This window comes from Peromyscus maniculatus, chromosome 4, assembly GCF_049852395.1.
Source record: "Peromyscus maniculatus bairdii isolate BWxNUB_F1_BW_parent chromosome 4, HU_Pman_BW_mat_3.1, whole genome shotgun sequence".
Lineage (NCBI taxonomy): Eukaryota > Metazoa > Chordata > Mammalia > Rodentia > Cricetidae > Peromyscus > Peromyscus maniculatus.
In genome coordinates this window covers 57,311,258-57,556,108 of record NC_134855.1, presented here as the reverse complement: position 1 = coordinate 57,556,108, position 244,851 = coordinate 57,311,258, and the positions used below count along the sequence as shown (strand labels likewise).

Here is a 244,851-nt window from a genome sequence, read left to right as displayed (position 1 = left end):
TACTATTAAATAATATCCAAAGCTACTGATTTTATTTCAGAGAAAGCTGTCATGAAAGTTCTGATCTTTTCTCTTGAGAAACATTCAGTATATTTCCCCCTTAGCATTCTCAAATTATATTAGGGTGTGTATAGATGTGGGTGGCAGTTTTCTATTCATGCCTCTCAAAAACTTTGGATTTTCCCAATATTTTAGATGACTCATTTTATCCTGAAATTTTTTTCAGTAATCTTGTGGTTTGAGATTGCTATTTATATTTATAACTGGCATCCTTGTCAAGCGATATCATAAGAATAGATCTCATCAGAATAAATGAAGCCTTCTTTTACACAGTAAATATAAACTTTGAATATAGAGACTGTTTTTTGGGTATTTGGGGGAAGAAGAAAGTTGAAGAAACTTCCCATACAAATAATTTTATTTAGGGTCTGGGTCCCAGGCCCTGCTGATTATTGTATGTTGCTTATTAAACCAATCCATTCCAAAGCTATCCAAGCTTGTCCTGAAGATGTGGGAACCAGTGGTTCCTCCTTGATTTCCCTCTTTGCTGTTCCACGACAGCTCAGGCTGTACATCCCATTTCTCCAAACCCTGCCCACACACAAGGGACTCTCCAAGGGAAAGGAAACTCCCCTTGTATATTACCCTAAGTTTATCCTAAGCAAACCCTGCTGCTGCCAACTGTTACAGAAACATGTCTCAAATAAAGGTTAGAGAACTGCCCAGGGGCCCTTCTACTCTGTGTTTTGATCATTCTGATTCTGGGTTTTTTCACAGCTTCCTTGGGAAATGCTGGTTTGACAATGTAGCACCTTCTCCTGCAATTCTCTCTTTTCTGACTTCTCAAAAAATGGTTCTGTCTACTATTTGCTTTCCATTAATCCATCAAAAATTCTGATCTTCTGAGTTCTTCCGTATTACATATAATTTAGATATATATGACATACATAGTGACAAATATATATATATATATATATATATATATGTCAAGTGCTAAAATATTTTTATCATTGCAGTTCATCTCAATAATAGGACAGACAGAAGCCTAGCATTATCTTGTTCTTAATTTTCATGATTTCATATGTGTACATTTAAATGATTATTCCATAAGTGTCCCCCATGAGAACACAATAGTTCTCTAAGTCCCCACTTTCTGACTCAGTAAATTGAGAGAATGGAAACAGAAATACAAAAGTAAAATATCAAAAGAAGGGCTCATGGAAAAAGAGTTTTTAGTTTTCTATTAGTAGAAAACATCTATGGAAACATTGTAGAGAGAGAGATTCTGAGCATTTGGAGCAGATGCTGGATGTGGAATCTGAAGATCTTTTTGTATGGCATGAAGGTTGATCCTGATGCCTTGCTGAGCTCTAGTTCTCCTACTTGGGGGAGAGAATGTGTCCCACAAGATTATCAGGATGCTTTTCATTTTAATTACTGTGACTCTGAATAGAAATTGGAAATCAATAGACCTCCAGAGAGAGACCACCAGACAGAGGACATGTGTGGTTTGTGCTTGTCCTGAAATTAGTGAGGCTAAGCCTTGATAAACTTGGTTGTTCTTTATATTCTTTTCTGTAATTTGTGAGTTGCTCTGTTTCTACTTTTTTCTCTTATAATCCTTAGTTCTTTTTCTTTCAACCAGCATTCCCCCAATAACTTACTTTATTGGTCCGTCTATAAATCTCTGATAAAGTATTAACTGATAAGAAAGGAGTCAGCGTATAAAAATCCTGAACAAATGGCTTTCTGTTAGTTATACAGAGCTTTTGGGGGCAATATTTATCTTTAATTTTTCAAGAGTCTTTTTTCTTTATTAGAAAAAAAGTTTCTAACCAAAAAAAATCATGTAGTTGAACAAATCTACCATCAGAAACCTAATTTTCTTTTAGATTTTTGGAAACTTAGAAGATGGCTTTTAATTCTATAGCATGACCACCTAAATTAAAAACATAATAAACTGGCTACCATGGAGCACAAAACAGTTTAGAATGATAAAAACATCGTGAGAGTCAAATAATATACTACATATTAAATTTGGTTTGGAAGGACAAGCACACTGCTCAACTTCTTAAATTACAGTTCATTGAATAACAGCCTGTTCCATCCTGCCTGTTATTAGGTCTATAGAAAATTATATCTATTTTTAAAATTCTATATTTAACCTAAAATGTGGTTTCTCCCCTTCCCAGTTGATACTAAAATGATTCATTCTTATTCTTTGCATTCATGTGCATTAAAATATTCCCACATACTTTTGTCAGGGTTTCCAGAATCTTAAATTGGAACTAGAAAGTGCTATAGTGAGACCATCATGATCTGGCTGTAAATATCTGTGGCCACACTGATGGCCAGGATTGATAGATGATCTTGTTCACTAGGTGAGTATCCCCCATCCCTCCCCCATTCGATGTGTATTCCTCTCAAAGCTGAGTGTTCAGTAGAAGAAATTGTGTTTCTACTATAGAAGAGTATTCTTTGGTCAATGGCATATGAACCACTATACCTGACTCTTATCCCATGTAAAAGCTCCAAAAGAGCTGTCTGGACTAGTTAACCTAATAAAAATTTTAATGAAAGAGATGTAATTCCATAGTAATAGCTTGCGCAGCACTGAAGTGTGAGCTGCACAGAACTTGTTGACTAAGACTACAAAATGCAGGAGAGATTCTATTGATTTGGATCCATGTAACTTAAAAATCAAAATCAAATTTATCAGTTGAATAAATAAATATTTAGTAGTCTCTTTTTTTGTGTGTGGGAATTATATGTCAGCATTTTTCCAAGTGATAATTCTCAATCTAAGAAAAGTTCCTGCCGGGCGGTGGTGGCGCACGCCTTTAATCCCAGCACTCGGGAGGCAGAGGCAGGCGGATCTCTGTGAGTTCGAGGCCAGCCTGGGCTACCAAGTGAGTCCCAGGAAAGGCGCAAAGCTACACAGAGAAACCCTGTCTCGAAAAATCCAAAAAAAAAAAAAAAGAAAAGAAAAGTTCCTACCAAAAGTGTTTTGACTGTTGAATTCACATGCAGTTTAAGAAACAAACCTCATAATTACAAACACAGAATAATTAAGCTTATAAAATACTGAAATTTGACACTGCTAGTGAAAGCTAAAATGCTACCATTACTTATGTAAATCACAAGATACATCTACTTAGCATCTACATAACCAACTCTACTGTCAAGTGTTTACCCAAGCTCCTGCCCCTACCATGCTCACAAGAAATTCATAACAACATTGCTCATCACAGCACACAATGGAAACAAGGCAAATGTTTATTAGCAATAAACTTGGGAAACAACTATGAAGGAATATTCCAGAGCAAGTAAAAAGCATGGCTTATTACTAAACATCATAACAAGAAGAATATATATTGCCTTAGTTATGTTCTATTGCTGTGAAGAGACTCCATGACCAAGACAACTCTTGTAAAAGAAACCATTGAACTGAGGGCCTGCTTATATCATCATGGTGGGAAGCAGACAATCAAAGCCCTGGAGCAGTATCTGAGAGCTTATATCCTGATCCATAGGCAGTAGGCAGATAGAGAGAAACTGGGCCTGATGTGAGCTTTTGAAACCTCAAAGCTCACTCCCAGTGATACATCTTCTCCAACAATGTCACACTCACTCCAGCAAGGCCACACCTCCTAGTTCTTCTCAAATAGTCCACCAACTGGTGACTAAGCATTTAAATATATGAGTCAATGGGAACCATTCTCATTCAGACCACCACACACTCTACCATTTATTCATAAGAGACTAAAATAAAAAGCAGGCAAACTTTGATTTTAATAAGAGCACTAATTACTGTTACCTAGGGTCTTTGGCCTGGTACAAGTTACAATGAGAATTTCCGAAGTTCTTGATCAGCACAGTGCTCCTAACTGTGCTGGTTCTGGCCTCACAGGTGTCATTCACTCACTGTGCAAGTTCACACCAGTGCAGTGTGTACAGGCAGTGCTCTATCCACATAAGTCCCACACCCCTCCTCCCCCCAGTTTACACCTGTAGTCTTTGAGAATTGTCCTTGGCTTATTTCATCGGTTTAACCACATGTGTACAGAGCCGGAAGTGAAAGGAACAGAGAATATGTTATGATCTCTTCAAACTATAAGAATATGTTATGACCTCCCAAGAAGAATATTCTTCTGCCCTTCACACAGCAAGATGCAGGCAGCACCTGAGTGGCATGGAAAGCTACCAGCCCAATTCTTTCCCTCAAGACATATAAATGCAAATGTAATGGTCTCTGCCTCACTCCCTGTAAGATCTGGCTGAGGCTGGGACTTGACCTCCAATGTGTCCTTTGCTTAGTTTATTTTTTTTTCTCTCTGCCACTTCTGCTCACTTTCAGTTATGACTGGCTGGCTGTCTTAGAGTTTCTATTGCTTGAAGAGACACCACAACCACTGCAACTCTTATAAATGAAAGCACTTAATGGGGACTTGCTTACAGTTCAGAGGTTTAGTCCACTGCCCTCATGGTGGGAAGCATGGCAGGACACAAGTAGACACGGTGCTGGAAAGGTAGCTGAGAGTTCTACATTTGGATCCCCAAACAGCAGGAAGAGAGTGCCACACTGGATCTTACTTGAGCATCTGAGACTTCAAAGCCCACCTCCAGTTATACATGTCCTCCAACAATACCACACCTACTCCAACAAGGTCACACCTCCTAATACTGCCACTCCCTACAAGCCTATGGGGACCATTTTCTTCCAAACGACCACGCTGGCTATTCCTAGAAATACTTCCTTAACAAATCTCTTATTCAAGAATTCTCAAAGTTGTCCTCTTTGAGAATCAGACTCAAAAAGGCAATTATTGAAGGAATCATTTCCCTTTCCCTTTCAAAGTATTTCACTGTATTTATTTATCAAAGTATTTATTTATCTCATCTCTCTTCCCTGTCTTGGGCCATCAAAGGCTTCACATTAACTAGGTGCACTGTCCAAGAGGCCTAACTCACGAACCACTTATGAGTTCGTTGCTCTTCACTAGATGCAATAGATAGCTAGGAACAAGTCATCCCAGGGGACCCTATGGTCACCAGAAAGGAGAACACTAGCTGGTGAGTGTGGAGGTGGGGGTGGTTTTAAGAAAATGCCCAGAATACAAGCTTTGGCTGGAGAAAGGAGGTGGGCTGGGCATGAGAGACAGAAGTATGAGGGCAGTTTTTCAGATGTTGGTCACCTGGGCAGAAGAATTTTAAAAAGACTCAAAACAGGAAGTGCTTTGCCCAAAATACAACTCAACTTGATGAATTCCATTTAGAACTAACTCTGAAGTGATTAATATTCATTAATTCTCTGTATGGACAGTGAAATGAATATGTTATGATTTAATATATCAAAGGGACTCGCAATCACGGTTAAGTGGTTGAGAACAGGGCAATTTCGACATCGCCTTGATGAAACCCAGCTGGCTTCATGAATTGAGTGCCTGCTTGATGAGAGCTCACACGGCTGAAAAGCATGTTGATGCTACTACTTATCCCAATTCAGAAAGCTGATAGGTTTTTCTTTCTCTTCCTTTTTTCCCTCAAAATCTATTTTAAGGCTTAACAATATGAACAGCTGGTATCATGGGTCCTAGAAATAATTACAGAGTATGCGAATAAACATAAAATTATGTAATATTTCACATGGAAATTTCAAAAATAATATACTTCAACTCTATACCTCACAATTTCAATTTACTTGTGGTGCCTAACATATTCTTAAATTGACATTTTACATGATAAATATTATATGATTGACTTAATTCAAGTGGATGATAACCAAAAATTAGCAAAAGAAACTAGAATGCAAAGAAAGATATAAAGAAAACCAAAAAAAATTCATAAACACAAAAGCATGCACAGACTAGATGAGGCCGAAACACTACAACATATCAGGGATCCTAATCTGAGCATGCTAGAACTAGAGATCATTTTATTTTCTTTTTCTCTGTGTGTTTGTATGTGTGTTTCTGTGTGTGTGTATGTATGTAAGTATGTATGTATGTATGTATGTATGTATGTATGTATGTATGTGTTTCTGTATGTATGTCTGTGTACATGTGTCTATTTATGTGTATGTATATGTCTGTGTATGTATATGTATTGCATGTATGTGTGAATGTGGAATATGAATGTGTGGTGTATGTGAACATACATGTGAGTGCATGGATCTGTGTGCTCACTTGCTCATGGATGCCAGACCATATTGGATTTTCTGCTCTATCATTCTCCACATTATTCTTCTGAGACAGAATCTGTTACTGAACTGGAGCTAGGCTGATGGCTAGCAAGCCACAGAATCTTCTTGTCTCTGCTTTACACGGTGCTGAGGTTACAGATACATGCCTAGCTACACTTGACTTTTATGCAGGTGCTGGGATCAGAGCCAAGGTCTTCATGTTTGCACATGACCTCCCAAGACATCTCTCCAAGTCTTCCTAATACCCATAAACTGTGTTATTTATTAGCATCTTGTGTATAAGATCATCCTTCTCACTCAATTTTCTATTAACTTGAGTGTTATTTGCTTTTGTTCTTGACTCTTTTAGGGGGCCTGGCAACCAGCTCCCAAATCATGATACACACTTATTCTTAATTATCAATGCTCAGCCTTAGCTTGGCTTGTTTCTAGCCAGCTCTTCTTAACTTAAGATGATTACCTTTTGCCTCTGGGCTTTTACCTTTTCTACTTCTATATATCTTACTCTCATTCTTCATGACTGGCTGTATGGCTGGGTGGCTGGGTGCCTGGTCCCTGAAGTCTTCCTTCTCTTGCTCCTTCTTCTTTTTCTCCCAGATTTCTCCTATTTATTCTCCCTGCCTGCCAGTTTCACCTATCCTTTCTCCTGCCTCACTATTGGCCATTCAGCTCTCTATTAGACCACCAGGTGTTTTAGACAGGCATAATAACACAATTTCACGGAGTTAGACAAATGCAACATAAAAGAATGTAACACGGAGATCCACCTGGCTCTGCCTCCCGAGTGCTGGGATTAAAGGCATGTGACACCACCACCTGGCCAGCCTGGTCTACAGAGAGAGATCCAGGACAGGCACCAAAACCACACAGAGAAACACTGTCTTGAAAAGGCCTGGCACACCTTTAATCCCAGCACTTGGGAGGCAGAGGCAGGCAGATCTCTGTGAGTTCGAGGCCAGCCTGGGCTACAGAGTGAGTTCCAGGGAAGGCACAAAGCAACACAGAGAAACCCTGTCTTGAAAAACAAAACAAAAACAAAAAAGAAAAAGAATGAAAGAAAAGAAAAACAAACAAAAAAGAATGCAACACATCTTTGCATCATTAAACAAATGTTCCACAGCATAAGCAAATGTAACACATCTTAAAATAATATTTTACAACACCCGAGAGTAAATGCTATATGAGCATGGACATGGTTCAGAAAGATCACAATGGCTTGAATGATTTAGGTGGAGTGATGTATGCTGGTCCTTTCAATTTACTATACATTGCCTAGAAAACATTGTAAACTAGGGAACCTTGAAAATGTAAATAGAACTTCTTTTATTTGCAGTAGTGAGGTTGAACAATCACTTTTCTAACATCTTAGATTGACAAATACAAAAAGGGAAGGGATAAGCACATTTAAACACACACATGGGATATTTATGTAGCAGAAAGAACTCATATTTGTGAAAGATTCCTTTAAGTAACTTCTCTGGGACCCTCAATTCCTGGTTATAAATGTCAACCAATTTGAAGGTCTGCTACAGGAGGAATAAATATGAAGGACACTTCAGAGAAATATACAGCTGATAAAAATATGGTTCTTGTCAAGGGAGTTTTCAGATATCAAGTTTCCATCATGTTGAAAGGTACCAGCTGCGACTCTGTGGGATGGTTTATCTCACTTTTGGCATTTCCTGTGAGTCACACTTTATTCCTTCTCATTGATGAGTATTTTATAAACACAAAGCCTCAAAAACATCTGCATTATTTTTTGTTGTTGTATAAACGGACTAATAAGCCACCAAAAGACTCATGAAGTTGACAGTCCCTTAGGCTGAGGCTGACTTCCTATGAGCACCCCTTCCCATGATGGACTGGATTCAAATTTGAGAAGTGGCCAGCTTCCACCCTCGCACTTCAGACTCAGGCCTCTAACTCTTTGGAAATGGCTACAGAGGCACAGCCCTGGGACAGAATACAGATGTGTGTGTACAGATGAATCTATAGATGTGGACAGAAAGATCTCACAGACAGGGTCCACAAGCAGGCAAGTTGCACTGAACTGGTAAAGAGCAGAGAAGCCAGAACCTGCCTCCCCATCTTGGAGCTGTGACTTTATTTACATGTCTAAGAATATAACAATGGGGAATTCTCTGCGCATTTAAAAACAATGGGGACTGTCTGGAATTTTTAAAAATGATCATATTAGTGGTGATGTTTCTTAACTCTTAACTAAAAGACAGAGGTTCCCTGCCCTTCTTAAGGTTTAAACACTTTTTTTTCCCATGTCCAGAGGCCAAATGAGCTGCCTAACCATTTTGTATTAGTAGTTATGTCCCAGCAGTGCAGTGACTGGTGTGATGCCTGACAGTGTTGCACTTTCCCAGGAAGGCTGAACCCACGATGCTGCTGGGACTTCATGCTGTGTGGAGGTTACATATGAACACTGGACATAGTGCATTGTGTAGGAATTTCAGCTAGATGGAGTGAGCCCCAGAACTGACCTTGGATGGTGACATTTGAAAGCAAGTGAAAGGGCTTGCATAGAGAAGTCATTTCCTCATCATAGACACCAGTTCCCCACCCCCAGGAAAGGCTATTATGCTGTTTAAGTTCAGTTACTCCTGTGCTCTTCCCTCTTAAGTCCATCTCTTCTATGTCTCCTTCCTTATTCACTGCCTAAGGATTATTCTCCAGACCATACAGCGTTAAAGATATCAATATGAATATGGGCTGCAGATGCCGTTCAGTTGGTAGCACTTGCCCAGCATGCACCAAGTCCCTTGTTCCATTTCTAGCACTGGATAAAGAAAACAGGCATAGCAGCAGTATCATATATTGAGCTTGAGGCTAGCCTAGGCAGTATGATACACCCATCTCAAAACAAACAAAAAACAAACACTAAAAACCTTCAAATAAAAAAAAACAGATTTCTGTTTCATGCAAAAATAGATTTGTATACATATTGTAACTTGGTGTGAGACAGTCAAATCTAGAAGCATAAACAAAGATGCCCCAGGTAGAGGAAATAATGGTTTAAATGAGTCTGCACAGAAGTCACATAGTAGAGAGGTTTACCTCGCGGGCACTGATTTCCCGTGGAGCTGTTCCCCACACAGGTAGCTCTGAGTATTATACATTTAGCGGAGCAGAAGGGTTTTGTTTATTTCATTTATGATCAGTGATTCGTTATTCTTCTGAGCCAAGGACACTAGAGGATTTCTAATCAAGCTTTGGTGATGTGACAGTGTGCATTTTCAGATGGCTTGGGGCAGAGCAGAAGCCAATCAGAGGAGAGGCAAAAAAAGGTGGTGTAGATAAAGAACTTCATTATGGTGAGCTTGCTGGTGGGGAAAAAATTTCCATCTTTGCCAAGAGGCTGGTTTATATAGGATGTGAATGATCATCTACAACTGAGAGTCTCCTAACAGGTGGAGGCGGTGGCCAAATGACGCACATCAGATCTCCGTTGCTGAGTCATAAGATGGTGGCATGCTCTGTAAAGCTCAAAGCAAGGATCATTATTTCCTCATGCTGCTCTTGTCACTGATTCACCACCAAGACAGTCTCTGACCTTTTACACAATGACTGCATGAGGGGTGACAGCTGTCCCAAAGCCATCTTGCTGATCTCCAAACTTGGAGAAATAGAAGCAGCATCAGACCCTCCTAACCACGACAGGAGGCAACAGTCTGAGGAGATTAACCAAGGTGTCTGCATCAGAGCAGGTCTTCGGGTTAAGCCTCAGTGATGTCTGGCACTCTGGAGTGACATGCAATCTCTTTTTTAGAGAGCTATTATATTTGGAGTGTGTAATGAATGCCAGACAAGCTCCAGGCTTAGGGGTTGGGGAAGGGCTCTGTGGAAGAGGAATCAGGAAGAGGTGACTCACCCCCCACACACACACACCGAGGTGGGTTTGGTTGCTAAGAACAACAAGAGGCTTTGAGGGACTTGGGAATCAGAAATGTGGGAACAATTCACTTTCTTTGCTGCCCTCAATTTAGTCTTTTTAAAATGCGGGTTGGACTGCATGCTCTCTGAGCCCTAATGTTCTGATTTTAAAACAGAGTGAAGTTCACTTCAAAGTCAGCTGAAGAGCTGCAGCAACAGAAATAGACCTCGGAGTATAAACACTATGTTATCCAGAGAGAAAACAAAGATGACAGACTACATGTTTTAAAATAAACTCACTCACTGTGGTTTTTAATTCTCAATTATAACCTTGAACTTTATGAGTATTGATTTCCTAGGATAAGAAAACCTATAAGTGCTTTCCTAACTATCTTTCTATTCATTTTAAATAAGGTCATTAAAACCTCTCTCCTTCTCCTTATCCCTCATCCCCCTCTCTCTCTATATATATCCTTCTCCCTTCTCATCTCTCTCTCCCTCTCTCTCACACACATATGTGTGTGTATGTATGTATATACATAGATATAGATAGATAATACAGATAGATGGGTGATAGATAGCTAAGATAGATAGATGATTGATAGATAGATAGATAGATAGATAGATAGATAGATAGATAGATAGATAATAGAGATAGATATCTCAGTTTAAATATCCCTTTGCCCTCATCAAAGGGACTTTTCTTTGTTCAACTAAATTTTGGATATAAAAAAATTAATCACAATGTATTCTGAGTATTTATAAGAAAAAACAAAACAAACAAACAAACAAAAACAAGATAGCATGCTTTCCCTAAAGGGAACAAAAGCTTTGTGAAGTACTTCAAACATTGAAGCAGAGTATTGCTGACAACACCATAAGACAGGGACAGAAACAGTATTTCTTATTTGCTTGAGGTCATATAGTAACTGAGTCCTAGGCTAGAGGTTCAACTCAGGGTGGTTTTGAGTAATGGGTTAGATCAGGCCACCCAACTCAGAAATCAACGGAGAGGTAAAAGGCAGAAAAGGAATTTAACTACCAGGTCCACACTGGGAAGACAGAAAAGGTCAAGAATCTCAGGAGATCTTCAAGGCCCTGCCCTGAGCCTTGGCTTTAAACAGAGGAAGAAGTAGACAGGGCATCCTGGGTATATAAGAAGTAAAACATAGCCAGGCCAGGCCAGTCATCATTCAGCCCAAGTCCAAGGTGACTCTGGAGAAATCCCTATGGCATGAAGGGATATTCTGATTCCCATGAGCTGACTGTTTATGCCTTAAGATAAGTCTCTGTTTCTATTCTGAGGTAATTGCTTCCAGTTAGTGGGTCAATCTCATTCTCGGGTGATCTGCTGTGACGCTTTACCTGGAATCTAAGGTAGTTCAGTTTTATAACAAGAGACTTTCTGAAGATCTGGAACACAGCATTGTAAACACTGTCAGTAAAACACCTTCCTTACTTTACCCTTGTGCTGTCTGCTGTAAAAGGAGATAAGATAAAAATAGGTATGCCTTGAATGATAAATATGCCTACATACAGAGTTCATCAGGAAGCTGACCCATATCAAGACAAAGGGGACAGGCTGAATGAAGGAGAAATGCCAACTATATCTATCTCATCTCCCTTCTACCATTTCAATATGCCCTGTTTTGCTTTTCGAGACAAATTTTCACTATGCCCAGGCCGGTGTTGACTCATAGTGTCCATCTTGCTTCAGCCTCCCAGATGATGGGATTACTGGTGTGCCACTGTGCCCAACAGATCTAGTACTTTTAAGTAAAATAAATTCCTAAATTGATGTCATATATTTACTATTTGTCTTCATCTATCCTTTCCTGCAGGATTGTAAGTCCCTGCTCTGCCAATAAGGAAACAAATTTGGAATCCTGTGTTCCTACAACAGCAGTAGATTTGAAACTAGATCTAGCTAGTCTCTCAAAAGCTCTTCTAAGTTTCCCCTTATATGGGTGAGATTCTTGCAGATAATCCTGGCTTTTCAAAATGCATAGAAAGGATATCACCCTCTTTCCTCAGAGAATGGGGAGCAGTTGTAAAAAAGGATGAAGACAAGAACAATGTTAAAAATCTATCATTCTATTGCCCTTATGTTTCCCGGTGGACCACATTTCATCCCTTCCCAGCCTTTATTTTACATCTAAATTAGACTACTCAATTCCTGGACTAGACACTCTGTTGAGATCAGGCTGTGCCCTGCTCAGAGTCACTCCACACTGTTTAAAACAATGAGGCTTTGGGTTGTGCCTTTCTCTAAGGGACTCCATTTTATAAGTGACATTTGAATCACTGTAAGTACAAATACAGAGACAGGATGACTCTGTACCTTTTTGTAGATGTAAACAATACCGTTTGCTCAGCACCATCCATTAGGCACAGACCAATAAATAAATTATTCCTAAAACTACAAAAGTATACCACCCCATCAACTTAGCAGTGATGGGGACCATATAACCACATGAGCACATTAAATCATATCGGGACAGGCAGGCCCAAGAGTTCATCAACCAACCAGACCCAGGGAAATGTGAAACTCACCTCACTTGGAACCCATAAGGAAGAGGACACCTAACGAACACTGTGATGGAAAAAGACTGATAATCTGTCACCTGACCATCTGGTGTGGTGTGTGTCAAGGGACTCAGGCCGAAAACTCAGGACTGTCTCAGCTGACTGAAGCTTGCTTCGGCTCTGCTCCATCTACCGGCTACTCAATTGACCGTGAGCAGTCCATTTGTCTGTCTGGACCTGGTCCTGCACTTCCACTTCATGGCATCCACAGTTTCCCCCTGGTTCTGTTTCTGCAGCTCACCTCACGGAAGTTGGAGCTTTACTCAGACCTGTGACCCTTGACATCTCCAGTGACTCTCCAGTAGGGTTTGTTATCTTACCCCAGCAGAAACTCTTAGCATAGCTATCAGCCCTTCTACCTCTGTCCCCAGTAAGGCCTCTTTGTACCCCTTGACCTCCACAAACATGTCTGTCTACATGTCTGACATAGTGTGCTCATGACACCTCAGATTCCCAGTTCAGTCACTTCTCTCTTGAAATTTCCTTTCTCTCTTCTCTGGTTAATGAGAAAAGTCATTTTCTAAAAGTCAATTTCTCATGCTACTTCCTTTTCATGAAAACTCTGTCTACCCATATCTGGTAAAAATTTTCCTACTCCAAATTCTTTGTTGGTTGCCAAGGTAGAGTACAGGGTGTAGAGCAGGCATGTTTCAGACATGTTTCCAATACCTGTCCTTCTGATGCTTGCTAATGAGAGCTTGGAAAACACCCTCTATGAGGCTCAGATTCTTCAATTATAGAGTAGAGAACACCATTTCTACTTCAGTAATAACTACCTTGCAGTACTGTTAAAACTGACTATATAATTCCTTGGTCATTGGTAACGTATAAACAGACAATGATGTATAATTTCTAACTCTTAAAAACACTTTCATGGGTCCATGACTTTTTGTTCTTTGATGATGTTCTGGCATTAGCAATCCAGTCTATTCTAGTAACTACAAAACTAGAGTCCAGTTCCATAAAGAAAACAACATTCAATCTCATAGGTAATATCAAAGTTTTCTTGCCCTCTATATGGAGGACAGAGTAGAGTGAAGAAAAGTCATGACTGATTAGTTCAATAGCATCTAATTCTGCCTCCTTCTGTGCTGCAGAGACCCCAGTCCAGGCCTCTCTAGTGTCCTACATCACTGGTAATGGCGTATCAGTTCTCTAGAGCTGCAGACACACTTCTGACTCTGTTGACTTTTGTTGGTTTTGGAGCTTCTCTCTTGAAGAGCAAGGCAGTTCACCTGTATTGCCCAAGTGTTCTCAGGTTACCTCCATTCCAAAGATCTGGCAATCCACTATTGCTTCATATACTGTAGCTCCCTTTTGAAAGAGATTCGTTCTTTTGATATCATGCCAGATAAACTAATTTATGAAGGAGCATGGAGTGGTAGAGTCATATTTTGCCACTAGGAACCAGTGTAGGCAAATGGAAAGCCCATTCTAGTAGTTTCTCTTTGTAGCCTTTGATCCTAGGTTTCTCAGGCAGAAGTCTAATTGGCATTCCCTTAATATCTAAAACAAAGTTATAAAAATCTCATCATAGTCCTTATTGGCTTGAGGGTATAGTGAGGTGAGGAAATGTCAAAGAAGACCATCCAAGTCTCATACAAACAAGTCTCTCTACTCTGCAGCTTTGCCCCATTACTCAAGCTGGGCTACATGGGCTCATCAGTAGAAGCATCTTTTCTTTTAGCAAGTCACCTGTCGCATGGGTAGACTAATACATCCCTTATCTTCTGAGACATTGTGTTGGGGAGATAAGTTTTCCCTTGACACTGTTATATTGTGCTTTGTCATGGGAATTCATTTTTAAAACTTACTAACTGATAATGGACCCCAAGAACATCTAAACTATGATCATAAAAGTCATCAGGGACCAAGGAATCTTTACCTTGTCTTTCCTTTGCTGGGGCCAAACACTACCTTAACTCTTTTTCTCTCTGCTTACAATCAATTTTGTTAGCTTTCCTCTCCCAAGCCTCTTCATTTTTCTAAACACACACACACACACACACACACACACACACACACACACACACACACACACACGACTATCATACAGCTTTGAATACCCACAAATCAGAAGAAAGTGACTGGTTAAATCCCAGTTATACACATGGATCTGTGTTGCTCTCAGTCTTTGTCACCAAAGGTTCTTTCCACCATGGGTAGTAGTTAAAGTAGAGAATTCAAATGCTGAGTCAAAATGCAGAGTATAAGTAACTGTGAGCCCTAAGCTGCAGATGAATCATCTATATCAACATCCCTTAGCTAAGGCTGAGAGAACAGTGCAGAGGAGAATGCAAAAAAGAATGTCTGAGCGGGCAAATGGAGACTGAATGGAGCTGTGAAATTCTGACTTCTGCATGTGGCTTGGCTGTTATTCACATTCACTCAACAGGAGCTTTTGTTACCTTCTTAAGACCTACAAAAGCTAGTCGGGATTCCAGCTTGGGCAGGGGAGAGGACCCTCAGATTCCCCTTGTTTGGGGAAGGGGCTATTAGCAGTTGATGTATGACAAGGGAAGGTCATTCCTCTGTGAGGACATGACCCCTGGTAAGTTGTCCATGCCCCCAGTGGGTAGTCCTATTGCATGTGGGGACAACACCAATTATACTCATGGGAAAATTATCAACTTCAATAATCCCTCTTTCTTTTTGTCCTTTATTTAAGTCCCTAACTTCCCTGTGACCTAGTCATAAACAATTGCCTTAGATCACTTACTTTTCATCTGTCCATTTTTATTTTGAGACAGGGACTTGTTAGGCAATCTAGACTGGCTTTGAATTTGCCATCTTTTTACCCTAGGCCCATGAGTGCTAGATTACAGACATATACCTTATGTCTTTAATCTGAGATAGACATTTAATTTAAATCATGGAAATCACAAGCGTTGTTCCTTCATCTAATTGAGGATTACCTAGACAGAGGTGGTCTTTTACCTACCTGAGACCATTCTTCACAGTCCATGTTCTACAACAGTAGTTTACATGAATGAGACAGTAGAATCCTACCTGAGAAGTCCCAGCTGCACCACACCCACTTTCCCAGAAGCCCTGGAGTTTACAGATGATTGCTGTCATGTAGGGGTCATTAGTTTATCATTTAGTCTTTAAAAATGAGGTCAGAATTGAGTCCTGTGTTCAGTGACGAGAACAACAATCATCATTCCCTAAATTGTCCCAACAATCAGCCCAATAGTCTAAGTCTGAGGTAAGGAAATGTCAGCTGGGGCTCTTGTCTTCCTCCTGGAATGAAGAAAATATTAAGGAGTCTAACATAAAATAATACAAAAACATTGTCCTCCATGGGCCATTAGGACTAAATGACTGACTGGCATTCTCTTGGTTTCACCATAAAAATGAGAACAAATGAAATGACAAGAAGATTCCACCCTTACTCAGCATGAGTTCCTGAGAGAACTGCTAGAATCAATATAGTATGTTTCTTTGTAAGAAAATAATTTTTGCCGGGCGGTGGCGCACGCCTTTAATCCCAGCACTCGGGAGGCAGAGGCAGGCGGATCTTTGTGAGTTCGAGGCCAGCCTGGGCTACCAAGTGAGTTCCAGGAAAGGCGCAAAGCTACACAGAGAAACCCTGTCTCGAAAAAACCAAAAAAAAAAAAAAAAAGAAAATAATTTTTGACCCAGAAGAAATGACTGGTTACTGAAGCAGCAGAAAGCCACCTGTACAAAACTTTCACAGAGATGCAAACTCAGAGCCACGATCCCCGTACATGTCCTTCTGAGGCTTGGGGAACACAAACAAGGAAGGCCCATTCATTTATAGGTTCACATAAACAAGGCTGACAGAGTAAAAGATGAGCTGCTCATATTTTTCCACTTCATCTTGTGAACACTTCACTCTGGAAATTATCACCCAGGCTCAGGTCTTTGGGATTGCCATAACAAGATTGTTTTATAAGGAACGCAGCTCAACTGGTATGGGGTGAGTTACTTTAGACACCACAAATGCACACTGAACTAGGAAAGGAATACTTTACCCAGAGCCTGACACAATCCCAAATATGTAGCTGCAGCAGCAACTTCTACCCTCGCATGCCAAATGTATAGAGAGGGAGTTTAGATATATTTTGACTACAATCCAAGCTTTTCACAGTGAACATCAGTGCAATGCCTATCAGAAATAATGCTGGATAATCCTCTATCACCATTCAAATATTTAGTTTGTCTTAGCCACATTTGACAAAATATTTACTTCCTATTTTAATTTCCACAATCCATGAACTATTTCTTGTGAGACACAACACTACCATTTCCCTGTTCTGAGATTCATGGCTGGAGATGTAGTGTTTCAAGAATTCCATATTTTGTAAGACAATATAATCATCATATTCATTAAAAAGAGTATAGGGGAAAGTTATAAGTGACTGCCATAATTCTAAAACTCCAGGGATCCAGTGCCTTTTTTGTTTGTTTTATATCATTTCACATGTCTTTTGGCTCAAGGGCAGAAATTCTTTAAAAATCTTTGCAATTTCTCCTGTATTATTTGATAATCAACACCATTAGACAAAAGTTGGATCCCCAAAGCAGCCCTCTTCTCCTATTTTTTTTTAACCCCATTGCTATGTGGGTCTAGACTCCGTTACTTCGCAGAAACACTGTGGGTGGGCAGGGCCTTAAAAGTCCTTACAGAAACTTTGCTGTTTGAAATGTTTTATGAGGAACTCTTTTTAATCCTTCTCAGATAATAACAAAAGATCCTAAGGACTCAACCTGGATTTTATCTTTTCCAGAGCTACATACATTTTTTTTTTTTTTTAGTAATTTTAATGAGACTCTGGTATATATGACACAGTTTTATTTTAAAGCAGACAACTTCTAGTCCCATTTAAAGTGTATTTTCAGTTCATTTCTTGTTCTTTATATTTCATTGAAGGAAAACAAGGCCCATTTCTTCTCTTCAAAAAATTACTTCTTTTGAGATTATAATTACATCATTTCCCTCTTTCCTTTCTTCCCTCTAAACCTGGCCACACAACACTCCTTGCTCTCTTTCAAATTCACAGCCTCATTTTCATTAACCACTGTTACATTCATATATGTAAATACATATCTAATACAACCTTGTTGGTCTGTATAATGTTCTCGCATGTTTTGTTTGAAGGACTAACCATTTGGTATTAGATAACCAATTGATGCACTCTTCCGTGAGAAAGACCATTTCTCTCCTTCTCAGCATTTCCTCATTGCCTGTATTTCTTTGTGCAGGCTTGAGGTCTTGTGGTCGGTCTTTCCCTGTCCACTTTGGCATGACTATTGTTGTTGCACTTATTCAGGGCAGTCATGTGGTAAGACTTCATTGGTGTAGCTTCTGACATTATTAGGACACAGTCTTATAGTAAACTCCCCGATCCTCTGGCCCTTACAATCTTTCTGCCTCCTCTTTGGAAATGTCCCCTAAACTTTATATGTGTGACTTGTTTTGTACATGTATCCACTGGCACTGGGCTCCACAACTCTGTCTTTTGATTGGTGTTGTTTTCTCTAACCGTCTCCATCTGCTTCAAAGAGAAGTTTCTTGTATGAAGGCTGAGAACTGCACTCATAACTGAAGATCTGGAGCTAGTAGTCTCTGATGAGAGAGAACATTCGGTGTTTGTCTTTCTGGATCTAGCTTACCCCACTTAGTATCTTTCTAGCTCTCATGTTTTGCACTTCCCTTGGCAATCTTCTTAACCAGATTGCTGACTTTAATGGGTAGGTTGCCTCTTTGCTGCATTGTTACAGACATGTGTGAGGGCAGACTCCATGCTGTCACCAAAGGAGCCATTCCTTTCCTCTACTTACACAACAATGTCTTTTTCACTTTCCTATGAGCCTTTATTGAGGCCTCCTTGAAGCCTTTTAGATTTCCAGTAACTCTACATGAAGACTTTTTGGCTTCCAGTAATGACATCCCAAAGCCAGTGCCAGTGGTTTTAGTGATGGCAGCATCTCATGTCTGGATACAAAATTGTAGCTGTATCAACCGAGACATAAACTGTCTCCAAAGTGAGTGAACTAAACAATGGTCATTGTTCATACACGTATAATTTTGGCAAGGGTTAACAGTAACTAGTCTCATATCCATGTGGTGTCACCTTCACATGGGACTTTACTAGAAGCTGCAAAGTACATTCAGGATAACTGACTCCCAGGATTAGCAATTTGGTGCTGTCTATGGCCTGGGAGTTCATCTAGAGCCAGAAGCCAGAAGTGTCTGTTCTCCACGGCTTGTTTTTCTAGGTTTGTCTTCCTTTCAGGATGGAAGGTAAGACTCACGCTAAGCATCGAATGAGAATCACATGAAAATGCATGGCATCATCCTGTCATAGTCTAGATGGTACCATGCTCTCACATCCACTCTCCCTATGGCATCATCCTGTCATAGTCTAGATGGTACCATGCTCTCACATCCACTCTCCCTATGGCATCATCCTGTCATAGTCTAGATGGTACCCTGCTCTCACATCCACTCTCCCTATGGCATTATCCTGTCATAGTCTAGATGGTACCCTGCTCTCACATCCACTCTCCCTATGGCATCATCCTGTCATAGTCTAGATGGTACCCTGCTCTCACATCCACTCTCCCTATGGCATCATCCTGTCATAGTCTAGATGGTACCCTGCTCTCACATCCACTCTCCCTATGGCATTATCCTGTCATAGTCTAGATGGTACCATGCTCTCACATCCACTCTCCCTTGTCACTCTGCTGTCGCAGATACACAAACAGTTGCAGGGGAAAGAGATAGAAACCTCAGTTCCTTAAAAAAATATATTATTTATGTGTACCACACAAGTGTAGATGCCCACAAACACAGAAGAGGGCATCACATCACCTGGAACTGGAGGTACATGTGGTTGTGAACCATCTAGTGTGGGTGCTAGAAACTGAAACTTCTCTTCTGGAAATGTAGAAAGTGCTCTTCAGCACTGAGTAATCTCTGCAACACTAAACTCCAGCTCTTAATGAAAGACTAGCTAAGATTCAGGAGAGTAAATGGGATATGGTACTGTTGGACTCATCTTCAGAAAACTGTAACAGAAAGATGACAAAAAAAACCATATAAATACATTGATTTTAGGGATATATTCCTTATTCCTGATGACTACAGAGAAAAAAACTAAAACACTGTTGTTGGTTGTTCTTGCTCTTTGGTCTTTTAGGGGGCCCACTGTCCAGCTCCCAAATAAATCACACATAGACGTTTATTCTTAATTATAAATGCCCGACCTTAGCGTGGCTTGTTTCTTGCCAGCTTTTCTTAACTTTAAATTATTCCATCTACCTTTTACCTCCGGACTTTTTCCTTTTCCTTACTTCTGTATATCTTACTTTCACATTTACTCCATGATGGCTGGCTGTGTGGCTAGGTGGTTGGCCACTAGCATCCTCCTCTTCTTGTTCTCTTGCTCCTTCTTCTTCTCTCAGATTTTTCCTTCTACTTATTCTCTCTGCCTGCCAGACCCGCTTATCTTCTCTCCCGCCTTGCTATTGACTGTTTGGCTCCTTTTTAGACCATCAGATGTTTTAGATAGGCACAGTAACACAGCTTCACAGAGTTAAACAAATGCAACATAAAATAATGCAACACATCTTTGCATCTATAAAACAAATGTTCCACAGTATAAACAAATGTAACATATCTTAAAATATTCTACTACAAAACACTCGATATTTCTTGTTCCTCTGTGACCAAATTATAAATACAGAATACAGAAATTACATACAGAAATACTGTAATCTTTCTGTTCCTTACATATTCTTGTCATCATAGCCATCCTAAATTTATAATATTCTCAAGGAGAATCCAAAAATATATTTTCATAATGAAGTAATCACCAAGCTAAGAGCTTTGTATGGATAAAGTTTTTTTTATTTTTCATTTCTAATACCATATAAACACAAATATCATATATATTAAGGAGTACCATGTGATATTTCAATGCAATAATGTATATTGTATAGTGTTTAAGTCAGACTAAATATATTTTTCCTATCATTTACTTATATTAAAATATTTAAAATTTTTTCTTGCTTCTTTTTTAATATATAGGACGTCATCTAGTTACTCTAGTGCATTGGTTCTTAACCTTCCTAATGCTGTAACCATTTAATACAGTTCCTCATGCTATGGTGACCCCCAATAATAAAATTATCGTTGCTACTTTTTAACTGTAATTTTTGGTACTGTTAGGTGTTTTCCGATAGTCTTTGGGGATCACAACCCACAGGTTGAGGACTGCTCTGTGTCATAGCCCCTTCTTAATCTAGTGTAATTGTAACTTAGGACTCATTTATTGGCTGCTCCTTATCCCTGCCTCTTGCCCCTTTTCTTCAGTACTGGGGATGCAGAGCCTTGTGCATGCCATTTAAGTGTCAGACAACCCACCTACTCCTGCTTCTCTCCTTTTCCCAGTCTCTAATAGCCACCAGTCTCAATTCTATGAGATTAACATTTTTCTTTTCAGATTCCACATGAGTGAGATCATGATATATTTATGAAAAAGCTTTGACAGTCATTCTCATAACCCAAGATAATCAACTAGAAACCACTTAACTTTTGCAGCAATAAGTATGAAATCTCAGATAAGTAACAGTTGGGCTATGAAGAAGCACTTACTGCATAGGGGAGGTTTATCTAGTATTGTATCAGAATATTTTGGAAATGCCTAAATAAGAAACCAGGAAGTTGGCTATGGCTACCACCTTTCAAAAGTGCCTCCTCTTTCCATTGTCTCTAAGTGATTTCAAGGTCATGAAGTATGGCTATCCACACTTCTAATTCTGTCTCTTGCATAGACAAGTCACGGTTAAATGTCACTCTGTTAGCAACCTCCTGGCTGGAACTGCTCATTTCCTCCTTCCAAAGATACTGTCTAGTCTAAAGTAGTGTTTTTATAAACTGTGGTCTGAATTATTTACAATATCTAGCAGTTGAATATTTATTCCTTTCAGACTTGATGTTTTTTTGGAACTCTATCAAGTTGAAAATCAGTTGGCTACTACACATAACTAGAATCTAATGTTCTGAGCATCTCAAAAGGCAATTATAATGTTCTCAGAATTGAATATGTTTTGCCTGCAGTATCTGTGTTGACAGTAAATTAACTCATTTAGAGTTCACAGTAATAGTAAAAATAAACTGGGGTTGGAGAGATGACTCAGTTGTTAAAGCATTTGCTGTCCAAGCATGGAGACCTAACTTTGATTTCTAACATCCATGTAGAAGTCAAGTGAAGTGCCCTGTGTATGTAATCCCAGAACGAGGGAGACAGGTGGGTCCCTGGAGTTCACTACTCAGCCAGTTTAGCTGAGACCATAAGCTCCAGGTTCAGTGAGAGACACTATCTCAAAAAACAAGGCGGGCAGTAATTGAAGATACTCACTGTTAACCTCTGACCTCCAATGCACACTTGCATATGTACATGACCACCGCGTATACACATGCTTGCAAACACACACACACACACCATAAAATCTTAATTTTTTTTTAACTTTTTCAAGTTTTTAAAAACTCATATTCCACTTCATTTTTTGCAAGAACTTAGAGACTGAGTCTTATGCTATAGACCAGGCTGGCCTGGAACTTACCATGTAGTCACAGGTTCACTTTGAACTTGTAACAGGCCTCCTGCCTTAGATTTTCAAGTGATGAAATTACAGGCATGAGCTAGCTTCCTCAACTGAGAATTTGAAAGCTGTTTTCTATAGTTATATTTCATTAGAATATTCTTCTAAATATAAAATTATGAAACAAATACTAGTGATATGTCTATGTATACCTTCTTCCAGCCTCCATGGATACCCACATGCATGTGCCATATCCTTACATGTACATACACACAGATAAAAATAAAAAAAAAATCAAGAAAATTTTACTATTAGTTTTTATTTAATTTCTTTTTATTGAATATGGAATGGCTGGATAAATCTAATTGTGATGAGATTTTAGAATAGAAAATAACAAAAATATGTTTAATGTTCATCATTTAAATACTTTTCTGTTCTTAAAAAGTAGGAGGAACCAGAGCCACGTGACGGTGGTGGTGGTGGTGGCGGTGGTGGCCCCAGCACTCAAGAGGCAGAAGCAGGTAGATTTCTGAGTTCAAGGCCACCTTGATCTACAAAGGAAATTCCAGGATTGCCAGAGCTGTTACACAGAGAAACCCCGTCAAAAAAAAGTGGGAGAAAACCAATTTGTGCCTAACATTGCATCCATTCTAAGATTCAGCCATGGTGGATTTGAAATAGCTGATCAGAATGAGGACAGCTGGCAGAGAGTACCAGTGATACCTGCATTGCTGCTTTACATTCCCTACTAACGACACCCAGGGAGCTGGAGCTGAGAGCTGAAATGATCAAAATTTCAGCAGGGATTCATGAGAGAAAGCCGGGCAATGAGCAATGCTGCTTTGCCACCAAGGTATGCTCTGATAGCAAGACAAAGGAAGGGCTCTCCTCTTCCATACATCACACCATCCTGTCATCCCATTGAGAAGCCTGGCGGTGTAGCAGGGTTTGTCTTCACATGGAAAAATACAAGGCTTTTCATTATCAATGCCATCTCAACTTGCCCTCACATGTAGAGGTCTGAATAAACATTACTTCTATTTGGGTACCTGCATTTTTTTGTATATATTAATAGATAATAATGGTATAATTTCTAACCAAATATAAATCTAGATATTCACAACTGAGGTTTAAATAATGATCCTAATTGTTCTAACGGTGCCCACACACATCATAATTTATGCTTGTGAATCTAACTTAGAATCTTTTTCATAATACTTAAAGGTATTGTTTTAAAAATAAAATCTTTGGACTGCAGAAAATTATAGAAGCAATCATAAATCTTCTATACATGGATTTACTAAACCATTAACTCAAGAACATGAGTAAGGAACTATAATGTTTACCACAGATGGCTTTGTTTTTAAGCACCAATTCCTTCCTAAAAAGGAACGGTACAGCATGTGCTTCAATCTGTGGTGCTGCCCATTGTTGGTGTATCATCCAGTGGCTAAAACCTTCAAAAATAATCTCAGGGCTTTGCTCTGTGCCTTCTTCTGTGAAGGCTCTTGGCACAGAACACATGAGCTACAAACAATGTGCATCTTTAAAAAACATTGCTCTCACCAGGCACATGGAAATTTAAACTCAATTTTGGTGTTCTGGATAACCTTGTAGTAACGATCCTCTTGAACAGTGTAACCCTACACTGTCCACTTTTCTGTCTTTAGTCTTTTACACATTGGTAGACTTTTCTGACCCTTTTAAATTGTGTTCTCTCAAATTCTGTTTGGAAACTGGATACTGCTAAGCATACCTTACATTAAAAGACACATCTGTTTTCAGGCTCCTTTCCTCATCATTCTACATAGCTTGGTGGCTTGGACATGGTAACTTCCCAAGAAACCAAGGAGCAGAAAAGTTAACAGAACATATGCTAAGTGATCTGCCTGTTGACTCAGCCTAGTGTTTCAATTGTTAGACCACCAATATTGATCATCAAAACCCAAGAGTCTTATTCTGTTAGAAATAGACTGAAATTGGCTAAAAACCCAAATAGCTAAAATTATCAATGCTTGCATTACTTATTATTCATATGGAATGTCTGGTTTGCATGTTTACCATCACTGTCACAATCAACTGGTTAAATTCCTGAATAATTTGACCAACTAACAATAATATTTTAAAAGCTGTTCCTTTTCTTTCTTCTTTCTTTCTTCCTTCCTTCCTTCCTTCCTTCCTTCCTTCCTTCCTTCCTTCCTTCCTTCCTTCCTTCCTTTCTTTCTTTCTTTTTTTTTTTTTGATGCACAGTGACATGTAGTCCAGGTTGGTTTTGAACTCCCAATACTCCTGTGTCTACGACTCCAATAATGAGACTATAGGCATGTGTGTCATTCCTGGCTTCTTAGTTGCTCTTCATAGTTTAAATGTACATTTTAAAGACAACTTCGCCAGGTGGTGGTGGCGCACGCCTTTAATCCCAGCACTCAGGAGGCAGAGGCAGGCGGGTCTCTGTGAGTTCGAGGCCAGCCTGGGCTACCAAGTGAGTTCCAGGAAAGGCACAAAGCTACACAGAGAAATCCTGTCTCAGAAAAAAAAAAAAAAAAAAAAAAAAGACAACTCCAACCTGGCCTTAGATGGGATCCTAGCCCTGGGCCTTTATACACCAAAGAGTGATTAGTCCTGTGCCTCTTCTTGGTGGTGGAGACTGAACTTCCTGAGAGCATTGCAGGAGCCTCATCAGGGGAGGAGAGGCTCAGCAAGCAGTTGAGACTTTATTGGTTAGTCATCAAAAGTAATCCCAATTCTTCACCTTGCAGGTCAAAAAAAAAAAATAACATTTTAGGCAAAATAAATACTTTATTGTTTTAATGGGTTTTTTTTGTTTTGTTTTTTAGAGATCAGTCTTTGTGTGATTGTTCAAATATTTATAAACATTTTAGATAGTCTTTCAAAGAATGCTAACATTTCAAGCACTTTTGACTAAAATTTCTCACACAAAGTTACATAATAGAAGTTGAAGATTACAAATACTAAAAGACTAATTTCTAATAACATTTGGTTGTTACTTTATACATTTATTTGACACATATAATACCAGATAGGAAACTTTTTTTTTTTTTTCAGAAAAAACAAGAGTTTTCTGGTTAAAACTGAATTAAAATCATTTATGCATGAGGAAAACATATCTAAACCTCATTTTGGGAAAAAAAAAACAAAAAACAGCTTATTCATTTCTATTCTATCCATTCAAGTCACAGGCCCCATTATCTTGACAATACTATTTAGTCTAAAAGACAGAAGAAACATCTTAAGTAAGGTATCTGAACAATGCAGAAAGTACATAGTGTTTACCATAATGCACATAGCTATAATAAAATTACATTTGTTTGGGGCAAAGCAACAAGGCTTACAGTGTAAGAACATGAAGTAGTTGTAGGTAACCTCATGAGATCTACCCTACTGCTTCTCAGTAGCCTCCTCAAGAATTAAGAGCAATTTTTACAACAGAATCATTTGTCTTCTTGGAAGTGACCCACTGAAGAGCAGTGGAGGGAAAAGTCATAGGTTGCTTCAAGCTCTCAGAAGATGAATCTGTTATTGCACAGTAAATACCTCATAGAGGTCAGTGTTGTAGAAGCTAGTCTGAAGAAATATGTTATTTATAAGTTGGTTATGTCTGGAACTCTTCAAGTTTTACAATTAATTCTACATAGGACATCAACTGGAAAAATATTGACATACAAATAAATACTAGACTTTCAAATGGCCAGTCTGATAGTTTAGAAATGAGTCAGCAAAGTGCCTAAGTTTCTACATATGTTTTTAAAGTTTTATGCATAGGAGAACCGTATACTGTACATTGCATACAGAAATGCACACTATCCATTGTGTACAGTAGCCAGCTCAGTAGAAAGTATCTTCCAAAGGGCAAATAACACCTCCACCAGCATAAATCACCGATAACGCCAGTATTATAGCTAATGGGAGCCATCCCAACCCTAAAAAGAAGGAAATGTGAACATTAAACATTATTCTAATATTTTGAAAGTTCTTTAAAAAGAAATGTGAAATTTATTCAAATAAATCCACATATATCCCACATATATCATACATATATCTACCTATACCTATCTGCCTGCCTATCTATCTATCTATCTATCTATCTATCTATCTATCTATCCAACATCTACCTATCTGCAAATACATGCATATACATACGAACACTTACATATAATCCTCTGGCTACTATACATTTTTTGAGAGTTAATTGTTTGATCCTTGGCTTTTGAAAAAGAATCCTCAGAGTTGATTCTGACATAATTTATTAAAATATTTTCTCATTTTCCACAGCTGAAATTATATCGCACTCTTCATATCACACTGAATAAACACCTTCAGTTGGGAAATGTTGTACAGACTATTATTCCTTAGTGTGTTCACCAAGAACTTCTATTAATATAATTTATAAAATATAGCTATTCATTTAAATAAGTAAATCACATAAAATTCATGAATAAATTAGGATTAGAACTGAATATATAAAATATCTATTTAAAAGACTAAAAATAACAAGGAAAGTTATTACAATTTTTTGACTAATTCTCAAATTCTTGCTCACAAATTGTACATTTGAAATACAATTTAATTAACATTAAAGTAAGATTTGGATCTAAAGCCCAATTTCAGGGTTTATTTACTACAATTAAATTTCAAAGTAAGCATACACTGTAGGCAATTCTGTTCTTAAATTGAGTTGTTTACACTTTACATGAGGTTATATATGGTTTTCATACCATAGGACAACTAAGACATACATTACAAAAATAAAAATTTAGCTAGAGATAACAAACTAAAAAACTAAGTGTCGATTGATATCTAGTTAAATGAAGAAACGAATACACATTACCCAATAAACTCCACTCAATGACTGTCCTGCTTCGAAGTCGACGCTTTACTTGAAGACACGGCCGCCAAAAGTCCACTGACAATCTCTCGTCTAATTTCCCCAACAATAGACTCTTTAATCTAGAGGGGAGAAACAGAAACGCACATTTAACAACAGGACTAAGCTCTTTTTTCCTTCAGTTTTCAGACAAAATCACACGTCACTTCATTGTTAGAGTCAGCTGAGTCACAGAAAAGTCCCAGCCTTCATGTGGCCAACACCAACGCACCTGCAGCGCAGGTCACCCCTCAACCCGCATCAGACTCCGAGGTCTGGTGGAGCACAACCCAGATAATGACAGTACCAAAAACAATCACCATTCTCATGGGACCAACATGATAAGAACTTCTCTTAAGTTACTTCACACAACAGACTGCAAGGACTAAATGTAAATCTTGCAATGTTGCTTTTACAGATGCATGAAGTCAACAGGATTTATGCTTTTACTGCTAAGAAAACCTGTAAGTAGCAAAGTGATAGGTAGGCAAAAATGCTCTGCCTGTTTCTACTAACTAAAGAGAGAATATCTATAGAAGTTATATATTGTCTTAATTTAACACATTTTAAGGGGACAGAAGAAATTTTCATTTAATAATACTTATTTTTAAATATTATAAACACACTCAAAACAACCATCTGCTTTAGTGTTATAGTGTGCTTGTCGTCTGTCTGGCTTAGGTAAGAACTTTCATCTTGGGTTGGGGAAGGGCTGAATCAGTAAATGCTTACCATGTAGGCATGAGGATCTATCTGACTCTGATCCCAGAGCCCATGCAAAAAAAAAAAAAAAAAAAAAAAAGCCAGGTATGGTGATGTGTACCAGGGAGGTAGAGACAGGTGGGTCCCTGGAACTCCCCAGCTAGCCAGCTCAGCCTAATGCATGAACGCTGTGTCAGTGTGAGACTCTGTCTCATAAAAAAAAGTAGAAGTCTCTCGAAGATGACACTTGAGGTTCTCCTCTGGCTTCCACAGGCACACACAAACCCATGTACAAATAAATACCCAAACATGCACACACTCAGAAAAGAAATAGACTTCTCATTTTGTTGATGAAAAAAGCAAACAGACCCGAGACAACAATCATTCTAATTAGGATTTTCTTGTCTAGATGTCTTAATACAATATAAGCCTCCTTTTCTTTCTAATGATATAGCCTCACCTCCAAATAGCTCTTTGTAAAGGCTTTAAATGTACACTTGCTGAAGTAAATTGATAATGCACTCCCAAATTAGCACCGTGCTGCTCTCAACTAGCTCTTAAAAATTCTACTTTTCCACAGTTTCCTGTCAGTCTGATCTATTTCCTAAAACGTTCCTAAATACATCCTGAAAATATCTCACTTAGAGTCTAAAAATGGCTCTGCCATGCAAACCTTGTCCATAATACATAGACTTATATATGACTCTTCATAGGAGCACAATAGGGCCAGGGAGATGGCTCAGTGCTAAAGGCTAGGCTCAAACCAAAAAGACAACAGAAACAAAATGTGCCTTCACTATCAACCATTCATTTGCCCTGTTATGCAGGTTAATAAATATAAGATTTTAAGTTTACCTCTTACCATCATTTTTAGAACATTAAATAACAAAGTTTTTAAAAAATTCCTAGTATTTTAGGTTCATTTTTTAATGACTATGAAACATGCAAACCAGATGGTTGTAGCCACAGTATATAAGGCAAATACAGTGTGAAGAAAAAGACCACTGCAAATCTGTATTTTATAAGATGTTTTCTAATGCAACTATGAAAAAACAACCTTACAACACCTCCTTCCTGTTCATCATTCAAAACACAAACTAGCTAACTAGTTAGCATATGATATACCAATTAAAAATGAATACTAAGCATTTTGGGTAACACAGATATTACTGGCATAAAGTATAAAAGAATATCTAAGACCCTAGCAGGATGATATGCATCTATAGTCCCAGTCATTTGGAGGCTGAGACAGGAGAACTGCTTAAACCCAGGAGCATGAGACCATCTTGAGCAAAATCCATCTCAACAAAAAAGAAAACAAACATACAAACATGACTCTCTACTGTCAAGCATATTTTACTCTAGATGGGCACACAAAATGATACTGTCTCAAAAATAATAAAAGACTAAAAGATGGTGCATGCCTTTAATCCCAGCCCTTGGCAGCAGAGGAAGTTCAAGGATAGCCTGGTCTATAGAGAGAGCTACAGGACAGCCACAGCTACATAGTGAGACCTCTTCTGGAAACAAACAAACAAACAAACAAACAAAAAACCAACCAACCAAACAAACACACAAACAAAACAAAAGAGAGAAAAGTATCTACCTCTAAACAAGCACTGAAAATAACACAATGCCTATAATACCTATTTTATAAAGGAATCATGGACAAATAAATTAGTTCTAAAGTTCCCCATGCTATAGAGAAGACAGGAGGGTTCAGAGTAAAACAATTTTAGGAATGGTGATAAAATTATCTTTGTGAGCACAATTTCTAAAAGGCTGTGTAGACTTTACATGGACTACTCGACATTAAAAAAGGACTACTTATTGCACCGCACAATGACTTGCTGGTGTGACGTGGGAAGCTGCATCTACACAGTGCCTAGGGCCCCAAAGCCATGGCCCTTAGACAGTCGCTAAAAGATTCCAAGGCAATACATGAGAAGCTGTGTTTCTACCAAAACACATGTTTAATCATGTCAGATGTACTGACAGTTGTAAACCAAGCCTAGAAGCTTAAATAAACATAGAAAACCTTTACTAAAATCATGACAATCTACATTTATTCTTCCACAGTCAATGTTGAATTTGTCTCCGTGAAAATGGCATGTTCACATATCCAATAAATCATCTTTTTATTCCTACACATATGTACATTTTCTAAACTATCTGTAAACAATTGCAGCCCTGGTCACATACATCACAAGGGCTCAGACAAATAATAAGGCAGTTTTCTTCCCAACTGTGATGTGTACACAACTTGAGCAAAGGAGTATCCCTAGTTTGACAAAAGTGTAAGGACAGACTGTGTGTATTAAACACTTGTCTGAAAGGCCTTTGTGTCGACTTTGACTTTCTCCTTCCAAAGTGGGATTCCACTGAATTAGTGCATTGTAAGTAATGAAGTACTCTTTAAAGCCTCACATGGTGCAGTGGTGGAAACAAAGGCCTAACAGTCACCATTGTTTTCGTGCACCCAGGAGTGCAGGAAGAAAGTTTTCCTGAAGGTGCCTGCCAAACATGTTTAATCCTCACCTGCAGAACTGATCTGCCCAAGACTAGATAGTGTCTTCGTGAATGGAGGCTTTGTTAATGGGGGTCAGGGCCACAAATTTACAAGAAAGATAGAATCAAATTTAATTTTCTTGGTAGCAGATACAATAAGCTAAGAACTTGAAATTTAATACCATGGACATTTAAATTTAAGATTACCAGTTGGAAATAAATGGAGTAAGGAATACTCAGTATTTGAAATATCTTGTAAACAAACTTTTAAACATAAAACCACCTACCTGAACTATGATAATAACAAGTATTAGTTTTTGAATTTTAATGAGCAATGGGCCAATGTATCTATTCATGTATGCTCTCAAAGTACTCCGAGAGTTTGATTTTCTAAGTATATCAATATTCCTTGTGCCTTGTTTATATATATATTTTGCAGGGTAAGCCCTTCTTTGTAGACAGCAAAGGTTAAAGCAGATTTCCTTCAAACATTGCCATATTCTGATGAGCTGAATGGCTTCTCATGATGGGTTTAGTAACCCATTCTGAAAGTTTGTCAAACATTTGCCTAGCATGCCAATTTAAATGTTGACAAAGTATAACATCTTTTATATTTCATGGGAGACTCCTATAAATGATTAAATAATTCTTTAGGTCCAAGGCAGCATAATGGAAACAAATGAATTCTTCTATGGTCTGTGCTGTGCTACTGGCCAAAGAATCAATGTTCTGATCTAAAGCGAACAGTTTCTTCCTAGGAAATGACTTGCAACATGGATCAGGCCAACAAATTTTTTAAAATGAGAACTCCAGCATGTATTAAGGGAGCAACTATGCCAGACAAACAATAGGAAGTCATGTTTTCAGGAGACCTTTAAAAACAAAGCAGAGTGAAAGGAACAAAAATACCACAAAAGAAGAAGAAGAAAAAAAAAAAGAGTTAGCAAATGTGCCATGAGAAAATGCATACAGGTAGAATACTTAATTAATCTAATTCAAGTAATGTCCTGTGCTTAAACATGTACCTAGGAACAAATTTCTACTCACAGGCACACCTGATTGAGGAGGCTGAATGTACACTTTGCTAAACGTTAGCCAACCATAATTAACTTACTAAATTAACTCTATTTGTAGATCAAATAAATGTATAGAATTAAAACCTTCTACTAGTTCACAGTCAAGTCTGGAGAAAAAGTGAAAACCATGCAGCCTGCAGCTCTACTGATTTTGAAAAGGGGCATTTGTTCCAACATGTCAGAAATCCTGGGTAACAATTTGCATGTAACACAAATGTCGTGTCTATTTATTTACATTGCATCCTCAAGACACATGAGTGGCCACAGAAAGTAGCTTCCAGCTGAACCCAGGAACTAAGAACACAAAACGCAGACAACTTAACCATCTACCAGCCAGGTCAGTCCTGTGCACAAGCCACTCCTCCTCACACCTGGTATTACAGCTTTGTCAGAGTTCAGACCATCCTTTCACCGCACAGCAGTAACCCACAAACTCCAGCCCTCCCAAGCCCCAATTCTACAAGCACAAGTCAAACGCTTCCCAGGCCCAAGTACCATTTTTACTGTTGTATTATCTGCTTCTGGACTATATAATTGTGTATTAAACCATGCCACTATTTTGAACAGTTTTATATCTTTTGTCCGTTCTAGTGTCACTGATGAAGTTTGGAATTTCATCCTTCCTATCCTATTCTACCCTGACAAGTCCTACAGTTTTTATTGCATATTTTAACAGCACAGACATTTTCAGGAAGACATCATCTGTGTGTTCACAGAATTCTCTGTTTATTTTAATGTACTTCTTAAGCTATTAATGTGCAATAAATGATGGTACCATGTATGTAGGCAGTAATCATTGGCCCCAGAGGCTCAATGGCCCATTGAGTGAAGATTCTATGCTACAAATTCATTCTAAAAGTATGTTAGATACACATTTACATTTACATTAGAAATAATTTGAAAATAGGGAGCCCTAATTTCGCTGGCTTATTTTGATTTATTTTGCTCTTAAATTGTTAGTTCTTAGATAACTGAAAAGATTAGGAAATCTGCATTCATGAGACAAGAAATGCTGCATAGTGTGTGTGTGTGTGTGTGTGTGTGTGTGTGTGTGTGTGTGTGTGTGTGTTTGGTAATATTTTCATAGACTTTATGATCCCCAAATTTACAAAATAAAAAGACCCCCAAACCTGAAAACTTTTTAAGGGCCTCTGTGAAAGTTTTCACTTTTCCTTGGGGTTTGTCCTGTTAACCCCACTGTAATTTAAGTCAATAATTTCATGGTTTACAGGTCTTTTCCACTACATTGGATACTTTATAAACTGTGTTGCTGGTTTCTTTCTGTTTGGGCTGTGCTGGGGGGGTGGGGGAGGGAATGTCATATTCAGGGCTTACACATGCTGAGTGCCACCTCTGCTGGGGTCACACTCAAACCTAATATAAAATAAAAATTGTTTATTATCAGGAATTTCAGGACTGAATGAAAAGAAAAGTATAACTAATTATACTTCCTCTTCATGGTTATTTTTAGGAACACAAAACAGAAAAATATTCAGAGTGTATAACCTATACAGAGAGCAGATTAAAAAGCCACCATGAAACTTGTCTGTGGTGGTCTTCTTTTTAAAGATCTATATCAGTTTATATTAATGGAACTCAAAAGATCTATATCAGTTTATATTAATGGAACTCAACGGTAAAAAGTGTTCTAACGTAAATCTAAAATACCTGCAGAGGCTCAGATGCCAATAGTTTGGTTTCCTATACAATGATACTCAGAGGTGTGCCTTTTGAGAAGTCACTAGATCAGTCCATACATGGGCTCTTAATTCCACAAGCTACTGGGAGGCCACAGAAACTCAGAAGGTGGCACCTGGTAGAAAGCAGGCAGGTCCTTAGGCTCAGGACAGTAGCTGCTCTTTGTTGTCCTGGCCCACAGACCTCCCTTCTCCTCCCGATAACACAGGGCAAGTAGCCCTGCCGTCCCAGCTTTCTCCACATGCTCTGCTTCACCACAGGCCCCTGAACAACAAAGCCACGTGTTTATGGGCTGAAACCTGTGAGGGCACCAACAGAAAGATGCTTTCCCTCTGAGCTTGTTCCTCAGGGCATGTTGTCACAGTGAGAGAACATTCAGTCACTCTACACATTTTCTCAATGAACTTTTGACCCTGACTCGTAACCTTCATTCATGCCTGTGACTCCTTTAGTAACCCTGAACTATGGCCAACACTTTAGATCCCCATGCTGTTGTCATCCAGGGTAAACCCCATTTTCATACTATGTTTCAATCTATGAACAAATCATACAGTTTTTACACTTCTCTAGCCATCAAAGGAAAAATATTAATCTCCTTCTTTTTCTCATTTTTTCATGCCAATCGGAATTTTATAAAATGACAGCTTTTAATCCTGAAGAGGTCTAAATTGTAATTCCTCATTTTCGACATGTAGAGATGCGAGGTCTAAAGGGCTTTCCCTCCTTCAAACTTTTCAAAAAACTCTTCCCTTAAAGTGGGATTACCTGCAGCATGAAATCTGCAGAAATACATGGTCAGTGGGAAAGCTAATCTAAAGCTTTCCACAGTTACCGTAGCCAGTGAAATTAGTCTCACAAGTAAGCAATACACGAGTCAAATCGACCAGGACACCGTCTGCAATTAACGACCCACGCCCAGACTCGACCCACCTCCCGTATGACTTGCTGCAACTCATCTTGCTCCACATTTCGATGCACTTCCTGAGCAGCTGGCATCAGTGGGAGATCTTCTTGCTCTTCCTCCACGTGAGATGTAAGTCCCACAACCTGTGAGGCTTCTTCAGCTGCTCCAGCTTCCTCAGAACTCTCCAGATCTGGAGGTGTCTGCACAGAGCCTGTTCTCGAGGGGGCCGTTGGTGTCAGGGCCACAGAGGCTCGGAATATCTTCTTTCTTGCCACTAAGCGGGCTCTGGGTTTGCCTCCCGTGCTGCCAGAAGGCCCTCGCGATCGTCTGTTGTTGTGGGAGGGGCTGGAACAGACGGAAGATGATTCTGATGTGGCTTGAGAGAAAACGGACTCTGAGCTTTCTCCAGGAGGAATTTCAAATCCCATCTCTCCGAGTCCCAGGCCCAACTCGGACTTCAGGTATGACTGCTCCCGTATTAGTTCTGTGACCTGGAGGCCAAAAAAGTTATTCTTAGCTTGCAAGATTTAGACTGATAATTAAGAAAGTTAAATTCCCAGCTATGCTTACTGTCCCAAATCACATGGATTTTTAAAGGCATAATTCTATTTCATTAACTTATTAACTAGTCAATTTCACTTCCAAAAACAAAGTTAAATTCATAGCAATCTCAAGCCATAACTTGGGAATGTAGGAAACACAGTGATGTGAAATTTTACTAGTTAACATACAGATGTCTGAATTATTTCATGGAGGAGTAACTAATGAAAATTAAAAGTTACTCAGAGCCTTTGCCAATGAGTTTAAAATGTAATGATGAATACATAAGTCATTTTACAGATCCTGTAAAGACTCTGCATCTGACAAGAAAGGACTCCTTGAAGTGTAAATGAAATGTTTCTATGGTGCATCATCTCCTTTAGGTTATAAAACAAATCACTATTGTAATGAAGCTAGCTTTCTAGTGGCCCAAAAGGGCACTGGATTTCAAAGTGGCAAACTCACTTCCAATTACTTTAACTTCTTAACTTCTGTATTTAAACCTAGCATGAAGGAACGGGGAGAACTGCATGTTCGTGAGATGTGACAGCACCCCTCCCCTGTAGCCCAGAAGGAGAGAGGGAGGCTTACTGGTTCCATGACGTTCAGTGGAGACGGGCAGGATAAGTTATCAGCACTCCTGCTCCCGCACATCCCCTGAAAAGGCAAGTACAGCACACAGGTTCACACATGGACACATTTTCTCAAACTGCAAATGCTTCATACTAAAATTCTTGTTCACTTATTTCCTCGAAACATCACTTTATGTCACAAACACTGTAGTCAACTACCATGAATTCCTTCAAATTCTGTGACAGCTACACTACTGTACTGTACTGGCTCTCTACTCCCACCAACACGTTTCTCAGAATGATGGGTCAAAACTATGGAAGCATGCATTCCTAATGATTTGGAATATTATTATTTTATATATGTGTATATACATCTTCCTCTGTAGATGTCAAAACATACACATGCATCCATTTATTTTTAACAAAATCAAACATGAAAAAGTAGGGTAAAATTCAAAATTTCAAACCAATATATTTTATAACTGGAAAGATATTGGCAAAAATAAGAACAAAATGGTGATGCTCATTCCATGGGAAGGCACATTAGAAATACTAAGAAATGGCACAACATTAGGACAAATGTGTCCCTTTCATTATTCTTATTGTATATGTGGATGCCATCAGGATATCACACTTGGTCCCTTAAGGAGACAAGGAAGGCACCAGAGGAACTGCCAGTTGACAGGGCACGTATTTGGCGTAGGGAAGGTCTCAGGTTCAATCTTCAGCATCAACCACAAAACACAAAATCACAAGGAATGGAAAAGAACCAAACTGAAAATAAAGGAAAAATTCAAAGGGGTAGGCAATTTACATAAACAAGAGAGCAGGGAGAAAAGGAGTAATAGATTATGTTCTTTGGAGCTACAAGCAGGGATACAAACTTAAAGTAGTCATATTTTAATTCACTAAGAGTTTTCCTTCAAAAACAAAACTTTTCTGTTGACCTTTGCTTTTTCTATTACTGATAATTATCATTAAAATTTTCAATGTATTTCTAAATATACTGAATATAAACATCATACTTTGTACATAAAACTAATGTGTATAATATGAAGGTAATCAAGGCAAAATTAAATATTAAATCTCCAGTGAGTAGGATAAAAGCTATGTGAATATTATGCATGGTCCTAAAACCATTGAAGCAAATGGTTAAATAAGTCCCCTGTCCTAAAGCACACATTATGAAGAACTCTACTTCCGACCCCGGACCCCCACAGCATACCGGGAGCACAGAGGATCGGAAAGGGGAAGGCCCGCGGACTGCACGGAGCTGCTCATCCAGGCCTAGCAGGCGCTCTTCCAGCTGCATCTCCAGGTCCTGCAGCTCCATTCGGACAGAGTTCCGCAAGCCCTGCAGCTGATCAACTTCATACCTGTCAGATTGTGACAAGCAGAACTTTGGAAAAATAGTAGCCAAGTGATTTCTAGTCACCACTCTTTTGAATACCAGGAACTAACAAAAGGTTTACAAACATTGCAATTCTATAAATTCAGACAGAAGCAACCCTGAGGTAATGACTGGGTCTTTTTTTTTAATAATTTATCTTTATTTCATGTGCATTTGTGTTTTGCCTGCATGTATGTCTGTGTGATGGTGTCAGATGCCCTGAAGCTGGAATTACAGGCAGTTATGAGCTGCCATGTTGGTGCTGGGAATTGAACATAGGTCCTTTGTAAGAGCAGCCACTGCTCTTAACCTCTGAGCCATCTCTCCAGCCCATGCCTAGTTCTTTGAACCCGTGCACTCTCACCTCTCTGGAAAGCAGACTACTGACAGTCTTGCTTGGCACCCCGGAGGCACAGTTGTAACTCAATAAACACTTATTTTTTACCTACACTGCTTTACAAACCAGAGAGTTCACAGCGTGTGAATGAAGCTGCATCTTCAAGAACCTATGCCGAAGGCCTGCTCCCTAAAGACCAGGCCCTGACCGCACTAAAACAAATGAACCCTTACCTGTCCTCCTCTGTCATGTGAGGGTACACCACAGTTTGCTGCCGCAGCATGGCCAACTCCAAGTCCATCATCTGTGTTCTGAACAGATTCAGGCTCCGCCTCACAACTTGAAGCTCCTGAAAGGTATTCTGAAATGCAATGCAACAAGATTACACTTCTAAATCACACTACTTATTTTGCAACTGAAAAATTTAGGAGGGGACTTACTTCATAAAGAGGTAGAACAGATGACTTCTGAGTATTGTATGGAGCAGCAGCAAGATCAGGCCCTCTCATCATAGGGTACTTCAAACAGATGAAACAGGATTAAAAGCCATGTCAAAGTGACTACTGCCAAGTTCTCTAAGGTGTTAAGGCTAATGTAAGACATGCATGCATATAACATTTTTCTTTAAGCTAAATCAAGCCCAACAGTGTTTTATACTATAATCAGCAACAAAAGAAATTAGTCTCTAATGCTACCTATTATTCTTAAATATTCTGGATCCAAATTACTCTGTTTGGGAGAAGGAAGAGGCAAAGGATAATGTGTGTGTGTGTGTGTGTGTGTGTGCGCGCGCACGCGTGTGTGTGTGTGTGTGTGTGCGCGCATGCGCGCGCGCACTCATATGCACATGTGTGTTCATAGAACTTCCTTCTTCCTTTGAAAAAGAAGGTAGAAAAGCTAAAGAGAGACTCAGAGATCTGGAAGCAAATGCAACGGGAGACTGCATCACATTGATGTGGCTGGAGCAAGCAGCCAGTGGCCACCACATACACTCTCCTATTGTTATAGGCAGAGAAGACAAAAAGTTGCCTCATCTCACAATGTAAAGAAGGAAAAAAAGAGAAAATTAAAAAAAAAGAATCGTATAAATGTATGTATGTATGTGTGTGAGATGAGTGTGCTAGTGTAAGTAAATGTATGAGTTTGCAATGTGTTTGAGTGTGTGTGTATGTATCAGCGTATGCAAATGTGAGTGAGTATGCATATGAGTGTGTGTGTGAGAAAGAGAATGTATGAGTATGTGGTAGGAGGCTATATCATGAAAATAAACAAAAATTCAGTTGGTAAATATGCCTACAGTGGTGACACCTGAGCTGTACTTTAGACACCATCAGAGCTTTGCAGTTCATGCAAAGAGTGGTAGGGACAGAGCCCTGCAGTTGGAAAACAGCAACAATGAAATCACCCAACCCAACCAACCAAACCAACCAACCAACCAACCAACCAACCAACCAACCAACCAATCAACCAAGTGATTGCAGATTACTCGAAGTTCACGGATACTGAGACCCCTGCAAGCTCTGTTGCCCAGTATCACCTACGCAAGGAGACTACAGAAAATTATCTGTCTGCTGGGCTGAGGAGAGGAGTGAGGAGATTCATCAACTGAGTTACTGATGGGACATTCATAGCCACAAACCACAGCTGGCGTAGCTGGCCTGGAAAGGTACACCACAGAGGCACAGATACAAGGGGCTCTGAAAATTCCCAGCCTCACAGAAGTACAGTGAAAATGCTGAACAGCTCAGTCACAGCCAGAACTGTTTTATGGGGAAGGAGAAAAAGGTATGTTCTGGTCAGACTGCAAACCATTAGGGACAATGGTTAAAGGTATAAGGATGGTATTTAAAAGGTGTATCTTATTTGAGAAGTTGCAACTTTGATTTTTACCGAAGTAGCTTCCCATCCACTATTTCACTGTAACAGATGACATGCATTCAGAATTCACACTTTACCTGATTCTCTTCGGAGTGGTTCCAGTTTTGAGCCCATGGAAACAGACTAATTCTGTGCCAGGAGGCCAGCATCAGAGGTCAGCGGATGAAGAGGAAAGCCTAGTCAGAGAGCTATAAGAACCAGGAGAACACCGTGCAAGCAGAGCCAATGAGAAGACTTAGAAAGTTAGGGGTGATCAACACATCCAAATGGCAGAAAAAAAGGAGAAAAAGGATTAGAAGATGCTTTTAACAGGACAATCGAAGGTTCCAGACAAAGAGAAGGAGGATAGGCTGAAAGGGGAAAAATAGCATGAAACAATTCCTCCTCTACAAAGAGGAGGCTCTCAGCACAGAAATTAACTGTTCAGGATTAGTTACAGCTTTCCCCCACAAAACAGGAGGTATGTGTCTAGGAGAGCAGGTACAGATGAGTTCAGGCATGTAAGAAAATAAGCTGAGGTGGTTTGTCTAGGTTCCTGGTGAATTATGAAGCATTCAGGGCAATAAAATATAAAGATCTTTTATCTTACCTGTGAAAGACTCTGTAGTGAGTTTCTAATATCATGCAACACTCTTCGCAACTGCATCTCTATGGCAGAAGGAGGATTCACAGGGCACGCCCTGTATGGGGGGGCAGCATGTCTATGTGAATAGGGGCAGCCGAAAGGAGAAGAGAAGGCACTACATGAGGCGCCTGATATGTTGGGGACACTGTGAGCACTCAGAGTCCTCATGTGTTCACACAGGGGCCTGTCTGGCCACTCATGGACAGAGTGAAGGGAACAGGTGGACTGGGATATTGGAGCAAACTGTGGACAAGGGGGAAGCCTTCCGTGGTGGCATTCCGCCAGTCCTGTGACCTCACTCTGGGGGGCTTCTTCTTTCTTCACAGAGGGTGGGGGGATGAAGATGGTGGATTTAACCACAGACTGACCGTCATGTTCAGTCACTTCCTTTTCCAATTCTTGTTCATCTTCCGATGTGTACTTGTAGGTGAAGGAAGGTGGGCTGCACCGGGTCTCTTTTCCTGGAGATAATCGCACATTGACAGAAGACACGACCCTTACTGGGCTCAGTAAGGTGGTCGGCAAAGACTGAGACCTTCTTAGGGGATAGCCAGCTTTCGCAAGCAAGTACCTTTGTTTCAAGAGATCCTTTGATTTGATTAGACTACGGCCTACTCTTTGACCAGACAGACTGCAGACCTTCATTTGAGCTCTCTGCAAGGCAGTGTTCACTCGATCCAGGGAAGAGGGAAACCCTGTTTTCTTTTCAGAGCTCACACCACTGCACTGAGCTTCAAGGGAAGCCAAGGATTTGAGAATATGGTGTGTGGTGTACTGAGCAAATTCACATTCACTGCTTTTCTCCACATCACTGTCTCCACTACCTTCCCTCGGCTCTCTAGCTGAGGGTGGAGGTGCATCCTTCTCCGTGTCTGGAGGCTGAGCATCAGGGTCACCGGGACTCCTCGTGGACTCTTTCTCTCCAGTATTCTCTGCAGTCTCACACAGAGGGAAATCTGGGTTGTCTGCTTTTCTTTCGTCAGCAGCCATTGCCACCTTGGCTTTTCCTTTCTGAATGGGGGCTCGAGACTCCTCTTCTGACTCATTAAAATAAGGCTGGTCTTGTACTTTAGGGGTCACGTGGTCTTCACCAAAGGATGTGACAGTGGTCTCGCTGTCACAGCTGTCAGCACTGCTCCCCATGGCTTGCAAGGGCTCGTGAACCTGCGACAGAAAACATTTAGGAGGATGGGAATAAAGTCAGAGACAGCACTGGCCAAAGACTACAGATGAGATGTGTCTGGACTCAACCGTGTCCTGTTGTGGTTGTTCTAGCTTTTACTGTCTCCCTCCCCACTACTCATCGAGACTGTTTAAGATCTATTTTTCTTACAATTCCTTTCCAACCCATGACACTGACTCACAGAATTGGGCAAAAATGTCTTACTCTTCTCCTCCAATACCTATTATTCCCCTAGCTCTTCCCACCTGCTCTTCATTCTGAAAGGAATCATGTTCTTTTCCCACATCCAACCAGGCTGGGTTTGTGATCAAGAGGCCCTAGGACCAGGGTTCTCCACAGTTTCAGCTCAGATTCTTCTAAAAACTCTTCTTATACTATGGCCCCTTCCCTAAGCTCAACAACTTCCCGCTCATGCTAAGACATAGGGATCACTTCAAGGAAGCAGTCATCCTTACTTGCAAACCTAGCCAAGGGTCTTCTTTCTTCCTCATCACTAACATGTGTCTCAGGCTGCCTTTACCTTGTTTATTTCATCACACTATATACTCTCTTCCCACTGCCCATTTTTTTGCACACTGTATTTTTTTATTTTAAATGTATTTAATATACATAACCTGTCAAATAACATATCTTAACCTACTCTATCTTAAGTAAGCTCAAACCTCTTATACTAACTTTGTAAAATTATCTAAAATAAATCTTACTTTATTAATATAATATTTAGGGACATGTAGTTTATTGAATACTATAAATGAAAAACAAAATTGTGTAAGTACAAGAGAGACAATGGCCACTCAGTGGACATGATGGAATGCAAGAATTCAAAACACAATATCCATAAAACACTAACACACAGTACAGTATAGAGTACTGCCCATTCACTCCCAGGAACACACACCAGATTACATCCACTGCTATTGTTCTGTATAATAAAAGACACAATCAAATATTGAAATTTGAGGATTTCTACAGAACAAATGCCACTTTGCAGCATTGTAAAGCTGCAAATTTCAAGTCAAGGAATTACAGCTTGGGGAGCAGAGACTTATTTGCCTTTATTATTAAGTTTTATACCATGTTTTCATATTACTGTTTATCACTTTTCCATTTTAACCTGAAGAATTCTCTCCAAAGGTTTTTCAATAGTTTTAAATTTTATTCTCTTAAGAATATTATGCATGAACACAATGAATTATGATCATAACTACACTCCCATTTCTCTACTCCAAGTCCCCCTTTACCCCCACAACATGTCCCCCTCTCAACTTCATAACCTATTTTTTTATCTTGATAACACACCGAGTCTAATCAGTCTCACCAATATGTACTAAGGTGTAGGGCCACCCACTGGAACATGGGCAACCTACTAGTGGCCAGAACTCCAAAGAAAAATGCCTCTTCCCTTAACTGTTCTCAGCTGCCAATAACGCAGTCAGAGTGGACCCTTGTGATCGCCTCCTCTCATCTAATGACTCTTCCAGGTCTTCTTGGTGACTTTCTTGCCTGTTTACCCTTCAAATGCCATGTTTCTAGAAAGTTCGTAATTCTTTTTTCTCCTTATTTCAATTTTCAAGTTTTATTAAAGACACTTTGAATACCTTTTCTGTTCATTCTGTGACTCTACATATCAACCAACCAGCAGTTCTTCAAGGATAAAGAAGTACCTGCTTTCTGGGTTACCTAGCACAGTATAACTTTTCACAGAAGTCCATGTAACTAGCAAGAATACGAGTTTTCAAATAAGTTATTATAAAATGCTGGAATATACTAAATGTAAGCAAATAAGAAGAAAATCAGGCTAAGCACTTTAATGACCAAAGTAATTTAGTCCTTAGTAATAAAAAACTAAGATGTTTTTTTAAATACTCAGAGATCATGAATGAGTAAAACCTGAAGTTTATAGTCAAATACTTAGTGATGTACATTCCAGACATTTTATTCCTATTTCCATTGGATAGACCACCTTGCAATAAGACACATAGATAGATAGCCTTAAAATGAATATTAACGAAAGTGCCTATTAAAATAGGAAGTAGTACCTGAAGATGGTTGAGGGGGAGGCAGTCTGCAGAGTCCTCAGCAAAGCCACTACTGTCGGAATGCTGACTTGCAGTTCGCAACAGATGATCTGTCAGTAGAAACACGCTGTTAAACAAAACCACTGCATAGGCCTGCATTGGCAGCAACATTAGCCTAGATATGATCCCTAATGAAGCAGCACAAATTACTTATGAAAAATCATGGCTTTAAGCATGGTAAGTAATCAAGTTCAAATGAAAGCTGGATCAGATTCTCTATCAGAAATTCTCAGTATTCACTTGCTAATTAGGCTCCAATGGTAATGTATTTGGTAAATCCAATTAAGTCTTACCATAGAGAAAAACTGTATAAAACAAAAAAAAAATTATAAAATGTAAATCTATAAAAGATAGTTAAGAAGTAAAATTAGAAGTTTACATGCAGAATGCATTAAAAAAGGTCTGTATCTTCTTAGTTTGAAAAAATGAAATTAAGGGCAATAAACTAAATCATTTGAAATGTGAGGTTATTTAAATATCTCTAATGTTTCTAATGATGCAAGTATTTGTATTAGGAAATAATTCTTTCATAACAATTACACCAACGTCAAAGACCCAATTAATGTATAACATTGTTAATATTGTAAAACATGTATACTGTAATGTCACAAAGTTCTAATTTCTACATATATAAATATGTATATGTGCTTTTAAGAAAGATGCTAAGTACAGCAAGCAAAATGACATTCTATTCACACTAGAGCTACCATAAAGGGGGATGCTATAGCTAGACCCTTTGCAAGGATCTGAGAGACAGGAGAGTCTTGCAGAACTTCAGAAGCAACAGGCTAAGTACAGTGCTTTACCAAATAATTTGAACCAGATAATATGACTAAATAAAATCCAAAATTAAAGTTCACTTAAGTTTAAAAACATTCCACCGGAGTTTTAGGGTTCATGAAATAGTGACTTTGACACTATTAAAAACTGAGAATAATTCTACAACAGTGTTATGATGAGTTAAGCTCTATAATGAGTTAAGGAAGTGTTCCATATCCTTACCAAACCTAGAAAGGCTGGAATAATTACCAAACTGAATTGTAACAAACCATTCCCACCAGTTCTAACGAGGTATTACATTCATTCAAAAGTGAATTAACAATAAATGAACAATCTATGTCAGAGCACTTGTCACTGTACTGGTGTTTCCATGTCTTTGTTATGTTTTGTTTTATAACTATGAGCCCATGAAATCAGAAACTTTACTTATTCCTAATGTTCTGGTATGTAGAACAACATGGCAATGTTTGCTTAATGACTCAGTTGTAACTCTCAACACAATTAAGCAGCCATAAAAATAATCTAGAAGTTAAAAGGCGTATTTGGTTGGGAAAAGGGAACTTCGGTGGAGTACAGAGAAGGCAGAATGACGAGCTCAGACTTAGTTTCTTCAAAGATCTGTTGAATGTGCAGTGGAATAAGGTCTGAGCCTGTTGCCCTCAAAGCTGAGCACCATGTGACTCACACAGTCTGAATGGCAATGGATACTGCAGGCATGGGCATGGGGAAGTGAACAGAACAAAGAACCCAAGTTTCTTTTTTGCTTCATGGAGCACAGCAGTAACTTCTCTCCTTTGTGGATTGGGATCACAGCCCTCCATTGCCTGGGACTATTTCCAAAGATAGAAAAAGTATTCCCTCAGCTACAAAGACACAGGCACTGCTGTGTTCATTTATAATCCCAGAAAGACTGACAAGTTAAGCTTGAGTTTGAGGCCAACCTGAGCTCCAGAGAAAGGCCTTGCCTAAAAATACACAAACGACATTCTAAAAGTCTAAATATCCCAATCTAAGGTCTTTAGGCAGACATTTCTGTTCCATAAAAAGCATAGTTCTCTTGGGCTAAAGAGATGGCTCAGTAGTTAAGAACATTTGTTTTTGCAGAGGACCTGGGATTAATTCCCAGCACCCACATGGTGGTTCATAAACAACTATAACTCCAGTTCTGGGGATACAACACCTTTATCTGGCTTCCATGGGTACCAGATACACAGACATCATACAAGCAAAATACATAAAATAAAACAAGGAAATCTTATAAAATGAGACCACAATTCTTTACTAGAGAAATTTAGGTCTAAGAAAGATTAATCCTCAGTTCTGGAGACATTGGATGGTACCTAAATTTAAAAGTTAGAAGAAGCACTTAAGTGTGAAAACACAAAACAAAACATGGAAACCATCCGATTAGTATCAAAGAAACTGAATAAAATCAGACTTTTCTAGATTTTTAAGAAAAATATGTTGTATCTCTATAACAAGAACAGTGTTGGACTTCTAGGGGTGTGAAGCTACCCAATAAACACTGGGCTGTGACATGAGCTAAGACACTGAACCTTTCTAAGGTGCAGGAGACAGTCCCTGCACCTGAGATTAGGGAAGTTCAACTTGCAAAGTCCTCCTAGTGAAGCCATGCATTGTTTCTATTAAACTAGTGAAATAAGTGTCCTGCTGATGATTCTCATTCTAAAATTATGATCAGTCAATGACATACCACATTACCAGAATTTAATAGGCTACCTTCCAAAATAGATTAAATGTGGCTGTTTCCTGTCCCCCTTTCTCCTGAATGAACACACAAAGCTCTTTTACTGTTACTTTATAAAAATTTATTCACAAATATGAATACATAGTTTTGCTTATGTTGTAACAATAAGAGACTGAAGCCTGTGAAAGGAAGAAACTCAGATTTGGCCATAAACTGAATACATGTCTTCCCCATCACTCACAGCTTCCCTTAAAGCAATTTTACTCTAGTTTATCCTCCGTTGACACGTGACAAGTTGCTTTGCCCAATATGGCCCTTGCCTATCCACCTAAGGCAAAGATTTAAGCATCATTTTACACCTCAAAAACAGATGTCTTTATGGACTTAAGAAAGAGAGAAAATCTAACGAGAAAGCTCAGTTTGTGTCTGACTGGAGCTGCAGTGAGGAAGGCTCTAGTCTTTAATGCCATACTGCAATGAAAGAAAAGTCACGTGCAAACTGGCCCTCAGCAGGAATTTCAGAGATCAGGAGACAAACATGTAATTTTCTATTCTAGGAACATACATATAAATTTTTGTTAAAAAAAAAAAAACAGGGTGGTTTGGTATGTGTAAAGTTTTAAAAATAAACAGTCCTACCTTCAGTGGTCATTTAACTTCTTCCTCTTTCTCTAAATATCAAAAGCTTTGCAAATCTAAAACCAGACGGCATTTTCTAGTTGCAAGTCAAAAGTGTAAGGAATGGATCCAAAGGTTCTCTGGTCAATAATTAATGATTCAAGAGAAGCATGGCATCTATGGCCACTCACCTTTGATCTACACTTTGAATTTATTTAACTTGGTTTAACTATTGCGAGCGAGTTTTTGCCAGTTATATTGCAAGTATTATACTTACAAGATATATGTGCATAAAGAGAACACAGAACAATAAGAGTTTTCAGTCATAACAATGTAAAAGTAGTCTTAATGTGTTTCAGGGCATGTGCAGATTTGAATAATATTGAGAGCACCCAGAAACGTTTAATGAAGTCATTACAGGATAAACAATCTAGTATTAGTTTATAAGCATAAAAATCTCCCCTGTATAAGGACCTCACAATAATTATATGAAGAAATGATACCAAACCCCACCCTGTATCCTAATCCTTTCACACTTACTGCTATGGCACACACTGACACATAGACCACTTTCCTTCCCAGCCAACAACACAGAATAATGATGGGCAGTGGTCCACTTACCTCTTTTCGACTTGGCAAGGCCTAGCTGGCAAGTGGCTGGCACGTGAGGTGCTTCCCCCTCTGTGCTCTGAACCTGAAAGAGAATCCTCTGGAGTTAGGAGAATCTACGGCAAAGAACTGCGTATCTCTTGATGGCAATTCATTAAACAAATCAGTCCAACTAAAGTGTACCAAACATCATATAGACATTGGATCTCAAAATTGTCAGCATGTCCCACAGCTGTGCTTTCTGACCTACTTCCCCAAGTGACATGCAGCACTCTACCTAGGCAGCTGGGAGAGAAATAACACACAAAGTAAATGCACACACAGACAGAACTGTAAGAAAATGCTACCACACCAGGAAGCTGCCCACATGTTAAACTTAAAAGTAGTTTCAATCTGAGGAAAAATATTAATCTGTGTATCATAGGAAGTGATTACTGAGCCATATTTGATATACAGATTAGCATTTTTCCTCAGATTGAAACTACTTTGAAGTTTAAAATTTGGGCAACTCCCTGGTATGGGCCATCTTTAACCTATGGCAACTTTTCAGAAATGTCATTATATGTGGTGTTATCTTAGTTATGTCTGTATGTAAGTGGAAAGTAAATCTTAATACAACTAAAACCTTGAAAAGTCTTACCCATAAAATCTCTATAAAAATTCTATCTAATGGAGGTACCAAACCTACAAAAGTTGCCTGTCTTTTTCTTACCTGCACAAATACATCATTGTTCAGGAAATTTTGATTCTAAATGCTATCATCCTGTGGAGATACTAGCTAGCTATTCTACTATGACTAACTTGTATCATTTGGAGGAGGCATATGTTAATTTCCAATACTTTACCACATAAAAGTAAGCAAAATGACCAAACACAGGTTTTCAAACTTGAACAAATCAAAGAGCAAATAGCAAACAAAGTTTTAATTTGGACCCTGGAATATTTCAAGCTATGAATTAATTTAAAACTAATAAATATCCCATAGAAACGAATAGAAAGCCAACACACACACACACACACACACACACACACACACACACACACACACACAAACACAATGCATACATACCACCTCCAAAGTTTAACAGTACTACTACCCAGTTCAGGAATTTCTGATGTGATATGATGACTATATGCTATCAAGTCCCATGAATCCACAGTTATGACTTGAAGAAACTGAAAGTAATGACCATTTAACACTATTCTGAGTTTGAGACATATAAAGTAAGCTCTACTGATCCTTGCTACTATTTAAAAATTATATTATTTAAAGCAGCAGATACAAGTTCAACCGGAAAACCATTGTTTTAAGTACTAGGGAACAGAACACATTTTCTTTTTATATTCAACAAAAGGCCTATTATTAGCTGCTACTCAGACCTAACCTAATACAGACAGATCTCTGAAAAACAATCATTAACTAGATTAAAAGAGTGTAAAAGAAATCTAGATAACTATTTATATTTTAGGAATCTAGCTTAGACACAACAAATTACTATTTCTCACTTTGAAATGTAGAATTGGCAAATATTCTATTTCCTTAGAGATTAAATTAATCACAAAGTAGTGTGGATTTAAAGAACACGCTACCTTCTCTGTCTGTCCTTCATGATGTTATTCTAGGGGAAAAAAGACTTTTCCTTCTATTCCAAAGCCCTTCATCCTTGCACTGACGACGGAGAGGATTGTGTTTACTTACAAAACTAACATCAGTAAGCCTATTCTCACTCAGCAAACTTCACAGAATTAAGACAGCAAGTCACAGCATATTTCTTAGTTTCTATTATTGGTCACAACTATGCAAAAGTCAGATTTGAGTGGAAAATTAGGAAAACAATACAAAATGAAGTTCTACATAGCAAGCTTTCCTAGTGTTGTGTGGCAAGCTGGCTGTGTGCTGCAGGTGGCTTTGATTACATTCTTAAAAATATAATCAAACATAACTGAACTGAATAATAAGTAATACGTTTTCTAAACTTTAGGTAAGTTCAAAACTTTCCATAATAAAAAGAAAACAGACAAAAAACACATTAAGCCAAAATAATAAAGCCACTTGTTCCTAATGTTTTGGGAACAGCTTTCTGAATCAGTGTCGGTGTATCAATCATGACTTTCGTTTCTTGATTGCAATATCTTTTGGATGTTGCCCTTCACTCGAACCAAAACAACACCAATCACTCTTGTCATTGTATATATATATAAATATAAAATAATGTTGAAATAAAATTTAAATTAGAGTCTTAGGAATTACATTATGTGTTGTATCACAAAAAAAGGAAAGGAAATAAATCAAAGAATGTTTTGCAAAGAAGTTGTGTGGGGCTGTGACAAGAACTTGAGCTCTCGTCCACTGACCTCGCTAATCTCTGTCCACCTATCTGCTCCATGGTAAATGTATGGTGCAGTTAAAAGTTCAAGCTTTACTAATGCCATTTACTGGCTTCTAAAAATTATCTGTAATAATTATATGTTTTTACAATTACAAAATAAGGGTAAAAACTCTTCTACCACAGTCCTTAAGCCAATCAAAAGTAACTGCAAGTGAACTTTGAAATATGAAGTAGCAATGACACACAATAGAAGATTCCTCTCAGCCTTCCATCACTGACCATCTCCTGACCATCTCCATCTGACATCATAGGAAGTATGGCATCCCTCAGTGAGATAGTGAAAGCCACTGCTGGGAAGTGGTACCTAAGTGGCAGGAAGATGTAAGGGAGGAAAACGGTTGCAAACAACCTTCTTTGTACCAGTCTATGATTCTTTAATTACTTGTAAGTTACCTTAAAGAAAACTGCTATTTTAAAGCACACAACACAGTTTGTTTCTACTGTTACATATTTTTTTTAACAAAAAGACTTAAGGTATTTCAGAGTAAAAAAAAAAAAAAAAAGCAAGTAACAAGCCAAGCCCAGTGACTATTTGGACATCAGAGCAGATATCAATTTTTAGAATTCATATCTTATCTTTAGAAATTAGAGCTAGGACTAGGCATGGTGGGACATGCCTATAATCTCGATATTTGGGAGGCTGAAGCAGGAGAATCAATGTGAGTTCAGGGTCAACCCTCGATGCACAGCAAGACTTGTCTCAAGAAACAAAATTCACAGTCAAATTTGAGGGCCAAAGGAACAATGTAAGCTATTCCTCAAATACTTTATGGATCTGGAATTGTTTGAATTCAGATGAAAAAATAAAATAAATCCTAAAACTTAGAAGCTAAGAGCAATAAATTGTATTAGTTAAAACCAATAATAAGTACAAAGACAGGATTAGAAACAGTTACTTTAGGAGCTCAAGAAACATTACATGTGCATCCAGTAACAGTTACAATTAACTAGTTCATTAGCACTGTGAGAGGACCACCTGGCACACAGGGGTGGGCTCCCAACACTAATACCGACATGCCTTATCCACAAAACATGAGCATTCAGTAGGAACACGTGAACTGTGAACCATTCAGCCTTCTGATGTCTTAACTCCTTGGAGTTACCATACTATATTCAAACAAGTCAACAAAAACCAACAAACAAAAATTATCCATTTATGCCACTAAGAATTAAAATCCTCTCTCCTTACCCCAACCAGAAACTGAAAAAGGATTTAGAATTTCTGGGTACTCTGGACATTCTGAAATGTTTTTTCGAAGGCAAGCTGACTTTGAACTAAAACAGTCTATAGGCTTTTTCACCTTTTTCTTTTCTCAACTAGAAGAAACAGACACTTCTCCTAGGCCTGTATCAGTCTTATCTGTCTGGCTCTCTTCACAGTCAAATATCTTCCCACTTAGGTGCTGGTTCCTGTTACTTCTTACCTCCTGTCTCAGCTGACTAGGCAGCGTCATCCAAAGTACCACAGCGAGCTGCTTCCGTTGAGACGACCGCTTGGAGAGCTGGCTTTCTGAGAGAAAGAGCTCTAACTTGTATCTACTTGCCTCTCACACAGGAACAAACACTAGCTACAGCAATCAGACCCCAACCAAAGGGAGTCTCCGAGAGAACCGGTATGAGCTACTCTGGAAGGGATGTTAAGTCGGCCTCTGGAGGACTGTTCTTTTTGTCTGTTAGTGATTCATATCATGCTTACAAGGAAATGAAAATAACACATTTCCCTGCTTTATCCATTGTTCTATAAGCTTTCTCTGAAGTTCCCAAAGAAAAAAACAGAATTCTAGGTTTTTAATGCATATTTTAAATAGATATGAAAAAGCAAGGACTTGTTATCCTTAAAGTTCCTCTATTTACAATAGACAAAGTTGACAGAATAATTTATTTATTTAAGAAAATATCTTACTATGTATACCAGGCTACTAGCCTAGAACTTGCTATGTAGCTTCAGCTTGTCTCAAACTCATGGTCATCCTGCCTCAGTCCTCTGGATGCTAGTATTACACACATACAAAACCATTCCTAGTGACAACACACAAACACACACACACACACCAAATATCTAATATTCCTTAACTAGTCATGTAATCTTAGACGGCACAAAAAGGTTCACATTATTTTGTCATTAACTGGTTTTGCCAGCAGAGGGCGCATATGAAAAAGGTCTACGACGAAACTCAACAAACTGCATCTACCATTTAGGTGTTATGGACCTCTCGTGAATATTATTGGAACCCTTTCAGAGAACTGCCCCTTACATTTTTACTTAGAATTCATTAGTTCTCGAAAATCCTAGAAGGCACAAAAAAAGACCTGCCACCTACTGTTGTCCAAACTGAGTTAACAACATGAAATTTTCAGATAGTGCACAATTTGTATAGGTTTGTATATTGCGGTAGGTACAGCGCAGAAGTGTGGGAGCTGTCGGATCTACTTCAGTACAGAAGAGTTGGCATGGAGAAGGTTCGCACTAGACCTAGTAGTTAGGACTAATTAGACCAAAACAACACACAACAGAATCAATAGAGAGTTTTTAAAGCAAACATCATAATTCTCTTCCATACTCATTTTACTGAGGCATAAATTACTTTAGAAATAAAAAAAATGGAAATATAAACTACAGGAAAAAGATTTAGGGAAAAGTAGCCTAAAAGAAAAACGTACACTATTCCAAAGAACTTCTAGTCCCCTTCCATTTTACTCTTTAGCTATAATTAACATTTAATAATTCCAAAAACCACCAACCAACCAACCAAAGAAACAAACAAAAAAAACATAAAAAGCTCAATCAACAACTGAAATTTTGAAATGAGTAAAAAAAAATTTCACTAATGTGACTGGTACAAAACTCAGCTAAGAGAACATGATGGGCACCATTACTTATTCTGTTCTTCAATGGCAGAAAAATGTGATTCTAAAGCTAGACAAGCTATTACCGAAGCGAATCTTTCGTATTTTTAATAGGAAAGGTGGCATATTGTATTCTGCATGGCCACAACTCAGAGGCCTCAGTTTCTTCCTGTGTAACGTGACACAGCCCTTTTGCATGCAGCATGCTCAGGCCACGCAGCAGTCCCTCCCGTATCGCAGGTGCCCACCCCAGACCACAGAGCTGAATCTCTGGTCTCTCAGGCCCTATAGTCTAGAAGAGCTCTAGACGAATCTCAGGAGTATTCTTCCTTCTTGAATTCAAATTCTATGTTAACTAGCAAAAGAATTACTCGGTAAAATAAGAAGTCAGCAAATGTTGATCTGGGCTTACAAAACCCCACTGGGCAGCCTTCCAGGACCCTCCCTCTCAGGCACACGACATCACCAGTATCCATTCACAAGTTGCCTGCACCCTCACTGGGACCCTTTAAGACTAAACTTCACATCTGTTTGGTTTCTGCATTTTCACTATTATGCAATACTGATTTGGATTTGCATGCACACTCTCAAGGCTCTCTCTGACATCAAAATCTTAGGCTTGAGGTAAAAACAGATGCAGATAAAGTGTCATCTGGGAAACGACAGTCTGGCCTGAGGGGCCCACAACACACAGTTCTACAACCAACTTTTGGTTTGTGAAGCACACACGAAAGTCAACACCTAGACGAGTTTCCGAAGTTATGAATCTGTGAGCAGCCTCCTTCCTCCCTCGGTTTTACACACTTTCTGCAGCTTTCTTCCTGTCTCTTTACTTAACAAGTGGTCTCAGGGACTCTGACCTACCTCTTCCATCTCGAAGGAGTCTTTCTGCTGCGTCATTATATTTCTTATGAATGGGATCGCCAGTGGTGCAGAGGGCTCTTTGTCACTCGTGGACGCATGGGCATTTCTCAGCTCGCAGTGCCTAGACATGTTGTCATCACAACCTAAGTCAGATTCTGGAACAGCAGGCTTCTGGAGCAGCTGATTCTCCAGACTTGGAGTTTCTTTGCTTTGTTCGCTTTCCTTCTTGTGGCTGATGTTCCTATCTGCTTCCTCCGAGAGTCTGTCGGCATCACCACTGTCTGTGATGGTCGACGAACTCCCTGAGACTTCTTCTGTGACTGTAGCCAGTGTAGACGAGGACTCCTTCTTCTTCATAACTTTCTGCAGCTTGGGGTCATTCTTGCTGCCACTATCCTCAGCCAGCGAAATGCTTAGACTTTTTCCTTTCTCACCAGCGGGGGAAGGGCTCCCTTCTTTCTCTGTCTTATCAACACATAAGTTCAGTTTGGATAGTGTTTTCATCAGACGGTTTGCAGTGTTGCTTCGAGTTAGAGGAGGAGGGGAATCTGTTGCCTCCTTGGTGGAGGTCACTGAGGACATACTTCCAATTCTCTGCAGGGGTGTCCCGGAGACTTGGGAATATAAAGAGGAAAACGCATTGGCCACAGTAGTAAGCACCTCAATTTGACGGAAACGGCCTACAAAAAAGAGAGAAAGAAATTATAGGCTTTTGGTATATATACCTATAGTAAGCAAATTCTATGCTTATATTATAGTTAACATACAGTAAACACATGTGGTTTAGAATTCCAGTAATTGAATTTAGATCCCAAATATTATGAAATCATTTTTTTCTAAGTGAACATTTAAATCTCTACATTCATAGAATAGGAAAGAAGATTTTTATTGTGAACATTAGAATTTATACTCTAAAAAAATTAGAAATCAGCACAAAAAATGATGATAGTACTGAACATGAGAGAACTAGCTATTGATCCCTAGTTATGATTTATTGTTTGGTCATGAGCTCCATAAAGACTCTTCCAAATGTCGTCCTAAGAAAACACAGCAGCATATATTTTACACTGATCCATAGACAACCTTGGAGGAATCCTGTTTTTAAACACCACTTAACAGAGAAAAAAGCAGAGATGGGTGAAAAGAACCCCCCTGGCCAAGGTATTTTAGATTTACAGAAAAGCACCTGAAATAGACTGATTTTTCATTTAAAATGAACAAACCCCTCCCCCTACTTCTTTTTTCTTGAACAAATGAATGCAATTTAGAGATAAATGAAAGGTTCTACAAATAAATTATGATGAGTTAATGGGGAGGGAGGGATGGAATAATATCTATAAATAGGATAATTAACTCAGAATGAGTAAAAGAGCTATTCTATTATTAACCTTATTTTTAAAATGTCAGGTGCTAAAACAAAGACCATCTGGCCTAGAGGCCAAATTTTTAAAACAATGCACTAACATCAAAAGCCTTACTTGTCAAAGCATAATTTGGGTTCTCTACTTCCATCCGTTGCATTTGCGCACTCAAAAATACTTTAATGTCTATGCCTCTGGCAAAGGATGAGGAATTAAAAAACCGGGAAGGAATTTTAGAAGCAATATCTGGTTCATCTCGTCCAAATCCAAGATTATACAGAATTTCTTCAGGATCTTCTTCATAAAGCTCCAGCAGTTCTGAAACACTACAAGGAATGAAGACGAACAGAAAGATGTAACATGAGCTGGTAGTCCACAGCACATTGTCACAACCCCACAGTTCCAGCTTCAGTCCCTCAGTTTCTGCTCTTTACACCAATATTTGTTCCAATATCTTCCGATACTGTGCACTCCCTCAGAAAGGACAGATAGGTGCATGTTCTCAGGGTGCTAGTGCTGGAAAATCAGAAACTGAAGTCCCAACACCTAAACCCTAAGAAACAAAACAGAGCCTCTAAGGGATTCCTCACCTTATTTTCTTGGTCATTTTTAAAGGATTCTCCAGTAAAGCAATCCAGTCAAAACAAACCAAGCATGGTAAGGAAAGAACAGACTGACGGGAAGATGGAAAGGAAAAACATCTCAGGAAGTTGGTATAGCTTCGGCACTGAGGAGCCAGCTGTGAAACACAAGCTTGGCAGACATTTTTTGTCTTAGAAGAGGCGACTATCTTAGAAGAAGCAATGAAGGAGACAAAGGGGTCAGAAAGCAGGGGAGGAGCCTCCTGCTCTCTCTTCCCACATCCACTCAGGAAGGAGGAAGAATAAGGCGAGGAGGACATAGGTTACATAAAGGGAAACTCGTGCTCTCGATCTGCTGGGCATTCAACATTACCATACCCTCTCACTCCAGTGATAATCCACGCTTTCTGGGGCTCGATAAGGGACTAAGAACATTAGAGAGGGAACTGGTAAGGAGGATGGTTATACCTGCTTCAAAGAAATGTGCCTCCGTCATGATACAGTAATTTGTACTGCAATTTAAAAACTGGTTCCACAGGCCCACGTAGTTGATTTAACATACATTTTAGATTGGTTTAACACGCTGAAAACAAATTTAGCCTTAAATATCAAGCTTCTAATTAGGTAGGTTTATGCTGATTTCTGTGTCAGAGTTACTCAAGGCTCTCACAGAGAGGGGAGTTTTGGTTCTTTCCAAGTAGAAGTTACCCCAAAATGGAGTTTCTCATTCCAGATGTTCACATAACTTTAACCACTCATTACTTGATTCTAGTACCGTTGTGAACATAGCTACTGCTTTTTATTTGCTTAGCTACAGGTGTTGTTGAAACACTTTGGGTTCCTTTGATTCATACTCTTCAGCATCGAATCAGAGAGTGGAAGGTGATGGGTCGGTCCCCTTAGCAACCCCATGTAATGGCATGGTCCCCATGTAATGGCAGTCTCACCAGAACCCACCTTGACACTGTACCACTGCTTTTCCCAGACCCAGTAGAGTTCATACTTCTCCCTTTCTGATGAAACTGTAGTCTTCTCTCTTTGGCCAAGATATTGTTGCTGTAAATATAGCAAGATACTTTCAAACTTGATTCTCTATAATCCTTTTCTCTTTTAGAAAGAAGCAGAACCAAACAGGTACATACCAGTTTTCCACTTGAGCACCAGGTTCATGGAGGTGATTGGCTACAAATGAAAAAAGAATAAACGGAGGGCACAGTCGTTAGAAGGACAATGGCACAATTATGGAGAAGATAGGTTATCTACATTGTCACAGTTGACTTGCTAAATGTCCACTATTGAAACTCCTGTACAGAGAGGCAAGAACTGGACCAGCAGCTTTGGGAGGTTGCTTGCACTTTCTGGCAATGCAAAACTTCCCCTATTTGAGAGTTTAAAAATAAAAAGATTTATAAATAATCGATTAAATTTCTGGATCTGGCTGAAGAGTAATAAGGAAGACAAACAGCATATGCTGGTATATGAAGTACTATCAAATTTCAAAGTTGTCAACCAAGAATACCTTAAAAGCACATGTGACTGGGCACCACTAAGTAGAACCATAATATGCACTTATTTCTTATGTGTTTTTTAAGTTAGTGCCAGCCTTCAGGACAACATGAAATGTTCTATACCTTTCGATGTAACGTCTCCTTTAAAAAAACATCCTCTCAACTTTATCCTAGATTAACAAGGTCAAAGCAAATAGAAGCCAATGTTTAGAATTTTATCATACTTATAGAAAAATAAAACAAGTGAGTTTAATAACAAAAATGTCCACTTCAGCAGTTAACTTTTTCATTTCTGATGTACATAATGGTGAGAATTTTTTTTTTTGCTTCTTTGTACATCCTACCAATAATATTGTTTGATATCATGATCCAGGCAACTATGAAAGGCATCAAAAGCTGCTTACAGGGATGCGGAAAAGCAACTTAATAAGGTGCTGATGGGATTTTTAAGGGCACTAACTTGAAAGAAGGAAGTTACAGTTTTTATTTTTTCTTGAAAAATGCATTGACAGAGATAATAAAAATATTCGTATTCTAAACTTTCTAAACGTTCTAATGCTAGAATGTTCTAAATAAGTAACTCAGCTTACAAATGGAGTTAAAGTAGCAAAGGATCAAGGAGACCAAATTCAGTGGATAAATTCACTCTTCCTAAGCTTCTACTTTTTAAGTATTTATCAAAAATCTTTAGTTCTTTGTAAGAGTTACCAGTAACCTACTCTAACTAATGAACTACAATAAAATCAATTTGGATTCGAGCATGGTGGCTCACACTCGTAGTCCCAGCACCAAGGAGGCAAGAGCCAAACAACCATGAATTTGAGGTCAGCCTGAGGCTACACGGGGAATCCAAGGCCACTGTGCCTACACAGTGCAAGATCTGTCTCAAAACAAAGTCAAAGCCCTACCTCTCATAATAACAACAAAATCGTTTTAAAAAGAGAAACCTAACTTTTATATACTGGGAAGCTTTATTAGGAACCAACAACGAATTTAACAACATGCAGTCCTGAAGTACCCTGAAATAGGCACCAGCATAATGATCTAACTTCTAACTCAATTTGGTCTTTGTGTTTTATCTTTAACTGTCAGGAAGAAGAGTGAAAATATAAGGAGAAAGACAAACCACAGCTGTAAGTGTGACATGAATCCACTTCCCCAAACTAAAACTAAGCTTCAACTCAGTTTTCTCCTGCATAAATATTTAAGCTCCAGTCCCTCTTTGGGACAGTTTTCCTCTCATTTATGTCACCATAGTTTTGTCACCAACAGTTCCTCCAAGCATTTAAGTCAGGCGAGATGTAGCTATGGTATTTCAGAGGTGTCCAGGAAAGAATTCTACAAGTTAGAACAGTGAGAGTGACCCATTGTCAAGACCGTTAAGTGATCGGAGAACTCTGGATCTGATAAGTCTTTACTACATTTCTTAAGATAAACAAAACTACAGAAAAATACAGTTCCTCAACAAACAGACCTTCAGCTCCCAGCGACAAGTCATCTTCGAAGCTTCCTCCATTTCTCACAAGCACACCTAGAGCAAAGTGTGAAAATTAAGAAACCATACTGTCATGATCTGCTCTTCCCCATTCTCCATTATCGTACAAAGTTGTTAATTAAACAAGTTGACTAAGACCAAGCAAACTATTTCACAAACCACAGTAAAATATCTCAAACCTGAATATACTGAAAAGCTATTAAGATTGTCATTTCAAGAAGAAGCAAACAAGCCTTTTCTCTGTTGTACAGAAATGACGTCTGTGGCCAGGTAAAACTTCCAGAACTCAGGGGTTATACTTTATATTTCTTATGCCTCTGAAGATACTTGATTAGACAAAATACTTTACCAAAGAGTTCCATAGAAAGTCAGGTCCTGAAGCAATTATAACTTTTACATCTTCATGTTACATCAGGGTCTCAAGCTTTGTTTTTCCGACACTGTAAATGCTTTTTATTCACCTTGTCATTACCTGTGCATTCTTGTTGTACTTTGAACTTGAGAATTTTGTCTTGCACAGGTGTTAAAATTTCAGGTGTGGCAATTTCAGTTAGTGTAAGCAAAGAAATGCTACACTAAAGTTAACCTTGTTCACTCATTATGAATTTTCTTTATATTTACATATCATAGTCTATATTTAATCAGCCTTTATAATATCTAACTGGGCAATAAGAATATAAGTACGACATTGTGAAGCGCTTTGGGAAACACAGTTACTCAATGTTACTCTTCTTTTACGGCTTATGACAGTATTTTCCCTTTGGCTTCTAGCTCAGAACGGCGCATTTTATAAACAGGAGCCTCACTTGTGTAATTCAAACACAGTTTCACCTAAAGGACTAAAGAAGATTCTCAGTTCTGAAAAAAGAGAACTTCCTCTTACCCTTCAGTGCTCCACTGCTCTGCTCATCCAGTGAGGCTCCCAAAGGGGTGCTGCAATCACAGAAACACAGAAGCCTCAGTCTTCTGGAGACCCTTCTGGGGAACTGTCACTGCACAGCTTCACTGCAGAGTTAGAGCTAAGCAAGCATCTTAATCAACTTAGCGCTCCTCCCCAAACACCAGGAATGTGAGTGCCTTACATAAGTAATGTCGTCCTTCTAAGCAACTACGGGTTGTCAAGTCAGGTCACCAGCAGTGACTTAATCACAGGTCTGCTCCGCAGTAATTAAAAGCAGGAATGGCAACTGCACATGATATAAATTGCTATTTTCTTTGCAAAAAACGGGGGTTGGGGTGGGGGTTGGGGTGGATATCATGACAAAAGGCTAAGGAATTGTTTCACTCAATCCCTTCTGCCGAGAAACAAACCAAAACCAAACCACCAAACAAGCAAGAAAACAAAAACAACAGGATTGGAAGAAAACACAATTTCAGTGGTAAGCAACTTTAGTGAAACAAACAGTTACAGGAGTTGGGAAATAAGCTCAAGGGTTCTTAATTCTTTCTTACCTGTCCATGGAGCTGGCAGTCCAGACTACTACCTAAGCAGCTGCTTTTTACCTCAACAAAAGCCTTTCTCAGAAACACAGAGTAGCCTGAGAGTCACTTTCTGCTTTTAAACTTAAAAAAAAAAAAAAGTGACACATTTTCATCACTTAACTTTGGAAAGTCCTCAACTCAGCCTGGATGTCAGAGTGAAGGATCAGCCAATGCTGGCTGATTCTCCCCCCCTTTTTGTAGTTCAAGCACAAATGTCTCAGAATTGATTTTCAATTAAGAGATATCTTTATTTTTCTCAAGACAACTTAGTTTCGTGACTTGAGTCACAGAGACATTCTTTTATTCTGGAGGTTCTATTCTGTGATACAAACTTTAGTTTTCAGTGACAGTTCCTACCTGTTAACAGTCTATATCAGAAGTGGGATCTATCTATCCTGGAAGCTATCTGTTTTAAAGAAATGCTACAGAAAGCCAATTAAAAGTGCAAGCAAATACACAAACAAGATAGTTCTTTGAAATTTCGTGTTTTTGAGATGTAAAAGAATCATGAGCAAGTACCATATGGGAACTGATAAAACCTTTAATTCTAGGGTTTTGCATACATTTCAATGACGCTCTAATTTATGTCATTAAGAAACTGTTTTTTTTTTTTTTTCTCCTGGTGGCTCTTTTCTTAGTTGGGCCCAAACAGTGTATTTCTGTGTCCACAGCTGCCTGTGCTGTTCTGCAGAGAAAATGGCAAACGAGGCAGAATGGAACCGGCCCCCTTCTTCAAAAGCACGTTCTCTACTCCGCACTACCCTCTTCCAAATCCCATCGGAATCTTTACTGCTTCCTAGACATAGCTTTAGTCAATTTGGTTGGTGAAAAAAGAAATAGTTATCAGAACGAATAAAGACTCCATGAGAGAAGGGAAAGTATGACATCTTCACTCAGGATATGAATAGCAATGGGAAAACAGAGCATTACAAGGAAGGAAAATACTGTCCTTCAAATCATTTGGAAATAATATACAAAATACAGTAACACTCAACTCTGAGAAGGACCCCACACTGCTATTAAAAAATACAGTTGCAAATATCGTAGCAGTCAAATCTACAACAGACTAGCCCACATTAAAAGATTCCATGTTCCAACTTTCCCAGGCACAAATGAATACTGCTTGTGTATTGAATAGGGGTGACTATTGGAACAACAAAGAAGTCTATGAGAGGAGGACAGAAGGCTCCAGAATCTGTGCACATTAAGTTTAGCAAGGAAACTTCTGGAATTTTCTGGACTGAACTTGTGTCCTGGTCAATGTCAGCATTCTCCTACTTGCATTTACCTGAAAGATGTATTTATTTCCTGTCTACTTGATACGATTCCTTCTACAATCCCAATTCCTGTACATCATTTTTAAAATGTGGTTTTTCTCTTCTTCTTCCATTAAAAAAAATTCATTAGACCTGTTTTAAGGGTAAGCCAAAAGTGTATTCAGGAATGGATTTTAAATCCGGACCAAGATGTAAACTTTAAAGACTTGAACAAAAGCAAGGACAGACTACCCTCTTCACTCCTCAATGGAGAAATCTCAAAGATACTGCTTTGTAAATCCTCTCATAACACATTTTGAAGATGCACATTTAAAATTTCAATCTTTCAATTTCACACCATTCTGATGCCAAACCCCAGGCACACTACTGTGTTTTGTAAAAGTCATATTCTTGTAATTCAGAAATCAAAGGGGTAAACTAAGCTGGTTGTTAACCTAAAGATGCCTTGAAGCAATGTATTTGCCTGTGTGCATCTTTAAAAGGAACGTCTATACACTCCATAATATTTCAGAGACGTCCATGACACCACTAACAAAAGTAAGAAAAAAAATCTGCAGTCAACAATCAGTATGGCTCCAAGTACTCAAGTCACTAAAACAGAGACAGCCAATATTCTATCTGTCTTTAGGAGACAAACATTACTACCATATATAAGAATCACCTTCCAAAATAAAAAAAAAAACGGAATAATCCCTAGGGCAAATATAACTTGAAAAAGCAATAGTATGCCCAGCAGCAAATACCAACAAATGTTTAAAAGCTATAGTCTTTACACAGATTTTTCAAAAAGCAAATAAACTGGAAAAAGATAAAACTGAAACACACTTCACTATAGTCAGGTTTACTTGCAATACAACCCACCCTCTGTATTTTATCAAACATTTTTGTGCCGGTTGCCAAAGCATGTAACACAGACTTATGCAGTCTGAATGCCTTCAAAGCCCCATTTCCTTCTTCGAATTCCAGTGCCATCTGACAAACCCGTGTCCAAGGAGTTAAACTCCAAGGACCAAGTTGGCTAGTTTTAATAGCTCCCCAGAGAGACTCAAGGCACACAACCCAAATTAAAGCCCGGTTAGTGTAGTTAAGTAAATTAAATTCGTCTAAAACACGTTTGAAAGGAAAATGATTCCGTGCCAGATATGCAGATGCCAAAATAAAAACATCCTACGAAACACCAGAATTCTTTCAAGAAACGCCACGACCAGCCAAAGGAGCATCACCATGACCTGTTTTAGCTTCTGATCTGATGCTGACATCATACTCGGGCTGCTAAACTTTACAGTTCTAACTGTAAAGTTAACTCAGTCACAAATAATCAGAGGCCACAACACTTCCAGTTCTAATCGCTTCAAGAAGGAAGCTATCGGCCGGCTCACTTTCCGGTTTCTAGCTTACAGCCGCCACGGGACCCAGAGACACTGCCAATTCCCTCGCTTCTCCCCCGACAACCCCAGCAGGACTCACCGGCAGTCTTTGAGCCATATTGCGATCTTCTCGTTGGGCACGTTTCCTGCGGAGCAGAGCGAAAGGACAGCTCGTTAGGGACCCCCAAAAGTACTCAGAGGCTGTGCCATCCTGACACTCCCTTGCAGGAGAATCCGCCTGGGGGGCAACCGGCAGCCTCGGGGAGCCTTCCGGGGCGCCCGGCCCAGGGGAGACAGCCGGCAGCCAGGTGCACATGCTGGCGCTAGAGCGCCGATCACGCGCGCGTTTAAAGGTCGGGGGGCGTCCGGTCCCCGCGCCCGGTGGCACAGAGCACGCCACCTCCCCGCCCGCACGTCCCGGCGCACCGACCTCGCCCCGCGGCCGCCGGCAGCTTCGCTCCGGGGAGGTCCTCCTCGTCGTCCTCGTCCTCGTCTTGCGTCGTAGCCTCTGTGGACAGATCCTCCGTCTCCGACGCCTGCCAGGAGCTGCGGCACTTGGCCCAGGCCTTCCTCCTGCGACTCGCCACTTGCCACTCCAGTTCCTCCTCCGCCTCTGCCGACGCCGTCAGGGGTCGGTTCATGGCCGCACCGGGGGCTCCGCGGGCCCAGCCCGAGCCTGCGCGGGACACGGCGGCGGCTGCGGGGACCCCCGCCGCTGCTGTCAGCGCCCAGCCGGGCAGGGGGCCCGGGGGGGGGGGAGCGGGAGCGGGCGCCGCAGGAGGAGGGGACAGGGAGGGAGGGAGGGAAGGAAGGGAGGGAGGGGCGGAGGGCCGGCGCTTCACGTGAACCCTGCCTGGCGGGGCGCAGGAGCGCGAGTGGCTCCGGCAAGCGCGGTAGGCGCCGAGCGCCAGGACGGCCCGACCCCGCCCACTCCAAGGCCCCGCCCTGCCCCTGCCTGGCCACGCCCCCCGCCGGACCCAGTCCCGCCCCTCGTCCCTGTGCGCCCCGCCCACGGAGGAGGTCACGCCCCCTTCCGGTGGCTGTCTTGCTGGGAGCAGAAGAGGCGAGTCCAGGCGGGGCTTGGCCTGACAGGCCCGGAGGCGAACCGCCCCTCTCGCGGTTGGCTCAGGAAAGAGCCAGATTTGTTTGTTTGTTTTTGCTTGCTTATAGCTTTTCCTTCTCTCAACTCCTCGCTCACCCAGAAATAGAGGTAAAGTGCCCAGGCCAAGTCTCATAAAACGCTCCCCACCCCCCACCCCCGCGTGCGAACAAGTGACCCGGCTCCTGAGACCTATTCTTTGAGGCGTTGCTTCGGTGTGGGATGCCTGAGGGGTTGGGCAAGGATGAAAAGAAGCCGGAGATGGTACTGTCCGAGTGTAAAAGCTTCCCCTGGTGCTGCTTGCACGCTTGAGGAACGTGCGTCCTAGCTATGCGAGCTGTGAACTGGGCTGAGAGAGAATGGACATACCACATGGAAGCTGCTGACAGGAAAGAAATGACCTGGGAAATGGAGAGATAGCTAACTGCTTGGATTTGGGGGCTAGGAGATGCGACTAGAAGCAGATGGTGCCAAGGTTCTGAAGTAGCTCTTAAATGACCTTCGGCATCCCCCTTTAACATATTTTTATCCCTTATGAGAAAAAAAAAAGAATTCAAATTCTATCCAGAATGAGACAAAATGGGACATATCAAGCAATGAACATCCTCTGTCATGTTATTTCTAAGCTATCTACACTTAATATAGGTTTCCAGTATTTTATTGTGAAGGCTGAACTCTGAAAACAAAGGTTGAAGCTTGTTTTGGTCTTACCTTTACGAAAAAGAACACTTTTACATAATTAAAATTTTAAGGAAGAAATTTTCTACTTGAAATATATATTTACAGTTAATAAAATTTCAATTTAAATGTGCTTTAGTAAGCAAGGGAAATAATTTTGGGGAACTTGTTCTTGAGGTATAACAGTATCTAGTTTTCTGTGCATGCACTTTTAAAAGAGCACCTTGACCTTCTTGTTTTTGTTCTTCCCTATCTTCTTTCTAGCATGACCTGATAGTTCCTAATACATCATTATTTATTGTTGGAAACAACAACTCCTGCTGGTTTATCAATATCCCCAAGATCGAAGCCAAAATCCAGTCTGGCTTCCCAGAGCCATCACAGTATTATCCCCTTCACTTATGGTGAAACATCAAGGGAGTTAGAAAGATGTTTCTAGCATCTCAGTGGCTTGATCTTTCACTATTAAAGAATCTCTTCGTTCTTAATATGTCTTAGACTTTCAGGAGTTCTATATTAAGGGTGAAGCTAACTCTTTAGTATCCTTCCAAAGCAGCTGCCTGTGGAAAGATGAGACAGATGAAAAGGAGGTGCCCAGAGAACTCTTGTTAGGGTTGGTCAAATGCTGCGGAGCATACTGCCTCATAGTTTTATCCAGGACCTTGTTGGATCTGCTGTCTCCGGCTTCCATTCTGTCATAGCCATGTACTATTGCTGGCTCTTTTCCCTTGACTCTTAATTCATTCCGATTCTGCCTAATACCTGAATGGACAGACCAGGTGATCCAGAATGTCTTCACTGTTGTTCTACTAGTCATGATCATAACCCGCTAACAGTTCCTTGATATGACAGAATGTACACACCATTTATTGGGGTACTGAATTATGCAGCAAATAATAGGACTGGATCCAGACAATATGTTTAGTTTACCAGCCACGTTGTAAACATGAGAGATTATGGAACAGATTTTAATATCATTCTTGTACTCCTAATACAATACTTATTCTACATGGAATACTGACTGCTTGAAGTAAGTTGTCTATTTGTAATTGTTCTTGTTCAAAGGAGACAAATTAGGGATATTTCACTTTGTGTTTTTTCACCAATGCATATTATTTTTTAATTAGTTTTGTTTGATTTTTTGAGTTAAAAAAATTCTTGGGAAAGGGAATAATGAAGTATAGCTTATATTTGCAAGTCATTCAGCCACAATCAAAGAAAAAAGGGAGTAAACCAGGAAGTATAATTAGAATAAAGTATAGCAATTATTGAATCTGCAGTAGCAGAAATATTTTATTTTACATTGCAAAACTTAATGGCAAGTGATAAAAGTATATTTCCTTAAGAAGAACATCTATCAGAAAGCATTTGTGTGGTCAACTCTGAGGTTATTTTTAATGCCCAAGGTATTTGATTTATTCAATAATGAATGCTAAACCTGAGGTAAGTTAAGGCATTGGTTGTTTTCCAAGCAAGTACCCTAGGCTAGACCAGTTGCAAAATCTGCATTGCTTAAAAATATTGTCTAGGTCATTGATGCTTATGAAGAAGAGAAATACAGTTATATTAATATGGACAATGCCAGTAGACAATATAGAGTGGAAAGGGGAAGGCCTTTGGTATCAGACTAAAGTTGAATGTTTTCCTTCTCTCTGGATATCACTTTGTTCATATGTGAAATTGCAATCATAACTACCTTCCCAAGTTAATGTGAGGGTTACACAAAATTAAGTAGATGTTCACTAGGACTGTTGCAGTTAGTATGTTGCAAGAGACAAACAAGTCAATTTTATATGGAAGAAATTACTGTAATTCTAATGACTAGCTTCTATTTCCATTTTATGAGGATATTTTATACATTATAGTAAGTTCAGGATAGAACAAAAAGCATATTGTCTTTAAATAAAATTTTAGGTGGAAAAGCTTCAGTAATATGAAATATATGATAGCATAAGAAATATATGATATCATGTAAAATTTCTTAACAAAGGCCTCAAATTAGAAAACAAGATTTATTTTGGTGCTAGTTACTTTGAAGCCTTTTGATTCTAGTTAAGATACTGTTTCCTTTATATCTATGAAATCAAAATTTTATTCAAAATCTGATCTGAGATGGAAGAATTGTAGTTATATCAAATAATTTTTCTTTCTTTTTTTGGTGATAACACTACATACTGTATTACTGTTTCTCTACTTTCTTCTATTTCAGTTCAATCCCAATTAAAAGCTTGGGCAATTCTTAAAACATATTTTATGTGAGACTGATGTAGTATATACTGCACAAAGGAGGCACCTTCAGGGTTTATTCTAAACAAACATGACAATTTGGGTTAACTCAGTAATGCTGGAATTCATTTCAGAAGAAGAGCTCGTGGTTCCCTCAACATCTATTAGCATTTCCAGTGATAGCAGGGGGAAAATTCCCAAATAGAATAAAAAAGAATTGAAGGAAAATGTCAATCAATAAGAATAAATTCTTCAGAAATACCCAATGATTTATTTATAAAACAAGTATAATAAATGAACTCTGCTGAAAGATAGTCTAACTTTGGTCAGTTCTTTGATCTATTCCAGTAAGCTATTATTAATTATTAAAATATATTTTGTTTTAGTATTTCTAGTTATTGTACATATTTTAGAGAAATAAAATTTTATCAGGTATACAACTCAAGCCTGTTATTAGACTTTCCAGACTAGTAAAAAAAAATCAGTAATTATTGGAACTTTCCTTATTGGAACACTAGTATAGCACAACCATCTGCTACTTTTATTTTCCTTTTTTCTTTTAATCAAGTACACATCAAAGGGAAAGGTGTAAATACCACTTGAAAACTGCTTTACATATTATTTATTCAACAGGCAAGTCGTATGTTTTCTGATGTTATACACATTGGAAGCTTGCCAGTTTTATCACTTGCTCTCAGGCCACAATTTCATGTTTATAGAACACTAGATTTACTCTTTCTACAATGAATTTGTAGCCAGCTTCTTTTTTTCCCCCCACTGACTCAGTTCTCTCCTGTTTCTGAGCAGCAGGTAAGAATGCCATCTAGTCTTCATCCACAATGGAGAAGTGAGATTATGTAACAGAATAAATAAACTTCATTTGGTTTGGTTTGTGAATTTAAAAAACAGCTCAAAGGAGGCTTTGGAATCTCCTTACTGGACATATGGGAAAGCCAAAATATTTGCAATTCATCTGTGAAGCCTAGATTCTCAAGTATGAATTCATCTCTTTTCTTTTTCTTCTCAGTTTTGCCGTAAAATGTTGCTTTTAAAGATCTCCGACATCTCGAATCATGCAAGGTTTCACAGAGGTGTATGGATCTATATCAACTGCTTGCTTTATGCCAGTCCTTGCTGTGGGTAAGACTTTTTTGTTGCAGTATATCACAAAACAGGATAACGTCTTAAATTCCCAAGTGTCCTGTAATGTGATCAATTTTTTGATATACATTTTCTTCCTAACTTGTTTATTTCCAAACACTTGTACTTTTATATATAATTGCTTTTTCACTAAAACCAGTTTGAACTTAAAAATTTTACTATACATAGATTTAGAATTATGTATTTCTATATAAAACTTTCTTTGTCCCTTTTATAAAAATGAAAGAAAACGTGTTAGTGCCTGGATATACCACATATCAATCTAGTACTAATATATTTGAAAAGTTTTATGAGGACAGTGTTCATAATGGTTGTTTCACATGTGAGCATGCATGAGCATGTGCACTGAATACACACACACACACACACACACATATGCACAATATATTTTTTAAAGAAAATCATTTCTTTGACATTCACCTGACCCTAAATAAATATGAACTATACTAGCTTCTCCCACAACATTTCCTGTCTCTAATCTATTTTCTGCAGCTGGTTCAGGCCCACTATAGAACAAACAAAATCTACATTCAGAACAGGACCCTTTACAATTTCAATAGAGTTATTCTGGGTGAGTCATTGAAAACACAGCACCAAAACTTTCCTCACCCATCAGAAATGCATTTTAAAAATAAAGCCAAAGGGAACAAGGCTTGGCAAGTTTAAGAGTAAAATGGGAGAAAGTGGAGCTTTTTCCAGCTACAGACAGGATTTTGGCTATGTCTTAACTTTCAACTCCGCCATTTCCTTTGATCACCTCTGAATAAAAAGTGCAAAGTCAAACAGGTAAGACATAAAATACTGACACTTGGTTTCAGCTAGCACTGTCACAGTGGGTCCCCTGCAGAGCCAGGGCGCCTTTGTAGCTCAGAAGGGTTTTAAGACTCCTTTGTGTCTTTCTTTACTTCAGATCTGTAAGGCACACATTAAGTATCTGCTTTCTTTGGGCCTTTAGACAAATAATTAGAAAGGGGTGTGTGTGTGTGTGTGTGTGTGTGTGTGTGTGTGTGTGTGTGTGTGTGTGTGTGTGTTTTGAGACAGGGTTTCTCTATGTAGCTTTGTGCCTTTCCTGGAACTCCCTCTGTAGCCCAGGCTGGCCTCAAACTCACAGAGATCTGCCTGCCTCTGCCTCCTGAGTGCTGGGATTAAAGGCATGCGCCTCCACCGCCTGGCCAGAAAATTGTATATAATTTTGTATTCATTTCTTTAAAATAGCTTTTAAGTAAATCAAGTCCATGGAAGTAAATCCAGCAATGAAGTACTAGAGGAAGTAGAATTATGGAGACAGAAAATAAGCTAGTTCCTAAGAAATTTTTAAAGTTGAATTTGATAATAAACAAGTCTGTATAAGGGTTTCATGAATTTTAGATATTTAAGTATTCAAGATTTATAAGTCACTGTAGATTACTTCCTATTGAACATGTTACTCACCCAGTAGTGTGAAGAAAATTTTCTATTTTCCACAAGGCACGATAGATCACGCAGGTATTCACATTCCATGAGCAAAAAGAAATCCAGAATCTATAAGGAGATATTATAGGACTTCGGTTTTATTATTTTTAATTATGTGTATATGTGCACGTCTGTGTGTGTGCATATGCATGCAGGTGTCCAAGAAAGCCACAATGGTTGGCTTCCAGGAGCTGAAGTTATGGGTGTTTGTTGCCCTGCTGACATGAGTGCTGAGAACTGAACTCTCACCCTTTGCAAGCTCCCTTAACCACCCGCTGAACCATCTCCCCAGCCACATGGATACAATCTTTAAAATTTACGCTAACTCGGAACTCTTGCTACAGAATTTCATAATTCTTAAGATCCTCTTTAACATGGTTTGACCCAGAATGATTACTATGAGCTAATTAACGTATACTTTAGAAGATCCTAAAGTGGGAAATGTCCTATTCACAAAAGTTCTCCCCTGAGTTATAGGAAAAGCCAAGAAATACTGAGTTACATATATATATATATATATATACACATATATTGTCCCTGGACTCTATTTCCATAAGTCAATGTGACAACAGTTGGTAAAGAAATAAAATGTCTATGTTTGAAATTTAATCTGCCCAAGGAAATACTAGGATTGAAATATATATATACTCTAGTTAAAAACAAATTGTAGTATTCCATTTCCCACATTTGGAGAACTTCTTTCCTTTCACTTTTCTTTTGGAGTAAGTAATTTTTTAATAATAAAATAAGAACTTATTTTTTCTTTTAAAATGTGTCTCTCCTGCCTAGGAATGATTTTGTGTTGTTGATTTTTACTTAAATGTAATCTACATATAATGAAAGTTAAGGGGACTTAATATATATTACCATTAAGGAGTAAGAACAATAACAAAAAAGAACTTCCCTATAGTCTGTGTCAAAGGAATGAAAATGTAAAGCAAATTCTTTGAAATCCCATCTAATTGGACATGAAAGTTTCTTAAAGCTGTGAGGTAGCATGGTTGGCCTAGATTACATTAGTACAAATCACACAGCTCAATGGTATGTAGCAAGTTTATTAGGAGATTGTTATTAAGTAAAAGTTTATTAGGAGATTGTTATTAAGTAAAAACAAGATAGAAGTTACCAGACAGGCTATTTTGCTTGATTTTTAAATATTCTTCTGAGTCTGTGACTTTCTTATAGTTTTTTTAACAAATCATCTCAGGGTGGTACTTTAAACCCTTCAAACACACCTTATGTTGATATCTATTTATAGAAGTTTTAATAGGGCAATTATTTCAATGGATTCTAGGAAATGGCAATGTTAAAAATGAATGGTTTTAACTAGGTACTTACTTTGTGCCAGTCACTACATTTAGAACTATACTGACACTGGCTCATTTAATAAAACAAAACAAAACAAAACAAAACAAAAACAAAACCACCAGATTCTTTAGCTGTTTGATTGTTCTAGTTTAATGGGTAGAAAAGCAGATTTTCTGAGATGTTAGTGTTCCAGACCACACACTAGTACACTGCTTGAGTGGCAGAGTAGAACCAAGGTTTCTCCCTACCATGCTCACACTCTAACTTACCCTCACAACTGCTTCCTGGTTATTAGAGCTCAGCAGCCGTGTGAGCACTGCAGGCCTCTTCACTTACAACTGGGCAGAGGAGCAGGGGCACTAAAAGCACATGGACTCCTGGGGAGAGATTTATCTACTCCAACTCCTTGGTTCTTCAAGGCAGCAAGACTAAGTTAGAAATATTAGGGAGCCTGTCTAAGGTCAGCAGGTAGTCAGGGACAGAAATATGACAAGAGTCCGTATCAGCCTTTCCGTGTGCTTGCTTGTCTACCTCTCAGGAATTCTACCAGGAAGTTTTAGGCAATAACCTTACATATCCTAACACTTTAACTTGAACATATTGGGAAATCATACATATCTCTTCTGGGTTTTATTTTTTTTAAGTTAGGAACATTGCATATAAATAAATACATTTAGGATCACAGGAACCTCATATACTACACTTGCAGAGGACCTAAGTTCAGTTCCCAGTACCCACATACTGAAGTTCCCACAGGTTGTAACTTTAGCCCCGGGGAAATCCAATGCCTCTGGCCTCTGCATACACTCATGAAGCTCATTCCCCAGACAAACACAGACATACACATGGTGAAAAATGATGAAGGTAAAAAATAAATAAATACAGGCTTGAGATATGGATCAGCATCAACTGCTGAACCCTAACTGCTCTTGCAGGAGACCCTGGTTTGGCTCCCAGCATCCCAGTGGTAGCTCACAACCCTCTGTAATTCCAGTTCCAGGGAATCTAATGCCTCATTTGAACTTTGCTGGCTCCTGCATACACACAGTGCACATATATACACTCAGACACACACAGGTACATATTAAATAAATAAATATTTTAAATAAATACATTTAAGAGCATTAATGCTAAGTATTTGCAATTGTCATTTAATAGAATTTTCAGAACCCTCTGAAATATTTGTTGATCTGTAATCAGGAGAGTTCTGGCTAAATGGAGGACAAATCTATTTTCTCCAGAAAAAAAAAAATCTTTGTTTTTTTCTTATTAATATAACATCTCTACATATTTTGTTGTTTTATGCTAGCTTTATTTGGATGTATATTGTGTTTTGAAATGGAGTCTCTCTGTGTAGCCTGAAAGTCATAATGAGTCTACCTCTGTCTATCAAATACTGGGATTATTTCTTTTTGCATTATCATAAATTATACTACAACCTTTACTATGTGCCTTATAGAGTAGGAAAACTATGAGTAAGATGTTCATTTTAGTTTCATTTATTATAAAATTCATAGTCATAAAAAGTCTTCTCTATAAAATACTTTGTAACCATCAGAAAAACACATTTCAAGACAGAATAGCAATAGGATATACTTCCGTGTTCCTTGGAAAACTCCAATCATGTAATCTTCCCAGTCCCCTAACTACACAAGTTCAAGCCTATGTGCTAATAGACTTTGAAGCAGTTACACCCAAAGTTAAAACCACAGTGGGAAACATCACTCACTGTCTGTTAGAGCTTATGCAGTCCTTTTAAGGATGGTTAGGCAAGGGTAGGCGGTAGCATGATGTGCTGGTGGTTCAGAAAGAAGTATGGCAACTTTGATGTAGCCTTTTCTGCTGATGTCTGGTGGAGATGAAGGTAAATTTACCAAAATTTTGCATAGTCCTTTGAAGTTCCATAAGCTTCAATTTGTAAGTGGGCTCTTTTGATATTTTTTTTTTACTCCCTGTAGGTGTAGAGCTATAGCCACTCAATAGCTAATTAATCATGCCTTCCTCTCCTTTGCGAATATTTGTATTGGACTGGATACCATTCCTATAAATGATTAGATATGGCTTTATATCCATACAATGTAGGAACATACCTAGATAATCTATGTGTCTACTGATTTCACTACTATATGCAAACGTGTAAGATACATCATGTCTAGTAAGAAAAATCTTCCTTTCATATAAGCCATGTATCTCAGAGGGCTTATATTCATTGATAAAGGTAAAGATGTAAGATGCTTTTATGTTATCAAATCTTCAAAATGTCAAGTAATAATTTTAATGTCTAAGTTTCTCACTAACATATAATATTAAATTTTCTCATTAAAATTAGTATACTTCACATCCCAAACCTATTGCTCCACCCAGCCATAAGCACTCAGGATTGGGAACAGAATCTCTGTAACCTGAGGGTGTTCTTTAACTTACGTTTGAGTCTTATATGGAAGCATAATATTCTATACTAGAAGCAAAAGGCTAAGATTATAACATAGCTAGTCTAGCTACTTTGATACTCGAAGTATTATTTAACGGGGATAGGTTCATGATAAGAACATGAGGGATTCAGTTCTAAATCTAAAATCTAGCCTTCCAGGCAAAGCTCAAATGCTAGATGTGGAACCTAATACCTTAAGATCTTAGTTATGGGACTGGAGTAATGGCTGATCAGTTAAGAGCAGTGGATCCTCATCCAGAGGATTGGCACCCACTAAGGGCCTCACACAAGCTTTAACTCTGGGTCCAGAGGATCCAATGCTCTCTTTTAGCTTCCATGGACATGGACACCACACACCTCTGGTGCACAGACATTCATCCAGGCCAAAACATACATCTATATAAAGTAAAATACATCTCTTCAAAGGTTTATTTAAAAATATTTAAAATTCTAACATACATTGAAGGAAGTGGAAATGTTAACTACCCAGATTTGATCATCACACATTGCCAACAAATACTGTTGTACTCCAGAAATTTGTACAATAATTATAATTAAAATAAAACATGAACTTGAGGAGGAAAAATATTCAAAGTTGTCTAGAAGATACAAATACAGTTACTATCATGACTGTACAATATCATTATGCATGATTATTTCAATATATCAGTATTTACCCAGGACTTAAGAAAAGTCTGGGAAATAACACGCCACTTTGCTGCTTTGATAATACTCAGTGGTTTCCACAAGTATATATTTTATAAGATTACTCTGTGGTTTGTACAGTAACACCTGCTAGTATCAATTCTGCATGTGAACAGTGATATGAAAGCAGAATGCACTATCTCAGAAAGTGAATCTTTCAAAGATAATTAAGAATGTCATTCTTCATGTTTGGTAAAGTATCTATGTGGAAACAGACATGGGAAGAATTATATAAAATCCCAGTAGGAATAATCAGAAAGTTGATTAGCATGAGAGGTTTCAATCCTTTTAGTAGCACATTCAGCATTAACAAAACCAGTCAGAAGTAAGGAAGCACCTTTGTGCATCTCAAAAACAAAACAAAACAGTTCTCATCTTAGATGAGAACTTGAGTGGAAACCTCTTTTTACAATATGTATTGTAAGAACCGTTGAAATCACCAGGCTGTGTTTTCTCACCGGGACTGGAAACTAAGTAACTGACAAAGTTGTGCTATATTAGCTGCTAGAGACAAGATGTCAAGTGTGTGGCTCATGCAAGGCAGATGCGCAGGTCGTCATGGTATGCATCTTAAACCTTCTCTAGTTTGTCTCCACCTTGTTCTCATTCTACCTTCATTTCTTCTGCAAAATAACACTTTGTTACTTTTAAACTTTATATTTTACTTTTAAACATATCTACAATATAACAAGAAACAGCTAAGTCAAGTATATTGGGAAAGTATAGAAAATTATATTTAATCATGGAAATACATATTTTTCAGAGGAAATAAGAAATGAACAAAGAGACAGTTAAATGGCAGCATTATGGTGAACTTTTCCAAACTGTTTGGGATTACATTGACAATTTGGTAAGGGGCAGGGAAACTACTTGAATTTTGAAGGCTATAGCTATTTAAGTAGGAATATGGGGGAGTATATACATGACCCCACATAATATATTTCAGTATGATTATGTTAATACATGTGAAGAACTATCATAATTGAGGTTGAGATGGCAGGTTAAAGCTGATTTTCAGTCACTGTCCCAAAGAGTTTTTTTTTAACTAAAGTGCTGTATTGAAAGATAATTAGTAACTTTAGAGTTGAAAGAGATGGGCAGGCCTTAGGCAAGGCAACCAGATAGGGGGTGTATTAATTGGTATTTGGCACAGATGATAAACAGCTGTGTTAGGGCACTAGCGATAGGGCCTATACACAACAATACCAATAGTTTAGAAATAGGTGTGTGGAGGAGGAGAGCCAGAATGAACCCCCCAAGGTTTGTTTTCAACTTTGATTAAAAGATGTTTATTGATGTTGTTTAACATAAGAGGAAATATTATAAAGGTTGAATATTTGATGTTGATTTGTTTATGAGTAAGGAGAACCAGGCAGAAAGAAGGAAATGAATATAATACTGTACACATTAAATGGCAAGTGTTTATAAAGACCACTGATTGAGATGTGTCTCCAAGCATTCAAAACCAGGGTTCAGAGCTAGAATTGTGAATGAAAGTTTGGCTTAAATAATGCATGTATGTTCTGACGGCCTCCCATCTCCCTGGTTCTTGTCAGTCTTCCTCCTACTTTCCAAGGACAATGTTGCATATCCAGTGAGGTGTAATTGGAAAAGACCTGTAAAATGCAAATTCTAGTGACTGTGTTCAAGCCCTCTTTTTATTGTTAACCTTATAACTTTTGGAAGGATTCACTACCCCGTCTGTTCCTTCTTGTCCTGGATTTTTCATTGTGTTTCTCAGCTTCAATAATTGGATCTCTTCTTCCTCCATATATACTTCTGTGTTCCCCAAATTCCCATCCTTAGCTCACCAACTCTCCCTGGGTCAGGAGGGAAAGGGACAACTATATCACAGTACCTCTTTAGGTCCCTGAAGAAATGTACCTCTAATTCAGTGAGAACAGAGGTTAAGCAGAAGGATTGCATGGCCTGACTCATGCTTTTGAAGACTGACTCTGGCTGTTCTTCATAAATGTGGCTAATGTGGTAAAGATAGGAATAGAGAAATAAAAGAAGATTATGAAATAACAGTTCTACCAGAGTGGTAGCATTGGGCATGGTGGAGATGATACAGATATCTTGAAGATAAAGCCAGCAGGACTTGCTATGGTTACAGGTGGTGTGTAACAAAAAGAAGGGAGTAAGAGAGATTTCTTTTATTGAGAAACTAAAGATTCTGTTCAGGCTGAAGCAAAGAAGACTTTTAGTGGAACAGTCTTGGAAACAAATATTAAATGTGTTAAGTTTGAAAAACTTTTTAAATACTTAGCTAGAAAGGTACAATAAGCATGCAACTATGGAGACTGAAGTAGGGAGATACATTTGGACTTAAATATAATTTAGGGAGTAATAGATAAATAAGTAATACTTAATACCCAAAAGTTAGGTGGGGTCATAAATTGGGAATTGGTGAAGAATGATGAGAAGAGGTACCCAATGACAATATTTTGGGGGTACATTACACTTTAGAGGTAGGTAAATGAAGAAAATTAGCAAAGGAGGCTGAGAAAAATAAACCTATGAGATAGAAAAAGAGAAAGTGGAATCCAGAGAACAGGTTTGAGAGAGCAAGAAATCAACTTTGCTAACTTCCTGATAAGTTAATTAGGATGAAGACTGAGAACTGACCTGCGGTTTGGCTGTATAGAGTTTATTTCTGACCTTGATAACGACTGTGGCTGGAATGGTGAAGAATGGAGACTTGATTAAAGTGGAAATCTGTGGGCTAGTTCTTTGAGAAGAAGGAAACAGGAAACGATATGGGTATTCACACTAAAACAATTCACTAACATACAACAAAAAAAACAGGAAAACCATTATACAAATATATGGCCATAAAAATCACAAAAGCCTGTGCTAGCTGAAACTGAAATGAAGAGCAAGTCTTAATTTTGGATTCCTCTGAACTTATTCTTAATTTTAATAATTAGCCTCACAATTACCATCATTTCATCATTTCTTAATAATTTAGCAACCACAAGAGGTAGAAACACTCCACATATATGTATATATATATAATTTTTAAATCATATACATGAATATATACATATACATGTATACACACACACACACACACACACACACACACACACACACACACACACACACACATATATATGATAGATATGGTGCTTTGAATGAGAATGACTCCCACAGGCACTCAGGTATTTGCACTTGGTCCCCAGTTGTTGGTGCTGTCTAGAGAAGCTTAGGGAGGGAGATAAGCTTCTCTAGAGGAACTGTGTCACTGGAGTCATGTTTTGAGATTAAGAGTCTTGTGCCACTTCCAGTTCATTTTCTCTGCATGGCTCTTGTGCTTTAAATTGTGAGCACTCAGCGTCCTTTTCCTGACACCATGACTATACTTGCTGTCATGCTCCCCCACCACAGTAGACTTACTCCACTGGAACTATAAGCTAACACAAACTCTTCCTTCTTTATGTTGCTTTGGTTATGATGTTCTGTCACAATAGCAGAAAAATAGCATACATTAGCTAGAATAAAATATATAGTTGGAATTACATGTGTATTGCTACTCTAAGAATTCTTTTTGTTTGTACAATTACATGGTATTTGTTTTGCTGTGCCTCACTTATTTTACTCAATTTAATGTCCTCCACAATCACGCATGTTGCTGCAAATGAAATGTTAGTTTTCTTTCTGTAACAGTGGTATAACACGAATTGCTCAATGGTCTTATTAATAAAAAAAAAAACCTGGAGCTATATATTGGGGTTAAAACCTGAGAGCTCAGAGGAATAGGAAAAGCCACAGACAACCTCATCTCACTGACACCTCAGTCTCCAAAGAGACCAACTTCCTGTATACCCATGCCTATATGCCTTTCTGTTCTGCCATCTCATTTCCTCTCTCTGCCTAGCTACGTCACTTCCTGTCTGTCTGTACAGACCTCCAGACCTCTATGGCTAGTGCTGGGATTAAAGACATGTGTCATCATACCTGGCTCTATTCCCCAGTGTGGCCTTGAACTTACAGAGATTCTGATGGATCTCTGCCTCCTGAATGCTAGGATTAAAGACATGTGATATCATTGACTGACTTCTATGTTTTATATAGTGGCTGGATTTTTCCTCTGATCCTCAGATAAACTTTATTAGGGTGCACAATATTGGGGGATACAATCCATCACCACATAGTAGTGTCCCATCATGACTACAATTCAAATTTTATCCATTTATTTGTACATGGACACAAGGTTTATTTCATACATTCCAAATATTAACATCACTGCAGTAAACAAAATACAGATGTCTCTTCAGTGTCCTCCTACTGATTGTTTCCTTCAGGAATACAGTTATGAGATTGTTGGATCATATAGTAATATGTTTTTAAATTTTGAGGAATCTCCATACCACTTTCCGTAATTATTCTATCAATTTATATTCTTATCACTAGTATTCAGGTCTTCCCTATTCTTCTCATCCTTGTCAACATTGGTGGGCTTTTGTTAAAAATTATTGCAACAGGTGTAAGATTATATCTCTTTGTTGGTGTAATTTGCATTTTCCTGATAATTAGTAGTGTTGAACAGTTTTTCAAATACCTTTTGGTCATTTCTCTTTATTGATTCTTTGTGGATTTCACATCATGCATTCTGATCCCACTTATCTCCCTGTCCCCTTGCATTTGCCCTCTGCCCTTGCAGCCTCCCCACAAAACAAACCTAATTTAAAAGAAAAACAAAAAACAAAATAAAACAACCAAAACAAAAACAACAACAAAAAGAAGAATCTTGTCCTGGAAGCTGTAGTGTGGCCCTGTGAGTCACACAGTTTATCCTTTAGTCCATACATCTTTACTTCTAAGTGTTCATTGCTCTATGTCATTGGTCTGGTTTGAGGCCTCTGGTTTTTGCTACACCACAGGTAATGGGCACTTACTGGGATTCCTCTTGGATATCCTGTTGTCCTGTATCATGGGGATCCTGCTATTTTGGATTGTAGGTTTGTCCCTTCACATGCTCCAACAGTTCATCGATTTGGTGGATATTGGGGTGGGCCAGCTCACAGCCCTGGTTCTGTGCCTGGGTGGCAGCTTGGTTGGTCAGCATCATCACTACCCAGATGAGCTTTTCAGCACTGTCTCAGTTAGCTCACTCTATGCAGCCTAGAGCAAGGAATGGCCAATTCTCCTGCTCTGGTGTCCCCCTCACTCATGTATGTCTCCATGGTCAGCTCTACTGTTTTGCCCAGGCAAGGTGCAGGGCCCTCTCTCCCAATTGCTGTGTAGGGGCATACGGGGGTGGGGGAGAGGGGGATGGAGGTGTGTGTGTGGGGGGGGGCTTGTAGAGTCAGTTCTCCTGCTGTCATGCCCTCAGGGCTGGCTCACCTATGTCCCCAAGAACAGGGTCAGCTCTAGTGTACTGTCCAGAGAGGAAGCAGAGGCTGCTTTCTTATGTACTGCAGCCAGTGAGGGGCAGGGATAGCTCTCCTACTCTTGTGATCCCAAGGCCAGCTCTCTTACCTGCTGCAGGTGGTAATGGGTGTGTTGGTCATTTCTTTAGAGAAATGTGAAATCAGGTCTTTTTTCTCATTTTTAATAACAATTTATTTCTTTTCTTGCTATTAAGTTATGTTCTTTATATATTTTAAATCTTAACCCTTTATCTGGTACACAGCATGCATACATACATACATACATGCACACATACATACATATATGCATACATACATGCATACATACATACACATAGTTTGCAAATGTATTCTCCTTGTAGGGTGTCTCTTCACTTAGTTGCTGTATAGAACCTCTGTAGTTTAACATAACCACATTTGTCTATTTTTGCTTTTGTTACCAGTAGACTAGAAATCATATCCAAAATCATTGCCTATATCAATGTTTCAGAGGTTTTCAGAGAAGGATAATTTAAATGAGTTCTCATCCATTGTCCTGAACATGCCAAGAATCAGATGCTCTACTAATATAATGGAGCCTAAGCCATGTGGAGATTGAAAAGAAAGATGTGAAAGTTCACAAATCTGAACAGAAAACTAAAGAGAGAAATAAAAACATGTTTGTTCAAGTTATATCTCTCTAAGCAGCCTGTTCCTAACATACCCGTGAGACATGCCCAACTACATATGCTTCTTGCAGGGGAAGCAAAGAAAGGACAGAGCAACTATGTTATTGTCTCAAGGGCTGGCTCTCAGCTAGCATGGGAGTAGAAAGTAAGGAGAGCTCCACACTGCTCACCACACCCACTGATGCTTCTGTAGTGATATTGTGTCCCCCAATATACTGTGCACACTAATAAACTTATCTGGGGTCAGAGAACAGAGCAGCCACTAGATAGACATAGAAGCCAGAAAATGGTGGCACACACATCTTTAATCCTAGCATTCTGGAGGCAGAGATCCATCTGGATCTCTGTGAGTTCAAAGCCACACTGCAAACAGTTAGGCATGGTGACATATGCCTTTAATCCCAGGAAGTGATGGCAGGAAGCAGAGAGGTATATAAAGCATGAAAACCAGGAACTAGAGCCTGTTAAGCTTTTAGGCTTTTGAGCAGCCATTCAGCTGAGATCCATTCAGATGAGGACACAGAGGCTTCCAGTTTGAGGAAACAAAATCAGCTGAGGCTCTGGTGAGATGAGGTTAGCTGTGGCTTGTTCTGTTTCGCTGAACTTTCACCGTTAACCCTAATACCTGGCTGTGGGTTTGTTTTTATTAATAAGATCTTTTAAGATTCATGCTATATGCTTCTTCATTGTAGAGCATCCTAGAGGCCCTCTTGGAAAAGATATAGCTGTATTTAATAAGTTCAGACATAAGTTTGTTGAATTTCAAGATCAATTTTTAAGTTCATTGAGATAGGAGCTCAGAGATTGAGATTGGATGTGATGGAAATTGGAGAAATGAAGGGTGTTAAGGACTTAGTTGTTCGGAGAAACTGTAGAGATAGGTGGAAGAAGAAAGTCAGGAAGGGAGGAAGTAGGCTAGTGGAAGGCCTCAGTGAGATGATTTTTCTAAGGTTTTCAGATTCCTTGTGAAGAATGAAGTTATCTGATAAAATTGGGGGAGAACATTAGTTGAAGGAGTAGGCATTCAAGTTAAGATAGTGATACTGTGTTGTAATTATAGGAGGTGAGGACTTGCTGGGGATGACTATGTAGGACTAGGTCATGTCACAAGTTGTTAAAACTGAAGTAAAAAGGATAAGACTTGTGCACCTCAGAAGGTCAAGAAATTATGAGTCTAGTGTGTTGGGTGGGGCATCATCATAAATACTGAAGTCATGTATGAATCATTCAGGATGAGACAGGAAGCAGGGTGGAGAAAAGGCAGAGCCCAGGGCATTGCAGTGTGAGGCCATGAGGAATGAAAGATGGAGGAAGTCACAAGACCAAGTTACAAGTGGTCAAAGTCCAGACAACATAGGACAGCCTTTCTTGTAGCCATCTGTCCCTGGGAGCATGGTAGGAAAGCAGAAGGTCCTATGTCACTAAGGTGCCTACACTGGCAGCATTCCTGAAAAGCTTTTGAGAGGCTGAACTTTTGAAGTGATTAAAGCATTAAATTACCTCAGAGGTCCAACACATTAGTAAAGTAAATATTAACACAGATTAGTCTATCAAGCCTATTTAAAACCATTAGCCCTTTAAGCACAAATAAGGCACTGAAGGTGTGGACGGCTATTGAAAGTGGGGGAGTGGAAGGAGGAAGAGAACATAGGAAACAGCCCTAGGCAGAAGGAAACAACTACCAAGCAAGAGCATGGGGAACTGACTAATGCGTGCCCTGGCAATGCTGTGAAGAAAGAGGAAAGTGCAAATGAGCCATGATCCTCAGTTCAGTACCCTCGTCATTTTAATTATCTCAAATACGAAGTGGGGGCTGGGGACATTGCCCAGCTCTATCAAGATGAAGAACTCAAAAGGAAATAGTAACATTTACAGTTAAAAAAGAAAGAAAGACAAAGGACAGAGGCTTCTGCATAAATGTGAAAGTTAGCCAGCTTTCTATCCCTGAATCAGAAAATAGGGTCAATTATATCCTATTACAGAACTAAGTGCATGTTATTAGAGGAAACTGTGTTAGTCAACAATACTCCAGACTTGTCGTGGAGACACCTATTGTTGGTTACTTACTAAGCCACCACTTCTCCTTCTTAGCAACAGAATCATTTTTATACCATTTGTATATTGGCATGAAACATGACACTAAGAGGCATCTTGTGATCACAGAGGAAGTTACCCTCAGAAGACCATCTTCTGAGAAGGTGCCTGGATTTTAGGGACAGAAAAGCATAGCACCCCGTTAAACTGGAATTTAGGATATCAATATTGCATGACATATAGCCAAAAATGATGTATTTTTTACTTGAAATTCAAATTCCAGGAGATGTTGTATATTTAATTTTGTAAGCCTGGATGGCAAAACAGACATTTACAAAGATCCTACCTCAATAAAGAACTACATAAACTGCTGACCTAACCAACTCTGGAGAACACCTTAGTTCAAAATATTTTGATATTAGTGAAGTTCCCTTACTAGTAAGTCAGATTTACTTCTGTATTTTCTGTCACTTCCTGTCAAATGCATCCTAACTAATACAAGTATACTATCCCTCACTCCCAGCAAGTTGATAAGACGTATTGTTCAGACCTCACATCAACTTAGAAATTTTAATTAGCATTTTCAAAAAGTTCTTAAATATGGAACACATATATATTTTAAAAATTCATACTCTTATATTTTGTGTAGAATATCACAAGAGTTATTGTGTGCAATTCATTACATATTAATGTCTTCATTGGCACAGTTTAACTGAGTTGGATTATTTCTAGGCTCCATTTTACAGAGATTACTGTTCAGAAACCAATGAATACATAGTATAAAAGATGTCAAGATGAAGTAGATATTTGTTGAAATACCTAACAATTCTGGTATTCAACAAAATTTAATCTGGTATTATTTATGTAAAGTGCCATTTTTGTCAGCAACCATTCATTTTGAGAAGTAATGCTGCTGTATATTTATGATACCAATCATCATGGAAGCAATAATTCCATGCCTTCTACATATTTCTGAATTATGAATGAAAGTTAGATCATGGCCCTGTATCCATATAAATATACAATTTTGCCTCTCAGTATCACAAAAGAATGAAGAAGCTTCAAGTCTTATCAGGTGAATTCTCCCAAAGTGCTTTTGGTACCATGGTTGTAGCCATAGTGTTTTAGTACCATGGCTGTGGCCATAGTAGTTCAAGAGTAGAATAAGATCTTTTAACTGCCTTCCCAGAGTTAGGAAGTAGCTTACACTGGCAAATAGGAATCCTTTCAATTGGCAATATGCATTTGTTTTCAAATATGCACATGCTGGTGAGCATGTGTGTATGCTAATGCTGTATTTGCATAAGAGGCCTATACTCTACTTATATGACCTCCCCTAGGGCAACTTCACAATACCAGAGCAAGTGAAATCATTTTGCTAAAGGTTTCCCCAGGATGGAGATGGGAGGAAAACACTGCAAAATTCATGGCACACACTGTTCTTGTTCATAGTATTACTCCTTGAAATGGCACTTTCTACCTAGTCATGTTTCTCCTGTTCTTTCCTTGCACAATCTTGATTAAATGAAATTGAACTTTCTTTTCAGGTAAGTACATTTAAAAAAATTACTAGTGGCATTCATTGGAATACCACTACTTTCAGACATACCTTGATAGCCTTCCCGTGTATACACCAAGCTATAAGCATATCATAGTAACTATCCAGAATTTTTTCTGCCTAGAAATTTTTTGCATTTGGTTTATGAAAAGAATATTATAGCACATGCACACATGCAAAACCACAACTACCCACAAATTAGAAACATATACTTAAGAGAAAAAAAGAGTATGGAGGTAGGGCTGGCTCCTCTGGCCTCTGTGTGCACCCGTGTGCACCTGCACTCACATGCCCCCCCCCCACACACACACACGGGGTAGGGGAAGAGAGGGAGGGAGGGAGGCTAGAAACATAAATACTGCCAACAATCTTTAAAAGAAAATCAAGAAGGAAAAGAAATTATTTAGTTGTTGGGAATCAATACAAATTGAAGAAAGAATTTACAGTTTGAAAGTTCTTTCAGTAGGTTAATTTTCAATGACAATCAATTTTAACTTATGTTAATATCTGTTTTAAAATGCTGACTTGGGGCTGGAGAGATGGCTCAGCAGTTAAGAGTATTTGTTGCTCTGGCAGGGAACCCAGACTCAGTTCCCAGCACCACGTGGTGGAGTTCCAACCCTCTGTAACTCCAGTTCCAGTGGATCCATTCCTCTTTTCAAAGCCCTGGGGGACACATACATACATACAGGCAGAACACTCATACACACAAAATAAAACAAATCTCTTTTTAAAATGTTGGTTGATTTGCTCCAACTTAAAATTCAATAACAATATAATAATTATCCCTTTGTATATTAATTAAATTACTTTTGAATTAGTCAAGAAAGTTAAATTTATTAGTCTACTGATTTTTTTCTTTACATTAGTTATTATTTATACCTGGTAAAATTTTGTCTTCATATGTTACACATTGAAGACAACAGAAAGTTTATAAACAGAAAAAAACATTTTTCCAGGAACTTTTGACTCAAACTTCCCTAAAGAAGGTTATTTTCTCAACTTTAATTGCTTAATAGCATCCAGTTGGTTTTAAAATATATATAAATAACATTTATATATCACTCTAAAAGGGACTATGGTGTTTCAAACATTGTCTTTCATACTAACTGCGTTTACTGCAAGCAAGATTTCTGCTTTTAAAGGGGGTGGATTTGAGCTAGATAATCCTATCAATTTTGAGGCTAGCTTGGGTACATGACTCTCTTCTCAAAAATAATAATAATAATAAATAATTAAATATAATAATGACATATTTTGACATAATTTCTTTTCTTCCACTGCTAAACTTTTAAAACATTAAAAATCCCTTAAGTAACCCTCCTACTCATCTGTCTTTGTACTCTGAAACACATGAGGAATTTCTCTCACAATGCTTGTTTATTCATTATTCATAATTTTACAATTCAATTCCTACTACATGAAAGTCAGCAATCAGGGTATAAGGGGGCAGGGAGAAAAGGTTTTAGTTATATGGAAAACTGCATTCCAAGCTGGGCAGGTGACTAATTTCTGTAACCCTAGTATGTAGGAGGCAGAGGCAGGAGGATATTGAGTTCCAGGCTAGCCTGAGTTATGAAATGATACCCTGTGTCAGATCAAACCACTTCTTTCAGCATTCAGAAAATGATCTTATTAGAAACCTAGTATATTCCAAAAAATAAAAATAAAAAAATCCTGGTAATACAAACAGTATGCAGGAACAAATAACAAAATTCATATCTAAACTATTCCGATGTTTTCTTATTATATGCAATCACTACATTTAGGTACTTCTTTAGAATGTGTGTTTCACATCTGATAGAAATTAACATTTAGACTCGATTAGCAACTTGAATAGTTATTATGCTTTACTATGATTCTGGTTTATGATTAGTTAGTAATTTTCACAATTTAGAATTTTATTTTCAGTTTGTATTTTTAGTAGCTCAAATATGTGTTCAACATTCACCAGCTCTAACCCTCTGGAACACTTCAGCAGAGCTAGCAGCACAGGATCGTGCTCCTGCATACAGACAGCCTGGTATAAAGATCATTCAGGTTTTTTTGTACTTGGAAGTCTAACAGAATTTCACAGAATGTGTGAGGAAGTAAACAAAAGTCAGTGTCAGGCAAATACCACTAAAGAGTACTCCAATATCAGGCAATCAAATATGCGGTTGAAATGGGGACATTTTTGTCTGGCTATATTTCACAAACGTTTCTAACAGGGCACTTGTTCATTTGTAGATGGAAAAAATTTCCAGGCAAAATTTCAAAACAGTAAGTTCACTTGACTCGGGCCACCTGTTAAATAAACTGTTGCTACTTGTAACCTCAGAGAACTTTAATGTAGCTGCCAGCATCTATAAATTTTTTAGAATTCCTGGTTTTCCCATCAGATAACTTAACTCAGCTACTAATAAAAAAAAAAGTGCCTTGGTTGTCATTCCAGCTTCGTCCAAACAATTGCTGATACAGCTAATCTTTGCACCAAAGTTTCTCATTTTTAAGAAACAGATTTATAACATGAAAAGTCTAATAGAAAAGCCAGTTTGTGTATGTATGTATAACACATATGGGTATATGTAAACATGTGTGGGCATATAATTACATATAAATTTAGAAACATTATAAATTAATTATTTCTGGTGAATTAAGCTTAAATAAGTCTTATATAGAGACAATTTAGTCATCTTAGTGAAAGTGTTCTTTTATCGTACCTTATTAATAAAATGCTAAGTAAAAAGTGTTAAATACAGACTATTCTGTCCATGTACATTCTCATTCATTCCATAAATAGCTGTGTTGTATTTTTGCACAAGACGATCTTTTGGGTCTTTTGAAACTTGTAGACAAATGAGGACCATACTGAAGAACTGCAGGATAAATCAGTGGCTCTCAGCCTGGGGTTGCAACCCTTTGCAGGTTGAGTGTCAGAAAACCCAGATGTTTACATTATGATTCATAACAGGAGCAAAATTACAGTGATGAAATAGCTATGAAATAATTTTATGGTTAGGGGTCACCACAACACAAGGAACTGTGTTAAAGTGTCACAGCATTAGGAAGGTTGAGAACCACTGATAGAGAAATTTTCACCTCAGTGGTCCATCCAAGCACTTTAACATCAATCACATTTTTTTGAGACAGGGTTTCTCTATGTAGCTTTGGAGCCTTTCCTGGATCTCACTGTGTAGCCCACATTTTTATAGATACTCCAAAGCAAGTGAGATCTGAAACAAATCAAAGAAGAACACTTTTCTTTTTCTGTCTGGAGAGCAATTAGCAATTCCTTATTATATTTTTCTCTCCCTTTTTCTATAGAACTAACATCAACCAGTTTTAAAAGCACTGTTTCTTTTTAAGTTTGAAAGCAGTAAAAAGAGTAACTAGTAACTTTGTCTGTAGGTGACAAAGAAACAAGCAAGAGAGGGGCTGACTGATGGATTCCCTACGTTTTCAAGTTTATATTGACATAGAAAATACTACCAATTGTTTTTTTTTCTTTTACAATTTACAACAGGAAGATATTAACTTACAAAATGAGATAGGAATTTTATGTCCAATAATCTCACTGATTTATTACAAAGTCAGTGTCACTGCCATATAATTATTAGGACCAAAACACTGAACAATAAATTAATTAAGGAAGTGACTAACTTTGAACTAGGCAAGAGCAATGAACAGTTATGTTGATAAGTGAAACCATAGTCATCTGGACACAGGAAAGGATGTGCTGAGTATAAAATTCCCAGTGTCAGCTGGCTGAATAGAGGCTCTGACTCTATCCAAAAGACATCATCACTTCAAGTATTTCATATATACACTGCCCAGATTAAAATGTTTGATTTATTCATAATCAGAGAATTCAGATTACAGGGAAAATAGGTCAGATTCACAATGAAACTGTCCTGCTGCAAAGACAAGTTATACTTGCCAGTTATAGAGAAACAGTTTTAGAGTCTCCAAAGAATCTTAATCTCTATCAAGTATGATATCTACATGAAGTGTTTTCAGAAATATTGTCATCCTTCATCTACTGACCTGAATTTTACAGTATTTTATGATACATTACATAATCTAAAAAATTCTAGTTAAATGAATGTATATTACACAATTTAGATTTAAAATATATATGGGAAATGAGTGTTTTTAAAAGATAAGGGAGCTGGCAGTCCCACTAATGTTATCATTCATTGGAATTAGGGTCAAGCATTAGCCAAGTTAGCACCAGTCAGATGTTTTTCTGACCTATATAGAGTTTCGTTCCACCCTTCTACTTCTAGTTACCAGAGAAAAATAATTATGCTGAATTGCTTAATTAACATGTGTTAGTCCAGGTTGGAGGATGTCTCTCTTCAGTCTCAACTCTGATATGTATGTGATGCATGCTTGTATTTTAGTACTTACCACAGTTTATCATGGGAATTATTTTTGTTTTTATCCACATAAAGTGGGGTGTTTTTCTGTGGGTACAACTAAATTTTGTGGCATCCCTAATGTTTAGCATAGTGCCTGACACTTGGTACACACAATTGAGTTAAATACGACATAACAGTGTTTCTACTGACTCTAAGATTAGTAATGAATATTGTCCAACATACTGGCTCCATACAAGTAACTTGTATATAAGCTACGTAGGAAGGAATTGGTAGACTATTATTTCTACTTTGAAAGATGCTTTTCAGAATTAATAAGATATTTTGCTGAAATTTTATTAAAAACCCAAATCATTTAATTTTAATTATCTCAATAAATTTTTAAATCATAAATTTATACTGATTACTGAAGCCTGTTACTAATCAGTCTTCAGATAATCTATCTTTAGGAATAGAGTTTACAGTGATTCTTAAATCAATATTTCTCTGAAGATTAACTATGGAGTCCTGGGAATCTTGGTTTGTAAATGAATCTCCTGCCACAAGAATTGTTAGAATTAAACACTAAAAACAATAGTTTTACACATGAAGTCATGAAAATTGTTTCCCATTAGGAACAAAGACATTTGAACATATGATCTTAATGTAGATAAGTTTTCTGATGAAAGAATTCCTGGAAGTTGGAAAAGCATTTCAATTGTTAATAATGTTATTTTCCCTACAGAATATACATTACCTATAGACATGCTTGACCTTGGCAAGTCTGAGGCATATACTGTAAAATACACATACAGATACATAAGAGAATTTTTCATTATTCATTTCCCCAGCCTACACAACTGAGGTGCAGATTGCCTGGCCTCAGTATAACATCACTGTATACACATTCTTGTACTTTTTTTTGATTAAGGAAGTACATTCATATTGTGCCTTTAAAAACATTCCATCCCTCATCACAGACTTCATATACCAGTCAAGCGGACCTGTGCAGTACCAATGATTCCCTATCCTTCCACAGCTTCTCACCTTTACATGCAGAACAAGCTCTTTATCCTTCTTCCTCTGATTCCTCTGCTTAGGGCACCTTCTATCCCATCCAAGCCCATGACCTAATTCCAGCTCACACTTCAAGACCTGGCTTAGTTAGAAATATCCATGGAAGCTAGCCCCTCAACCATGGGTTAGAGTCCTGTAAACAGTACCTCTAAAGCTCTTGTGAAAAATGATCCATTCTCTTTTTACTTCCTCATCAATATTTTGTCCTTAAGAGCTGTGGCTTACTCATCCATTATCACATTTAGATAATATAAAGCCAGTGAGGAGGGATGGATGAGGAGAAAAGATTTTGGAGTTACAGAGGTGATAGCTTTGTTGCTGAGTTTTGAATAAGCACCAGGATCTCAATGGCTTGATTTCATTCCCTGTAAAATGGACTCACACTGCTTACTTTGTGGAGTTGTTAATAAACACATAAATATATACTTGGTGGTTTTTCTAAGTCTCCTACACACATTGTCTTCTTGCTTAGCACAACCCCAGTAGTGTTAGTATACATACTTTATAGTTTAAAAATAATTAAAAACAGAAACATGCAGTAACTTGCCCAAAGCTGCATAGTTTATAAAGACATAGTTTTTCAGCCCTGATCCACCTAGTACTGGATCACTCATAAGTCTCATAAACCGCAAATCCTATTCTTACATTCTATTTTCCCTAAGTAACTTCTTTATCACAAAAATAGTTATTAATTTTCTAAAATATAATATCTAATATATTCTCTACAAAATTGAGAATATTTTCTAAATTTCCCACAAATACTGAGACATTCGTTTCTAGAAATGTCGAACTAAAATATCCCTTGAGGGGCTCAAGGATGTAGCTCAGCAGTGAAGTATTTGCCCTGGGCTGATGTGTTGTAAAACAAAGTTGAATATAATTTCCATGATACTAGTGAGTCTGAGCTAGTCCCCACCTAAGTTCTCTGAAAAAAATAAAATAAAAATTTAAAAATCATCTCTTAAACACTCCATTGTGCCCAAAAGAGTTCCATCGTAATTTATGCTCTGTCTCAACATAGAAAAGCAAAAGGTGTAAAAATCTGTCCTGTACTTAAAATGTGTGGAGAAGAAAGCAAGAGCCAAGACTGTGCAAGGCTACCCAAGTGAGAGAGCAAAGGAACAAAGGTGGAAATACAGAAGGTCTAGGAATGAGTGAGGAAAAGTTGCTGAGATGTGAGCCTATGATGGGAAAGCCAAAAGAGCAGAGGAGGGCTCAAATTGTGGAGCTTTGAGCATTTGTGCCACATCCCCAACTTCTAACACTGGGTTTTCACAAACAGGCAAATGTAATCTGCTCTCACTTTATTCTGAACTCTGAATGTGTATGTACTTGGCTAAAATGTTCAGTGCAGCAGATCATACATCATTGTGCCAATCACAATTTCAGAAAGCTTTATTTATTTGCCAGGTATTGTTTGAATGTGAAAAAATAAAATAAAATAAAATGACGCAAGTAGTCTTTCTGTGGCTGCATTGTTTGCCTGGGCTGTGATTGGATATGGTCCAGTAATACCTTTAAGATAGGCTGAGACATAAATAAATATGCAATGTGTGTTTTGAAAGAGACTCTAAGAGAAGTCAAATGGTTTCATAGTTCTAATTGACCTTAGAAATCAGAGCCCAACCCCTTATTACAAAGAAAAAATTCTAAGACTAAAGGAGGTCAGAGGACCTGCTCAAGCTTACCAGACTAGTTATTGACAAAGCTACCGCCAGGAAAAAAGTAGAACACTTATTCCTACTCCACTGATCATTATATGTGCTGTTTTGTCTCCCAGGATATTTAGAACACTCCCAGATAGCAGCAGTTTGAGCTTCAACATACTCTAAAAATACATATATTTTTTCCTATATAGAATAACATAGCCATAGCCTGGACATACCTTTGTCATCTGAGACTCTCTCAAGTTAACATTCCAGAACTGCATTTAATAAGAAAAATTTTAATCAAATATGTAATATCAGTTGTTAAGCAAATTAGTTCAGCTGAACAACTTTCCATATCTTATCTGCCTGTTGTTCAGTTTCTCAGGTTAGAAACCAGCAAACATAATGACTGTGCCTTTCTCGTGGGTGTTTTGAAATGATGCTATGAATAATGAGATTCACATTTAATAAATTAAAGACATAAATTCATAGGGAAGCTGTTTAGGAAAACCTTACAGTGAGACTTCCATTCAGGCTCTGGTCAGATAAGGCCAAGTCAACACTCTGTCTCCCTCTCCTTCTCTACCATGGTTTTCTACTTATTAGATACCAGTGATACCAGACAGTATTTTAATTGTTATGTCTAAACCATGACTGTTACTATACCATTCTGTGAAATAATGCTTTTTGCTAATGGCAGATATTGAGCCCAATGTCTGTTTAGTTGCTTAGATCAATATTTACAATTGAAATATTATTTTTTATAAGCCCATTTCAAAAATTTCAGCACAAACTAACATTTACCAGCACCTTAATAAAACAACCCAAAATGATCTAGCACATACACATAGACATCTGTTTTTAACATGGATGCCTGGAGATAAGAGGAAATAGTTACTAGGTCTGATTTATAGTCTTGAAGTCTACTAAACCAATCTGAACACAGGTCGTACCCACATGAAAATATAGCATGTAATAATAGACAATATAATTTAGGTTAACTTATTTGTTATGCTTATGAAAGAATTTCTAAATGTTTTCAGCTTGTCTTTTCTTAAATGATAAGGAGGTCATGGGGCAAAACTATAGGAATAGGAATCTACTAGGTAGGTAGGTAAGTTTTGGCAGCTGCCAGTTTGGAGAATCTCAGTGAGGCAGAGACAGGGCTGGGAGGGGCGGAGTTGTTATTCTTTAGGCAGGAGCCCAGGGAAGTCAGGCAAGGCCAAGTACTAGCTGGCAAGGACCACTTCTGGGTAACCAGAGCCCAGAGTCCAGGAAGGCAGAGTCAAAAAGAAACCTCCATGGCAAAGATAACAGTAAAAGGTGGATGCCATTTGCTTTCACCCGTGCTGTGGGCCCTTGATCACAGAGTGCTTCCAGAAAGTTGAGAAGTCTGTCAGAGTTCTGCTTTAGAGCATAGCTGAATAACTTCTTTAACAAGTGAGTACTTAGCTTTGAGGAACTTACTGACCATATTTACCTAGACTCTAGACTCTGGTTAAGCTAGTGAGATATAAATGTGTGAGGTATAAAATTCTTATGAGGCAATGGGAATACTAAATGATAACTGGTGAATCTATTTCATAAATTGTGTGATGTTGAGCTAACAGATTCACTCTCTTCTTCAGAGTAGCAAAATATTTGAAAACCTGTTTGCATAATAAAAAAAATAGTCCTAATGGTCATAATCAAGGATATTAAATAGTAAAATAGATCTCACTATAAATTCTGGCCAAACATCACAACAGATTAAATTCATTATTTAAAGTTCTCTAAAACTACTAAATACAATATAAAATGTGGCTGTAAATGTCTGTTCAAACATTTGATGGTTTGTTTTATTAGGTACTACTTTACTGTACTTTATATACTTAATAGTTTGTTCTACTACTTATAATCCAGGTTTTGGCTTCTCTACTCACAAAATAAAGATACTGGCTGAAATACTATCTCAAAATTTTTTATGTTCACAAATAAAAATTGTTTCTTATTAATGTTTCAATTTTTTCTGATTATCTTTCCCAATAGCACTGCCACAAAAGTAAATACAATTAGAACTTCAATGGATTTTGGTCAAAAAACTAAAAATGAAGCCTCGTGAAACATTTTGCTTCATACTTATAATTTCAGCACTTGGATCACCATTATTTAGAGACTATCCTGTTGTTCTGCACAGTATGTCCCAGGCCAGCTAGGACTACACAGTGAAACTTAGGCTCAAAAAGAAAAAGATTATCAGGCTCTCTCCATTGCCAAAGATATCTGTAACTCAAAGGATTGCAGTAATATGAAGCCTAAGAAAATCCCTTCCAAATGCATACAAGAAGTCCAAGAACATTCACAGCAACCAACAAGAAAGAGGCAATCCAACTGTAGTGGGCATGCTCAATTAGCCCCCTGCTGGCCTCCCACAGCAAAGTAATGTGAGATGAACCTGTTTCTACAGTGCATATATAAGGAAAACTCAGCTTTCTAGGCCTCTCAGGGCTGTTGTTTCATTATTTGACCATATAGCATTATTTTGTTTCAATCATTTAGATAGCCATAGCTAAATTTTGTAATGAGTAACCACAAATACATGCATTGTGAATTCTGGAAATAATTTACTTTATCCTCTCCTTTAGATGATACGATACATGAATATGTATATATTTATAATATTTTAAAGATATTTATGTAGACAATAGAGTTTGGTTTAATTAGTTCAGGTGTGTGTGTGTGTGTGTGTGTGTGTGTATGTGTGTGTGTGTGTGTGTGTGTGTGTGTGTGTGTGTGTGTGTGTGTGTACTTGAACATGCAAACACACACTCATACAACTCTAAAGTCAGGCACCGGTGCTCTTCTGGGCTTTATGCTGGAGTGAATCTTTCTGCCTTTCATTTGACCAAGCCAAAGAATGCTGTACCCAAAGGGTTATGCTCATCAGAATAGTGAGTAGACACTCATCATGTGTTCTTTGCTTTTTGTGGGTACCTGGAATCTCAGAATCACCTGTCCAACATTCTGAACTTGTGTCAGTTTCTTCTGCAGATCATTCTCTGGCACAGGTTGTTCTGTCTATGTGAAACACTACAGGTCTTGAGGGTGCCCACCTGGCAACAGCTGCAGGAAATCTCAATAGATCCTGGACATGTGAGCAGGAATGGCCACTTGCATACTTTGATACTTCTTGCTATTTAGGAAGGGCAGGAGAGGGCAAAAAGGGTTGTGGGTCTTGGAACAGTCTCTTCTAGCAGTCCTCCCTTTTAAATACAACCTCAAAGGTGTCAAAAATTCTAAATCGGAAGCTTTTCTAAGCTACATTTTTAAGGTAGAAGCATAAAGATCAGTATTTCATTTATAGGTATTTACCATAATTAATAATTTCATATATTCTATGTGGGAATCTATTTGTAATTTCTTTCTAGGCCCATAAATATTTAGGGGAAAGATTGTACATATGCCATATAGAAAACTCATTTTTTCTAACACTGTTTCTACATAAACTTTCAAGAGGATAGCAAAAGAACTCAGATTTTTAAGTATACACTAGCCTCTGATTTCATATGGAGTACACATTATTTTGAATTGCTTTCCCAACATCTCTTAGCATAATATTATACAACCTGATTAATCAAAACCTCATTCCCAGGCAGCCCCACCTTCCCTACTTGGCACAGCTTTAAGCTGGTAACTCCCTTTGACACCAGCATTTCAGCAACATTTAAGGAAAAGGCGATTAGGACTCAAAACAGTGGGTTTTCTTTTTGAGTAAATTCTATACCTCGTCACAAAGTAGGCAAAACTGAAGAAAAAAGCTCATATAGGAATAACATATTTTCACAGTTTTTCTCCCTGCTCTTTTTTTAATCCAAGACTTAAACACACAAAATGAAAAAGTCCCAAACAGAAACAAAGTTGAACCCCTCCTGAAATCATTGCAGTACTTATCTCAAACACTTCTAAGCCATAGTCACAATACTTTAGTGCCTATTTATTGAGAGAATTAGCTACAGGCAATCAATAGACATATGTACAATTCAATGTGGAAAATAAGTCACAGCAAATTAAGTAACAGAAAATAGTGGGTGTGTTGTTTATTTTCTGTGGGGCTGGGGATTAAACTCAGGGCCTCACACATGCTGGGCAAGTACTTTAGCACTAAGCAATACCTTTAACCTATTCTTATTTTAATTCAGGTAAGAGTTTTGCTATACTGCCCAGACTGGACTCAAACTTGTAACCCTCCTGCATCAGTTTCCCAAGAAGCTAGGGTTACAAATGTACACCGCTACAACTAGCTAAGAAAATAATCTTAAATTAGTGAATATTCTAATTCCACATATGGAAGGTATTATATCATCTTGCTTTCACATATCTGGGCCACTAAAGACTAGACAACTACCAAGACATTCTGAATGCAAACATGAGAGAGACTGAAATTGATTTACCAGCTGTTGCTTCAGAAAAGTAAGGTCTATTTATAGAAAACAATGTGTAAAATGAACTGCATCTTCAGAGCAAGTAGGTATTCTTAAATGTTAGCATTTAGTAGGATCATAAGTACATGGGCAAAACCATCTGATTTTCTGACATTAACTATAGTGAGTCATTAAATTGCCAGAGCTGTATATGGCATAAATGATGAGCTGACCACACTGTACACACCCAATGTGTCATAACTGATGATGCTCAAAGTACATGTTCATAAGCCATCTGGATTCCTCAGCATATAGTTTTCTGAAATTAAACCATCCCAGTGACAATGTTCGCTACATTCTCTATGTCCAAATATAAACCTAGTTATCATGAATCACAGGGGCCTGACTATCCTTAATTATTCAAGCCATTAAGTCTCTAGTATATATTCTGAACCACAATATGGTCTACAGATTATGGCTTTGGGGAAAAGGTATATATTTGATAAAATTTGTTGAATTGGACCAAAGCTGTAGCATCAAAAATTATACTTCTATAAGGATTCAAAAATGCAAGGGGAGGGAGAGGGTTCAGTGCATGAAGCTCCTGCTATTCAAGCATGAAGATCCAAGTTTTGATCCCAAGAACTCACATAAAAAGCTGGGTATGGTAGCACTCAACTGTAATCTTTAATCTTAGTGCTAGAAAGTGGAAGCAGAAGAGTTGAGGGGTCTCAGTGGACCTTGAAAGCACTATGGAAGGTAAAAGTCGTAATCCTGTTTGTATGAAGGACATAGAACAGGGAAGTCCATACAGCAGGAAAGTAGATAGCACATAATTGCATAGCACTGTAAATTTATTTTTAAAACCTTACTGCAACTTTAATTTGATGTATTCTTTGATATGTAAATTACATTTTTATATGGGCTTTTTAAAAAAATAAATCCCAGCTGGGTATGAGTATATTTCTTCTGTTCCAAATAATAGAGTTATAGAGGAGAGCATGAAGCCTCCTGAGGGGTTCCATTTGTAGAAAGGCAACAGAATTCTCCCTTCTAAGATCATTTTGATTCAGAAGCACCACAAAAATGCACTGATCACATTTTCATCTCCTTGTTGCTTTAGAGTCTGAAAACCCTTTTACAGGCTATCCTGTAAAATAAGCCATGAAGGACCTTAGCCAAATAGGCATACTGTACATGGAAATGCACAGTACATTAACTTCTTAACATTCATATGAATAAGCTTATGAACTTAGCCAGGCATCTCACTGAGGCCCTGAAGAAATGAAATGTTAATTAAAATTTAAGGGAAGAGGAAAAGATTTGGTACTTGGCATACTGCCTAATGCAGTGATTTTTAGGAGTAAAATCTGAGAAACAGACACAAATGTGGAATAGCACCACAGGCTACTTTTTGGCAGTCATAATTCACCCACCTTGCTCACCTCTCTCTGAGTATATCAACGTTAGCTACCCAGGGTACAGATAGTTATACAGTTTTACTTTTTTGTTCTTTATGCTTTAGTAGGCAAGCAGTAAATCTAGGATTATAAATCATAATCCTTGGCAAAGAAAAGCCACTGAAGTGTTTTTAAGAAGGGCAGCGTCATGATCAGCTGCTTTAGAATTGCCCCCCTCGCTGTGTTGTGGAGACAGATTTATGCAGAATGAGACTCAGTTTAGGGAGATACTCTAAAGATCAACAGCCATCCAACACAGCGTAAAGATTTCAAAGTGAAAACAGCTACAGTGGACATAGAAGCTTATCTGAACTTCCCTTATCTGACTGAAACAGAGCTTTATGAGAGTCAGCTGCCACAAACTGCCAGGAAGTCTCCTGTCAGGGAGGCAACTGGCTTTGACTGGGGGCATTCCAAGAAACTGTATAAACAAGCCTCATTAGAACCTTCTTCATTCGAACCCCAAATTCCTTCTGTTCTATAAACCCTTATTCCTGCTTGCTCAAGGAATCACTCATTGGATGCTCCCCCATGCTTGTGAGCATATACTTTAACCCTGCTGATCTATTGTTGATTTATTTGTAGTCTGTTCCCCACCTCCAAACTACTGGAAATAGAGCTGGTAGATTTTCCTTTCTCTCCCAACAATGGATAGGGATGCTTTCACAGTCTTTCTATTGGAAAAGCAATAGTGGTTTTCACTAGTGTAGCCGCAGAGAGAAGTATTAGAGCCAGCAGGGCTCGGGCGTTTAATGTATTAGGGAAGGAATAGAGAGACATGGCAAAGAATCTTAGCTCTTTTTCAAGAGCCTTTCAAAAGCTAATGTTTTCCTGGCTTATGTAACTGTCAAAGTATAAGGTGAGCTACAAAACCTTGTATATCTGTGAGAATGAGAACAGACAAGTTAAAAGCAAGTGAGAATTCTTTGTTGAAAAATACTGGCCTCAGAGCTGGAGAGATGGCTTAGAGGTTAAGAGCACTGGTTGCTCTTCCGGAGGTCCTGAGTTTAATTCCAAGCAACCACATGGTGGTTCACAACCATCTGTAGTGAGATCAGATGCCCTCTTCTGGTGTGCAGGCATATATGCAGATAGAGCATGTATACGAATACATAAGATAAATAAATAAATCTTAAAAGAAATTTAAGAAAAAGAAAAATACTGGCCTCTTCTGGAAAAAAAAAGACGTCATAGTAAGACAACTTTTGCTCTTTCAGTTTTTGGAGAAGAGTTAAAATGTGCTAAAAAATCAGGACATTGTATATTGCCTGCTAATAAAGGAGAATGTTTTACTTCTATTGGATAAGAATGAGGCAAGTATTCCAAGCCCAGGAGAAGCTGGGAGGATAGCAGAAAGCAAAAAGGATGACCCGAGGAGGCATCAGAGCTGAGTCCTAAGAGAAAGTGCTCAGATGGCCAGGACAGGGAACAGGGATATCTGGTGTTCTGCTTAAAGCTAGGTGGCAGGGTATGTTGTGATAGAAAGTCCTTTGACTTTGTTGCTAATATAAAATGATTACTTCCCCACTCTCAATAAGTACTCAGCTTATAAAAGTTCCTTTTGAAGAGTAATATATTAAAATGCCTTATCTAAAAAGTTGTGTTATTGTTTGAATTCTTCTCCAGTCGGGCCTCCTTGAATCAAGGTCGTTTAAAATAATAAATGATGTTCTTAAAAATTATCCTCATGAGTTACTACTTTATGTAGTTGTGTTCATCATTCTGATTTCCATAGACCTGTGGAAATACCATACTGTTTTTTGAGCTCTGCAGTTATCACACAAACCCAAAGCAAAACCATGCTGCTTTATTTCCCTGCATAGAGCAATTAGATCTTCAATGTCCCCTTACTTTCAAATAGTATTTATTAGAATGTACCTGGGAAACAAGCTGGAAAATGAATGCTTGTCAAAGTTGAAAGCAGTAGATGCATAGTTTAGAGTTGCCTCTGCTTTGTACATCTTTCCAACAGAAGTTGTAAAGCATTTTATGCTAGGCCTACACCATGTACACATTTTAACTTTCACATGAGCCAAGGTTTATAAATGCCTACTCTTCTTGGCTCTGTTATCTGCCATGCACAATTCTCTGCAGTGGATAAAAGTGCTCAGTACTTCACTGGGCCAAACAAGCCACCATCTGCCTGTTGTATCAAACAGGTGACAGTTTAAATGAAGAGGGTTTTCTTGCTCCTTAACTTTGAAATATTATTTCAATTATTACTAAAGATGGGTCTTAAGTTCACCCAATGGAAAGGCTATGCAGAGACGCTTCACATCAGACTAAGTCTTCAGAGGAACTTGAACGTATAGGGTTAGGCTTTCTAGGCAGCAGTCTTTTGGTTCCCAAAACAGTCTTACTGTATACCTTGAGTTGGCTAACCAGCCCAGGCTTGTCTTAAGTTTCTGATCTGCCTGCTTCAGCCAACAAGTGATAGGTCACACAAAACTATTAAGTAAAATTTGTTTTTTGAACTTGGTGATAGGAGGGAGGTTTTGCAGCAGCTATACAAAGTAGGAAGTAGGCAAAGCATTTCTGCTGTTAGACATCAATATTCAGGAAATGAAACACAACTAGCTCTTATTCCTATCCCCAGTCTGCTCCTTATATTGTTAGAAACAGAACGAGGTACTTTATAATCATCAGACCCCTCCAGATAATTTTCTCAGAGCTATGGTTTTTGCATAGATTTTTCATTTCAGGAAAGCCAAAGAACTGTCCCAAAAGACACTTATTAGAAAAATTTACTCCTACTCTTAGGCCATCAAAAAGAAGTCAGATTGTAACAGAGTGGATTCCATTTACTTGTGTGCATGGAATGAAACTACTAAAAGTAAATCTTTAGCAATATTTTATCACTGGAGTGAAGGGTAGCCACAACAAGAGAAAGAAACACGACAGTCTTAGGATTAAGCACATCAGCCACAAAAATAAGAAGAAAACATGTGAACTTTATTTTGCTAAATAGATGGGTGAGGGAAGTCTACTGTTAATTACTGACATAAAGTTAATTGCTATAGCTTTAGAAACCAACACATAATAATGCTATTTCTGTTTTCCATTCTAAAAGAGAACAGAGTTCAACCCTCGAAACTGGTAAAAGTAGGTAAAATAAATCACAACTCAAGAGTTTTCCCGTCAGCTTCAAATATATAAGCTTATATGAAATTTTCTTGAAATAATTGGCATAACTAATAAAATTTCGGGTCATGGACTTTAGCTGTTTGCTGCACTTTTGAGAGTGGGAGAAATGAAAAAATGAAATTCCTGACATGTCTCCCTCCTACTGCCCTTTCTTCACACTAAAGGTCATAGAATTGCTTCAGTGTTGCTCTGTGACAGACTGGGTTATGAGGTACTGGAGCCAAAAGAGACTCTTGTAGTCACTTAGACACATTCATTATCTTATATCCCCCCAAAACCCTGAGATCCAAAGAATTGAAATTAATTGTTTAAAGTCACAAAGCTAAAATTTAATAGAAAAGGAATTAAATAGTATGGAGCAGGAAGAAGTTCTTCTGTTAAATATTCATTGTGTTAGCTCAGGAAAAGATTAATTCAGGTAAGCCAACAAAAAATACTCGGGTCTGTTGTTTCAGTTACAATAAGGACTTGAGGGCTGGTGGATAAAAAGAGTGTTGGCTATTGGCTGACAGAACAAGTAGGACAACATATCGTTTGGGTTCTTCAGTCTCTGGGCCAAAATCAAAATCACACTTACAACCTTGGTAACCAGAAAGAATCCTGTTCCTGGAATACTTGTGAAACCTGAGTTAGTCATAAGCTTCTTAGGAAAGAATTCATCCTTTGTTTGATACTTCAGTGATTCCTGATGAGAAGGGCAAGCAAGACTCATTCATTCATTGTCAAGTAACTAGAGCCATACTGTAAATGCAGGTGTATGCAATCCCTTGGAACCTTAAAGAACCATTGATTATGAATGATTTTACTTTGCATGAGATGATCACATGAGACCTGTCCTTGCTGGGTCTTTATCTCCTATCCCAGTTAGTGTCGGTACACCAAACTTCACATACAAGCTTCTGGAACTTAGAGCAGACAGCAATGATGGGATTTCAAATTATATTACTATAGATTATTCAGCTTGGGAATTAACCAAAATTTTTATTCAAAACTTCACCAAAATCATTTAAACTGTGAATGAAGAGAACTAAAATGTTAATATCCTGGAAAAAAAAAACAATTCCACTGACTTTGGACCATTTGGTTTTTTCAAAGTCTAGCTTTTGGTTTCCCCTAAGGCTACTCACCTTCCCCCATGCCAATAAATCTGTTATTGCCTATTGCCAAAGGATAAAAATTCCTTTCTAATCTACTTTCATAAGTGGCAACTGACCAAAGCTCTATTTGGTATTTTATTTTAAGATTTTGTGAGGTGATAAGAAACAAACAAACAAAAAGCTTTATGTCCATTCCCAACTCCTGTACCTCCTGAATTCTCCAGAACAAATTTAGCGTAGCACTAAAATACAGCATTTGGAATAGTATCTGGATTCTTCCTGACATTCCAGAGACATACTCGAAATAAGATGCCAAAAGAAGCTAAAAATGGTAAAGGAAATTACAGAAGTGTTTGACTGTCATCCAAAAGATTCTAACAGTTCACTCAAAGGAAAATGCCCCTCCATTCCACAAGCATCTTGGGAATGCTAAAGATTTTAATGGAGTGGCAAAATACATCGCAAGTGGTCAAGTAGTTTTGATTGATAGTAGAACTTTTTTCTTTATATATTCAACCGCTTCATGTAACACAAATTGCTAAATGGTCTTATTAATAAAAAAAAAAATCCAGAACCAGATATTGGGGTGAAAGCTGGAAGATCAGAGAGATAGAAAAGCCACAGCCACCAGCTATTACCACAGCAACTCCACAAATCCTCTGACTGAAATCCTCAGACTCCAAGAGAGAGCTACTTCCTATATACTCATGCCTATATACCTTTCTGTGCCCTGCCATACTACTTCCTCTCTCCACTCAGCTTCATAACTTCCTCTTTCCACCCCACTCTATCACTTCCTGTCTGTCTGTATAAACCTCCAGATCTCTATGGTTAACTAGTGCTGGGATTAAAGGCATGTGCCCAGCTTCATAATAAAAAAATAAGCAAAGAAAAGAAACATAAATGATTTATATATGATAGACTCCATTCCATCGATCTTTTATAGCAAATAGAACCTTTCAGCACTTAAATACTTGATTCTCAGGTCTCTCTCAGGGTCTCCTGTCTCCACTGGAATACAGGGAATAAGTCCTCATGTTATGAATGAGCATGAAATTTGATGCCCTTTCTTCCCCATTTCAGACATGACTCATTGCTCTTGATGCAGTCCCCAAGGTCCAGGAGCTCTTCTTTAAAGCACCGAGACAAAAGCAACATCTTCAATTCAAACTGGTTTACCCAGAGAATTCTGATAGTTCTTACCCACTGACTTCTTTATGCACCGTAACACTAAGTGCTCTGACTGTCTTGCCTTTACTTTCCCCAGGGAAACAGATGCTTAGAAGCTGAAAAGGAAACAAGACTGGTAGGCCTTGACTAGAGCCTATCAGTTCTGCTTAGCCTCTCGTTATCTCCAGGATGCTATTGAATGCTAGCATTGGGAGTATTTATTTTCAAGGTTGGAGATCTTCTTTCCTCCAGACTTGTCTGCCTCTGGGTACAAAGAGTAAGTGGTCTGAGGTCTTTCCTAAAAGCCGGTCTCATTTAAAATCCGACTTTTGCTGAGTAAAAATTACTATTTCAACCCTCAGGTTTGAAATTTTCTACAGTCGATATAAGGAGTCTTAAAATCCAAGAGTTAATTCTGTGGTCTTTCAAGCAATATGCAAACTCTACTTGTCCCATCCTTGAAAATAAAAATAAATAAATAAAAGCTAAGGCTATGTTACTTTTCTAGAAACATTTTGTCCCAAGAGAAGCTATTTCTTGGTTTAGGAGATGATAATAGTGGAACTTAACAAACACCCTTTTAGAATTTCTAGAAGGAAAGAAAGAAAGGAGAGAGAGAGAGAGAGAGAGAGAGAGAGAGAGAGAGAGAGAGAGAGAGAGAGAGAGGGAGAGAGAAAGAGAGAAAGAAAGGAAGGAAGAAAGAGTGAAAAGGCTAGCAGAGGTAGCTAACTGTTCCATTGGAAAATTTATTTCAGCAGATGTTCATCGTCCCAGGGAGAAAAGCACCCCCACTTTGCAGCATAGCATTTGAACATTTAGAAGCTTAAATATTTCTAAGTTGAAATGAACCATATGGTATGAGTGAGATATAAATAAGAGCAGTTACATTTTACTATTAAGTACAAAGGAAGAATGCTGATTATTGCTGCTTGAATTTCATATTATGACAAGGTAATGCAACTTGTAGCCTGTTTGAAATTTTCAGCTTCCATAGATTTTTCTCTTTAAATCATGCATTGTGATACCCCAGAGAAGTATTAAAAAGTTAGCAATTTAATGACATGTATATATATAGAATACATGACAGTTATCCTTGATCTAAGTGACTGTCTTAGTTAGGGTTACTTGCTGTGATTAAACCCGATGATGCAAGAGCAACTTGAGGAGGTGTCTTAGGGTTTCTATTGATGTGAAGAGACACCACGACCACAGCAACTCTTACAAAGGAATACATTTAATTAGGGTGGCTTACAGTTTAGAGGGTTAGTCCATTATCATTATGGTGGGACATGGTGACATGAAGGCAGACATAGTGCTGGAGAAGGAGCTGAGAGTTCTACATTTTGATCTGAAGGCAACAGGGAGTGCACTGTAACACTGGGAATAGCTTAAGCATAGGAGACTTCAAAGCCCACCCCCACACACTTCCTCCAATAAGGCCACACCTCCCAATAGTTCCACTCTTTATGAGCTTATGGGGGCTAATTACATTCAAACTACCACAGAAGCCAAGGGTTTATTTGGCTCATACTCCCATATTGCTGTTTATCATCAAAAGAAGTCAGGACAAGAACTCAAACATCGCATGAACCTGGAGGAAAGAGCTGATGCAGAGGCCATAGAGGAGTGCTGCTTATTGGCTTGCTCCCTGGGGTTTTCTTATAGAATCCAGGACCACCAGCACAGGGATGGCACCACCCAAAATGGGCTTGACCTTCCCCCATCAATCACTAATTAAGAAAAGTCTCTAGAGCCAGATATTATGGAGACATTTTCTCGATTAAGGTCTCCTCCTCTCAGATACTCCAGCTGTGTCAGCTGGTATGATACTAGCCAGCACAGGGCCATTGATCATTTTAAAGTGTAGAATCTGAAACTCAGAAATAGTAAGCGACTTGCTTGACTCACACAGGCATAAAGCCATAACATTGGCTTCTGAATAAAGGCAGTTTTACTCTAGGATAGGGGTCAATAAACCTTTTCTATAAAGTGCCAGATACACAGCCACTGACTCAGCTGGCCAGGGAGCCCTTTGCTGTGAGAAAGTCAGCCAGTGGATATGTCAGTAGAAGGAACATTTGAATAAAACCTGATTTATAGAAATTGAAATTACATACAATCCCCATGTGTCACACATATTAGCTGTTTTACATTTATTTCTAATCTGGAGTTATTGACAGTGCTTCAATGTGTTCTTTTCACCTTTTCTCAACCTCAAAATGCAAAATTGTTAAATTATGGGTTGTATAAAAATTGGCAGTAGGATTAATTTGGCTCATAGACTAGTTAAAACCAAGACTGGTGGAAGGCAGGCAGGCAGGAAGGAAGGAAGGAAAGAGAGTAAGGAAGGAGAGTAAGGAAGGGAGAGAGAGAGAGAGAGAGAGAGAAGGAAGGGAGGGAGGGAGGGAGGGAGGGAGGAAGGAAGGAAGGAAGGAAAGAAAGAAAGAAAGAAAGAAAGAAAGAAAGAAAGAAAGAAAGAAAGAAAGAAAGAAAGAAAGAAAGAAAGAAAGAAAGAAAGAAAGACAAAGGGAAGGAAAGAAGAAACAAATGAAATAAAATGGTACAAAGAGAGCCCTTGTGTTTCTTTTGGGTACAACAGTAACTTGTGTTGACTCTTTCCTCTGGCTGGTATCTGTGTGCATGGTTAGTGCTTTAGAATATGTTACTTAGTGTATTGACTTAATGTATTACATATTCCTCAGTGTCATGCATGAGGCTGCTGATTTCTTTCTTAGAGACTGAGAAATATCAATGAAGCAAAATATTCTAGTTTTAACATTCTGATTTCAGTATTTCTTTTGATTTGATTTTATAGTTTCTTCCTTTCTCTAGTATTTATATTTAGCATATGAATAAAATATGAACTATTCTACTAATGTGTTAAAAATATGTGGAAAAAACTGATGCTCTAAAAAAATCTCACATTTGGTAAAGCTATGTCTATTTAAAGTCATTAAATTTATCAAAACTGTATTTATTATAAAACAGATTCTCACTTTCTTTTCTTTTCTATTTAGAAATATTATATGATCTTATCCAAATTGTTATTGTTATAACAGAATTCCAAAGAAATAATATAATTATGGCTATAGAAAATTTCAATTTTTATGAATACAATAGAAATTTTAGCTTATAACTGGTTTTCTATTGATGATTTAAAACACACTTATTTTTACCATCTAGGAGATACTAGCAGATTTCAGGGAAATCCTTCCTCTAAAGCCAGGATTTTTTGGCTATGGGTGTTCTGAATGTGGGTAAGTTACTCAGTTTCTGAATTTTGATCTCTTCAACTCTGAGTTGGGTAAAAATATTAATCCATCAGTTCATTATAGAAACTAAATCTGAAAATACAGTTTAGTACTTCTAACAGAGAAATTATATAATAAATAAGTAATACTCTTTATATCATCTCAGGCCCAGACTGCTATAGTTCCTTTGATAAGGAAAAAAAGCTGGAAGAACCTAGAGCACCGTAAACATTGGTCATGTGGATAGTTTATATAATGTCCTCCATCAATAGTTTGTGCCTGTGGTTTAATATTGTACTAAAAATATCACCTACGAAAACAATAGCTAAAAATATTGTAAAAGTTATGCTGAAACATGTAAGATTGTCACTTTTGTAGGTCAAAACAGTCCAACATTGGTAAATTTTCTAAGGATCAACACAAAACATATGCTACAAAAAAAAAAGATTGTGTTTCTTAGACAATTCTATATGATAAATGGCTGACATGGGTTGATAGCCTAGAATGTAGACTTGTTATATTTGCTGTTAAAAAGCATTGTGAAAAGATATTTCTAGGGGTTCAGAATGTTGCTCAGTGGTAGACTAGTATATTGCTTAGTGTATGGGAGGCCTTAGGTAAATTCCCAGTATTGTTCCATGAAGGACAGATCAGGTTCTAAAGGCCTAAAGTCAGGAAGTCAGGATCAACCTAGTCTCATATTCTCTCTCTCTCTCTCTCTCTCTCTCTCTCTCTCTCTCTCTCTCTCTCTCTCTCTCTCTCTCTCTCTCTCTGTGTGTGTGTGTGTGTGTGTGTGTGTGTGTGTGTGTGTGTGTGTGTGATTTTATCTCTTTCTGGTGTAGCATAGAAACAAGTTCCAAGCATGACTGAATGACTGGCCTCTTTTATAATTTTCCATCTTTACTTTTATAGCAGTTTTCCCTCTTACAGCCATATTTGACTCTTCTCACGCACAGTATCTCAGTTCATCAAATATTTTATTTCCCTTCATTCAACATTTATTTCAAAGTCAGTCTCCTCTCTCCTGTACACCAAGTAAGTTGTAACCAAAAATAGAGAGACATCTGCAGAAAGCATAGTTTAGGAACTAAGGTTCTGATAGTTCCTGAGAAAGAGAGGTTTGGTGGGGTGATGGTGGGCGTGGGTGTTTGTTTTGTTTGTTTGTTGTAGAAGAAAGGGTATGAAGAACTTTAAGCTAACTATAAGGCTCTGTCTTGATAGTAGTTAATTATGTTTAGTTTTTAATATGTGACAGAACAGTATAAATAATGTTTGAAGGAAACAGTGCTTTTTGGGATTTTTCTGATTTCTACTGGAAAATATTCACCATTAAAAATGAATTTTATCTTATTCACTGCAGAATTTCCAACACAAGTATTTTCTGGAAAATGAGAAGTGCTCACTAAGTATCTGTAGAATGAATAAGTGATTATTAAAGGAAGACTGTGGACACGGACACCCAGGAGCACCGTGATTAAACAGGTGACTATTGTCCTGCCCCAGTGAATCTTTCCCTATCCACAAGTCTATCAGACAAAGGAGGGCTTAGTAATACAGACATGACAGGAGCATGAAGATAATGTGATCATTGTCACTTTCGTGCCGGTAATGAGCAAGGAAGGGAAAACTGGACAATCCAGTCAGATCATTATTCTCAAATAGACAGGTTCCAGAAGCTTCCATGAGAAAATAGAGATGATTCTGTAGGCCAATATTTGAAATAAAAGGAATGAAGTCACATGAGATTTCAAGATGTTCTCAAAACAAAATTCTGACCTTTCCCCATGCATTTAGCTACAGTAGGATGTGTGGGGCCTGTTGGGCAGGATTTCTTATTATGGACATTTTGAACTGAACACTTCTTGTTTTTGGGGGGGGAGGGGAAGGGGCTGGCGTATCCTGTACTGTGGATGTTCAGCAGCCCTCCTGGTCTCTACACACTAGCCAGGATTACTCTGCTTCATGTTATGACAACTGAAAAACATGTTAGGCTCTGTCAGACTAAGAACCACCCAACAGAAGAGAGAGGGTGAGGAGACTCTGAGGCTTCTGACGTGCTTATAGAAAATAAGGAAATGGGTAGGAAAGCAGTTCAGAGTCATATCATTGCACTTTTGATAAGAATTGAAATCTCACTTTAACAAGAACGTTGAAGTGGAAAGAAAACAATCCCATCCTGACTTGTGAGAACTGCAGCAAAGAAGGGACCAAGCATGTATAAACAACAGGGCAATCTGAGTTATTACAACTTGCATATATTTTCTCCATTTAGGCAAACAACCTTCTGCTATAAAGAGAACATTTCAGAGAGGCAAAGAGTAAGAAGGGACTTTATTACTCTGAATTTCTAAAGCAAGTAAATAAAATATTAAAAAACATGGGGGAAATTAACAATTAAAGGCGCAGGCATGTCTTCATACGTCTTTGAACCACTACTTGAGAGATGTCTCATAAAGCAGATGATCAAATTTTCAAAGAGCATTTTAATAAAGAAGTGATGTTATAAAAATGATGAGCTGCTTCATAAGGAAATTTGAAAAAGGCTGAATGCCTGCAGTGGAATCCATCAAAATCCACCTATCTTGCATTCAGTCAGTATGAATAACTCACCAATATTTAACAACAGCAAAGCCAAAATACCATCTAGAAATGGTAATCAAGCCTTTTATAGCAGTATTATTTGGTCCCTGTATAATTATATTTAAAACCTTACAGTTATTCGGCTACCCTAAGAAGCAATAGTATGCTAGATATGGACAGTCTTCCACTAAAATACTGTATCTAACCTGATGTTGCTGTACTCCACCCCCTCCACATACTCATTTATCACCTTGCTCTAATAATTACAAAAATAATGACTAAGCAACAGTTTACCAGCATAGCTATTTTAAGCACCACCCCGACAATAAAGTTAAAGTATGGTTTCGGGGCAAACAGCACTTTTTAAAAGATGAAGAGGGAGTTGTAAACCAGAATGGAATTGTTTAAGTTCATCTTCAAAGACAAATGTAACCTCCACCAGTTCTAACAGAGTAAGTCACTCTAAGCACAGACAACCACAAGCCATGCATCAGTTTATGTGGACTGCTTCCACTTTATGACTACTAAGTCAGAAAAACAGTGTGACAAGTTTGTTATAGCTGATGAGACTGTGGCAGCTTTGGTTAATTAAAAATGTTTAGGAGTTCAAAAAGGAGACTAGTATAATGAGTTAAAATTAAATTAATAGGCAGTCATTTCATCAACATCATTTCATGCCATAATTTCCTTATGAAAGTCTTGGTTCATTTGTGGAAAATTCAGATAACATTGTCAGGTAAAGGCATGCTAAAACAATTTTCTTTACAGAATTAACAATGACAACTGCTCACATTACAGATGTCATAGTTATACTTAGGTAACTTCCAACCCTGAACACATGGAAACGTATCTAATTTTTTAACCTTGTGGTGCTCTTCCTTTTAAAGGAAATATATACCTAAGGAAATGAAGACATATGCAAGAGAGAAGAAAATACAACATAGAAAAAAATAAATAACAACATTTAACTAGGTTCCTCTTTAGAGTTGTCACTATTCTCAAAGCACAAACTGTGTGAAATGTAACTTTAAGTGCAAGTTCATGAGAATACAGAGTCCAGGTTGTGCTTAAGAAAGCACGAACTCCTTAACAGTAGAAGTGATTTGATTTAAGCCATACTGTCACCCACAATGAGCTCTTAGAGTCTGGGAGGTACTAATTGGGAATGTTGTCTGGAGTCCTAAGGATAAAGGTAGAACTTTGTGTTTGTTTGTAATTAGTAAGTTCCTACTGAGTATAGGACCCTGATTTTATCTTAATCACAAGACAAAACCATCAAGAAAATATCAAAATGCCTGTCACGCTGGCACTAAGGCTATTGAGGCAGTGTGATGAAGAGCTTGAAGCCAGTCTGGCTTATATTGTTCTCTCAAAATGATGACTGACCACCAACCCTCAAACAAAACTCAGAGAGGACTGGTAAGTGTCGCTCACTACTGAATGCTTGCCTACGTGCCTAGGGCCTCCAATATTAGAATAAAGAAAAACAAATAGCTGCCAGTGTATCGTGAATTCTAATTGGTCTTAATAATAAAAACCTGGAGTCTGATATCATGGTGAAAGCTGAAAGATAAGAGAGACAAAAGAGCAAGCCATCGCCACCACCTCTTACCTTGCCAACTCCTTCCTAGAGAGGAGAAAGTGGAAAATTCTATAGATTGCTTTGTATGTGTGAGAAGAAGACATTATGTACCAGTTATATTCATGTAGAAGATCTACATGTCTTTTTGAAGTTCATAAAATATAAAGCTCATTTCACAGTTAGAACCAGTCAAATAAAATTTGATGTCTTTTCTACAGGTAGAAATGATGATATTTTTTTCATAGCAATAATATTATTTCAATCCTATTCACACTCAGAACCTCTTGCTTTGCATGTATTTTCTACTCTGAAACCAAGAGGAATCACACTTTAGAAAGAGTCTCAATGATATTATCTTAACTTTTTCTCAGAATATTCAAGTATATTAAAAAAGGAAGATCAATTTAGCTTGATTTCACAAGTATTTCCCAAACAAAGCACATTATTTTAGAATTGCCTGTTTGCTGAATATAAAAGCAGTTAAGTAGGCTTAAGAAAAGTTGAGTGAAGAAAGAAGGTAGCTCTTTACACCCAGATCTTACCTGGAGAATTGAAATGGAACAAGACCCTCGTAAGCCTCCCTGATCTGTGCTGCTCTCCTCAAGGGACAGCTGAATCACAGCAGCCTATATTCTCAAACTCTAAAAGAAAAAATCAGGAAGCTCGATCTGTGCACATAATGGCCTGCATAATGTAAGAAAGCACCGTTTCTTGGCAACTAGAAAACAATCCTTTTCAATTAACTCACAGCAATTGGCCCACATTTGTTGTTACACACAGAGTGAAGAAAATGTTTTAAGAACTGAAAAGAGCCTGGTAATAGCTCAAGTCTGAGCAGTCTGTTCACTTGGAAAACATTTTTAATTAGAAGACTGGCCATTCCAGTAGCCTCTTTCCTGAGATCATCTATGGACATACCCAACTCACTTTATTGATACATATTATTTAGTCAAAGTCCTAATCCCAAATGTTACATGTTATCTAAACAATGAAAAGGCAATGAGCAATTCTAGCAAACCAGAGGTCTGTTTGTGATATCCTCTCCTTGATTATTTTCATTTTGGTTTCTAAAATACCAACATGAATGTCATTCTGATGTTCATTAGAATACACAGGCCGAACTATCATGTGTCATATTCTCTTAGCTTTTAAAGATGGCTTAGCTCCAATAGACACCAGTTTAGCTGATAGTAAGTACAGCTGTGTGAGAACAGTCTTACTCAAATCTGACAATTTTGGAGCATTCACAGATACTTGTGGGAATCTTACAAGAATCTTAAGATGTCTTGTAGTCACACACATGTATTAGAAATTTCATATGTCAATAGGGCCCACAGCAGGACTTTGACTTAAAAAATGTATGCAGAAGATATAAATTAGACATGGGGTTTTTTCTAGTCACTAAATCTCTCCTAGTTGTCATGTTAAAGATTTAATTATCCAGTTAAATTATACTTAAAAAATGAACAGACAATAAGGACAATTTCTATATCTAAGCAAAGTCAAATCTGGTGATTTTTTTCCTTCATTGCCCCTCCCTTTTGCTAGGATTGAGTAGAAGTGTGTTTTTACCTTCATCAGCTCTTTTCAATATTTTCCTTTATAACGTGAATTTCTCTCAAAGATGTCAACCTTGTCTTCCTAGCTTTGACAGGCAATTCCTCTTAGGTGTACCTTTTAAAATGTAGCCTAGGCAGTATCTCAGCACAAAGAACTCTCTTTGTTAGTGGGAACTTCAGGCAGTGTTGTAAGCTAGTGAAGGTGATGTATTTGAGTAGACCGTCTGGCACCTTCAACTCAGACTCTCGACAGCTGTGTACACTTTCCATGGGTAGATCTGGCTGGGATAATTTTACAAGTGTTTCCTCAATCTTACTACTGACTCTTCACTGGCTCTATGACCTCGGGCAGATTTGTTAAACATTTTGTGTCCAGGTCTCTTATCTGCCAAGTGAAGGTAATAATATTTACATCATAGGAGTATTGTGAGGGTTGACTAAGGCTACATGTGTAAAACTTCTTAAAATAATGTCCAGCAGATGATAAGTGTTCAAAGTTAAGGTATATAATTAATGCAGTGCTGTTATTAGTACTCCTGAACTTGCTGAATAATCATAATACATTTATTACAAGGCTCATAACTTTACTTCTGATATTCTTAAAAAGTACAGCCATTTACATCTGCGTTGAATATATTTAAACAGCATCAGCAAAACCCAGCATTTAAGAGGAATTGCATAAAAGCCAGTTTTCATAGTATCATTATGCTCACTCATATCTTCTCCATTTTAGAAGTGGGGTTTAATTTTAGTTCCAAGCTTCTAGTCCAATCCATGATGTAACTGTCTCAGTCAAAATTTTACACCCTGTCCCTGCTTGGAAATAATTCAGATTCATTAGAAACAGGTTAAGTAAACCTATCTGGTCAGGAGGGATTTGGCTCCATGTTTATTGACTTGGCACAGGGCAGTGGTCCCTTGTTCATTATTTTGGATAGTGTTAATTTGCCCCAGGATCTTAAAGTAGAACATTATGGCAGGGGAAATTAAACAGTGAAATCTGAAAAGGAAAAAATAATACAAGAGGACAAGTTTTGTGTAAAGATGCTAAAGTCTGTAAGTTGTAACAGATACCCTCTAGAGAGACAACTTGGTAACCTGGTGTCTTCCAGAGGGTTGGGTGTGATGTGGATATAGGATTCCATGAGCTGTTGGGAAACTGCTCCTGATCATGAGTGCCATCACAGCCCCATCAGTCCTCTCATATCCACAACCCTGAGTAGTCCAGAAAGTCTGACTGAACAGCAGGAAAATCTAACATGATAAATAGGATATAGTGCAACTTTGGGGCATCTTTACCTAAATTCAATTAAAATGTTGCAAAATAAGTTTGTATGAAGACATTAGCATACAGACAAAATCAAAATCAATACTGTTATAGAGTTGCCACAAATAATTCTTTCATAATTCATAAATGAGGTATTCAGATACATCTAATAGGCTTTCTTGGACTGCCAGCCTCCAAATCATGACATGGAGACAATATTAGTTATGAATGTTTGGCCTTATCTTATGCTTGTCCCACTAGCTAATAACTTAATTTAATCTGTTTCTCTTCATCTCCATTTTGCCTCCTGGTTTTTTACCTTTCTTTCATTCTGTATGTCCTACTTTCTTGATTCCTTCATGTCTGTCTGTCTGGCAGCTGCCTGGCTGACTGGCCCTGGGCATCTTCCTCTCTTTCTCCCTCATTCGCTGTCAAACCTAGATTCCTCCTCCTACTTATTTTTTCTGCCTGACAGCCCCACCTATCCTTCCACTGTCTGGCTATTGGCCATTCAGCTTTTTATTAGACCAATCAGGTACCTTAGGCAGGCAAGGTGAAATACCAACATATTTTAACATAGTTAAACAAATGCAGCATAGACAAAACCAACACATCTTTACATAGTTAAACAGATATTCTATTCTACAACAGATGCATGCCATATAAACTGAGAAAGGTTGCAATTTGACTCCTGTGGAGAGTTTAATGATCAAATACTTCACACAATAAAATATTTTATAAACACTGAGTACATTTGTTCTAAATCAGAAGGTTGTAGTGTGAAAACCAAATATTTTCAAGTTCTTTTGGGAGCCAGAAAAAAAACTGAAGTTAAGAAACAGTTTAGTTTTTCATTAGAAGCAAGCTATTTCTATTTACTAAGATTCTAATCTTCAAACTAGAGAGAGAGAGAGAGAGAGAGAGAGAGAGAGAGAGAGAGAGAGAGAGAGAGAGAGAGAGAGGTGACTAGGGAAACTTTTTAAACATGTAAATTCTTAGGCTCCAATCTGAAAGAAATTAACTGAATATCCTCAGCAAAACTAAAAAATCTACATTTCAGTACTGCCTGGCACTGATGTCTTGGAGTACAGCACTTGATAGCTGGAGATTCAGGAAAATAAAGGTAGGTAGGAGTCTCAATTTGTGTAAGAGGGGACAGTTATAGGATTTCAAAGAGAGGAAGATGGCCAAAATGATGAAATAGGAAAGTGCAGCCCAGCTAATTTGAGCCAGAGAATAGAATGGAGAAGAGTGGAGACAAACAGTGGTAATATAACTGCAGTGACTTCTGATTTTGTATCTGAAGTACCATTTAAAGTGTGGCATTAAAGCCTGAGTCATTGTAGCAGACAAACAGGCAGCTACTCTTACCATTCCCCATTCCTCACTTGGCTTTACTTGCTGACCTTACTTGGTCTGTTGATTGTCCCTCAAGCACAATGGCTTCCACTTCCTACAGTCTCCATAACTTTTAATAACTACTTTTTCAAAACCTTTGGGAGGTGGCCCCAAAAATTCAACTTCTGCCCACTTCTACCGATACTATTTTCCTTTTCTCCTAATTCTCTCTGTCACTTATTAATGACCTCTATATTGATATTGCTCACTTTTCTGTTTCCCCTACTACACTGTGAGATTCAGATGGAGGAATGTTGATCTTTCTTATTCAATGGTGTGTTCCTCCCATATAGAATGTGCCTGGCTTCTGTAGCTGTTGCTGCACAGATTTAGAAATACAAAGCATGACATGACATGTAGCTCAGTGGTAGAGCACTTGACTAGGGTATGTGAGGCCTTGGGTTATATCCTAGCCTCCAAACTACAATAAGACAACCAAGTATCATATGCTAAGTGTAGGCATAAAGAGTACTCAGTACTAGAAATAAAAGCACAGCACTATTGGATTTTTTAAAATTCCTATTTGTCCTTCTAGGGAAAGGTCAAAGTGAGGGAACCCTGTCTAGTGTTATAATGCTTCCAGGCATATTGTTTTCTAGTCTTCACAGAGGTTAGCTTGGGGAGTTATTGTTTAACTCCACTGAAAGCTAATAATTGTGTCACATTAACCTTGGGGGATGAAATACAGGAAGCATTTATCAAGGTACATAGATTTCATAAGTAATATTTTAAACAGTAATGTGCATAATGTTAAAGGAGTTGTTTTTAAGTACAACAGAATTAAGATGAAATAAAAACCAATCTTTGTGAAAGTTTCTAAAAGAACACAGAAATTTGTCATTTATTCCCCATCTCTTTACAGACACAACTAAACTCTATTGTTATTGTTTCTTGAACAAAACTATCATAGAAATTAGCCTTTAGTAATAGAAATAATTGTTCTGCTTAGTAATGGTGAGAGTATTAAACCTTCAGGCATGTGCAATAATCAGATATCTTTCCTACAAATGCCGTGAGATGCATAAAAGTGTTAGAGAGGACCTAAGAGAGTAACTCAGACAGCCAAGGTTTGATCCCCAGAATCCATGTAACAAAGCTAGGCATGATAGCACACCTGTAACTACAGATCTGGGGAAATGCAGACAGATTCCTGGAGCACAGTAACCAGCCAACCTGGCCTAATTGAGTGAGCTCCAGGCTGGTGGAATACTTGTCTCACAAAGCAGGGTAGCTAGAACCTGAGGAGGAACAACACTCACTGTTATCTTCTGGGACACACACACACACACACACACACACACACACACACACACACACACTGCGTGAAATGGGACCAGAGGGGAAAGCATGTTTCTGACTTTTTGCTGTGTTACTGTGTTCTGTATGCCAGAAATACAGATTTCTTAAAATGATAAATATCTGCACATGCCTTCTTTCATTGCATTCCTACTTCATCCTGCTTTGAATCTCTGAAGTCAAGGTCTATCATCAATAAATCAGTGAGTAACCATCACATCCATACTTCAAGTCCAATAATAGTCTCTATATGCTCAGAAAAATTCTCTCCTTCATTTCCCCCCTCTCTCTGCCACACAACACACAGAACCCATTAAAAACATGTGTTCTGGCCGGGTGGTGGTGGCACACGCCTTTAATCCCAGCACTCGCGAGGGAGAGTCAGGAAGATCTCTGTGAGTTCGAGGCCAGCCTGGGCTACAGAGTGAGTTCCAGGAAAGGTGCAAAGCTGCACAGAGAAACCCTGTCTCAAAAGACCAAAAAAACAAAAACAAAAAAGAAAAAACATGGAAGACTTCCCTTCTGGACCAGAGGTGAGTACCCGGGTCCAACCCGGACCGCATCCCTGGCCACCAGCCACCCCGGGAGGACCTCCCCAGCTTGGCGCCGGGTTCTGGCCACCGGGCAGCTCCCCTTCTAGCCCCACCGGGAGGGATCCCCATTTCCAAGCCCCCGGCAGCCCCTGCAGTCTCCGCGCCCTGCCCCCACGCCCATCTGCCCAAGACCCCACCCACTTCCTGAGACTTAGAGACCGGCCCCCAGCTCCCAGCCTGCCCCCGAAGACTTCCCTTCTGGACCAGAGGTGAGTGCCTGGGTCCAGCCAGGACCCCATCCCTGGCCACCAGCCACTCCTGAGAAGCCTGCCCAACTTGGCACCAGGTTCTGGCCACCGGGCAGCTCCCCTTCTAGCCCCACCGGGAGGGATCCCCATTTCCAAGCCCCCCGGCAGCCCCTGCAGTCTCCGCGCCCTGCCCCCACGCCCATCTGCCCAAGACCCCACCCACTTCCTGAGACTTAGAGACCGGCTCCCAGCTCCCAGCCTGCCCCCGACAACTTCCCTTCTGGACCAGAGGTGAGTGCCTGGGTCCAGCCCGGACCTCATCCCTGGCCACCAGCCACCCCGGGAGGACCTCCCCAGCTTGGCGCCGGGTTCTGGCCACCGGGCAGCTCCCCTTCTAGCCCCACCGGGAGGGATCCCCATTTCCAAGCCCCCGGCAGCCCCTGCAGTCTCCGCGCCCTGCCCCCACGCCCATCTGCCCAAGACCCCACCCACTTCCTGAGACTTAGAGACTGGCCCCCAGCTCCCAGCCTGCCCCCGACGACTTCCCTTCTGGACCAGAGCTCCCAGCCTGTCCCCGACTGCCATTCTGGACCAGAGCTTGCCCCTGACTTCCCTTCTGGACCAAAGAGTTGGACAAGAGAACTCCCTTTTGGACAAGAGAGAGAGTCCTCCTGAGTCTGTCAGATCTTTGTGAAACAAGTCCACTGATAAGACCAAGAAGGAATCACAAGGAGATGGGCAGACGTCAAAGCAGAAGTACATACAGCAAAATGAAGAGCAATACAGCATCACCAGAACCTAGCTCGCCTCCAACATCTAGACCTGAACACCAAAAATTGGAAGAAGCAGAAGAAAGTAGCCTTATGAGTAACTTCATGAAGAAGGTAGAGGCGTGTGTAGAGGAAAAGACAAGAAAATTGGAAGAACGCTGTAAACAACTAGAGGAAAGGGCAAACAAATTAGAAGAAAACAATAAAGCCCTCCAAGAAAACAATAAAGTCCTGGAAGAAAACATTAAAATCCTGGAAGAAAACAATAAAGCACTGAAAGAAAATCATGAAAAAGCAATGAAACAAACAAAGGAAACAGTCCAAGATCTGAAAAGGGAAATTGAAAAAATGAAAAAGACACAAACAGAGGGAATGCTGGAAATAGAAAACCTGAGTAAAAGATCAGGAACTTCGGATGCAAGTATAACCAACAGAATGCAAGAGATGGAAGAGAGGATTTCTGGCATTGAAGATACAGTAGAAGAAATAGTTCCATCAGTCGAAGGAAACACTAAAGCCAACAAAGTCATGAACCAAAATGTCCAAGAAATCTGGGACACCATAAAAAGACCAAACTTACGAATTATAGGGATAGAAGAAGGTGAAGAATACCAACTCAAAGGCACAGAAAATATATTCAACAAAATTATAGAAGAAAACTTTCCCAACTTAAAGAAGGAAATGCCTATGAAGATACAAGAAGCCTATAGAACACCAAACAGACTAGACCCCCAAAAAAAGTCCCCTCGACACATAATAATTAAACAACTAAATGTACAGAATAAAGAAAGAATATTAAGAGCAGCCAAGGAAAAAGGCCAAGTGACCTATAAAGGTAAACCCATCAGAATAACACCCGATTTCTCAATGGAGACTTTGAAAGCCAGAAGGACCTGGACAGATGTAATCCAGACACTAAGAGACCATGGATGTCAGCCCAGACTAATATACCCAGCAAAACTTTCAATCATCATAGACGGAAGGAACAAGACATTCGAAGACAAAACCAGATTTAAACAATACCTATCCACAAACCCAGCCCTACAGAAAGCACTAGAAGGAAAATTCCAACCGAGGGAAGTCAGATACACACTTGAAAACACAGGCAATAGATAAAGCCACAACAGTAAACCCCAAAGAAGAGAAGTACACACACACTACCACCAAAAATAACAGAGATGAAGAATCACTGGTCATTAATATCCCTTAATATCAACGGACTTAATTCACCTATAAAAAGACATAGACTTACAGAATGGATACGAAAGCAGGACCCATCCTTCTGCTGCATACAAGAAACACATCTCAAATTCAAAGATAGACACTACCTAAGAATAAAAGGCTGGGAAAAGACTTTTCAATCAAATGGTCTTAAGAAACAAGCAGGGGTAGCCATCCTGATATCCAACAAAATAGACTTCAAACTAAAATCAATCAAAAGAGATCAAGAAGGACATTACATCCTCGTCACAGGAAAGATCGACCAAGATGAAGTTTCAATTCTGAACATATATGCCCCAAACATAAGAGCACCCACATATGTAAAAGAAACATTACTAAAGCTTAAACCACATATAAAACCCCACACATTAATAGTGGGAGATCTCAACACCCCACTTTCACCACTGGACAGATCTCCCAAATCGAAACTTAACAGAGAAATAAAGGACTTAACTGATGTCATGACCCAATTGGACCTAATAGATATCTACAGAACATTCCATCCTAACAAGAAAGAATATACTTTCTTCTCAGCACCCCATGGAACTTTCTCTAAAATCGACCACATACTTGGCCACAAAGCAAATCTCAACAGATACAAAACAATCAGAATAACCTCCTGTGTTCTATCAGATCACCATGGTTTAAAGCTAGATTTCAACAACAACAAAAACTACAGAAAACCTACAACCTCATGGAAACTGAATAATGCTCAACTGAATCACCAATGGGTTAAGGAAGAAATAAAGAAAGAAATTAAAGACTTCCTAGAGATCAATGAAAATGAAGACACCACATACCCAAACTTATGGGACACTATGAAAGCAGTGCTAAGAGGGAAATTCATAGCACTAAATGCCCACATAAAGAAGTTGGAGAAATCGCACACTAGTGAATTAACAGCACATCTGAAAGCTCTAGAACAAGAAGAAGCAAAGTCTCCCAGGAAGAATAGACGCCAGGAAATTATCAAAGTGAGAGGTGAAATTAATAAATTAGAAACTAAGAGAATAATACAAAAAATTAATGAAACAAAGAGTTGGTTCTTTGAGAAAATCAACAAGATAGACAAGCCCTTATCCAAACTAACCAAAAGACAGAGAGAGAGAATCCAAATCAACAAAATCAGAAATGAAAAGGGGGACATAACAACAGACATTGAGGAAATCCAGAGAATTATAAGGTCATATTTCAAAAACCTCTACTCCACAAAACTGGAAAACCTAAAAGAAATGGACATTTTTCTGGATAGATACCACATACCTAAGCTTAATCAAGACCAGATAAACTATTTAAATAGTCCAATAACCCCTAAGGAAATAGAAACAGTCATTAAAGGTCTCCCAACCAAAAAAAGCCCAGGACCAGATGGTTTCAGCGCAGAATTCTACCAGATCTTCAAAGAAGAGTTAATACCAATACTCTCTAAATTGTTCCACATAATAGAAACAGTAGGAACATTACCAAACTCCTTCTATGAGGCTACAATTACCCTGATTCCTAAACCAAACAAGGATGCAACAAAGAAAGAGAACTACAGACCGATCTCCCTCATGAACATTGATGCAAAAATACTCAATAAAATACTGGCAAACAGACTCCAAGAACACATCAGAACGATTATCCACCATGATCAAGTAGGCTTCATCCCAGGGATGCAAGGGTGGTTCAACATACGAAAGTCCATTAATGTAATACACCATATAAACAAACTCAAAGAAAAAAACCACATGATCATCTCACTAGATGCAGAAAAGGCATTTGACAAAATCCAACACCCCTTCATGATAAAAGTCTTGGAGCGATCAGGAATACAGGGAACATACCTAAACATAATAAAGGCAATATATAGCAAACCAACAGCCAACATCAAATTAAATGGAGAGAAACTCAAAGCAATTCCACTAAAATCAGGAACGAGACAAGGCTGTCCACTCTCCCCATACTTATTCAATATAGTACTTGAAGTTCTAGCCAGAGCAATAAGACAACATAAGGAGATTAAGGGGATTCAAATTGGAAAGGAAGAAGTCAAGCTTTCCCTATTTGCAGACGACATGATAGTATACTTGAGTGACCCCAAAGATTCCACCCAGGAATTGATAAAGCTTATAAACACCTTCAGCAACATAGCAGGATACAAAATCAACTCAAAAAAATCAGTAGCCCTCCTATATACAATGGACAAAGAAGCTGAGAAGGCAATTAGAGATACATCACCCTTCACAATAGCCAAAAATGACATAAAATACCTTGGGGTAACACTAACCAAGCAAGTGAAGGACCTATATGACAAGAACTTTAAGTCCCTGAAAAAAGAAATTGAAGAAGATCTCAGAAAATGGAAAGATCTTCCATGCTCATGGATAGGCAGGGTTAACATAGTAAAAATGGCAATCTTACCAAAAGCAATTTACAGATTCAATGCAATCCCCATCAAAATACCAACACAATTCTTCACAGATCTGGAAAGAACAATACTCAACTTCATATGGAAAAACAAAAAACCCAGGATAGCTAAAAGAAACCTGTACAATAAAACAACTTCTGGAGGCATCACAATCCCCGACTTCAAGCTCTACTATAGAGCTACAGTAATAAAAACAGCCTGGTATTGGCATAAAAACCGACATGTGGACCAATGGAATCGAATTGAAGACCCTGACATTAACCCACACACCTATGGACATATAATTTTTGACAAAGAAGCCAAAAGTGTACAATGGAAAAAAGAAAGCATCTTCAACAAATGGTGCTGGCATAACTGGATATCAGCGTGTAGAAGGCTGCAAATAGATCCATATCTGTCACCGTGCACAAAACTTAAGTCCAAGTGGATCAAAGACCTCAACATAAATCCAGCTACTCTGAACCTGCTAGAAGAAAAAGTAGGAAATAGTCTTGAACGCCTTGGCATAGGAGATCACTTCCTAAATATAACACCAGTAGCACAGACACTGAGACAAACAATCAATCAATGGGACCTCTTGAAACTGAGAAGCTTTTGTAGAGCAAAGGATACGGTCAACAAGGCAAAGCGACAGCCTACAGAATGGGAAAAGATCTTCACCAACCCCACATCTGACAGAGGACTGATATCCAGAATATATAAGGAACTCAAGAAATTAGACATCAAAAGGACCAACAGTCCAATTGAGAAATGGGCTTTAGAACTAAACAGAGAATTCTCAACAGAGGAATCCCAAATGGCTGAAAGACATTTAAGGAATTGCTCAACTTCCCTAATCATCAGGGAAATGCAAATCAAGACAACTCTGAGATACCACCTTACACCTGTCAGAGTGGCTAAGATCAAAAACACTGAAGACACTTTATGCTGGAGAGGATGTGGAACTAGGGGAACTCTCCTCCACTGCTGGTGGGAATGCAAGCTTGTACAACCACTTTGGAAATCAATATGGCGCTTTCTTAGAAAATTGGGAATCAATCTCCCCCAAGATCCAGCTATACCACTCCTGGGCATATACCCAAGAAATGCTCAATCATACCACAAGAGCACTTGCTCAGCTATCTTCATATCAGCATTGTTTGTAATAGCCAAAACCTGGAAACAACCTAGATGCCCTTCAACTGAAGAATGGATAAATAAATTGTGGCACATATACACAATGGAATACTACTCAGCAGAGAAAAACAACGACATCACACGGTTTGCAGGCAAATGGATGGATCTAGAAAAAATCATCCTGAGTGAGGTAACCCAGACTCAGAAAGACAAATATGGTATGTACTCACTCATAGGAAGATGCTAGATGTGGAACAAGGATGGCTAGACTGCTACTCACATCACCAGTGAGGCTACCTGGAAAACGGGACCCCAAAAAAGACACGGAGAAATGGACAAGATCTACATGAATAGCCTGGTCATGAGTGGGAACAATGAAGGGCGACAGTCGAGGGAAAGAGTGGGAGATCCTAGCTGGATCAAGAAAAGAGAGGGAGAACAAGGAATAGGAGACCATGGTAAATGAAGACCACATGGGAAGCTGAGAAAGGGAGGAAGCAGAGAGCTAGGGAGGCCCACGGAGATCCACAAAGATACCCCCTCAAAAGACTGCTGGCAATGGTCGCGAGACGGCAGGAACTGACCTACTCTGGTGATGGAATGGCCAGACACCCAAATAGTGATGCCATAAACCCCATCCAAGGACTGAGGAATCTGAAGGCAGACATCCACGGCTGGGCCCCTGGTGGAGCACTGGGAGTCTAATTAGTGAGTATGAAGAGGATTTATATGAGCGAGAATTGTTGAAGCCAAGGTTGGATAAAGCACCGGGATAAATAACCAAATGAATGGAAGCACAGGATCTATGAACCAAAGGCTGAGGGGCCCCCAACTGGATCAGGCCACCTGAACGGGTGAGACAGTCAGTTGGCTTGATCTGTTTGGGAGGCAGCTGTGCATTGGTGCCAGGTCCTGGGCTCGTTGCATGAGTTGGCTGTTTGAATCCTGGGACTTATGCAGGGACACTTGGCTCGGTCTGGGAGGGGGGAATGGACCTGCCTGGACTGAGTCTACCAGGTCAACCCCGGTCCTCGGGGGAGACCTTGATCTGGAGGAGGTGGGAATGGGGGGTGGGCTGGGGGGAGGGGTGGGCGAGAGGGGGAGAACAGGGGATTCTGTGGCTATTATGTTGAACTGAATGGTGTTGTAAAATAATAATAATAATAATAATAATAATAATAATAATAATAATAATAAAAAACAAACAAAAAAAAAAAAAAAAAAAAGAAAAAACATGTATTCCCTCTCATCTCACTTCTAAACTGAATTTACTCTACTCAAGAACTGACAGCTGAGCCGGGCGTGGTGGCGCACGCCTTTAATCCCAGCACTCGGGAGGTAGAGGCAGGCGGATCTTTGTGAGTTCGAGGCCAACCTGGGCTACCAAGTGAGCTCCAGGAAAGGCGCAAAGCTACACAGAGAAACCCTGTCTCGAAAAAACCAAAAAAAAAAAAAAAAAAAAAAAAAGAACTGACAGCTGAACTGCAAGAGTTGTCTTATTGAACCCTGGAAACAACCCTAGGTGGTCATTATTTTTATTCCTTGCTACAAATGAACAAATGAGGAAAGCGTGCCATAGAGAGGTGAAGTAAATTTCCAAAGATCACAGTTATTCACCAGAGAGGCTTAAACTAGGTTTTAACTCACGCTGAAATTCACATTTTCAACTACCTTCCTCAATCCCTGGTATATCCAACAAACAATTCTTTCTAAACTCCATGCTGCTTTGTGTGTGTGTGTGTGTGTGTGTGTGTATGTGTGTGTGTGTGTGTGTGTGTGTGTGTGTGTGTGTTTAATAGTCACAAAACTAAAATGCTTTAAAAAGCTACTGTTTATGACTCTTTGAATGAATTTAATTAGTGTAAGTAATTGAGGGGGTGTTTAAACAGCATCAAGTACTTAAGGACAAAAAAGCAAACATTTTCATGCGTGGTCTTTTGTAATGATGTTCAATTTAGACCTAATCCTTTTAGCCCAGAGATGGAAGAGTGACATTCTAAACAAATCTCATTGTGTTATGTTTGCTGCCATAACAAGGTATTTAAAGGATGAAATTCTTGCTGGCAGATGGACTTCTTGGCTTCACTATACATGCACTACAGAAAGTTTTTGTTTCAGAAGTTTAAACATGAAGCCAGACGCTTCTCAGTAGATATTTCCACTTAGAAATATGGTAACCAGTTGGATAAAAAAGTTAAGGAACAATAATAAATTCTTTTTTACAAGCATTTGTCCAGCTTATGATTTTAAATGATAATTTTAATGTACATTTAATGAAATGTATCCTAGCTTAAAGTATAAGCAATTGGTCCCAGAATAAAATATTCCTATAGTTCTTCACATCAGGAAATGAAAGCACATTTTTATACTCAACACAGAATAAAGAAATACATCCAGCTGGATATTTGTGGTTGATGCTGCTTCCTACAGATTCGTCCTTGATGCTTTAAGATCACTTGCTTATCATGAGGTTTCTACAAGGTTATCATAACGCCATGTATTTTAGTTTAGAAACCTGTTATTTTTAATATAAACAAAGTATCTAACAATGGAAGACTATCCCTTGAGCATACCATTTAAAAAGTACCAACAAAACACCAGGGTTGGCCTGTTAACTTTCAGACAAACACATGCTTAATTCATCTAAGGTCACCGGAGTCAGAAAACAGTGGTATGATCTGTCTTCTCAGAGGTAGAAATATCATTCAGTGCTTCATAATTTTAGCATGATCCATATAGTTCCTTTTTTCCTACCCAAATTCACTACTTCAACAAGTATCTATGGGGTGTCTTTTATGGGTTTGGCACTGTCATAGGGGTGGATTCATAACTATGTTGACAATAGAGTATAAGAAAAAAGATGCTATAGTACTTCTAAACTATGTTAGAAAAGGTGAAAACTATTTCCATCTTGTTCATGAGGACTCTCCAACATGGGGTCCTGAGTTGTCATTTAAAAGTACAAGTATTAGAAGCTGCAATGACATGGGGAACTAGCTATGCATAGAGATCACTGACTGAGGATCTTAGATGATAATGAGATGAATTCCTAGAATGCTAGCCATGAGAGTGAATTGTAGACATGGAGCCTAGTAGATGTTCCCACGCCTGGAGCTCTGGCTAATATTGATTACAACCAAGGGTTCCCATAAGATTTACTCATTTGAGTCATTCCAAGAATTATAATCAAACAAGATTATGAGCAAAGAAAACTGAATGTTGTTTTATGTGAGTAGATTTTAAACGGATTTGCTAAATACTAACAGAATTGTGTTGCCTGGAATTAAAGTCTTACTAGGACCAGAAAGCCTCACAGACTATACTTAAGGCTTCAAGCAGCCTAAAATGTTATTAAAGTCTGGAACATAGGAGATATTGAATATGTAATGTTTGAAAGGCTGAAGAATCTTTTATCCACAGGAAGTAGAAATGTACCTAATGAACTAGTTATCTGGCTAATGACTCTTTTGGTGTATATAATGGAAATGACAGTTTCTTTTAGCTGGATATTGTCATACAGTGAAGACAAATAGAAGACAGAGACAAAATTGTCCAATTTTATCTGAGTGAGAAACAAATAAAAATGGGTCAGGTTTTGCTACTTTTCAAAATAAGATTGTTTCTTATCTCTAGTCTCCTCTAGGAGAAAACTTTCAAAAATAAAGAAAAGTACTGGGGTAAAAATCAAGACCAGAGTGCACTCCAAAAGCATGATGTCAGGGTAAATATCAAATCAAGTATGTGATTATAAAACGTTTCTTAAGATATTTGTATGATTTAAAGTGACTTCTCATAGAGTCTCAAAAGTTTGAACTAGTTTTTAGGATGTCCCTCAAAGAACATCTATTTAAAATAATAGCATTTTAAGAATTTTAAAGAAATGTTTTCCATACATAACAAATAAGAGTGTGCATGGTAGAAATCATTGGCATCAGCTTCGCTGTTTTTACACAGGGACACCCTGTTCAAGCAAAAACTATCTTGAACACTTTCAGCTAAACTCAAGCTATCATGCTATTTCATAACCCAGGTAAGGGCTATGTTTTTAGATATTTACCTCTGTGGATACTGAAGTACAACTTTCTTTGTGGAGGAAATGTGCTTTTCATGTAAAGTCATAGTCCATCTATACATAGTCAGTTACCAGGTACATAATGAAACTCCCAGAAGAAGTTGTTATACTATTAACTATAAATTAGACACAGTCCTGGGAAGTCCCATTTTAAGAACAAATAAAAAGATTCTGAGTTTGAAGGGCACAGTTTAAGATACAGTGGTAGGCTTCTGTGGCAGGGATGCAACAGAAATTCACAGAAAAGTTTACAGGGCTTGACATTAGGATATCTTCATGACCTCAGTCTTTTTCACTTCATTTGCATGATGAAACTCTTGACAGCACTAAAAAGTGGCCTTGGTACAGTGGAGTTGGTGCTGCTGGGACTCATATATCTACTTGCTCACCATGTACTAACAAGAAGGAGAAAAGCTCTCTGGAAATGTGTTGATATTACAACTTTTGCAATTATGCACATGATGAGGTGCTGTTGAACAGTTTGGAAAATCAGGTTCAGTAAAAGCATGTTATTACAAGAGCAATGTACAGTGAAGCATAATTAGGGAGGCCTTAGAACTCATGGGAAATCTGAATTCCCCTTGTTAGAAAGAATTTATTCAGAAAGCAGGGAGAAAGGAACTGGAGGCATAGGGAGAACTGCAGCATTAATGATATTAGTAATAGTTTTCCCAGCTTGTAAATTCGTTGACCAGTAGGATAACAGAGAGTAATTTTTAGCCTTCAGTTCTGAGCCAAAACCCACAAAACATGGGAGCTCCAGGGACCAACTATGTCTGCTAATTTGCTTTTAGTGTATGAGATATAATTACAAAGCAATTAGATGTGGCTATCTAAGTACAAACCACCTTTAATTTAGGAGGTGTCCAGAGCTTTCAAATAAAATGAAAACATTTTCCTTCCACTTTTCAAATTTTGTTGTAGACTATAGCAATTTTTAGCAAATTACACTTGCCTGGGGAGTCTTTTCTTAGCCATCAAGGATCAAGGTTAAAAAAAAATAATGAACATTCAAGGAGATAATTGATCCTGACAATCAAAATTGCCTCATAGATAAGCTGGATCATTCCTCCATTTGAAAGCTGGAATCACACAGGGAGGGCCTTGAAACAAACCAGCCAGAAGCTGATGGTTTTGGCCAGCATAAAGATGTCATCAACCCAGAAGGAAGCCTTGACTCAAAGTAGAAAAGGTGATAAAATGACCACTGAGAATTTTACTTTTCCAAACCCTATATTCTCTTATGCTGGGATTGTTAAGCTAGAATGATACGGATCCTGGATGTCCATATATCAGAAGAAATGATGTAGGGAGACTGTAATGGTTCAAATATAGGCTTGCCATCCATATGCTAATGTTCTGGAAGCTTGGCATCTGTCATGGTTAAGATGAAGGACTAGTGAGCAAAATTAGGTTATAGAACTTCTTCAGAAGTGATTTATACCTGCCCCTTGAGAGTGGATTTGGTTTCATGGAACTACATTAGAATGTAACGTTACTGGACTTTTCTGCCCTTCCAATGCTCTCATTCGGTAATTTCCATTCACCATATTTTGACCTGTAGTCAGAATGAGGATTGCTGTGGATATCGTTCTATATAAATAAAACACTGATGGCCAGTGACCAGACAGGAAGTATAGGCGGGACAAGGAGAAAGGAGAATTGGGGAAACAGGAAGAAGGAGGGGGGGACACTGCAGCCACCGCCAGGACAAGCAGCATGTAAAGACTCTGGTAAGCCACCAGCCACGTGGCAAGGTATAGATTTATAAAAATGGGTTAATTTAAGATAAAAGAACAGTTAGCAAGAAGCCTGCCACGGCCATACAGTTTATAAGTGATATAAGCATCTGAGTGATTATTTTATAAGTGGATTGTGGGACTGCGGGGCTTGGGGAACCTGGAGAGAAGCCCTCCAGCAACAGAGGATAGACAGTTATATAAAGAAATAGTTTTTAAAAATAGACTTTTAAAGAGACAGTAAAAGTAATATAAGATTTAAGCCACATAAAGATGGAAATCACACAGAAAGTCTGGATTATACTGTCTTTGGGATTTTTAACTGGAGAATGACATTTGATTGTAAAGGCTGCTGAGTTAAAGCAATATATGTATTTTAAAGGTATCTTGAATTCAAAAATTGTATCTAAAAATATGTTGTTTTGAAAAAGAGGTTCTGCTTTTGTTTCCACAGAAGATGAGAACCTATGGATTGCTTCTAGGCTCATATGGTTTGATTAGCCAAGACCCCCTTAAAGGTGTCTGATGACACCATGACCCAGATGACATCCACAATGGCTTCAATGTAACTGGCTCAGACAATGCAGCTTCACGACTATTCCAGAGAGGACTTGACCATAATTCTTAATTTTCTCAGGATCTTTATAAGATTGCAGTGCACCTAACCAGCAGGAAGTAGTATGAGAAGCTATGCCCAAATTCCCAAAATATTGTTTATGAATGTTTATTTTTTAAAGCAGGTTGATTATAAATGAAATCTCTTTCTTTAAAAAGGGGAGGATATGATATAGAAATATAGGATAAATATTTTACATTTCTATAGATTTTAGTTTGTTGATACAAATCTAAAGTTAATTTTGTTATACTGTATGTATGTTTCTACTCTTGTTTAAGGTATTATGTTTATGAAACTCATTTGAAATTGTAGTGTATAGTTGAGAAATACAGATTAATAATTAGCCATCTATGATAACTACACTTACAGTCATGTTACTTAAGTTTTCTAGGTATACATAGATATATTTCAATTAGGTAGGTAATCTTCAAACACTTCAAAGACCTACAGAATATGGCATTGAAAATGTTTTAAGGACTTAGACTTTCTGAACAGTGAGACACGTCTGTTCTTGGCAGCACCAATCTACTTCAAAGAGGAGGATGGGCATCAAAGACACTCCATATGGAGTTTATCTTCTTCTTGGCAGAGCTGGCCATTTGGACAAGAAACTGTTCTTGCCTGGACTAATTGAAAAAAATGGTGCATAGACTGAACATACAGGATCCATGGAAAAATGACCACAAAATTTTGCCAAAATAAGGCAAGATGGTTCTTCAGGTTTCTGCTTCACAGAGGAGAGGCAGAGAGATGCCAGCCTGCTGCCCAAGGAACAACATGCCAGCACACTGGTAAGCCACAGAACATGTGACAAAACATAGATTAATAAAAATGGGTTAATTTAAATTATAAGAGCTAGCTAGCAAGAGGCCTGCCACATGCCATGCAATTGTTAATTAATATAAGCCTCTGAGTAATTATTTTATAAGCAGCTGTGGGACCACAGGCCAGGTGGGACCCAAGAAACCTTCCAACTATATTGACCAATGATACACTCAGCAGATGTGGATGCTTAAACTTGAATATTACTTTAAAAGCTGTGAGTCAAAATAAATGTCATTTGTTTGTAAATATTCAGCCCAAACAGTCTTTTTACAGCACTAAAAAAGAGACCTTGCTGAAGACTAGGGCAGTGTCAGTACTGCATGGATGACTAGTATGTATAGGGGAGAGGGAGAAATTTTCACACCCAAGTTATAGGGTAGCTTGAGAAGAAATACCTCAAGACCAGTCCAAATCATCAAGGAGCTGGATGTCTGTCTGGGCTCAGAAGAAGAGAATAAGGTACATGCTACTGTCATGTTCCATATTGTCTTTGTACCTATACCCAAAGAAGAGGAATTTTCACAGAAAATGAATAAGTAGCTGCATTCTCTCTTCTCAACACTCAATGTTCTTGTGTGCCAGCCAGGACACCTGGTGTCTCCTAAATATCTACTTTTGTAATGGACTGGAATCTTGCATTCTGAGGGCTGACAGTTATGTCCTACTTTAGGAGTGTTCCGTAGCACAAAGAAGCTGCCTCGCCAAAGCTGTGCCCTCTTCCTATGACTCATAGTGTGTTAAGGAATAAAGGACTTTTCCATTTCTACAAATCAGAACACCTGTGGATGGCTATTACACCTCCAGAGGGACCTGTGGGATTGTCTAGGTCTTTGCTCTCCTTACCTCATGGGTCAGCTTTCCTTCTCAAAGGTTAGCAGTAACTCTCTCAACAAATTAACTTAAGTATTTTAGTGATAACTTGATGTTAAGACACTCTGGTAGATGTTGTTCAGAAAAAAATAGTGATGTCATCCTCTGTGAGATTTTAATTTAGAGGAAAAAACGATGACTCCAGCCTATTTTGAAATATGATCCATAGCCCTAATTCTGCCCTGTTTTATTTCTATACCTTTAATTTATAATATACTATATATTTTACTTTTAGGTATGTTTTCATTTGCCACCTACTGTTAAAAAATGAACTGTAGACAGCAACTCTAGTATCTCTTTTTATTCTGCATCTTCTTTCCCTTCCTCCCCTTCCTCCTACTCCAGCATGTCAGAAATATCCAGTATGGTTCCTTGTACATTAGTATTTATTGTCTTTTAAAGGAAGAAGAAGAAGACAAATGTGTAATATATAGGGTAAAGGGATGTGGTAAAGGATCAGTGAGAAAAGAAACATCTGATTTAACTTTGCTAATGTTTAAAGTTAGATGCCATGTTTAAAGTCCTGCTGCTGTAAACTCCATGGTGTTTTTGTCCCTGAACATGTAACTACTCTAAAAAATCCAGTGTCTCGGCATTTTTTTCTCGTATGTTTATCTCTGTGGTGAGCCATGTAGAAGTGTTTTCACTGTAATTTTCATATTTCTGTTTTTCTACATGGCATTATAGAATTTCCTGCCTTTTTCTGTCTCGTGTTTACATGGGTACATATGGGGCTCACAGCAGGGAATGTGATTGGCAGTATTTATATGTGCAGGTATCCCTGGAAATGGTATGTCAATGTTCAGGTTTGAATGGCCTCTGGAGTGAATTTATCACTTCATATTCTAAAATGAATGAGTAGTTCAAAAATATTAAAACATCCATTGATTGTATTCATAAGATTATTTGGAATTAAGAATGCAGACCTTAACTACAGACTACTGGATACAACCCCTTGCTCTGCCTGTTATTATTTGTATGGTTTTCAGCATGAGTTAACAGTCTGAGCATCTATACTGACCTCAGTATCTCTTTGTGAGCACAAAATGATAATACCTGGTCAGGACTTAGTAGAATAGATGGCTTGTTAGTGATTTTAAAATCCTATTTTAAAATTAGTTATTGAAACCTCATGAAACTATGAGATAGCAGGGTAAACCTCAGCTGACCATATGGAGTTATCCTAAGGTAAGAGAACTTAACTCCCACGGGAAATCCATCTCTGTTTACTCATTTGTTCACTTTGTCAGGTACCACACAACACACACGCGCACACACACACACACACACACACACACACACACATACACAAAGACATACACACCACACCACACACAGAGGCACACAGGCAGACACACACAGATACACATACACAGACACACCAAACCACATACACACACACACACACACACACACACACACACACACACACACATACAGACACACACACACAGGTACAGACACACAGACGCACACACATGCAGAGACACACAAACAGACCCACACACAGAGAGACACACACAAACACACACAGAGACACACACACATACAGACTCTAATGATTACCTCCTTTAAGGAAGGATGTTCAGAATTATAAATTTTGCCACACAGATGCGCTAATCTTGAGACTAAGACACCCCATCCCATAAGTGTTCATAGCAGTGTAGATCTCCTCCACTCTTGCTATTGGACATGGTTCTGTGGCTTTAAAAGACCCATGCCCAAGGTGTTCCTCAGATTCAAGCTAATCTCCTACTCTTGTTTCATATCAACACACTTTCCCCTGCTACCAACTTCCTCCTATCTCCACCTTGATTCACATAGGGTTCAGCTTCACTAGTATCAGAGTTTACACTGGAATATCTAGGCCATTATTATCAGTGACATACCATATGGTTTATATTAGTTATCAGCTTTACAGGACCTAAAATCATTAGGAAAGGTACATCTAGGCATGTTAAGGTGACCCACCCTAACTGCTGGACTGAATAAAAAGAAGTGAGATGACCAGCAACATTGATCTCGCCCACTTCCTGACTGTGGACGCAATGTGATCAGCCACCACAAAGCTCTTGCCTTCATGGCTTCCCAAAGATAGTGGATGGGACCCTTGAACTGTGAGCAAAGATAACCTTCCTTCATTAAGTTGTTTCAGTCAGGTATTTTATTACAAAAAGAAAATAACTAAGCCATCATGTGATAATAGCATTCTACTTCCACCAACAGGGTAAAAGCATTAGCGGAGATATTAGCAAGCAGAGAAAAGGTTCCAAATTCACCACAACCCATAGAGAACCCATAAAAGTGACTAACACAAGTAGCACAAAGGGATCTGTGTCCTGAAATTCATGGTTCTTTTTTTATTTTGACTACAGATGGTCTTCTTTCCTTGTGATTTCTCCATAGTATAGATGACAGTTTCTATGTTTTAAGGTTTGCCCACAACGTAGTTCAGTCATTAAACCTACTAAAAATGATTGACTTGGAGATAAATTTAGGCTTGAATTTCTTTAAAAGAGCCAAACTGGCAAGTTTTTTACTGGCATCATTTTCCAGACAATAATAAGCGAACACATTATTTAAGTCTGCTTCACAAAATGGAATGCCATCTGCAAGTGTGTTTGTCAGTGTGGGAAGGGATTTTGCTCCTGTGGATGGTCTATAGTATGCTGAAATTCTAGAATGTGTTTGTGATGCTCACCAACAGCTTGTACCTTCTGGATAGTTTTGTCTAAAGCACTTTCTCCTTGCAGTGTTTAAAAATGCAATTCATAACCATTCACTAACTCTATTATCTTTCATTTCCTTATGATCCTTAGAACACTTTGGGCATGAGAATTCAAACAATCAAATTTGCCTTCTGGGATACTTTTCTTTCACAAATTAATGTTTGTCAAAACTATAGAATAACAAAACGACACTGACATTCTAGACAAAGAAAGAGCTACATCCAGAATTATACTAAAGGCTGCATTTTAAAGCACTGAAAGAGACCAGGTACTCTTTGTCCTACAAATGATAAAACTGGGGCTCAGTTTTTGAGGAACACACATTTTGTAACTAATAATGGGTTCTAATTAAGAAAAAATGCACAGAAACTTGGATGGTAGCCAGGCCGAATTTTTAGCAGTTGTTCACACTTTGCCTTAAAGCACTTCAGAGGAAATGGAAGCCGCTACCCCCTCCACACCACAGATTTAGTTCCCTTTTATTATCTGCTACCCTTCATAACATCAACAACATATGACCAGAGATTTATCTTTGTAGGAAATGACAAAATCAACAGACATGATTCACTCACCAGATACTTACTGAATATGTCACGAGTTATCTAAGACTAGAAAATATAAGACATAACTTTTATCAAGTAGTTTTTAAGTACATAGGAAACACAGGTTACTATCTTATAACAAAGAAATTCAGCCTTAGCCATTTTATTTCAGTGTGTAAAACAGATGAACAATCCCAGTGTTCTAGCAATATTCTAGGTACTCCACATACTCTTTACTGTCAATTCATTTCAGTTGGTTCTTTTCCTGTGTCCTGTGCTTTTCTACCAACCTCCTGCAAATACATGTATGTACAAAGCCTGGTGAACTGTATTCCTGGTGGCATATGCTTTTGAATTTAAACACAGGTGTCTTGTCTGAGGCTCCTACCATGCTAAGCATAAAAGAAATTATGTAAATTTAGAAACAAATCTCATGCTCTTGTCTCATTTAATCTCAACAATAGGGCATCAGTGGAGATTATTTTTGTAGGAAACAGACACATGGAGGCTGTTACCCAGCATTTCAGATCGTCCATTAGTTATGAGACTGACATTAAAATCTGATCTGAAAAAACTGCTCTAACCGAATGAATTAGGCTTTATTAACAGTTTATAATTGTAAGAAACAAAATGATCAGAGTGAAGAGTTCCACAGTGTCAAGAGACAGGCACTTATTTTGCCTCTTCTAAGTTCCAGCAGCTCCAAAGTGAGCTGGCAACAATGAAAAGCTCTAAAACCCTCTATTTTAGTGTGAGCAGGAAACACAGAATATGTGCTGGAGAATCCAATGGCCTTTACACTTTGAATATCTACTGTCTGTCTGTCTATCTATTTATCCATTTACGTATGCATATATATATATACACATATATATATATGAAAAGCAATACACACACACACACACAGAGAGAGAGAGAGAGAGAGAGAGAGAGAGAGAGAGAGAGAGAGAGACCCATGCATGTCTCGAATCTCAGATATCACTTTCACCAAAAGCACTACTTTTCTTCAACTCTAAGCTCTGCTCTCATTCCTCATTAAGATCCCATCTCTCTTTCTGTTTTCTCCTTCTCAGCTTACCTCCAGATGCTTCATTATGTTGTAGGCTTTATCAAGTAAGCTGGGAGGAGGAAGGGTGCTGAGGGAATTTTTAGTGTTATAATACAAGCTGCCCTTTCAGACTTTGTTGACTTTTCACATCCTATGTTCACTCTCGGGAAGGGCAACCATTTCCTGGGTATATCAATCAACCAGAAACAATATATCAAAGCTCTTGCTATGTTCCAGGAACTGTCTAGCACATCATCTCTTTAATGCCTACAGAAAATATCCACTGAACCTCCCCCGACACTATACAGATATTCTTCTCTTTTGATTCTTACTCTATTCTTTTTATTCTTTACAATACATAAAACTCTATTTATGTAAATAAAAGGTGGAAAGTACAACTCCAGCAAGCTAATGTATATAGAAACTTTAAGCATTCATACAATATTCATGAAACAGATGTGGTATTAGCTAGGTTAATGACTTCTGTGTCCTTGTACAGTATTTTCTTCAATGTTATCCTAATGGACAATGGTGGGTAAGATGCTGAATTCTCAAGAAAGCAAAAAATGAATACACACATACAATTCAAGAATAGTGAAAGGCTATTTGTTGTCATAAAATCCCACTGATATTAATAACTTAAAAACTCTCACAATAAAGATATTATTATTGAGCATCTTTTTTCCCTAGCTATAAATCCAGAAAACAAATACAAGCAATAGTATCATATATCATTTAACTATAAAGGTGATTCCATGTTGAGCCTGTTATAGACTTCATTAAATCAGTGACTCCTCATTGCCCTGAATACGGATATTATTCAAAATTCTCCATTAAGCAGCAAAAACAAAAGTCAAACTTGGATATCTGGTTCTGGTTCTCATAATGCTCACTACATGACATCAAACACAGATGCGCGTGCACATGCACGAGAGAGAGAGAGAGAGAGAGAGAGACAGAGACAGACAGAGAGAGACAGACAGAGACAGAGACACACAGAGAGAAACAGACAGAAAGAGAGAAATAGGAACAAAAGGATGATTACTGATACCTTTTCCCCTATGATAGTGTTCAACATTGCAAACAATTTGTCTTTAAGAAAAATAAGGCTGTTTGAAGTATCAGAAATGGATCTAAAATTCCTAAATCCTCTTGTTCTAATACTTTTGTTATATTCCTTGTAGCTAATTTTTTCAGCTTGCAAACTCTGGTCTTATAAATAGATATCATTAGCAATTACCTGGAAATGTTTCCAAGAAAAAGCAAGCCCTTTACTCCTTAAAGCAGTATTTTGTCTGGATTCAAAATGGCCAAATGTCACTCTTTAGCACTTCTTAGATAAAACTGGCTAGCTTTTACCCCAGCATTCATTTAGAAATTTTGTAATGAAATATGAATTTTGAGAAGATGAAGAGCAAGTCAAACTATTTCAATACACTGCATTCAGTTTATTCACCGAACAACACACTAATGACTCTCCTCCCCCACTGGTGTTTCCTCAAGTGATAATATTAGTCATCTACAGATCAAGTGAAGAGTTTATGAAATTATATTACTTCGGGAATTATGCAAAAACTGGCACATGACATGCTCATAGGTAATGCCAGATATTATCCATTGGATCCAAGCAAATCATGAGTTGGGGCAGGAAGCAAACAATTTCCATTAATTTGCTCTTACAAATATAGAAATGAAATTATCATGTTTTGATTGAATCGTGACTACACATGGAATCCAAATTTTCTTTTTAGACACTTGTAGCTTAAAGTCACAGTGTGCTAAAAAGAAAAAAGTATTTTGACTAATTTCACAGTAACCATATCCTTAAGATCCCTCATCAATGGAAACAGCTGTTAAGACATTCAAGTTTGCATCTTTGACCCCTCTCCTTTCCTCTTTTTTCCCGCTTGCACTTCCCAGAGAATTCGGCTACGAATCCTGAGATGATTTTTTTTCCTTCTTTGAATGTTTAACGGTCTTTCACAGTGGTTCTTTACCTTCCCAATGCTGGGAATGTTTACTACAGTTCCTTATGTTGTGGTGACCCCAACCATAAAATTACTTTTGTTGCTACTTCATAATTGTAATCTTGCTACTGTTATGAATCATAATGTAAATATCTGTATTTCTGATGATCTTTTGGGGGTGTGACCTATGGATTGAGAACTGCTAGTCTATTCTATACCACAATATAATACAATATATTGTATAACATATTATATTACATAATATAATAATTCAATTTCTACATAGGTCTTGTGGGCTTAATTTTTCCAGCTAGACTGAAAGTGCCTTAAAGACAAAATCCTCCTTGTACTGTTATCATCCTCTAAGCACTTGTCTTATTTGGTGGAAACTGATAATGTCTTGCAAATTCGCACATAGTTCCAATTTCTAGACTTGCCTAGCATACTGTCTTCTTGAGCTTCATTGGAGAATTCTCACTCCTGACATTTTCTGCTTTGCTCCTGGTTTCTTCCTTGTCTTCAAAGCTCAAATTGGTAAGAAGCTTTTTATAATAGCTACTATTCATGTCTATGGTGCTTCAGCATCCTTAACTCATGACAAAGCCTCTATTTAGCTAAACTGCTAATGACTAAAGAACATAGCAAATCAACATCTTTCACAGTTCTTGAAGGTGCTATGTATGGTACTGGAAGAGAAAAGTAAACACCAATCTTACCTAGCTCTGAACCCCCTAGCTACCACAATGACCAGCTGAGCAAGATACGTCCATCGGTGCAATAATGTTACAGATGTCATGGGAGTAACCAATCACTTTCTGCTCAGAGTTAAGGTTTGCCTCACAAATTGAAACCAACACCTGACATCAAAAACTGGGCAAGACTGGGAGACCTTGATCTGGAGGAGGTGGGAATGGGAGGTGTGCTGGGGGGAAGGGGAGGTGGGTAGGAAGGGAGAGAACAAGGGAATTTGTGGCTATTATGTAGAACTGAATAGTATTGTAAAATAAATAATAATAAAAAATGTAAAAAAAAAACTGGGCAAGAATATGTGGCAAGTCAGGTCATAGGTCCTAGAGAAGTATGTAAAACTATTATTCTGCAAAATGGACATAGTATTAAACTGAATCCTAATGACTTGTTACACATATAGATTAGTGCCTCTCTCAAACCTCATCAGAGAAACTTCTTTTTGTAGTAGATAGCAAGTAACACAGAGAACCACAACTGGTCAATATGCATAGAATAAAAATAGTCAGCCCTAACCAGGGCATTTATATCACACATCTGCCTCCCAAGGCTCATGGATCATCATAGAATAGCATCAGAAAGGTTGTAAGAACCAGAGGTTAGGCATGAATATATAGAAAAGTGTTTTCTGGCCCCAAGGAAATATTAATTTTCAGCAGTTAAGACAAAATTTATGAGACCTGTACAAATCCAGCTAGTAAAAATCCCAGAATAGATAGGGGAGGCCAGTACAAAGTCCCATCCCTATCTAAGGAGCTATTGGCAATTGATAGCTTCTGGGAGAAGGAGAGTCAGGTTTTCTTTAAGAGGTCAGCCTCTAGTAGGTTGTCCAGTGGAAGGCCACGCGCCCTAAAATATGGGCAATATCACTGATGGATTGAAAAAAAATGTGTATACAGTGTATTTGTGTGTGAAATTCCCAAAAAATTAAGATAAAAATTAAAATATTTTTATTACAAAAATTTGGAGATTTATCAAGCTTGAGAATCCCAGATAGATTCGTGCTTATAATTATGCCTCTATTTTGATGCAATGGGTTGCATATTCTGGTTGTTTTCCTTGGCATCTGAGAAGGCTACTAGAATAAGGACTGATCAGGAGTAAGGGCCATAAAAATACAAGCAAAATATGATTTTTTTAATATTTAAGTGAAGCTACTAAATTTGAAAGACTTAAGGATGAAAACAGCACTATGGAAAGAGTATAGAAGACTTGGCGGGGGGGAGTCCCAGTGTTTTAAAGAGCCAATGAACTAAGTGAACCATAAAGAGAAATAATAGCAAAGTGAGTTGACAACAATGGAGAAAAGTTCAGATTGCTTTAGAAATACTATAAATTGAAATTAGTCCTACTACACATTTACCTGCACCTCTTCAGTATTGAAAACATGATGATACATGAATGTGTGAGCAGCACACGGCGAAAAGAATGAAGGGAATAAGAACCGTATTTTGAGTACGTGACAAAAGCCAGGCTGCTGCTGCTAATTAGCTTGCTGAAGAGGGGATGGGTCAGATCTGACGTTTTGCCTTATTGGTGTATTGTGAATATTTTTGCTTTATAAATTGGTAGAAAGTCTCATTTCTTAATTTTGCATTGCTTCTCCCTATAGCCACTCATTTGGCAAGCCCAATGGAAGGCTAACAGTAGCATACTTAGGATAGAGTGAGGCCTGCATGTTTAGACATCTACTGAACTTCGTTTGAGCTGTCAGAACTTAATGCATGCTTGCCTCATTTTTTCATCAGGAAAACAAAGGTCGCGTAATACTCCTACTTGATGGGTGTGTTGTGAGGGCTCAATAATAGAAAGCATGTAAAATACTGTCAATGTTTTGCTATAAAATAAGTATTTGATTAATATTAGTTGTTGTTCCCATTATAGTCATGATGCAAATACTAAATCCTAAGTCTTGACTTACCAAAAATGTCTTAGGAAAATATTTCAAAATCCATCAATTAGTACTAAGGATTCATTGAACTCAGGTTATGTGACATACAACTTAGAAATTTATTTTGAGTCTTTAACAAAAAAGTAGAAGTGGATTTTAGGGACTCAAACTTCACATTTTGTCCCTAAAGTGTTTGTGAGTATGAAATATCAGAGTTTACCACTGTTTTCCCCACTTTTTTCCTATGGATATTCTGTATATCATTCAGAAGTCCTGCTACCTATATACTTAGCAATCAGCATTTCCTGGTACTTGTGTCTAAATTTATTCTTTGATTTACACCATCTCTGTAGGAATGCCCAAGAATTTTGAGCTAAGTCTCACTATAGAATGCACCTCTGATCATGTAAACCTTTGCCTAAAATTTCTTGTGGCTTGGCTTCCTAGTATAACCAGTATGACCGATTGATGTTTACTCTGGGTATAAATATTATTTAAATATACAGCAACATCCTAACATTCATTTTTCTACCCCAAAATAGTTTAAAAAGGCCCAAGGAGGATGAACTTGGATTAGAAGCTATCTTTGAGATATCATTGGATTTAACATGCTCTGACTGACTCTATAATTCAGGCTAGAAGAACACAGGAAAAGAAGAACATCTGTTGTTTAATTGCTGTGTACATCTGAAGGTTTTATCAGGACCTTTATTATTATTATTATTTATTATTATTTCAAGACAGGGTTTCTCTGTGTAGTTTTGGTGCCTGTCATGGATCTCACTCTTATAAGGACCTTTAATGGTATCCCTTAACATTTGTGAGATATTTGAGAAAAGTGAGACTTGAAATACCACTTACGGTATTTCTGTCCTTTCTAATTATAACTCATGGCTAGGGTAAGGACATACTCTATTTTCCAACTACTATGATTATAAAATTTCCGTTTTCTATACTATGAGTGAGTAAAGTACCTAATAATAAAGTAAGAGCAGTCTTCAAACTGTTCAGGCTGGCATGTAATCAGGGCAGAGCATCATAAAAGAAAGGGGGGAGAGCCGGGCGGTGGTGGCACACGCCTTTAATCCTAGCACTCAGGAGGCAGAGCCAGGCAGATCTCTGTGAGTTCGAGGCCAGCCTGGGCTACCAAATGAGTTCCAGGAAAGGTGCAAAGCTACACAGAGAAACCCTGTGTCAAGAAAAAAAAAAAAAAAGGTGGGGTGATAAGGAAACAGCACAAACATCCGTGAGACACTGTGGTAGAGTCCTCTTCTCATTCAGGTACCTAAGAGATGTTTTTCTTGGGCCAGAACCTAGCGTTAAAAGTGTGTGTAGACAATCACTGACACTCTAACCCTGTGCATCATATCAGGCCTTTTGTCATATCACCAGTTAGAATGTGGTCACATGCTGCCTGCTTTGCCAAGAAGTTTTTGAAGCCTTGAGTATGGAGAAATGCAAGAGCAGCCCTCTTCTCTCCTTATGTGTTGGCGTTTCTTAGGAACCACTCCTGACTCTCATCCTCTCACTTTGCCATCTCTTCAGGGTGTCATCTACCCCTTAGGGCTTAACACACACTGACACACTGAAAGCCTCACACCTGTACACTTGTTTCACGAAGCCATTCCCAGCTTTTGCCTCAGACTGTCAATTTTCTCTTTGAAATCTTCACCTGACCATATCAAGGCCATTTTGATTCAGTTTGTTTAGAAGTGGAAGTCAGACATCACCACCATCCAAGGTCAGTTACTTCCTTTCCTTAAACATTTTCTATAACACTTAGGGGTTCTACTATCTATATACTTAAGAATTAATGTCCTAGAATATGTCCTAAATTTATCTGTTACCACTGACGCCATCTTTGTAGAAACTTCCATGAATTCTGAGCTTAACTATTATATAATTCTTTATTTGATTTTCTTTGATTTCCTGATTGAATGTAACTTGACCATGTCAACTCTATGCAGAAAATCTTTTCATGGGTTGGTTTTCTAGCTAAAAAATAGTTTATCTGGAGTCCTAATATGACTCAATGCCTTCATGATTTGTCCCTTGTTCTCCTCACCAGCCTCATGATGACATCTTGTTCTGATTTTAGTCATAGTAGTCTATTTTTAGAGCTTCACACCAACCCTTCTCGTCTCATCCCTTACATTGTCTGTCCTTCTTAGGACTTCATTTCCATCCTAAAATTACTGGCATTATTCATCTTACTCAGTTTAAGTTGTATCTTTCAGAAAAATTCTCCCTGGCTTCTAGATGGCTGGGTGCCAAAGTGCCTTAAGCATCCTCTGTCATTAATCCTAGCTTTGTTTGATAGCAGTTTTTAACATCACTGCTGTTTTCCTCACTGGAATTTGAACCTGTGTAAATCTCCAGCATCTAACCTAAAACAAGGGCACTTACTAGAAGGACAGCAAATTCCCATGGGATGTATGCACATGGACAGAGGATCTGCTCCTATGTTTGTATGTTTGAGACTTGCCAGGTACCAGTGAAGCAGCACCAACCTTTGAATAGAAGGTCAGGGGTTAGCTTCTTCTAGACCTTTCTTAAAATGTAGATAGCAGGGCTAGACAATTTCTTGGATGGGGCTCAAGTAACCTGCTTTTATGTGCAGGAGTTGTGTTGTAAATGTATCACTTCGGAATGGGCTCCACAATTCTGCATTTTGACTGGGTTTTAGTTTTCTGTAATGGTCTTCATCTATTGCAAAGTGAAGCTTCTTTGATGAGGGGTGAGGACTACACATATCTGTGGATAAAAGGGCAAGTATTTAGAATGTAGTTAGGGATTATGCTGGTTTAGTAAAGTGGTGGTTGTAGGTTCTCCTCCAAGATTCATGACTTCACTAGCCCTGGGTAGTTGGCTAGGGTTCCCTCTTGTTGAGTGGGTCTTTAAGTCTTAATTAGAAAGCTGTTGATTAGCATCGACAGCATAACTCCTACACCTAAGGCTCAGGGATCATTGCAAAAAAAGGGGGCTGGAAAGATTGTAGGAACCAGAGGAACAGGAAGTTTGCTGTGTGATTATGTCTCCTGGTAATGAAAGTAGATGCACCTATGAAATCCAACATGACTGCCTAAACATGAGCTGAATAGGGATGACACCAATGGATATGATAATGTGGAAGGGAGAAGGCCAGGAGGCCACAGCCCTACCCAAAGAACTACAGGCAATAAAGGGAGTTGGAGAAATAGTCTTCCCAGGGGAAGAGACCATTATCTAGTACGAAATGGTCAGCCCTGGAAACATATACATACTAGTAATATTATAGAGGCTAAGCAAACTGTTTTTATGTAGTTAGAAATATATGCATGTACACAGATATATGTAACAACAATTAAAGAAAAAGAAGCCACGAATTTAAAAGACCAAGATGAGTGGTACATAGGAGGGTTTAGAAAAAGAAAAGGGGAAATGATCTAATTGCATTATAATCTCTCAAAAATGTTTTAAAAGTTTTCACATGAATTTCAGAAGAACCTGCTTTGGGTTTCCTAGAAAAGTCAAGATTAACAACAAAGGTTAAGACAGTTTAGGATCAGTCTTAATAAAATAAAAATAAGAAAAGATATCTATTGGGCTGGAGAGATGTCTCAGAGGTTAAGAGCACCGACTGCACTTCCAGAGGTCCTGAGTTCAATTCCCAGCAACCACATGGTGGCTCACAACCATCTGTAATGAGATCTGGCACCCTCTTCTGTATACATAATAAATAAATAAATCTTAAAAAAAAAAAGATATCTATTTTATATATTGTATCTTCTCCCACAAAGAGGTTTTTTGTTGTTGTTTTGTTTTGTTTTGTTCCCACCCACTCACCCCCGAGACAGGGTTTCTCTTTGTAGTTTTGTTGCCTGCACTGGATCTTACTCTGTAGACCAGGCTGGCCTTGAACCCACAGAGATAAGCCTGGCTCTGCTCCCTAGTGCTGGGACTAAAGGTGTACGCCACCATCCCCTGGCTTCTGTAAAAAGGTTTTAAAGCTGATATTTGTCTTTGTCTCTGTTTTATGCTCATATAACATCCAGATAATGTTTTTCCATATAAAAAAGGGAAATAAATCAGGGTACAGAAACTTTCTTCTTCTAACTCAGTATTTGCTGTTGTGTTGAGACATCAAATGTATCAGGAAAAAAATATATTTTTGATTAAATAACAGCCAAAAGGCAGGAAATGCTGTTTGGATCATGGTCTGGAACTGTAGGACTCAAAAGCAAGCCTATATGAAACCTCCTTCCTTCCTTTAGCCCACTAACTCTGGGTACACATCTGTTAAGTATGGAGTAGATGGTATTTTTGTGGATTCTAAGTACTGTGGCTCTCTTCAGACAAGAAGTAACTTAGGTTTCCTTCAGGTCAAGGGGCAATTGGTGTAGATGAGGGAAGAGGAAAAGCAGGCCAGTACTCTTTTCTACTCTATCATGTCCCATAATCTATATTGTGTGCATTATCCAGTGATTACCATGAAGTAAAGGATCCTTAAGTCTTTCATGATAATGCCAATAGGAAGTTTAAGTGATTGCACAATTATGATTTCAAAAGTAATTCTGACTCTTCCTTCAGACACAGCAGTATGACTATAATTAGAGTGAGCATGCCTTCAGATTTACTCACACATTCCTTGTCTGACTTGTCCTCAGCTGGGTCACTATTCATAGGGCCTTTTTGCTATCAAAAACGTCTTTCAAATATAAATTTTATGGGCATTGGAATATAAACAATATTTAGCATGATATCAACCCATTAGTATTTTTCTTGTTTCTCTCTCTCTCTCTCTCTCTCTCTCTCTCTCTCTCTCTCTCTCTCTCTCTCTCTCTCTCTCTCTCTCTCATGTGTGTGGTATGAATGTATGTGTGTTTATATGTTTGTGGGTACATATATATCTGCAGCTGTGCATACATATGTATGCATGCATGTAGAGAGCAGAGGTTGATGGGTGTCTTCCTCGACCATTACCCATTTATTTACTGAGGCAGGGACTCTCATTTGAATCCAGAGCTCACCTATTTTACAGTCTAGCTACCCAGTTAGCTCTGAGGACCCCCTGTCTATGCCTCTTAAGTTATGGGGTACGGGCAAGCCACGCCATCAGCCTGTGACTTACATGGGTGCTGAGATTTGAACTCAGTTCTTCATGATTGCATGACAGACATGTTACACAATGAACTATCTCCCAAAGCCCTTTTCTGATGGGTTTATTTGTTTGTGTTTGTTTTTAATTCTTCTTTTGGGAGAGTTTACCAGTGCCAGGCACTGAGATGGCTCTTTTCCATTTGCAGTATAATTAATTTTTCCCAAAATATCTACCAAGTAGATAACATCACTGTTTTAAAACACAGGAAACTGTTTCAAAACTGTTAAGGCATTGCCCAAGGCCACAGGACTACATGAGTACATGATGGTAAGAATTTAACCTTTCTGGATCACTGGAAATCCATTCTCTGTCAATTACAATATTTTCTGATTCAAAATGGAGCCTCATCCACCCCCTACCACCACAAATAAATGAAACAGAGACCTAAGTAGCAAGCACTCTTTAGTGACTGCATGCAAATCACAGGTAAGTTTACACCCTCTTGAGCATAGCTGACTCAAGCAGATACAGGGAGAGATTATTAATGCTCACACCATTGCTTCTATAGTTCCAAGTATGTTTACCATTCTCCGTGAGTAAGAAAAAACTGCTTTAGGAGAATTTGAACTACGCACTTCTCACTCTGTGAGTTCTGGAAACTGAGCGGAACTCCTCCCCTGCCTGCTGCCCACTGCTACCAGTCTTTCCCACACCCTAGATATGAAGGGAGATAATAAAGCCCTCAAATAGAAGTTTCCAGATTATGAGTCATGGCTTACTCAGCCTTTGTTACAGAGAACCTGGAAGCCTTTGAAATGGACTGTTGATTTTGGCGTTCTTAGCTCCCTTCACTGCTATCAAGAAATAAGTTACATGACTAATTATCTTGAGAAATGACCTCTGTAATGAGCATATTGAGAATATCCAATGTTAGAGGATCTGGTGTTTAATATATGTTCTTTTATGCCTGTTTGTATAAATAAGTACTTATTTCCTTGAACAATGTTTCACTATTTATAGTTCCTCAATAAATATCTGCTACATTGAATTAAACAAAAATATCAATAAAAGTTAACATTATTAAAAGATACAATGAGCCAAACATTATATTAAGAGCCTTATGAATATTATTTTCTTTCTCTTTTAATATGTGTACGTGAATGTGTGTGCCTGTGTGTGTTATGTATACACATATGTAAAATAAATTTATAAAGATATGTGAATTATTTTATATGTGATATGTAATGTCTTATACATAATGAGCACTTAAGTATAGGCTTGATGAAAGCAACCACATATGAAAACAACCACAAATATCAACATGGCTCATTAATATTAGTTATTATTTTGTATGTATACTTCATAAAGATAATTTCTGAAACAAATTAGTACTGTGATTTATACTAAGGCATATATCATGTAGATATCAAGAAAATGTATTGTTATAGTTACTTAAATTAGACAATATGTACTGCTATATAATATATTAACAAAAATACTATATAATCTTTATTTATATGTAACATGAATAATAATATGGCCCAATATTAGGGCTGGCAACTGTGTAACATTAGATAATGCTTCTGTGATATAGTTCCTACTAATCTGTTACCCTATAAATTAATGATACCTTCTATGAGATTTTAGGTTGGGCTGGGATATAACTCAGTAGTACACCATTTGTCCAGTGTGCACAGGGCACTAAGTTCAATCTCTACTACTGAAAAAAGAGAATGGATCTAGGCAGTTACCTATTCTGTTTAGGAGAAAATCTTGTATGGTGTTACTGGCACTGTTTAAAAGTATGCACTTGCAGGGCAATGCAATAGTTCAGTGGATAAGGGTGCTTGCTTTGCCAAATCTGATCACGTAAGTTTAATTCCTGGAACCCATGTAATGGAAGGAGAGAACTGAATCCCACATGTTGTCCTCTGACCTCCATGTGCCATCGCAAGTGTATGCCTACACATGCCTACACATACAATAAATAAATAAATGTAAAGCAAATGTTTCAAAACATACACTTGTTTGACTATGAAAAATGTTGTAACAGTGTCATTATTAGTAATGAGTAACTTTAAAATATTAGCTTTAAAGTTGGTTTGGGAAGGTGGAATGTATAGTCTGCAGTTTTTCAAAGGTAGATTCTGAAGTGTTCTCCAGAATAAAGAAATGCCTCCTTTTCTTCTTTTTTCCTTTATTCTTTTAGAAATGTGCTTTGAGACAAATTCTGGAAGCGCAGATTAAACAGCCTTTCTCTCTAAGTATGGGCTGCTCCTAGTCTCTGACACATCAACAACCACTATCCTAGAACCTGCTTAGAGACAGCATCAGAGATAGAGCGGGCTTGAACAACACTTGCTCCAAAATGGGTTTGGGGTGATTCTGATATAGGCTGAATTTAGATGCTACTGGTCTAATCCAGTTTGAACCATATCTTCTGTTAGTCTTCCAAAATATATTAAATGTAACAACAAGATTTGTAAGCAAATACAATGATATAATTAAAGAGAAAGATCACATCAAAATATACTCAAATTGACTAATGATAATTTAAAATGAAAAATCAAAGGAAAGGAAATCCTGGTGTAAAGTGGTCTTGTTTAAATACATTTAGAGACACCCACAGTTCTTATTTTATTTTCTCTGCATAACTATGAGAGTAGAGAAAACCATTTTAGTTTCTTCCTTAAGGAACATATGGTAGTAAATAGTACTCTTAGTGCATTAATTAAGGTATTAAATGGAGAGTAACTAGAACTTTCCCAAGTTCTCTTTGAATTATTTAATACATCAGTGATGTGATAATGATTATTATATATAGGCAAAACATTCACTTCATCAGAGAGGTCAAAGGAACAAACCACACCTAAGCTGACCACATTAATAGTTTCTCAATGAGTGTAAATGTTGTTGCCAAATTACTCTCACACTGGTATTGTATTCAAAGTTATTTTATTATGAAATGTATGACTCACTAAATGGCTTAGTTAAAAGATGCAAACAATAATAATTTTATGTAAACACACACATATCCTTCTCTAATAAGATTAGAAAACAAAAGACTAAATGTTAACAGCATAGCCCAGTGGTGCATATGCATTTTATACAATGGAATTATAGTTTGTTTTTCACATATTCTGTATCTTTTTAAAAAATACTTTGTTAATGAAAGTTAGCATACAAAAAAGTATAGAGATATAGACAATTTGAAGTTATTCATGTTTTATGTCTCACCCATGACATAGTGGCAATGGGAATCAGTACTACATCATATAGCCTTCAGGCCCCAAACTGTAGGTTTGTTTCGTTCCTATCACCAGGTTCAGGTCAGAGCTAGCTGCCTGAATTCAGAACAAACTCATATCTCCTCCCAGACTTCAAGGGCAGAAATCTGTTGTGAATACTTCCAGGAAGAACCTAAGCCCACAGATCTCGAGCCCAGGGTCGGTATTTAACGAGCCAGGTCTTCCTCCTCCTGATCAGCGCCTGAGTTCTAAGAACTTTGGAACAGAGAGTAGGGAAATTGACCAAATATTTGACATTACAAATCCCAGGGAGGGTCTTGACCTGGAACCAGCCTAAGAGTTCTCTTCACACTGGCATTGTCAGAGGTTAATCTCTCCTGATGAGGCTGAGCAGGGTTAGGCAATGATGCAGTCAGGAGCCATGAAAACATGCAATCACCATCCAGGACTTTAGCAGTCATTTATTGTCAACAAACAGAAGGTACACTCATTCTAATTACTCTTTATTCACTGATCTGCAACTATTCATCTTCCTCTCTATTCCAGTCTTTATCTAAAAGGGTGAGGGAAATTATGGAGGCCAATGTATCACAGTTGCTAAGAGCTTTGCTCTTGACTTGCAGTCCCATGATAAAGGTGAATTTCAGCCTTCAAGGCCATAGAATGCTGTTATGAAGCATTCCACACTTCACAGTCATACACATACAAATCTGACTTCAGTGTCTAATGCAGAGAAAACACTAATCAAAGGCAAATCTCTAATAATGACCATTTTCATAAGATGTCCTTCTACCTGCTTCTCTATTAGTACATAATGAAATGTAAGCAACAAATGCTATGGGATCCAAAAATCCTCCAAATGAATGTGCTTTCTAATCCCTTTGGTGAGGGGGAGACAGTAATATAAAGATGTTTATTTCCAGACACTGACATTTTAGTTATTTCAGAAATGCTGGACTCCTAGGGAAAAAACAGTGAAAGGAAATTAATTTATTTAGCAAAAATGTTATGTAGTAGCCAGCAGATAAGGCCTTCTTTAGGCAAGCTAACAGGAGGGAAAGGTATATAGAGTGATGACAGCCCTGAACATGGCAACTCCCTGATACTATCAATGAAACTCCTTAAAGACTCTAACAAACATTGAGTTGACTTCAAGGCCCATTTACATAATCTTAAAACATACAAAGGGGATATCCTAGTAATGTTTCTGCCAAATTCAAGCCATTTTTTCTTCATCCCAAAGTCTGTATCAAAAGAAGATAGATGCTAATCACTTTTGGCCCAAGACTAGAGTGAATCACTACAAGCTTTGAACATTAGGGATAGACTAAACTTCATGTGCATGACTCCAGGATTTACTTTTCTTGGTCTTCTGGGCTAGCCTTCAGCCTCTTAGCTACTCAAAAGCTAGAAGAAAGGGAAGTCCAGGTAACATTGTCAGATATTATTTCACATAGTCTCCCCCTATTTAGAATCTACAAGGGAGATTATAACCTTTATTGAGAATACTTTGGTATACATTACTGAAAGAAAAGACACTTAAATACTAAATGATGTCATATAAAAAGAGAAATGAAGGAGATTTGCCAACAATAAATGCCTGTGTATCAACAGTGAATCTGTGTGTCTTTACTAGACTCATAGGGAAGGTAAAATATGTGAAGCCTTGAAGCCAGTTTTGGAATTACATCAAACTAGAAAACAGAAGTGATCTGAACAAATGGTCCATTTATATTGAAAGAAACCTTACAGGATTGGAGAGGACAATACTTTAAAGGTTAATAAGGGTACTTGCTAATTAAGATCTTCTTTCTTCTGCCAGAATACCTTGTCAGAAAAAACTCAATGATGCCAAATGTCTAATGCAAAGAATGTTTATCCCATCTGCTATGTGCTTGGGAGAGTATCAAGATCCTCACACTTTCTGTTTGTGAGGTAGAATGTAGGATTCTGAGTTTGATGTCAGATTTAAAAACTGAAATGCATTAGGGCTTGAGAGATGGCTCTGTAGCTAAAAAGAGTTTCTGCTCTTGGAGAGGATACAGGTCCTATTTCTAGTACGACATCAGGTGGCTCACAACCACCAGTAATTTCAGTTCCACAGACCTTGATGCCCTCTTCTGGCATCTTCAAATACCTTTATGCATGGTACACACAAACTCATGTAGGCACACACATAAATTAAAGATAATCCCATCTTAAAAAGTATAATGTATTATTCACTTCCTAGGTAGGCTCTTTCTAAAAAAAAAATGACAGTTGAACCTTTATTAAGCTTTTTTCTTTAATTGTGTATTCATTGCCACTGTTAATAATAATAATATTTTTAAAAGGAAACCTTATGTAGATTCTTTTCATAATAAAGTTAACAGAGAACTATTAAAATATATATGAAATGTATGATTTAGGTTCAATTTGCAGTGCTTGAACAAATAGCCACTAGATTAATCCTTAATTTTTTTCCTTGCAAAATAACTTGAATTGTATGTTCCCAAGTTTTAAGAAATATGAAGATTCTTCAAGGATTGAAGATTCATATTGTTAAAAAGACAATTCAGCCTAGAGTTGTGGCACATGTCTTTAATTCCAGCACTTTGGAGGCAGAGGCAGGTAGATCTCTTGAATCCCAGAACAGCCAGGGTTACACAATGAAAATCTGTTTCAAATAATAATAATCTAAATATATTCCGAATACATTTGCTTACTATAAAATTTCCATTTTTCTGGATTTTTTCCAATTTTCCCTACCTTAAGGACTTCCACAAGACTGAAGGGGAAAGAGGATTTTTAGGAAGCATTCCTGAATGTTTGCTGAAAGAACCAGAATGTTCATTGCAGGACGAAGATGAGCATTTCAATAAACAAAACGAGTTAATTCCAGAAAGACAATTAACATTGGGAACTATTTACAATTAATCCATTCCAGATCTATGCCATTGTTTTGATTTCAACATGCTCTGGTCCAGAACACTGGTTTGATTATTTTGTAGTTCAAAAAGGAAGTCTCTCAGCAGAAACCCACCAACCAGTAGAACAGCTCTTTCCACGGCAATGGGCCAAGTCTTTGTATATAGTTTGTTTTCCTATGGGTTGAATTTTGTCCTTCAAAATTTCACACCCTGGAATCCTAAGTCTGATGTCTCTCAGAATGTGACCTTATTTGGACAAAAGGTTGTTGCAGATGTAAACAGCAAGGCAGGGGTTATTCTGAGTAGGGTAAGCCCTGGTCCAGTAGAGCTAGTGTCTTATTAAAAAGGAGAACTTGAACATAGGGCTCAACACTGAGGCACAGAATGTGGAGATCAGAGTGACACTACCATAAACTGGGGAACTAGGTGGCATTTAGAGACAGTCCAAGAACAAAGCCTTCCTTAGCGGGCTCCAAGGGAGCATGGTCCTGGCAACACTCTGATTTCAGATGAATAGTCTCCACAACTGAGACAACAAAGTTCTGCTTTTCTGAAACTCCCAGCTTGTGGTATTTTGTTTCCAGAGCACTTGTAATATGGCAGTTTTACAAACTTTTTTCTATTATTCTTTCTAATGTTGTGGCTCTGTTATATAACACAAAGGTATCACACCAAGGAAAGAATCGTGAAGTAGAGGCATGGCCATGTACACTTCCCATTTGGGGCACCTCTGTTGCCCAGCCCTCCAAATCCCCATTGTACTCAGACCCATATTATTGTGGAGGGACTTTCCACAGGAGAAATAACTGCTGCTTTCCTGGCTCATAAAAGTATGCCCACCCTTTTATGTGGGCCCTCTGACTACCTGGTTACCAGGAACCCACCCTCTATTGTACTTGTCTGAATTAGTTGAGAGCTTAATCTGACATTTTAGATGGACCTGTATCTCCTACTCAAAAATTCCCAGGCCCCTGTACAGAATGGCTGAATTCTTAAAACAAAGGTTAAGAGCACTTCCTTGCTTCTAACCTAGGAAATCAACTGTTCCTTGCACATACGCAGGCATGTGCACACACACACATACCCCCCACACCCACAAACACCGTACGTATGTTGCAGCTTGCTTCTTGTGCCTCTGAAATGTGCTTAGTTGTCTGGTAAGATGTTGGAAAAGTGAGATATGAGCAGGTTAGCCCAAACTTTTGAAGAATCGCTTATTTAGACTGACGTAGAATATCTGAGTAGAACAGAGAAGAACAGAAAGTGAATTTCTTGTGTCATGTCCCCAGAAGGTTTTGAGAATTAATTGTGGAATAGTTTCGCAGTTGCATTGGACTGTTTTGGTCTGTTTCTCCCATGGTTTTTCTGGGGTTATTTGGCAGGAGGAAAACCAGATATGAATAGTCCCTTCTATTCACCTGTCAGGAGGATATGCTGTCAATGAAATTAGATGTGAATATCTCTGTTGATGTTAGTCTTGGTCACCCTGCTGACACTACCCACTGTCTCTACTATTAAACTATTTTCTGCCCTTCCTACCACATTCTCTTAGTAAGGAGTTCCCCTACAGCCCATACTTAAAGGAACATACATTTTACATCTTGAAGGACAGAGTATCTGCACAAACTATTTGGAGTATTTCTTCAAGAGGTCATTTATTCTCCCTCATTTGTTAGTTTATCTGATCATTTATTTTTTACCAGTATGGACTCATGGGGATGAGTTAGTGCTTTGGATTATAATCCAGCTGTTTTATTTGTTTTGGCTGCTCAGATTATTCCAGTTTGCACTCTTTCAGTTAGCTCCTGCATCCCTTTGATCTATCTTCATCACTGTGCTTTGTTTGTTCTTGTGAGTACATTCTCACTTTATGGCACTACTGGATGATGAAATCTTACAAGATTTCTTGCTCCAGTTCCAGAATTATGTTTCTCCAAGAATGCCTTATTCCTTTCAGCAGAGAGTGATGAACAGTCAGCTTGTAGATGTTCCTGCCTGCTCTACTCCATTGCCATTGCTTCTAGGGCTTCTCAGATCAATGTGGAGAATACACACATGGCTATAAATGCTTGCATTTCTATTTTCATTAAGATTAAATTTAGCTCATTCTCCCACACTAACTCACTGTAGGGTTTTTAGTCTTTCTTTACTTGCCTGTAGCCTCTCCTTCCATCAGTAAGAAGCATGGCTTCTACTACTCATCATCCATTTCACTATCAGTATACAATGGTACTAAAAATTCTACCCCTGGGGGAAACTGTTTTATCAACTAGAGTCCACTGCTTATGTACAATTCCTTTCTCTTCTTTTCAGTCTTATAGACCCCAGTCATTTTCAAAATTGCTTTGGTAACATTCTCCTCACCACTTTTAATGAGTGTGATTCACACATTTCTAACACTTGCAGTCTTTTCTTACATTGTAGAGTTCATCTTAGGGTTTTCTCTCCCTTAGATTAGTTTTCCTATATTGCAGTTCATTTTTTCTATCATTTCTATGAATTTTGATATGCATTATGACAAACATAATATTGTACAGCATCCTCACTCAAAACTTCCCCAGGTGCTCCATCTGTCTGTCTTTCCTTCTGCCTTCAACAATCACTCATTATTCTACTCACTATGAAGTGCTGCCTTTTCTGAATGTATGTCATATAGGAACTGAACAGTATATAGCCTTCCAAACTTACTTCCTTGACATAGCAGTATGAATTTAAGATTCCACTGGGCATTCTCATTGCGTGTGAGTACACATATGTCATAGTTTTTATAATTGTTTTTTAATCCATTCGTGGGTCCAAAGAGACTCAGAAGGTAAAGGTACTTACCACCAAGAATGACAACTTAAGTTCTATCCCTAGCTCCTGCAAGTTGTCCTCTGCTGCCCACACACATGCCATGGTACTCCTATGTCCCTCACATATGCACATACACACCACACACAAAATGAATAAATAAATGTAATAAATTTTCAAAAAAATTTATTCACCAACATCTTGGTTCTTACTAATTTGGGGTAAGTGTAAATAAAGTGCTTCAACTTCTTCAGCAGCTTTAGGGGTATCCTTAAATTTTCTGATCAGATGAGTAAGGGCTTAGAAGCATTGTAGCTGGGTAATGTGGGAAGACTATGAGTAATCTTCCAAGAAACCACTAACTGTTCTGCAAAATGACAGAAGCAGTTCAGTTCACATCCTCAGCAGCAATCAGTGGGAGGTCCTTTTTCAATAGACACCCCAGCAACTAGGATCATCATTTGTAAAATGTTACCCATCCTAATCTAACAAGTTTACAAGGCAATATCACTATTGTCTTGATTCTTAATTTCTTATTGATAAACAATAGCATGCTCCTTTACATAGATGTGTTTACTATGTAGATGTCTTTGGTCTTCCAACACATTTTGTAAAAATAAGATAGTTTAGTGTTAAGATGTATTTTTATATTATGTCACTTTCCAATTCAAAACTGGATATTCTTCCTAAGGAAAAATAAATAAAAATTTATAGTTTTGTATTCTATAGACAATATATGCCATGAAGTACCAGTTTTGAGATTAATGGCAAAAATAAAATTATATTGAGTAATTATGAACACTTAATGAGTCTTTTTATTGACAATCTACATTTGACCTTAAATACTATTAGAAACTTCGTATATGCCCATCTAAGTAAGAAGACGGTGACTAATAGTATAAGTCGCCCCTCCATGTAAGAGAGGCCAGTAGGTGCCTTGGGCATAACATTGCTTTTGTGCGCTTGGGTAAGTCACCTGACCACACATGGCTCAGCTTCCTCCTAAGGTGAACAGAGGTAACTGCTGGTGCCTCTGTGAGCACTCACATGCCCTTCCTCACCTCTCCAGCTAACCAGTGTTAGCTGGTGTCAGCTAACCAGGAGCTTGTGGGCACAGGACTCCTTCTCTTGACTATATTTGCACTGACTATAACTATGCTGAATTCCCTTTATTTAGTTGTTAAACCCTTTCTAGATCACTCTTTAATCACATGTAATTACTATTGCTTTCATTATTATGAAAATTGGTTTCCATTTTAATTGGTTTTATTTTTCATATTAAGTCAAACTTGGAAAAATATGGTTTCTTTGAATTTAACAAAGGAAATTAAATACAAGACACTATGGCTTTATAGTTTTGTCTTAAAACATCATTTTGGAGCACTAACTACAGCCTAAGTTAAATTCTTTGCATCCTTTTTTCAAGGAAAGTATCATAACAAAAAAATGGTTTTGAGTAGTTTCTACTTCTGATCTACTGTCTTTTCTAAAAGACAAGTCTTAAGGGCAAAGTAACGGCCTACACAACAACAAACCATGAGAGAGCATCACTCAGGATATAGTCAATAAACGCCTTTCTTTGCTGCTCAATACATCCTGTTGCTTGAGAGAAATGAGTATGCCTACTTTATACACTGAGCAATTTTCTCTCTAGGGAGTATTTTACTCTTTCAAGTTCACCATAGGTCAGGCTAAAAAACGGTCCCAGCATAATTTATATTTCTCATCACAGACATCCTTAAACTGTTACAGGATGTATGACTAATTAAAAAAATACACACAGAGGGCAGAGTTTGTGACACACAGCAACCACCTGCATAGGTTTCCATTGTGTTTGAGACACACAGATTGCCCTGTGAGTCATTCACTGTTATGAAAAGTTCGAAATCACTGTATGGACAGTGAATGTATATGAGTGTGCTTTCAAAATGATGAGTAAGACAAATGATGGATGACAGAACAGGGTTATTCACAGCCCCATGAACAACATGTTCAAAAACAGAAAGGCAGAATTGTCACTAATGGGCAACTTATTAGCTTTCAGTTTTTCAGTCCATGGAAATTGAAGCTTGAGTCTTGATCCCAAGATTTTTAAGATCTTCATTGTCCCTTCACTGCATCTGCTACTCGTAAATATAAGGTTTACCTGATTCCAGCTGGAAAAGACACATGGGCATGACCAGGTCCATATTTGGAATTCAGCAAATGTTGATTATTGAATCATGAAACAGAAGAACAAAGGGCTGTGAGTAAGTGCTGCTGAGGTTTTTCTTTGAATAGAATGTAGAACTGATTGTAGATCATGCCCCAACCAATATCTAAGTCAGTTTTCTGTGAACAGGCATGCTTATAGAATCCTCCCACTTTGGGTGGGCCGAGGACTAAATTATTGCTGGAGTATTCAGAAGCTCCCAGGTATCATGACACCTGGAAAAGTTTTATGTTGGAATGTATGAAGACGACAAGTTTAGAACTGAGGAATACCTTTGCAAATACAAATGGCTCAGAATTGAGCATGATCTCAGTTATAAAAGGTCTCCAGCAATTCATATGTTCCACTATCTGGTATTACTCATTAAAAGAATCAATTCTCTTGAACAAGAAAAATAGCCCTGGGATCTTGGTGAACCTGTTTTTCCAAGTTTCTAGATTGTTCTGCAAACATATTGTTCAACTGCCCAAGTGCTATTAGTACATATTTTTTTCAGGAAAAGCAACAGCAAATGATAAGCTTACCACACTAGCAGACACACTGGAAAACTTTCTGTATGTATTAACTCATGTCACTTCCTTCTGTCAGTACCCTACTGCTATTCCCGAAGACATTCTCCATCTCTCATTCTCTACCTGCTCAGGGTTAGTGCAAAGCTGACCCATCAGAAGGAGGTTGGCTTTCCTTCTGAGTGTTAGTGACTGGGAATGATGCTGTGTATATGTCCTTGAAGTGTGGGCATCTCCCTCCCTGTGCTCTGCATGCTGACTGCAGAGGTGAACTTCTGAAATGCAACATCTCTAAAAGGACCGTGTTAGAAATGCTTTGTCTATTGCACATGAACATGGGTAATATGACCCTCCCCATCTGGGAAAGAAGAACAGTACAGAATCACCACAATAAATATCTACTATTGACATTTACCTGCAACTAATTCATACCAATTCCTTTCACAGGCATTTGTATATTTTATGCTACCAGTTCATTTACATGGGTCTATTTTTTACTTCTCATCTCACAGGTATATTTTTGCATAAATGAAATTTTGGCTTAAGAACATTTATCCATGTCTCCTGGTAAATAACATTAATAGTGTATTTCATTTAGAAATATTATAGGCTATCATCAGATGTTATAATTTATAATCTGTGCAGCCCCTTTGGCATCTAGTTTTGAAATAATCTATGTAGCCCCTTGGCATCCAGTTATGAAATAATCACCAGTTTTAAATGATTGAGCTATTGCTATGTTAAGTGCTTTAAATTAATTTTCTCCTGTAGTTCTATGATATAAGTACTACTTTTATTCTAGTTTGACATAGGTTAGAAGTCTGAATCCATGTTAAATAACCATTCAGAATTTGCACATAGGTTGGCTAGTTCTAGAATTGGGACTCTTTTTGTTAGAACTATTTCTTATATATGATGGGCCTAATAACAAAACAAAACTATTGAAACTGTAGACAAAGGGAGATCCTAACATTCTTGCTCCCTGGTCCTGTGGAGTAATGAACAGAGAACCTGGATTGAAACAGGTGAGATCATTGTTCAGCAGCAGTACAACTCTTGCAGGATTCCTAGGTGCGCATAAGTACATCTAAGCAATGATGCTGAAAATGTTTCTGTGAGCCAAAGGAATAGAGTCTGAGTTCATACAGACTTGCACCTGCAAGACATTTAAAAAACATTTAATTTGTATCTATTTTTATGTATGTGCATCTGTGTGCCTGTGTGAGTACCACATTCATACAGTAGGAACTAGAGGTCAGAAGACATGTTGGATCCCTGGTCCTGGAGTTATAGGTGATTGTTAATTGCCCCATGTGGGTTCTGGGAGCCTGAACCAGGCCCTCCACAAGAACAGCAAGTTCTCTTATTCTGAACCATCTCTCCATCTCACCCCTTTAAAAAATGTCCACAGGGTTAAAAGAGGCCATTTTCATTTGAGTGTATACTACGTCTGCACAATACCTGAAGCTATTTGGAGTGAGGAGGGGACTCTAGTGGAGTTGGACCTATAGATCTAGAAGTGACCACGGAAATATCAGTGATCTTTCTGCAGGAAGCTCCTGTTCTACCTAAAGGGCCTTTTGAAGGAGACATTGAAGTCATAGAACAGTTGCCTGAGTTGTGGGAATTAGAAAGTGTGGCACCCTCCCTAGCGCTATAGGGTAGTGATGGCCTCATGTCAGAGAATCTTGCTAGACATGCAGACATGGCAGGAGACACAGGAGACTTGCATCCCTGCATTCCCATGTCCAGGGTTCTAAGTCAACTACCCAGTTGTCTGGAATGTGCTCCATTCTATTGTTGACAAACTTCTCTCTATAATGTCCTGAAGCCAAATTCAAATTTAGAATTTTCTGCCACCACCTCTTGCCCACAAGCCACTTCCTTTTCTTCCCAGGCCGACTCTGTCCCATATAAGGAGGGACCTTCTTCACCAAGGGTGGCTGTACCAGACCACACACCCAAGCTCTTCATACACACTCTTCCAACAAACAGCCCCCTGAGCTGGGCTGTGTGCCCACTGGGGTTGCACCTGGGCGTGCTCTAGTTTCAGGATGAAGCCCAGAGAAGCCTGAAACCCTTCTGGACAGGAAGTCCCTGAGTTCTGGGCACTCGGTCAGTATAGAACAAGGAAAGTTGAATCCATACCTCAGGAACTCAAGCTTGGTTCAGAACAAGCTTATGTCCCAAAGCAGAAATGCCAGAAGAATGCAGGTTTCTGAAGTGCTACCTTCTAGGTACAGGCAACAGCACAATCAATAGTGATTGGGGAGAGGAGAGGAGGGAGAGAGAAAACGAATGACTCTGAAAGTTTCCTCTTACAGACTACAGACCCCAGAGAGCATGCATAAATGGGGCGGCATTGACAGAGGCCCATTTCCCACGAAAGAAACAGACAAACAACAGAAACAACAGGAAAAGGGTATATGCTTTGAAATCTGCACCCCACAGGAGATGCCCTACATTGTGTGTGACCCCCTTTATCCCACATTGTCACTCTGTCCACAGCCACATTGAAGTTGTGCAGCCGGGTACACATTCTGATTGCCAGGCTCTTTGCTGTCAAAAATATAATAAAATAACAAGTTCTGGAGAGATCATGGGGGTTTGTAGCAAATCCAGTAAGAGTTCTGCACATATTTTGCAGTCAGTCTTGTACCCCTCAGCTTCAACTACATTCATTTTGACAGATTTTCTTAAAATTTAAAAAGCATCAAAAACAGGCAAAACCTATGGAGCTCCTAGACTGAACTTGATGCCCGGATCTTCATAATAATCTTCAATCAACAATGAAACCTACAGCTAACCTCTCCTGAGCACTGATGAAGCCAGCTGCAGGAGCTCTTGTTCATCTGCATGGCCATTAGCTGTCCTAGGCCCATCAAAGGGGTCCCATCACTTCAGTTTTCGGGTACGGAAGCTGGCAGAAAGAGGAACACAAACTGCTTAAGGCCAGTAATGGACGAGCTGGGACTTGCACCCTAGTCTGAGTCACACTCTGTCCTTTCCCTGTGTTTGTGTTCCTCCTGTGCTTTATAACACAGCCACTTAGTGCAGTTACTATTTTCTGGGAGAAATAAATTGTTTTTACAGTTATTATCCTCTGATCTGGGCATGCAATCATTTGGAGAACTTTAGCATTGGAAGGAACATCTAGTAAATGTGAGTCCTTTAAAGTGGCAGACACTGATCTTTAGAGACATTAAAGTAACTTGCTAGATTCAAGTTGTACTGGATACATAAGCCCCTCGGTCTCTAGACTCATAATTTTGAATGCTTGTGCCCATAGGAATTTTTAGAGACTTATAAGGTCCCAGTTTACCAATCTTGAAACATTTAGGTTATGTTATAATATGTATCAGCAGTTTAATATTCCTGTTCCAACAATGAAATCTAACATCGTGTAAATGACAAGTGAAAACCTTTGATCACAATTACACATTCAGAAACTGAAAAATGTCTACATAAAAATTATCACTTTTCAAAACATAAATGAACGATATTTTCACAAGAAGAGTGTGGAAATGTGAAATATTTTAAATTAGCAATCACAGATTGTGAGGAAAACATTTGCTCCATTATTACAGTATTACCTATATAAATGCCCCATGAATCAATTACTGAAATGAATAATAATACCTTCTGTAATTTATAAAACAAGAGAAAAATGCAACAAGATGTGCTTCATTTTTAAGATACAATGCCCAGTTCCTATATATCAAATGGAATGCACTGGTCAGAACAACTGTTTCTCAGTAGCAGCCGCACATACACTTCAGCTAAGCTTGAGAACTAGGTTCAAAGTCAGTCTTGCTTTCCTGCTGTTTCTACTACATCATCATCGGGCAATCATCATGTCAGAGAAAATGAGCAAAGCTGGAGGATGTCTTTCTTGCCATTCCTTAGAGTGAATACCCCATAAAGAATTTAGTAAGAGACTAAAAGGATTAAGAAGAAAAACAGCTTGTTTAAAGGAAAAAAGCATATTCAAAGGACCACACATATTTTCAAAGTAGTGTGTGGTTTATTATTCAGTGTTACTTGAGCGTGATGTTAGAGTTCTTTATGCCACAGCCAGAAATCTCAAGAGTTAAAGCTGCCACATTCAGTTTCCTGTGGGCCTGGTCCCAGTAGGGAAGAATGAAACTAAGAAGCTTACTGCCTCCACCCATGCCTACATACTCTTCTGCCTGGCTGTCTTCCTCCCTCTACATACTTTATGTACTATGCATCCTAGCAGCCACACCTTCCAATATATACTCAGCTTGCTTTTCAGATCATTGCAAAATAGCACTTACTTTAAGACTAATTCCAAGCTTTGCCTGAGTCTATTAGGAAATCATCAAAACAATTTTTCGTTTTGAAAACTATTATAATTTGTCTCTCTGTGGATCAGTGTGCAGAACTGTGTGCTATTATCTCATTTCTTCTTTAGTTGTGTCCTCAAACTCCCTCCCTGTAAACAATTCTTCCCAGCTATCCCTTTCAGCAGCATTAAAAAAATTTCTGTTCTTTCCATCCTCAAAGAGACATGCACACATCCTCAGTGTTACTTTATTCTCCTTCAAATTTTATAAACATTGATGATGTCTAAGATTCCTTTTAGAAAATGTGTTAATATTTCAAATGTATAAATACCCTTCTTAACCAGATCCAACCTAAATCCTACTCTGCCTACACTACTCTTGCCAAGGTCACAAGTGGCCCTCATATTGCCAACACTGAAGGCCAAGCCTCATCTGGGCCTTATTTGATATCTTGACATCCAACATGGGGATCACTGCTAACGTTTTGGAGTTGCTTCCCTGTGACTACTATGTTGTCCTCATCTGGCTTCTCTATTTTTCTCTATATTCCTTCCTAATCTCTTTGTGCAGCTCTTCCTTCTCTGCCCCATGTGTCAGTGATGGAATTCCCCAGGAAACCGCTTGGAGAGATCCCCCTTTCACAACACTCTGGAGGCAATCTCAGCCACTCCTATGGTTTGGATACCGCTGATGTACAGATGGCTCCCAGCATCCCTCTGCAGCCCAAGCCCAGATTCTGAAAGCCCAGCACAATTACCCAGATAGTACTTCACCATCTCCATTTATACACAACACAGTCACTGAACCTCATTGTACCTATGTCTGAACTCAGTTCCCCAAAATGCTCTATTTTCCAGTGTTTTCTATTGAAAAAGAAATCATATATTTCTTATTGCTCCTGCTGAAAGCAGAAGTTACAGTTGGTTCCTTACACAGACAATAGCAAGCCATTTGTTCAACACTTGTTTAGTGGGCGTGTGAGTTACCTAGGGCTGCCATTACGAATTACTACAACCTCGACTGCTTAAAATAACAAAAACCAATTCTCTCATAGTTCCGGAGGCTAGATTTCTGAAATCAAGGTGTCAGCAAGGCCTTGCTCCCTTTGAAAACTGCAGGAAGGAATCCTTCTTTACTTTCCCCAGTCCCAGATGGTGGCCCCAGGTATTTCTTAGCTTAGCTTATGCATGAGCCTATATTCCCACAGCCTTCCTTGGTGTCTCTACATGAGACTCTTCTTGAAGAACAAGCCTTTGGATTTGGTTGGAACTCACCCACACTGAATCCATGATGATTTCATCTGGAAGTTTTTGACTAATGACACCTGCAAACACTTTGTTTCCAGGGAAAGTCATATTCTCAAGGTCTAAGTGGGAATGAATATCTGGGGTACTCTACTTAACAGGGTGGTAAAGGAAAGGAATGTATTTCAAAACTAAAAAGTATAGATTGGAGCATATTCTGACTAAAGCAGAAAATATTTCATGGAGGACCATGAAATCCTTTCCATGTGTCCACTGTATTTCTCCCTACGTTTAGAAAATTTAAAGTTAATAATTTATTGTTTGGTAAACATAAAGAAGTCTTTCTATTATAATAATGAGATAGTATATTCCTAGTAAATAGCATCACACCTACTTCACTTTAAGTTTTCTTAATAGTTGATCTTAAAGGTTAATTTTTAGCTTACTGCCCCGAAAAGTATGTTCAGAGACAGAGTGTTCATAGTAAATGTTGCTTTTCGGTTCTTACTCTGTACTTACAGATGTGGCCTTTGTTTATATTTTCCTAAGGCAGCTTCCAGGTGAATGGAGGAAGACAGATCAGAATCTTGACATGGTCTTCTGCTCCTGCAGGATGTTCTGTCCAGAGTCATTCTTGACTTCTCAGTCTCATTAACCTCATATGTGCCGTCAAATCCACTGACTCTAGCCTCAATTTACCTCTCACATCCTTCCCCCTCTCCACCGTCACTGCCACCATCTTCCTCTAGGACACAGGCTTTGCCCATCTGAACATTCCCAGTAGCTTCCTGGACTCCGTAGGCCAGGCTTTCAGGAAGCACCAGTGTGGAGTTTTCCTACACCTGAGTGTGAACATTTCATTCACCTATTTCACAACTGTCCCATTCTCTTAGAGACTGAACTCTTTCAAAAGGCCTTCATGGTGTACTGCTTTCTCTACCCAGTGAACCATCTTGCCTCGTCTCTCACTATGTTCCACTGAGCACTGCTTTCCTTCAGCATGCCAGGCTGTCTAGTCTACCAAGAGTCCTTACACCTGCTGTTCTCTTTGCTTGACATATTAGTAAAGACCTTTAAAACATCTGGTTTGGAGTCATGCAGCTCTGTGTTCAGTATTCTACACTGTCACTTATGAACTGTGGAGTCTTTTAGTGACCACTGAATTTCTCTGAGTCTCACATCCTAAATGAGAGTTTTATTCAAGCCTCCTATAAAGATGATATAATGAAATTAATATAATTCCCTCAAGTTGCATAGTATTATAAATTTTCTAGTTAGAGTAACTATAATTATTCTAATGGTACTCTTCAGCTGAAGGCTATGAACATCAATTTAAATGTATCAGAAGTATTTACTCTGACAAATCTGTATAACCCTGGTATTTAAGTGCTAAGAGAAAACCTTTTCCTCTAAATTGCTACGTGCTACCTATGTGTTTATTATGATAGTTCATTAAAAAATATTGTTTTAGCTACTTTTTGAGCCAAGTTCCAAATGATCAGAATCCAGTTTAAAATTTTATTATATACAAAAGATGAAGATCCTCCACTATGAAGCCTGGTGTGCAACAAGGTGGCCCCTTCTTCTTGGTTTCACCAGCATTTTCAGGGGTTTTCTAAATGTTTAGTGTACTGAGGACCCCACTGTTAATCACTCCATTATCTGATATAAGAGTCTTAATATGCAGTGACTCAAGACCCATAAAAGAGGTGCTTTCTATCCCTCATTCGAGGCTCCCGTTCCTTCCTCATTGTATATCCAAGGTTTTCCTAAAACATGGGGAAATGCTGGAGTCTGAAGAAAAGGAACTCTCCCCTGGTTTACTGTCTATCCATGCCCTGACAACATGGAGTAGGGCTGGTTGCTTAAGAAGCTGGCCTCGGATACACAGAAGTACATTGTGTAGGTTAAAAGCAGAACCCAGCTTCTGCAGTACACAGAGACCAAGTTAGCAACCTTCTGCATGGGAACAAATATTTAGGATGTGAAATGGGAAGTAATTCCTCATTTATCCCAGGTGGCATCTGGGGATATTTTAGTGGATTTCCATAGCAGAGCAGGCCAGGCCTCGTGAGTTGCAGCTTTTGTAAACCTTGGCTACCTTCCCAGATGCAAATTAGCCAGTGCAAATTTGGGATGTCCTGGACTTGTTCTGCTAAACACTACTTTGAGACACAACAGCCCTGAGAAGGCTGCCCTAAGAATGCTGGGGTCTAGGGCTCTCCCCAGGGGAGACATGCCACAGAATCACTCTCCCAAAGGTTGGACTAGACTATATCAGGGGGATGACCTACTATCCTGATGGTCACCACACGAGCCTGAGTAAAGTCCAGCCCTGGTGTCGACAAGGAGAAAGGCGGTACCCATCAGAGTCACTGCTTTCTACCTCCTTTCCTCTTCTCAACTTCTCCCTTTTGAAAACAAGAGTTTTTTTTTTTCTTTTTCCCATTGTTTTAAGGAAAGCTGTCTCCGTGATTAGCTAGTGATTTCCTGTCTCCATTGATATTGTGTCTTCTTGTTAATTGCTTTTCAAGAAGAAAGGGAGCAAGTTTTTAATTCAGTGTCTGGCATTGTGTCACTTCTGGTAGGGTTTGTGTTATATCTTAGTAAATTTTGGATAGAAGAACTGATCCCTGGCTACAAGGAAAACAGCAATATGTACGTGGGGTTTTTACAGCAGAGGACTGTATGTTGTTTTAGTGTGGTAAAGTATTACTCTACCTTTCCTGCCATAAACACACTGATTTCTTAAAAATACCCTCCTAGGACTGAGTCCTATCTAGAAGGGTGTCATTGACTTACAGAGTACCACTTCAGTTTCTGTTTTCTGTTCTTTTGTAAGAACTCAGCAGCAATTAATCTGCTGTTGTACATGGCTGCTGTTTGCTTGTTTTTCTTAGTCCATAGTTTGAAGCATCCATTTGTTTATTTGGGTTCTTTTGAAAAGGCCCTCTTTGTAGTACTAGTAGTCTTAGTGGATGGAGTGGAACCACGACTTACTATGTAAAGCGCTTCATCTGAAAGGAGAGTTTCCTTTCAGGCTAACTCTAGGTCCCATGTGCACCAAGTTCAGTTTTTGTTTGGATAGAGTGCTCCAACTTGGAGAGAAAGAACAGGAAGTGGGACATTCCAGCCCCTAGGCAGCAGCTTCTGCTTGTCAAGCCTTTCTTGACAATAAGGTCACAGACATTTAGTAAGGGCGTTTCTGAGAAGTAATTTATAAGTTATGCTAAGAGCAACAACAACAAAGTTTATTATTAAACTAAGAACAATATGAGCACACCAACAGAAACCAGGTTGTAAAATGAGCTAACCACTCCATGTGTCAGGAGAGAGTGGGGAGAAAGAGGGAGAGTGAAGGGAAGAGGCAGAAGCTGCCTCTTTAGGTGGGAGGGAAATCACAATCACATTTAGAATTGCTCTCCATGGAGATCAACTATTGTTCAGAGGACATTAGGGTAAGTTTTTAAATGCTGCTTAGGTTGTGAAAACTGGCAGCCAAAAGACCAATCACAGGGCTGCTCTAAAGGAGATCATGGAGCATATTCAAGATTCAGCCATGAAGCAAATTTGGAGGGCAAGAGTAGCCAGCAGTGTAGGTTTGTGCTTTCTGAATGGGGAGCCAGCCAGGGAAGACACAGCAGTCGCTACCACAGATATAACCTGCCAAATGCAAGCACCAAGGTCAGAGTGAAGGACTGATGGCTTTCTGATCCTTCCTAAAGCTTTAGCATTAGGAATTTGTTCTCTGTGTCGTTCCTTCCATCTCCGGGAAGGTCTCAACACACATGCCCTATCATTCCTTTATAACAGGAAGACATGCATGGTTGGCTGGCTAAACCTGGGTTGTCCTCTTCTCCAAGCCTTAACCCTTTCCTAAGGATGCAAACATCACTTTATGTCATGATGATTAGTTTGTAGTTAACTTAGTGTGGCCTGAAATTTTGGTTATTTTTATGTTTTAATTATATTCAAGCTATCAACATCTTCAGAGAAAAGACGGCAGAAAAATGTACTTTCTAATTGTAAGCATACTTTGTCAACTTAATGTTCCACAGAGAATTTACACATTTATGAATCATACATTCTAGCCAGGCCAAGACATCATTCATGGGGTAAAAATGAAAACTGTCAAGTTTATTACGAAGCACAGCTGCTTGGGAAATTATTGATGTTTTAGGTTTTGCTTTCCCTTTCTAAGCAAGAAGGGATAGTCTGTCAAATGAGACCATTTGTAGCTTCAAATTTCTCCAAGTCACCCCATAGTTACTAAGTTCAAAATGGTTGCCTATTCTTAATAGCACATAGTATCCCTCCAGCCTGCTAGCACACTGCTTTGTTATTAGGAATGCCATTTGAATTTGAGCTAGGAAGAAGTCCAATGTCAAAAGAAAAGGGTTTCTCCTTTTCATGAATTAGCCTTTCTTTAACCACATCATCAAAAAAGTGAGGACACTGCTAATTTCCCAAATCTTTCCCAGGCTGGCACCAAATGGCCTCAAGTGAAGCACTGGATGCCTTTATCTCTGAGTGACTCACACTGCTGAGAGCCAGTTTTATGGGTTTGAAACTCAGCTCAGCTTCACTGCCTCCTTTGTGTTTTTATATAGCACAGCAAGGTTCAAACAAACTCAGAAGTTCTATTTAAATCATACAATTTGTTAGTGCTTACACTCTAAAAATGTACCTCCCTGTTCAGTGCATCTAACATATACTGCTATGATATTGCTTTTCCATCAAAAAGGCAACTTCGGCATATTTCTGGGAATTTATGACATAACCCAAAAGTAATAGTTATCCTCCGAATAAACAGTGGCTTGTTTTTTTAATTTAAGGGAATACATAAGCTCATGATCAGAACATCTCCTCTAAAAGTGCTTGAAGGCTGATAATATTTAGCAAAGTTCAATTAACCACATTTTAATGTTAATGTTTTAGAAGATAATTATGAACCTGAGAAAAATAGCAAAAAAATGTTTACATTAAAGTTCTGATTAAAATAAAGTGACTAAAGTCCATGTTATTTTCTCAAACAAGGTAAATCATCTCTTCCCTTATTAGAAAATATTTTAGCCTCAGACAGAATTGTCAAATGATCTTGAGAACAAGGTCTTCTTGAAGACATTTTCCTTGTGTATTTGATAAAATCATGTTTCATTAGTATCCAAGCAATGCGAAGACAGCAGTCTGCCAATCTTTTTATTTCTTAGATTAAAATCAATTTCAACTGAAGAGCCATAAAGATAAGCACTCTCAACTTGCTAAGCCGTTGTCACAAACATAGGACTAACCAACCCAAACAGGTTATACGACCCATGCAAGGAACATGTCTTTTCACCCTTCCTTATGGGTAAAAATTGTTACTTCTATTTGTGTCTTAAAATAAACACTGGATTTTAATTACATGTAATATTCATTATAAGTTACTGACAGCAGTTGTCAAATTCTTATATTTGAGACTCTGATAGTAATTTGGTTTCTGTGCAAGAATTTGAAATTATACATTCAGTATTTTCAAGGTATAGCTTATTAAAATTTAAAATGTCTAAATTTACCAAGAGTCAATTTTTAAAAAGTTAAATTTTATCAAAAAAGAAAAAGATACTTTAGAATACTTAACCTGCCATGAAAAATAAACAAATTTTATCTGAGTTTAGGTGCTTGTCAATTCTATAGCAAGTTGCTTATGTTCTTTGAGTCTTTGTGTCCACATATAAGAAATGGGTTACCTTTCAGAATGTTTTCAGGCAGATGATGTAGAGAACATATGAAAAGCAAGTCAAACATACCTGGTAGACATTAGGTCCTCAAATAGCTAATGAAACCCTCCAACTGTAGACTTCAAGTATTGCTGTTAATGAAAACTTGCCTCTGCGTTGTTTGATGTTCCCCAATTCTATAAGCTCCTTTCTAAAATATAAATGCTTCTAGAAATACCATAGTTCAAACAGGAAAGCTAGAACAAGGTCAGGATTAGCAACATAACTCTCAAGGGTTCTCAGGAATGAGAAGACAGTGCCCATAAGTCCCAGGAAGATGTGTGTTGCTGTTACCAGTTAGGCAGGTCTACTGGGCAAAAAGAGGAGTTCAGTCGATTAGCTCCTTCCTCATGCTCCAGCTTCCTTGCCCCAGCTGGGTTCAGTGATCTAAGTCAACCATGGAGTATCAAGGGCAGTTTAAGATTAAACAGATGCACTAACGAGAAAAAAAAATAATGTGAGATGACAACAATTGAGTTACTGAAGTCCTGCAAAACAGGATGTTCTTTCCACACCACCTCTTCCTCTCATTCACTGAGGCCGACAAGTTACAGTGCTTTGGTGCTTGGCAGTTTGTCATCCCTGAAGGAACTTGGCATGTCAGCGAGGTGTAGGTGTGCATTGAAATTACTTTTCTTTTTCACAGGGGTTTCCAGGGTGATGGCAGAGAACACACAAGTCTTTTTTGTAAGAAATAAAATAAGAGTTTTTGAAAAGGCCTAGCTATCTAAGAAAGAGAAGCCAACATTTGTAGGAATTAGTATTATCAATGTATAAAGGTTTGTTATGGTCTCTAATTCTTAAGGAAACTTAAGTAGATAGCACTGGGGCAAAATTTATATGGGACAGAAAGCTCTAGCAGTTATACATCAAATACTGGAACTTAAATGACTTAACATACATGTCAACATATAGTCAACACTATATTGTACAGTCAACAACATTGCTGGGTAGCTATCATCTGTGTGATACCATGAAAGCAACATGGTATTTACTAACACAAGAATGGTCTGATTTTCAAGTCTAGTTAAATGATGGAGACAGATAACCTCAAATTTTAAAACATGTTGGTGTAGCACTATACCATTTGTGGACATGGCATTATAAAATCACCAACAAAGAGTGATATTGCTTTGGGGTTTTGATGACAAATTCCTAACACATAAAATACTAGGCCTGAGCTTTAAAAGAATTAGTAGTTACTGATAAACAGAAAAGAAAAAGACAATCTAAGAATATGAGATCACACTGAAAAAAGAAAAGGCTTGGAGGTATAATGAACAATAAGCAATTTTGCAAGAAACTTAGAATACAGCAGAGTGTTGGGAAAAACACAATGTGATGCCGTTTTTGGAGAATCCTTTGCTTACTGAGCATCTTAAATGCTACCAGATAGGGTAGGTGGTGAAAGCATTCAAGAGACTCATGCAGGCAAGCAGCATGAGTCACATTTACATTTTAGTTGGATCTTTCAGATTACATTCTGGAGTGAAGATCTGAAAGAAAAGACTAGAGGGAGAAAGATCAGTTTAGAACCACTACATCAATCCCAGCAAGACATGAAAGACTAGGTGTAAGGTGCAGGAGTGGAGAAAACAAAATAATTTAAGAAATGTTCACCAGAAAATCAAGACGGTCAATATAAATGAGCTAAGGAATGTAAAACAGATGTTTGATGAAGTTCAAAATGAAAGTCTAATGAAATCAATAAAGGAAGAGAATATTAAGGGACAATGAAAAGGAAAAGATGAAAATTTAACATAGCCAGGGACATTTGAGAAACCAGTGAGCTATCTAGGCGGCAATGACTAATAGGAAAGAATGGAAATTTGGAAATCCAAAGCTTGAAAGTTGATACCAGCCAAATGGTAGATAGGTGAGTGATATAGATGATAGATAGATAGATAGATAGATAGATAGATAGATAGATAGATAGATAGATAAGTAGGTAGGTAGGTAGATGTGGTGGTATTGTGTTCCCCAAAATATTGTGTACCCTAATAAACTTGTCTAGGGTCAGAGAACAGAACAGCCACTAGATATAGAGGCCAGAAAATGGTGGCGCACATGACTTTAATCCTATCACTTGGGAGGCAGAGATCCATCTGGATCTCTGTGAGTTTCAAGCCACACTGGAAACAGCCAGGCATGGTGACTCATGCATTTAATCCCAAGAAGTGAGCCTTTAATCCCAGGAAGTGAGGGCAGAAAGCAGAAAAGTATATAAGGCATGAAAACCAGGAACTAGCTGGTTAAGTTTTTAGGCTGTTAGCAGCAGTTCAGCTGAGATTCATTCTGGATGAGGACTCAGAGGCTTCCAGTCTGAGGAAACGGGATCAGCTGAGGAATTGGCAAGTTGAGAAAGCTGTGGCTTGTTCTGTCTCTCTGATCTTCCAGTGTTCACCCCAATACTTGGCCCTGGGTTGTTTTTGAGATTCGTGCTACAGGTAGATGGTAGATAGATAGATAGATAGATAGATAGATAGATAGATAGATAGATAGATAGATAGATAGATAGATGGATAGATAGATAGATAGATAGTTAAATGGTAGGTTAATAGGTCCAGAAAGAGAAATAGCAAAAAAAGGAATCATTTGCAAGTAGTTATTGCCTCAATAGAAAGGAACTTGTCTTAATCCACTTGGACTTTTGTAATAAAGTACCATAATTGGGTAGCTTATCAACACCAGAAATTCATTGCAACTGGAAATTGAAAGGTTAACATGACAGAAAACTTGGAGTCTGGTCAAGGTCTATCATCGACCTTCTGTCTGTCTTCCATTAGTAAAAGCAGCAAGGTAGCTTTCGGGTTATGTTAAGCACAGTTAAGAGGGCTCCACTCCAAAGGCCCCACCTCCCAATACCTCTCTACTCAGGATCACTTTCAGCACATACATTTTAACAATGTGGAACCCTTCAGCCTATCCCTAACAGGAGCAGCCAGAATCAGAAGAACACCATGTAGAAGGCATATCTGAAGGGAATGCTACTTTTATATTGTAGGTGGAAAAGGTTTCATGCAAAACATAATCAGGATAGTGTAAGGAGAGTTGGAGGGATGTAGCTTTGTTAATATCAAGAAAAGCTTCAGAAAAGAAAAAGTAATCCACAGCATAAAATACAGCAAAGGCCCAGAAGATAAAGACTGAAAATTGAATTTCACTAGCTTTCAGTTGATAAGGCATTGGCAAACTTGGGGGAAACTGAGGCATCAGATTGATGGAAGAGAAAGTCAGGAGGACATTAGAAGAAGCAAGTAGAGCATCTCTTCTTTACAGAACGATGAATCTAGGACCATACTGCAAGGAAACAAGGTGGAGAGGGAGTGCTTACTCATGGGTTGTTATAGAAAGGATTGACTTGGACACATTTATAATAAGAGAACATAGTAGGATGTATTCTTTGAGAAATAATATCAAATATGTTACAGATTAATAAAACTAACACTTTGTTGACATTCACTTGAAAACCTACTTCCTTCCATACCAAATCTTTCAACTGTGACTAGCAAGCTTCATTTTGGACTGATTGTGTTTTTCCTGACTTACCAGCCAACATTTCTGTTGGCACCAATAAGCTATGAACACAAGCAACATAATGGTAAAGGAAAACGGAATGGGGGAGACAAGGGCCTGAAGTTTTCAGACTGTATAATGCTAATCACTTTCTGAAGGGGTCCAGGTTGGCCTATAAGACTCTGAGTGTCAAAGCCAAGTTGGCTGTGGATCCTTGGAATGCATCCAAACTGCAATCTCACATGCTAAGCAGCAAAACTTTAAAAAGTCAGATGTTCTCCAGGCCTAGCGTGGTCCAGTTTAAGGGTTGTTATTTCCCATTCTGTCTGTAAATAATGGCACAAAAGCAGACTCTTAATGATCTTATTTCCCAGCAGAAGGCGACACCTAACAATTACTGCTCAGCCTCGTACCTTTGGGTGGCATCGCTCCTTGGTGAACACCCAGAGGTGGTGAAATCAAGAGCGTCTGACAACACTCCTGGGTGTACGGTGCTGCCTGGGGCTGGTCTGGCAGCTTTGCCCAGTTTCAGGTAGCAGATGCCTCCTGATGATTACCATGCTGGGAATGCCAACACACAGTCAATACAGAGTGGAGCATCCCTGCTGCTCATGTTATTACACATGTCCTGCCTGTGGAAGGAAAGGAGCAACACTGAAGACATCCTGCTTTTGGATCCTGAGACTTGAAATCCATATAAACATAAATATATACAAAGAAATATGTCCATTATAATTTTAGAAGCTGCCTTAAATACTTTTGTAAAAAATACAGGATATCCAGAAAAAAAATGTAACAGAAATCTTGAGAAATGTGTTGATAATGCAGAATTAGTAAACTGAAGAGCACATGAGGCTGAAAAGGTTACTTTTCCCACTAGTTTCAAGACATACATAACAGTGCCTTTTCTTAATGATAAGTTTAGGTATTCAAGACAGATCGTTAGAGATTTCTTTAGACTGGACAGCCAAATGTGTATCTGTTAGCACAGAGACACCAGCTAACTCCTTACACATCCCTCACCTGTCCTAACTTCAATCCAGCTCTGATACATTATTTCAGCTCACATCCAGTCTCCTTCTGAAGACTTGTCTATAAGAGGCTGCCCAGCTACTGTTCAGCATACCTTTACACAGCTTGAAACTGATATGATGACCAGGCAGTTGTGATGTGGCTATAAATCAGTCAGGTCTGTTTATGTTAGATCTTCAAGGCAATGAAGGAAAGACTTAAGGTTAGCATTCTAAGTAGCATTTGAGCTAGTTCTGGGATGCTGAGATATATGACCAAGTTGAAATGGATGCTACATCCCCTAGGTTTTTAGGCTGGTGGTTCTTTAACTGATGATGGCAGCTGAGATCTTAATAGGGTTTGAAATACCAGACATTGGGAAAAGCTTCTAAAACTCATTCCTAATTCCTAAGGAGTTATTTAACATGCTTTGTGTGTTTAGCATTAGAGTTACTCTTATTTAAAAAAAAAAGCCAGGAAATACTAGTTTCACAGTAAATGTGTGTGTGTGTGTGTGTGTGTGTGTGTGTGTGTGTGTGTGTGTGTGATGCTGGCTATCAAGTCTGTGGCTCTGTACATGTGCGTCAAATGCTCTACTGCTGAGCTGTAAATACACTGTATCCTCTATGTTCATTTTTGCTCAAGGTCCTCACATCAATCAACAAGTAGTAGATGAGTATAAAGAAAACAAACAGTAAACACAAACAAAATAAAAAACCCACAAAACAGAAACAATGGTTGGTCACTAGTCAAACAAGAAGCAGAAGCCCTGGCTTCCTTGGAATAGATTAACTCTCTTTTTCAAAATAAAAGACTTGAACCCAAAATTCACAACACTAGTACTAGGGATGGCTCACTGGGTACAGTGCTTGCACAAGCATGAGGACTTGAGTTTGGATCCCCAGCAGCTATACACAACCTATGTGGCTGTGTCAGCCTGTGGTCCTAATACTTTAGAGGTGGTCACAGGTAGATGGATTCTGATGCCTCACTGGCCAGATTTGTTCTAGATTCATTGAGAGACCTTATCTTAAAATATAAGGCCAAGAAATGATTGAAGAACGCACCCTAATATTTATTAACCTTTGGCCTCCACAAGTACCACATGTTGGGCGGGCACACACACACACACACACACACACACACACACACACACACACACACTCACAACACTTAATTTAAATTTTAAATATGATTTAAAGTATCAAAAGTAAACTATCCTTTCAAATACTATGTGTTATAGAATAATCTTTTTGTATACTGTGAAGATGTGTCTTCAGATTGGTTTAATAAAAAGCTGAATGGCCAATATCTAGGCAGTATTTTCTTTTGGGACAGAGAGGATGCTGGGAAGAATCATAAGGAGATGCCATGAGACACAGAGTAAGCAGGACATGAAGGAGGAGAGGCAACAAGCTACAAACCACATGGCAGGACATAATTTAATAGAAATGGGTTGATTTAAGTTATAAGAGCTAGTTAGAAACAAGGCTAAGCTATTGACCAAGCATTCATAATTAATAAGTTGTCTCTGTTGTAATTTGTGAGCTGGCTGGCAGGACAGAGAAGGACTCCCTACAACTATGAAAGTAAGTTTTTTTTTTTAGAAACCATAGCACATTTTTCTGTTTCTAGCATCTAATCATATGTAGATTAACTATATATTGGTACTAGTGAGTCATTGAGTTAGCTTTTAACTTAAAACATCTTTACATTTTAAAACTCAGTTTGAACTGTGATTCCATAAATTAGAAAGAAGTAGAGAAAAATGATTTTTTTTTACTGAGTGGTTTTCTTTTGAATGACTGGAAAAATTCTTTAAGGAAAGAGAAACATCATATTAAAAACTCTAAATTTGGTTTCTTAATATTTACTGAGGGTCTATGCTATGCCGAACACATTCTATGTACCAATGTTCACTGCTTATAGCCAGTATGCTAAAGAATTAATTAGCCTTGTATCACATATACACATGTGCCACACACAGAAATAGCTAGCTACAACATACTATGGACTTGCCATTGTCAAATCATCCTCAGCAATATCTGTCTCTTCTAGAATGAATGCCCCTGAACCTTCTGTTCCATGCTACAATCCCAGTGTTCCCCTCCGACCACCGCCACCATGTATGCCTTGACCTTTCTACCCAACATGTTTATGAATCTAAGTCATGAATGTAATACCCCTGATCAAGAAAATGGGGCTGGTATGGGACAGACTATGTAGCTGGTTGGATATAGGGTAGGTTTTCTGAACACTCAGAGCAAATATAATTATATATAGCAGAAAGAAAAACCTAATCTTTGTCCACACTATTGTTTCCAAAAATGTGAAATTCTACTATGCTGCCAAACCATACAATGACTAACCAGAAAAACCAATAAAACATGACAGATCTTGTGGGACTAGGTAACAATGAAAGCTTAAAGGGCTCGTTAGGCATATCCTAAAGGCCTCTTGCCATCACCCACCTAGTCCTGTTATTAAAGGCCAGGACAATCATAGCATTGAAGGTCTTTTTGTTTATTTGTTTTAAGAGAACTCCTTTATTATTTGAAAAATATTATATGATATTCCTTCATACTGAAAATTAAAAGCAGAAATAAAAAGTCCTTTAGGGCTTGCCTCAACAATCCAATTATTTGATATTTATGTAGAAAGCTTTTTTTCATACAAGGAAGACTGGGTAAGGCATGAAGAAGCAGGAAGCCTGCAACAATCCTGCAATTGTTCATTTAAAACTGAGAGATTTAGATTTCAAGCACAAAAATACCGCTATATCTGAAAGACAGCCTAATGGCTTCAGGAGCATAAAAAGATAGGTTTATGTTGTTGCCTATGAACCATAGATAGAGGGAAGCTTTACACTCTACATAATGGCATTCTGGATTTGCCTTCTCATGGAACCTAGGACAAGTAATTAAACTTTAATAGTCCTTAATTATCTCATCCCCTAAATGGAGATGTTTGATATTCACCCTCTGATAGAGATTCATTAGATAGCCAGTTGGAAAGGAAAGGTGTCCTTATATATCTTTTACAGTCAGGAAGCCAATGGCCCATTTCTAAAGGCTTTGCCTCTTTCTGAGTGGGCCTAGCTTCTCAACACAATCAGAAGGTGAAGTCAGTATCAGTTGAATACTAAAGTCAATATAAACACTTCCCCAATAGAGTAGCATCTGTGGATTTCTCTGCAGGCCTCCTCCAGTACAAAACCCAGCCTCAGACAGTATAAGCATATAAATAGTATAAAATATTACTCTTATACAGTAGTATATTATTAGACATTATTATTATTACTATTATTATTTGTTATTCAGGTTTAATGGCCTTAATGGCTGTAATTGGAATAATAAAGCCACCTCTGGCTTAAAGTACTGATTCCTAACATGTCCTACTTTTTCACTAGAGGAAAAGGTTAGGGGAGAAGGAGCTGAGTTTAAGCTGAGAGCTAACAAAATTATCACCGTTTTATCCTTTAGAAAGGAAAATTTTTCGTAACTTATCACACTCAAATGTGTGGGTCTAGCTAGCCTCAGATCTTCGTTCTGCCCTCGAATTAGCACTATGTCTCTCTTTCCTTCCTGTCTCTAGCTCCTTCAGCTCTGTAGTAGGATGGCAGCAACAGCGTCTATCAGCAGAATCATGGAGAAAGTTGAGATAGCTGAATGCTTGGTCCAAGAAACATGAGCAGCAGCTCAACATAGTGAGGGAGACCATTCTGTTTCCTGTTCATTATGTTGTGGACATTGCTGATGAAAGAGGATGGAAGTTGTTTACAGGTACTTAGTGTGGTTTTACCTTGAATAGAAATTTCTAGGCCACTGAGGCCAGTGAAAAAGAAATAGAGTGGGGCAAAGGAAAAGTTTAAATGCGAGAAAGCACCCCTTGAAAAGGTTCAGACTAAGACTTTGCCTCCAGGAATCTCTCAAGTGAGAGAGACCTTAATGACAGTTGCAAATCAACTCTTGCATCATTCCAGATACTGAGTTGTCTCTGGCTCTAATCCAGTGATCACTGAAAATGAGGGGGCTGGTGCTGAACTGCTCATGTGTTTGTCTACTGAAACCCACACCTGTGAAAGCACTCCTATCGGGAAAACTAATGACTCGCATACATAAGGCCTTTACTGTTCACAGTCAAGGGAGCACTTGAAAAGAAACGTGGCATATGAGGGCATATGGACCCACCTTCACTTGGCCATTCACTCTGATGGTTCTAGTAAAGGCAGCTCTATGTGCACACTTCCCTTTGTAACATCTCCCCCGGGCAATATTATTATAACTCTGTCAAAATGCTGCCTGCTAATTGCTGTTCATATTCAATTAATATCTACGATGTCTCATCCAGACTTTCCTTTCTTCTAGAACTACCATCACCCTGGCACCGATTACTAAACCCAGAGCCTCTGGTATGCTAGCCAGGTGCTCTACCACTGAGCTATATTCTGAGGCCTTCTATGATATTTTGCTAAATCCTTTGCCACCCTGTGTGCTACATTTTAGAATTACTCTGCTAGATTAAACCCTGCCTGCTGCAGGACAAGCTGTGTCATCCACTGGGAATCCCAGAAGTTAGCAGGTCCTTAGCTTCCTCCTTCACTGTGAATCCAGCCCCCCAGTCTTTGAATCCCACCTACACTGTCCTTTTGCCTCACATTCATTACCCTTCCCACCCCTACCCAACACCTAGCCTCTACGTATACTCTATTCTCTTTCCCCATACCCTCACCTACTTTTTTCTGCTTTCCCCTGGGTGGATGATGAGTTACAAGTGTGAATGCTTGGGGATGGTACTACAAGGCATCCAGTTTGCTCCACTTGGAGTCAGGTACTAACAGAAATATATATATATATATATATATATATATATATATATATATATATATATGTCTCAAAGAGGCCTATATCTGTGCTCTCCTCCCATGAGGAGACTTGGGTATCTTCTACTCCCTGGAGCCTTGATATTCTAAGGAGATGTGATGCACATGTGGCTTTGGTAGTCCAGGCCTGTAGCCCTATGTGACATGCACTCCAGCTCCACCTTTTCAAGTGTGTTTCTCACTAAGAGCAGGCCCTAGTTCTTTTCTGGGTGGCTCCAAGCAAATTGTAACCACAAAGCTGCTTGATTTTTGCTGGAAAACAAAAGGTCCCTACAGAAAGGAGCTAGCCTGTCAATGACTCATCTGTGAGAGCTGTCAAGGGCCTTGGCTCTCTCTTTTGCCTTTGTCCATTGCCTCTAAGGGATAATACAGCCATTCTCTTCCTTATGAAGTCAAGGCTGTGCTTCCTGCCATCTCTTTTTCACCAAGCTACACTTGATACACACTGAACTTTCTCCTCTGACCACCAAGTTCCTGATAGCCAAAATAAGACGTGCAAAGTGATATAGGAAAGCAATTTTCTATGCATTAAAACACGAGAAATAAAATAATTATATGCCTATTACTTTGACTATTTTCAGCCCTTCCACACAGGTTTCTAAGAAAGAATCATCCATCATGTGGTAGAGCTTCCCATTACTTTAGCAAATGCCATACCCAAGACCGTTTCAGCAGCAGTCACCTTCATGTTATCAATAATTTTTGATATGAAGGAAATTATTTTGCTTTAAGACTTTGGTTAAGGCACACAATAAAAAGAGTTAAAACAGGGCAAACATCGCTCTTACTCTTTTCAAGCTTCCTTTCTAGCTTTCCTGTAAACTTTGCTCTTCTTAGCTTACAAATGCTAGATCAAAAGCTTGCCAGCCTGAAAAGGCTTCTAATCCACCTCCTGATCTTCCTCTGGCTGTGTCAGAACACCATCCCTGGGGAACCTCAGCACTGCCCTTCACCACCCAGCCTACAGGCAAACCAATTGTTGAGGGCCCAGCAGAAAAGGGAGCTAGGGGTGTAATTGCCCTGCCTAAAGGTAGGCAAACAAGAGATTGTGTTGCAGTGATTTTTTTTAATCATTTACATAATTGCAGTACTCCTTTGATTTGCTTTTCCAGTAGAAAATTGGCTCCTAGCCCTGCAAATTGCTTTTATGAAAATCTGAAAATGAAGAAGTAAAAGCCTGTTGCTCCAATTAGCTTAAAACCCAACTGAATCTGCTGTTGGCCTAAAAGAGAGCTGTCTGAAGAAAAAGAAAGCAATGCCTAACATTTTAGAATTGGGCTCTAAAAGGGACAAGAACGGTTTGCTGTCCTCTTTCTAGCTGAGAAAGCAAGGAGGCCTGAACATTCTCATTCAAGGTCAATGCTTGTGTTGTCCTCTTGTGATGATTGTGAAACAGACTGGAGTAGGGGGAGATGGTGAAAGACTAGAGGAACCTAACTCCATTGCTGTTATGCAATCAGCCCCTGTCCACCCACTGGAGGTTGGGAGGGAACAGAAAGGCAGCACTTACCTCTACCAGGGAAAGGCAAGAGCTTCCTGTAAGACAGGCGTGTAGATATTGGCTGAGGAACATGCATTCTGTTGTGTGTTGGTGGTTGCTCAATTTGTTTACATGGTAACTCCCTTATTTATTCGTCTGCTCTTTGTTCTCCAGTGAAGATAGATGATCCAGCAGAGCAAATCTTTGTTTCTTATGAGCTCACCCTCTCCTGCTGTCTGTGCCACACCTGTAATTATAATTATGGCCCACTGCTCAGGGATGCCGCAATCCCTTCCTGCTGAAACCCATCTCGAGTTCACACACCGAGTCACTATGCAGAGAGAAAATGCCTGAGTCGATGGAATCTGCTTCATTAGTACCTTCACTGGTTCTGCTGGCTGCAGTTAACCTTCTAAGAAGATGCGTGTGGCCAAAATTTTTCAGAAGCATGGACACATCCCTGCATTTTCAAATAACTATGACGTTAGTAACCACAACTGGGACACTCTGGGCAAGCATAATGAGGCTAAGCATTTTGAAAGTTTGATACTGAGATAAAGGAACCGCTGATGTATTACAGGCATGCCATAGAAGGAGAGAGGTTGGGTAATCACCAGAAGTAAATTAGCACAAGACAGTCACAAAAATCATTACAAATTGACTTTATTTTGACAAAATCTTTCTTACATGTCTTAACACTAACAGATTCTATGATGCTAAAATAATTCAGCATTGAAAGTAGTCTACTCCTGAGATATAAACAGCCTGATGGTTTTACAAATTCACTGTCATCTTGATGAAAAAACAACACAGAACTTTGCCGTTTCAATTAAAATGAGACAGATATGCAACTTTGTTCCCAAGTTAATGGAGATACTTTATTTTCTAATGAGGCATAGCTTCTCTTTGCTAGGGTGTTTTTTGTTTTGGGTTTTTGGTTTTGTTTTTATACACAGGTTAAGAAAGGCATTGTGATCATTGGATTTATAGATAGCTTATGATGTGACCTTTTTGTTGTTCTAGCCTCAAAATGGAAATATTAGGTTTTTAATCTACAGAAAACAGACAAGATTTCACCTCCTCCAACAAATTTTCCTTTCTAGATTCTGAGCCCAAATATGACAGCTTTCAATTGCTCTATTGTGTTTCAGTTTAGACAAAGGATTTAGTCAAGTGTGCTAGCATATCTGCTTTATATCCTGCATCAAAGCTTGAGAATTTTCTCTGGTGTATCAAATAAAGCACATCACAGGAACATTGTAGAGATAAGTTTGAGTGAACAAAAAACAAACTTTTCTTTAGGTTCTTTTCCAAACTAGAGTGATCAGCACAATTTTGTTTTTCTTTACAAAGGCCAGTCCTTTTCATTCAACAATGAGTTCCATTGGATTTTAGGCTAATTGCAGCAACATGTCTCACTTCTTGAGTTCCAGATTATTACAAAAGCAATTCATAAGGGCTTTCATTAAAAACAAAATAGAAACAGATAAGAAACCTAATTAAAACAAATAACAACAATTAACGCAAATTATGAACTGACATCTATTATGTTAATAAAAAGGCTTCTGGCTAGAATGAGCAGGTTGCATAAAACATATATTCATGACAAGACAGGTGCTTTTGAAGCAAAACTGGCAAGTCCCTGGGGGAAAACTGTAGAGTTTGAATTTACTACCAATGCTGCCTCCTACAGTGGTTCTCTGCCTGTTTACTGGGTGGGTAACATCAGTACCACAGCATCAGGACCACATACTAGAAATGCATTTTCTCAGGCCATGATCCAGACCTTCCTGTTCAGAAGCCTTGGTGTGGCAGACTTGCCTTCTTGTTTCAATAATTGAGAGGGATTCTGTTACCCACTGAAGTTCAAGAACCATTGGCTTACCTAACCTACCTCCAGGTTTGCTTACTGTAAATTATTCTCCACAGTTTCCAGAGTGCTGTTTTAAAATACTGATTTTCTATATAACTCTTTTCAGGTTCCCCACTGCTGTGGAGGTGAGATATTCATACTCTGTAGATGTTTATACTCCACTTTCCCTACCCAGGCTTGCCCTCCCCACACAAGTGTGGACACTCTCAGCTCAATACCTGCAAGACTCCAGTCATCATTAGCTCCTTGAAGATCTGCAAGTGACAGATCTTTTTCTCCCTAGGGTCTAGGTGTTATCTACTCTTGGAACACCTCTTTCACTTTCTTCCAATCACTCCCTGTGCTTGTGTTTATCTGGACAACTTATTGGGAACTTTCTCCTTTCATACTCATCTCCAGAAGCATTGCCTGAATGCCTTTCCCCATACCTTCCTCTCTCAGCCAGCTCCCTTTTCCAAATGTTGCCACAGAAAACTATGTACACTTTTATTGCTACCCTGACCACTCAGTTGAGCCTAAGTAATAACTAGTAACTTGCCCCTACACCCACTAAGTCATAAGAATCAAAATAGAGTAAACTGTCACCTATAGCCTTGATAGTCAAAGTTCTACCAAAGATTTGGTCATAACAAGCAATTTCTGAGCCTCTATATAGTGACTGACTGACTCACTGACTGAACAAATGTATGAATGAGTTTTTTTGGTTTTTTTTTTTTGAACCACAATTATAGATGAGCAGAGTGAATCCAGATGAGAAAAATGATCTGTTCAATCTTTATAGAGATTAACACCCTATTTCCCTGTTTCTTGATCCAATATTCTTAATATTAGATCATATTGGTTTTCAGACCCAAGGAAAAATTAACCCACATTTCTTAGCTGTTTTTGCTATATTGAGAAAACTGGGACTTAGGGATCCCCTTGGCTTCAATTTATAACACTTTAACCAATATGATTTTGATTTTTATGAGATGCCTAAAGAAAGGTGGTGGCTCTGTCCAAAACAGTGACATTCTACTTAGTACAATACCTCCATGTCTTCTTGCTGTGTGACCCATCTATTAGCTGCAGGACACAGGAGTACTCAGATCATGGCTTGATGCCACTGCTTTGTTGACTTCAGAGATTTCATGAAATAGCTAACCCAGTGTCCTGGAATAGGAAAGTCATAAGGGTAGGAATGTGGGCTTTCTTTGTCTAAAAAGTATGGGGAGAAATGTTTCCTAGCTCATGGGACCAGTGTAAGAACTAAACACATGTGGTCTTTGAGGAGCACTTAGGATAATATCAGGTAAACAGTGATTGATAAACACAGGCAAAAATAAACCTAGCAAGATAATAAGATACTGAGTGAGTTACTGAACATTTTCAACATAGGAGAGGCAAAAAGTAATAACAAGGTCAAAATGCAAATTCATACTTTACACTAAGATTTTATTAATACTTACAACTTATTATTTGTGTTACTATTAGTTTTAACTGGCAATAGGGTTACTCTGGTACACTTTAGATTCCAAAAATCCAACATCAATATAATGATGCACTTCTATAACTCATTCACTAAAAGTAAAATATTTGAACGTTTTAAAATTTCCTTTGCAAAGACTAAGAACATTATTACCATTGTGGATTGCAAATACCTGGAAGATTTTATAGAGCATACATGGTGTACACAGGCTCCAGTGTGAAAATGCAGCAGACATTTTCAATTCAGACTCAGACTTCTCTTGCTTATTTAATTTGTGGTCAGCTCTTAATCATCCTCTCTACCCTTTGGAATGATTCAGCATTGAGTCTCCCATGTGGTCAGTGGGAGTACTTTGCCCAGTCAGGCTTTGTGAGACAGAGAGGGAAGAAGAAACAGTCCTATAATGAAGAGTGGCAGTGAATGAATTTTAACTGTCCTGAAATGATAAAGTTATTTTAAATAGTTAAAAAGGCTTATGTGGGCATGGACAGGCACAGAGGCTGGCCTGTCCTGGCCCCCACTCCACCCCCTAGCCTCATTGCCCCACCCCCAGCCCCTGCCCCACCTCTCAGGTGCTACCACAATGAACAATGTGTGATGGAGAGGTGGGAAAGGCAGAAGAGAAGAGCAGTGCATCAGCTGTGGAGAGATAGAACTGGAGACTTGATGGTGGTGCCAGGTGTGAGAGAGGGCTGAGGTCAACAGTGGAGGAAGGGCCCTTGGACATGAACATGGCTTCAGGCAGCAGCCCAGACCACAGAGGTAAGTCTTTGGTGGTAAGGGCAGTGGGTTTGGCGGTGTGCTGTGCAGCAGCCTAGAACTTACACAGACACAGACTCAGCCTTCCAATATGCTGCCAGGCCATAGAATCACTGAGGCTCTGGACAATGACAGAGGCCTAAGATGAGGAACCATTCTCTTTCTGGATTAGACTTCCTTGAAGGACCACAACCCCTCCTTCCTCTGTGTTTTCACTTCCCATTTCCCTCCTAACTGAACTGTCAGCACCTCACCTAGGTAATAACACCTATAGGAAGATGATGATGATGATGATGATGATGAAGCTTAGTCACAGGCATATTGCGTGATGCACACACGGCACTGCTTTAGAAGGTTAAACTGTCAGTGGTGATGTCCTCTGTATTGATGCAGATACAGAGATGACCTGCAGAGATTACAACTTGTGTAACGAGGTTTTGTGAAGGACTGGCAAAACAAAACAAAACAAAACAAAAACATGAAATTAAAAGTAAACTAATGAGCCTCTTTAAATAGCAAAGAACAACAATACAACCAAATCAGACTTCATCATTCCATCCTCGAACTTGATTATTAATGAGTCCTCTTGGTTCCTGAAATAGGTGGTCTTAGTAAAACCAAAGGAGGCATAGAATTGTAAACTTTTGCAACAAATTCTTCTGCAGGGCTTTACTGCCTGGAAATGAAACTCATTCAGAAGGGCTTGGATATGCTATATACTCAGTGGATCGTGTTAAATTATCTTTCTATGACCAACTTTCAAGCTGTTCCCAGAGTCAAGTTATAAATTACCTTTCTTCTATCAGCTCCAGGAATACAGGAAGCCTTTCATTTTTATTTCATACATCTGTTTGGACATTTACACACTGGGAGCCCAGAGTTATGGAGATGGAAAGTGCTGCTTCAGCTGGGATAGCAGAAGACTGGATGGAGAATAAGCACCCAAGTATGTGATCTAAGCTACTGCCATTGCACATCTGTAGAAGCGATTTTACCTGTCCCATTGTGTCAGAATGCCACATGCCTCACTTCCTCCCTTTGAAAGGCAAGACTAATGTGGTCCTTTGTTGCATTCTTTCAAGGAAAGCCTCTATTCTGTAGTAGAGGGAAGACTGCAAAATGACACAACATTTCAATAAAAAATCCTAGCCTAGACCTCTAGTCTGTCAGGAATCATAAAAGGCATCAGTATCACTGATGACATACCCACAGGTTTCACCATGTGTGATCTATGGTGTGTTTCCTATCTTATATGCACTTACATTCAAATAACCCATGCCAGAGAATGATTGGGGATCACACAGTCTCTGACTTTTTAACCATAGCCTTTAAAGCAGTGCTTCTTACATATGGTCTTAAAGGAAAACATGGGTATACATTCAGGAAGTTAGGTGAAGTATGAGCTTCAATTTCCTTCCTTATTCTCAGTTAAACTGAAAAAATATGTTCCTGTGAATATACAAGTAGAGAATTAGGACTAGACTCATGAACCTGGTTGCTATTTTAAATGACACTTTTACTTTGACTTCAGAAATGTATTAGTTGTAATTTCTCTCTTTGACAGTCTCAAGGTTGACTTAGGTTTTCAAAGATACAAATATCTCATTAGATTTGCATTTTCTTCCATTGGAATCAATCTGTTGGAGTTTTGGGAGGCTGGGAAATTGAGGGTGGGAATAGATCAGTAGGTACACAGAAAGAATCAGTCATCAAACAGTGAAAATCCAAAGAATAAAACAGACACAGGCAAGAACTGCAGGCTTTCATGCACTTATTTAGTGGCTTTTCTCCAAAGAGCTAAGATAGAGTCATGACTACATTTATTTGAAAGAAACAAAACTCTCATCCAAACAGGTAATTCTTATCCTCCTTAGAATTGAACATTTAAATGTGTTTCTTAAGCACATGTATTTAACTGAATTATAACATATTTTTTTTGTAGAGAGAAAATGACAAAATATAACAAAAACATTTATAGCATGTGCCCAGGCAAAAGGGTTCCTCCTTCTCAGAAAAAAAAAAAGTCACCCCTTCAAATAAAACAGGATCCATGCCAGGGCCAACAGATTAGCACTATTTCTACTAAGATAACAGACTCTGTATGGCAGCTCCCTATTTCTGCTTCCACAGAGTTCCTTTCATGGAGGCCTAAACAGCAATGTGAATCTACCCAAGAAGCAGGCTGAAGCTTCAGAGACTTCAAGAAAATTTAGGCTTTGACTTCAGTGTCACTGTGTAAGTAAGCTTATAGTGTGTGTGTGTGATCAGTATTTCTGAGTACAAGTAGACAAGGAAAGATAGTTGTTTTAAAGAACAGCTGCAATTTCCATAGAGGTTCTTCAAGTCTCATTAGATCGGTGGTTCTCAACATGTGAGTCATGACCCCCCACAGGGGTCACATATCAGAAATTCTGTATATCAGATATTTACATTATGATTCATAACAATAGCAAAATTATAGCTATTAAATAGCAATGAAAATAATTTTATGGTTGGGGGTCACCACATCAGAAGAAACTGTATTAAAGGGTCCCAACATTAGGGAGGTTGAGAACCACTGCATTAGACCATAATTCTGATTTTGAACATTTGTTTTGCAAATACATTGGGTAAGGAAGCTTATACCAGGCATCCTCAATAAACATGGTGGGATCTGCCGCTCTCCTTACACCATATGCAGCATACCAAGGAGCTCCCTGGCTTCACCTTAACACTGACACAGTGATTTCTGCACAGGGAAAGAAGCCTTGTTAGCACCTTCTCCAGTGCTCCTGAAGTTCACTTCCAGGACTGTGTTGTCTTTCTTCTGATCCTTCTCTCTCTTCTGGCTCCAGGTTACCTTCCATTGTCTTAGAAGTTGTTTGCTTACCCCCTGGTGTGGGCATGCTGGAGGTCTGTTGCATGAGAGCTGCCTCATCAAGTCTTTATGCTTTATGCCTGCACTTTCAGAGCTAGTGCTACCTTAAGGAGAAACAGAATGCGTGTTTAAGCATTAGAAGAACTAGATCTTACCTGTTTGGTTTCTTTCCTGGTTTTTAAGAACAATTGGTTCTCAGATAATTTTATCGGCTGTAACACATGGTTAAATGGAATGTGTTCATTTACCTTTGTTTTTTGTATTCAATCCCTTCTCAAGTAGAGTGTTTCTTAGCATTGAATTTAACCTTTACAGGTTACAAGGTTTGGTCTTTGAGAATTTCCAACCCACCTACACTATTAACTCTCTGAATTGATTGGATCTTGACTCTGTCAATTTTTGCAGAGCTGTCTTTGATAATCTGAGATGTTAACCACCAAAGTGAATATGGTAGGGGTGTGATTACTGACAACAGTTCTATCAAGTTGCATTTCAAGGAGGAGAGAAGAAAAGTCCAAGTTGCAAGCTCTTAGTGGACAAAAGCATGTCTGCACTGATAAGATGGGGGAAGCCCTGAGCCCCCAGCAAGTGGTAGAGAAGCCACAGACTCCACTAACACACAACAAAGACAAGTGACTGCTGTTGCTGACACACCTTTCAGAGAAGGGGCTTTTCTCTTTTATTAGTCAGAAATGCCAATGAATGAAGCTTTATATCTTACCATATGACCCCATAGAATAAGGCTATTATTTCATATTTATTCTGTTGTGCACCCATTTTAAACTCCGGATGTCCTCTTCATTAGCACTAAGATCTCCAATAGTGGAACCAGCCTGTGAAGTTTTCCTGAATGTAGGAGCAGGTTACCACCTAAAGCATCCTGTCTGAAATAGGTTCCAGTCTCACACAAATATTTCCAGAAGCACCTTCATCTTTGAATGTAAGCACTTCTTATTTTAATCCTTCAATTCCTAAGCATAAAGTGGGATGATCTTTAGTAATTTGACAGAAATGTGGTGTATATACAAAATGTTCTAAGGAGTGGTAAATTTCTGGAGGTGTATGTGAAACCAGCTCTAAGGGAGGAAAATTCCAGAAACACCAAGTGCTCAGGGGCTCAGGCTCTTCTGGACTCTGGCAGTAATTGTCATCACAGTGATACCCACGCTGCATAAAAACTCACAGATGTCAACACTCACTTATCTAATGAGCATCAACTAGGTGTTCGCAGTACCCTGACACAGAATGTAGTCCCTGTCTTGATGTTGCTAGGTTACTGCTGGCACATAAATAGATAAGCATTCACATCCGACTAGAGCAGTGACTAGAACAGGGGTCATCAGGACAGAGAAAATGGATGCTCTCTTAGTCAAGTTTCTCTAAAGAAGAGGCTTAACCCAGCATGGAACAGTGAGTCTGAGTTGGTCAGTGGGAGGAGGGAGAGGGCAGAGGGTGTTCCCAGCAGAGCGGAACAGTCTGTACAAAGGTGGAGGAGCACAAGGCATGGTGACTTTGAGACACGAAAAGTCATTAAGGATAGCAGGAGTGTGCTGGCACCAGGGAGTGGCAAGGCAAATAAGGCTGGAGCTGAAGGCAGAATGGAGGGTCATTAAAGAGATGGAAGGATGTGCTGTATGTTCATGACTGGATAAGGAAGACTTGGTGATATAAAGCTGTCAGTTATCCTCAAGCTAAACCATGAATACATTGAAACCATAGCTCAAGCTTTTGTTGTTGTTTAAATATGATTTGGAACTTGATAAATAGATCCTGAAATGTAAGTGAGAAGTTAATGAACACTTAGAGGTCACAAGTAAAAGACTCTGTGTGTTGAGTTTATTATATGAAGTTATAGAAATTCAGACCACGATATTCACACAGGGATGGACACCAGGTTGATGACATGAATGATATGGCTGTACATGGAGCCTATGCTCTGTGACTTCAGTTCCTTTGTGTTCCTCATCTGGAATAGCATCTACCAATGAGGAGTCACCACATAAAGCAGCAATGTATGCTACTCCACTTCCATCACTGTCCTTATTCCTTTTCTTTACCTTACTTTCTTCATAGCAACTTAATCTTTTACTATGTCTGTCTGTCTATAATGTAAACCACAGAGAGAGAGAGACAAACACACAAAGAGACTTATTGTTTGCTGATGTGTCCTCAGGGTATGAAATGCTGCCTGGTATACAGTAAGTACTCAGTTTTAACAAGTAAATGATACCACAGTGTGCAATATTCATAAGTGATATGAATAAGTATGTCCCACATGTGAACAAGCTGCCATTATAAAATAATAAAGAAAAGATGAATTACTCAACAAAGACATTGTTTCCCTTATAGGAGTCCTCCTCTCTTCAATTTGCCTATCATTGAAAGATTTATTTTAATGTATCACCCTATAGTTGTTCTCTGAATATTAAGAAGATGCATTGTAAGAAAGTGATCGTTATCCAGATAAACTAAAAAAAAAAAAATAGATTTCTTCCTTCTATTAACTCTAAATGGATTAAAGCTTTAAAGGTGAAAGTTTAGTCTTAAGAAATACAGAAATTCTCTTAAAGCTTTCAGATAAAGACAACTTTCTTAAGATAAGAAAGAAATAGTACAAATCATGATGGAATGGTAGCTATATCAAAATAACAAGGGTCTTGTTAGGGTTGAGAAAGAAGCTCAGTAGTGAAGCTCAGGTTAGCTCCCATGAGAGCCTGGGTTAGATCCCTAGTACCACAAAGCAAAATGAAAAACAAAGCCAAAATGTGCCCATTCATAATATATGCCACAAAAGCGGGAGATACAGTAGCATACTTGAAAAAGATATAAATAACAGAGGATTAGAATCTAGCCTATTTAATTAAATTTAATTAAAATCTTTATACCAAGAGAAAAAGACATGTGAGCACGAGAAAGTGGGAAAAGCTAAGTAGGCTCACTGGAGATCAAAAACTTGCTATTTAAACCACAATGAAATACCATTTTTTAGTATTCAGTTTTGCCAAGACTTTTAAACGTTGGGAAATATGAAGTGTTGGCAAGGCTGAGCAGCCACACTCTCATCCACTGCTTGTGGCTGGATAATTGTAAAGCGGCTATGGAACAAATAACCTCTGGCTCAGCAATTTCATCCTTGGGTACAAAGCCTGGAGAAGCTTCCACAATTGTGCAGCTACAGACATGTACAGGTTAGAAGAGCTTGTCCACAACAATGAAGTGCTGGACCTATGCAGATGGTTATTAATCATGCAGTGAATGGGTGAGTTTCACTATGTACACCAACGTCTTGGGACAGAGATGACTCACAGGGCACAAGTCCATGCAGAGGAAACAAATCACAGAAAGCAGCATGTGAATCCACTTAGGTGAAGTTCAAATCTAGGCACATTTGAACTATAATTTCTCTAGAGATGCAGAGAAGTAATCATGAAAGGCAATGAACTGTTGAAAGAAAATGAATGAAGGAACTCAGCAGTTAATCTCATTGTTTCCCCTGGCTATGGGAATTCATCTGCCATAAGGACAACTTCTCATTTATTTGTTGCTGAGAGCTAACCTTTTTTGTTTGTGAACGCTTAAAAAATTAAAACTAAATTCTCTTGCTAGAATTCATTTTCATAACAAATATGTACAAACAACAAGTTTCAAAATGTGATTAATTTAAAAAGTAATTTAATTTTGTTTTCTTTTTAATTGGCAAGCCCTCCTCCACAGTGTGGCAAATGCTGCATTCATTCTTTACAACTAAACTTTCCAACTAGGGTGGGAATTTTCCTCCCAGGTGTATGCACTCAATAAATTCATGGTCCTGATGTCTAGAGTTCAAAATGACTTTGCTCCCCCTCAAAGTTGTAATTGTGTAACATTTGCTCATAAAGGAAATTGACGTGATCATGTCTGGCTTAGCAGGAAATTAAGCAGATAAGTGGTTAGACCATTCATTACCCTCAAGTCTTAGTGGACCAGGCACTCAGTACTGTCCTCCGTGTCCTGGTTTACTCTACGCTCTATAGATTCTGGATTTTACATTAATACTGTTTAACTAAAGATAGCATTTCACTATGGGGCCCAGGCTAACCTCCTCAATCTCCCAAGTGCTGGAATTATTTGATGTAATTATCATAAATTATTTTCATATCTTCAAATGTTAAAAATACTAAGATCATTGTTATAACAGTTTCGTAATAAACAAAAACATGTTTCACAAAGCTTGGAATGGAAACATGTAAACTTTCACTGATTAGAAGCTACTTAAAAATCTATAGCCAAAAACTTTCAAATAATAGCAATAATAACCAAGAGCAAAATATATATATATTAAGAACTACAAATCTGTAGCCACAGAACAAATTCATAGCCACCATAGGGGGATGTCTTCTCCTCTGTTATTACTTGAAAAGAGAAATATTTTCCATTCATTAATTCACTAAAGTCATTACTGAAACTGTGTAACCTCCAGGGAATGTAAAGTTCCTGCCTTGAAGTTGTATAATAGTGTAGTTGGGCCAGGCGGTGGTGGTGCAGGCCTTTAATCCCAGCACTCGGGAGACAGAGCCAAGCAAATCTCTGTGAGTTTGAGGCCAGCCTGGGCTACAGAGTGAGTTCCAGGAAAGGCACAAAGCTACACAGAGAAACCCTGTCTTGAAAAACAAAACAAACAAACAAAAAACAAAAAAATAGTGTAATTTAGTCATTCATACATCAGTGGATATTAATATAAATATAAATCAGCATTATAATCTACTGTGTCTTTACTATATACAAGCTTGGGGAATTGAAACTGTTGCTCTGGATGTGCACCAAAGACTTTCAAAGGTCTTTGGAGTATAAAATTGTACAATAGTATGAACTCCAAACAAGCTGGATTCATTTTCTCTTTACCACTGCCTGGTTGTGAGGTTATAATAAGGAGTTTTATTTTTCTGGATCTCAGTTTCCTTATCTCTTGAGTTGCTTCTATTCCAATATTCTATGTTAAATTCTTGGGTATACTTGACTCTCAACCAAAAGCCATTCTGTTTAGAGTTGTGTTGTTACTAGCTGGTGTGGGAACAGCAATAGTGTGAAACATCAGCAGATTCTCCCTCATTCAGCTAAATCCCTGAGTCTTGTGTGGAGTTCATACTGCACAAAGTTCTAAAAGAGTAAGGGAGGGAAGGAAGAAAGGAGCTAGCCTCAACTCAGTGGAACTACTGACGTTCAGAAGTTGACCAAAAGTTTGTAATTTTCACTTCAATTAATTTTTACAGCAAATTTTGCACGTGAGTTTTAAATTATCTGATTTTCCTTATTATTTTTTTCACCCTTTGCCTGTCCAAACATGCTGTCCAATATCAGCCTAGTATTTTGGAAAACTGGATTTTTTAAGCAGTTGGAAGAAGCTGACTAGAAAATGAGTATTTATTTTCCAAATCAGCATGGATCAGCTAATGAACAGTCCTTTTCTCATGCTCAAAACAACATCAACACTGTTCACTCCTCACCACAAGTCTCTTAGCTCACTGCAAAATGATAATAATAATAATAATAATAATAATAATAATAATAATGGCCTGTTTTGAGGAGGAAAAAGCTTATGTAACTATAGGACTACAGATCACATCAGTGAACCTGGAGAGAGCTAACCTCTACTCAGTGTGAAGTACTTGCTTGCTTGCTTCCTTTGAGGGGGAGCTTCTGGAAATGAAACAGTGTTCATTAAAGATATGTTTATTTTTTTCCCTTCTACAGTTTCAGAGTTTCCTATGATAGTCTTCCTTTTTTAAGTTTCTTAAGGAGTTTTAGAAGAAAGATCAGTGACGTGATGGAGTATCTACCTGGTAGAGCACCATTTACCTCAATAATTTTTATGATTCATCAGCTGAAATAATAGGAAGGAGGTGCATTTAAACTTGAAAGGCAGTATCTCTATGGATAAAAATTTAACATGATCTTTTTGGCTAGATGAGAGATTTTTAAAAAATATTTCCAAAATTGAATGCATTTAAAAGGCATTATTAAAAGTTAGTGATATTATATCAACTAAAATCTAATAATTCTAAATATATCTAGTTTTGATTATATATATATATGAATATATGAATATATATATATATATATATATATATATATATATATATATATATATATATATTCATAGCCAAAATACTCTTTCCCTGCAGGTTTGACTGAACATGGCTACTCATTTTAACATCTGTTAAGGTCACTTGCTTTATGAAATAATAAATTATGAAATAGCAGGTCATAAAAAAGTGATGACTGCCTGTATGTTGTACACCATATGGCCTTATTCACCATTACTATAGGAAATGCCACATGCTTGGTAAACAATAGGCATAAATGGCATGTGTTCGCAGGAGTGGCTGAAATCTAGCAGTGAAAGCTCAAAGTCCTAGAATGATAAATTTTGGCCCCACTCGGATGAGGCTAATATCATTAGCCATTTATTGCAAAGGAACTAAATCTTTTCAAATTAAACTCATGATGGATTTTAATCACTTGGCTAATGTTGGTAAATGATTATACCCCCAAGCTATTACGATAATGATCATTATTAGCAAGAATCTGTTTTACAATGTTTCTAATGCTCAAAATTAATCCAGAAGTCAAGAGCCATTAAATCATTTCACCTGCAGCAGAATTTTTAAAACCTGAGCATATTTCACGCTACTGCTATTTAAAAACAAAAGCTAAGAAGGCGATGGAAAAATACAAAAGAAAATCAAGCTATTAACTACAGCGCCACCAAGTGACCGACCTCACAATTCTCTGTAAAACCCAAATAGCAATACATAAATGAAAATGCTATGTGGGAATAAGCAAGAATCTCAGATGGATGCTTGGATTGAACTACAGTGAGTCTCATAAGTGCAAGAGGTCTACTTCCTGCTCTCCTAAATTACAGTGCTTATGTGAGATGCCTCGGGACTAACCCTACAGGTCCCCAGAGAGCTTCCAATTGTCAGAACTTGAAACAAAGGTGACGATAAGATCATTTAAACAGCAGCTGTCCTTACAGATGTAAGTGGGTGAGTGCCTGGGTGATATGAAAGCCTTGACCATTACTCATGACATCATTTGATGTCATCACAAAGAGGAAAGTATGAATAGGTATTAGATTTAGAGTGTATAAAATCTTAGAATAACTAACATTGATTTTTCACACTACTTCGCAGGCCGGAAATCCTATGAGACAAGAATATTTGCTGTCAAATCTAAATCTAATTGTAAGTCTAAATCTATCTATCTGTCTGTCTATCTATCCATCCATCCGTCCATCTATTACTTTATTATCTGCCTATAATTTATAACAATAGATGATTTTTAAAAGTGGAAAATTAAAGCATTTTATAATTCTATAAAAATAATGTACTAATACTCTCACTAGCAATGTTTAAACCATGAACTTTTCCATTTGTTTATCTAGTGTATCAGGAGTTGCAACTGTTCTAGGCATAGTGCTAAAGTCTGAGAGTGGCAATGCATCTTGGGAATGCATGTTACTAGAAGTTCAAAACTAGTCATGTAAGATGGAAGGAACATGGCTTGAAAAAGAATGAAGACTTAAGACAAATTTCTGAGCAACATGTAGAACCATTTCATCTATAGACTACATTGACGGACTCCACCCTTATGAGTGATCCCTGAGCTGCTTTTATCATTCTTAAGGGGAAAAATCACGAAACTGGAAGCCAACCAAGCAACCAAAATGACTAAAGGAGTGACACATTCAGTGACTAATGGGAGAAACTTAAGAAGAGCTAAATTTAAGCCATTGACTACATGGACTTAGCAAACCAGGTCTAAAAATAGGAGGCAGACAAAGGAGTCGATAATGTTTTGCAGTGTACAAAGAGATAACCATGGGAGTGAACAGTAAGATGGAATTAGGTAGAGGAAAATTTAGATAATATCAGAAAAAAAGCTTCCTGTTGGAGAAATTTGGCAGAGTAATACAATCACTATCAGGAAATGTTGGGAGTTCTAGTTGTTGATAAGTGGAAAACCCAGAATGGAGCTGGGAAGTGTGTACTCAGTAGCCAAGGAGAGGAACAGGCTTGGTGGTGCCTCTCAGCCTCCCAATGTAGTGATCTGCACCCTACCAATGTAGTAAGAGGAGTGAAAATCCATCAAGATAGGCCCAGGAACAGCAGGTGTGTTCTCATGGAGTGTGGAACCAAGTTTGGAACGTTTCAGAACTATAAACTGTTCAATTAAACTTCTGTTCCCCTTTCACTGGGTGCATCTCTCCATTGGACTGAGTCAGGTTTTGAACAAACCCATCCTCTAGTTTACTGAACAAAGAACAGGCTCTCAGTCCCACGTGCCACTAACTAGAAATAATTCAAGAGATATAACTTCCAACATGAAGACTACTGTTGACGTTTACCATATATAGCAACTCAGATTATTGGTTCTCTCTTGTACTGAAATAAGGAGAACACACAGAAACTATCACCTGGATTAGGTCCACTGACTCTCTGTGCTTCATCTCCCATGCATACCTTCTAGAGAAATAAAGTGTATTATCTCAACCAGTTTGCACTGGCTCCCAGTCTGCTCACACTGGAGAGGCCTGGTCACTTACACTCTTCTGCTGCCTTTATGTTAAAGGGTAGGAAACAAAAGGTTCTCTTGTTCTTGAAGCTGCCCTGTGGGTATTATGACTCTACACCTCTACTTGGCTTCAGTCCCCAACTTGGAAAGTAGAGTCCATGTGTTTCACTCTCACCATTTCTGCCTGTGGCTTGGACCTTGACTCTTGCAGTTGATAGGCGACTTCTGACTTTAATCCTCTGCCTGTCCCTGCACCAACAGCTGTACTCTATTTCTTTCTTTCTTTTTTTTCCTTTCTTCTAGATCTCTGCTGTGACCTTCATGTTGATACATAGTGTTTGTACTGCCAATCTGCATTCATCTGTGGGGAAGCTAAAGACAAAAAGACCAAAGTTTCTGGCCTGATTTGCTCAGATGACACAGAAACACTTCCTAGACTTTAGGCTTTTAAAAATTTGTCATATGAAAATATATTTTCTACTATTCTTTATTATTTCAAGTATAAATGAGTCATCAAATCAACAGTGATAGTTCTGCTTATGTAACAGATAACAGATTACAGTTTAAATTGTCCTTTAAGACATTAAGACATTAATTACTGGTTATTATAAATCATTTTTCATAGGTAAAGGATTTTTTTGCTCATGTTGATTTATTTTGCTTTCAAAGAAGTAAAGTACTAAGATTGCTTTGTTTTGTTTGTTTTACTATGAATCCTTAGACATCTATGTTCTAGAATAATCATATAACTTTTACACCCATGGTTACCAAAGTACTATTCACTATAACTTACTGTGTATACTCTATAATTTTCTTGCATAAGTAAATTATTGTTATTTCTTTTTAAGTACAGTTAGTATCCATGTTTTTCCTCTGCCATAATTTAGAAAATTCAATCAACAGACAGGTAAATAGATGGTCTTTCCCAAGTTATAATTAAAGTTCCAAACACTTACTCATGTTAGGCAAGAGATTGCCTTAAAATACACCTATGCATATGCCTCAAATGGACCAATGTGACTTCGGTAGTAGCTGAAGATACAGAAAATTGTGATTCTAGTCCATGGTACATTATAAATCCCAAGGCTCTCATGCTAATTCAGTACTATGTTGCAACTTATGAAGATTTTCTGTCATATAAAAATACCTATGATCTTTATTCTACTCTCAGCTTCTCTGAAAAGCAAGTATAAATAAAATATCCATCTAAATGATTGGCTCTAGTTTTGTGGGTAAACTGCTTTAATTGCCAGAGCAAATGACTGGGGAATGGAGGTGGTAGTGTAATCACTTCCGTATCCACACATGCCTGCCCCTTGCTCTTTCCAGTTTGTCAGAGGGGCATCCTTGCCATATGAGTTTTAGAATTCTACCTAAGCCAACAAACAACACCCAATATATAGACTATAGCTCTGAAGCCAATCTTAATCACTTGGAAGTTCATATAATCCAAACTGAAAATTCTTACTTTTGCTTTATCATACTAAGCTTAAAAAAAATAATTAAACAACTGAGAGTGCCTAGAAAGCCAAGGATTCGTAAACGTCTAGTCCCAAGTTGGAATATTAGGCATGTTATATACTAAGATTCAATTACATCTAGTTTCATTAATAATGCCAGATTAAGTCATGTGAAATTGACATTTTATTGCTTAAAAAGGTCAAAGGTTGGCAGCTTCATAAAGCTTAACTATGTAAAATCAGATATAATAAGAAATTTCATTAACCATGACTATGCAGTGGCCATTCTATTAGACACATATTTTAATCTATATATTGGGTCTTTATACAGTCTTGCAAAATGGCATTGTTATTATTCCCCTTCTTCCAGGAGAGAAATTATGTAATTTCATTAAATAGTCATGGCTTTTTGGTTCTGTTTTACACTTGTGCCCTTTTCACCATACTGTGTTTTCTTAAAAAGGTTTTGGGGCAGGTTCTTCTCCCTCCCAAGTGTGTGACTACTAACACATCTGCATACTTCATCATGTGGCATCTTGCTGCACACTGGGATTTTACCCTCTAATCAGCTTTGCATCTGTGTAGCTTTGTTATAAATATATTTCAAGTGAAACTTGGTTGCTTATGATTTCTACTTCGAGTTTTGTGCCTAATGGTCCATACAGATATTAGACTTTCAAAAAATGAAGATAACTGTATTTTGCCTGTCTTTGGCATCTTTAATTCTTAGTATTCCTGTATCACAGGATTTGTTGACCATCTAGTTGTGTCCTTTTGTATAATAAAAAGCATGGGCAGGATGTTCCTTCATGTACAATGTGAGTGACAGTACAATGGGGGAATAACCAATGAAAAAGACATAGATCAAGAATTGAGCTTGAAAACATTTTAAAAATCAGGAAAAAAAACAATGTGCATTGAACTAATATATTGCTGAATGCTGTCAAGCTTTCTATCTTGGAAAAGGATGCTTATTTTTCCTGCTCTTTGATTGTAACATGGAATTCTAGTAGTTGGGGCATACAATAAATGTAAAAGAAAAGAGATAAAACCAGAAAATGTGTAATTTGTAAGCCATAGTATAAGGAATATCATTTTGTAAAGGTTTTTCAAAGATTCTCATAATTAAGAATTAAAATATAGTTAGACCCTGGACTGATGGAGCCTTGTAGCTCAGGTCAAGAACAAAACCTTATTTAATGAAAATGGACAGTGTTGTAGTTAATTTTAGTTTTCAAGTTAGCTTGATTGAGATATGCCAGGGATATTACCAAAACATATCCTGGGTGTGTTTTTGAGTTTATTTCCAGGGACAATTAGATGAGGAGGATTCAGACATAATGAATGGATTAATCCAGTGGTATATTAAAATTTTAAGTGGACTGCAGGAGGTGATGGAATGTGCAAAATGGAGCTTAGATATAGAATCCAAGTCACTGGGGAGGCATGTCCTTTAGGGTCATATCTTGGCCTGGCCCTTCTCATGACTGATGTCCTATTTCCTTCATAGTATGAGCTTTGCTGCTCTCTGCATGAGGTAAACACACCCCTCCTCTACACACTCCCATTGCCATGAAGTTCCACCTCACCAGGATCCCAGAAACACTGAACCAAGTGATCCACACTTTCAAAAACTGTGAGCTAAAGCAAACCCTTCCTCCATTGACAAAACTAACGCAGAAAGCAACCACTTTAGAGACACATTGAAGTGTGACTTTGAGGGGTAATAGAGAGAGAGTACAGGCAGAGCTAAGAGTGATGAATCTGATTATCTTTTGGGTATAGAAGAAGTAGCTCAAGATGAGAATATACAGGGATCCCAGTAAAATGACCAATTGTTAAGGGCTGGGAAACAAATGTGCTAGAATAATAGAAGAAAAGAGGTTTAAGAAATGGCAAGTGAGGCTTGTAGTGGTGAAAAAATATGGAATTTTTTTGCACCACATGTGAATGACTAGTAGAAAATGTCTATCTTTTTAGTGGTATTAAGCAATCAAGTCCACAAAATAACTTGTGTGGTGGATGTTAGCTATTTTTTTGTCGTTAACCACCAAAGAATGTGCTTTATAGTACATGCATATAGTGACAATAAATGAGGCTGTTTATGGTCCCCATCAGCATGGAGACCCATTTATAAGGCAAATATATTTACTTTTGCCTAAAAATTTTAATTCTTTTTTTTCCTTTTATTTTATTTTACAATACCATTCAATTCTACATATCAGCCACGGATTCCCTTGTTCTCCCCGCTCCTGGCCCCTTCCCCTTCCCCCCAGCCCACCCCTCATTCCCACCTCCTCCAGGGCAAAGCCTCCCCCAAGGACTGAGATCAACCTGGTAGACTCAGTCCAGGCAGGTCCAATCCCCTCTTCCCAGATTGAGCCAAGGGTCCCTGCATAAGTCCCAGGTTTCAAACAGCCAACTCATGCAATGAACACAGGACCTGGTACCACTGCCTAGATGCCTCCCAAGCAGATCAAGCCAATCAACTGTCTCACCTATTCAGAGGGCCTGATCCAGTTGGGGGAGATGGGCAGACATCAAGGCAGAAGCAAATTTTAATTCTGATATTACTGCATGGCTCTGTTTCTTAATGAGATCAAGCTGCCATGGCAGATTGGATATCATGGGCCCCTTCTATCACAGAAAATGGTTCACCATCACAGGGATACTACCTATCAATATATAGGTCCTCTTTTTTCTCCTGAAGTCTTAGTTCTGCTATTTAGGAACTAATGGCTACTGGGTATCCTAGAAAACACAACGTCTAACCAGAACTTTCTAGCAAAAGATTTATAGGACTGGGTCCATGGTGATGGCATCCATGGATCTTATATACCACAATATCCAGACTAGACTCATGACCATAGGGTCTGTTGAGTTTACCTACATGCAATGCAGAAGCACCAGCCTCCAAGAGTACTAGAATAGCCTTTGAAACACACAACTGAAACTTCAGATAGCATCCTTTACAAGTATAAGGTACCACCTTTCAGGATGTAGTTATGCATTAAATCATGGTTTATACGTGGTTCTGTGTTTCTCGGTGGATCTGTTTAAAAGAAAAAAAAAAGAATTACAGAACTGTACACCAAGAGTGAAACTAATGTTGGTTCCACATGCCATCCCACTCAATGATACACTAAGAGTGCTTGTGTTTCCCACAACTATAAGCTCTGTAAGGTTGGAAGTACTGGCCTCCCCCAGAATATATTATACATGTCTTACATTTTTCAAAGCATACAGTTATAAAATTATTACAGAGTACCTTCCAGACAGCTTCTTTTCATTCATTTTTCTCATGCAGAAGAATTCCATGAAGGGTCTAGCAGTCTATCCTCCCACAGGGTCTACTGTCTATATTATTTTCCTGTTTGTCATTCTTTCAGCAGCTAAAACAACAATGTATAGAAGTAAAATAGATTGCTCAAATCCTGGTTCAACAGCTTCCAGAAAGCGTGGGAACATCATTTAAGCCAAGCATCAGTGCCATTATCTCCAAATGGAAGCAATAACTCCCACAGGTGGATATGCTAAGTATTAAATAAAATACCAAGTATAAATTGTTAAGGGGGGACTAAAAATCACTTATTATTATTTATTATTTTCCTTTCCCATTCAAACAATTCACATACATTTTTACTTCACAGTTTTCTCCCAGTTTCACTTGAAAGATCAGTTTCCTTCTAATTTTTTTTTTGTTCCTTGATCTGAACTCTATAGATGATCCCACTCTTGCCCTATATATGATTAGAGATACAACACTGTATAGCTATCAGGGAACACCCAAGCCACCATAATTCTATTCATGTTCCCAAGGTCTGAATTGGTATTTCTCTCATTTTAGAAGTCTTGCAAAGGGAAAAATATCATAGGTGAGTAATTATTTTTGACACACACAACATAGTAACCTGAACAATTAAGCAGATAAACATGCTTACAATGATAGTTGTGATAAGCAATTATTAAGGCGAAAGTATTCGCTGCCCCTCCCTCTCAGGCCTCTCCCTTTGAGGCTCCTTCCTTTGCAGGTTTGTGCTTGACACAAAGATATCAGGCTTGGCTGTATAAATTGCTTTGTTTGGTTACTTTTGAGTGCAAATGACGGGGTGGCTCTGAGCAGAAATTGTAAGAGCTATTGTGTAATTATTTGTCATAAGAAAACCAGTGCTTTAAATAAGGGCTGCTCCATCAGCTTGGCTATCTAATGAGAAGGGCCCATGACAGACACATAAGAGAGAAGAGATGTGGAGCTGCATAATTCCTTAAACATAGTTGAGCCTATCTAAGCTAAGGGATACAATCAATGACTGCATAATCTCTCCCTGCACTGTTCAGTGGCAGTGTGGGTTTAGTTCAAAATAGAGAGGGGAAAGAAAAGTACCTGCTTTTATTTTGCATATAGCTATCAGAGTCTTCTCTCTGGAAACCAAATTAAAATTTTTGTGCTTTTCACTCTGACATGCACCTGCTCTCAGGTAAATGACCCACAAAGCTGCTACTTTGAAAATATTATGGATAAAACAAATGAAAACATCATATTATCATTTAGGAATACCAGTGAAGTACAGAGCCTGATAAACCAGAAAAGATGAATGTGAAGAGAAATCAAGTCAATGTTATAATTTATCATGGATAATTTTTCTTTCATTAAGACTCTAAAGATTGTTAGTCTTCTACAGGAGGCACACTGAAGAGAAATGTAAAAATAGTATTGCTATGTTTTTCTTGTATTTTATTTTTAAATATATACTATAATCTACATTATTTTTTTTGTTTACAAAATTAATATAGATCTAAACAGAGGGATGAGTAGTTTCTTCTTTTCTCGATAGCATCTGGATATCTAGAACATCTGTGCAACTGACAGTGTTTCAATTTTTCATCTGAATGTTTGGCAAAAAATGGAGAAAATTTCCCTTTCTAAATCTAATTTTTATTATTGTGCAGTGCTATCCTAATAACATGTTTGTTAATATTTTCAGTACCATGCTGTTTAATCAAGTAAAATATGGATACTATTTTGGAACAAAACAATGAATTGCATAATTACATAATGCAGATACAAGCTCTGAAACTTAAAAAGAATTTGCTTGATGAATTCTTTCTCCATAACACTATATCTATTTCAGGAGAGATTAGCAATAGAATACATGGAAGCAGCTCCACACTCAGTAGTCTCTATTGTGTATGCCTTTTATGTGAGATGAGAGGATTCTATTCTTCAGCCAGGTGCTGATACAGCCCAATGGCATCTGCATGGATGCCTGCTTGGCACTTAGGGTAAGGGGGGCTATTTGATTGTACCCTGGAGGTTTTGGAACATGGAGACAGGCATCATAATCATTCTTTGCAAAAACTCCAAGGGCTTTACTTACATGTTTTTCCCTTGTCAACATCTGTCAAGAACCACATGTCAATTACCACTCCATCTTTTCTCAGGTAATAAAGGAGCAGATAGCTCCCAAATGAACAGTCTTTATCTTACCAGCAATATGCCCCAGGCCTTTGCTTCTGTATCTAACCCTCATAAATTTTTGTCATTATCTCCTTATAAGGATTTTGGCAAAGAAAGAGGCCTTAACTGAAGAGAAAGATCTTACTTGTAGTATAACAGAGTATAGGTGAGTGCATGGTTTGAGATACGAAGTGGAAAGAAGGCAGTAAGTTTAGCAGATCTGTTTTTCTTCCCTGAAAGCCATCCCATCTTGGACTGATAAGATCACCCATCTGCTTATTTCTGTTCAATTCTATTGTTTCCTCTATATAGTTGCATTCTTTTACCGTCTGTCCTAATATTGGCTTATATGAACGTACATGCCTGTGCGTGCATATCTAAAAGTCTTTTATAAAGTAGTGACTCATTTAGGGCTGCTATCATACTACATAGTCCACATCTTATGCCTAAGGTAAGATATATAACTCCCTATGCTTCAAACACAAAGAGGGATGACATACATTTTAATGTCAATGCTGGGCTAATTTCAGATTTTTTTTAAAGATTTATTTATTTATTTATTTATTTATTTATTTATTTATTTATTATGAACACAGAAGAGGGCACCAGATCTCATTTCAGATGGTTGTGAGCCACCATGTGGGTGTTGGGAATTGAACTCAGGACCTCTGTAAGAGCAGTCGGTGCTCTTAACCTCTGAGCCATCTCTCCAGCCCCTAATTTCAGATTTTAATTAGAAGTGCTCAACAACAACAAAAAAGGGACAGAGATCTTATTATCGTAGATTCTTTCCATTGGGTAATTAATTCATTTTTAAATGTTTAGCTGTCATTTTCTCTAAATTCCAAATGCCTCATGTATCATGGTTTTTAGGCAAAAATGCACAATAAAGCTCCTTGTTTAGCCCAAACAATTTGGTGAGCCTCTGAAACTAGTAAACCCAGATCCAGAGATGCTATGGGAGACATGCAGAGGCATTCCTTTGTTTATCCTGCAAAGAAATGATTGTAAAGATTTGTTTACTGAATTTCACAATGGGAACCCTAAGAGGATGTCAGGTTACTTTTTCTCCCACTAAAATTTAATAGACTATAGCTTTCTCACTGCCAAGTCCTAAGAACAATGTTTCTAAGAAACAGTTGTAGTATCAAGACTATGGGACCAGAGCCCATCTCTAGGAATTCATGTGTAATGATGGTGCCATTCACACAGAAAGACTGTTTTGTGGTAGGTAAATGAATGGCAACACATTCTCTGCCATTCCTTTCACTAAAAAGTAAAGTCTCCATTCTTAATCTCTTACTGTGGGATGGCCTCCTAACTTCTTTGGCCAATAGAATGTATCAGCAGTGATGCTGAACCAATCTAGACCCACATTCATTTCGCCATACTGCAAGATGACTCTATGCAATAAGGAAGACCATGTTGTTCTTTTTAAAAGGGCTACAAGAAAATGTCTTTGAAGGGAAAAAATCAGAGGGGCTTTGGCTGATGGAGCCAAGCCTTTAGGGTCTAAGAGAAGCCTTCTTTATCCTGCTAAACACTCCATGAGAGATATGAGATAATAGTGATCAGAATAGAATGCCACCCATCCAACCTATAGACTTAAGAAATGAAAAGTTATTTTTGTCTTAAGCTCTGACTTTGAGGTTTGTTACACAAAAGATTATATCTTATGAATTAATACACATACCAAAATTTTTAGCAATACACACTACACCATTTCAAATAAGTTTATGAAGAAGCTCTGAGTTGAAAAGAAACCAATAAAAGCCATAGATTCTGATGGCTTTGGGAATCAAACCCATGTCTGAGTCTTTGCTCTTTCTCTTCCTGTCTCTATGACAGTAGGCAGCTGAGGCCTTTCTTGAAGTGTAGGAGCTTGGCTCTTTGAGACAGTGTCTTGAACTCATAATGCCCCCCCCCCTTCCTCAGCCTCCCAGTCCTGGGACTATCTCAATTCCTCATTCAGTTTAATAGCCTAGATAAGCTGAGCAGTGTGCAGCAGTCTTTCAGCATGGCTCCTCATAGAAATTAAGAACCCAGCACTGGTTATTATTATTGCAAATCTATCATGAAAAGGCTTGCTGAAGAAGATGGATTTTTATTTGCTTTAAAGTTAACCCACATGTCATAATCTGTAGTTATGAGCACGTCCAATTATCCCCAGATTTCCAGATACAATTCCATTTTCTCTTGTTCCTAGGTGAATTATGAATTTGTAATGGTTTGCATTAAGAAAAACAAGTATAGTCACTTTGTATAGCAGTGCCTGAGGCAGAAGCTATGTTGTGCTACCAAAACCCATATCTTTTCTCTTCTGCATACAGATAACTGCTGTGGGATGGTCTCTGTGTCAAATTGCTCTGATTGGTCAATAAATAAAACACTGATTGGCCAGTGGCCAGGCAGGAAGTATAGGCAGGACTAACAGAGAGGAGAAAAGAAAGAACAGGAAGGCAGAAGGAGTCACTGCCAGCCGCTGCCAGGACAAGCCGCATGTGAAGATGCCGGTAAGCCACAAGCCACTGTGGCAAGGTATAGATTTATAGAAATGGACTAATTTAAGATATAAGAACAGTTATCAAGAAGCCTGTCATGGCCATACAGTTTGTAAGCAATATAAGTCTCTGTGTTTACTTGGTTGGGTCTGAGCGGCTGTGGGACTGGCGGGTAACAGAGATTTGTCATGACTGTGGGCCAGGCAGGAAAACTCTAGCTACAGATAACTATGGATGAAGCTGTAAGATTAGGTGCGAACAATCTGACAAATGGTAAGTGCTTGTAGGTCTGGGTCCTGAAGGAGCCTATCAGCCCCAATATTCCAGGTTGATTTGAGTAGACATCCTTCAAGGTGGTCTATAGGCTCTGCATGGAAGATCTATAAGGAGAGAGAGAGAGAGAGAGAGAAGCTTGACCAGAAACCACTGCATTGTCCTGCAACATGAACAGAAAATACTTTCTTTGTGTGACGTCACATGTGTCTCAGCATTTGCATATGACAGCCTCTAGTATCATTCAAACTGACACAATTCCAATGAAAGTCTTGTAGTATCCATAACCATTTATTTCCTTATTTTTCCCATCCACCATTCATGCTTCTTTTCCAATAAAGGAAATGGTACCTTTTATTTTATTCATTATCCCCTTCCTTACATTTGTGAGTTCTTTTTCCTTTCAACTTGGTCTCTATTGAGCCCACCAAACTGTGACCTTCCTACCTTTAGTGCCACAGAGATTTTCATGCAGTGAGCGTCTTCAGCTACACAGACACAGACACTTGTTCCTTCATTCATTTCTTACTGCCATTTTCAAATGTAAGGCCTAATCCTCACAGCAGGGTCTCTGGATGTGGGTAGTATATAAGCCTCTTTAAAGTGATAGATAGTTTATGAATGATTCAAAGTATTATTAGCATCGGCAGCATTATTAGCATCTGCAGCATTATTAGCATCACTTATTTAATTATACACAAAAGAGCTATGTATTTTACACGGACAAAATCTGTGACTCTTATCACAAACCTAGGCCATGGACATTGTTAGTATCTGTACTGTGTAGATGAGAAACCAAGACTTAGAACATCTGGCAACTTTGCTAAAGTCACACAAGAACCATAAAAATCTAAATCTAGACCTTGTAATTTTAGTTATACCCTCCACAGCTGCTCAACCTGGAGCTAAAAGCATCTGTCTTTTTATGGCATACATACAAATGCATGAAACGTATACAGAAAGCATTTTGATACATTCCCTTTAGAAGCCACTGTCCATAGGAAAGAAATCTTTTCACCTTTGTAAAAAGTGATGTTGGAGGTCTAATCTAAGGACTCATACATGCAAGGCAGGCACTTTGCTACCTGAGTCTCAGCATTTTAAGTATTTTAAATTTATTTTTCTATAACCTATAGTTATGTAAAAACAGTATATATATTTATGTAAAATAATATATATATATATATATATATATATATATATATATATATATATATATATATATATATATATATATATATATATATATATATATATAACAAGATAGACCTGAACTGATGGGCAGTATCCAACTGCATGGAAAGCATTAGCCTAGAGCTATTAGGTATACTTTGTTTTGTGTTCTTGCTGAAGGAATTCTTGCTCAGTCAGCAATGAAATGTCCTTGTTTATAGATTCAGACACTCTGCTTCCAGGGAAGTAGCCCTATAACCCTGGTGATCAGTTTGCTATTTCCAATGTTACTAGTCACCTCGATTTTGATCCAAAAGTAACAATATTCTATGCTTTATTAATTGGGAGCTCCCTTGCAAAGTTACCTATTTTGTAACAATAATTTCATGTATAATTGGAAAAAACATTTCAGAAAACATCCTCATGAAGTAAGAAAGCATCGAGTGCTTATTAATTCCAGGCACTGAACTGATCATTTTATGTTATTTCTTTGGTCATGCCCAGTAACCAGGTAACTGGAATCATTTTATTCCTACTTTTAAAAAATGAGGGAATTCAAGTACAATCAGTAAGTAATCTGTGAAGCTCATACAACAGAGATGCATGACAGCTTAGCTTTGAACTGGGATTCCTGGTCCAGAGTCTGCTTCCTAACCACACAAATGCAGAAAGTGTGGACATCTCACTCCTGATCTGCAGTTGGCCTCTGGGTCAGGGGTATCAGGATAGTGAATGTCTGACTGGAAACATTTTACATTAAGCTCCAAGTGTGTCCGGGCCTCTCCTGATTGTCCCTGGGAACACCTCTGAGTTACATTGCCAGGGAGAAAAGTCAAATTTAATTCCAGGTGGCTAAAGGTATATGATTTCATCAATTTCCATATACTTTAAGACATGTTAATTTATTGTGGATTTCTTTAAAAAACAAATTATTTTAGGACAAAAATCTCTAGAGAGTTGTCTTAGTCACTGTTCTATTGCTGGGAAGAGACACCATGACAAAGGCAATTCTTATAAAAGAAAGCATGTGATGGGGCCTGCTTACAGTTTCAGAGGCTTAGTCCATTATCGTCATGACAGAGAGCATGGCAGCACACAGGAGAGATCCATATGCAAAGAACAAGGGGGGAGGGAGGGGGTTGAAGGGGGGAGTAGGGGAGACTAGTCTTGGGCCTTTGAAACCTCAAAGCCCACCCCCAGTGACACACTTCTTCCAACAAGGGCACACCTACTCAACAAGGCCATACCTGTAAGAGCCTCTGGGGCCATTCTTATTCAAAGTACCACAGAAGTATTATAAATTGATGTTTAAACTTTCCCATAACTACCTCTTGGGTACAGTCTTTGCTTGAAATGGCAGCACTCTAACATCTAAGTCTGCATCTTCATGAATGTGTTTCCTATGTACATACTAAGAATGGGAATTTTACTCATTCAAAAAAGAGGATCCTTAGATGGGACCTCCATATTCTTCTCGCCATTTAGGGCATAAAGAATACTTGGCTGTAAATCTTAGAGAAGTGTTAAATGATTTACAAAAGTTAATACACTTTTTTTTCTTTCTGATGGAGCCATGAAACTTTGCCTTTGGTCTAGATATTCAGCCTAAATATACATGATGTCTTTCATCTGGGCGTTTGGAAGACCAAACGACCAACTTCATCATTATATCTTGAATCTCAGGACTTGCTTATGGCAGTGATTGTTAAGAAGCTGTCATCTGCTTACCTGACTAATCAGGATTGTAAACAAGATCCAACATTTCTGCCTGGGTACTGCTCATATCTGAATATTCACTCTCATATGCAGAGGATATTTCTATATCCCTTGTGGTTATGGTTGCTATTTGGTAATTCACTTGAGAAATTGATGTATAGTTGCTTTGCTTCAAGGAACAATATTCTCCTTAGAAAGGGAACACCCAACTGGATTTTACCAAACTACAAAATGAGTTTATAAGCAAAACAATGTTGGGATCTAATTGCTTAAAATATACAATTTTCACTCCAAGCATGTAAAATGTTAAAACTAGTGTAATGATCCTCATAAAATATGAGCCATTAAAAAATTCCATCAAAGAAAAAGTTTATTAAAAGGACTTTGTGAATAACAGTAGCAAAATCCTAATACTAACTATAGAAAAGGTCAAAAGATCAGGAGCTGCTAAGTTTTGGACACAAGGATCAGTGTCCTGTGAACCTACAGGAGAAAGTATGCTGCCAGAAAGACAGGATGAACAAGTGCAGTCATGCTGAGATGCCCAGTGTGCTGGAGTACTCTGGTACAGCACACCATTATGCTGGAGAAGATCCCACATGGGCCAGTGTGACCTGCAAGATGACAACATTCTCTGATCCCCATCGAATGTGAACTGACTTTCATCAAGAAGGTCATATTTATAGCAGGATAAACCAGAAGTGTGAAACAAAATGGCTGCTTGAACAGTGTGAAATATGTTACAGAACAACTCTAAACGTGTGTTTGTTTGCTTCATTTGCAGGGACCATGGTTCTTCACTTCTGGGCTTGATCCAGAATAGACTGTGATGAGGAAAGAGGTCATCCTCTAGCTGTGCAGACGGTGGTCTCTGTGACACCCATCGTCTCAAAGACGTCCTCTCTCAAACCTCTAGACCTACATTCTGATATCCTGTCAGGACTTCCCAGCCCAGGCTGTGACTAGAGAAGAACTATTGAGAGTCAAGAAAAGGAATTCTATGCTGGGGGGAGTTCTAGGTTCTGTCTACAGACCTCAACTTCTAAGCTTCTGCTGAGATTTTTAGGTTGGCTTTTAACTGAGGCATAATTTCAGGACTGTGCCTCAATGGATGCCTTCCGCTGAGGAAGCAGGGAGAGGATTTCATCAAGACAGTGAATTCTAAAGAGAGAATTGGGGGGGCTAGAACTTACCTATGTAGGTTCACTGGCCGCATGTGAGACCATAGCCAAATGATTAAGTTCTCAATCTGTCAGTTTCCTTGTGTGGTTAGCTCTGGGTATGATAGTGATGTCTTATTGTAGCCTGTCATTTTTAAAGGGAAGTTTGTACACATTTAAGAGATTACATTTTCTAAACCAAATGACGTTTTTTTTTTTTTTCTAATGCTTATATTCCAGCCTTTGTAAATCATTCTATTGTGTGAGTTAGATTCTACCTGGCTACTATTTAAAGCAGAAAAAAAAAACCCTCCTGAATAAGAAGCTAGCCAGGCTGAGCAAGAAGGCAGAAATCCTGCAGCCACGCTGCCTTAATTCCTCATGCAGTTTTTCTACACCAAAGCTTGTTTTTCAAATCGCAAACACTAAATAGAATGATTTGGAAGGAGAATCTGCTTCCATTGTTTCCTGTGTCCTGGGTTAAAACTCAGTTCTTGTGAAGACAAGGGCTTTGCTTGCTCAACTAGACTTGAGAGAAACATTGTTCCCAGCTTAATCACCGAACAAGATGGAGGCAGAGTCTCTGGGTGGAAAGTGTTCAGATGTGACTGGCTTGCCTTGCAGTCGGCTTGGTTTAGGAGGGTTTGCCAAACTGTCCCGAAGATGGCGCCACGTGCTCAGCTTTAGAAAAGCCTGCGTCCTTTAGGCTGGTGTGTGAAATCACCAAGCTCCAAACTTAGACACAGATCTACAGGGACTGTTGCCTGAAAATAACTAACATTCCACTGTTAAAGCCTAAAGATTAAACTAAATCACCAAAGAAATGACAAATGATTGAATTATCTCTAAATTTTTCATTTGGTGGAGTGAGTACAGAAAAAAAGAAAATGCAGGAAATATTTCTTTGAGTTAATTCAATAGCAGGATCTGAGTGTCCCAAGCCACCTCTGACTTTGTTATTTCTGCTGTGTTCAATGTCAAAGGTATGATCATGGGTCAAGTGGACTGAGCTAGAAACATGAATGACATCCTCAACATTTCCTTATTTTAACCTCTCTCATCAGTGATGCCACATCCAGTCAACCACACAATCCCTTCTATTCCAGGTCCTAAATGGCTCAGGTGTGTTTACACCTCTCCATTCTCGAAGCTACCAGCAATGTTGCCTATTCCCTGGTACAGGATGGTGGGAATTGCTCCAATTGATCACACTTTGCTCCTCTCCATGGACTCCCTACTCTCCATCAAGAGTGGCCTTTCAAAAAAATACTCCTGATCATTAATCTCCCTATTGGTAATCCCTGGCTCCTTTAAATGCTCTCAGGTAAATGCAAACTCTATGTGACCTACAATACCTTTTGCAATATAGCTGCCCTCCATTTCCCCAGCGTCACATTGCCACACTAGTCCTCTTGTTCTTTAATTTAATCATGAGCCTGCTTTTCAACCACTGGTGCATCCATAGCAAGGCTGTATATTCTTAGTGTACCTGGCTATGCTTCAGCTATAGTTGCAACTCACTGCTGTCCTACACAGACAGTACCTAATCTCCATTTACCTGGCTCATGATGTGATGATTACATTTCAACATGAACATTATTCCTGCCTAGAAGACCCCCAGAGTACCTTAGAATCTCAATTTATGATTCCAAAGGGCCCTGCACTTTCCTTGTTTAAGAATTTGTCCCAACATGATTACTTGTTGGTTTCCCCTCTGATATATTATAAACTCTAGAGGTATAGGAAATGTCCTTGTATACCATTCTTTTTACAATCGTATTTATTTACTCTCTTAGGGCTTCTACTGCTGTGATGAAACACCATGACCTAACATCAAATTGGAGAGGAAAGGGTGTATTGGATTTACACTTCCATTCTGTAGCCCATCACTGAAGAAAGTCAAGACAGGAACTCAAACAGAACAGAAACCTGTAGGCAGGAACTGATGCAGAGGCCATGAAGGAGTGCTGCTTACTGGCTGGCTTCCCATGGCTTGCTAAGTCTGCTCTTATAGAACCTTGGACCACCAGCTCAGGGGTGGCCCCACCCACAGTGGTCTGAGACCTTCGCCATCAATCACTAATTAAGAAAATGTCCTACAGATTGCCTAAAGACCCATCTTCTGGAGGCATTTTCTCAATTGAGTTTCCCTCCTCTCTGATGACTTTAGTTTGTGTCAAGACTGGCCAGCACATTTACCTTTTTGTGTGTATGCATATGCTTGTGTGTCTGGTACCCATGTGCAGGTCAGAGGGAAACCTTTAGGAATCTGTTTTCTCCTTCTATCCTGTAGGTCCTAGAGATCAAATTTAGGTCCTATCAGGTTTGTGAGCAAGTGCCTTTACCCATTGAGGGTTATCACTAGCTCACGCCACTCTTTTTGTTGATTTTTGTTCATTTTTGCTTTTCAAGACAGAGACTCACTGTGTAGCTCAGGCTAGCCTGGCCCAAACTGCCTTTGACTCTGCAGAGCTGAGGCTACCAACATGCCTGAATCCAGTGTCTTCACAGTGACCTTGTATCACTGTCAGGTTTCTGCCAGTCTTCCTGTGCATCTCCCACATCTCTCCACTGCAGCCTCCTTGCTCATTTCCTCTCAGTGCTTCCTCCAGCTTTGCCTCTTCTCCTTGAATTTGCCAGGCACAGTCCTGGCCAAAGGCCTTTGTCCTATTACTTCTCCTTAAAAAGCACCTCCCCAGCCTTCTACGTGATCTCTCCCTCACCTGCTTTACATTCTCTATCCTAACATCATTTTCTCAGTAGACTCTTTTCTGACCTTGTTATCTGTATCTCCCTGTCCATTCCTATCTATCACTCTTCTTGCTTACATTTCCTCCTTAGTTCTTAGGATTATGTAGTATTGTTTTGTGGATTGTTATTGGTCCCTCTACTACAATGCAAGCCCAGTGAAAACAGGGCAATGTTCCTCTTTGTTGCTGCACTGGCATCTCTTGAGTAACACAAGGTAGTTCTGTGGAATCTTTCTACTATTCCCAACTGCTGATGCCATCAATTACTTATTTTATTTTATTGCAGGGAGTAGCACTAAACATTTGTAATTAATAGCTGCAGAGAATTCACATAATCCTGGAAAGTTTTTTCTCCTCTTTACTAATTTCCTATTTCTAGAACTCATCTTGTCTTTGGGGAGTGGGAGAGCAGGAAAGCTTGTAGGAACCAAAACTAAAAATAATTCTTCCCATGAAAGTATCAAAGCACAAATTCCTGAGGCTCTTGAATCTCTCGTTTCCAAAAATAAAAATTTCTGAAAACTAAGGTTGTTTGATTTGAGGGCAGAGCAGTGAATCTTATTAAAAACATCATCCCTTAGATCCAGGGGCTGTGGTCTCTGATTGTCTGATGAGACACTCAGAAAAATTCGGATTCCCTAGTCATTTGGCCAGCTTTTATGTTAAAACTAGTGCGGTTGTCTCTCAGTACAGCCAGCTTGATCATTTGGGTGGAAATGTGAGGCCGCTCAAGCCAGGCCAGCTGTGCAGTTACACAGAGCCCAATATCCAAGTGAAGAACTGGCAAAGAAGAGCAAGGTTAAAGGACTGCAGACTGCAGTCTAAGTCTACAAAGCTGAAAGCCTACATTGAACAACACCCCGGAAAACAAGATTTAGCCTCACACTATGTAATGCTTACTCATGACTAATGACTTATCACAGAAGTTACAGGAGTGTAAGAGGAGCAAACAGATGTCAGGATCTGTAATTTCAAGGAAGTATCATACTGCAACTATAATTAAACACAATATCAATATGGGTATGTAAAATACTTTATAGGGAAAATCCAAGAATCACCACATATCATGTGAAGTAAAAGTGAAATGTCTATATTGAAATTTTATTCTTTTAACTATTACACAAGAAAAAACTTTACAGGCTCTATGGAATGTCATATGATGTTTTAGTATGTGTATTTGTTGTATAATATTTATATCAGGGCAAACATCTCTTTATACTTAGGAATTATTTGTGGTGGAAACATTCAAAATACTTTCAGTGATAAAAGGTAAGTTTATAAAATCCTGCAAGGAAGGAAGAAAATGTGATGTCATATTTGGTTGGAAGTGTAAGCAGAAGATTGCAAAGGCCAGCTTGTGGTATTTCATCATTGCACAATGGCACAATTTATCAATGAAAAAGAAGCAATGTGAGTAAAGAAAAAAAAGGAGGCTAAAGCAGTTGTTAATGAAGCTACTCTAGCAAAGGTTGGAAAGTGGGAGACATCTGGGCAGCAAAGAGTCAGGGAAAGATTGAAGAAATAAGCGAGACAATGGGAATTGTCAGAGTTTAACAAAAAAAGAAAAGGAAATATACCTATTAATTACATTGAAATGGCAGCAAACTCACAGGAATGGAGGTAAGAAACCAATGTGGGAAATAGAAAAATAAAACCCTTTTTTCCAAAAGAATTCCCCACAGGGTTGGAGCAATATCTCGTTAGGTAAAGTGCTTGCTTTGCAAGCACAATGACCAGAGTATGAGCCTGGACTCACATAAGAAAAGATATAAGTGGTGGTGCCCACTTATATCCAGACTAGGGAAGCTGAGACAATGGCCATCTAGTTTATGTTCTTGGAAGGTTTCAGATCAGTGAGAGATCCTGTTTCAAAAAATAAACACAAGACACATAAACCAAGGAATGACACCCAAAGTTGTCTTCTGGTCTTATAATCATACTTATGCACCTATGCACACAGAAAAGATCCCCATGATTGGTAATGATCAGAATAAAAGGGTGAAAGTTCAGAAGTAAAATTAAAAATGGCCAATGAAATACACAACATTATACAAAGTTATTACCTTTTTCATTTCACAGAACTGGCCCCTGGGACATATCAAGTGAATTATGTATTTAGAGAAAGAAAAGAGGACAAACAGAATGGAATGGAGCTTCTGGAAAAGAAGTGTTCCTTAAAAGTCTAGTGGAAATTCCACTCAGAAGTAGTCTAAATCATAGGACTAGAGTTACAACTCATGCCTGGGATGTCCACAGCCATTTATTTGGTCTTACAAGTGGTTTGCCTATTTTCATGGTGGTAGACTATAAATGAGGCCCAGACTTGGTCCAAAGACCAACTGACTGGAAGAAAGCAGTAAATCCTGGGGGGAATTCTGTCTGCCTGGCCTCGTGTGGAAATATTCCCTTTTGTATTATTAATCTCATAATAGAACCTGTAGTAAAATACTGACCCATCTACATAACATGGACTCCAACAGTGTCAATGAATAGCAATCAGGTGTTCCCAAAATAAACTCCACTGAATGTTACCATCTGTTCAACTGTACTAGGAATTAATGGATTAAAGGAAATTAATGTAGTTTTTTTTCTACTAGAAGACATCTATGATCTGAGCATTGTCATGTGTTTCTGCCAACATCATGGTGTGCCAACATCACAACACTCTGTAATTCTTTTCCATTTCTCCTTATGGTTTATTTTCAATAAGCAGTCTTGCAGTAAGTGACCTTGCCTCATGACATAAAGTGCCCTTCTGAGACAAGAGCAGAATTGCTAGAAAACAGGTGCATCCCCCAAACTAAAGGGTGAATTTCTTAGCTTCTGGTAAGCTAAGATCCCTTTATTGTCCTCTGCATATCCTTATGGACCTTTGAGGTGAGGGGAGCCAAGGGAGACATGATGTACATGTTGCCTAGTTGTTATGCTTTAATAAAGTTCTTTCTCATGTCTTCTGCCAACATTTGTGAAATGTCAGTAGGCTAGCCTGGTAATTTGGAAATGGAAAAATCCCTATCCCTGACCGTTACTGCATAATCCCCTAGGGTCTCTGCTCCAAGGAATAACACTGTGCAAACTATTTTCCACATTTGCTTGATCCAGCAAATTCATCTTCCTATACAACAATTAAAAAACTAAAAGTTTGCCACAAATGCCTTGGGAAACCCTAGTCTAAGAACACTATTGCAGGTCTGGGTGGGATGTGTGCTGGATTTAGAAAGGCCAGCCTTCTTCAAGATACTTTGCTGTGGACTGGTATGCTCCCCTCAATGCACACCTTCTAAATGAATCCTTTGGTAAAATGTGTCATTTCTAGAAGTCTCCTATTGAAATGCAGACATGTTGCCTAGTGAGGAAATACAGGAATATATTAACCTCTTAACATAGAATACAGAACAGGAGATGGAATCATAGCTGAGCTCTGATGGAGTGTAGCAGGTGGGCTGTAGGTTAGGGAATGCTCCAAAACTAAACAGTGTCTGGGTAGAAGAGGCAGAGTAAAAACACCATGGAGATGAGCCCTCTTCTTCCTATCACCCTTCAAATGCAGTAATCTGGGCCAGGATTTGTGTTTTAAATGAATTGTAAAATGCCCGTCTTCATCCATATTAACCAATGTTCTTTGCCTGTTTAAATTGATTGTAATGTTTTTATTCTCACCAGTTGAGTAACTAAAGATTTGAATATTTGGGGATTTTTGTTTTTTTTTCCTTAGTTGATTGTTTTGCTTGCTTTTGAGACAGGTTTTCAGAAATCAGGTTGGCTTTGATTTCACTCTGTAGCTGAGGATGACTTTGAACATCAGATCCTTCAGCCCCAACTCCTGAGTGCACATATTATAGAGTGTACCACATGCCTAGTTCTGTGTAGTGCTGGGACTCATGCATGCTAGGCAAACATTTAGCCAACCAAGCTGCAGGCCCAGCCCCTATATGGATTGGTTTCAATGGAATCTCTGGTTTTCATGATCCTGGAAATAGAAGATAAACCGATGGACTATATTGCAAATACCTTTGTTTCTCAAGGCCACCTTTGGAAGAGCTATCACAGAGCAAGAAGACTGATAACTTCAGCACTGCATTTCCTTGTCTCACTGGTGGTGTTCTTTTTAAATTATTGTCATGGTTAAATATGCCTCTAATGTGGGAAGAGGGTGATGCTTCTGCCATGTGTACTTGTGGAGGTCGGAGGACAATGTTGTGGAGTTGGTTCTCTCCTTCCACCTTTATGTGGGTTCTGAGACCACATTCCATTCACCAAGCTTTGCAGCAGTTTCATTCACCTGTTGATCCATCTCACTGTACACCCACTGGGGGGGGAGGGCTCTTACATTTTCAATTGTCTCATTTTATTGGTTCTTTGATTTAAGTCAGACATTTGAAGATTTATGGTACATATCACCCAATACTGCTTTCAATTATAACTATTTCTGCTGAAAACAATGCATATTCTAGTGTTTTTATCTGACTCACAACTTTGTAGAAGCTGTTTATCACAGTTACTTAACTTGTACATGATTTTGCTATGTTCTCATCACCATTTGGGAGAAGTTATTCAGAGAGAATGCATTAAGATTCTGTTGTATTTACTCTTAAAAACTAAGGTTGTGTGTACAACACAGGGCATTGTTCTCTAAGGGGCCTGGGTTTTTCCTCAGGAAATAGGTTCTTAGCTATTCTGTACATCAAGATTTGTACAGAGCATCTTCCTATGAGTGAGTACATACCATATTTGTCCCTCTGAGTCTGGGTTACCTCACTCAGGATGATTTTTTCTAGATCCATCCATTTGCCTGCAAACCGTGTGATGTCGTTGTTTTTCTCTGCTGAGTAGTATTCCATTGTGTATATGTGCCACAATTTATTTATCCATTCTTCAGTTGAAGGGCATCTAGGTTGTTTCCAGGTTTTGGCTATTACAAACAATGCTGATATGAACATAGCTGAGCAAGTGCTCTTGTGGTATGATTGAGCATTTCTTGGGTATATGCCCAGGAGTGGTATAGCTGGATCTTGGGGGAGATTGATTCCCAATTTTCTAAGAAAGCGCCATATTGATTTCCAAAGTGGTTGGCTAGACTGCTACTCACATCACCAGTGAGGCTACCTGGAAAACGGGACCCCAAAAAAAGACACGGAGAAATGGACAAGATCTACATGAATAGCCTGGTCATGAGTGGGAACAATGAAGGGCGACAGTCGAGGGAAAGAGTGGGAGATCCTAGCTGGATCAAGAAAAGAGAGGGAGAACAAGGAATAGGAGACCATGGTAAATGAAGACCACATGAGAAGGTGAGAAGGGGAGGAAGCAGAGAGCTAGGGAGGCCCACGGAGATCCACAAAGATACCCCCTCAAAAGACTGCTGGCAATGGTCGCGAGACGGCAGGAACTGACCTACTCTGGTGATGGGATGGCCAGACACCCAAATAGTGGTGCCATAAACCCCATCCAAGGACTGAGGAATCTGAAGGCAGACATCCACAGCTGGGCCCCTGGTGGAGCACTGGGAGTCTAATTAGTGAGTAAGAAGAGGATTTATATGAGCGAGAATTGTTGAAGCCAAGGTTGGATAAAGCACCGGGACAAATAACCAAATGAATGGAAGCACAGGATCTATGAACCAAAGGCTGAGGGGCCCCCAACTGGATCAGGCCACCTGAACGGGTGAGACAGTCAGTTGGCTTGATCTGTTTGGGAGGCAGCTGTGCATTGGTGCCAGGTCCTGGGCTCGTTGCATGAGTTGGCTGTTTGAATCCTGGGACTTATGCAGGGACACTTGGCTCGGTCTGGGAGGGGGGAATGGACCTGCCTGGACTGAGTCTACCAGGTCAACCCTGGTCCTCGGGGGAGACCTTGATCTGGAGGAGGTGGGAATGGGGGGTGGGCTGGGGGGAGGGGTGGGCGAGAGGGGGAGAACAGGGGATTCTGTGGCTATTATGTTGAACTGAATGGTGTTGTAAAATAATAATAATAATAATAAAAAAAAAATACATAAAGAAAAAAAAAAAAAAAAAAAAAAAAAAAAAAAAAAAAAGATTTGTACAGAGCAAGGAGCACCATCACCTAATCCAACAGAGGCACCATGGACATGCCCTGCCCCCCACCAGATGAGTTATAACAGGAATTAGAGAAACTGTCTCATGGCATCCAATTGAAGTTCATGTTTCTAGTCAAAACTAACATAATGTGTTCTCCCATGAATGAAGCATTTGTAGCTCACCTGACATTTCTGTCATGTTTAGGGTCATTTTCAATCATAGGATGCCTCTGAAAAGTCAGCAAAAAATACTTGATATTTGTAGAATAACGGATGCTGGCTCTTAGGACTCTGATGGATCCTAGCGTATAAGGATGCGTCATCTGTCCATTAACGTTATTCAGTCTATAATTCCTACATGGGGAAAGTTCAACACAATGAGGAGTGAATATAGATGAATGATGATCAGAAGCCAACTTCATGAGCAAACTGAGAACAAAAAGAACAAACAAATATTTTCACCTCTCAGTGCAGATGCCACTCTTCTTTATCTTCCTGCAATTCATACCACAATGTTAGTCCTTCTGGGGATGCAACAGTATTTTCTGACATAGGAGTGCCAGGTGAAACTGGGATTGGACCTAAGGCAAGTCATCCACTGTGAAAGTTTTACAAAAAAAATGAGGACTTTCATTTTACAAACCTCCAAGATCTCAAGAGCGTTTTCACTGAAGGTCTTTCTTCCATTGAAACAGATGGATCAAGGCATATCATCAGTGGTCAGAGATGCAGTCTCTTTGTCTCCTTTTCATTTCCAGTCTCAAGGACTACTGTTTCTCAAGAGGGGAAAATGCAGTTTTAGTTTGCTCAGAATCCAGAGTTAGCAGGAGATTTAGGAGGTGCTCTTCAAATGACAGGAAAGTCACAAAAGTTTATCAGCTTAGTGTGTCTTATGTTGAGGGTGTCTCAACACATTTAACAATTCTGTCCTACTAGTGCTCAAGGCTGCAGGAATGCTCAAAGCCACCACCAATGTCTTGTTTAAAATGCCTTCCCTCAGATTCTGTGCCCTCCAACTCTGTTTATTCTTTTCCGGAGGTCCCAACTTTCATTTCATCCTCTGACCTTTCCAGTCTTGCTGATGCTACACTATACACACTGTGGATGTGTTCATCGCCCATAGCTAGCTCCCTGGACTTTGCCATTTCAATACATTTTGGGAAGACTTTCCACTGCCTGCATGTGCACCTCACTGGTTCTGCCCATGTGAAGAACAGCCATCTAAATAACTGAAAGAAGTTGGAGTACCCATATCCCATCTCTCTCCCAATTAGATAGACTACCCCGGAACTGTCCTGTGATGGACCCACAGTCTCTCCAGCAGTATAAAGCTCCATGCTGCTGAGACATCGTCTACAGAGAGTGGTCTTCAGGAGACTGCTCCCCTTACTTCTGCTTCCTTTGAGAGGGAAGACTTTGTGACAGTTTTATTTCCATTTTCTCAGAGAACACTAACTGAATTTTGGAAATACTGTTGGGTGTTATGTGCAGTAGTCTCTAATATCACATCCTTGATTAACTTTATTGTCTTAGAAAATTTTTCTACCTTTATGCATGTTTTCTCAGATAACTTTAGAATTCCCAATTTACTACTAGAATTTTTGTTTTATGACCCACTTTTAGGGAAACCAAACCAAAAATAGACATTGCTTTTCTTATTACATTGGAAAATTGGGTTTCCTTATTATATTGGCTTTTGGCCTACATTTGAATGGTATCATATCAAATATTCAAGCCAATCATTTAGAAAATTTATCAACTCTTAGGTATCTTACAGTGAAGCCAAGAACTTCATTGCCTTGTTTGTAACATGAAAGGCATGATTTTGTATGCAATATATTCTCATCTTATTACACCTTTACCTTACAAAAATATATTAATTTATTAATGATCTCAAACGTGTATCTCCAAGTCCAAGCTTTCTCTCAAGTTTTGAAATAAAAATATTGATTAGTCTCATTTTCTGGATATACTGACACCTGTTAAACTTGACATAGACACTTTTTAGTTGAACAAATTTTCTTCTCAAACTGCTCCATCTTTAAGATCATCTGTATCATTTGTCTTACTGCTTAAATAAGAAATCAGGGAACATTATTGATTCTTTTCATTTAATCACTGTCAGATATGCACATATTTAGCAACAAGAATTATAAAATTCAATTTGCTCAAATTATGTTGCCTTCTTTACCCACATAATGAGTAGGTTCAGAATAAGTAGTTAGGGTGTTCATTCAATAACCTAGATATTTCTAGCCATAGTCTCTAATTCAACTCTAATTTGCTGAGGGGACTGAAGCAGGACTACACCAGTTTTGTGGTCAAGGGACACAGAAGCAGAATGAAGTTACAGTAGCCTTGCATCAGAATCCATGCCTTTCCCTGAAGAACCTCCCATCAGACTGCTCTCTGAATCCTACTTGTCAGAACAAGCCAGATAACCATACCAGCTACAGGAGAGACTAAGGGGATGGGAATAGGGTAGTTATTGTTGGATTATTTAATAAGAGTCAATGACTCAAAGGGACTCAAAGAGGGACACAATGGCCCCTTAGAGGAACTAATATTCCTTTAGTTTACTTTTTTAAAACTCCCCAAAGTCAGCTCTGTGATTTTGAGCAATTAAATTAATTGCTTTGTGAAAATAGCCATACACACATACACACAGTAGATAATGATAATACTTAATCCAAAATATTGATTCAAGGATTGGAAAAGTAAATGCTTGTCCAAGGTTTGGAACCTCGTGTGTGTAGTTCAGAATTTTAGAGGCTGATACAAGACAATTTTCAGGAATTTGAGGCCATCCTGAGCTATCAAAGAAATTCTAGACCAGCTTGGTCTACAAAGTCTCCAATAAAGAAAAAAGAAAGAATGAATGAATGGATGGATGAAAAAAAGATCTAATATAATCTTAAATTAATGGTTAGTTCAATGGATGATACCTACTAAATGTTTTTTTTCCAATAAATTAGTAATAGTCCTTATTTCTACCCTTACAGAACATATAATCTGGGCCAGTGATATTCAACAGAACACAGGTGAGTCGTGTATGTATGTTATTGGTGTTTTCTAACATCTATACTACAAGGCAATTTATGAGTAAAATTAATTTCAATAATTTATTTAAGCACACTTGTGGAAATATTATCACATAAACCCATAATCACACCAAAATATTATCCAGACCATAGCCTCCATTTATAGCAGTCTTCAGTTGTGTGCTGAATTTACATTTCCAATGCATTTATTAACTTACAATTAAAAAATCAGACTCACACCCAAGAGGTCTCAAGCATGCTTAAAATCTTTACAACAGTGATTCAGATACCAGTTTGAATTTTTATTTTTCTACTACTAGGTAAGATTTAAAACTCAGTGCCGGCCAGGTGGTGGTGCCCCGCGCTCGCCTATAATCCCAGCACTTAGGAGGCAAGGGCAGGTGGATCTCTGTGAGTTCGAGGCCAGCCTGGTCTACAGAGCTAGTCCAGGACAGGCTCCAAAGCTACAGAGAAACCCTGTCTCAAAAAACAAAAAGCCACCACTAACAACAACAACAAAAAACCTCAGTGCCTCAGTCACACTGTTATATTTTAGTGTTCTAGAGAAACATGGTAGACTGGACAAGAGGAGATGTGTGATAACAGTGCCCATGACTAGGCAATGTGGTTAAAGATAAAGACATAGTGCTCTGTGGGCATGTTGGAGTTAGTCATGTGACTTGGCAGAGGAAATTGATGAAGAGAATTTCATGATTTTCTCCCTGGCTTATATCTCTAGTCTTATTTTAAACTGCTCCATCCATAGTCTCCACTGTTCTTGTAACACTTGCCCCACCAACCACACATATAAATACACTCTGTACATTAGTCACTCTGACAACTTTTTAGGGCTATTTACCCTTATTTCCTCAAATGAACATTTCGTTCTTCCTTATCAACTGGATAGTTGCAGCATATCTTTAATCTCTCAAGATAGACAACCTTTTCCCCAGTTCGAAGTGAGAGAGAGGCATTGTCTCACCAAATAAGGTGGATGGCTCAAGCTTCCACTTACATATGCACACACATAAATGTATACCATTCACACAAGTGCACCTGCACAGACGTGAACACACACACACACACACACACACACACACACACACACACCACTTTAGAAGATGTGGTGGTTTGAATAATGAATGTCTCCAATTGTCTCAGTTATTTGAATATTTGAGCCATAGTTGTTAGCACTGTTTGGGTAAACTTTGGAGGTGTGGCCTTGCTGGAGGAATTGTGTTACTGGAACTAGGTTCTGAGAGTAAAAGCCTTGCCTACAACTATTGTGTTTTCTCTGACTCATGCTTGTTCAAGATGTGAGCTCTCAGGTTGTTGCTCCAGCTACCATACCTATCTATCATCATTCCTGCCACTTCCCTGTGATGGACTCTTAGCCCTCTGGAACTGTAAGCCTAAATCAAACCATTCCTTCTGTAAGTTGCCGTGGTAATGGAGTTTTATCACAGCAATAGAAAAATAGCTAATGCAGAAGATAAAATGAAAGTCTGGCATAACTCAACCATTAGAGTGAACATTACAAAATGGAAAAAGACAAAAACCAGGAATTAGCAAGTGTTGTGAGAATGTAGAAAAATTAGAACTCATTTATTATTCTGCTGGTAGAAAGGTAAAATGATATAGTCATTGCAGACTTCTCAAAGCATTACACACACACACACACACACACACACACACACGAAAACAGGACATTGAAGAGATATTTGTATAGCAGTTGGACATTGAAGAGACATTTGTATAGCAGTCATGTTCATCGCAGTATTATAAATGGTAGCTGTAATTAGGAGAGTACCCATGACAGATGAAATGAACACATAAGCAAAATGTAATGTGTAGCTGCAGTAGACTATTGTTCTCCCACAAAACATAAGGAAATCTGACTGATGTTCCAACATTAATATATCTTATGCACATTATCCAAAGTGAAATAAGACAATTACAAAAAAGCAAATAGGCTTTGATTTTCCTTATACGAGGGACTTAGGGCAGGCAAACTCATGGAGAAATTGAGACAGAAGTTTGGCTCAGTGGGTTAAGCACCTGCTGTACAAACACGAGGTCCTGAGTTTGGATCCCCAGAGCTCTTGCAAAGCCAGTGCAGTAGTGGACAGCTGTAGGACCAGAACTCCTACCACAAGATGAGAGATGGAAACAGAAGAATCTCCAGACCTAAGGATCGGGTGACTAGGCCTATATGACAGCCAACAAATGCCCTGAATCAATGTGGAGGATGAGGACATTCCCAAGGGATGTCCTTACCTCTATTTGTACCTATACTCATACACTCAAACAGGTACACGTCTCTCTGTCTCTGTCTGTCTGTCTGTCTTTCTGTCTTTCTGTCTGTCTGTCTCTCTCTCTCTCTCTCTCTCTCTCTCTCTCTCTCTCTCTCACACACACACACACACACACATACACACATGCACTTTTTTTTTTTTTTTGGTTTTTCGAGACAGGGTTTCTCTGTGTAGCTTTGCGCGTTTCCTGGGACTCACTTGGTAGTCCAGGCTGGCCTCGAACTCACAGAGATCCGCCTGCCTCTGCCTCCCGAGTGCTGGGATTAAAGGCGTGCGCCACCACCGCCCGGCTTACATGCACTTTTTTTAAACAAGAAAAATTATGTAGAGAAAATAGAATGAGAAATTACAGTTGAAGAAATACAGAATTTTGATTCCGCAGGATAAAAAAGAATCCCAGAGGCAGGTATAGGAACATCTGAACAATAGTCTGAAAATATTTAATATCACTGAATTTAAAAATGGTAGATTATTATTTTGTTTTGTCTATATTATGGCTTTAACTGGAAATGTCCAGGCTCGTGTGTCTTGTGTCTAAGCCGATGGTACCAATAAGAGCAGACTGGATCATGAGGGTGTTGATTTCATGAATGAATTAAGTCATTGTCATGCCATAATTTGATGGCATTTTTGGAAGATGCTTGGAACTAGGAGGTTGGGCCTAGTAGTAGGACACCTTGGGGCACTGCCTTGAAGGATATAATTTGTCCCAGGCCCCTTTTCTGCCTCTTGTCTTCCTGGCTGTTTCCAGATGAGCAGCCCTCCATAAATATGTCCTTCTGACGTTATGATTCTGCTTTGCCAGGGGGCTGTCAATGGACCCATCTAACTATGGGCTAAACCTCTGGGGGAAAAAGAGCCAAAATAACTTTCCTTTATTGGGTTGTTTGTGTCATGGCAATGAAAAAACACTAACAAATATTGTAATTTAACAAAAATTCAAAAAACAAAAACCAATATCTATGCATGAAACTAAAGGATATTCTTGTGATGAAGGCCAGAGACAAACATAAAAGCAAAATTAGGTAATGTAAAAATGGTCAGAGGAAAATAGGTTGGTTCCAGGGATACCAGGATATAATTAGTAGGAATTGATTAGAATTTAATCTTAGCTAGGAAGAGTCCAGCTTTAAGCTATTTCCCAGGTTCCTGGTTGAGTAATGGTGATACACGGTGGCAACATTCATTTAGATAGTGAATAAAAAGATATAGACTTGGCTAAGTTTGGACATTTGAGGAATAAATAGTCCACCTTCAGATGCTTAGATTATGGGGTGCTTGCTAGAATTCAGAAGAAATTATTTAGAAAGAAGCTCACAATGAAGGTTCATTTCTGGGGACAAAATCTGAAGCATAACTAAAGCTGCAAAACTGGATGGTCACTGAGATTAACTTGTCGAAGGCTCCATCTGTCTGCCAGTGCATTTCTCTTTGTTTTCTTCTGAATATTTCGTAACTTTTTCACTGATTACCCATGTGATTGTAAGACAAGTAAGAGATCATACGTGTCTAGCTGTAGTGTTGGTGAGCAAGGGGCAGCAGCTTAAGCTAGTGAAATTTAAAGGATTTGTCAGGAGAGCTGAATTGTTTTCAAATGTCCTTGATCTCAATTTCACTGGAATAGAGCCTGGAAAATTAGAGCTCTTGAGTTGATTTTGCTGTGATGTAGGTGAGTGTGCTGAAGGCCATAACATTACAGCTTGAGAAGGGATCCCAAACAAAGATTTAAAATGAAGAAAATCCAGCAAAGCCCAAGCAAGACAAAACTGCATATTTTTATTAAATGAGACAAGGAAGCATTTTCAATGACCGTTTCGGTTTTCTGTATTTGTATTATAATAATACAAGAAGTTCTGGCTTTGTGTCGGTAATGTAGGGCTTTAAAAATGATTTCCAAGCTGAAACCATGCCATATATGGTTAGTAATCAATAGGGAATGTGATTGTTTGTGTTTTTATTTGCAATAACCTTAAAAAAAACTCTCTTATTGTGTGGGAAAATTTAAAAATATATATAAAGCATACTGAAATTTAAAATATTGTGAACATTAATAATTAAAGTGTTTTTATTTGAAAAAAAGCTGATATATCAAAATTAGTTTGAACATGTTTTGGCCTTTTTCTCATCATTCAACTTAATACATAGATCAAGAATCCTTTCTATGTCATGGTGAACTGAATTAGCTTACAGCCCTTTGTCATATTCACTTTCAAGGCCGTGGAATGGATCTGTGATCTCCTGTAATTTGGAGACTTGTGGACATCTTCATTCTTTTAGCACATCACTTTTCTCAGTTGTGTTTGCATATTTGTCTTTATAAAGCTCCTGTGTCTGTATGTCTAGTCTTTTGAATAGTAGGTACTGACATTTTTTGGTCAGATGTTTCTTCTGTAATTCCACTAGCATTCAACTTCAATTCTTAGAATTGTGTTAACTTCTGAAATAATGTACTCAGCCTTCTCTGTCTTCTACTGTTTTCTTTCAATGTAGAAGCTCACCTCAGTGTCTGACATCCGCAGGAGTCAAATTGATTGGGTTTTTACTTATATCGTACTCTTCCATCCCAAATAGGAATGAAAGCTTCAATTCTAGCACAGCTGGTTTTTGAGTATAAATACCACTTCAGTTAAGTCATGCTGAAGACACTTTGACTCATCTGACTTATTTCTTAACTTCTGTTCAGCAGCTGCATGCAGGCAAGGGTGGTAGTTTCTCTTCACTTTGTTATGTTCCTTTTCAGGTTTTTTCTCATATCTCATTTGTCTCCATGGCCATCAGTTTTAATTGCTTTGCTTCCATGTTGGTTGGCTAATTTTCTCTCACTCAGTTTTGTAAAGTGCCACATGGGTTTCATTCAGAGGGACAAGGAAGGAAGAATTTGCTCTCTGTACATGAACTGAATCACAGGTGTGCAGCAACCATTCACCAAATGACTTTGAAAATAGTTACAATGACTGTTCACTAATTGTGATGGCTAAATATTGTCAACTTGATGAGATTTATTATCACCATGAAAATAAACCTCTGGGAAGATCTGTGTGGAAGTTTTTAGAACTGTGGTAGAAGATGTGAATGTAGACAACACTGTTCCATGGCCTGGGGTCTTGTCATGAATAAAGATAGAATGAGCAGAGCACCAGCATTCATCTCCCTCTGCTTCTTGACTGTAGATGCAATGTGAACAGCTGCCTCATGTCCCTGATACAGTGACTTCTGGAAATATGGGCTGTACCCTTCAACTGTGAGCCAGGGTAAACTTCTCCTTCCCAAAGTTGCTTTCCCAGCTATTGTGTCCTGGCAATGAGCAAAGGAAATAATGCATGTGTGTGGCAGTTAATTTGTGGTCACCTGTGTGCTGTAGTAGTGTTAGCACTGAAGTTGATGCAACTACTTGCAGTTTACATACCATGTGCCTAACATTTGAATCACCTTGCATGAGCTGGTGCTTGTTTACCTAAACAGCAGTAAACTAATTGTCCAAAGCAAAGGCTGCCTGGCTGCCTAATGTGGAGGTTGTGTGAGACACCAGAAGGAGACATAGTCCAGTGCCCTGAGAAGGAGACATTTCTAGGGGCAAGTGGAAGAGAATCCTGCACAGTCGTTCATAATAAACAGTCAAAGGGACTGGAGACAATCAGGAGCACTCCTAAAAGGCAAAAGGTAGGTATTTCAGCTATATTTTCCATTTTTTATGGAACTATATTAAAAGTCCATGAAATTCATGTTTTCAAAATGTATAACTTAGTGACTTTTAATGTATCCACGGCTACCACCATAGTCTAATTTCAGAATATTTTCATCATCCCAAAGGAACCCATATCTATTAGTGCTTCTCTTTCTATCTTTTATTCGGGCCTTAGCCATGCGAAATCCTGTCTCTGTGATCTTAACTATGCCAGGCTTCTCCACATAAATGCAGTCAAACAGGATTTGTGATCTTGGTGATTGGATTTATTTCACTCCACATGTCTCCACAGTCCATCCATGTGGCAGCATGTATCAGAATATGTTTCTTTTTTAGACTAAGTAATATTGCTTTTTATAGTGTAGCATGTATATATGCATTTGTTGTTTGAAACATATTTGTCCTTTTCTTTCTACTTTGGGACAGTGATGAATAATGATGCTGTGGTTGCAGCTCCAGAGAAGCTAGGAAACAAGGAGGACCCTAAAAGGGATGCATGGATCACCTTGGAAAGTAGAAACAGAGAAGATCTCCATGAGTAGACTGTGGATGAGGGGAGAGCAATAGAGGGGAGGGGGTGGGGGTGAGAACATGAGAGAATGGGATGATCAAGCTGGGGGAGTGAGAGAACAATGAAAGAGATACCATGATAGGGGGAGACATTAAGTGGTAAGGGAGAAACCTGTTGCTAGGGAAGTTCCCAGGAATCTACAAGGACGACCCCAGATTAGACTACTAGCAATAGTGCAGAGGGTGCCTGAACTGGCCTACCCCGGTAATCAGATTGATAAATACCCTAACTGTCATCATAGAGACTTCATCCAGTAACTGATGGAAGCAGATGCAGAGATCCACAACCAAGCACCAGGCCAAGCTCTGGGAGCCCAGTCAAAGAGAGGGAAGAGGGATTATATGTGCAAGGGAAGTCAAGATCATGATGGGGAAATCTACAGAGACAACTGAACCAAGCTCATATGAACTCAAGAACTTTGGATTGACAGCTGTAGAACCTGCATGAGACTGGACTGTATACAGGAGACAGTTGTGTAGCTGGGTCGTTTGAGGGACCCCTAGAAGTCTGATCAGGATCTATCCATGATGCATGAGCTGGCTTTCTGGATCCCATTACCTATGGTCGGACGCCTTGCTTAGCCTTGATGCAGGGGGGAGAGCCTTGGTCCTGCCTCAACTGAATGTACCAGACTTTGCTGTCCCTCCATGGGAGGACTTACCCTTTTGGAGGAGGGATAGGGGGTGGGTCAGGTGGGCAGGCAGGGGAGAGGGAGTGGGAGGAGGGATGAGAGGGGGATCTGTGGTTGGTATGCAAAATGAATAACAAAATATTAAATAAAAAATGACACTGGTTGTTTGCATACAAAATTTTGTGTGGACATATATTTTTAATAATTTTAGAGATATAACTAGGGTTAAATTGTATCATGTGGTAATTTTAACATTTTCTGAAACTTCCAGATTACTTTATATTCCTATCAGTAATGTATGATCTTTTCTTCAAACACTTGCATGACTGTTTCCTCTCATTTTCTTCCACTTACATAGTTTTTCATTCTAATATGTCATGTTTTCCTGGTGTCTTTGAATTTCTTATTCCATAGGCGAAACTCTTACTATACAATGTCTTCACCATCATGTAAATCATTTACAGCCCTCTTATCCCACACTGTACAGAACTTACTCATTCAAATGACGAGGAATGTCAGGTCTTTCATATTTCAGGTCATTTGTCCAAACTGTTTTTTACCATCATAAAAACAAACAAGAAGCCTAACTAAACAAACAATAACATCAAAAATCTAAAGCTATGTCAGACAGATGTTCATAAGAACAATTGCTTTAATTACCCTGCTCTTGCCTTACATTTAAAGAACACAACTCAGTAACTTTTGAGTGAAAACTGCCCAGTACCTCTAGTCCTTAGGAAGTACAAACTAAAACAAATTGCGTTTTATTTTGGAAGGAACATGTATTTACCATACTCACTGGATGAGTCCTTCACTGAGATGTCAGGGATCTAAACTATACTTGGCTTTGCTTCCCACCCACTGACAATCATAGACATTTTTGATACAGCTGAGCTGCTGCTACCTAAATTCCCTGTCTATTAATACAAGGCCACTGATACAGTGAACAAGCATGCTGTTCTGCAGAATGATGGTGTGACTGAAGTTTCAAAGCTAAACTACCCCATACAATGGAAGAATTGGTGCATTTGAACTAGAATACTTCACAGCAAGGTAATCTGATAGTCTCCCTTATTGAGGTAAAGAGAAGGAAAAAACCACATTTGTTAGAAAAGTCACTGAATACTGAGTTCAGGGATGTGTTGCTGATTTACTCAACTAAAGAGATTATGTGGAATAGCACTTCCATTTAAAAATACACCATTTGACCAAGTTTACAGCAATTCACTGACATTCTCCTGTAGCAGGGATCTTAAAAGTTCTTATTAATAAAATCAAACCTGAGGCCAGTTATTGGGGTGAACACTGGAAGATCAGAAAGACAGAACAAGCCACAGCTATCTCACCTTGCCAATTCCTCAGCTGGTCCTGTTTCCTCAGGTTGGAAGCCTCTGAGTCCTCATCCAGAATGAATTTCAGCTGAACTGTGTTGCTCCAAAGCCTGAAAGCTTAACCAGTCAAATGCTTAACCAGGCCAAAATGCTTCTAGTTTCTGGTCCTCACGCCTTATATATCTTTCTGCTTTCTACCACCACTCTCTGGGATTAAAGGCTGGCTTTCTGGGATTAAATGTGTGTGTCACCATGCTTGGCTGTTTCCAATGTGGCCTTGAACTCACAGAGATCCAGAGGGATTTCTATTTCTGGAATGCTAGGATTAAAGGTGTGAGTGCCACCATTTTCTAGACTTTGTATCTAGTGGCTGTCTGTTCTCTGACCCCAGATAAATTTATTAGGGTACACAATATTTTGGGAAACACAATACCACCACATTTCCTCTCTTTTTGTCTAAAATTTAAAAAAAGCTTATAACTAATACAAGAAAAACTATCTCCAATAAGTATATGCAATATACAGTCAAGATTACATTAACAATGTCTAGTCCATTAACATTTGACAGATTCAGACAAAAAACTCCATCATATATATATATTAACAATGTCCAGTCCAGTAACATCTGATAAACTCAAACCAAAAAATTTTCATTACTTGTCTTATTTAAAACAAGTAGTTCCTTTTTAAAAGTAGATTCCATAATCTCCCTTTTTATCTTATCATATAAATTCTCCAACAGCCAACCCTCATTTATATATATATATAAAGCAGAAAAGGGAATACATGTTGCTAATGGGGCTTTACAGGGATTGCTACCCATATCTGTTAACAGAGAGATCCAGCTGCTTGAGACTGATCCAAAGTGATAAAGCATAAACAAGATTGTAAGAGAAGCTGGGCGGTAGTGGTGCACGCTTTTAATGCCAGCACTCAGGAGGCAGAGGCGGGTGGAACTCTGAGAGTTCAAGGTCAGCCTGGTCTACAGAGTAAGATCCAGGACAGGCACCAAAACTACACAGAGAAATGCTGTCTCGAAAAACCAAACCAAACCAAAAACAAACAAAACAGGATTGTAAGGGAAGTATGTCTCTCATTCAGTTGAAAAGCCTTATATAAGTAGACAAGAGGAAGGCTTGGTGCTGCCATCAGTGGGCCAACTCCTTACAGCTTGTTGCCATAGTGTACACACAACATCTGGTGCCTTTTCTACACTTCAGCAGGGGCAAATGGAAAAGGCAGAAGGATGGGCACATCAGTCCATTTCATTGACCAGATCCATAAATCGCTTTCATTGATCTCATTCATATCCCATTGGCCCAAAACTTTGTTATATGGCCATGCAAGGATACAATGTGGCAAGAAAATGTAATCTGTGCTTTAAATGGTTCTTTTCATAGCTAAAATTTGGAGATAGTATTTCTATAACAAGGGGGCGGGAAGCTCTCAAGGAATGACCAATAGCCACAGCAGTGTCTCCTCACGTACTTCAAACTTTGATTCTAACTTATCTTGGCATTCCTCCAGAGTGGAGTTTTACTTTTGACAAGGATGAAATTCTCTGTATTTCACCCCTGGTTTAATTCAACTTTCATAGCCCTCACTTGAGGTCAGAGAGGAGACTAGGTATCAGTCATCACTACCTATAGTAAATGTGGGACCCAATTACATTATGGATTTGTAGACCTATAGAATTTGCATCCCCAATGTAATAGTCTCCTAACTTCCACGTGTTCCCATTCTGGGTTTCATTAATTAGTTCACAATTGATGGGTGATACGTCCAAAGATTGACTATTTCCCTCTTCCTACTATGTAGTTGCCTTGGGAATGGTCAAAGGTACTTTTGGAGAGGGGTAGGAGAAAGATTTATGGGAAGTACTTTTTAACCTGTCATACAGCTTCCTACACATTCAAATCAAGCCTCAGTGTAAGAGTTGGGTGCGCAGCCATCAGGAGATCATGATGGTTTGTAACATGATGGTTTGTCTCTAGGTTTCATCATTCATGACATATTATTTGGGTCTAAATTTCAGAAATCCAAGCAAAGATTAATGCACTGCTCAGGGGTTCCTTGCATTAGGTAATTTCAATAACCAGCATTTTTCTGCTGTGTGGTATGGTAAAAATCCCACCTTGCCTCTAAGTCTGTGATGCTTCCTGCTGTGTCATCCTAGGAACCAAATGCCACAGCTAGTATTAAAGATACACAGTCTAAAATAACATTGCCCACCTTCTTCTACATCCTAAAGAGATGTTTCCAAGATACCATCACTTCCTAAGAAAAGTACATGCATTCTGGTTCTGCACAGGGCTGAGGAGGAGGTGTAAGGAATTATCTCGTAACTAATTAACTTTAAGAATGTTTCTGCTTAAGACTTTGTATTGAGCCAGACAGTGGTGGTGCACACCAGTAATCCCAGCACTCCAGAGGCAGAGGCAGGCTGGTCTTTGTGAGTTTGACACCAGCCTGGTCTATAAAGCAGCTTCCAGCTAAACCTACAAGGAGAAACCCCATTTCAAAGAAAACTACAACAACAACAAAGACTGATCTTTTTTTATGATATACCTAAAATTTTGGGGTAATTTGTTCAGTGTAAATCATCTTGAAGTGTACATTTTAATCAATTACTAATAATTATAACTATATTAATAAAGTCAGTTTAATCTTCTATAGGATGGGATTTTCTTTTCTTTTTCTTTTTTTTAAAAAAGATTTATTTATTTATTATATATACAGTGTTCTGCCTGCACCCCAGAAAAGGGCACCAGATCCCATTACAGATGGTTGTGAGCCACCATGTGGTTGCTGGGAATTGAACTCAGGACCTCTGGAAGAAGAGCCAGGGCTCTTAATCTCTGAGCCATCTCTCCATCCCCAGGATGGGATTTTCAAAAGCTGTTCCCACAATTGCTCTCAAACTAATAAAGACAAACTCTTGACCTGACTTCTTAACCTTTTCTTGGATACACAATTGTACTTGGTCCATCTTATTCCTGCTGGGAACCAATGATAGTCATAGGCTGGGGGCGAGGAGAAGATGAAGAGTGGTGTGTGAAGACAGTTTACATTCTCTGTTAAATTATATACCTTAGAGGCACCTTTGCACATACTTCAATGAAGACTTCTACAACATAGCAGAAGGAAGTTCTGATGTTGGCAAAAGAGGTTTTTGCAGTAGACTTTTAGTGTTTAGAGAAGTTGGAGCCATCTACTCTGCACTTCATTGTTTTCATGGCAGTATCCATTGCCTAGTCCATCAGCAGGCAAGTGTAGTGGGTACTGGGAACCACACAATTTTCTCAAACTTTACTGAGTGTAGTGGTTTGAATAGAAATGTTCCCCATGGTCTCATTACTTCAACATGTGATACTCAGTTATGTCACTGTTTGGGGGTATGGTCTTCCTGGTGGAGGTGTGTCAGTACAAGTGGGCTTTCAGAGTATCTAGACTCTCTCTATTTCCAGTTTTCCCTCTCTGCTTCTTGTTTGTGATTGAAGATATGATCTCTTAACTTTTCGCTCCCACCCCTATGCCTGTCACTAGTTTCTACGCCTCTCTGTCATGACAGACTCTTCATCCTCTGGAACCGTAAACCAAAATCAACTCTCTCTTCCTCAAGTTACTTTTGGCCATGGTGTTATATCATAGCAAAGGAAAGTGACTAATACAGTGAGCAACACGGTCATATGGAGGTCTTCTTAAAAGATGGGTTACCAAGCCTCACTCCAGTGTCTCTATTTCCAAAACTCTGGAATGAAGCTCAAGAACTCTGTTTTCAATGAGTTCCCAGTTGTGGCTGATTCTGATGATCCAGGGACCAGTTTAAGCATTAGGAAACTGTATTTCAATTCAACAATCTGTGTTTGGGAGCAGGCTATATCAGCTCTGCAGACTGATTCAAGCTTCCCTTAGGAAGGCCATAAACTTTCCTATGTGCCTTCCCCAGCCTCACCCCTTGCTTGAACAATTCATATTTTCACTTGAAGTTACACTCAAAGCAGGTAAAGGAACAGAAATCCCACCACTATTGCTTTTGTGTTCCTTGTATTTCTACAATACTCTATTGCAGTCACTATTCAGTATGGCACTACATTCCAGGTGACCATAGGCGATAAGTCAGTTAATTAATCCATTGTTGGATGCCATGGGTTATTATCATCCTCCTTTTATACCTCTCAACTGCATCATATTCCATCAATCAATTGATCACATAATCTGGTGTTCTTTTTTTACATTTTTCATCTGTAGTATTTGGTAATCAATGAGAAGTTTTTGATGTCTTCAAAGTAACACTAACTGGCCACAGAAATGAACTAAATGCAAACAGAACCACATCAGGAAACATTTTTAACTTAGTTTTATGCAAATAGCTCTGTTTTAGTATAAAAATACTAAAAATTTTACGGAAGAAATTATAGACAGAAATTTCTTTACATAGAAGTCACAAGCAATGTGTGGCAGAAAAAATACAATGTACATATGTGTTTATAACATATACAGTCAATGACCAAGGTAAACAATACATAGAACTATAAAATGGGTACAGAGAACAATCTTGAAAATAATATACAGACTTTTGTGAATAAAAGTCATCTCAAAGTAAAAGTCTGTGTTCCTGGGTCATGCTCACATACAATTGGCTCCACAGTAAAGTATCTTATACCATTAAAAAAATCAGACAAAAATTTTTTATCTGATCTACATAACTATCAGTGTATTTCAAAAACATCAAACTTGATAAGGAGATATTAAAGTTACAATCCTTCATCCTAATCTGAAATGAGGCAAGTTATGCCCACTGCAACCAGGTCTGTTCATCTAAGATCACAGGAATACGAAAAGTACATAGAAAAGTATTAACTCCAATAACAACTTCAAATTCCACAAACATTTAAAGATATCTCATTCGAAATAATAAAATTCACATGTCTAGATAAAAATAAAACCAATAAAATGAGTACACCAATTGTTTCTATTAAGCAGATGGAAAGAATAGCAAAACCATTAGATAAATAATAACAGAAAGATGTTCACCCAGATATATCTGTGCCTGCAGAAGATCTGCCCTCCTGATCATGAAGCAGTATAAGCCACCAGCAGCACTGGTGACAGAGGACTGGAACTGCACTGTGATCTCGGAGCATCAAGAACACAGAAGTGTCTTGAGACAGTTGTGCAGCTTCATCTGCTTAAGGGGCACCCTCGGAGTAGGATCAGAATCCATTCCTGGTGCATGAGCAGGCTTTTGGGAGCCCATTACCTATGATGGGACACCTCGCACAGCCTTGAGGCAGGAGGAGAGGCTTGGACCTGTCTCTACTAAATTTACCTCCCCATGAGAGGCCTTACCTTCTTGTAGTAGGGAATGGGGATGGGTTGGGAGGGAGAGGCTAGAGGAGCAGGGGGGAGGGAAGAGGGGGACCTTTGATTGGTATGTAAAGTGAATAAAAAAAATTCTTAATTAAAAAAAGAATAAAGAAAAAAGTGCACAGAAGTTCAGCAGAGAAGAAACAAGTTTACCTTGGGGATGAGGTAGTTCCTGAACTTAATGTCACAGATCACCTCATGTGGCAGGCTGGTGAGGAGGAATCTGGTATTCTTACTGTTCTGTTGTCATCACACTTCAGGTTCATTTTCAAAGCAGAAAGGGATTATTAATTGCAGATGCTATAACTAATTCCATGTAAAACAAATAGATTTTGTGGTAGGCATAGACACTTCACAGAATTGTTAAAAAAAAATGTAAAAGCAGATTCTAGATCTAGATTCCAAGTATGAAATCCAAAAACAAAACTAGGCTGTTAAAAGAGAGTGTCTGCCTTTCCTAGAGTCAGGCAGCTAACAAAACTGAAAGCCAGCATTTCATTGGCTGGCTTAAGGATTTGATACTCATCTTTGTGCTGACCAAATAGATCTGTCCTCTGACTTCCCTATGCAACTCACTTATAAGTGAAAGTTTAGTGTTTGTGATTATAAAATGTTTGTCACCTCTACAGAGCCCAGGAAATACTTCACAATTATTGCTTTAACTTTCCAGTCTTTTTATTATAGAAATGCATGCAAGGACAGTGTTAGATTGTGACTTGACAAATCAATCTAAAGTATCCATAATAGGCAGAAAGTACACCTTGTACTTAGTATGACTGTGCACAGCAGGCTGACAGAATAGGAACTACATAATGCTAAAAGAAGGGTAGATCCAGAAAATGGTGGTTCACAAAGTTCCTTAAAATAGTTATTATTCCTCATGATTCTCTTTGAGACAACATTTCATTATGTGGCTCAGATTGGTCTTGAACTCATGATCCTCCTGCTCTTGCTCCAAGTGTTTCAATTTCAGGTAGGCACTGGTAAACCTGGCTTATTCTTCATTCTTGTGAGTTTTTTGTTGTTGTTGTTGTTGTTTGTTTTGTTTTGTTTTTAAGCTCTACAGTAGCCAGAGGATCTCTCCTGTCCCGCCTGGCACCGAGGTCCCACAGTCCCTTATAAAATAATCATTCAGAGGCTTAATATTAATTGTATGGCCTATGTCAGGCTTCTTGCTAGCTAGCACTTATAACTTAACCCATTTTTATTAATCTATAAATTACCACATGGCCATGGCTTACCAGTATTTTCACATCTTTCTTCTCCTGGTGGTGCTGGCATCTCTCTCCCCTCTCTTCTTCCTGTCTCTCTCTTCAATTTCCTGCCTCACCTCGCTATAACTTGACTTGCCATAGGCCACATGGCTTTATTTATCAACCAATCAGAGCAACACATATTCACAGCATACAGAAAGACATCCCACAACACTTCCCCTTTTCTGTCTAGTCAAAAAGGAAAGTTTTAACTTTAACATAGTAAAATTATATATAATAGAACAATTATTAAGCAAGAATTACAGTTACAGCCAGGTGGTGGTGGCATATGCCTTTAATCCCAGCAATTGGGAGGCAGAGCCAAGCGGATCTCTATGAGTTTGGGGCCAGCCTGGTCTACAGAGTGAGATCCAGGACAGGCACCAAAACTACACAGAGAAACTCTGTCTCGAAAAACCAGAAAAAAAAAGAAAAAGAAAAAGAAAAAGAATCACAGTTACAATATTTAGTCTATTTGTATTTGGCAAAATTAAAGAAAATATTTTATCTATCCTATATTTGTGCATCTAAAGTTTCATATCTAATTAATCTTTTATCATAACCAAGGGGAATTATAACTATAACTATTTAGTCTTCAAATACATCTAAGACCTCAGAAGGATATAATATTACCTAAGTAAACAAGAAATGCATTGTCAGCAACTTCTAAAATTCTGGAAATGACAGAGATGGCTGCCTGCCTGAATAGTCATCCAAAGTTCCTCTATATTACACAACTATAACGTTGGGGCATCCATCTTCAGCCTATAGGCCTGGAGTTTTTAAGTCACTTCTCCCTGTGTCCTCTAGAATATTTGACAGTCTCCTCTGTAAAGCAGAAACCTAAAGAACCATATCATCTTGCAAAGTTCACCTTCCTATGGGTCCTGCATGTCCAGTTTATACAACATACTGTCATCAGTCAGTGCAAGGGCAGTTTTGCCCAGTGGCTGACTTTTGCCACAAAGAAAGCAAACTCCATAATGAGTTTCTTCAATGCCTATCATCCTCCTTGAAGTAGATTGGTGTTGCCAAGAGCAGACATGTCTCAAGAAAAGTCAAAGTTCTTAAAACATTTTAAATGCCATATTCTGTAGGTCTTTGAAGTATTTGAAGATTACCTACCTAATTGAATATATCTACATATACCTAGAAAACTTAACTAACATGACTATAAGTTTGATTATCATAGATGACTAATTATTAATCTGTATTTCTCAACTATACTCTACAATTTCAAATGAGTTGCACAAATCAAATATTTTAAACAAGAGTAGAAATATACATACAGTATAACAAAATTCACTTTAAATTTGTATCAATAAACTAAAGTCCATAGCAAGGTAGAACATTTTAAGCAAGTTGTTGCTCTTTAAAAGTAGATTCAATAATCTACCCTTCCATCCTATCATATCTATATCATACATTTCTATATCATATCCCCCTTTTTTTCTTTTAGAAAGAGATTGACTATGACCAATAACAATCTGTAACCAACCCCCTAAACAAAGACAAACATTCATAATCAATCTTTTGGTAATGTGGGTATAGTTTCTCACAGCACTTCCTACTGGATGAGGGCACTGGGAATCTTATGGGGATCCTGAGAAAATTAAGAATTATGGTCAGCTCCTGATTGGAGTAGTCTGTAAGGATGCATTGTCTGAGCCAGTTGCCTTGAAGCTGTTCTGGATGTTGGATCATCTAGGCCATGGTGCCATTGGAGACTTTTCAGGGGTCTTGGCTGATCAAACCATATTAGCCTGGAAGCAATCCACAGGTTCTCATCTTCTATGGAAACAAAAGCAGAACCTCTTTTCCAAAGCAACATAGCCTTAGATATAAATTTTGAATTAAGGATACCTTTAATATATATATATATATATATATATATATATATATATATATATATATATATATATTAATTTAACTTATCAGCCTTTACAATCAAATGTCTTTCTGCAGTTAAAAATTCCAAAGACAATATAATCCAGATTCTCTGTATAATACACATCTTTACATGGGTTATTTTTAATCAATATGTTATTTTATTTTTTAAGACTTTATTTTATTTTTATGACTATCTATATCTTTTTCTTCTCTTTCTCAAGCCTATGTATCTTTTACACATGTTGTAAATCATTTAGAGGCTTATTCCATCTGAATCTGCCTTTTGTGTGTCTATAATCCTTTTATGATTATTGCTTTAAGTGACAGCCTGGCTGCTGACTCCACCCACTTCAGCTTCCCAATATGGCAGAGGTAATTCACTGCCAGCTCTGGGAGCCATTCACTTCACTGACTCTAAGGTCCATGCTGCCATCAGGTAGCATGCAGCTGGCCCATAAACCCCTTTTTTGTCTGTATGAGTAAAGCTAAATCCACCATGCAATGTGCTGCATGGCTTGGAGATGCTTCTGTGTACTGCAATGGTAATCTGCCATGCTGCTTACCTAATGGTGGCTGGCGGCCAGGTCCATCTTGCAGGCAGCTGTTGGGAGATGAATCTTTGCATGCGCTGCTGCTAGCATGAGAATGTGAGACCAGGAAGCCCAATATGGCTCCATTTCTGTGCATTCAGAATCTTTAAGCTTTCTTAAGTCTATGTGGATCAATGCCCAAAGGTGAGAGACAAATGTAGCCAGAAGTTTTCCTGTGTCCTGCCTGGTCACAGCTCCTTGGACCCAATTAAATACACAGAGGCTTGTATTACTTTCAAACTGTATGGTCTATGGCAGGCCTCTTGCTGGCTACCTCTTACATTTTAAATTAACCCATTTCTATTAATTTATGTTTTACCACGTGTTCTGTGGCCTTACCGGTCTGTTGGCATGTTGCTTCTCCTTCGGTGGCGGCTGGTATCTCTCTCCATTCTCTTTTCTTCTTCCTGTCTGTCTCTTCAATTCCTGCCTAGCTATAACCTGACTTGCCATAGGCCAAATAGCTCTATTTATCAACCAGTCAGAGCAACACATATTCACAGCTTACAGAAAGACAGGCCACAGCACTCTACTCTTGGGCTGGGGCAATGGCTCATTGGGTATAGGAATTTCCACACAAGCATAAAGACCTGAGTTTGGATCCCCAAAACTGTAATTCCAGCACTCCGGTGGTGACAGAAACAGGACGGGAGGTTACCCAGAAGCACACAGACTGGGTAACCTGGCATAAACAGAGACGAACAACAAAGGATTTCTGCCTGAGATAAGAAGGAAGGTGAGGACCAACACTGTGGTTGTCCTTTGACCTCCACATGAGTGCATTGTCCGTATGTTCCCATTTGCACACAGACATGTACCCTCTCTCCCACACACAGCACATCACAAGGTTTTGTGAGGATTCCTTTTTTTAAAAAATATTTATTTATTTATTTATTTATTTATTTATTTATTTATTTATTTATTTATTTATTATACACAGTGTTCTGCCTACATGTATGCCTGTAGGCCAGAAAAGGGCACCAGATCCCATTACAGATGGTTGTGAGCTGCCATGTGGTTGCTGGGAATTGAATTAAGACCTCTGGAAGAGCAGCCAGTGCTCCTAACCTCTGGGCCATCTCTCCAGTCCCCACATCATAAGTTCTTAAAAAATCTCTACTCCTCCTTTCTAGATGTGCGGCTTTAGACAGGTTATTTTCTCATCTATATGATGACAACAATGACTATACAATATATAATAATATATAACATACAGTAAATCTAATATATGGACTCTGATAATGTGTACACTAAGATTATAAGTAATACTGACAATCAACATTCTGATTGACAGGTCACAATCAATGGGTTTTTTAAGATAGAAAACTTTATTGTGTGTGTGCAAGTGTGCATGTATGTATGATTGTATGTGGAAGGCAGAGGACAACTTTGTCTGCTATTCTCAAATAAGGTCTACATTGTGCTTTGGTGGTGGTGATTGTAGTGGGTTTTTTTGTTGTTGCTTTTATTTTTTATTTTTTTTTAATCGTGGTCTCTCATTGACTTGAGACTCACTGAATAGGCTAAGCTAGACTTAGCAGTGAGTTCCAGGGATTTGCAAGTCTCTACCTCCCCAGCATTGGGGTTACAAGTGCATGGGTTTTTTTGTTTGTTTGTTTGTTTGTTTGTTTTGGGTTTTTCTTTTTTTTTTTTCTTTTTTTTGGTTTTTTGAGACAGGGTTTCTCTGTGTAGCTTTGCGCCTTTCCTGGAACTCACTTGGTAGCCCAGGCTAGCCTCGAACTCACAGAGATCCACCTGCCTCTGCCTCCCAAGTGCTGGGATTAAAGGCATGCGCCACCACCACGCGGCCACAAGTGCATGTTATTACATATGATTTTTTCATATGGATTCTGTGGATTTAAGCTATTACTGTCATTATACCAATGAGGAAAGAACTTGTCCAAAGCTACCCACATGGAAAAGGGTAGAACTCAGACCCTCATGCTTAGACCATGGGCACTTTACCTACCCAGCCTCATAGACAACTTTTACAAGATGATTTCCATAAAACCAAAAATGATTATCTCCAGAGAAGGAAACATAAGTTTTCTTTTTCTGCATTAAGTACCCATATTGAAATACATGTCTCCTTGACGACTGGAAACTTTGCATTTTAGAATCTAAGATCAGCAGTAAATACTGATACTGATAAAGAGGTGCCAAACACACTATTTCCTCTATCGTCTCCCTATTTCAGTTGAAAACACCTTCCTTTGTCAGTCTTTAGGCAATGAAAATACCTAGGAACAAGTGCTGGGTTATAATTAAGCAAGTTGTATTTTTTTTTTCCTGAAAAAGAAAGAAGAAAGAAAGAAACCAAAATAAAAAATCTTTAATTTTTAACTTTTTCCTTTTTCTACTGAAAAAGAAAAAAAATATTGTATATTTTTATACACTATATTCTGATCACAATTTCCCTTGTCTCCCTCCAGATCCTCCCTGCCTCTCTCCAGATCCTCCCTGCCTACCAACTCCATACACCTCTCTCTCTCTCTCTCTCTCTCTCTCTCTCTCTCTCTCTCTCTCTCTCTCTCCCCTATCTCTCTCTGTCTCTCTCTTTCTGGAAAACAAACAGACCAATAAAAATAGAGAACAAAATAAAACAAAGCAAACAAAGATAAACAGAAAGAAAAGTATGAGAAACATATTTGCATGTAGACACACATTCACACACACAAAACCCATAAAAATATAAACTCAGAAACCATAACAATATAGAAACAAAAGACAAGTGAGGTTTAAAAAAAGTCCAAACAAAGCATTATGAGACAAAATATCTCCAAAAAGACAATTGAATTAGTTTTGTGCTGGCCATCTATGCTACTTGAAAAATGTTCTAAGCCAGATACAATTGGAGCCAAAACAATTTGAATTTATACAGGAGAACAAACTTTAGTAAAGTCTTAGGCAGTGGGATTTTTATGAGAAAGGTTAATGCAAGGATATAGAATGATTTATCTGCATTATATTTTCAAACCAATTAATCAACCAAATTAATTGACAATAAAACCTGGGAAGACACAACTGCCCAATTGTTACCGCTTCCACAGACCTATCTACAGAAAGACACAGCAACTGATATCACAGCTCTTTGCTATTTTCAGATTTACCAAAACCATCAAGCTTAAACTTAGCTCCTAGAAACAAACCTGAAGAATGTTTTTACAAAACATAATTTGTAAGTAGATCTTGTTTAGAGTCTGTCCCACTAGCTAAAGGACGCCTGCTTTGGGTTCTAGCTGACCTGGGCTTGAGTTTCTGCAGTAAGTATTTAGGAGGCACAGAACATGCTACTGAACTGGCCTATGCTAGGTTTTCTTCAAGTGTCAAGGAAAAATCAGCAGAGCTGTCACCTTTTAAAGGGCTGGATCGATGTGGGTGGTGGTTGTTAGGATCTTTGCAAAGTGGTTACATCATGACTGAGTTATTGATTCAGTATATAATTCCTGAGGAGACAAATAACATTCATTCAAGATGAAAACAATCACATTATTCTACATCCATTTGGATACTTTGTAAAAAACCGGCTGTTGTTTTAGGGTAATCTTCCTGAATGTTCTGAGCTATGTGCTCTGCTTTGTTGACCTCCTCTACATCAGCCTGGGCCAAACAACCACAATTTATTGCTAGGAAAATCGTAATAACTAATCAACCAATGCTATAATCAGTATGCTACACTCTGGCTAGAACAATCTTTCTAAATACATGAATTGTGCCCAAGTGTCCATCACATGCTATTCACCAATCAAAACTCTTTTCTGGGAAACAGGCTCTGGGCTTTGTCTCCTCCCTGACTGCCTCACTTTTTCCCATTGTTCTTCTACTTCCACTTGCTACTAAGGAGGATTTTCTTGCTAATATTGAGTTTGGACCCTTACATGTTTTCTTTTGACTAACTGGAAGGCCTTCCCCCAGGATAGTCCCAGTCACATCCTTTCCTCCTTTCATCCTCTTCCTAGATGGCCTTCCTGCACTAATCTAGGCCAGGTGGTTTTTTTTTTTTTTTTTTTTTTTTTGATTTTTCGAGACAGGGTTTCTCTGTGTAGCTTTGCACCTTTCCTGGGACTCACTTGGTAGCCCAGGCTGGCCTTGAACTCACAGAGATCTGCCTGCCAGATCCGCCTGCCTCTGCCTCCCGAGTGCTGGGATTAAAGGCGTGCGCCACCACCGCCTGGCTAGGCCAGGTGTTTTTACCTTCTGATCTTATTTCCTGGTGTAGTTTGTTTTTCTTTCCTGTGCTTGCTTCCAATTGGTAGGTAAAGAACCCTCTTAAATACTTCTCACTGCGTAGAAAGTTTAAAAAAACATCAAGTCTGTTGCCTGACTCTATAGTCCCTTCTCCTCCCTCTACACATACACCTCACAATACAGTGTCTGGCATATGGTGGCACTCATAAAAGTGTCTATTACTAAGTGTGGTAGTTTGAATGAAAAATGACCACCATGGGTTTGTGTAGTTGAATGTCTGGTCCTGGGTTGATAGAATTGGTGAACTATTTAGGAAGGATTAGGAGGTGCAGCCTTGGTGGAGGAAGTATGAGAGTAGGCTTTGAGGTCTCTAAAGCCAACACCAAGCTCAGTCTTTCTCCCTTTCCTTCTTGATCCCCCAGCACCCCTGCCTCATATCTCAGATCAGGATGTGAGCTCTTAGCTATTGCTATAACAACATGCCTGTCTGTTGCCATGCTCCCCACCATGATGGTCATGGACTCACCCTCCGGGATTGTAAGCAAGACTCTAATTAAACACTTTCCAAATTGACTTGAGCATGGTGTCTCCTCTCAGAACAGAACAGTGACTATAACACCTAGAGGAGAAGCAGATTCTGAAGAGCGATGGAGAAAACACAAAACAAAATGAAAATCAAAACCAAGTGTTCTGACCAAAGCCACACCAGTTTTGGCTCTCTATGTAGTTATTACACTACAAAATTAAGAGAAGATGAAGAGCCAGGATAATTTTTTTTCCCACTAGAAGTTATCACTTTTATTTATGGAAAGCCCTAAGAATTAAGAGTCTCTAACTCTAAGGTAAATAAATTAAAAAAAAAAAACACCCAAAAGCATGAATTTTCTCTTTTATCCCCACAGCATCTGAAAGGATCAGGAAAGATGGCTAAGAGAGAATCTGCTCAGAGGCTGCTCATTTCCTCATGAGCCCTGTGGCAACAGCACAAACAAGTCTTGAAAGCAGACAGTAGCTGCACAGTGCTACTGGAATGCAGAATGGGTCCTGGCCCCCACGCAGAGAGTAGCTCCCTAACGTTCTTATTAATTTCTGAAGGTCAATCTTAAATATTTATTACTTTTTTATACTCCATGACTCCAGACAGGGGCACCAGACTAAACATTACTCCTCCTCTCCCTCTCTCAACCATTTAAGATGCATGGATTTGTGACAGTAGGTTTAGTCAGGGAGCAGAAAGCCCAGGGAGGTATGAGAGACCCTAAAAGGTCTTGAGGACAGTGTTGCCAGTGGCAAGAAAACAAGGGCATGTGAGAGGTGAGAAGCACAGGAGACACCTGGGTCTCATGCACAGTCTTGGCAACACTGTTTTGAGTGCCTTGTCAAATTAAACAGCTTTCAAGGGGAAGGAAAGGAGGTGTGTAGAAGCTCAGAGCTACCAACTCAGAGAGGGTAATTTGCCTCACAGGAGGCAACTGGGGGTGCCTGTCTTCACAGCTCCTCATTTAGTGCTAGGATGGTAATGGAGGCCAATTCCCTCTGGGATGCATTTTGGCATTTATATCCTTCCCAGTGCTATTATAGTCTAATTTTTCAGAACTTGCCTGCCCATTTGAGGAGAAGATAAGCCAAGGGCTGTGAGTTGTGTCATGCGAGAAGCCTAGAACCTCAGACCATCTCACAAAGGACCAATATACTCACAGGACCAAAACAGAGGTGTTTATCAATAACTTGGGAAGTTATTTTTAAAAGCAAGTCCTAATACAATTAGATTCTATGTTATGATATTGTTGTCTGCCAAATGACTAAAGTGATGTCACATTTGTGTTATGTCTTCCTACCTTTAACTATTTGTTTATTATTAGAGCTTAACCTTGTAATCAGATTGTTCTGTTGGGGCCCCATAGTGGCTTGTCACTAGGTAAAAATAACTTCCCATGGCAGGTGCTCCCAGCAGGTGGCCGCTCATGGTACCTGCATCAGAAAGGTAGATTCAGTCTGAGATTTAATTTTAATATGAAATCTGCATTACAGCCAGAACCACCATTGGGTGATGTGCCAAAATTCATGTCTGCAGCATGATTTATTATGTGAAAATACCACAGAACTAATCAGTGGAGTTACTAATTAATACAAATCTGCATTTTTGCATAAGCAATTAGTGCAAGGAGAGAGCAGTGAAAGAGGAAGTTGGACTCTTTAATCTCAGTGTCTATTCAAGTGGAAAGACCCACCAGGGCCAAACTCCAAGATCTACATTTGGAATTTTCCCACTTTGATGAGTTAAAGACACAAAAGGTCAAATTATCAATATTTAATTCAAGTGGAAATACATCTTTTGAGAGAAGAAAGAAAACATTTTATTTAAAGAAGGTGAAACTCTAGGGGTGAATTCTCGAACCTAAAATAATTATGCCTTTAAATGACAATGATGTCACAACAGCCGATGGGGATTTTGTTTGCTAATCATATTTGGAAATAACATCAATAAATATATGTTCTGATTAGAATGCAATCTGCTTCCAAAGAGGCCTGGCTTCTCTTTTATTCCCACGTTGCCTTGATCTGTCCCAATCTAATGGGCAGTATGATGCATATTTTTTGTTGAAGGTGCTTGCTCTTCCCAGAATTGCAGCAATAGTCTGTGTTTTCCAGCATATTCTAGAGTAGCCATTTGTACCAAAGCAGTATTTAATCTTTGTGATTTATCAAATCTGAGAAAATAATATAATTTCCCCCACTAATAGAAGTCATTTATGGTGTAAAATAACCAGAGAGTTGATTTGATAATTGTGATAAATAAGTATTTACGTCCTCAGTAAAATAGAATCAAAACCATTTTAGAGGCGTTTTATTATCGCCACAGAAGCCCCGTGGCAATTAGATACAAATGTTAGAATACTGACTTTTTTGGAAAAATCATTCAATTTCTGTCTTTGTTTCAGACACACTGGCTGGAACTGGTTTAATCTCTCCCTGCTCCACATCAGGATATCTAGGTTTCCAGGAAACTTACTCTGTTAAGGTCGTTAACTAGATTCAGATTCAGCCGTGCGAGGCTCTCGGACTAAAGGTGACCAGTGATTTGGCAAAAGAAAGCCATTAGGAAAAAAGCGAAGGACATCAGAGGAGTTCTCACTAAATCTGAAAGCCAGTTTCCGGAGCCACAAGGTAGGAGTTGTCCACGGTGCTGATACTCTCAGGAAGTCCTTTCTCTACCGTTGTCTGGGCTCTAAGACTGGCCGGTCAGTTTCTTATATTTTGCCTTTAGACCCTTGCTCTGCTCTTTCCTCAGCCTAAAGTGTCGGCCATTGTTAAGGGCATCTGATGTGCATCGCCAGCTCTTGACTCCTGAAGCTACACCGATCTACAAGGGATTTTTGTTACTTTTTTTTTCTTTTCTGTTATGGCAAAGGCTGGCAAATAGCGGGTGCTTGAGGACCCTTTTGAACCACAAGCTGTTCTTCACTTCGTGAGAAATGAAGTCCTGAGCACATAGCCACCCCCTCACAACATACACAGCACTCATACTCACATCCATGCCCTCAAATGTTCGAATACACGCCGACAACCACGCACACATAATCACTTATCCACGATCATACAATCCCACACGTGCTCATACGTTCGCACTCAGATTCACACGCTTGAACACTCAACCACAATCGCACATTAACACATTTGCACACGCAGGCTTTCTGACAACAAACGTGCCTGAGAGCAGCGTCTGCCAAGGTGCTCTGGCGGCGGCGTTTATTTTTATGTTGTTGGTTCCGAGTGCTGAATGGATTCAAAGGAAGCCCCTTAATTCTTACAGGGAGGCAGAGGTGTATTCTCTTGAGGTCTGTCGGCGCCAGGAGGGGGGCCACTAAGGCCCCAGCGGGAGCTGGAGAACGTAAATAATAAATAAAAGGGCCCAGGCAGGCCGAGCTGGGGAAGCCCTGCACTAAATCACTCTCCAAATCACAGCCTCGTCCTCCTCCATCCAATAGCTCTAAGCAATTTGTGGAGTTGGGGGTTGGAATCAATTTTTTTTCCGTTCTCGCAGGTGCAATATGAATCAATTATCTTAATTAAGATTATGCCGCAAGCCCTGGAGATTTGGGGAGAACGGGTTTTGCGCTCCAGGCGATAGCGAGGCATTTTAATAGCGTCTCTCTTGCTCCTGGCTCTCTCCTGTCGTCTGCCTGTCGAGTCCGGGCAACTCCAGCTTCTGGACAGGACCTTGGAGTCCAACCGCCTCCCGAGAGGCTGAGCAGCAAAGTCTGAGTCACTCCAGTGTTCTGATCCGAACTATCATTCTCTGGCCTTCTAAGGGCCTTGCAGCTACTGGACCTACGGGAGTGCTTTAGTTCTCAGCGGCTGGCCCTCATGACCCACTGTGCCCCAAGGTCTTCAAGTACTCGCTCTTCTGGGTACCAATAGCCTCCTGCGGATGGAAGGTGCCCACGCCAGGCCTCCTGACTCCAGGGTCCTCAGGGAGAGGCTCAGGAGACTCTGAGTCGGTGGAGCAGCCATGGACACACTGGGTCCTTTCATGGAACGCAAGCATCTGTTTCTGAGAAGAAAAAAAAAAAAAAACAGGTCACCACCCGGGACGCTGCCAGCCTCGACCCAGCTCTTTATCTTAGCTCTGTGATTGTGCTCCCGCCCCACGGCCAGGCCTCCTCTGTCCCCTCTTTTCCCCCATCCCTCCCCAGGCTTCTGCTGACCCGCGGGCGCCCAGGGCTGCGGCTCTAACGGCCTGGACGCGGGTCCAGTGCCGCGCTGGGGACTAGGACCCGGCGGGGTGGCAGATTTAGGGCATTGCTCGAGGGCATTGAGTCATGAAAAGCGGCTTTTGTTGCCTGCGCGTGCAGCTCGCGTGCCGCCCGGCTGCCTAGAGCTCCCGGTGGGGCCAGAGCTGGGGGAGTGCGGCTACACGCCCCACCACCATGCCAGCAGATTCAGCAACGCACAGGGCCACTCTGGCCAGGGACATGGGCCCCAGAGGTGGACTCCACTGCGCTTCCAGCTGGGTACAGTTCAGATAGCCTTATGGTCTTGTCCCCTGCCCCGAATACACACACAGCAACCAAAAACTGAACTGCCATCCTTACTAGGCAGTCGTTGCCTCCAGAGAGTTCAGGGGGCACTTGCCGGTCGCCTTGGTGTTTGTGACTGGGACTTGGCTTCAGGGCCACATCACAGTGCAGCAAGCTGGGAAGCTCAATGAAAGACCTTACTTCAGGTCCCAGGAATATCTAGATGTAGCTTTTCCTTTCAGAAATCCCTGAGCCATCTCGTCCATCCTGTCCCAACAACTTTTCTGTAGCTTCCTCCAAAATGTAGAGGTGAGAGCCAGGATCCCCATTACACATCAGTGAACAAAGATATGCCAGCTCTTCCGAAAAGGGCGGCAGCAATAAGATCTTCAAGGAGCTTAGACCTCAAGGTTTAGGCGGGGACCTAGCATTCTGAAGTCTCCGTGGTTTAAACTCAGCACACAGAGTAAATACAAGGATAGTGCTTCTTGCTCGCTCTGCTCTTAGCCGGTTGACAGAACAAAGAAAAAGAAAAAGCTCCCCGCAGTTCTGCTCTGGAACCCCAGAACGATTGGTGCCATGTTTTGGACCACCAAAGAACTTCCCACAATGCCTTGCTTTTCTTTTTAGATTCGTTCTGGGTCTGGAAGGCTACATCCAATACCTTCCAAGTACTCAGGATCTCCTTAGAACCCTTTCTCCCTCCTCCTTCCCAGATGTACCCTACTCCAGCCGCTCAACCCTGACACTGTTTGCAAACTCTAGGGCAATTGCCTTTGCATAAGCAATTCGAGTAGGATGCATTCATTGCAAAGGGATTGGAGGAGAGTAAGAACTTAATGAAGAATTAGAAGAGGAACTGGAAGAGTCCCTTTGCATTCTTTCTTGCACCGGAGGTGTGGAGGGGCATCCTTCTGGAACATGACTTGTTCAGATGGAGAAAATAAAGAATAGTTATTTAAGAACAGATAAGGCTCTTTCTTCCAGAATAGGCTTTGCTTGACTCAAAAGATAGAGAGGCCGGGTCAAATCAAAGGCTTGGATTCCTCCAAACAAAGGTGTGCTAATAGTTGCTAGAGGAAAACGATGCAGCCTCTCTTGGAGAGTTTTCTGACCCAAGATTCCAAGGCCTGAGATTTAGCACTATGGGCAG

At 38.8% G+C, this 244,851-nt stretch overlaps 2 protein-coding genes across 2 annotated transcripts; one reads left to right on the top strand and one right to left on the bottom strand.

Annotated features, from left to right (window-relative positions):
* Nucleotides 1–25,028: 25,028 nt before the first annotated feature.
* Itprid2 (ITPR interacting domain containing 2) lies at nucleotides 25,029–62,255 on the bottom strand. The gene is made up of 18 exons (XM_006997459.4): nucleotides 61,943–62,255; nucleotides 61,613–61,658; nucleotides 58,270–58,319; nucleotides 57,366–57,422; nucleotides 55,526–55,565; nucleotides 55,341–55,439; nucleotides 53,920–54,128; nucleotides 52,442–53,121; nucleotides 46,353–46,425; nucleotides 42,587–42,675; nucleotides 39,329–40,528; nucleotides 37,302–37,379; nucleotides 37,095–37,222; nucleotides 36,360–36,510; nucleotides 35,154–35,219; nucleotides 34,049–34,513; nucleotides 27,099–27,217; nucleotides 25,029–26,190 (listed from the first exon to the last, which is right to left on the bottom strand). The coding sequence occupies exons 1-17, from the start codon at nucleotides 62,151–62,153 to the stop codon at nucleotides 27,113–27,115; spliced, it is 3,747 nt and encodes a 1,248-aa protein (XP_006997521.2). The 5' UTR covers nucleotides 62,154–62,255; the 3' UTR covers nucleotides 25,029–26,190; nucleotides 27,099–27,112.
* LOC107400146 (uncharacterized) lies at nucleotides 62,152–205,856 on the top strand. Its single transcript, XM_076568402.1, has 9 exons — nucleotides 62,152–62,232; nucleotides 62,273–62,722; nucleotides 66,543–66,655; nucleotides 103,728–103,801; nucleotides 105,156–105,277; nucleotides 179,685–179,874; nucleotides 180,678–180,817; nucleotides 182,002–184,138; nucleotides 204,650–205,856. The coding sequence occupies exons 1-4, from the start codon at nucleotides 62,152–62,154 to the stop codon at nucleotides 103,735–103,737; spliced, it is 654 nt and encodes a 217-aa protein (XP_076424517.1). The 3' UTR covers nucleotides 103,738–103,801; nucleotides 105,156–105,277; nucleotides 179,685–179,874; nucleotides 180,678–180,817; nucleotides 182,002–184,138; nucleotides 204,650–205,856.
* The last annotated feature ends 38,995 nt before the right edge of the window (nucleotides 205,857–244,851 follow it).

Bases quoted from the DNA above. Each gene is read 5' to 3' on its own strand.
- LOC107400146 (XM_076568402.1), top strand. From the start codon at position 62,152: ATGGCCGCACCGGGGGCTCCGCGGGCCCAGCCCGAGCCTGCGCGGGAC. The intron at 62,233-62,272 runs GTCAGCGCCCAG...GGGGGGGGGGAG, and splicing joins CGGGGACCCCCGCCGCTGCT to CGGGAGCGGGCGCCGCAGGA. The intron at 62,723-66,542 runs GTAAAGTGCCCA...TTTTCTTCTCAG, and splicing joins TCGCTCACCCAGAAATAGAG to TTTTGCCGTAAAATGTTGCT.
- Itprid2 (XM_006997459.4), bottom strand. From the start codon at position 62,153: ATGAACCGACCCCTGACGGCGTCGGCAGAGGCGGAGGAGGAACTGGAG. The intron at 37,223-37,301 runs GTAAGTCCCCTC...ATTGCATTTCAG, and splicing joins CTGTTCTACCTCTTTATGAA to AATACCTTTCAGGAGCTTCA. The intron at 27,218-34,048 runs GTGGGTCGAGTC...TCTCCCCTCTAG, and splicing joins TGCAGCAAGTCATACGGGAG to ATTAAAGAGTCTATTGTTGG.